The sequence below is a fragment of the Sinohyriopsis cumingii genome, chromosome 9, assembly GCF_028554795.1.
Source record: "Sinohyriopsis cumingii isolate HCF-2022 chromosome 9, ASM2855479v2, whole genome shotgun sequence".
NCBI classification, from domain to species: Eukaryota; Metazoa; Mollusca; class Bivalvia; order Unionida; family Unionidae; genus Sinohyriopsis; species Sinohyriopsis cumingii.
In genome coordinates, this window is record NC_142969.1 from 28,847,885 (window position 1) to 29,091,548 (window position 243,664).

Genomic DNA, 243,664 nt, shown 5'->3' on the forward strand with positions numbered 1-243,664 from the left:
ACTATCGTCTTTAATTAACAGCTATGTAGACAGCGTAGTAGATTTAGCATCTTGTCCATATTTCAGCATTGTTTGTATCACAGCTGTATAAGGATTACTGTTATATGTTATAGCAGTTTTATTTTATATGATAACTTCGGTGGAAGAGAACAGTGCTTGTACAATAAATTCACTGGCTCGCATGAATATATCCAGACAGTTGAGACAGTGCAATAATATCCTGATAATAAATACCTGATATTGATACCTGTGTTGGAGGAAGGATAGGTCACTGGGAACACCCTCTTGGAAGTTTTTTTAAACTTGAATATGGACATGATTTATAACTTAAAGTGTCTTTTTTCACTGATGTTTTCCTTGTCTTCTTTTTGATAGTCATTTTCACTTTTTTGATTCGTTTTCCTGATTTTCACGATTTTTCCCGTCTTCGAGTTTGCCTTCTGTGTTGGTTTCATTCCTCTTGTGTATATTTTTCCTTTATGCTTCATCGTAGATGTGCGTAGTGTTTTAATAGAAGTATTACGTGTATCACGTTTTGATTCAGATTTAGCTTGTTCAACAACTTTGTGTCATAGAGCTACAAGTCTTACTGATGATTGATGAGATGGTAAAACTGATTTCTCAGACTGGTTAAGGTATTTGTCTATTGTTATTATACAAGAGTGAATATACTTGGATCTACCGATCTGATTGCTTGGTCGTAATCGCTCCTTACCATCTACAACATTTTAAAAAATGTCATCCATTTTTTGCGGATTGGGAATGTACAATTTAGAGTGATCCATATTCTACATAAAAACGGATACTGTTTAAGATGAAGTAATATGGACACTGGGGAGATAAGGAATGAGGCAAAATTAACATCTTCTGACTTAATATAAAATACAAATTCAATAACTTATTTTCTCTTTAATGGTAAATATACTGACGAACCAAAACTATTACTCCATCCATTTAGAGAGTTTTTTTGTAATCATCGCAAAAGAGGTTGCTATGATCTTTTCACAATGCTTTCCTTACAAATGTTGCAATTTGAAGTGTACTTTAAAGGAGACCAGAAACCAATGGAAATACAGAATAATAATAAAAGCACTATAGCAGAAAAACTTATTCTGAAGTATCATCTGCGACCGTAATGCCAATATTTAAATATTGGCATATCTTCTTGGAGCTGAAAATTCCGTGACCTCGTATGCAAAATTTCCGCGCCCATTCGGTTCCTTTCGGGGTGTGACGTCATAGTAGCGACTCCAGCATCCCAACTGGGAGTTTCCAGAGTAAAAGACAATGTCGTTTTGCGTTGCTTACGGTTGTAATAGCACATTAATAAAAGCCTGTGGACAACATTTTTTTTCTTTTCCAAAGATAAAGGCATAAAGAATATATGGATACATTGTTACAAGCGAGTCAATTTCAAAGCAACACCATACCCCACTCTGTGATCATTACATTTCTAAAGGGATGTTTACGAGAACGATCCTGAGAAAAATGATAGCTCTAGGATACGCAAATGCTAGGCCTAGACTAAAAGTTTTCGTTGTTCCAGACATATTTTTAATCCTGGGAAACGTGCTAAACGTGTGAGTTACAAAAATAGGCAGAAAGCCGAGTAAGTGACCACAAAATGCACCAATCAACTCACAGATCTTTTATCTACACCAGCAGTGCTAAAAATGTAATAGCCCGACACCCGGGGCCCCTCTAATTTTAGTTCGGGCCCATCCTGTATTCAAAGTTAGGTGCCCGTCGGGTTTGTCGGAAAAAAAAAATTGTTTTCTTGAGGAAACTTTGATCGCGCTGATGAAATGAGTAAATGTATTTTCAAGATGTTGACATACATGCCTTAACACGGCACAATCAAAATCAAATCACATCTGTCCTATGTGAAATTGAGATCTGATTTTAATCAAATGGAAGCTTTGCTAAAATAAGATTCCAAACCCCTGCCACGGTCATGTTTCGATAAAACACAATTTTCAGTAATCTTGAAAAAAAATTAAAAAAAAAAAAAAAAGAACGTTCAGTCTATGTCTGTTACACGTAGTATGTATAAACGGTAATCTGTAATGATTGGAACTGATATAAAACTATCGCTTGGGATGTTTAAATAGCAGCGACTAAAAGAAAAAAGGTCAGTTATAAAAATCAAAGTTTCAATTTAACTGGCTGCTAATATAAATTGGGTTGAGGCTACTATTGACCCCACCCCTTGCCCCAATGTGCGAGCGCCCATGGGACGCGCCATTTCTCCCTATGATACGCCTTATTATCCACCAGGACAAGACCCTTGTATCTTATTCTGGTCAGCTGTGGCTAAACTGCATAATAGCTAAAGAATAGGCTTGAGTACACAAGCTTAAAGCCAGTGTGGCTAATTAACAGTTAATCCTTATCAATTCATTTATCTTGTGAAAAGGACTGCCCTTCGGACATACTTCAAAGAAACCATGTTCTGCAATATGCATATGTAAACATCAGCATTGATTGGCAAATAAACGATGCCCTATTTTATTGTAACTGATGATGCCTAGGACTTCATTTTAACAGTTAAAATCTGTTTTTCCCACATTTAAATCCCACTTTATTTCCTTAGGTTTAAGTCTTAAAGCGTGTAAAACTGTTTACTGAATAAAATATTTATTTTGAATTAGTTCTTTGGGGGCACATATACTGCGTGGCATATTTTCTTTTATTCCTACTTTTAATTTAATCATGGTAATTAAACGTTACATATACGGTAGAGGAATGTCAGGCGTTAACTGACCGAGTTTTTTTGGTGTAAATGAAGATTGATTTTGTTTGCAGAGAAAAGTATCCAACAGTCACAGTGTTCATTCATTGGATTTAAGCTGATTGGCGACAATTTTATTTTTTTTAATGTTTTTATTACTGCAATTATGTTGTAGTGTTTTAACAAATCTGAAATTTACGTGAATAATGTTTAATCTTAACATTCTATTTACTGGAAAAAAAACTCGTGTGATATTTGTTATTTCGTTACTACAATATTCACAAGTGATAAAGTAGAATATGGCACCTGTGGATTGTATACGTTTAATCTATTTATGTATGTTTTGTTTTCTTCGTCCGAGAAATGAAAATTGGCAGACATAATGTAATAATAGGGAGTTCTCTGCGAAAACTCGGGAGATAGTACGAGATCGGGAGGTAGGTGTGGAAATACCTCCAAAATCGGGAGGTTTTTCTCCCGGCTTGAGAGTTGATAGGTATGAACTGTCTGGGCTTGTGGAATTTCAGTCAGGGCTAGTGAGCTTATTTAAGTCACGAGCCCCGGGCATGGGCCTAAAAAAATTCTTTCAGCACTGACCAGTACAGTACATAAACTATTTATACCAGACATGTATATACTATCAGATTTGTTAATACGCTATATGTAGTCTGCATGTAAAATACACTGTGACTGAATCATAAGAAGGAAGCTTCTTAATGTTTAAATTAATTACTTATGATTTCTGCTTTGCAGATTTATTTGTGATTTTTTTTTTGTGTTTGAAAACTAATGCTTAAGTTTCGACCGATGAAAACCGTTCTCAATGCCTTTTACACCTCCAAAGTAATGGATATTGTTTCACACACACGTCTGTCCCCGTTCTAGTCTCTTCGCCCAGAATTCAGTATTATTTCTCAGCGTTTCAGTGTTGGATGTATATTTTCAAGATATCATACTTTCGTTGTTGTTGTTGTTGGTGGTGGTGTGTGTGTATGTGTGTTGGGGGTAGGTAATGAATATGTCATTTACGAATAATACGATTGGACCTCATCCTTCTTAAATGAATTTATTGCATTGTGGTAAATTTTTAATTTTTACATTGGGTACCATCACTTAATCCTTATCACATCTGTGCACAGCACACGATGTATAAGTATTTATTTAAAAATTACATTGCATTTTTTAAATTCCAAGATATGAAATATGAGCACCTTCTTACTGTTGTACTTTTCTGCTGTCAGGTCTTAAACACATTGTTAACACACAATTCAACGATATAGTTATGAGCATAACTCGGAAGCATATTCAGTTTTTGAATGAGCAACCCAAATCTGGTCTCCTCCTGTCTGTCTCTCTCGCCATGCATATGTTTGTATTTGAGGACTGGCTAGTATTGCGTCACGGGACCACGTGATCTATCGTCTCATCAAAGCTCGGAAAAACTCGGCAATTTACGGAATCGTGGTATCTTCCGCGCAATATAATCACTACCTGTCTACGATATTTAATATATAAACATCACAATCCAATTAAAATTTGTAGAGAATTACATACATAAAAGGAAATTTTTTGTTTCTAGTCTCCTTTAAAGTTATGCCCGTGATTGTCTAGACGATAATGAGTGTTATCTATTTTTATGTAAATTTAACGATTCGTTTTTATGTAGGGCTGATGAAGGTATCTTGATCAGCATCTATCCAGCTATTGAATGACTTGGAATGCCTTCTCATTGAAGAAAAAATTGAACTTTTTTGCGTCGTTTTCTTCTTTAATATTTTTTGTCTATAAACCTGATTTTACTTTCATCTTTGTCACCTTTTCGTGGTTCTGAATGATAAATTAATCCTTTGATGGCTTCATCTTTGAAATCTTTACTTTTATACATGGGAATCCCTTGTTTTAAGAGTCGATTAGCTTTTCAAACATTTCTGACGAATAGTGCTGCTGATGGGAACAACCAACTAGATGTTCGATGTATGTTATTCTCACCAGATCGCCTACCTTTAATTTGTATGGTTGGCTCTGCTTCCGAACAACTTGAGGTTTTTTAAGATACATGTATGCCTATACATCAGCATGGTTTCTCTTAGGGGCAATATAATGTAGACCGCGATGAGGTGATGCGTTATAATTTTAACTAATTTGTCTAAATCATCGATATACCGATAACCGCTTCATCTTTCTATACATAGCTATGGTTCTCTGCACTCTTGTCAACATCTTTAGGGGCAATATAATGTAGACCGCGATGAGGTGATGCGTTATAATTTTAACTAATTTGTCTAAATCATCGATATACCGATAACTGCTTCATCTTTCTATACACAGCTATGGTTCTCTGCACTCTTTCGACATAATTAGCTCTTGCTGGATGTTGTTTCACAAACAGCACCTACCACTGTCTTATATAAATTAATTGGACCATTGGTTAGATCACCTACCACTGTCTTATATAAATTAATTGGACCATTGGCTAGAAAACTAGGAACGTTTATCTGAGCGCAGTTTAATGTGTTTATGATTCTGGAAAAACGTTTTCATGGCATTGAGATAAGAGTTTGCAGATTTGTTTCAATGATTTTACACACAGATATCTGGAAAATATCAATGACAAATATTACATATTGAATTCCATTATTTTCTTTCGACGGATTTGCTTCTGGACATGAGATTTCAATCAAACTGTTCACCAATTCGACAAGCGTGTACATTATAAGTTTTGAATTTGTGTCGTACATATGTTTGCAGAGAACATGAGGCTTGATTATTTCACCATTTCTAATTAAAGTATAAATTGAATTGGTCAGAATACTTCTTACCCAAGATTTTGAAGAGTTTCTGAGGACCTGCAAATGGAGCTGGATTAGAGTGTGTGTGTGTGTGTGTGTGATATGGATTTTTAACGTAGCTTTAACAATTTTTCCAGTCATATCGCTACGATATCTGCAGTGTGTCAGTTTTTAGTGATATCTAGCCAGGGGCATCATGTCGCAGACATCCAGCATGACGTCCCACCCAGTCACATTATCCTGACACCAGGCCGACGATTCCTAACACTAACCTCGTAATGCTGAGTGCCAAGCGAGAAAGCTGTTAGCACCATTTTTGTAAGTCATTGGTATGACTCGGCTGGGGAACGAACCCACGATCTCTCGCATCTGGATTAGAGATGATAATGTAAGACTTCTCAAGGTTTTCATCCTAATGCTTTATATTTTCTTCGTGAGATGCTACTAGACTTATTTTAAAAATACATCAACTCACTTTCTTCTTCATTTTCTTAATCATATTTCTTTTGCAATTCCAGAAATAATAGAAAAAATAACATGCATATAAACTTGACAAATCTCCCTCTCTCTCACGTGAATGTCAATATGTATGTAGCTATGTATGTTTGTAGTTATATATGTTTGTAGTTATGTATGTATATATGTATGTATGTATGTATGTATGTATGTATGTGTGTGTGTGTGTGTATGTATGTATGTATGTATGTATGTATGTATTTGTTTGTCTGTGTGAATGTTTGTGTCTTTCTGTCTCTGTATGTATTTATGTATGTATGTATGTATGTATGTATGTATGTATGTGTTTGTCTGTCTGTGTGAATGTGTATGTCTTTCTGTCTCTGTATGTATGTATGTATGTAGATTGGAATAATTAAACGCATTTCATGAGGAAACAGCGATTGAAAGCAAAAAAAATAGATGGACATACAATTGTACTGATTTTGAGACTATGGGACAGAGAATATGAGAGGTATTTCTTTTAAATATAACAAAATAATAACATTCATAAGTAGATGACAAAAGCATATGCACAAATGTAATCATTGATTAGCGGATGCAATCTGCATACAATTTATAAATTAGCTTAGGAGTGTAGCTTTGTGGATGACGATATATGATGAATTGATGCGGTTTTAGAAGTCTTAAATAATCAATTTTAATTGGTCTTTTGTTTTTTTTTTCTTTCTTTTATTTTAAACGTCAATTTGCCACAACTATTTGGTTTGGACAGTATCACTTCTTGGAAATTTCTTCCAGGTACATCATCTTTAAACCATGTCAAATATTTTCTCTTCTGATGCCTCAGTTTCAAATTCATTTCGTCTCCATTGATCAGATATTTGATCTGGGAGTATGTCCAACTTAGCAATAGCCTCTTCTCATCATTCAAGGACCTTTTTTTGTCATCATATCTTCCATTAAAGTGAAGAAATATCACATTTTCAGAGTACAATATAAATTCGTGGTTAACATGAGATGGATGATTCACTTTACACCATAACAATTTTATTTCCCTACTTCTTCAACAATAGTCAACACGACATAGTATAACGAAGATTAAATTCTTCTACTAGTTCTGTAATTCAAATGAGTTGTAAATTGTAGCAAAGTATTTTAAATGGTTTCCCACTGGACAATCAGATAAAGCACTTTTTTTTTTACTGAGAACTAAGTTTCTCTATTAATGAAATGAAGACTAACACAGCCAAACTATACAAGTCCAAATGATATAGACCATGCGTTTTGTTCCGCCCATAATGGTCTCTGTCTGCTTCAATAATCTGATAAAATATCTTCACCATGTGAACATTCAAATTGAAATCATATTAAGAACTAGTTTCAGAATATCTTCCTCCCATTCTTGACTTTGCAACATTTTATTACTCAATTCAACCGAAAATAATTTCTCTTTGTAACTTTATAATTGGCTGTTAGGAATGTCAAGATTGAAAACATACTGCTCCCATTCTAGAATTACGTGATTTTTTTTTACATCCACTGCTTCCAAAATCTGATCAAACTATTTTGTAGCTCTACTGCTAGGGGTCAGTGTCATGCATTCATGTTGCAATGCATAACACTTGTTTGATTTTCATCCAGTACAATTCGCCATTGTAACACTTTGAAGATGATCTAACATATGTACTAAACCAATGATGTTAATTTCTATTTTCATGATATTAACAAGAGTTGCATAGAAGTTTTCCATTGTTAAATGTTATTAGAGATATTTTCCGCAATGAAATTTAAAGCTCTATTTAGAATTTGTCTTTAGCCGCTCTGGCTTGTATTGTGAGTTATCTTTTACAGTCCCGTCTGGTGTGTCAGAGCTCTTCAATTCTATATAACCAATCATCTTAAAGTAAATACTGCTAGTGTGACCACTGTCTATGTTTGCAATGGTTTGTCAGAGGTATCCCAATTACAAAGCTTTATACCACAGGCAAAACATGTAGTGCAATGACCTTGTCCTGCATAGTAAAATACAGCCCTTGTCAAAGAATATTTTTCAGGCGTTATTTGTTTTGGGCAGTTCATAAAGCTAACAAGTCCATCTTCACAAATATCTTATCATCTTGCGAGAATTGGAAGCATGTCGTGTGGTGCATATTATAATCAACAGAATCGACTTCTGAATCCTTTTTTCAAGAGTCTAAATTTCCATCTAAAATGATTCAAGAGATGTTTACTCATGTTCAAGTTACATACTGTCTCATGTATGACACGCGATAATTTTATAGACTTCCTGCCTTCGGAAATCACAATAATAATTTCACGTTTCCATCTTTTTATAACTAATGAATACATCTGATTCAGTAAGCAATACCTTTTCTCCGTTCTTGTATCCAGTATAATTCAGTAATACCATCAACACTATCGTTAATATTACAACAAAGCATGTCGATTGTGCACTTGGGCCATGTTTTTTTTTTTATAGCAATGCTACTTCATACGGAGTATTGATATTTTTTTAATCATAACCTACGTAACATCTCTTTACCATCATTCACTGCAGTATATAGTTTAGTTTGTTTGATTTTAATCTATGAATACTTTTCATTCAGTAAAGAATAAAACTTTTCTCCGTTCTAATTGCCGATGTAAATCATTAATATCATCAGCACTATGTTTCATATTGGAACTAAAGCATGTTTATTTGCTCAATCGACAATAACGTCCGATACTAAAGCTATTTCAAGTGGATTATTGATACATTTATCATAACATGTATTCTTTATAGCAACACTCTTTCACCTGCGAATAAACATGATTGACATGTCAATATAAAATATGTTGGATTCATTCAAATAAACAACGGGAGTATACTGTACAGTATTTGTGCTATATTCGTGAATTCCATTCATCCGTCATTCCATCAAACTGGCCGCTTACTTCATCGGCAGTGTACTTGGTGTGACCTATTTTAACCTCACTCCTTAAGAAAGATCAGAATCCATGACCGGAATGCGTGAACTTTATTTAACCGCATTCCACAACATGATATAAACTTAGTGTTCCCATATACATATATATATATATATATATATATATATATATATATATATATATGCATATGCATTTTGGGCTGGGGTTCTGATAACAAGAATAAATATGTTGCAGCGCAGTGTAGCGATGCGTGTTGAATACTAGGAAGAGCTAACAGTCTTGAGCTTTCTAACAAATTTTAAACAATTAATACAATACAAAATAAATCGCGCAGCAGTAAAACGAAAAAGAAACCAGTCTCAAACAGCATGCATTATACGAAGGTTTCCATATATAATATATGTATGTTTCTCTGTGTGTGTCGGATGCAGGAAAGATGCATGTGCATACAGGGACAGATAGAGGCTTTCTAAGGAGTATTGAGAACGTAAAATAGGGAACCCTTTATATTCATATATGCACCTGGAAATAAGTCCATAAATTGTCATTTATATGTGCATAATTATTATAGATATATTAGGCTACGTATTAGATGGTTTTGACACGTAATTGTAATCACGGCAGCCAGGGGCGCCCTCATGACTGGATAGATTGGGATGGGGCTCCTGCCCACATTTCTGGTCGAGCTATCGGAAATTCTATGCTAGATGCTAAGTGTGTTATTTAATGTTTCTGGTTATGCATTTGGAACTGCTACATTGCATGCTAAATGTGTTAATATCTTTTTCCGATCTATCAGTGGTACTTTCTAGACTGCATGCTAATTCTGTTAATATCTGTTTCACACCAATGAGAAGTACTACACTATATGCTCAGTGTGTGAATATATGTTTAGATCTTAATCCGTGGGAACTGCTGCACTAAATGATGAGTGTATTATTAGCTCTTTCTGGTTAATCTATGGGAACTGAAACACTAAATGCTGTGTTCATTTGTTTACAGTCTGATCAATGGGAACTGCTACAACACAAACCAAGTTATGCGAAGCGTGTTAATATCTGTTTATAACCGGAACTGTGAGAGAACTGTTTCACAACATTCCAAGTGTGTTAATTTGTGTTTGCAAACTTATATGTGGGAACTGCTACACTTCGAGCTGTGTTAATATATGTTTATAGTCTGATCAGTGGAACTGGTACAGTACATGCTGATATAGTTGTATGTTTTTGTAGTCTTATCTGTGGGAACTGCTGTACTACGTGTTAAAACTGTAAATGTCTCTAGTCGGATCAGTGAGAACTGCAACATGCTTTTCATGGGTTAACATCGGTTCCTAGTCCGATCGTAGTCTGATTCATGGGGAAATACTATGCTACCTACTGAATGTGTTAAAATGTCATTCGGGTCTGATCAGTTGTGAATTGCTACACTACATACTGAGTGTGTTAAAATTGTATTCGGATCTGATCGTTGGGGAATTGCTACACTACCTCCTAAATGTTTTAATATAAGTTCATAGCATGATCAGTGAGGAACTATTGTATTAACTTGCTTGCTGTTTGATACTCATTTGACGTTAACAGAGACCATAATCTAAGGTTCTGATGCAAGTAGGGTAGGATAGAAATGACAAACCAAATAATTTGTGTATAGTGTTTATTGAATAGGCTTTCTACTAGTTTTCAACCAGGAAACATCCATCACAAGTTCAATATTAGACTCTACATTTGTTTGCTTCAGCAAGTCTCAGCTCGCAGCCTCCGATATCATCAATACACAGTGAAAAATCCATTCCAGGTATTACTGACAAAAGAAACATTATGATACATTTCAATCAAGAAAAGTTAGGGAACAAATACGGGTGAGCGTGTAAACAATACAAATAATTCATAAAGAGTGTACTCTTTAAAAATACCATTGAGACCACCTATCAGTAGATAATAACATGTCAAATCGTGATCTAACTGGTGAACGTGTTTGTTAGCTAGCTGGTGATTTAGTTGGTGAGCTAGGTGGTGAGCTATTTGATGAGCTGGGTAGTGATCTCGTAGGTCCAGAATTAACCTAATACTTTGTAGCTTTCATAGAATCGGTTAAATTAGCCTTCTATGTAATAACACCATCCCAGATCCTACCTTACAGCTTCAAATTATTGTGTATATTTAATTACCTTTTGCAACGTCTATAATAATAATAATAATAATAATAATAATAATAATAATAAGATGATGATGTAGAAGAAGAAGAAGAAGAATGGTAATGTTTCTGCAAGCAATATACAGGGTGAATTCTATGACTGAAAGTATTGCGGGAAATCACCTTCCAGTTTAGACCACTGGAGGAAATTTGAGAAACAAGTAGGTAGATTTAATGAAGTAACATAGGTGGAGTTTGTAAATATAGTAGCATATGCTTACATTTGGTAGATTTATGATTAAAATATTGGGAAATACCACAAGAGCCTATCGAAATTTTACACACTGAATATACTCAATGATTGTCATGTTATTGGTCAGAGTTATACTGATCACGACCTTTTAATCCTAAATCATCAATCGTCTTTGTTGTAAGCACGAGGTAAAAATCTTTAATGTTCACTTAAGTTATATTTAGTAGAAATCAATTATGGAAAACGTGTTTCCCTTATAAAGTGAAGTAAACTATAAACTTTGATTTCATGATGCTACAATCGATATGCCACTGTGTGTGATCAAGAACAAGATATCTAAAGAAGAGATTTAGTTACCGCATGGAAACCATTTTATTTTCTTCTTCTTATAAAAAGTTGTCTTCCACTGGGACCTTGATATTCCCAAAGTAACTGACTTTTTTGCATTATATAAGGTGTTACTCATCGATAATGTTTGACGACGGACTCAAGTTACTTCATGTAAACTATTTTGATTTGGTTGGTCAAATTCACTAGGACCATTTACTGTTTAAACAGCATATAATTTGTTCTTTGCACAATACAGCGCAAAACCCATCTGAAAAGGTATATCAAGTTATGTAAAGCAGAACACCAGTTATTGCATATAAACCATATTGCAATGATAAATTAACCATGACATTTTGTTTCTAAATTTCCAAATCAATATAGTTCTTAGATCCCATAGCTATGGACCTGCAGAGTTTGGGTACTGTATGTGAGACAGAACTGAAGTTATCCAGAAGCCAAATTGTTACTATATAAACGGATGACTGTACATGACCATTCCAACATGTCCAACCATACAGCAAGTTTATAATAAAATTAAATGCTGTTATCTCTTTTACCTCAACCTAAACAGGAATTTAAGCCAGGACGCAATTTATTATGTACATAAAAACAGATGCATTTATTGCTGCGATAGTATTAATCAGTTAGGCCTGATGAGAACGAGACGATGCGATTCTGCATGTCACATGTACATCTGTATTCTCCTCCGTGTCACAGATTGTACAACACCATGCTAGAGCTGAATGCTCATTTGACCTAACAAGTACATGATCATCACTGTTAGAACAAGAGAAGAGTACTGTAAGAGACTATACAAAATAAAAAGAGTCACAAAAAAGTGTATATAATAGAAAAGAGAGTCCTTTTAAGATATATTAATGGAGGTAATATTCTGAGAACAGCGGTGTGCTTTACAATGGGGTAATCGATTGAATGAATCATACAGATAAGTGTATGCTGTGGAATGCAACCAGCCATTGAAGTACATCTGTAATTGAACAACATGTTGTACAGGTTTATTATATATTAGACCATGGGACAAAAGGCTACTAAAATCAGATAGTAACAAAGATAGTTATGGTCAGGAACAAAGGAGTTTTCGATCTTACTTGTTACATAAGATAAAAGTGGAATTGATCCTTGTGCTTCTAATCCATTCAGATCGACATTATCCAACTCTGTCATATTTCTTATATAAACATGGTTTAAATAAACTAGTTTGGCTTAAATCTATTTTTCAGAATTACTGAAACTTGAATTAACAGTATCTATTATTAAGTGTGAAATAGATGTGGATCAGAGTACTCACCTGACAATTGAAACTGGTCAGCTCATATCTTGGAGTTCTCCAAGGTTGGTCCCACACGATCACATCACATCGTTGCTGTTACAGGAAGAAAGAAATATCTCCTAGATTAGATGCCTTGGTGAACAGTTTGTATTCTTTACGGTAGGAAGTACTTTCCAGATATTAGAAATCAATTATTTGCTTGTTGTAGTTGGATAATAATTGTGATGGGTTTCATGGTTTTTGGATCTCAGTTTTAATGAATTTCATGATTTGTTGATGTCCGTGTGTGTGATTTGGATTTTAACGTAGCTTTTACAATTTGCCAGAGATATCGCTACGCTGTCAGTTGATGTCCATTGTGATGGATTTTGTGGTTGTTGCGTATCAATTTGTATGGATTTCATGCTTTTTAGATATTAAGTTTCACGGATTACATGGTTGCTCGGTATCAGTTTTGACAGACGTCAACGCTTTTGGGAATCAGTTTTGATTGATTTTATGGGTTCATGATATCAATTTTGATGCCATTCATGATTGGTGGATATGACCTTTGATGGATTTCATAGTATTTTGATATGAATTCTGATGGCTGTAATGATAGATTATCTCAACTATGATGGATTGCATGGCTGTTGGAGATTAATTTAGATGGGTTGCATGTTTGCTATATCTCAATTTTGACGAATTTAATTGGTTTTGGATTAAATTGTGATGGATTTTATGGTTGTTGAATACAAAATTTGATAGAAATCATGATTGTTGGATATTAAGTTTAATGGATTTCCTTGTTGTTTGATATCAAGTTTGATGTAGTTCACAGTTGTTAGAAATCAATTTTGATGAATTTTATGGTTGTGAGACATCAGTGTTGACCGATTTCATGGTTGTTGGACATACATTTTGATGAATTTTATGGTTAATTAAATTTGATGGATTACATGGCTGAGGAGTATCGATTTTGAAGGTAGTCGTGGCTGCACTGAGCCATTCTTCCAAAGACTTAACAAGCATTATAATCATTCTGTGAAAAAATTACGACCCCCTTCCCTAATGGACATACGTGAAAGTATATATTTTAATATTTTTTCTCACAAAGCAAATACCAGTAACATAAAAAACAAACTACAGGTTTATAACATGCCGTTGATCATATGAATCCTTTAACAAGGTCATTTATATCAATTAGGCAGTAGTTATGGATGCATTATATTTATATTGAATCCGTTTAAAACAGTCACGAATATCAACTGGGCAGTAACATTGAGGGAATCCTATCTTGTATATTCTTTTGTACAACCTACTTTATGCAACTCTACAGGTTAGGAAAGATGTGGTGTTATGCCGCACAACTGCCATAGCACGCAGTGTCACACTAAAAACACGAGTTTGGATTCCCAACCCCACGACATGATCCTATCTAGAAACACACGATTTTCAAGATACTTAGCCTCAAAGCTTTTTCTACAACAAAATCCCTATATTTCTTGACAAATGTGATATATATCTGAAATTTCTAGTACGTATGAACATTAACGGTTCCACTCGAAGCTCAGCTAAACTTATCCTCTGGGAATACAGCTGATATCAGACACTTAAAAGGTAAGGCGGTCGCAATAACCATCAGTCAAGGACTGCTTAATTGTCTGACAACAGCTAGGACGATGTGTCATGTCAAATTCTGTTGTGAGATAGTTAATTTATCTCATTGCCTTACGTAAAGTACTCACATTAGAACTAAACAATTCGTCTAAACATAAGTATATGAAATAAATGTGCTGACAAACAGATGTTATTACACACCACTGAATAGAACGAGAATGTTGAAGCAAACATTTATAAGGAATGTGATCATTGACAACATTTCTTTGAAGACTTTATTTTACTCCACATATACAACTCAAAACATAATTATTTCCATTCTTGACATTGTTCAAGTGTGAATGATACTTAATGGGTGCGTTTCAGGACACGATACGCTATGTGTTATTGGCAACCTTTGCAAATAATTTGGAGACAAAGACATATACACCTTCTAGATTGACTAAAGTGTCATCTGATAAAAATACAAATAGACATAGTGTAAAATATTTATAATTCTAAGCAACAAACACATCTATGAGCACACTCACAACGCCTGATTCTTGTGTACCTAATTATCCCCAAAATGGTTTAGATTTTGGCCGTCATTTTACATTACACCCGACAACAAGTCTTGACAGAAAGTTTGTCTCTTCTCGGGATAAAATCACCTAAGAAGATTCTTAAATTTAAAAAGGCCGAACAGAATGTAATGAAAACGAAGATATTCCAGCATCTGTCAAAAGCAAACCGTCAAGATGCAAATAACTAGGACGAAAGAAAAAACTAAAATGACGGTTACTAAACAAGGAAAAGCAAAACGTCTGACGATTTACAACACGTTGATAACGACGGTGGGTCATGCAGTGTAACCTAGTGCGTTAAAGGACAAAACTAACTAGCACGTAGCGCACGCCAAGCACGAAGTGAAAATATTATATCATCGAGTGAGAGAGAACCGACATCGCTCTTCCCAGTTGGTTAGAGAAAAACAACACCGATGAACCTATCCCAGTGAAAACTATCCTCAAAAAATTGTGAAACACGGCTATTAGAAATACTCATAAATGAAATTTCCACATTATGCAGCCTATGGCGATCAGAAGCTTCTACGTACTGTGATGAGATGCCAAGAGGTAACCACATACAAGGAGAAGCTTTATGGAAATATCAACAAAACAAAAACACAACCGCTTACATGCGCGCAGCAGGACGATTTCTACTATGTCCACGCTGAGAAAGATAAAAAAACCTAGATACGTATAGCAGCAGAGGGGGCGAATCCGACATTTTGTCCAATCGTTATTTTGCTTAATTATTACTTTCTGCAACTCAACGATCTAGTGTCGTCAGCGCCTGGTAAAAAAAAAACGACGACGTCGTTGGGGGATCGTCGCGTCGTCATTTGGTTTAATTAACACCTTCTGCGCGTCGATCCCCAGCGTCGTCAGCGTCCGGTAAGCACATCGACGACCGCGTCGATGTCATCGCCCCCTCTGCTGCTAAGTGGTTATTTACAATGAAAATTATTTACAACTAACCGAATATTTGGTCAAGTCCGATACGATATCGTGTCCGAGGATCATGTAAATTTATCGTTATGAATCCATGTGGGGTCGACTGAGCATGACTAAAAAAGTTTCGAAAAACATTAAAGTCCATGTCACCGCCGCACCATGTCTGCCAAATATTTCGTAGCGTGTGTGTATCAACGCCGTTGAATACAGCAAGAATATTGCAGTTATCTCTGATTACTTTTGGAATCTGAGTGTATCGTTGAGTGACATATATCACGTCAGTGTTTTTATGCCTGCCTCTGGAAAATATCCTAGCTGGGTTCTTTTGATTGTCTAACATAACATCATCGTACACGACTAGATTGTTAACGTCGCCATCAATATCATCAATACCCGGTGCATCATTGATATCCGTAATAAACTCAATAACATTCTTTTTAGCGATCGCTGATGCATTCTCATTGAAATCTTTCAACACCTCGTAGCATCGTTGATCATCTACGCTAGGAGCAACCAAATACAACTTATCCCACTTCATCCATCTCATTATTAAATTGAGTAACAATTGCGTCTTGCCGGATCCAGATGGTCCGATGATAATCATCCGGATCGAGTTTGGTAACGCTGCAACATGCTTAACTGGTTCTCTTGTTTTAGTCGCCGAAAAATCAATTATATTCATATCTCTATACATAAATTATGGATCTATATTGTGTGAAGTGTAGAGTGCGTACTGGCACAAATGATATGACAACCGTTACGACAAGAAATAACAGATCGGCGCTTACTGGTAAGTGTGTACAATGCGGTACAAAGAAATTTAGATTTATTTCTATTAGACCCGGAGATGTTTTAAAAAAAAGCGAGGAGGTGACATCGCAGCCAAATTGGCAAAACTCCCCGGAACACCGTGGGCAAAGTATCCAGGAGAAAAACACCTCCCAGGATATAACTACTGTGGCCCCGGAACACGATTAGATATTAGACTCGATGATCAAAATCAGCCCAAACCCGGTGAGTATCCAATAAACGCTATCGATAAGGCGTGTCATGCTCATGATGTTGCTTACAAAAGTAGCGATCTGCAACAGCGTCATATCGCGGATGTAAAATTAATTCACGCGCTCAATGCTATTCCTGATAAATCCGTCAAAGAAAAATTAGCCTCATGGTTGGTAAAATCGGCTATGAAAGGTAAATTAATGATTGGCGCTGGTAATTAATAACAATCATCCAAGAAAAACGATGGATTCCATCTATTATTCTCCGAGAGGATACTGGAAGGGGAAGGCCGCAATTGGTAAGCTTGCAAGCGCTGCAAAGGTAACAAAGACCACTGCGGCTAATTGGTTATCCAAACAGGCTATATGGCAAATCTATCTACCACCGCCTAAACAAATCAACTTCTCGCGCTTTGATGTCAGCGTACCTAATGAAGTTCATCAGGCTGATATACTATTTCTGCCGCATGACAACGGTTACAAATACGCGCTAACCGTAGTTGATGTTGCGAGTCGATACAAACAAGCGGAACCGTTGAAAACAAAGTCAGCAACTGAAGTAGCCGATGCGTTTGAGCGGATTTATCGAAGAGGTCCTCTGCGCTGGCCAAATCTATTACAAGTTGATCCTGGTAGTGAATTTCGCGGCGCTGTTTTATCAACGCTGAAACATCATAGCGTCGCGATACGACGAGGTCATACTGCGCTACATCGTGATCAGGCAATTGTTGAACGATTCAATCGGACTCTCGCTGAACGGTTATTTGGATATCAATACGCGAAGGAATTCATCCAAGAAAAACGATCTCGTGAATGGGTTAAAAGGTTGCCAGGTGTAATTGCAGCGTTAAATAACGAGATTACCCGAGCAATCAACATGGAGCCCAGCGACGCGATTAAATACGAGTATATACCCGGAAGATCAAAATTAAATAGCGTTTCTAAGCCGATTCTTGGCGATGTCACTGTTAGATATCTATATGAACCAGGAGAGCTTGAAGGCGGTAAAAAAAGGGCTACCGATCCTATTTGGAGTGTTACCACACATAACATATCAACGATAACACGATCAACTGGTAGACCACCGATCTATAGACTGGATTCAACTGCTCCTCAGCGCGGATTTACACGCGAGCAACTACAAGTGATACCTAACGATACTCAATTACCCCCGCGTGGTCTTAACTAGCGCCGTTGCGTCTATTACACTCAAGACAGGTCAACCTCACATTGTTTTTGACATGACCGAGACTGTTATCGATCCTATCCACGGTAAATTGGCGAGTGTCTTTATCCGAATAACGCCAACTCATTATACAATTGCAACTCGCGCAGTGATTATTCTGTTGTTGTCGTAGCGAGATTATTAATTCGGCATCAATATCAAAACGCCGCTGTTTTTTTTTATCCTGTTGGCGGTAACCCGAGAGTTTTCTATCAATGACGCTTGCATCGATGGTGACTTTGTCGCCGGCTTCGTCAGTGACTCCGTCACCGGCTCCGTCAATAACAATTCTTCGAAGCTGATTTATCCTTCGTACTCTGGACACTGCAAGATAGACTAGATTCGACCATTCGATGCGATTATCAACTATCCAAACAATTGTGTCCGTGATGGTTAGTCCCTGCGAGGAATGTATTGTTGTTGCGTATCCTAGCGTCCACGGGGATTTATCAGCACGTAGCGCGTCCTCGACGACGCTGATATCAACGAGCACGATATCATTCAGCACGAGAATTTGTTTTTTTGTTCCCGACGCTGTCGGGCTCGGGATTTCAACTTCAATGTTCTGCCGCCGTGTGTCCGCGGGTCTATAACACAGCGGCACTGGGCGCGTTGGAAACTTTTCCTTATGCAACGTAAACAACTTCCGCTGAAGTGTGTCTCTGACTATCTTTCTACTCGCTACAATCAAATCGTTTGGTTTCCATGTTTCCCAAAATTCATTTAACGGCGTTTCCGGAATCACCTCGCGGATTATTTCACACTGAATTCTATCCGGTTGTAATCTGATCAATTTTTTAACCTCGCGCAGTTGTTCATCAAGTGCTCGGTAATCAGTATCGGTTTCTTCATAATAGTCCACAAAACCCTTTAACCAATCATGTGGACCCTCGCCGACAAATGGTGGTGGTTGGCCATGGTCGCCACACATGATCACCGCTGTATTCGCGCGCAGCAACCACTCAAGAAACATTTGTAAAACGTCTAACGAAACAGTACATATTTCATCCCAGATGATAACCTCAGGAATAAATTTTTCACCCATTCGATCAGGAGTCCACTCACCACCGCTGTATCGAAAAAAGCTGTGATAAGTAACGGCGTCAACATTTCGTTGTTTTATCTCTCGCGCTAGTCTATGGGTCGGTGTAAGCACGATTATACTTGCCCGCGTTCGAAATAATTCAATTGCCCGAGTCGTCTTTCCTGACCCGCCACAGCCGCTTAAATAAACCGTCTTGTGTCTACAAATTGGATCTGAACACGATGGTGCATTAGACCATTCTGACAATTTATCACCGCGTAAGTAGTTGTTCTCAACGGTGACATCTGCTGACGGGGAATAATCGCGTCGTATTTCATTTTTAATTCTCCATGTACCCCAACTCTCGTCCGGACTAGTAAACTCGGCTACGTTTCCCTTATACGCTACGTCAACATAAAACGAATCAACGGCTACTCTAACCGCGGTATCGGGGAATCTATTTATCATCGAGAATAAATTGATAGCGGCATATCCCAGCATAGACGCCCTCAAATGCGGATATGCCGGGCTGTCTCCATCGCTGTAGGAAACAACTGTACCCAACCTCGTTCCATTGGACAAGAAAGCTGTTTTGCAGTTCACGTATCTATTTTTTGCCACTGCGTCCTTGATTACGAAATCATATTCTGCGTCATCTATAATCAGCCGTGAGCAATATCGTTTGTAGTCGCAGTTTTTTCCACCTTGTGTGAACTTACCAATTATTCTTCTACCGAGATCTTTTGCCTCGCGGTTTCGTTGGTTAAATATCCTCCTGGACCATTCGATGATATATTCCTCGTCGGCATCAATGTTTTTTCTGGACTCGTCAATTATGCTATCTAGACGCTCCGGTTCTGGTAACCAGACTTCAGTCTGTGCCCGGTATGATATAATCGCGTCACTGACAATCAACGAAACTAGCATTTTACAATCAATCATATACCGTAGCAGCGCTATTGGCAGCCACTTCTTTTCAGTCATGTGTCTACCGATCCAAATATAACAACAGCGATGAAGTCCTGCTGCGAATTCAAATGATACTATGCGAGCGAATCCGGTTAAATCAAAATCAGGCAGTGGTCCATTAATAGCAACACGAGTCATTTCATGTCTGGGGTGTCCAAATCGTTTGAAATACTCAGCGGCGGATCCATACCCGAGAAAACTCGCTGGATAACAGGCAACCATATCAACCGAGATCATAGCGTCGCGGTTGTATTCAGTGTTCCATAGTCCACCGTGATAGTATTCCAAACAACTGGATTGTACATCTGGTAAAAATTCCTTGCGCGTTGGTCTCCACGCATTTTTCCTTGCTGCAACATGAGCTACAACCGATGGAATCGTAAAACAATTTGTTAGCAGTTGTTCATCATGCTCTTCAAATTCCATGGCGGTTTTTTTCATCCTGTTGTGAAATGCTTCAGTACGATATAATTCGCCGTTTGGTCTTACAAACTGATCAAAGGTATCCGCATCGTTTTCAGCGCTGCGAAGTAACCACACTGATACAGGGTCGTTTTTACACAAGTAGGCAATAGCATCAAATAGTTTCCTCTCCGCGAGAAAACCGTCCTTGGAGAATTGTTCTCCCAGGAATTCTTCGGGTATATACTTTACTGTTCTATCCCGTGGAAATATTGTGATCGCGGGCGTCCATGCGTGTTCGTTATGATCAATAATTTTGATTGGGGTTCCATTTGATTTATACTTCGATTCGTATAATACTTCACCGGTTATCGTTGTAACGGTTATTGGAAACCTCAACGACGTTTCTAATCTCGCTATGTCGCTGATGGTTGCTCCACGCTCGCGCACTGTCTCCTCCCACCGGTTGATTTTGCTACGTCGTAAATCAGTCAATTTGTTTCCTCGACACGCATTTGTAAAATGCTCTATTACTCGTTCTGCTACACAATTTATCCCCGTTGACTGTTTCATCGGTTTTAGTTTTCCGATATCAGGTTTCTTATTTAACGGGTATATTCCATAAACAACTGCTGTTTCAGGATACGCTCGTTCATAGTATGGTCTGTCAACTCCGGTTAACAACCCCGGCTTGGAGTCGCGGCTGACAATGACTGTTTTCTTGTCGCTGAGAACCGGTTCAAATTTATCACGTATGATCCAATCGCCTGATTTCACCCGGACAATGAATTTTACTCTGAAGAAATATCTTTTACCGTCAAGTTGTGATATTATCGTTGCTGCGCGGTTGTCGTTCATGGTAGCATCAACAATGCCATCAATTCGAAATGTTGACCAACTATGAGATGCACCATCACGTTTGAATTCATTGATACAATCGCGTATTTTACTCAACAGGGTTTTATCGTTTATTAACGCTTTTGGTGTGTCCTTGAGGACTCTATCGAGATTAAACCTAATATTTTTCCGGGGTTTAATTACTGCTAATCTCTCGAACTCATCCATATAATTAAAACAAGTATTTAAATGAAAGAATATAGTATAATGAATCACTGCAAATGGTTGATGATTGGGTCGACAACCCCGTGCAATAAATCATGTAGAGGTGAATTCTGCGGGTATCATTTACAAAGCGTTCGTAATGGTTCTCTTGGCCCCCTCCCGTGCTTGGTTTGCCACGTCGGTGTAAGAGGAAAATCACAGTTATGTATTAATTGTGGCGGAAAGCGATACAGGGAACTAAAACGCTATTATGACAAGCGAATTAAAAACGCCGTCATTGACCCCACCGCAGACTTCGTCATCAAAACCCCCCAAGACTACGTTGAAAGATTCATAATTAAACCAAATAATAAATTAGACAAATAGTATTATTATACAAATGGACCAAGAATTTCAGCCGCATCCCCTGCTCGTCAATTACGAGGTATCTCGCGACGGCATTGTTCGAAATCGTAGACTGAAGAAGCCGGTTGGATGGAAAAACAATCACGGATATTTGATGTTTACTGCTGGAGGGAAAAAATATCTCTGTCACAGAATCATCTATGAATGTTTCCACGGACTGATCAAAGATCGTCTCGTTATTGATCATATTGATGGATGCCCTCAAAATAACAGACTGTGTAATTTGCAAGCCATCTCTCAGAGTGAAAACAGTAAAAAAGGCCAAACTGGTAAGTACTCAAAAGCAACAAGGGGTGTCAAATCATTTGATACAACAACTCACGAGGAAAAAATATTTCAGTCGATGAATGAGGCAGGAAAATATTTTGACATTTGTATCACCTCAGTACGGTTTGCTGCAGAACGAGTATATCAAACAGCGATCTCAAAAAAGACGGGTCATAGAATTCGATTTTCATATATAACATCAAAGGGAGATAACTCGTTTTGTGATAGCGTCGCATGACAAGAGTTACGTCCCTTGAAGTCTAATTAATGTTGCGTCCCTTGAAGTCTAATTAATGTTGCGATTAATTAATCATTTTACGATGAAAACTAATGAAATACACGCTATTATCTAACGGCTGTATTCTTTTTTTTAATGTTTTATTTGAGTATTTGGTTTCATTTAAATGCCGTGAAACACCATTAATAAGTATTTAAGGATTCAAACGATTCAAGGGAATTCAAATTAACACACACCTTGTGACTGACGCCGCTGTATTAGTCACTTTATATATAAGATGACTCGTTATAAGCCTGGGGCTTTCGAAAGCCAATTCAACTAATCAAAACTAACCCACGCTCTTGACCCGGGCGTGTGGTTGTCTTTTGTTCACAATCATGCAACCGGGTTAATTTAATTGGGTTGCTTTTGATTGGTTGAATTGGCCGTAGAGTTCCGCCCCGCCGTTTTATGTTTGTGCTGTCTTGTGCCGTCCCATCATCCATCAATCATTTCATTGTAAATATATTCATCCTTAATTAAGTACATGTAGTGATGTCCCCCAAGCATATCTTCTGGGCGGTCTACGATGACGTTTGTCACCCTAGGCCTCCCTCCCGGAGATGTATGCTTTGGGGTTCCAAGATGTGAATGTCCTTAATTAAGTATATGTATATGCCTGTAATCTGCCACAACACTCGAGTGGAGATCTACGGCATTGTACTGTCCATGTATGCCTGTAATCTGCCACAACACTCGAGTGGAGATCTACGGCATTGTACTGTCCATACAAAAAACGAGGTCAAAAATGGCCCCAATAATTTTATTAAAATTTTTGATATTAGAAATAAGATGTTTTATAAGAATAATGAATATCGAAGACATCAATAATATATTAACTGAGATTTCAAAATTAAAAAATCAAGGAATTGAATTATCTGATGGTCTCGACAGTGAAAAAATATTATCCGATTATGAGATTATTAACGAACAGTCGAAACGGGGGCGTTTTACCCTGGCCCGCGAGTATTTTTTTATAAAACGATTACAACATACGATCAATGAAAACTTGTACCACAATGACGCAAATGCATTCATTGGACTATTCACTGCCGTTGAAATAATACGAAAAAAACTCGGACGTGTTTATGAACGACGCCGGGAGATTTCTAGTAAGATCAAAAACATTAGAAGGATTATAGACGAAAACTCCGTGGAGCCCCCGATGGTACACTCGGCGGAAAATTAGAAAATTGCGGATCAATTTACAATAATGGTAGGTGAATCACTTACTACTCGGCTAGCCAGAGAGCGGCTAGCAGCGCTTAAAAAGTTTATACCGTTACGAGACAGGGTGAGAGAGAAACTTCAAACGCGACAACAAATGCAAACCGATTTTACTGTTGGAAGCGAACAACTCTTTGCCCCGGTAACTAAAGCGACTAAGGATGTTACAGCGGCAACTGTACCCGTTCTTGGTGCGCTTGAAAAGATAGCGGCTCAGACCGAACAAACAAAAAGGTCTTTAGAAACACTTCCTGCAAAAATAGCGGCTGCTACAACACGGAGACCGCCACCACTCGCTATAACCGAACCACAAGAACCCTATGTTACAATGGCCGACGAAGAAGAACTAGGCGCTACTGCGAAAGAACCAGAAGAAGAAATACCCGAAGAAACACCAGAAGAAGAAATACCGGAAGAAAAAGAGGGGAATATACCCCGTATTGTACTCAAGAAGAGCACAATAGATGAAATTAGAGGCTTCAGCAACAGGGAAGAATTAATTAATTTTACTGCCAACAATTTTGCTAAGAACATACGAGATAAGAAGCATATCAATAGCGGTTACGAGAAAAATATAAAGTCGTTAAAGGACTGGGCAAGAATAGTGTATTTAGCGAGTAAACATAAAGATGCATTACCACATCGTAGTAAATCCGATTACGACGCATTCCACAAGGAAGTTAAGAGTATAACACCAAAAAAAGGAAAAGGATACTCTGTTGGTAAAGAATCCTACGGCGTTACCTGTCCTAATAGTGTTCTCAGTGATATATCACGGCTGGAAGTACTAATCGGAGGAAAACGAGCCGGAAATAACTCTACGGAAATAATCAATGAGGCCGCTGATATTTGCAAGCGGTTATTTGCAGGCGGTATTATGGACATTAATGTATATCGAACGCTCATAGACGAACTCGTGGATGATTAATTGGAAAACTGGTGTTTTTAATAAGGATGATCATACACTACAACCATGATAAACCAGTACTCGTCTACGTGGTAAACTCGCGATTGCCTGTTTACCGCGCGTACTATGGAGATGGTCTCGGTAGCACCATTGCGGGGTTATTCACAAGAATGGCTCCAAAAGTAGCGCCGTTAGCCAAACAATTAGGAATGAAGGCTATTGATGTTATTCGTGATAAGGGTATTAGTGCTATTGGAGATGTTGCCGGAAGGGCGTTTTCAGCCGCGCGGGACAAACTAATGTCATTGGTGAAATTCAGGAGAAAAAAACAGAAACCACCGGTAATGCCATCAACGACAGTGATGCCTGCAAATGTCAGTAAAGTAATAAATAACGCCGTGGAAGAAAAATTAGAGTCGTTGGCGACGACTTCGCCATCCGCCGATGCGGCAACCAACGCGCTCATGAACGCGATAGCGGGGAGTGGTTTAAATTCAAAGAATTTACGACGAAAAAATCGCAATTGAAAACATCAACATGATAAATAATAGAATGTTTGCGCGTACCGCTGATCCCGCGTTTGATATGGATGCCCCAGTGCGCAGGGATGATTCTGTCCGTGATTATCAATATTATTCTTATTATGCAGCGCAACCCGACCTACGATCGCGAATTGAACTTCAGGTCCAAGATACCAGTAAATACTTTCTGCCGTGTGAAGCGTTTATCGAAATTGAGGGAGAACTCGTGACAAATGCCGCCGATAATACACCATACGCAGATGACCATCGTGTTCGAGTTGGCTTCGTCAACAACGGTATCATGGCGTTATTTGAGAGCGCCAGATATCTTATTGACGGGCGAGAAATTGAATCAATAGAACGCGAGGTTGATGTTGCAACAACGATAATTGGGTTGGCGAGATACTCGGATGATTATACAAGATCGGCGGGCCCATCTATGATGTTTTCGAAGGACACCACCAATAACGCTGACCATCTTCAGTACATCAACGTGCTGGCGGAAAGAGATACCGCAGCTCCTGATCAAACTGAAGCAGCCAACCCAGACCGCAGAACAAGACCGGGTGCTGAGTTCAATATCATAAAAAGTACTAACGATAATTTTAATCTAGGGTTTGCAACACGAATAGGAATGTTGCAAGGACCACGCCGAAAGTTTTCATGCGCGATTCCACTCCATCATATATTTGGATTCTGCAGAAATGTTAGAAAAGTTGTCTATGGGGCTAAGCATACAATCGCGCTGACGCGAAGGGGCGATGATAACAATGCAATATGGCATGCTGCTGGCGTCGCTGCCGGTAAAGTCATTTTAACTAAAATGGCATTGTGGATGCCGGTGCTGACTCCATCAGTTACCACGGAAGCACGATTGTTAGCATTTATGGAACAGGGAGGGAAATCGCTGTTGAGTTGGCTAGCGGTAACAACTGATGCTAAAGAGGATAACGTCGCCGATACGTTTACATGGCACCTGGCGTCAAAACAGGGTGTTTCAGCCCCGCGTCATATATTCATAGCGCTGCAGAATAGGAATCGATTGGGTAGTCAAGAACACAGCCATATGATATTTGATCAATTAGGAGTCAGGGATGTTTCGCTGAGAATAAACGGACAACAGGAACCATCCGAGGATATACAGCTTAATTACGGCGACAACCATATCGCACGTGTGTATCATCGATTGCTGTCATATATGGGTCGTGATCAAAACGTCGACACTGGTTTGCAAATATCACAACTTGATTTTAAAAACCTGTATCCGATTTATTATTTTTCGCTGGAACATCTTGATTTAACGAGACAATCCGTCGTTGATATACACTTCCGAGCTCGTATAGCCCCGGGTGGTGTTAATTATAGAGCGGTTGCTGTCATTCTCAGCGATAAATCAATGCTGTTGGAAGGCGTTGGTGGACGAATGAGAATCGTTGATGCGCCAGTGGAAAACATGTAATTGAAAGCACAAAACGCGTTTACAATAAATGTCGTATAGTGTCGTCAGTGTAGAGTTGACTGATGGTCAAGTCAAGAAATTACGATCAAAGTCGGCTAAACAATGCGGAACCACAATAACGCTGAAGCCGTCGCAGATGGCGGGTGGTAATCATAAGATATCGTTGACGGCGCGTCAAATAAAACATTTCAATGATGCGATGAAGAATAAAAAGGGTGTTCAAATAGATTTTTCGGCCGCAGCAATTAAAAACATGGAAAAGACCGGTGGGATATTTCCGCTGTTAGCTGCGATTCCAGCGTTGATTGCCGCGGCCGCACCAGCAGTGGCTAAGGCGGCGGCGTTGGGGGCCGTTGGTACCGCGGCGGGAATGGCATTAAAGAAGGCAACCGGGAAAGGCTACAAAAAAAAACGACCCGTGGCCGGAAAGGGTCTAAGACTACCGGGAACCCCGTATTCATGGTATTCGGGAAAGGGTCTAAGACTACCGGGAACCGTTTATTAACTCGGGAGTCAATGACTCCTGAGTCTATGACTCCAATGTCTAATTTTGATTTAATAGACGCCGCAAACGCGTTAGCGATAAAAAACTTCAGAGGTGTTTTTATGAGGGATCAATTACCGGCGGCCCCAAGGAATACTGAAACAGGCATAATTAACCTCGATGGGTCCTCCGGAGCGGGAACTCATTGGGTTGCGTACGCGATTGATCCGCGTGCAATCGTCTATTTTGATTCATACGGGTTAGCCCCGCCGAAAGAGTTCATGCGGTATGTCCGGGCGTGTTCAGCCCCGGCGTGTTCAACCCGGGTTTTTTATTCCACGCTGCCAACACAGCAATTGAGTGACCCGCCGATATGTGGCCGTGAGGTATTGAACGTACTCGCGGCGATTTCATCATCGCGGAAACCACCTCATGTGGTTGTAAACGAATACACTAGTGGGGTCGTAGAAGCTCAACGGATTTTAGAGAATAACATTTACAATAATAATGATTGATATCTGGGGACGACCGGTTTCGGCGCTGAAAAAGCCCACGGAAACGGCCGCCACCGATGACATAAAAAAACTAATTGAGGATGAAATCACTGATATGTTGAATCTAACAAGTGTTGACCCGGGCGAAATAGTTGTATTTCAAGACCGCCAGGGTAAATTGAAATCCGGTAATGTGTCACTGAATGACGTTTTAATACGACAGCGTGATACCGACGAGGGCGCTATCGCGTTGTATACCGCCGACGGACGACTCAGACCGGGTGGACATATATCAGCGGTGACGGATAGGGTAACATTAGTCCAGGACGGTTTTACAAGGTTAGATAGATCGGTGACCGAACTTGACGCGCAGGTGAAAAAATCTGCCACCGAGGTGAAAAAATCTGTCACCGATATACAACTCACTACCGCTAGTTTTTTTGGAACCCCGACGGTAACCGAACCGAATCTTGCAACAATAAAAAATACTATTTTGGAGTTTACGACGCTGTCGGGCCAATTTACCTCGTTACGAAAAAATGTTAACAGGATCGATGACAACTTTGATAAATTCCTTGGTAAAAAAAATGCCAAACCGGATGAAATCACAATAACTATAAATGATATCACTGCGTATGGACAGGAAATAAAAACAATCAAAACTGATGTTGCAACAAACAAAAGGAGTGTAGACGCGCATGAACGGGAAATAGAAATAATCGGCGCTAATGTTGCAACGATCATAAATAATGTAGACTCGCATGGACGGAAAATAGAAACAATCAAAACTGATGTTACAACGATCATAAATAATATGGACACGCATACACAGGAAATAGGAACAATCAAAACTGATATTGAAGCGAACAAAAAGGGTGTGGACGCGCATACACAGGAAATAGGAACAATCAAAACTGATGTCGAAGCGAACAAAAAAAATGTAGACGCGTATTGGCGGGGAATAGGATTAATCAAAACTGATGTTGCAGCGAACAAAAAAGGTATAGACGTACATACATATGAAATAGGAACAATCAAACTTGATGTTGCAGCGAACAAAAAAAGTATGACCGAGAATACACGGGAAATAGAAACAATCAAAACTAATGTTGCAACGAACAAGAATAATATAGACGCGAATTTGCGTAGAATAGAAATAATCAAAACTGATGTTGAAGCGATTAAAGACGGACTACCGAGAATAACAGAGCAACTCGAAACTAATATTGAAGCGAACAAAAAAAATGTAGACGCGTATGGAGGGGAAATAAAAACAATCAAAACTGATGTTGAAGCGATTAAGGACAAACTACCTAGAATGACAGAGCAATTCGAAAAAATAAAAATCCCTCATGAGAACATCATCAACACAGTATACACAATTCGGCATGGATCATTCGATTGGACTCCTACACAGAATACAGTAAATATTACCGCAACTGTTAAGGGTATTTATCGATTGACACTGGTTTCAATGATGCAGTTTAATATATTATCGTCGAGTTCATCCGGGTTTAACAATACAATATCAACAATTATAGACAGGAACGCAACTGAACAGTTTACAATTTATGCCGTTGATAGAAATCTAGCCCGGGCAAACATTACATGGTATGTGGAATTTGCAGCGAATCTAAGTAATTAAAAACACTAACCCTTTTAAAATAAAAATGACCACCAAGGAAGTTGAATCAGAGGTATCACCGACGTCACATCAATATCGATTCGATACCGCAAAAGAATTTTCCGCGAACTTGAAAACGCTTTCCGAACAATACCGTGTAAAAATAAAAAAATACCGTCGTAAAATAACCGCCATCGACGCGGTCGTGTACTCGGTGTCGGGTATAATAGCCGGTACCGGTGTTATTTTATCCACGGTGACCACGATAGCCCCGATCGCTGTTCCAATCGCTGTCTCCGCAATGACAACAGTTGCTGGAGTCGCCAACGCAATCACTAAAAAGATATCATCGTGTTTTCAGAAAAAACTCAACGAGTATACAGTAAAACATCAAATAGTATCCGACGCATACTCGAAATTATCCGGGTTGATCTCGTTATCGATTGATAATTTGTTCGTATCCGATGTTGAATTCTCCACGATGGTCCAGTTGTATAGCTCCGCGATGTCAAAAATCGAGGATTTTCAACTGGAAGCCGGAACCACCTGGTTGTTAAAATTAGACACTAAAAACAACGAATAATAATAATGTCGCTGAACCCCGAAGGGTCTCAATTACTTCAGCGGATCGCGGAGAACACCACTCCGGTACAAACAAGTATGATATCGATAACATCAACGAAACCCGAATTCAGTGTGAACTTCCCATCACCGGTTCCAGTAAAGGAAATAGCGCTGGCAAAATTGCGAGTATATCACAGTTGGCCTAATATCCGAGCGGACGCATTTAACGGACAACAACCTAATAACTCGCTGGTTTTTGCACGGACAAATAAACCCGATGGGACCCCAGACTGGGAGGAGGTTACAATACCAACTGGGTCATACCAAATAGAACAAATCAATAAAGAATTTCAACGCAGGATAAAATCGATCACAGGAAAGGAATCAAAAATCGCTATTACGGTTCATGAACCGACGTTATCGTCGACGATTGAAATAAGCACACCGGGGTATATGGTTGATATTTATAACAGTTCAATAAGAACCATACTAGGATGGCCTGAGAATCCACCCGCGGACACCCCCCCATCAACTATCCTCAGACACGATAACGGAGATGGTGGTAGGCATATTGCTCCATACAACGTAAATATCGCATCAGTGATAGCAATCAATCTGGTGTGTGATGTTATCGAAGGGAGTTACCAGGTGGATACCAAGCAATCAAATCAGGCTCAACAGGGGTATATCCTTTATTCGTTTTCACCAACAGCCCCCCCGGGATTTTTAATCGTTGAGAGTCCAATTAATCCGGTCTATATGCGATGCCATGATCGGTTTTTAACGAGAATTAATTTTAGAATTACCGATCAGTCAAATAACCTAATTGATCTGCAAGAGGAGGAGTTAGTGATCACTCTGTTTGTAAGATCATAGCAGCAGGGGGGGCGATGACATCGACGCGGTCGTCGATGTGCTTACCGGACGCTGACGACACTGGGGATCGGCGCGCAGAAGGTGTTAATTAAACCAAATGACGTCACCATCGTGTAGGATGGACCGTCGTCGTTTTTTTTTTACCAGGCGCTGACGACACTAGATCGTTGAGTGCAGAAAGTATTAATTAAGCAAAATAACGATTGGACAAAATGTCGGATTCGCCCCCTCTGCTGCTCGTATCACAGACACACAACAACTATGTAACAATATATATACAAGTTGCTCAGTCTGTCTTGTATATAATATTGTTCGTTTTTTTTATAGAAATATACATCAAATAATTTGTCTCTTCTAAATATAAAATAAAAATTATTACAAGATGTAAAGAAAGAAAATCATAAACCGAGAACCGATATTATTAACGTTATACGCATATGGAACTGTTTTTCTTTCGTTTTAAAACTCAGCAATATCAATGTAAATAAAAACTCCAAAACGGACATTTGACCACGAAGAGAGATTCCATACACAAATACACTGTATAGCAGAAACAACACACTGTAACAAAATACACATATACCATACACCAGAATATATGACGAAGTCTGGAAAAGATAACGTTAAAGAAATCCATCGAAGAGAATAATTGCCTGAAGAGGTGATTACAGCTCATCTATACTTTACAATTTAGACCAAGGTGAGTAAAGTCTTGACAACTGAGGACAGGACATACAAAATATACTATCATATATACAAAAACTTAGGAACATACAGAATCCCCAGTCAAGATTCATGTCTAAATAAAATTTTGAGAAAACGTCGTTTAGTTTCTGTGCAACCCACACATACAGACCTTTGAGGGACATAAAACAACTATAGCTGCAAATACCCTGAGGTAGGACAATGCCACAATACTTACCTCAGTGTATTAACCATGAGCTGGCCAAGTGCTGCATCATCTGTAACAAGTTACTAACCATGAGTTGGCCAAGTACTGCATCATCTGTAACAAGTTACTAACCATGAGTAGGCACAGTGTTGCACTTTACAACACAAGGTAATAACCTTGAGTTGACCCAGCGCTACACCCTTGTAACTAAAGTTTATTAATCATATGTTGGTTGAAAGCTGGAGTATTGACATATAGTACTGTAATCATGAGTTAGCCAAGAGCTGCATAATTTATTCACATGTTAATAACAAAATGTTGGCCTTATGAAATTATCTTTTACCTTGCGTTGATCTACAGGGCAGTTTAGAAGAGTCAGTCCTGTAGTGCCATCGTTTCTACAGGAGGATGACACTCCAACACTCAATACAAGTTTATAGTTCATTCCAGCCACCACCTATTGAATATACAAAGCAAATGAATTACACTGTATATGAGACTTTTTACCCATTTGAATACATACAGGTACTATAAATGTTCACACTAATGCAATATATACCGAAGTATGCATTTACTCAACCTTGACCACGTACATGGATAATATGGGGCTCCTCTATTTCTAGAAGAAACATTCGTCTGGGCATTTGTTGAAAACATAAAGCGTATCACAGAAGTTATAATTACGGCAGAAAGATACTATAAGGTTATCGTCAGATTTATGTTGATCTTAATGAATATGGCCTTATCTGATGGCAGGTTTCTTTGCATAGTAGTTAAGAAACACATTCGTCTGGGAAAAAGGCACAGAATTTAATTTGAATATAAATAAATTTAAATATGTTATCAACATCAGCAGCATTATAATAACATTGTTCTCGCTTGGTTGCAAAGAGTCTACTTCAACCAATGATGGCGACATACTAATTTTGCTTGCAAGTTATTTCTATCATGTAGCTATATAATCGAAATAGTTCATAGAAAACCTATGAAAGGTCAGCCATGGCAGAACGTTGGTTGTCATAAAAGGCACAAAACAGCCATGGAAAACAAGCAACCAAAAAGCACAACGTTGGGACAGTCTACTCAGAGTATTAGCTCTTCTAATGATATAACAAAAGTTTAGCCTCAGCAGATTTAAAGGTGGCATCAAGATTATATCGAAATGAAAGTCGCAGGTGCTTGAAAACTACCCCAACGTTCCCGGGAAACATTCCTACAAAATATGTTTAACATTGGGTTAATAGTATTGGAAATATGGAATACGCATATCCTACATGGATACTTCGATCCCAACATTCCAAATCTGGATGACTGCAAAGGAATTCGCAAATAAAACAACTAGAAGAATATGTTGCAAGAAAAATTCCTACATAGTACAATTAAAATTGACTCGGTAGGCAAATAAGCTGACAGTTTACGAATGGATACGTGTCAACATAGCAAAGCCGACTCTACCATACAGTTATCGTGTAAAGAATGCATTATTCTTCTTCTTTTTCTTGTTGTTGTTGTTGTTGTTCTTCTTCTTCTTCTTATTATTATTATTATTATTATTAAGTTCGTCTTCAGTTTGGATAGTACAGATCAACTTTTACAAGCATGAATTTTAATCGGGATAAATGTTTCAAATTATAAGAAACGAAATATGGAAGAGTAGGATGAGAAGTAAAGAAAAACCAAACTAAATCTAATTTTTGCTCATTTCCAAGCATAGATTCAACTTACCGATACATACTTTTAATGCTTCTAACACGAGGCCAATTTCCTAGATGGTGTGTAACAAATTAGCATTCATGCACTACCAAAATTTCTTTATTAAAAAGTCATCGAGAAAGTCTCAACATTGTTTCCGCAAAGTATTGCTAGTAAACAGATTCATTCATGACACCATTTATAACAACGCCATGTATTGATGCCTCTCTCTCTCTCTCTCTCTCTCTCTCTCTCTCTCTCTCTATATATATATATATCGACAAATTCCTGAAAACAAATTTTTTCATGATGAACTGTTAACAAATATATAAGGACTTGTTTTTATATTTGTTTGTTTTGTTTATTTGCCTCACGCCAGACGCTTTCTTTATGAACATGATTATTTACGATTCCAATCAATATGTAAAGTTGATCTGATAGGGAGCAGCGACAGAGATGGTTGGACTTTAGAAGAGAAACAAGAAGACCGTTTAAAATAAAACAAAACATAAAGTGTAATCAGGAACTAACTTAATGTTATTAATAAATCCCGCAAAAACAATAAAGAAGGATGCACTACTGTTATACATCCAATGTGGCTGTAGTAATCATGACGGACGCAAAATCTGCATATGAGGAATCCATGAAGTTTACCTGCTGTTGGGCGCTGACCACTTCCATCAGCATGTTTCTGTACAAGGAGTTTGACTTTTTATTCATCGCATCAACAGCAAATGCTGCTGCTGCCTTTACTGCAGGGGAGGTACTATCAACGTTCTGGTATCCTCCAATACGTTGCTGGTTTACGGTACGACAATCTGGCTTGCCATTAAGGCTAATGTGCTTCTGCCAAGTCTTTTCCAATACGGCTACATCACAGAGTGTCTGAAAACGAAATAAATATATTCTGTAGTTAACAAAAGTCTAATCTGCAAAACCTAGTCTCCTTTATATATTGTCATCCGTACGATATACATTAATACGTATCAATGAAAATTTTATGGAATGGTTCTAAATTTCATATTGCTCTAACTCCGAGATGGAATTAGATCCATTAGTAAGATTTACTGCCACTAAGACCTGTATTACAATGTAACAATGCAACAAATAGAGTTTCCAATGATACACTTTTTAGACATTAAACTGATTTTGTTTTTATTTATCTGTACAAGAGCCATATAAGCTGATGATTTAGACCCTTCAAAATCTAGATTGGGCACTTTACATAATCTAAGTTGCCTATTTGGCTTACCGTATACGGTACATCGTACACAGACACGTACACACACACACACACACACACACACACGATTGTTATGTAATATTCCTGTCAAAGGTTTCCGTGTGCCAGTGATGTGCTGCATTTTCATTCTGATATTTCTAAAAGACATTTGTAAATTAGTGACATTGATCCCCATGTTAGGACTCCGTTTTAAGGTCCTTTAACTCATGAATTTTAAACTGATACGTTGTATCGAAACCATAAGCATTGTCTTGGAAGCGAATCATGTGCCCCATGAATGGGGAACAACACTACATCTTTTCTTTTTATTATGTTGTTGGCCTATGATAAGCACTCACTTGTACTTTATGAATAATAATGACCTATCCATTACCGCAACATATAATAATTCATCACTGTTTAAATATATAGGACAGTATTTATGCATTGGACAATTAAGCTAAACCGGGACATTGGCCGCTTAGAAAACAACTACGACAGATGTTTCACCTTAAATGAACAAATATAACTATAGTGTATTTTAATCCATTAAATTCAAAACAACTGGTAGCTGCAGGTTCAGTTGACATATTGCGTTTTCTTTTGCTAGACTAATCCAGCGTGTATGACAAGAACTAGTTATGAAACCTGACGGTATTGTTTCTACTGACAATAACTTTATTTTCATTTTCGAATTAATCTTATTTTCGCGGCATTCAGAAAACGAAACTTGTCCACATCCCTTGAATAATCTCCCTACAGAGAGTATCTCAACCTGAAAGTAAAGCAGATGACAGACTGTAAGAGATACCAAAACACCCATATGCTATAAGTATTAGGTACTTCACACTTGAACGTAAAACAACTTTGAAATAATTAAAAATTGTATTAGTTGTGAATCTTCCTAAAGCAAAATGTAAACTTGGATTCAGTCCCATGTACAATATGAAACGTAGAAAGAAAAGGTGATGAAAGTTGGAAAAAAGTTCAAAGCTTATAAAATCAAAAAGCCATTAAGACGATCAATCCTAGAGCAATTGGGCACGGGATGACTTCATGACCTGGAGGAAAAAAACTTTAAACAAGTAAAATGGAATCCAAACTACAGTGAAGCAAGTCAGACAAAACTTTGAAAATACTCTCAAGCAAAACGTATTTTGGTACCAAGAAATGGTTTAACTTAATCTGGAAAATAATCATTCCAATAAGTGATATGGCATCCAATTTAGAGCAAACGAAATCAGGTATAATGTTTTGTTTGAAAACACTGTAAGGCATAAACTATTTTGGTAGAGTGTACTGGCTTACATTGCTTGTAATGAAATCAAATAATAATTTTGTAAATATTTTCACACCGATTTATTTTCAGAAGGACTAAGCTTTGAGGTAAATAAACACTGAAAATTAGCTGATTGTAAAAATCCGTGTCTCGTTAGAGGGTATACATTTCAACAATATGTCAAAATAGGTTGCGACCTTCTTGGGATATGTATAACTATAAGCCAGGGCATGCGTTGTTTTAAAGTTACTGACCAAGGCCTCTATATCTGAAAAACATTTTATTTGAACACTGTTCTTTGTCCACAATTTTAATCTCTCAAAGTCACACATCCTATTAGCTATCTGTACTGTCAGTAGTATTACATAAACGATGTTAAAGCTTGCAGATGTGTCCAATTCTATGTAGATGGTTTCAAGTATAATCATCTACCAAATCATTGATTCTTTTCTAACAGATATTTCATATCTCTCATTCACCATTTCACAAGCAAATTGTTTATCATATTTTCCAGGGCAACTGTTTATCTACTACTCCAAGTTATAAATAGACACAGTGATGGTCCAATTTTATGATATTTGTTAATGTGTGTATTTGCAAGACTGGTTAGTTGCTGATTCAGTTTCTTTCATGTTTCTATTGGAACTGACAAGCTTTTAAGTGTCCAGATACATTTAACAAATTCTCATATCTTGATTATTATGAGAAAAACAGAGGTACATAAACATTACAAAATGTCGCCAGGACAGTTCAACCGGGTTCCTGCAATGTTGTGAAGGCATTTTCATACCAAAGGTTTTGAGCTTAATGCTGACATTTATTTAACATAGCTTACTCATAATGAGTGAGTGACAACTGAATATCACAGTCGAAATTTATTTAAGCCACAGTGTGAGTTCATGTGTTGTTAAATTTGCGTCTCAGATTATCAACGACATTTAACCATTGCACACAACAACAATCAATCAATATAAGTTGATAAACTAGTAATGAATGTTGTTTTGCTACAATTAAGAAAAGCAAGGAAAACATAAATATATAATAGCTCAATCAAAACGGGGGTTGGGGGTTGGTTGTTAGTGAACCATTAGGCCTCAACCCGTAAGGTGCATCGAAAAGCGTCTTTAAAAAAATGAAAATAACTATATTTCTTTGTGCACTTATCTGTCTTTTAAATGTTTATTTAAAAAATAATATGGGTCTGATTTTGTATTCGACATTTCAATATAACCAGGGCTTTGGTCTCTCTCAGCCACCGAAGGAGCCTGATTATAAACTAAATTAATAACAATATGGTCCAAAACGTGTTCGCCAAACGGTACCGATACTAGTTGACCTATTATGGCAAATATCGCCTGTTCTCGCAATATGAATTGTCATGTATACACTTGTCAACACACATCCCTGTACAGTTCTTGAGGCTAATAAGCTACGGTTGACTCAGCCAAAAACTATTGTCTGAAGTGTACTGGCTAGTAAGTTTATAAAATCCTTGGATAGCCAACAGATCCAATACAGAAGGCGGAATTCATACAAGACAAAACATGACGTTAATTTATTTATGCATTCATTTTACTAGGAGATGTAGCAAACTATTACCATAGGATAAAACAACCAATTAAATATGGTATTTGTTTACCATTATAATAATATACGACTGACGGATAGTGAGAATGACATTGAGCTGCCCCTCGCTGTCATTGCAGTGGCTTTATAATAATATACTTACAACAGTATTATCAGCGCTTGTGAACTTCAAGGTCAGCTTGTACAGCACTCCTTCCACGACCTGTAATATCATTGCCAGATTTACAGTATCAAGATTAGTTATGGATATCTGCGTCATTCCAATGCTTTCTATAGAATGTATTTGCTATGCATTGGTCTCGAAATATATTTCCGTTTCCATTAAAGTGATCATAAGACGGATATAGACTGCATAAATCAAAGAATGAGGACAATCATCATGGGTCTTTGAAAAAAACTGTGATAACTTTTTGTGCACCATAGATAAGCAATTTAAACGTATATAGAACACACTTATATACCATAAACTAAAATATAATTACTACATGTTACAGCTATTAACATAAAGGTAAATGTAATCGATCTAGGCATAATAAAATTCACATTTTGATCCAAATATAACATACAACATTGTTAATCATGCCCTAAATAATTTACACGACATGAAAAAAATGCTGTGTGGTGGTGCTCAAAATTTCAAACTTGGCTTGTGTTTAATATTTTCTTAATATAGCTAATCTAAGTTTGACTTTTTGGCAACATATATTTAAATATCCGTTGATCGAGTCAAAGGGGTGATATACTGTTTCTTTAGAAATCACCAGTCTACTGCTTTTCTAGCTAACTGTTATGAGAACAAACCAAATCTGCTCAAAAGCATGATTAAAGGGAAAAACCTACTTAAGTTAATAAGTAGACTTTGTAAGACAGTTAACAACCATTGGTACATAAAATTTGATCCACAAATTTCATTTCATGTAGTTTCTAATTAATATCACCATTTAACAAGAGTCTCTAGAATGGGCTGACATTATAGTGTCCGAAATGAATTTCTGGGAATTAAAGACAAAACCATTGCTTCCTTTTAACTACGAAGTGTTGAAAACAAATCCGAATCCATTTAACTACTAAGTGTTGAAAACAAATCCGATATTCTTGAGAGATGCGATTTTCTAATTAGACACTCTAGCAGCCATATTGGATTAATATTGGTACCATTTACGTTTAGGACAAACTTGACACAGTTAAACAACTTTTGGTTAAACACCGTGCTGATACGACCAACCATTTAATAAAATTTGTGACAAAATTTTCATTATATTTATTGAGGCAGCCATATTTGAGGTCAAATTTGCATTCGTTTCATTCAGGACAAAACAACACGACACAATTAGTTCTCTGTTGTCCCCATGTCGATATAATTTACAATTTATGAGGACAAAAGAAACTGAAGATTTTCAAGATGGCTGCTAATGTCAATATACAGGACATCAGACGAACGTAATTTTCGTATCGACCACTAGACATCTAAAGACTTCTAGTAAAAACCCAATATTGATATTACTTTCCATCTGGGGGAAAAGCTATAAGATTCTCATGATAGCCACTGTGGTATAATTAATTACCATGAATAGTTTATGTTGTTCAGCAGCAGAGGGGGCGAATCGGACATTTTGTCCAATCGTTATTTTGCTTAATTAATACTTTCTGCACTCAACGATCTAGTGTCGTCAGCGCCTGGTAAAAAAAAAACGACGACGGTCCATCCTACACGATGGTGACGTCATTTGGTTTAATTAACACCTTCTGCGCGCCGATCCCCAGTGTCGTCAGCGTCCGGTAAGCACATCGACGACCGCGTCGATGTCATTGCCCCCTCTGCTGCTAAGTGGTTATTTACAATGAAAATTATTTACAACTAACCGAATATTTGGTCAAGTCCGATACGATATCGTGTCCGAGGATCATGTAAATTTATCGTTACAAATCCATGTGGGGTCGACTGAGCATGACTAAAAAAGTTTCGAAAACCATTAAAGTCCATGTCACCGCCACACCAAGTTTGCCAGATATTTCGTAGCGTGTGTGTATCAACGCCGTTGAATACAGCAAGAATATTGCAGTTATCTCTGATTACTTTTGGAATCTGAGTGTATCGTTGAGTGACATATATCACGTCAGTGTTTTTATGCCTGCCTCTGGAAAATATCCTAGCTGGGTTCTTTTGATTGTCTAACATAACATCATCGTACACGACTAGATTGTTAACGTCGCCATCAATATCATCAATACCCGGTGCATCATTGATATCCGTAATAAACTCAATAACATTCTTTTTAGCGATCGCTGATGCATTCTCGTTGAAATCTTTCAACACCTCGTAGCATCGTTGATCATCTACGCTAGGAGCAACCAAATACAACTTATCCCACTTCATCCATCTCATTATTAAATTGAGTAACAATTGCGTCTTGCCGGATCCAGATGGTCCGATGATAATCATCCGGATCGAGTTTGGTAACGCTGCAACATGCTTAACTGGTTCTCTTGTTTTAGTCGCCGAAAAATCAATTATATTCATATCTCTATACATAAATTATGGATCTATATTGTGTGAAGTGTAGAGTGCGTACTGGCACAAATGATATGACAACCGTTACGACAAGAAATAACAGATCGGCGCTTACTGGTAAGTGTGTACAATGCGGTACAAAGAAATTTAGATTTATTTCTATTAGACCCGGAGATGTTTTAAAAAAAAGCGAGGAGGTGACATCGCAGCCAAATTGGCAAAACTCCCCGGAACACCGTGGGCAAAGTATCCAGGAGAAAAACACCTCCCAGGATATAACTACTGTGGCCCCGGAACACGATTAGATATTAGACTCGATGATCAAAATCAGCCCAAACCCGGTGAGTATCCAATAAACGCTATCGATAAGGCGTGTCATGCTCATGATGTTGCTTACAAAAGTAGCGATCTGCAACAGCGTCATATCGCGGATGTAAAATTAATTCACGCGCTAAATGCTATTCCTGATAAATCCGTCAAAGAAAAATTGGCCTCATGGTTGGTAAAATCGGCTATGAAAGGTAAATTAATGATTGGCGCTGGTAATTAATAACAATCATCCAAGAAAAACGATGGATTCCATCTATTATTCTCCGAGAGGATACTGGAAGGGGAAGGCCGCAATTGGTAAGCTTGCAAGCGCTGCAAAGGTAACAAAGACCACTGCGGCTAATTGGTTATCCAAACAGGCTATATGGCAAATCTATCTACCACCGCCTAAACAAATCAACTTCTCGCGCTTTGATGTCAGCGTACCTAATGAAGTTCATCAGGCTGATATACTATTTCTGCCGCATGACAACGGTTACAAATACGCGCTAACCGTAGTTGATGTTGCGAGTCGATACAAACAAGCGGAACCATTGAAAACAAAGTCAGCAACTGAAGTAGCCGATGCGTTTGAGCGGATTTATCGAAGAGGTCCTCTGCGCTGGCCAAATCTATTACAAGTTGATCCTGGTAGTGAATTTCGCGGCGCTGTTTTATCAACGCTGAAACATCATAGCGTCGCGATACGACGAGGTCATACTGCGCTACATCGTGATCAGGCAATTGTTGAACGATTCAATCGGACTCTCGCTGAACGGTTATTTGGATATCAATACGCGAAGGAATTCATCCAAGAAAAACGATCTCGTGAATGGGTTAAAAGGTTGCCAGGTGTAATTGCAGCGTTAAATAACGAGATTACCCGAGTAATCAACATGAAGCCCAGCGACGCGATTAAATACGAGTATATACCCGGAAAATTAAAAATAAATAGCGTTTCTAAGCCGATTCTTGGCGATGTCACTGTTAGATATCTATATGAACCAGGAGAGCTTGAAGGCGGTAAAAAAAGGGCTACCGATCCTATTTGGAGTGTTACCACACATAACATATCAACGATAACACGATCAACTGGTAGACCACCGATCTATAGACTGGATTCAATTGCTCCTCAGCGCGGATTTACACGCGAGCAACTACAAGTGATACCTAACGATACTCAATTACCCCCGCGTGGTCTTAACTAGCGCCGTTGCGTCTATTACACTCAAGACAGGTCAACCTCACATTGTTTTTGACATGACCGAGACTGTTATCGATCCTATCCACGGTAAATTGGCGAGTGTCTTTATCCGAATAACGCCAACTCATTATACAATTGCAACTCGCGCAGTGATTATTCTGTTGTTGTCGTAGCGAGATTATTAATTCGGCATCAATATCAAAACGCCGCTGTTTTTTTTTATCCTGTTGGCGGTAACCCGAGAGTTTTCTATCAATGACGCTTGCATCGATGGTGACTTTGTCGCCGGCTTCGTCGGTGGCTTCGTCAATAACAATTCTTCGAAGCTGATTTATCCTTCGTACTCTGGACACTGCAAGATAGACTAGATTCGACCATTCGATGCGATTATCAACTATCCAAACAATTGTGTCCGTGATGGTTAGTCCCTGCGAGGAATGTATTGTTGTTGCGTATCCTAGCGTCCACGGGGATTTATCAGCACGTAGCGCGTCCTCGACGACGCTGATATCAACGAGCACGATATCATTCAGCACGAGAATTTGTTTTTCTGTCCGGCCTGGAATTTCAACTTCAATGTTCTGCCGCCGTGTGTCCGCGGGTCTATAACATAACGGTACTGGACGCGTTGGAAACTTTTCCTTATGCAACGTAAACAACTTCCGCTGAAGTGTGTCTCTGACTATCTTTCTACTCGCTACAATCAAATCGTTTGGTCTCCATGTTTCCCAGAATTCATTTAACGGCGTTTCCGGAATCACCTCGCGAATTATTTCACATTGAATTCTATCCGGCTGTAATCTGATTAATTTCTTAACCTCGCGCAGTTGTTCATCAAGTGCTCGGTAATCAGTATCGGTTTCTTCATAATAGTCCACAAAACCCCTTAACCAATCATGTGGACCCTCGCCGACAAATGGTGGTGGTTGGCCATGGTCCCCACACATGATCACCGCTGTATTCGCGCGCAGCAACCACTCAAGAAACATTTGTAAAGTATCTAACGAAACAGTACATATCTCATCCCAGATGATAATGTCGGGAATAAATTTTTCACCCATTCGATCAGGAGTCCACTCACCGCCGCTGTATCGAAAAAAGCTGTGATAAGTAACGGCGTCAACATTTCGTTGTTTTATCTCTCGCGCTAGTCTATGGGTCGGTGTAAGCACGATTATACTTGCCCGCGTTCGAAATAATTCAATTGCCCGAGTCGTCTTTCCTGACCCGCCACAGCCGCTTAAATAAACCGTCTTGTGTCTACAAATTGGATCAGAACACGATGGTGCATTAGACCATTCTGACAATTTATCACCGCGTAAGTAGTTGTTCTCAACGGTGACATCTGCTGACGGGGAATAATCGCGTCGTATTTCATTTTTAATTCTCCATGTACCCCAACTCTCGTCCGGACTAGTAAACTCGGCTACGTTTCCCTTATACGCTACGTCAACATAAAACGAATCAACGGCTACTCTAACCGCGGTATCGGGGAATCTATTTATCATCGAGAATAAATTGATAGCGGCATATCCCAGCATAGACGCCCTCAAATGTGGATACGCCGGGCTGTCTCCATCGCTGTAGGTAACAACTGTACCCAACCTCGTTCCATTGGACAAGAAAGCTGTTTTGCAGTTCACGTATCTATTTTTTGCCACTGTGTCCTTGATTACGAAATCATATTCTGCGTCATCTATAATCAGCCGTGAGCAATATCGTTTGTAGTCGTGGTTTTTTCCACCTTGTGTGAACTTACCAATTATTCTTCTACCGAGATCTTTTGCCTCGCGGTTTCGTTGGTTAAATATCCTCCTGGACCATTCGATGATATATTCCTCGTCGGCATCAATGTTTTTTCTGGACTCGTCAATTATGCTATCTAGACGCTCCGGTTCTGGTAACCAGACTTCAGTCTGTGCCCGGTATGATATAATCGCGTCACTGACAATCAACGAAACTAGCATGCTACAATCAATCATATACCGTAGCAGCGCTATTGGCAGCCATCTCTTTTCAGCCATGTGTTTACCGATCCAAATATAGCAACAGCGATGGAGTCCTGCCGCGAATTCAAATGATACTATGCGAGCGAATCCGGTTAAATCAAAATCAGGCAGTGGTCCATTAATAGCAACACGAGTCATTTCATGACTGGGGTGTCCAAATCGTTTGAAATACTCAGCGGCGGATCCATACCCGAGAAAACTCGCTGGATAACAGGCAACCATATCAACCGAGATCATAGCGTCGCGGTTGTATTCAGTGTTCCATAGTCCACCGTGATAGTATTCCAAACAACTGGATTGTACATCCGGTAGAAATTCCTTGCGCGTTGGTCTCCACGCATTTTTCCTTGCTGCAACATGAGCTACAACCGATGGAATCGTAAAACAATTTGTTAGCAGTTGTTCATCATGCTCCTCAAATTCTATGGCGGTTTTTTTCATCCTGTTGTGAAATGCTTCAGTGCGATATAATTCACCGTTTGGTCTTACAAACTGATCAAAGGTATCCGCATCGTTTTCAGCGCTGCGAAGTAACCACATTGATACAGGGTCGTTTTTACACAAGTAGGCAATAGCATCAAATAGTTTCCTCTCCGCGAGAAAACCGTCCTTGGAGAATTGTTCTCCCAGGAATTCTTCGGGTATATACTTTACTGTTCTATCCCGTGGAAATATTGTGATCACGGGCGTCCATGCGTGTTCGTTATGATCAATAATTTTGATTGGGGCTCCCTTCGATTTATACTTCGATTCGTATAATACTTCACCGGTTATCGTTGTAACGGTTATTGGAAATCTCAGCGATGTTTCTAATCTCGCTATGTCGCTGATGGTTGCTCCACGCTCTTTTACGGTTAGTTCCCACTGGTTGATTTTGCTACGTCGTAAATCAGTCAATTTGTTTCCTCGACATGCATTTGTAAAATGCTCTATTATTCGTTCTGCTACACAATTTATCCCAGTTGACTGTTTCATCGGTTTCAGTTTTCCGATATCAGGTTTCTTATTTAACGGGTATATTCCATAAACAACTGCTGTTTCAGGATACGCTCGTTCATAGTATGGTTTGTCAATTCCGGTTAACAACCCCGGCTTGGAGTCGCGGCTGACAGTGACTGTTTTCTTGTCGCTGAGAACTGGTTCAAATTTATCACGCATGATCCAATCGCCTGATTCCACCCGGACAATGAATTTTACTCTGAAGAAATACCTTTTACCGTCAAGTTGTGATATTATCATTGCTGCGCGGTTGTCGTTCATGGTAGCATCAACAATGCCATCAATTCGAAATGTTGACCAACTGTGAGATGCGCCATCACGCTTGAATTCATTGATACAATCGCGTATTTTACTCAACAGGGTTTTATCGTTTATTAACGCTTTTGGTGTGTCCTTGAGGACTCTATCGAGATTAAACCTAATATTTTTCCGGGGTTTAATTGCTGCCAATCTCTCGAACTCATCCATATAATTAAAACAAGTATTTAAATGAAAGAATATAGTATAATGAATCACTGCAAATGGTTGATGATTGGGTCGACAACCCCGTGCAATAAATCATGTAGAGGTGAATTCTGCGGGTATCATTTACAAAGCGTTCGTAATGGTTCTCTTGGCCCCCTCCCGTGCTTGGTTTGCCACGTCGGTGTAAGAGGAAAATCACAGTTGTGTATCAATTGTGGCGGAAAGCGATACAGGGAACTAAAACGCTATTATGACAAGCGAATTAAAAACGCCGTCATCAACCCCACCGCCGACTTCGTCATCAAAACCCCCCAAGACTACGTTGAAAGATTCATAATTAAACCAAATAATAAATTAGACAAGTAGTATTATTATACAAATGGACCAAGAATTTCAGCCGCATCCCCTGCTCGTCAATTACGAGGCATCTCGCGACGGTATTGTTAGAAATCGTAGACTGAAGAAGCCGGTTGGATGGAAAAACAATCACGGGTATTTAATGTTTACTGCTGGAGGGAAAAAATATCTCTGTCACAGAATCATCTATGAATGTTTCCACGGATTGATCAAAGATAGTCTCGTTATTGATCACATTGATTCTAATTATCAAAATAATAGACTGTGTAATCTGCAAGCCATCTCTCAGAGTGAAAATAGTAAAAAAGGCCAAACTGGTAAATACTCAAAGAAAGCAAAACCCGTAAAGTCATTTGATACAACAACTCACGAGGAAAAAATATTTCAGTCGATGAATGAGGCAGGAAAATATTTTGACATTTGTATCGCCTCAATACAATTTGTTGCAGAACGAATATATCAAACAGCGATCTCAAAAAAGACGGGTCATAGAATTCGATTTTCATATATAACATCAAAGGGAGATAACTCGTTTTGTGATAGCGTCGCATGACAAGAGTTACGTCCCTTGAAGTCTAATTAATGTTGCGTCCCTTGAAGTCCAATTAATGTTGCGATTAATTAATCATTTTACGATGAAAACTAATGAAATACACGCTGTTATCTAACAGCTGTATTCTTTTTTTTAATGTTTTATTTGAGTATTTGGTTTCATTTAAATGCCGTGAAACACCATTAATAAGTATTTAAGGATTCAAACGATTCAAGGGAATTCAAATTAACACACACCTTGTGACTGACGCCGCTGTATTAGTCACTTTATATATAAGATGACTCGTTATAAGCCTGGGGCTTTCGAAAGCCAATTCAACTAATCAAAACTAACCCACGCTCTTGACCCGGGCGTGTGGTTGTCTTTTGTTTACAATCATGCAACCGGGTTAATTTAATTGGGTTGCTTTTGATTGGTTGAATTGGCCGTAGAGTTCCGCCCCGCCGTTTTATGTTTGTGCTGTCTTGTGCCGTCCCATCATCCATCAATCATTTCATTATAAATATATTCATCCTTAATTAAGTACATGTAGTGATGTCCCCCAAGCATATCTTCTGGGCGGTCTACGATGACGTTTGTCACCCTAGGCCTCCCTCCCGGAGATGTATGCTTTGGGGTTCCAAGATGTGAATGTCCTTAATTAAGTATATGTATATGCCTGCAATCTGCCACAACACTCGAGTGGAGATCTACGGCATTGTACTGTCCATGTATGCCTGCAATCTGCCACAACACTCGAGTGGAGATCTACGGCATTGTACTGTCCATGTATGCCTGCAATCTGCCACAACACTCGAGTGGAGATCTACGGCATTGTACTGTCCATACAAAAAACGGGGTCAAAAATGGCCCCCAATAATTTTATTAAAATTTTTGATATTAGAAATAAGATGTTTTATAAGAATAATGAATATCGAAGACATCAATAATATATTAACTGAGATTTCAAAATTAAAAAATCAAGGAATTGAATTATCTGATGGTCTCGACAGTGAAAAAATATTATCCGATTATGAGATTATTAACGAACAGTCGAAACGGGGGCGTTTTACCCTGGCCCGCGAGTATTTTTTTATAAAACGATTACAACATACGATTAATGAGAACCTGTACCACAATGACGCAAATGCATTCATTGGACTATTTACTGCCGTTGAAATAATACGAAAAAAACTCGGACGTGTTTATGAACGACGCCGGGAGATTTCTAGTAAGATCAAAAACATTAGAAGGATTATAGACGAAAACTCCGTGGAGCTCCCGATGGTACACTCGGCGGAAAATTAGAAAATTGCGGATCAATTTACAATAATGGTAGGTGAATCACTTACTACTCGGCTAGCCAGAGAGCGGCTAGCAGCGCTTAAAAAGTTTATACCGTTACGAGACAGGGTGAGAGAGAAACTTCAAACGCGACAACAAATGCAAACCGATTTTACTGTTGGAAGCGAACAACTCTTTGCCCCGGTAACTAAAGCGACTAAGGATGTTACAGCGGCAACTGTACCCGTTCTTGGTGCGCTTGAAAAGATAGCGGCAGAGACAAAACAAACAAAAAGGTCTTTAGAAACACTCCCTGCAAAAATAGCGGCTGCTACAACACGGAGGCCACCACCACTCGCTATAACCGAACCACAAGAACCTTATGTTACAATGGCCGACGAGGAAGAATTAGGTGCTACTGCGAAAGAACCAGAAGAAGAAATACCCGAAGAAACACCCGAAGAAACATCGAAAGAAAAAAAGAAAGAGGGAAATATACCCCGTAATGTTCTTAAAAAGTCCGCAATAGATCAAATTAGAGACATCGACGACGATGAAGAATTAGTTAATTTTGTTGCTACAACATCAACTAAGAGCATTCGAGATGAGTATATCAATGAAGGTTACAAGAAAAAAATAACCTCGACGGAGAACTGGGCAAGAATAGTGTATTTAGCGAGTAAACATAAAGACGCATTACCACATCGTGGTGATCCCGATTACGATAAATTCCTCGAGAAAGTTAAGAGTAGAACACCAAAAAAAGGAAAAGGATACCCTGTTGGTAAAGAATCCTACGGCGTTACCTGCCCTAATAGTGTTCTCAGTGATATATCACGGCTGGAAGTACTAATTGGAGGAAAACGAGCCGGAAATAACTCTACGGAAATAATCAATGAGGCCGCTGATATTTGCAAGCGGTTATTTGCAGGCGGTATTATGGACATTAATGCATATCGAACGCTCATAGACGAACTCGTGGATGATTAATTGGAAAACTGGTGTTTTTAATAAGGATGATCATACACTACAACCATGATAAACCAGTACTCGTCTACTTGGTAAACTCGCGATTGCCTGTTTACCGCGCGTACTATGGAGATGGTCTCGGTAGCACCATTGCGGGGTTATTTACAAGAATGGCTCCAAAAGTAGCGCCGTTAGCCAAACAATTAGGAATGAAGGCTATTGATGTTATTCGTGATAAGGGTATTAGTGCCATTGGAGATGTTGCCGGAAGGGCGTTTTCAGCCGCGCGGGACAAACTAATGTCATTGGTGAAATTCAGGAGAAAAAAACAGAAACCACCGGTAATGCCATCAACGACAGTGATGCCTGCAAATGTCAGTAAAGTAATAAATAACGCCGTGGAAGAAAAATTAGAGTCGTTGGCGACGACTTCGCCATCCGCCGATGCGGCAACCAACGCGCTCATGAACGCGATAGCGGGGAGTGGTTTAAATTCAAAGAATTTACGACGAAAAAATCGCAATTGAAAACATCAACATGATAAATAATAGAATGTTTGCGCGTACCGCTGATCCCGCGTTTGATATGGACGCCCCAGTACGCAGGGATGATTCTGTCCGTGATTATCAATATTATTCTTATTATGCAGCGCAACCTGACCTACGATCGCGAATTGAACTTCAAGTCCAAGATACCAGTAAATATTTTTTGCCGTGTGAAGCGTTTATCGAAATCGAGGGAGAACTCGTGACAAATGCCGCCGATAATGCACCATACGCAGATGACCATCGTGTTCGAGTTGGCTTCGTCAACAACGGTATCATGGCGTTATTTGAGAGCGCCAGATATCTTATTGACGGGCGAGAAATTGAATCAATAGAACGCGAGGTTGATGTTGCAACAACGATAATTGGGTTGGCGAGATACTCGGATGATTATACAAGATCGGCGGGCCCATCTATGATGTTTTCGAAGGACACCACCAATAACGCTGACCATCTTCAGTACGTTAACGTGCTGACACCACGAAATACCGCAGCTGACCAGGATGAAGCAGCTAACCCAGACCGCAGAGCAAAACCAGGTGACAATTTCACTGTTATAAAAAGCACCAACAATGATTTCAATCTAGGATTCGCAACACGAGTAGGAATGTTGCAAGGACCACGCCGAAAGTTTTCATGCGCGATTCCACTCCATCACATATTTGGATTCTGCAGAAATGTCAGAAAAGTTATCTATGGGGCTAAGCATACAATCGCGCTGACGCGAAGGGGCGATGATAACAATGCAATATGGCGTGCTGCTGGTGTCGCCGCCGGTAAAGTCATTTTAACTAAAATGGCATTGTGGATGCCGGTGCTGACTCCATCAGTTACCACGGAAGCACGATTGTTAGCATTTATGGAACAGGGAGGGAAATCGCTGTTGAGTTGGCTAGCGGTAACAACTGATGCTAAAGAGGATAACGTCGCCGATACGTTTACATGGCACCTGGCGTCAAAACAGGGTGTTTCAGCCCCGCGTCATATATTCATAGCGCTGCAGAATAGGAATCGATTGGGTAGTCAAGAACACAGCCATATGATATTTGATCAATTAGGAGTCAGGGATGTTTCGCTGAGAATAAACGGACAACAGGAACCATCCGAGGATATACAGCTTAATTACGGCGACAACCATATCGCACGTGTGTATCATCGATTGCTGTCATATATGGGTCGTGATCAAAACGTCGACACTGGTTTGCAAATATCACAACTTGATTTTAAAAACCTGTATCCGATTTATTACTTTTCGTTGGAACATCTTGATTTAACGAGACAATCCGTCGTTGATATACACTTCCGAGCTCGTATAGCCCCGGGTGGTGTTAATTATAGAGCGGTTGCTGTCATTCTCAGCGATAAATCAATGCTGTTGGAAGGCGTTGGTGGACGAATGAGAATCGTTGATGCACCAGTGGAAAACATGTAATTGAAAACACAAACGCGTTTACAATAAAATGTCGTATAGTGTCGTCAGTGTAGAGTTGACTGATGGTCAAGTCAAGAAATTACGATCAAAGTCGGCTAAACAATGCGGAACCACAATAACGCTGAAGCCGTCACAGATGGTGGGTGGTAATCATAAGATATCGTTGACGGCGCGTCAAATAAAACATTTCAATGATGCGATGAAGAATAAAAAGGGTGTTCAAATAGATTTTTCCGCCGCAGCAATTAAAAACATGGAAAAGACCGGTGGGATATTTCCGCTGTTAGCTGCGATTCCAGCGTTGATTGCCGCGGCCGCACCAGCAGTGGCTAAGGCGGCGGCGTTGGGGGCCGTTGGTACCGCGGCGGGAATGGCATTAAAGAAGGCAACCGGGAAAGGCTACAAAAAAAAACGACCCGTGGCCGGAAAGGGTCTAAGACTACCGGGAACCCCGTATTCATGGTATTCGGGAAAGGGTCTAAGACTACCGGGAACCGTTTATTAACTCGGGAGTCAATGACTCCTGAGTCTATGACTCCAATGTCTAATTTTGATTTAATAGACGCCGCAAACGCGTTAGCGATAAAAAACTTCAGAGGTGTTTTTATGAGGGATCAATTACCGGCGGCCCCAAGGAATACTGAAACAGGCATAATTAACCTCGATGGGTCCTCCGGAGCGGGAACTCATTGGGTTGCGTACGCGATTGATCCGCGTGCAATCGTCTATTTTGATTCATACGGGTTAGCCCCGCCGAAAGAGTTCATGCGGTATGTCCGGGCGTGTTCAGCCCCGGCGTGTTCAACCCGGGTTTTTTATTCCACGCTGCCAACACAGCAATTGAGTGACCCACCGATATGTGGCCGTGAGGTATTGAACGTACTCGCGGCGATTTCATCATCGCGAAAACCACCTCATGTGGTTGTAAACGAATACACTAGTGGGGTCGTAGAAGCTCAACGGATTTTAGAGAATAACATTTACAATAATAATGATTGATATCTGGGGACGACCGGTTTCGGCGCTGAAAGAATACACGGAAACGGCCGCCGCCGACATAAAAAAACTAATTGAGGATGAAATCGCTGATATGTTGAATCTAACAAGTGTTGACCCGGGCGAAATAGTTGTATTTCAAGACCGCCAGGGTAAATTGAAATCCGGTAATGTGTCACTGAATGACGTTTTAATACGACAGCGTGATGCCGCCGAGGACACTATCGCGCTGTATACCAGCGACGGACGACTCAAACCGGGTGGACATATATCAGCGGTGACGGATAGGGTAACATTAGTCCAGGACGGTTTTACAAGGTTAGATAGATCGGTGACCGAACTTGACGCGCAGGTGAAAAAATCTGTCGCCGAGGTGAAAAAATCTGTCACCGATATACAACTCACTACCGCTAGTTTTTTTGGAACCCCGACGGTAACCGAACCGAATCTTGCAACAATAAAAAATACTATTTTGGAGTTTACGACGCTGTCGGGCCAATTTACCTCGTTACGAAAAAATGTTAACAGGATCGATGACAACTTTGATAAATTCCTTGGTAAAAAAAATGCCAAACCGGATGAAATCACAATAACTATAAATGATATCACTGCGTATGGACAGGAAATAAAAACAATCAAAACTGATGTTGCAACAAACAAAAGGAGTGTAGACGCGCATGAACGGGAAATAGAAATAATCGGCGCTAATGTTGCAACGATCATAAATAATGTAGACTCGCATGGACGGAAAATAGAAACAATCAAAACTGATGTTACAACGATCATAAATAATATGGACACGCATACACAGGAAATAGGAACAATCAAAACTGATATTGAAGCGAACAAAAAGGGTGTGGACGCGCATACACAGGAAATAGGAACAATCAAAACTGATGTCGAAGCGAACAAAAAAAATGTAGACGCGTATTGGCGGGGAATAGGATTAATCAAAACTGATGTTGCAGCGAACAAAAAAGGTATAGACGTACATACATATGAAATAGGAACAATCAAACTTGATGTTGCAGCGAACAAAAAAAGTATGACCGAGAATACACGGGAAATAGAAACAATCAAAACTAATGTTGCAACGAACAAGAATAATATAGACGCGAATTTGCGTAGAATAGAAATAATCAAAACTGATGTTGAAGCGATTAAAGACGGACTACCGAGAATAACAGAGCAACTCGAAACTAATATTGAAGCGAACAAAAAAAATGTAGACGCGTATGGAGGGGAAATAAAAACAATCAAAACTGATGTTGAAGCGATTAAGGACAAACTACCTAGAATGACAGAGCAACTCGAAAAAATGAAAACACCTCATGGGATCATCGGCAGTGGCGTATACACGGTTCAATACGGATCATTCGATTGGACTCCTACGCGTAATGCAATAGATGTCACCGCAATTGTTAAGGGCATTTATCGATTGACATTGATTTCGGCGATGCAGTTCAGTATATCATCGCCGAGTTCATCCGGGTTTAACAATACAATATCAACAATCATCGACAAGGATACAATCGAACGGTTTATAATTAAAGCCGTTGATAGCAGTCTATTTAGGGCAAACATCACATGGTATGCGGAATTTGTAGTGGATCTAAGTAATTAAAAACACTAGCTCTTTTAAAATAAAAATGACCACCAAGGAAATTGAATCAGAGGTATCACCGACGTCACATCAATATCGATTCGATACCGCAAAAGAATTTTCCGCGAACTTGAAAACGCTTTCCGAACAATACCGTGTAAAAATAAAAAAATACCGTCGTAAAATAACCGCCATCGACGCGGTCGTGTACTCGGTGTCGGGTATAATAGCCGGTACCGGTGTTATTTTATCCACGGTAACCACGATAGCCCCGATCGCTGTTCCAATCGCTGTCTCCGCAATGACAACAGTTGCTGGAGTCGCCAACGCAATCACTAAAAAGATATCATCGTGTTTTCAGAAAAAACTCAACGAGTATACAGTAAAACATCAAATAGTATCCGACGCATACTCGAAATTATCCGGGTTGATCTCGTTATCGATTGATAATTTGTTCGTATCCGATGTTGAATTCTCCACGATGGTCCAGTTGTATAGCTCCGCGATGTCAAAAATCGAGGATTTTCAACTGGAAGCCGGAACCACCTGGTTGTTAAAATTAGACACTAAAAACAACGAATAATAATAATGTCGCTGAACCCCGAAGGGTTTCAATTACTTCAGCGGATCGCGGAGAACACCACTCCGGTACAAACAAATATGATATCGATAACATCAACGAAACCCGAATTCAGTGTAAACTTTCCATCACCGGTTCCAGTGAAGGAAATAGCGCTGGCAAAATTGCGAGTATATCACAGTTGGCCTAATATTCGAGCGGACGCATTTAACGGACAACAACCTAATAACTCGCTGGTTTTTGCACGGAAAAATAAACCCGATGGAACCCCAAACTGGGAGGAGGTTACAATACCAACTGGGTCATACCAAATAGAACAAATCAATAAAGAATTTCAACGCAGGATAAAATCGATCACAGGAAAGGAATCAAAAATCGCTATTACGGTTCATGAACCGACGTTATCGTCGACGATTGAAATAAGCACACCGGGGTATATGGTTGATATTTATAACAGTTCAATAAGAACCATACTAGGATGGCCTAAGAATCCACCTTATGAAAACCCCGAGGGCAAACAATCGTATCATGAGATTAATCCCAATTATCGAGATGTTTTGTTTGTTATGAAAAACTCGTCACCCCCCGACTGGTTTACATTTCAAGACAGGAATACCATGTATTGGTATTTTAGGTACGAGAAAACTCCTGGATCGGTCGTCGAGGTCGAAGTTAATTTAAATGATATCGATAGGTTTTTTATCGAGATTAATCGTATTTACCAATCACAACTAGAACAGCTACGGGAAACAAAAGCACAAAAACACGTTGAGGTGTTAAATCAACTTATATTAGACATGGAATATATCAATGAAAGAATCATCGGGGTAATATCCACTAGCAGAATTGATAATAAACAAAAATTCCTAACCGAGTATAATATCGCAGAAGCCGATTTACCCGATTTTAAGTTTCCAAGATACAACACGCCAGAACTAAGAAAGTCTCTTAATGATTTTATCGGTCCATCAACTTATATCCTCAGACACGATAACGGGGATGATGGTAGGCATATTGCTCCATACAACGTAAATATCGCATCGGTGATAGCAATCAATCTAGTGTGTGATGTTATCGAAGGGAGTTACCAGGTAGATACCAATCAATCAAATCAAGCTCAACAGGGATATATCCTTTATTCATTTTCACCAACAGCCCCTCCGGGATTTTTAATCGTTGAGAATCCGATTAATCCGGTCTATATGCGATGCCATGATCGGTTTTTAACGAGAATTAATTTTAAACTCACCGATCAGTCAAATAACCTAATTGATCTACAGGAGGAGGAGTTAGTGATCACTCTGTTTGTAAGATCATTGTAAATAACCACTTAGCAGCAGAGGGGGCGATGACATCGACGCGGTCGTCGATGTGCTTACCGGACGCTGACGACACTGGGGATCGGCGCGCAGAAGGTGTTAATTAAACCAAATGACGTCACCATCGTGTAGGATGGACCGTCGTCGTTTTTTTTTTACCAGGCGCTGACGACACTAGATCGTTGAGTGCAGAAAGTATTAATTAAGCAAAATAACGATTGGACAAAATGTCCGATTCGCCCCCTCTGCTGCTTGTTCTTAATTGATGTCTCGTGGGAAAAATAAATGGTTGGTCCCTAAGTAACACTGCCATATTTGTATGTCCAATTATTTCATGTTGATGATGCATGCACATATCATCCGTAATATCTATGTTAATGGTTAATCAGTCAATAAAGCATATGTCAATGAATGTGTAAGAGTTTGTTTTGTTGGCGTGATTGATAGTGCTTCAAAGGGCTGCAGAACATTTAGCCCGGGGATACAGCATATCAGCTCCAAAGCTATTAGCCACTGTCTCTCACTTCACATGTCAACTATGTTTATATGCGTCAGACCTTTATAGTAGTGTCTCGTGTATACAATTTAGATGATGTATAGAAATGTAAATATAAAAAAGATATCTGATAATATTGTTTCAAATGGAAATTTGTGGCAGTAACATTTTAGATCCATAAGAAAAATAACTTTGTGTCCAGTTTCCTGGATGCCCTATGATTGCAAGACTACCATAGAAATCACTAAGACCATAGAATCCCACGTTGTGAGTCCCAATTCCTACTTTGTTTCGTACACAGAGTATTATAGATTTTTTTTCATGCAATAGGACCACCTCGTGGCTTCTTTTTTTATACTAAACTTACTTTGAAGAGATGATAAAGCTTAAAATGGGCAAATTGCCACAAACTGGAAAAGCTAAATCACAAGCTAAACAACACTAAGCGAACTATGTCAAGGGTATTCTGATATCCTTATGAAATAATCTGCAAAAACTCAGTACAGAAATCCACTAGTCAGTTCATGTTTCAGAAAAGAAATATTTCAGCTAAAAAAACGTGATTATAATGAAAGATATGATGGCATTTTTGTCTCATTTTCTATACGTAGCTTTTGTAATCATTTAAGGGATAGTCTAAGCATGTTCCTACTGAACGTTCAATAAAATGCGAACAACTTCTCCCAAAGATAATTAAGCTCCTACTGGATATATATTATAAGCTGCATTCTATAATCGCTTCCTTTGTTCGCTGTTCGATAACTGTGGTCAGTTTTAAATTAACAGACACATTTATCAGACGAACACTCTAATCTTCTAGTAATTATATAGAAAGAAACTATTATACGAAATGAATCAAAGGTTCAGTTTCAGTAATGCCATCAATGTTCATTTTCAATTAATGGAGAGGGAAATCTAGTAAATCTTATCTCCCTTCTATATCTACACACACACACAGAGATATATACTGACAAATATTGTTAGATGTGGAAAATAAGGTCTTCCGTCAATTTATGTCAGATTCGGAACATGCGAAATATTATATAATAATGAAAGACAATGGAACAGACTTGTTTTCATTTACTAGTTATTCCTGTTATGCAAACATAGAGCGTGTTATACTTATGATGCAGCTAGAAAACTTACCTAAATTAGTTCTCACAGTTGGATCTACTGGTCTTTATACCGTATAATGGTCAACGTATGTATTATGCAGTTAACTTTGAGAATGGTATTTTTTGTTTACCAATTTGATGAAAATGGATGTTAATATTTATCTATTTGCTGCTTTCACTATAAAATTGGCAAAAATAAAAGATAACTAGTCTTACAATATTTTGATTGAAGATTTAAACTACTCAACATATATGGAAAATAACGAGAAATATATTCAAAACAACTAAAAATGGCACATTTACATTTAGGACGAAACTTAGTAATATTTCACAAGGATGGAATCTTCCCGTAATATTGCCTGCATACTCTCTGTCTGAATCAGCCAAGATAATTTTCCTCATGCACACCTTCTATCTAGTAACCGTATGTTTTAAGTAACACTTGATGCTATTCTCACCTGTGTTGATGCTGCAACGACTTCGTAGTTTTGGCCATACCGAGCGGAGAGAGAAACTGAGTTGTCGTTGTCTGTGTAATTCGCCGCTACCATGGCTGGCTTCTGAAACATTGGATCTTTGGGGTCCTTCTTCGACACACCGCCAGGCCTAATCTGGCACGACACAAGTCCAACAATAACGGCAAAAAGAATCAATTTCATCGTCGAGAATGTTGTCTCCACTCGGAATAAATATTGTTCAGATATTGTGACTCAGTTGTTTATATCCATGAGGGTCATTTGGAATACCTTGGTTCATTTTAGTTTATGATATAAACGGGCAACCTAAACCTGCCGATTAGAGCGAGTTCATCGTGGGAAACGTCCAGTGTCACCAAGTGGAGAGAGGCCACCTACATCGCGCAAAACAGTACCTTCTGCACAAGTCTTCTCCTGGACGTGGGCGGAGAGTAATGTATGGAAATTAAAATAGCTGTGATTGGTGCAATATATTACAGGTATAGTACCTGTCATAATTAAAATAAAATTGAGTCTTTTGGCACATGCAGGAATAGGATAATTCATATGTACAGCATGTACAGGATTGTTTATGAGTTTTTACCAATGCGATGTACATCATTGAAAATGTACCTGTTGCGACTGGATTACTCCTATACCTGACAAGTCCAAGCAGAGTTATCTTTCCTAATTGCAATGGAGTACATGGTTATGTCCCTGGTTATGTCCTTGTTAAATTGACAATCTAACTCTTTGACAACATTATACTCGTTCCCAGGGATAACGAAATATGTAAACATCAACAAAACGTGCGTATTAAAACCTTACATTGACAAAATATGTATTCGTGAAACTATACATCTAGAGGAGACGAGCATTATCTTACAAATTTCTTTAGTTATCATTATCACCCACATGCTTCCATCTTGTATGGCTAAGTTATTGTAGTTTCCATTCCACTGTTTTGTCATTCTCTGCATAAGTTCGAGTCATTACCATGGAACTGGCCAAGAACATTTGATCTTGGGCGTTGCTAATCTGGAAAATAATATGTTTTAAATGGGATGTCCTACCACTTGTAAACCTTTGTGCTGTCGCTACCTCATCGTCTTTAGCCTAGCTGTCATTTCAATGTCTCTAATACCGATTCCCATAAATCTTGAAAGAAATTCACTGGTTCCCATGAAACCTTACAGCTCATTGTGTACTTGTAGGCATTCATTCGAAGATTCCTGAAAGTAAATTTTGAGGCCTCTCGAATGTCCATATAATCGCCAGGAGCTATCTAACGTCTTTTATTCTCGACTGATCTTGAATATCGTAGACGTTTGGTAGAGGTAGATGGTACTGTCTTGGGTACAATCATGTCCTCGTCAAAATCGATGACTCGGTTCAAATGACCCGAAGGGTATTATTAGGACAGATTTTTTAAACTAAAAGTAATAAGATTTAAATTTTCTCTCATTTGTGTTAAAAGTAATTTTCATTAAATTATTTTGAAAGTAATTTTCTACTAAAAGATTTTGAAATTAATTTCATTTATTTCTGTATTGCAATTAAATATACTGTTTTAATTAAGATTGCGTCCTTAAGAACAGGCGCAAAACTCTCTTGTGCTGTACATTTCTATTGTATCCAAAAAGCAGCATAACCTATCCCCGCTAAGTTGTGTAAGTCGCTGAATTAGCCGTTTCCTAAAATTCTCTGAGTGACTAACCTATAAGCTCCACGCGTTGATGTGGCATAATTGGCTGTCGGATGACGTAGTAAACATTCAGTTTATGTGAGAAGAGACGGGAGTCTCCTTCTGATTTGAGATGAACGAACGCAAGAAAACTAGACGTGTGGCCATATTTGGCCATGGGCATAGGTTCAAAATTGTGTATAGAGTGTGGCTTGCGCAAAATCAGAATCGTTCGTCGGGGAATCTTACGGCAATTCCAGTACCTCTCGCATCACCATTTCCCCAAGATGTAGCTATTTCTTCACCGTCATAAGTGATACATCTTTTAAGAGAGCTTGAACTTCTTCTTCTTCTCATTCTTCTCTCTCTCTCTCTCTTTCTCTCTATCCATCTAATCATGTAAAACAGCATTACTAAGAGTTTATGAGAAACAACACTGCTCATAAGACTTAAATCGCACATTATACAGACGATGAGATGAACAACGAGTAGTGCTGAATGCCAGAGGTAGTTAGTTGTTAGTTGATAACGGGATGTAATGATTTGTCGCTTGTTCAAGGACTATATAATCCGATAACGTCTACCTTTGACTTTTAATTCGAGTATTTATTCATACTGCTAATATAACTGCTAACAGTTGCGGCTACTGGCTACAATTACGAATTCTGCTAACGCTACACTACTTAAATTATGACAATTGTATGATCAACTCCAAGCGCTTCTACAAGGAATACGAGTGCCACTGGTACCAGCAATACAATGACAAATACTATGACCACTCATACAATTACCGATGATGTTACTCCCACTACAATATATATTATATATATCACCCCACGAAGTTTCTATTGTATTACAAAAGCTTCATATGCACTGAGCCAGCTGCACTTAGGTCTGCTGATGTTGCATTAGTTGATATCGTCGTAGTTTTCAGTTTTACCCTTTTTAATCGTAGAAGTATTGTCATAGGGGACAGTGGTGGGATTAATAAAATTGTTTTTAATGTAACATAAGATGCATTATTAATAATAAATATGTGTCGAAGCAGCAAAATGTGGAATAGCAGGAGAACCCTACTGTATGAGCAACATCAACAATTACAACAAAAATAATATATTTGTAAATTTAATTGTACAACTCTTGATATTAACAGTGCAATCCAGTACGGGTACCAGTGACGTTATGGTTACGAGAATCTACAAATAAGCCAAGTTGCTGATATAGTGCAGTCTCTGCCAAATGGATGGCATTTCAAATGCGCTACGATGTTTCGTTGGGAACCAAGTAGCGTGGATTAATTGATTGAATGCCGTTAGGTTGTTGACGTCTGCCGTTTGCCTTTGTGACCATGCAAAGTCTGGAATGAATGATACAATATTCTCGGTGTTATATCCGCTTTAATTTGCGAGAACCATGGTGTTAGCTAGCTGGAGCTTTGATAGGATAATTTTCAGAGGTTTGTGTCCCATGAGTGGCCTTTGATATTTTTGTTGTTGATTTCTCTTACTATCTCTGTATCAATGATGTGGTTGTGGTAGGTAGGGAAATATGACTCCTTGATGGTTTGTTTGAGGACTTCTTCAATGGGACGTTAAACAGGTCCGAGGTTAATGGCCATGCTCTTAGCCTGGCCGTATGTTACTCCTTCAGGAAAGTGCAGCAGATAGCACCGAGTTGCGGCTGCGGTTGAGGAACTGGTCTAAGTATGTTGAACGGCTCGCACTGTAGACCGACTCCCATCCATGCCCTTAGGTATTCGCATTTGGGAAGATCAGCTATGTTGGAAGATAGAAATACAGACGAAAGTGAAACATAGAAGTCATAGCAACGATATTGCGTACTAACTGTCGAGTGTCGTCTAAGTCCATCCTGTCCATACGTACGATCAACTATGTTGGAAGATAGAAATACAGACGAAAGTGCAAAACAGAAGTCATGGCAACGATATTGCGCACTAACTGCCGAGTGTCATCCAAGTCCATGCGTACAGAGTGTATCTTTGTCATCCCCAAAGCGGAGAAACTGCTGTCAATGCCGGGTTTCCAAATGAAGGACTGGTGTGGGGTAAAGGTAGGACCGCAGACGATCTGATGATGAAGGCGGGTCACAAAGTTTATAATTCTCACAAGCTGCGAAAGTATTTGAAATGGGACTCCGTTCCGTCTCTAGATCAACAGATGCGGTAGTTCTAGTTCAGTTTGTTGATGAGTGGGAGGAGGAGGACAAAACGCGGGGACTAAAGCTGGAAAACCCTTCTAGAGGCCTGGAAAGCTGAATCTTCCCGTGCCATCGAAACGTGTAGAATTCAAGACATTACTGGAGAATAAGCAACATCATCGGGGTTATATGAGGTGCGGCTAAGGACACTTGTAATGCTGGAGACGTAAATGGCGAAGACTGACGAGCTCTGTCGCTCACTAAACTCAAAGAACGCCCTAAATTATAAACCGTGAGTTCGAGTAAAGAATCTCTTCTCGTGGAAGGATGTGCACAAATCGAAAAGCGACATATGTTGAGGCGTAAGGAAATATTTGGAGCAACGTACCGAAAGAGTATCTCAAGGTGGTATGAGGGTTGGACTAGTCCTGCACATGTCTGCATAGCTGGGTTCGGCATACTGGAAGCCGGGCTGTTATTGATTGAGCCCGTAATATTGATGTTTTGGCGCTTCGTGATCCCTAGTATATGACATAGGCCGGTCTCAACGGAAATAGGCCATCTGAGTGAAGAGGATGTCGTTTGGATAATCAGTTGGGATGGGTAGGAGCAGAAGATGTGAACAGAGTCCATTGGTGGAGCGTCATTTTTAAAAAATAAAGCTTCCGACAAAAATGAAATTAAAACGTCAATAGCACCAAATCAAAGACTTTAACTTACCATAGTTTCTCTAAGTCGTTTTGTTTTATTTAAGATGCATTCGCGTTTTGTCGTGGGACATTTCAGTGAGCTCGTTCACCTCTTCTGCTGCTATAAATGTGTGGATAATTAAATTAATCTCACAACAAAATATTTTATGAAGACCTAAAAGTTATCGCGATTGGGGGTTATGTAAATTTATTGTTATAAATTCGTGCAGGCAATTAAATCATCACTTATAAAATAATGGCACCCGCTAAAGAATCTTATACCGCTAGGTTTTTCGAGAACGACTAGAAGCAATAAATAAATTTCTTCCTGTTCGGGATTCTATCAAACAAAAATGAATATCATGGGCCTACACAATACGCAAAATACATAACGCATCAGGAATATTTGCAAAGTTATCCATGGGTACTTCATGCGGATTTACTGTATAGTCTTGTAACTCCTACCGAAATCATCAAAGCGGGACGAAATATCCCGTGACGCCATTTGCATTATATACCGTTGACAGAGAAACTCGCAATAATGTCGTTTATGAAGTTAAAATAAATCGAACTTACTAAGAAAATCAGAGTCGAATACATAAAAGCATTCGAGACGTTAATGCAGCTATTTAAAAAGTATGTTTTGGAGATTCCCAATGACGATTTAAAACATATAAGAATCGTGACGATACAACATTTAAATCATGTTGAATCAGAAATTTTATTGATTAATAAATGCATCATCGAGATAATAAATGAGAGCACTTACGATATAGTAGGACACAGAATAAAAAAGTATTAGGCAACTATACATTAATCACTATAAAATAACTGAGGAGCATTTACCAAAATTATTTTGCCAGCATTTGATACTGATATGTTTTAGAAATCAGTTAATGATCTTATTGATGAATATTTCTCAAAATCGCTGAGGCATGGACAAAAATAACCCTACCACCAGTTATTCTTAAACACAACAATGATGGTTATGGTGGCGGCAGACATACTTCGCCGGGAATGGTAAACAAAACATCAAAGATTGAAGTCAACCTTGTATGGAATGCGATTGAATTCAGCTATAAATAAATAAAATCTTTAAATTCCTCTTGGATATTTAATCGTACAAGCACCGATCAATCCGGTTTATCTAAGATGTCATAATAATGTATTGTCAAGTATGATTTTAAACGTACTTACCAGAGTGGGTACTTAATTGATTTAAGAAATGAAGATTTGAATCTAAATATCTACATGAAATTAAACTATTAGATTTTTGATTATTTTCCAATATAATGTGAAATCTGATTTATTTTATTATTTTAAAAAATCTATTTTGATAAACTTGTCGAAGAAAATCTGTCAGATTTCGTAATTCTTGAGGGTGAAAACGCCAGCGATTCTGTAATTGGTTTTGACCATTTTTTCGATAAATTCTATTTTTACTAGAAAATCAGTCAAACAAAGTCACAAGAAACCACACGAAAAACATCATTTTTAGGTGTGTTATGCAAGAATTTATCCAAAAATAGTCAAAATCAATTAGAGAATCGCTGCGGTTTTCTCCCTCGAAAAAAAATTTGACAGATTTTTCTTGACAAAGACGACTAAAATTAATGACAAAAAAAAAGAAATTTCAACTAAAATAAGTTTTTTAACTTATTAAAATTTTTTTTATTTTTTAATACGAATTTTTTATAATAATCAGAAAAATAAAATATTACCAAAAAAAATTTCAGCATAATAAAAATGTTATCCGTAGATGATCAAGAAACAACAATAAATTTACGTGGTCAATATCTGAGTATAAAAAATTATATACAAGATCTTAACGATATTTTTATCACCAAGATATTTTTACAGAGTGTTTTACAATTAATTATTTAATCAAGAAATATTATATAATGCACCAGCATGTGAGAGTTTTTATAAACGACAAAGACCTGCTTGAAAACGCCATCAGAACAATAATGACACCGCCCCAAGTCGCGGTAGAACGATTTAGTGTCAATACAATTATTGATGAATACGGCAGTGAAAACTTGTTACTGACCAATCAATAATTAAATGAACTGCAGCGTGAACACATTATGGAGAAAAAAATAGAGTCACATCGAACAAACAAAGAGATAACTAGAAGGATAGAAAAAAAAAATGATGGATCTGTTTTGGAATGTACGTACAAAAAAAAAGGATCCCAAGAGATAGACATGTTAGTATTATCGAGAGATAGAGTGAATGGAGTAACCTCAGTTATGATAGTGATTAAAGTTGAACACATAGACAGCTTTAAAAAATCTGCTCGATTAACCCGAAGGGATATCAAGGATTTATAGTACGCCGAAAAGGGACAAAACCAGTACTACCTTATGGAGAATTCAGATCGCTGGAGAAGAAGCTTTGATTAATGAACCGACACCAATTCTGCGTAAAACAAAAAAGCAAACCGGAGAGCCGTACCTGTCGGATATTCCATTAGAAATACCTTTGGAGGCTACAGTCCAAAAATTTGAGGAACAATTGACGATAAAAGTTGTCTCATCAAGACTGGATACAATCCTTTCGACATCCATATACAACGGAACAAGAACTCTGGAAATAGAAAAAAGCAAATTGCAGAAGTAAAAGAGCTTTTTTCTACATGTTTTTTTTTAACCAAATCGTGGTAAAAGGTAGTATATATCACAGAAATTTCAGCAGATGCCAATAAACTGGACATACAACACACAAGTCCCCCAAAACCAAGAGACTACGACAAGGATAAATGAACAGGAAATACGATGACGACGAAAACAAAAAAAAAACAAATATCCATAGACGAACAAATAGAGGAAATGCACAGCCCAAAACAACAACAACAAAGCCAAAAGCCACCAACGAAAAACAAATCCACACTAAACAGACAATACAAATCCAACAACATCAAGAAAAAATAACTTCAAATCAAAGGCAGAAGGTACAACAGCAACAACAAAGACGGCAAGAAGAGCGAATAAAAGAACCAAACCCCCATCAATGGAAACCACCACAACAACAAGTAGAGCGGCAACAAGAACAATCCAAAGAAAAAAAAGAGAGACAAAAACAATAAGCAATAGCAAAACTGCAAAATTTCCAATATCCAAACAATAATGTCAGCAGCACCAGCAAAAAAGAAAACAAAACTTTATCAGCACAATCATCAATACTAATCTCTGATCAAATACAACCAACACGAGAGGAAAATCGAGGATTACTACAATCAATAAATCCATTACACAAACAGCAACCTGGATTACAATCAGAGCAAAAAACACCAACCAGGCAGAGATATCAAATGCATCAAATACATCATTCACAACAACAACAACAACAACAACAACAATGGAACCAACAGCAAACGAGACAAAATAACCAACAATGGGAACAACAGAAACAATAAAAGGCACAAGTCACAAAAACAACAACAACAATAAAGACTGAAACAGCAGAGAAATCTAACTTTGAACTAACAGAATCAACAAAATCAGCAGGACAAATGACAGAGAATATACACATAGTAAAACAAAAGCAACATACTAGTGCACAGGACCAATATGCGGAAAGACAATTATCAAACACTATGGCACAAGGCGACAAAAATAGAAAAGAGCAGATACCCGAATTATCAACAACGGCAACTAGAGATACTTCAGACCAAAAAAGAGAAAAGGACAGAATTAGGAGGAAAGATAAAAGAAGACGACGCAAGGATGACAGATTTTTTTCTCCTTCTAGAAAAAGATGAATGTTTAGATTGAAATATAATTATATAACAAAAATAATTTAAAGAAAAAATAATCTTTAAAAAATATCCCCCCCCCCAAAGAAAATAATAGCAGAAATATACCACACAACCAAATATATAATATAGCAAACATTTACAAGTAGGGCAGGAGGGCCTCTCTAACTGGTCTGAGAAGATCAAACAGATGAGAACACCATCCAAAAAAAAAACCCCAAACCCCACCCACAAAAAAACAACAAAGAACATATTATGATCACGTTTGATAGAGATCAGATTATGAATTATGCTGTCTTGTATTGAATTTGATCAACTTAAAAAAATACAGTTTAATTCTTTAGACTGATGACAATTTCATAGAATAAAAAAATACAGACCAAATCCAGAATCGTTTTGTTACTGATTCTCTTATGCACTATCACTACTTTCACTACTGCACTCACCGACGGCACTTTTGTTTTCACGATCTGACATATTCTTTATTTTCTAACACGTGTATTTATAGTTATTTTCCTATCGCATTCGTGAGACAATTCAGACCTAAATTTTTTTGATCGCGCGTAAAAGCGAGATGAATTTATTAACTTCAGTTTCATCCAACGCAGCTGAAGATTAGAACATAGGTTGCTGAGTTAGCTTCACTAATCTGTATTCTGCGGATAGCGTATAATTATTTTAAGTTTTTGTTGTAATGATTCAAAATCACAAATAATTTTTTCAGTATTTAGAAAGAATAGCATTAATATTTTCGTAGTTCATATATATATATATATATATATATATATATATATATATATATATATATATATATATATATATATATATATATATATATATATATATATATATATAGTAATCCTCAATCAACATGATCTAATACAATTATGCAATGTAAACAAACACAGCCTTTAGATTACTAAATAAATATTTCACTTACTTTGCTCACTGCAGAATTTACTGCCAAACTGATTGGTAGCGATTCTATGCTTGTTAGTGTCCACGCACTGTAATTCTGGACATCCCTGTCATTTGCGTGGGAGAATGTTTCAGTGTGTTATTCTGGAAATCTCTGCCATTTGCATGGGCGTTGTCTGGACTTTAGAAGGCATATAATCACTACCTCTCATTTAGTCTGGTAGTGAATCATGGAGTGAGTAAAGGTAAGTGAAATATTTCCTTAAACCACGTTTTGTTAATTATCATGCAGATAGTTAATTTATTGAACATTTGTATAATTAGTGTACGAGAACATAAACCATAAATAAATTGATAAATTGTCAGATTACGCAGTAACAAGAAGTAACTGCTGAATTACTTTGCGGGAGACAGCTTAGCTTAACAGAGTCATCTCCCTTCAACACTACTGAACGTTATAGTGATATACGTTATCATACCAACGAAAAAACTTTCAGAATAACATATGTTGTGACTGGGACAACTCGCATGATTATATATATATATATATATATATATACGCATACATACATAAAGCGAATATGCGAGTTTTCCCACCAACGATATCGGCCTCAGAATGATAAATAATAGTTGTATTTAGCGATGTAGAAAGTGACACAGAAATATAAAATGAATAAACAGATAGCAATAGTAGCAACTACCGGATATATATTAGCTTGACAGAGTCATCTTCCTTTGATAATGAAAAATTATCTTTTGTTTATTTTTTTCGAAAAAGTAGATTTGGTTATATTATTTGCGACAGAATAAATTGCACGCCTGCAAATTTCGAAATATTTGGCAGCTTCATATGTCGATTGAAATTCTATTTTTTCGCCTGTCTCTACATTTGTAGATACAACTGATCTTGCACTCTTTTTAGAACCAGATTTCTAAATCTACAATTCTGACTTGTGTAACAGCTCGCAAATTTACATAAATTATTATTTTTTTTTTGAGTCAATATGACCGATTACACGACCCTCTTCGATTTATCCGTTGAAACATTCAAAACTAAATTTATGACAAAGATAATTGTATTTCTCTCGGTACTGAACATAACATTCCCAATATTAATGACATGATCGAATGATTTCTTTAGTCGACAGTGCCTGATGATGTCATCACGGGATGCTTCATAATTCGTTATGATAGGATGTCTCACAAATTATTTTCTCTCCATTTGTATAATATCATTTGTTTAAATAATGATTTGTCTAAATTATTTTTTTTTTAAACCGAGCTAGATAATCTTTCACATGTCGTATCACTTTTTCATTAGTATGGGCGTTATCTTTTTCTCGTAATATCTTTTGATAATAGTAAGAACAATAACCGGAAAGATTTTGTACGAATCAAAGTATAACTGGAAGGAGTTTCGATTGAAATTATTGATCATAATGCGTATGCGTGGACTAATGCAGTAACAATATTTTTACGAAAACGAATAATAAATTTTTACAATGAGATAATTTGATTAACGAAATAAGTAAGAACGATCATGTATCCGTGTGGCTGTTTCAAAGTTCTGATAATGGAAACTCTGATCAGTTTGTACGGCCTAATGAAAATATTTATCGTACAGAATCTCTCCATGAAGAAATTGTAAATGTTGCGTTGAAATATACACATAATCCTGACGATGTCAGGGCTGAACAACTGCTGAGTAAATGTTTTATCGTTCCGTCAGTTGCTGATTATATTGCTAGAGAGAGAAATTCGTGGAAACCAACACGGTTTGATTTTCTAGAAGAAATACAACGCCATTGTGTCGAATACGGACACGGTGGATTATGGAATACTTAATGCAATTATAGGAATGTTATTCCAGTTGATATGGCTGCATCTTATCCGGGAAGTTTTCTTGGTATGGGAGAGTGTTCTAAGTATTTTGAGCGATCTTGACATCGAAGACACGAGATGACTAGATTATCGATAAATGGACCATTACCGGACTTTGACCTGACTGGATTCGCTTGTATGGAGTTATTTAAGTTTGCTGAAAATGTTCATCAGATTTGTTATGTCTGGTTTGGCACATATTTTTTTCAGCCAAAATGTGGGCACCAATAGTTTTATTGCGGTATATTCTCGATGTAGAAGTACTTGTCAATAGTAAGTGAAGCAATTATATCGTATCGTCCGGATAAAAAAGTTCCGATGCTGAAAATTCTGACATGACTAATTTTGAAAATAAATCTCAAAAAGCCTAGGCAGAAAATTAATCGGTAAATTCACCCAAGGATGATCACATGATTATAAACGACATTGTACAAGACTGATTAAATAGGATGTTGAACTCGATTTTATAATTGCTGATACAGCGAGTAGAAACACAGGTTTTCAGTCGAAGTGATGTTAATTTATCAGACGGAACTAAATTAAGCACAACTGTTAGTTATATGGATGGTGAGTCACCGCAGTTTACTCATTTAAGATTTTCAATGCGCGCGTACATTTTGATAAATTTATTATCGATGATAACTATAATTTTTTACTTTGCTGTTAGAGTCGCTACGGTTTCATTTTTATCAACAAGAATACGGGCTTACTAGAACAGCTACATATTGACACTTTTTCATCATGGGGTGAATGGAGAATAAAAGAAGAATATATACTTAATTATTCTAAATCAACCAACGCTGAAATTAAGGATATGTATTAATTTAAAAAAATCAAATATTAAAATTATCATCTGCACCATCTGTTTTTGATCATGTAGCTAGAAATAAAACAGTTTATCTCAATGGGTCTGGATGTTCAGGTAAAACAACTTGTATGATTGAATTATTATTGAACCGCTGTTCATAAATAGTTGTATTAACACCTACACAAAGACTCGCAAGAGAAATGAGAGAAAGAAATATTAAATCATGCACTTATCATAAATTCTTTCGATGGAAGGGAGAGAAATGGATTCCTGAACGAATAGGGAAGAAATATATTCCATGGATTATTGTTTGGGATGACATATGCACTGTTTCATTAGAAACGTTAAAAATATTTCTTGATTGGTTATTGACAAAATATACTGCTATAATAATGTGTAGCGATCATGGTGTCGCCACCTGTTTGGATCGTCTCCGCATAAATGGCTGAGGAAGTTTGTAGATTATTATGAAGAAATAACTGATGATCATAGAACGCTTGATCCATAGTTAAGAGAGTTTAAGAAATTAATCAGACTAAAACCGAATAAAATTTAGGGTGAAATAATGCGTGAAATAACTTCAAAAAATCTAATTATTAATTTTTTGGAATTTATGGAGGTCAAATGATTTGATAGTAGTTGTAAGTAGAAAGAAAGTTCGTGATACACTTCAAAAACAATTATTTATGTTACATAAGGAAGAGTTTTCAAATCTACCCGTACCATTGTGTTATCAGCCGATTAATACACAACGGCAGAATATCAACGTTGATGTACCAGGATCATCAGAGAAACAAAATCTTGTGTTAAAAGATATTGTTTTATTTCTGTCAGTGTTGTTGACAGCGCGTTAACTTCTGATGGAGTCAGAGATGGAGTCAGAGACAAAACTCCGTGGACGCTAGGATACGCAATGACGATTCATTCATCACAAGGATTGACCATCTCTGATACAAAAGTTTAGATCGCAGATGATCCTATCGAAAGGTCAAACTCATTTTATCTCGTAGTGTCTTGAGTCAGAAGAATATCTCAGCTGCGGAAAATTGTCATAAACTTTACAGAAACTGCTGGTAATAGCGATGTTATTGACAATGATATAGTAATTCTTTTTAGTTATAAACAGTGTGACAAAAAATAATATAATAAACGCGACTTTGATGTCAATGCTGAATTCATCATGATATTAAAACAACAGCAAAATAATCATTATGCAAGCTGTAACACAGTAATGTTGTGGCAGTATTCAAATCATAGCCCAAGACAATTTACACCAGACAGAATTAATAGTAGTTTGGACATACACGGGAAAATATAATGCTGACTTGTCTTGAATGTAATCGACGTCGAGGTGCTAGTTTACAAAAGTGAACGCGGTGGTAATTGTGTGTCTTGATGAATTACTTGTAATTGTTCGCGTACAAATCCACGTTGAGGAGCAGTTGAATCTAGTATGTAGGTCTACCCGTAGATCTTACCACGCTTAGAAATTTTATGTGTTGCAATACTCCGAATAGGATTAGTCGCTCTATTTTACCGCCTTTAAGTTCACCGGGTTCATGTAAATATCTTACAGTAACATTACTTAATGCTGGTTGTTTTGAAAAGTCATGTTGTTGTATTGGTATAGGTCATTTTCAGATGCTATTTTTAGCTGGCCAAACATATCCCAGAGCCGCATCCGTTACGGTCATGCGCATTTGAAGTAGGGCTTGTTGTTGTGGGGTTTAGCACCATTTTTCAGCACACAATAGGCTATACATGGCGGCCGTTATTAATGATGGAGGAAGAACCCGGGAAAACCCCAGAAAGAACCACCAACCCACGAGAAGCTACTGGCAAGCTTTTTCACATACCCAAATTGGCTGAATTCGAGACTCGAACCGACTTGACGTAAGGCAAATCGAGTGACCTACACTTCTTACATGAATAGGACTTTCAACTTAGAAGACGACGAATGCCTCGTATAGTTCCATCAAATATTCAATTTAAAAAATTAAAAAAATTAAAAAGAAAAAATTATTAGAAGATACAATAATTGAAACAGGCAAAGAAAGAAAAAGAAACAACAAAAATATAAATAAAAAATAAAAATTAAATTTTATATATATATATATATATATATATATATATATATAAAATTATTCATGTACAGAAGATGGTAAAATATAAAAGAATCACAAAATGTACAGCACAACCACAAGTAGGGCAGGAGGGACTCCCCAATTGGTCTGAAAAGATCAACCGGAGAGAGCACCCCCCCCCCAAAAAAAAAGAATAGAACATTTGTCATTATAGATTGCCGCAGATAGTAGTAAACAATAATATGCCAGCCCACAAGCATAAGAGTTGAAATGTACATTTTCATCAAGTATTTTTAACAATAAATGAGTATTTATTTCTTTAGGTTACTGCATTGTGACTCTCATCTTAACTCCGCCCGCCCCCCCCCCCCGCCCCCCCTCCACTCCCCATGGCTGCATGGTAATGAATAATCCGAAGATAAACAAGTTAACTTGTCTAATTAGCAGCAAACAATGAACACCAAAGGCGGCACATCGCACATTAAGCAGATTCCTCAAATATTTGCAATTTAGATGATAAATGAAATGGGAATGAATCTGAATCCCAAAACTGCTTATGATACACTGGATTGGCTAAGAAATTACGAGTTAGCTCATCCTGCGATACATTTGCAATGGCCAGTTGCTACAGTACTATGAGCTATGTGTAACTCGTGTGGCTTATCGGATTGGGCTTGGGATCTGATTACGTTTGCACTGATAATGCGTTCACCTGTATGCATCCGTCCACTATGAAATTAATTATATGCAACAAAGAGATTTGTAAGTCCTCATGTTTTCGCGAGTATATAGTCTTGAAGAGTCATCTAAATACACGTAGATTTGTACAAATTGAAATTCTGGTCACTAACGAAAATCGTCCACCCACCCCTTTCCTTTCAGAAATGGATCATACAACTTTGTAAGTCCTATCCAAGACCTCAGACAGAGTAGGACAAATTCCTCGGGACCACAACAGTCAGGGGGTCCACCGTTGTTTCAATCTGTGATTCGTTGGGGCCTATTGGATAATTTTACATAGAGCCCACCAATCCTGTCTGCTGCCCTGGTCCTCTGATGCTTTTTGTGCTCATATCTACTTTTCTGTTTTAGATAGGTTACTGAACTATGTACGCCTGATTTTTAAACACACTATTTCTGTGAAATGTATACAGATATCAAACCTTTAAAAATGTATTTGAAACTTTGTTAACGAACATACACTATGTACATGAGATTTGCTTACGAGTTGCCCTACGTTGATTGCGCATGCGTTACATTTTGGAGTGTAAAAAGTCCAAGATTCGACTTCCTGAAAAAGGTCTCTGTTTTTTTCCATAATCGCATTAACGGGTTTCATAGCAGTTGTTCAAGTAATTTCATTATTTAATGCAGCTATTACATGTGATAATCTTGCAACCCATTCGCGAGTTCTCATATCTTTCTGAATTATTTCTTTTGCATATTGATATCCAAATACACGCTCAGCAAGTGTTCGATTAAATCGTTCAACAATTGCCTGATCACGATGAATTGCGGTATGTGCTCGTCTGAATCCAACGTTGTGTTGCTTCATCAACGATGATACCGCACCAAGATATTCCTAGCCAGGATCAACCTGTAATAGTTGTGGCCATCGTAAGGTTGCTGTTTTAGTTGATAACGGCCCAGATTCCTTATATCTACTTGCAACATCAACGACAGTTAAAGCGTATTTGTATGTTAATTGACGTTTTCCAATTTTAATAATATCATGTGGTAAAAATAAAATATCTGCTTGATGAACTTCATTAGGATGCTGACATCAAAATGTGCATGCTGAATATTTTTAGGTGGTGGTAGGTAAATTTGCCATATTGCCTGTCGTGCTAACCCTTTTGCAGCAAAAAACAGAACGTGTAACATTTGCTGCATCGGCAAGGCTGCTAACAGCTGCTCTATCTTTCCAATATCCCATTGGGCGATAATAAATCGATTCCATTATAATAATAATCGGTTGATTAATTACCGGCTCCAAATATAATTTACCTTTCATCGCAGATTGTACCAACCAATTAGCTAACGATTCTCTTAACGAGTTTTATTATATAGAATTTAATGCATGCATTAGGTTTACGTCTGCAATATGTCGTTGTTGCAGCTCTTTACTTTTATAATCTACATCGTATGCAGGACATGTCTGATCAATAGCGTTTAGAGGATACTCTGCAGGTCTTGGTTGATCTCGCTCGTCAAATCGGGTTCCAGGACCACAATAATTATATCCCGGAAGATGTTTTTCTCCTGGGTAGTTAGCCCATGGAGCTCCTGGTAATTTTCCTAATGAAGTAGCGATATCACCATCAATTTTCCTTGATTTGTCAAGGGAGATAAATTTATATTTATTTGTGCCACATTTTACACATTTATCTGTAAGTGCACGCTTTTTATGTTTTATTATTATTGTTGTTAATCATCTTGTCTATGTGGATGCTCTGCGTATAACGCAATATAAATTCATATTATTTATTATACTTGTGTAACATGGATGTCATTGATTTCTCAGCGACACGAAAACAAGATCCAGTCAAACATATTTCAGCATTACCAAGTTCCATCAGAATGATAATAATAGGTCCGTCCGGATCGGGTAAATCACAATTGTTACGCAGCCTAATAATGATATGGCTCAAGTGGGATAAGTTGTATTTAGTAGCACCATCCATTGATGATCAGCGGTTTTATAATATACTTAAAACTTTTAATGAAAACTCAAAATTGTTAAATGAAGACGGTGATGTTATTAATTTTATAACTGATATTGATGAAGCACCATCCGTAGACGACCAGGATGGATTTATTAATGATTTAGTAGAATATGACGACGTAATGCTGGACAAACAATCGAATCCAGCAATAATATTTTCTCGAGGCAGACATAAAAATACTGATGTGATTTATGTTACTCAACGATATACAAAAATACTTAAAGTGATCAGAAATAACTGCAATATTTTAATTGTGTTTAATGGAGTCCATATACATACTCTGCGAAATATTCATCAAACTTGGAGTAGTGGTGATATGGATATCATCAAATTAGAAAACTTCTTTGGACAAGCGCAATCTGCTCCGCATGGATTTATAACAATACATTTACATGACCTACGATCACAATAACATATAGGTCTTGATAAAATATTTGGGTGAGAGACTGATTTAATTACTCATTAATTTATAGCTGCTGAAGAGGTGAACGATCTCAATGAAACGTACCGCGGTTAACAAAACGCGCATACATCTTAAAAAACACGAATGACAGCGATAAAGTAACAAAATAAACTAACCCAATTAGGCACACTCTCGGTAAGTTAGAGGCTGCGGTTTGGCGTTACTGACTTTTTATTTTCATTTTCGAAGGAAGCTTTATGTTTAAAAAATGACGTTCTAGCAAACGACTATGTTCACCTCTTCTGCTGCTCGGGTTATGGGATGTTTGTTCCATGTATATTGTCCGTGCGTCTGTCAAGAGGGAACTTGGCTGTTGTTTAGATCTGTCCCGCAATCGGAATCAAGTCGAACCCCGAGCATACAGGGTAGAGGGGGTTGCCAAAAATGTGGTGGAGGGGGCTGCCGAAGCTGTTTCAGAGCGTGTCAATGTCCGGCGCGGCGTGGTTGAATGGTAAGTTGATTTATCTCCCTTTTTCCGCCAGAAATATTCAGACTAATGAAATGTCTATGCAGACTGAGGACATTTTCGTCCTGAGGTGTGCGTTTCAGCGCTTTTTCCATAGTTCCAATCTTACGACAAATAGATCAAAACGTATAAAATTGAAGTTCTGTTTCTCTATTTTAGAACACAATGTCTAAAATCTTAAAAGTTGACCCAGAAATTGACCTCAGACAGTAATAAAATCAATGAAACATACAAGTAAAATATAATGACAATACCACGTGTATGGAAGTATAAGCCCACTGGCCTGCACATGCTGTTTGAAAATGGTGATGAAGCAGAGCTATAACAAATTATGGTTACCTGGAAAAAAAAGTGATAGCAACAAAAAAATTGGAAATATAAATGGAGTGTACTTTCCTCAGAAGTGAAAAACACTCCTTCACCTTGTAAGTGTTTCTTACATGTATATTCAGGCTTTGGCGAGGTCTCTCGTGTTGTGGGCATGCTTCTAGGCAAGAGCGGAAGTAGTAACTGATATATTCTAATGCTTTGGCACGGTCTTATACTAAGTGGAGATTACTCTGCCCGACCGACTCGTAGGTTTGCACACAACTTTTAGCTCCCTTTAGCTAAAGGTAGTATCAGTGAGGGCTCGATTTGCGAGGTAGTAGGAGTTCTCCTAAGGTATTATGATTGGGTAATGTATTTAAATAAGACATGCATGTATATGGATATGAATGGTGCATAAAAGTATATGTGTATATATTGTCTTAGTAGAAGGTATATATGTGTGTGTCTGCATGTGTATGATTCAGGAAGGTATATATGTTAAGCGTGTTGTAAAGATGCATATATATGTGTACATGCATATGTATAATACAGGAAGGTAAATATGTGCTGTCTTAATATCAGGTATGTGTGCATGTGCCTACATGTATTTGATGCAGGATGGTATAAATTTTTCACTCTTTAATGTATGAATGTTTGTGTCATATATATATATATATATATATATATATATATATATATATATATATATATATATATATATGTAAAAATATATAAATATGTGTGTGTGTGTGTGTGTCTATATGAGACAGAATGGTACATGTGTACGTTGGTTGTCTATGTAAGGTATGTATGTGCATGTCTTCATGTGTGTGATGCAGAATAGTATATGTGAACATGCATTGTTCATATTCAAGATGTGTGTGTGTGTGTATATAACACAGGAAAAGATATGTGTATATGTTTATCTGCATGTGTATCATGCATGAGTGTATATGTGCAACTGTGTGTATGATACAGATGTGTATGTGTGTGTGTGATAGGGATGGTATGAAAATAAAGACTGATAACACATTATTCCTAAGTTCTGATAATTCTTTATCTGTTATAATAGAGTGTTTTGCTAATAGAGTGTTTTGCTAATAGGGTGTTTTACAAGGATGAATGTGACCATCAGCAACAGGAAGACTAGTTCTGATGATAAAGAGCAAACATGAGTATTAATATTTGTTACTGCTATACTACATGCTAAATGTGTTAATATCTATCTCTGGTCTATGAGTGAGACCTGCTACACTGCATGCTAAATCTGTTAATATCTGTTTCTGGTCTATGAGTGAGACCTGCTACACTGCATGCTAAATCTGTTAATATCTGTTTCTGGTCTATGAGTGAGACCTGCTACACTGCATGCTAAATATGTTAATATCTGTTTCTGGTCTATGAGTTGGACCTGCTACACTGCATGCTAAATCTGTTAATATCTGTTTCTGGTCTATGAGTGAGACCTGCTACACTGCATGCTAAATATGTTAATATCTGTTTCTGGTCTATGAGTGGGACCTGCTACACTGCATGCTAAATCTGTTAATATCTGTTTCTGGTCTATGAGTGAGACCTGCTACACTGCATGCTAAATCTGTTAATATCTGTTTCTGGTCTATGAGTGAGACCTGCTACACTGCATGCTAAATATGTTAATATCTGTTTCTGGTCTATGAGTGGGACCTGCTACACTGCATGCTAAATCTGTTAATATCTGTTTCTGGTCTATGAGTGGGACCTTCTACACTACATGCTAAATGTGTTAATATCCGTTTCTGGTCTATGAGTGGGACCTTCTACACTACATGCTAAATCTGTTAATATCTGTTTCTGGTCTATGAGTGGGACCTGCTACACTACATGCTAAATATGTTAATATCTGTTTCTGGTCTATAAGTGGGACCTTCTACACTACATGCTAAATATGTTAATATCTGTTTCTGGTCTATGAGTGGGACCTGCTACACTACATGCTAAATATGTTAATATCTGTTTCTGGTCTATGAGTGGGACCTTCTACACTACATGCTAAATCTGTTAATATCTGTTTCTGGTCTATGAGAGGGACCTTCTACACTACATGCTAGTTGTGTTAATATCCGTTTCTGGTCTATGAGTGTGACCTTCTACACTGGATGCTAAATCTGTTAATATCTGTTTCTGATCAGTGAAAACTGCTACACTACATGCTAAATGTGTTAATATATGTTTATAGCCTGATCTGTGGGAACTACTACACTACATACTAAATGTATTATTATTTGCTTCTGGTCAATCATTGGGAACTGCTACGCAACATGCTATATGTGTTAATATCTGTTCATAATCTGAACAATGGGGAATGACTACACTACATGTTGAGTGTGTTAAAATGGATTTAAGGTCTGATCAATGAGAAACTTTAACATTACTTTCTAAGTGTGTTATGTTCATAGCCTGATCCGAGGGGAGCTGTTACACTGATGTGCTTGTTGAATGGTTCTCATTTGGAATCGGGGGAAACAATAATTTAAGGCTCTGATGAAGACGTGCAGGATAGGAATAGCAAACCACATGCACCTGTGAAATAGTTTATTCAATAGTTTTTCAATCCAACAAAGGTTCATGGTCCGACTGTACATTTTGTTGCTTCAGTCAGTCTCAGCTTGCAGCCCCTGTTAGTATCAACACATAGTACTGAATCCATTCCATGCATTACTGGCAAAAGAAACATTATCATGCATATAGATTATAAATAGTATACCCTTCAACAAGATCATGGATACAGGCTGTCAATAAATGCATTTCATAAGTAAATAATAACAAATCAGTTCTTGATCTACTTGGTGAATTATTAGGTCCAGAATGAAACTACTACATTGCAGCTTTCATAGAACTGGTTCAGTTTGCCTTCTATATAACAACACCATCCCAGATCCCATTTTACTGCCGAGTTCTGCTTAATAACATTTTGCACCTTTTAAAGATTCAATAATAATAATAATAATAATTATAATAATAATAATAATAATAATAATAATAATAATAATATGCAGGGTCTATTATAAGACTGAAAATTGGGAGAGGGGGAAGACCCCTCCACTTTGAAACAATGGGGTAAATTTAATAAAATTGGGGTGATTTAATGAAGTATGTGTCTGTGATTTGGATTTCTAACTTAGCTTGCAAATATAACATGGCATTTGCATATATTTTGTCAATTTTTTGGTGCAATTTTGAGAAATGAATGTGAATATCACAATGTACCCATCAAACATTGACCTTGAATATTCCCACCGTCTGTCATGTTGTGGGTCAGAGTTACCCTGACCTTAACCTTTGAACCTAAAATCATCTCACTTCTTGTACTAATCAAAAGCTAATAATCTGTAACAGTCACTAAAGGTATGTTTCAAAGAAGTCAAGTTATTATGAGAAATTTATTTCTCCTTTAAGACTGAAGTAACTATGACCTTTGACCTTCAGATGCCACAACAATATGCTTCCTTGCAGCAATATTTGTATAAGATGTGTGAAGGTATATAAATCATGTAGAACTCAAATTACTGCATGGAAACCATTTTTAGTTTATCCCATTAAAAGTAACCTTCACTTTGACCTTTGGACCTCCAAATTTATTAACTTCTTTGCATTCTATAAAGCATAACACATCAGCAAACTTTAGTGATGGTATGTGAAACAAACTCAAGTTACTTCTTGGAAACCATTTTGATTTGGCTGGTCACACTGACCTGGACCATTTATTTAGAACCATAAATCATCTCTATTAAAACAATACAGAGTAAAACCCATCTGAAAAGTTTAGTCATTGCTATGTAAAGCAGAATACAATTTATTGCAGGCAAACCCTTTTGCGATGGTAAATGAACATTGACCATTGTTCCTAGACTCCAAAATCGATATGTTTCTTGGTATCTCATAGCAATGGAGCTGTAGAGTTGGAAAAGGCTTTTGAGACGGAGCTAAACTTATCCAGAAACCAAATCTTTAAGGTACTAATGAATGGATGTACATCACCAGTACATTATGCCCAACCATACAGCAGGAGTATAATAATAATAATAATAATAATAATAATAATAAAAAAATGAAATAATGTTATTTCTTTTTAAACTCAACATATATATATATATATATATATATATATATATATATATATATATATATATATATATATATATATATATAAATATAATAATAATAATAATAATAATAATAAAAAAATGAAATAATGTTATTTCTTTTTAAACTCAACATATATATATATATATATAATAATAATAATAATGAGGACTTTTTATGGCGCCTAACCTTTAGAAGCTCTAAGTGCTTTACAACATTAGACAACACCTATAACATAAAAAAAATATTAAAAATATATATATATATATATAAACTTAAATCGAGGGAGCAATTTATTATCTGCATAAAAACAGATGTATTTGTTATTTGATGGCAAAAATCATTTAGCATGTAACGATTAAGGAGATGATGTGGACCTGCTGACCACTGCCACATCTATATTCTCCTCAGTGTCACAGATTGTGCAACACCATGTTAGATCTGAACTCACATTTGCCCTAAGATTTACAAACATCATAGAGTGGCATTAGACACTAATATAATCAGCGCTGGTATAAGAGGTAAGGAGTGATGTAGGGGACTGTAGATCAGCGCTGGTGTAAAAGGGAAGGAGTGATGTAGGGGACTGTAGATCAGTGCTGGTATAAAAGGTAAGGAGTGATGTAGGGGACTGTAGATCAGTGCTGGTATAAAAGGTGATGAGTGATGTAGGGGACAGCAGATTAGTGCTGGTATAAAAGGTAAGGACTGATGTAGGGGACTGTAGATCAGTGCTGGTATAAAAGTTAATGAGTGATGTAGGGGACAGCAGATCAGTCCTGGTATAAAAGGTAAGGACTGATGTAGGGGACTGTAGATCAGTGCTGGTATAAAAGGTAATGAGTGATGTAGGGGACTGTAGATCAGTGCTGGTATAAAAGGTAAGGAGTGATGTAGGGGACTGTAGATCAGTGCTGGTATAAAAGGTAAGGAGTGATGTAGGGGACTGTAGATCAGTGCTGGTATGAAAGGTAAGGAGTGATGTAGGGGACTGTAGATCAGTGCTGGTATAAAAGGTAAGGACTGATGTAGGGGACTGTAGATCAGTGCTGGTATGAAAGGTAAGGAGTGATGTAGGGGACTGTAGATCAGTGCTGGTATAAAAGGTAATGAGTGATGTAGGGGACAGCAGATCAGTCCTGGTATAAAAGGTAATGAGTGATGTAGGGGACTGTAGATCAGTGCTGGTATAAAAGGTAAGGAGTGATGTAGGGGACTGTAGATCAGTGCTGGTATAAAAGGTAATGAGTGATGTAGGGGACTAGATCAGCGCTGGTATAAAAGGTAATGAGTGATGTAGGGGACAGCAGATCAGTCCTGGTATGAAAGGTAAGGAGTGATGTAGGGGACTGTAGATCAGTGCTGGTATAAAAGGTAATGAGTGATGTAGGGGACTAGATCAGCGCTGGTATAAAAGGTAATGAGTAATGTAGGGGACAGCAGATCAGTCCTGGTATAAAAGGTAAGGACTGATGTAGGGGACTGTAGATCAGTGCTGGTGTAAAAGGGAAGGAGTGATGTAGGGGACTGTAGATCAGTGCTGGTATAAAAGGTAATGAGTGATGTAGGGGACAGCAGATCAGTCCTGGTATAAAAGGTAAGGAGTGATGTAGGGGACTAGATCAGCGCTGGTATAAAAGGTAAGGAGTGATGTAGGGGACTAGATCAGCGCTGGTATAAAAGGTAAGGAGTGATGTAGGGGACTGCAGATTAGTGCTGGTATAAAAGGTAAGGACTGATGTAGGGGACTGTAGATCAGTGCTGGTATAAAAGGTAATGAGTGATGTAGGGGACAGCAGATCAGTCCTGGTATAAAAGGTAAGGACTGATGTAGGGGACTGTAGATCAGTGCTGGTATAAAAGGTAATGAGTGATGTAGGGGACAGCAGATCAGTCCTGGTATAAAAGGTAAGGAGTGATGTAGGGGACTAGATCAGCGCTGGTATAAAAGGTAAGGAGTGATGTAGGGGACTGCAGATTAGTGCTGGTATAAAAGGTAAGGAGTGATGTAGGGGACTCAGTAGGTCAGCGCTGGCATAAAATGTAAGGAGTGATGTAGGGGACTGTAGATCAGCGCTGGTATAAAAGGTAAGGAGTGATGTAGGGGACTGCACACAAGGCCAATAGTCACAAAAGAGTGATTGTAATGGAAGAGATAGTATTTTTTAAACATTATATCAAACAAAACAGTATTCTGAAATCACTGGTATGCTTGACAATGGGGTTATCAATACACAGCATCCAACAAATAGGGATACACAGTGGTAATGCAACCAGTCTGTGAAGATTAATCTCTAACATGCAAACAGTCCATGAAGATTAATCTCTAATATGCAACCAGTCCATGAAAAAAATCTCTTACCTATTGGTGCTCTCTCTCTATATGTACACTGGTTTTACTGTACATTTTGAAATGGGACAAACAGCTATAATAATCATATTGTATAAAAGATAGGTGTGGTCAGGAACACAGGGAGTTTTGATCAAACTTACAACTGTATAAAATGATTGCTGTGACATTTGAGTCTTACACTCCTAATCCATCCTGATAGGTTGTTGTTGTTGTTGTTGTAGGGTTTAAAGCCATTTTTCAGCATGCGATAGGCTATACATGGCGGCCAGTACTAATGGTGGAGGAAGAAACCGGGAAATCCTCGGAAAGAACCACCGACCCTCGAGAAGCTACTGGCTAGCTTTCTCACATATCCACATTGGCCGAATCCGAGACTCAAACCCACACAGACAGAGGTGAGATAGCAGTGATCCGTAACGGAGAGCACTTTAGACTGCTCGGCCACTCGGGGCCCCTCCTGATAGGTAGTACTCCACTTCACATTACTTATCTAACAAGCATATGGAAAAATTGGTTGGGTTTATATCTACTTTTAGAATTAATGAATCTTGAATTAACACTATTTATTATTAAGTGTAAAATAGACGTGGATCTAATTACTCACCTGACACTGGAAACTGGTCAGCTCATACCTTGGAGTTCTCCAAGGCTGGTCCCACACGATCACTTCACATATTTGCTGTAACAAGAAAAACACAAAATTATATCTCCATGATAAAATGTTTTTATGTTTTCAATGTTCAGATTCTGACCTTCATGCTTTTGGATGTCATCAATTTTGATGGCATTCATGGTTATTGTAAATAATGCATCCCAAGACAAAGCAAGCATTATAAGCATTCTGTAGAAACAATTAGAACCCCAAAAATTCATGAAATCAAAAAGGAGGATATCTGGTACAATTTTTTTTGCAGAACACAAACGACGAACAAACATGAAAATATACAATTTAACATTTTAACACACAAGTCAAGTATCAGTAACACAGACTACAGGCTGATAACCTGCCTCTGATCACATGACTCATTTAACAAAGTCATGCATATCAAATGGGCAGAAATTGTGAATGATGAATCCTACTTACAAGTGAGTCCTGTAATACAGCCACATGTATGAAGTGGGCAGTAATTGTGAGTGAATCCTATCTTATAGTATTGATCTTATGTACCTTTAACCTTATGCATTTCTACAGGTTGGGATACTTCATAAATGCCATAACATGCCTTGTCACAACACTACTTTGGACTCCCAAACACACAACAGGGTCATGTTAGGATAAAAATGATTTTCTGGAAATCTTAGCCCCAAGTTTTAACAGCAAACAACCCTATATTTCTTGACCACCTCCACATATGCCTGGAATCTGTAGTGTTTATGAGCAGTAAACAGTCGTGTGCAGAACTCAGCTAAACCTAGCCTCGTTGCATACAGTTGATGTACAGGCAATTGAAAGGTAATGTGGTCAGAAATAACCACCTTGCATAAAATAGGCAACAGCTAGGTGACGTGACGTGTCAAATTCTTCTGTGGGAGATTAAAAGCATAGGTAAAGTATACAAATTAGAACAACCCGATTCATCTAAAGTAAACTACTTCAAAGACGTGCTGAAGAACAGATATTAGACATCCCTGCATAGAATAAGAATATTGCAGACAACTTTGATAAATACTGAGATAAGTGGCAACATTTCATTTAAGTCAGCCGATTATTCCATATAACTAGGCAACGCAAAGCATGACTATATTCAATTGTCGGAATTGTGTTCAAGTGTGATTCATATTTGAAGAGAGTTATTCAGTAAGCAATACGCTAACAGCAAAACACAGCAAAAATCAAGTTCGAAACTCCAGGTTGATGGAGTTTTACTTTGTCAAGCACAGCAGTAAGGGGCATGAGGACATTTAATTCTTTGCATATACCGTAAGCATCATAATGACAAGAGTCACTCTGAAGTCTAAAATGTCCATGAAATAGGAGTATAGCCTACATATAACATATGCGATGCACCAAGCTGAACAATCACATTATTTGTCTTATTATTATTTGTTATTAATCTTGTTAAAATACTAAATATTAATTGATCCATGCATATCAGGATTGTTTAAGCTGTGAAATAGATTGATTGAAAGACAATAAAAAGCACACACTAATGTTTTCACAATTTCAGATTTGTATTGATAAAGCGTAAACACCCAAGTGACAAGCATATATCAAGCGACAAGCATGCATCATGGCCAAACTGCATCAGATAACATTCTGACAATGACATCATTCTAGTCGTCATGACCAACATGGTTTCAACCAGTAATCATTCAAGAGAATCCAGCAGGGAGGCGTGGACACCAGTACCATCTAGTGTCTAGTGAGTGCAAGGATGAACTCTGATAACTTGAATTACTTACAAACTCCCTAATGAAAGCAGTCAAATTATGGATAATGTTTTGCCATCCAATGGATGATATAGACAGAAATTTGATGTATATTTTCACTTAAAGTCAGCATGGTTGTGATTATGTGAGTGACTGCACATGTCTAGGTGTATGACATTGAAATTTGACAATGCTAAGTCTACCAACTGTTTCTTTCTTTGTAAGTGTATTACATGCTTTCAAAAAAAAGTGGCGAAATATTTTTTTATGTTCAGATTTGCATTTATAATCATTTTCTGTAGGCTTCTGTGAAATGATAGGTCATTCTCAACTGGATGACATTGTTTATTTTTGGTTATGCGCCTTGAGAACCTTGCGACCTCAAAGCAGACATTTTGTGTCTAACCCCACCCCCAAACACACTGTCTGGGAGTAAGCTCTGTATGTATGCACCATTTAGCAAACTAATTTGATCCAGCATGTATAATACAGTTTGCAAAGATATGTATCCTTGATGTGGATCCAATGTGTTATTCTACTTAATATTAATTTAGCGGGAATAATCATGAGTTGGTTCAATGCTGAAATGTTTACAGATAAGGCACATGGTAGCTTTGTTTAATCTCGCTCAGCACTTCTGCATTTACCTACACGTAGGAAATCATGCACTGAGCACTATGCATACGGGAAGCTATCACAGCATTGCCAAATGTTGCCCCATGGCATAATTGCTGATTTAGTCTAATCCTACATTATTTACTGACCGGGAAGTAACCATGCTTTGACCCAATGCTACAGCATTTACCCACAGGGCAGTTATGAAGTGTTGACCAAATATTGTATCATGTAATTGTAGGTCAGTAAACATATATGGCCTATTACTGCCCATCAAAGTGTAAGGCAGAAATCATATACTGGCCTGTCAAAGATGTACCATCTACTACAATGCATTAACCATTAGTTGGCCCAGTAATGTATCATTTACCACAAGGTAAAACCACTAGTTGGCCCAGTACTGCACTATTTACAACAATGTATTATCCATGAGTTGGCCGAGTGGTGTACCATACAGCAAAAGGCAGTAAAGCTGAGTTGAACTAAAGCTGCATCAATGAGAATAAGCTATTGAGTTTGAGTTGGTCTAATAAGCTACACCAGTTATGAGAAGGTATTGACCCTCAGTTACTGAGTTGGTCTAATAAGCTACACCAATGAGGATAAGCTATTGAGTTTGAGTTGGTCTAATAAGCTACACCAGTTATGAGAAGGTACTGACCCTCAGTTACTGAGTTGGTCTAATAAGCTACACCAATGAGGATAAGCTATTGAGTTTGAGTTGGTCTAATAAGCTACATCAGTTATGAGAAGGTATTGACCCTCAGTTACTGAGTTGGTCTTAAGCTACACCGTTTTACTTGAATGTATTGGCCATGAGTTGGCCCGATGTTATATACATACTGTAATCATGCGTTTGCCATGAGCTGCAATATTGAGTCACATGTTAGTAACAAAATGTTGACCGTATGCATTATCTTTTACCTTGCGTTGATCTACAGGGCAGTTCAGAAGAGTGAGTCCTGTTGTGCCATCGTTTCTGCAGGAGGATGACACTCCAACACTCAATACAAGCTTATAGTTTATTCCAGCCACAACCTGTTGAGTATAAATAACATATTAATTACACAGCTTATGACTCATTCAAATAAAAACAACTTCTATAAATATTTGCACAAATGCAATCTATAGTAAAACACATTTGCTTAACCTTGACCACAAGCATCAAGAACCCTAAGTCTGCGGTTTCCTCTCTTGCCACAAGAAAAGCCTTATGTGCACTTAGTGAAAATATAAAACATATCACAGAAGTTGTAATTGCTATCCTAAGATAATGTAAGATTATTCTCAGGTTTGTTTTAATTTTAATGACTATAGGTTACTCTTGGCCCCAAAGGTAATATATTTGCCTTGGCAAATGGTGCAGAATTTAGTTTGAATATAAATTAATTTAAAGATGTTGTCATCAGCAGTATCAATATGATTATCTTTGTCTCGCTTGTTTGTAAAACAGTGTTCTTGAACCAATGATGGTGAGGTAATTTTGATTGCATGCCATGTTTTATCTGGTTGCTGTAGAATCTAAATTGCTCATGGGAACCCTGTGAAAGGTAAGCCACGGCAGGACTATGGCTGCCACAGAAGGCACACAATTGCCATGGTAAGCAAACCATCAAAAACACAGTTTGGTAAAGGTTGTCCTGAGTAACAATCCTACTAAATTTCAAAAAATGGCTCAGTAGTTTTAAAGAAAGCATCAAGAAAATATTGACATGATTATCACAAGGCTGCTTGAAAGACCACCCAAACTTTCCTGAGAAACATTTGTACAACAATATGTTTGAAAGTGGCTTAGTATTATTGTTGAATACACATTTTCTACTTGTAAACACTGATCCCAATAACACTTCAAAATATTTATGGACGCAAAGGAATCCACAAAAATCAACTGGAAGAAAATGTTCTGCAAATGTTTTGAACAAGTTTAATCAGAATTGACTTGGTAGACAGCTAAACTGACAGTTCACACAAAGATCGATATATCTGCTCATAGCTTAGCTGACACAACCACAAAGTGTGCATATACTCAGTATAAAATTATTATTTATAAGACACATCGTATTACCGGTAATTTACTGTTTGTATTGAAGAAAATATATCTTACATGCATGAACTTAACGTAGTAAGAGCATTTAATATCTAAAGTGCAAAAACTGGAAAAAGTTACTTCTTCCATCAAATAAAATGAAAACAATCATGGAAGAAACATCAAGGAAGAAATCGGGGAGAAGTCAAATTAAATCCAATTTATTTTCATTTGCAAATATCCATGTGTTGATTCAGTACACAATACATAGTTTTACATTTTAAAATGAAGGCAATGTTCTACATGGTGATTAACTCTTTATCATGCATGATTGACCCAAATTTTCAATTAAAATGTTATTGACAAATAAAACAACTGTTGAGCAAAATATTGTTCGATAAAAGATCTGTTCATGACACCAATTATAAAATCTCGGGTGTTAACACCAACTTATACATCAATCTTATTAAGAAATCTACAACAGGCTGAAAATATTTGTTATCAAGAACTGTTAAAACATGTTTAAAGAAATATTTTATTCACTCCTTTATTTCCTTAATTGTTTGTTTGCCTGATACCCGGCACTTTCATACGAGTATGAATTTTCCAGAACCTATTATGATTCCGAATAACATTTCAAGTTGTTTTAAAAGGGAGTAACGCTATAGCTGGTTGAGCATTGTGTGAGCAGCATGTAACATGTTTAAAAGATTATCTAAAATACACCATAATCGGAGAGTCACTAAGTGGTATTAACAAGCCAGAAAAATTTAGAAGAATTTGTTTCTGTTATTCATCCAATATGACTGCAATAAACATGACGGACTCAAGATTTGTAAATGAGGAATCCAAGAAGCTGTACCTGCTGTTGGGCGCTGACCACTTTAATCAGCATGTTTCTGAACAAGGAGTTGGACTGCTTATTCATCGCATCAACAGCAAAGGCTGCTGCTGCCTGTACTTCAGGTAAGTTACAATCAACATGGACGTATCCTCCAACAATTTGTTGCTGTACGGCACGACAATTTGGGGTGCCGCTAAGACCAATATATTGCAGCCAAGACTGTTCCAGTACTTCCACATCACATAGTGTCTGCAAAGGAAATAAATCTATGCTGTAGGCAACACAAATATAAACTGCAAAACCCCGTCACCATTGTAGATTGTCACCCATATAACATGCATTAATACTTCTCAATGCAAATTCTATGGTGACGATTTTGAATTTCATATCGCTCTAACTCATACATGGAATTAGGATTTTTTAAGGATTTGCTGCCATGCAGATGCGAATTTAAATGCACAAATAGAGTTAGTTTCTGACGATGCTATTGTTACACTTTAAATTGACTTTCGTTTTTTATCTGTACAAAAGTCAAATAGCCGGTGCACTTTGAGCTTACCACATGCAAACAGACCCTCATATATGAAAAATTGCAATTTGTCATTTTCCTGACAAAATCATAAGTAAGCCATGATGTGTCGTTTTTTCATTCTGAAATTGTTGAAAGACATTGGTAAATTAATGCTCAACCCCCTCCCCCGTTAGGAATCCATTTGTAGGTCCCTCATCTTAATAAATTTTCCACTGCTACGTTGTATGGAAAGCTATAAACTTCGCTTAGAAAGCGAGGCATGTAATCCATCAATGACAAACAACACTATAATTAGCCATTACCGATGCATAAATTATTGGACAACTATTTAAATATACAGAGTTTTACCTATGAAATTGCTTTTAAGCTATTAAGCTAAGCTGGGAATGTAGTCATTGAAAAAAGCATCCAAGAAATATGTTTATGAAATCAACTGTTCAAGGCAGAAAGGAAGACATTCGCAGAGAAATTAGACACCATTTGACATCGAGAGGAAAACATTAATATATGTAAAATGGAATCTAAACAAGACTGAACCAAATCAGAGACAAATGTTGTTCCAACCAAGCATACTTTTATTTTGGTACTTAGAAATGGTTTAACTTAGAATCAGGAAAATAATCATTGAAACAAGTGACATGGAATCGAAACTGGAGTGAACAAAATCATATTTTTTAAACAGTGTAAGGCATAATCTAATTTTGTACAAAGTACTGACTTACATTGCTTGTAATGAAATAAAGTAGTTTTAGCAAATGAGGTCACAGTCACTTGTTTTCAGAAGCACATAATGTTGAAATGTAAATCAACACTGAAAATTAGTGCATTTAAAGTATTTTGTATGCCTCTTTGTTTATTTAGAGTATATAAATTTTGACCTGTGTCAAATTAATTTATGACTATTTTGTGATTAAGTAGAATTATGAGAGCAGGGCAAGTATATTTTTTAAAATCAAATGCCTAGGCCTATATCAGAAAAAGATTTTCTGTGAACATTGTTCTTTGTCCATGGTTCGAATTGCTAAAAACACACACATCCTTTTCAACCTTAGTTTGACATGCATGTTAAAAAGTCGGTTGAAAAATTACTTTCAAGTTGCAGAATTTATATTTTTAAGCACGACGGTGTCATACAATTGATATAATTATTGCTAAAAGCATTTAAAATACATCAAATGAATAATTTAATGTAATTAAACACCTACAATAACAAACTACAAAACTTCTAACAGACGTGTAGGTGGTGGGTGGGGGAGGTAAATTATGAGGTCCAATCATAAAGAGTATCACTGTTTGACCATGCACAGATTTACCTTTTCAAACCAAGCAGAGGAGAGAAGGTATCGATAGCTAATGCTCACTCACTGTCCAAAATATGTCACAATATAAGACTTATTAGACCTATATTTGCTGTTTCACCATGACATACCACGTAACAGAATTATTTAATTTTTCTCAAATACCCTCATCACATCCCAGATGAAACAGGATAAATTAATAACGGTCGTAAATCCAAAGTTACTACTAAACGTTTCGTCCACAACCAGACGCGTTAGCACATTAATTGAACGAATACGATACATTCACAAACAGCCTTATTTTTTTCTTTTCAAAAATTAACATAATTTAGGGGCGTAAAAGTACACTTACCCGGCGCTCTGGATAAGTGATAACTTTGTTAGAAGAAGTTCAGGTTTGCCAAGTACATGCCCGCGAGCGAGTGAAAAATTTGAGAGGGGCTGAGTGAACGAGAAAAAGAGGTCGTGCTCATTTTGTAATGCTTTATATTCAATGTTTTATACTCTGCGGCCTGACCCCTCTACATATATCAGCATCTTTATTTATCGCTTTTCTGTAATGCATTCTTTTGTTACTTAACTATCCGGGTTTCTTTAACTTTCGATCCTATATTTCATAATACACTATTATATTCTGTATATTTGAAGTCAATGTCAATCTCGCAATATCTTGCGCAGAAAAATAATGCTATTTGTTGCAAACATATCTTGTTCAACACTATGGGATTAGGCACGAGCTGACTGACTCTGCGTCCTTTCCCAAAAAGATGCAACTATGATTAACAGATGACATTCATTTTAGAACAATAGTTGCACAACCATATAACATGGTAAAACGTTTCGTATATTAATAGACGGGAAAGATGTATAAATATACGAGAATAAGCGTAAATGTATGTAGTTATAAATAATGAGAGAGAGAGAGAGAGAAAGAGAGAGAGAGAGAGAGAGAGAGAGAGAGAAAGGATAATGCACTTGTTACAGTCACATTTGTCGATTTCGTTTATTTACAAACTTGGTACTTAAACATAGAATATAATTCAAAATATTGAAAACTTTCAATTTCGTGGATATATATCTAAACATTTAGGAGCATAGGACTATTTGTTTATTTTAATACTTAAACTTTCAATACTAAATTCAGAGTAACACAATGTGTGTGTTTAAAAGATAGAGCGAAAAGTCTTTTGGGTATTAAATAAGGGGCAATAGGGAAAAACAAAAAAACGTTGCTCAGCAACTGCATTGTCACATCAGTAAGCACACGTGGGAGAGTTAACTAAATCCACCCTGTAAAGATCGGATTTGATGGGACTACATGAGTGTCTAAGTCTAGTATATGGGATATTAAGATGACCTTTGACAACAGCATAATACCATGCTGGCCTGTTACTGAATTTAGATCAAACCTTTTCAAAGACAGAAGATTAGGAGCCTTTGTATATCTCAGGGATATATTTCCAAAGGCCAGTCGAACATGGGAGAAGGAAGTCTGAAAAGAAATAAGAAATCAAAAGAAGCCAAACTGAACCTTGGTAAAGATGGGTGAAAAGAACCACCGACCCACGAGAAGCTACAGGCAAGCTTTCTCACGTACCAACGTTGGCCGAACCCGAGACTCGAACCCACGAGAAGCTACAGGCAAGCTTTCTCACGTACCAACGTTGGCAGAACCCGAGACTCGAACCCACGAGAAGCTACAGGCAAGCTTTCTCACGTACCAACGTTGGCCGAACCCGAGACTCGAACCCACGCAGACCGAAGTGAGATGGCAGTGATCCGTAACGGCCACTCGGGACCCCAAATAGAGTGATAGCAGACGGTCTAATAAAGCAGAGGAGCGTGTAAGCATAATTACAATTCAACCGGATGGAAGGTTCAAGGACAGCGTGTTCATGTAAAATCACTGAAGCAAGGCGCCCGGGCCCTATAAATACCTTGGAATAGAAATTTCAACTTTATATAACCAGTAATAAAAAAATAATACATATACAAAGCGTTTCCTATAGGTAGAGGGGCTTGCACTTGTATAAAAAATAATTGTAGCCCGAATTTATCGTGAACTCGCATAAGCTACTAGTGCAAGTAACTAAGTGCTGTTAAATGTGAGGAGATGAACAAATATCAGAACATTTTTGTAAAACCAGAACTTCGTCGGCATTATGGAGAGAAAAGTTAAAAATATAGATAAATCTCCTTCAACTTGTAATGTTACATCTTCCAAAGCTGAATCTGGCATTTGCAAGGTCTCTCCTGGTGAGAGGGTGCTTCTGAGCACCAGCAGAAGTAGTAAAAGAGATTCAAGGGATTTTCCGCCAAGTCCCTATGCCAAGGGGATATTATTCTGCCCGGCCACTAATTAGGTGGGCAGATAGCTTAATTTACACTGAAGTGTTATCTGTGGACGGAGATGCATCCCCTAATCTCGGAGAGACCATCTCTGGTATGCATGGAATGAAAGACAGCTTCTAGCTTACCAGTCTGGAGAACAGACTCCGTATATGAGAAGCGGCTTCAGAAGAGAAACAATTTCGCTCATGCAAATCCAATGTAAGTAATGAAACTGCGAAAGTGTGTCCCAATGAAGCAGTCGAACAACCCGAGAAGGTAACCTGTTGCACCACGGATATAGGTCACACCAGATCGAGTTGCGCATTTTAGGATGAAAGATCTTTGAAATAAAGGCTGGAGAAGTGGACACTAATATCCATCCCACACCAATGATAATAACAGGACAGTTTCGCTCAAATGCTTTCCTTGTAGCGACTGTCATAACTTATTGAGCTGATATGCGAGGCAAATTCGTTTGGCCTGGGGTTATTTTAATTCACGTGGAACGAATAACCTACTTTATACAGGATGAGAGGGTCTGTAATGACATGTCTTCCTTTCACCCTTTGAATGATAAGAGGGAGCATGATTCCTTTCGACGCAACGGCTTGGTCCTTCTTAAGTGCCACTTCAAAGCTATCACTAGGTCATGTAGACGACATTGCGATGAAGTCTCCAGAGTAGACACTAATTAATTACAAAAGTGTCCCTCATGAACGGGAGTCTGTTATTGGCGACAAATGATCGGGCACTCGTGAACGATGCTGACCTAATTTGCCAGAACTGCATGTAGTTTGGGTCATATATAGAGCATGCATTTCGCTAATCCTGCCTGACGCTCTTCAATGAAGAGAGGTAGGGAGGTTTTATATGAGAGGTAGGAGGTTTTATATGAGAGGAGGGATGTTTTATATGAGAGGAGGGATGTTTTATATGAGAGGAGGGAGGTTTTATATGAGAGGTGAACCAACGAAGCTCATGAGAGCAATCCCAGTGGCGTCTTGTCCATCCAGGTTAATACCCATGATAGATTCCATTCTGGACAAAGATCCAATGTCATTGTACCTTTGCAATAAGAGATGCACAGAAAATCTATTATCTTTGTTTTGTCCGATAACCTGTATTCTCTGATGACTCAGTGTGTCAGTGATCGTGGAACAGTAGCCTTAAATTGTGATTACTGACAAATGTTTCTCGTCAAATAGCCATAGCATGAAGTTAGCTTCTGAGGCATCGATGCCTTTTAGTGGCATCAGATTTACTTGTCCACACCAATGTCTGAAGATGTTCCATTTGCCTTGTACGCCTTTAAAGTGGAGGGCTCGCATCTTGTGTGTGTTTGTGTGCGTGTGTGTGATCTTGAATTTTAGCTTAGCTTTCACAGTTTTAGTTATATCGCTACAATGTATGCAGTGTGGCAGCTTATTGTGATGTCTAACACTGGGGCATCATGCCGCAGACATGTGGCATCATGTCTCACCCAGTCACATTATCCTGACACCAGGATGACCAGCACCAACTTCTTAATACTGCATGCTAAGCGAGGCAGCTGTAAGTACACTTTTAATAAGATTTTGGTATGATTCAATTGGGGCTCGAACCTGAAACCTCCCAAATCCGAAGCTGACACTCTAACCACTTAGGTCACGCGCATCTTGCAAGTCCACACGGAATACAGAGTTTCCGAATTGGACGGCATTTAGAACCCATCGTGGTGTTCCATACTGAACCATATGGGCACAGATTAGTTCTTTTCAGTGCACTTAGGTCGGTGACCCAACGAAGAGTAACTCGTTTATAGCCGAGATAATCCCGAGCTAAAGATGAAGTGCACTGAAAGTGATACGGTGACCCTTGTAAAACCATTTGTCATTTTTCGTATGTTGTCAGTGTGGCAGTTTATAGTGACGTCTAGCAATGGGGCATAATACTGCAGACATATAGCATCATTTTCACCTAGTCACATTACACTGACACCAGGCCGACCAGTCCTAACATTAACCTCTTAATGTTGAGAAGCTAGCGAGGCAGCTGTTAGTACCATTTTTATAGTCTCTGGTATGACTCGGCCAGGGATAGAACCCGCGACCTCCAGCATCCGAGGCGGATGGTCTCACCACTAGGTCACCTGAGCGGTACCTCTAAAAGGACGGACGTGGCCTGAAGAAATAGCGTATTGGAGCGTCGCTATTATTACTTACGAAATGGACATCGAAATATTACTTGGAATAAATATTATGCAGGAAAGGTCAACTAACTATCTATACTAGTAAAGTACATAGATGAAAATCTCTAAAGATGGTTTCTGATCAAATTTGACCTAAAATCCGGAGAAAACCTCGCCATGCAATTTCTGGAGAAAGACAGCAATAATTTGGAATTCCAAACTGTCTAGCGCAATTTCTCCGGTAAAGGCTTATTGCAAATTATAAGTTAACAGAGCTACGATATTCAAAATTACCACAATAGGTAGGATTGTATTAGTTCACGTGCATTGACAACTTTTCAAACATAAAATTTGATCTGCAAATAGTATGCACATAGTACCGAAAGGACCGTTCAGTAACTTCAAAGCCGCGTTAAATATTTGTGTCTAAAATGCACACTGATGTCTGCGGACAAGTTGTTGTTGTTGTTGTTGTAGGGTGTAACGCCATTTTTCAGCACAGGATAGGCTATATATGGCGGCCAGTATAAATGGTGGAGGAAGAACGCGGGAAACCCCCAGAAAGAACCACCGACCCACGAGAAGCTACTGGCAAGTTTTCTCACATGCCCACATTGGCCGAGTCTGCGGACATGAGCGTTGCATCAAATTTTACATTTTAAAGAATAAGGGAGATCATCCCCCAAGCACACAATAAGTAAGGTTGAGGGCTGATTTACCAGGCTAATGTCATTTCAGCTAAATGCGTCTTTGAAAGCGTTTTGGTTCAGTTAGGAAAGACAACTCCCAACATTAATGTCTAAAGTGCCCCGGGCAGTGATTTGCTACGTTATCTGGATGATCAACAGGTTCAATGCAGAAGGTGAAATTCATGTCAGGAAAAATAAACTATTGATTACAAGAATTAAATTTATTTATGCATTCATTTTACTTGGAGAAGTAATGAAGTATTGCCAAATAAATAAAAACAACCATTTTAATATTACGTTTGTATATTATTACAACATGGTATGACTGATGGATAGTGAGAATGAGAGCCAACTGTCCCCCCCTCCCCCGCCGTTACAGTGAGGATATAGTAACATACTTACAACACGATTATTAGCACTTGTGAACTTCAAGGTCATCCTGTAAAGCACTCCTGCCACAACCTGTAACAACATTACCATATTGACAATATCAAGATTAATAAGGAAATCTGTCTAATTACATAAATAAAAATGTACTTTATCTCTTGGTATGCATTTTCTCCCAATTTATTTATGTTTCCACCAAGGTGATGAAAAAAAAATAAAGGTTTCAGTATACGAGGAATGAAGAAAGTAAAGGGTATTTAAAAAGATTTATTCTTTTTGCACATGGAAGATAAACTATTTACATTTATATGGAACACAGTTATGTACCATAAATTGCCAAAAGATCACTAGAAATTACAGTTATATAAATCAAAGCAAATTTAATCTATCTAGGCATAATACAATTCAATTCATGGTAAATAAGAGCATACTAATAATGTTAATTATGCCCTAAATACAGTAACACATCATGGGAAAATTCTGCATAGTGGGAGTCAAAATGTCTGACTTTGTCTGTGTTTTATATTCCTTATATCTGGTCAGTCAAAGTTTGGATCTAAAAACTGGAAGCAAGCATTATTTTTAAATCATTTATTATAGAAATATAGAGTCACAGAAATCATTGCAATATGTTCCATCACCTCACCGTACCTCATAACCTAACGGATTGATCTACCGGGCATTTCAAGCCAGAGCCGTTTCGCCTAGGCTGTTTCGTATTCAGTAAATTCAGAGCACCTCATACATACTTAGTTTCAGAATACATATAGACGGTCATTCTGGATTCCTAAGTCAGAAATTAAGGTATTTGTAAATAATTATGAAGGATTACCAACGTATACTAAACAAAACGGAAAGAGCTATCCCTTGATTATAAAGATACCACTAACATAATTTTTAATAATTACGAATAAAAAGCATTATTATACATGTTAGAGGATTTTAATTCGTACCCAATGGAGATTCGTACCCGATTCCACGGGTAAATGGCACCCATTGCCTTGCCTGCCCTTGGATACTACAGGAGAATGATTGATAATACTAACATAACATTTATAAATACGAATAGATAGAATCATCGAGATGGTATGGGAGTCGGTGCTTACAGGCAAGGTAATGGGTACCGATTATCCGCGGACCCGGGTTCGAATCCAAGTAGTATACGAATTAAAATTCTCTAACCTATATGATAATGCTATTTATTCTTATTTGTAAAAATTAGTTTGGTATTATCAAATATTTTCCTGTAGAATTGAGAGAAAGCTCTTTACGTTCTGTTTGGAATCGCTCCGGTGGCCTAGTGATTAGACCGTATGCGGGAGGTCGTGGGTTCGATCCCAGGCCGAGTCATATCAAAGACTTACAAAAAAATGGTTCTAACAGCTGCATCGCTTGGTGCCCAGCATTGAGAGGTTAGTGTTAGGACTGGTCGGCCAGGTGTCAGGATAATGTGACTTGGTGGGACATGATGCTACATGTTTGCGGCATGATGCCCCAGTGCTATAAACTACCACACTGCAGACATCGTAGCGATATGACTGAAACATCGTTAAATCTAAGTTAAAAATCCAAATCACACACACACACACACACACACACACACACACATTCTGTTTCGTGTACTTTTGTAATCCTCTATAATTATTGCTATATACCTTATTTTGGTTTTAGGAATCCGGAATTAATGTTTTCCGATGAGAATTAATTACTCGGTCAACATGTGGGTACGCACGTATTCCTATACCACCGACAATGTAGTATCATTTGCTCGTGATGGATGCGTGGTCGTGATGGCATAGGTTTATATGCTTACAGGCAAGGCAATGGTTGCTTATTATGCGCGGATTCGGATTTCCGTAAAGTGCAAATTAAATTTATATAACCTGCATGAAAGTGCTATTAATTCATATTTATAAAAATGTTGTTAGTACTATCAAGCGTTCACGTTTAGAATCCAGGGGATATCATTTCTATCATGTTTCGTGTATATTTGCAACTTTCTAAAATTATTTTCATATACCTTGATCAGTGGTATTAATCCGGAATGAATATTTACCGACGAGAATTAATTCTGCGGTCAACATGTGGGTTCGTCTACTGCTACGCACGGATGCCTATGCCACCGACAACGTAACATAATTTCCTGGTGATGTATAACATGGTAGAAATGATATAGGAGTCGAGGCTTCACAAATTTTATTGTCTTTTTTAAATGCACTTTCAGTTAAACATCCATATTTACACACATACACAAATCTCTTTCCATTTGTCAGCTGTATGTGGAAAATAAGGTCTTCTGTTTTCTATCCTATTTGAACCATGTGAAGTATGATATAATAAAGAAAACCAATGGGACAGACATGCTTATTTTAATTTACTAGTGATTCTTGTTTTGCAAAGAAAGTAAGATCTTTTAAAAGCTATGTTTCAGTTAGCAAATTTACATAAACTTTCACAACCGTGTAACTTTTTTCATCTACACTGAAATCCGACCAAAATATATATTGTGTAGCTAACTTTGAGTATGGCATTTTTGTTCTCGATTTGAATGAAACTGATGTTGATATCTAGTATTTTCTAATTTTCCTACTAAACTGGCAAATAAGATAACCAGACTTACATTATTACGTATGATTTGTCTACAAAACTAGGCCATTATTTCGTGACGATAGAGGCTTATGTCCTTTTTAAATGCAATTTTGAACTGCTCAACATACGTGGGAAATAATGAGAAATATATTGTAAACAACTATAAATATCACATTTACATCTACGTAGAAGCTATATATACTTCACATGGCTGGAATCAGCTCGTGCGTGTGTGTGTGTGTGTGTGTGCGTGTGTGTGTGTGAATGGGATTTTTAACGTAGCTTTAACAATTTTTCAGTCAGATTGCTACGATGTCTGAAGTGTAGCAGTTTATAGTGATGTCTAGCGCTGGGGCATCATACCGCAGACACGTAACATGATGTCCCACCCAGTCACATTACCCTGACACCAGGCCGACCAGTCCAAACACTAACCTCTTAATACTGACCGCCAAGCGAGGCAGCTGTTAGTACCATTTTTGTAAGTCTTTGGTATGACTCTGCCGGGGTTCGAATCCACGACTGGAATCAGCCCGTAATATTGTCTGCATAAACCTTGTCTGAATCAGCCATGATCCTAATCGACCTGAACCCATTCAGCCTTGCAGCCTTTAATTTAACTTTAAGGTAACTTTCGAAGCTACTTTTACCTGGGTTGATGCAGCAACGACTTTGTAGCTTGGTCCATACTGCGCCGACAGTGAAATTGGGTTCTGGTTGTCTGTGTAGGTGGCCGCTACTCGGGCAGGCTTTTGAAACATCGGATCTTTGGGGTCCCCCTGCACCACACCACCAGGTATAGCCTGACACGACACTAATCCAATCGTAACGGCCAAAAGAAACAATTTCATCTTTGAAAGTCTTGTCCCGAACTTGAGGAAGTTTTGTTTAGATCTTGTGACTCAGTTGTTTATATCCTTTAAGCGGCATTTGGAATACTTTGGTTTATTGTTAGTGTGTCACGTAAACGGGCAACCAAAACGTGCCAATGACAGGGAGATGATCGTTGGAAATATCCGGTTTCACCACGTGGAGAGAGGTCATCATTATCATGCTAAACGGTACCTGCTGCACATGCCGTGGCGGGAGAGATCGTGTGGGCGGAGACTAATGTAGAAATGTTATATGCAGAAACACACAACAAAACTAGTTGTGATTGGTGCGTTATATGGTGCGTTTTCTGTCAGTCTAAAAGGAATGTCGAGTCACTTGGCAACATCCGGGATCATGCTACTTCATCTGCATGTCATGTTTTGTGTTTGTTATGAGCATTTACAACTGCGATATGCTCTTGGATACGTTTTACCTTTATATAGTCCCGGCAAATTTATCAATCCTAAATGCAGTGGATAAATTGACAATCTAACTCCATGACAGTCATTGACACGCATGCTGAAATGGACACAAAGGTATATTTATTTCACAAAATGTTAGCACGGAGGTCTATAAAAAAAGTAATTTGTAAAATGATACCACTTGCTCGCACCTCGGCGTTCATAGTCTTTCTGAATATGTTATCCTCCCAAACGGAGGCAACCTAGCTTAAGGAGTATGTTGCATCCCAACGTTTGTCAACAATTTTTGTTTAGTTACATCAGCAATTTACTTGGAAAAATATAAACATGTAATTGATAAACGAAACGAAAACTACGTACATTTTATGAAGTAATGATTCTATAAGTTGACACATTTTATTCAAAAGCTCGTGTTGTTTTATACTTTTATTTTAACATTTATTTTAAAACAAAATATCTTTATTATCCATTATCTCCTTTGATAGTCATGTAACATTTTCGGACACTTATTTGAATTTTATTTTATTTTTTCCTCTGTTGTCCAACAACGATTGTAGATGTACACTCAAATCTAAATACATTCAATGAAACTTGAAACTTGCGACTGATAACATTATCTATCTATCTATCTATCTATCTATCTATCTATATATATATATATATATATATATATATATATATATATATACTCTCTCTCTCTCTCTCTCTCTCTCTCTCTCTCTCTCTCTCTATATATATATATATATATATATATATATATATATATATATATATATATATATATATATATATATAATTGCTGAAGGTGTACACAGTTCTTTATATAAATTATTTTTTTTTTCACATTTAAATGACAACACTGATAGTCCGCCTCGGATGCGGGAGGTCATGGGTTCGATCCCCGGCCGAGTCATACCAGAGACTTAAAAAATGGTACTAACAGTTGCCTCGCTTGGCGTTCAGCATTAAGAGGTTAGTGTTAGGACTGGTCGGCCTGGTGTCAGGATAATGTGACTGGGTGGGACATCATGCTACATGTCTGCGGCATGATGCCCCAGTGCTAGACATCACTATAAACTGCCACATTGCAGACATCGTAGCGATATGACTGAAAAATTGTTAAAGCTACGTTAAAAATCAAAATCACAACACAACCCAAGATCACAACACTGATAAATGTGATATCATGGTGATAAAAAGGTACACCGTCGACACATACACTTACCATAGGAAATCATTAAACCACGGTCTCAAAATGTAGAAACCTTTCTAGGATGTGGAATCAGTTTCAAAGACAACTTTACTAACACTAAGGAAGAGTTATAGAAATAAAGGTTTGGAAGTACTTCGTCTAAACTCGAAATAATTAAGTCTAACCAGCATTTGAATCCTCACTATGGTAGAGATAAGCAAAACAGTTCACAGTTAAGACCGCTGTCGACGTTATATCCACTGACATTAGCAGTCACACGATCTCAATAAAAAAATCTCCAGATTCATAAAGATGTATACGTTATCACATTCACAAGAAAATGGAGAAAATTAATCCGTATAAAGATTTGCTATAAAAGGTAATCATTCTATGATTACTACTGTTTATATTCACACGAATATCCCACCATGTCATATGCGCGAGGTCGCGGTTCGAACCCCGGCCGAGTCATACTGGCATAGACTTATAAAAATGGAACTAGCAGCAGCCTCACTTGGCGCTCAGCATTAAAATGTTAGTGTAAGTCTGGAAGGCATGGTATCAGGATAATGTGACTGGGTGGTACGTGATGCTACATGTCTGCATCATGATATCCCAGTGCTAGACTTTCACTATAAACTGTCAGGCGGCAGGCATCGTAGTGATATGGCTGAAAAATTGTTAAAGGTACGTTAAAAATCCAAATCACACACACACACACACACACACACACACACACACACACTGTTACTCGTGAAAATAATTAAAACACTACTCTTAGTCTCATGAAGAACCTATACTAAACAAGATAGGAGATCTATCACACATGAGGCCGTGACCATTGCGTCACATATGTTAATTTAACAAAGGTAAAGGTTGATTATGAAATGACCGCTCCCCCCCCCCCCCCCCCAAAAAAAAATACGTACTGTCACTTATATGGTCAGCACATTAAAACCGATACAAATGAAAATTATAAGCGCAATAAACAACAAGCAACAAGTTAAGCTCGACCCTTACCATTACAAACGTAATTCTGCACTAGAATCGTCAACTTTTATATGCAGTATGAAATTGTAAATTCTTCAAACCACTAAGAGAGAGAGAGAGAGAGAGAGAGAGAGAGAGAGTGAGAGAGAAACAAGGAGAATAGAAGAATTGATATGTCCCAAATTAAAATTGTACACAGTTGATATGAATCGGATTAGTTCTACCGGACGGAAACTTCAAAAGTTTTAATGTCCTCTCTTTCCCCACTGCTACCTGACGAAAACTTGAAATTTTTTAATGTCGTCTCTTCCCCCCACTGCGTACTACTATGCCGCATTATCAAAACTGTTTTTCCTTATAGCGTGAACAACGGAACTACATACTGATATATGTAAAGAACAATTTAAGGTGAACTTCGTTACATTTCTATCCGCCACTCATTGATAATATCAGCTAAACATCACCCCGAAAATGCGTGACCAAAGAGGCAAATCATGTCAACACAGTTCAACAAGGCTCCTATGCTTTTTGTATGAAAGAAAGACCGTGATTTTGTTCTGCACAATAAATACGGAGGCATACTCTAAAATAATGATGTGATCCCTATTTGATAACCTTTATTGTTATGTTTATTTTTCGGCCCAAAAAATGTCAACTTCCGATAAATACACAATTTATTTTTCAAAGCTGAAGAGTCAAATACCTGAATGCAGCACATTGCCTTATCGCATTTTAACAAAGTAACAATAAACCAGAATACATTGAACATACATCAGTTCCACCACTTACTACAGTTATACTGACTGTATCGGATACCTCCTTCGTGTCATTGGTTATGATAGAAAACAGATGGTAAACAATTATGTAGACTGCTTGTCAATGACATTACCATAATGGTAAGGAATCTTATTAAGTTACATGACTACAACATTATCTGGGCCAACAATGCTTTGTGGTTATCCATTTCTGTTAGATGAAAGCTAGATACAGCAATGAATCACCAACGATGAATTGAGAATATTAAGATCAATTGCGTGTAATACATACAATTAAGGTAGCCAATACAACTGTAACTATGCTCACATTCAATTCTTTCATGATGAGTATAAATGATGTTTTGACACTGTGCACAATGAGCGAAAACGGGGATTCAGAAAAGTTTTAAACTCCTCAGTATAATAAAACGTTCCCTCAAGGACCCATTTTATGCACATATTTGTCTTTAACCTCAAAGATGAATGTCACATCAGCCTGCGTGACATATATAAATTTCAATTTAACTGAGCATAATGGAAAAGGATAATAGTACCGATGTAGCGTGAAAAGCAGGTCACAGTGGCCTCCTTTTGTTCATAATGAGTAAAACTTTTAATGATATATACAACCACTAGCTTTTATGACTGTGATACAACAATGTGAGATTCATTGTCATCGCTGGGGTGGATTGGGGTCTTAAATGGGTTGCCATGATCTTCCTAAGCCAATGGTGTGTAATAGCCTCCAACATGAATACACCAGTTGAGTTTGATGACTCTTATTATGGGTACTGTATATTGTGTATTTAATATTTGCCCACGATTGTTGATTGTAATGGACGTTTTGTAAAGAACATGCTATAAAATTAACATTTCCCCATGATTGTAGACTAAATTTTAAGCTAATATTTGTAAACATGTTTACATGGATTTGAGTTCACGATATTGGTATTAACCCTGAATTAAGGGTCTACATGATCTTCGTAGTTTACAAACAATTCAGCTAAATAGACTTGGCCCTTTTCCAAATTAGATGGAAAGATCGATTGTGTCATAAGTCATGTGACAGTCTATATATAAAGATGTTGACAGAATATTCATTTTTATATACCGTCCCGGTGGACTCAGTGGGTAGAGCGTCCACCTAGGAAGCGGGAGATCGCGGGTTCCAACTGCTTCCTCGCTTGGTGTTCTGCATTAAGAGGTTACTGTTATGATTGGTCAATCTGGTGTCAGGATAATGTCTCTGTGGGACATGATGCTAAATGTCTTCAGCATGATGCCCCAGTACTAGACGTCACTATAAATTGCCACACTGTAGACATAGTAGCGATCTGACTGAATTTTTTTAGAGCTGCGTTAAAAATGCCTTACCGCCACACACGTATTCTTACCCTAAGAGAACAAGGCAGAGGGTTTAATCAGTACATATAAAAATAAAACAGAGTAAAATACACAGTGCGTCACAAACAGTATAGTAAAATAATTTGTTTAGATGTTGATATTGATACTTTCAAACAGCTCATCTCTTAATCTGAAATAAAAATACAAAAGATTTGAAACATTTGTATTAAAGCTTATTTTCTGTGTGGGCATTAAATATGCAAATGCATCTACTAAAAGGTTGATGTAATACATGTTGTCTTAGATTATTAAATTGTTATACATACAAACTGATACTCATTTTCTACAAACTTTTTCATTTTCTTTAAGGCATAATTTGCAAGCTCTAATTATCTCTTTCAATGTTAGTGTGTCTTCTTTTTCGCTCTGTTATTAAATCATATTTAGATGCAAACTCTTTTCTAAACATTAAAATTAGACCTACATTAAAATCTTAAATATTTCTCAGTATCAAATAACGACTTGTATCGACTATAATAAATATGTATCGCTTACTTTACTCTACCAGATATGGGGCGAGGAATCAAATAAACGTAGTCTGATTATAGTTAGAAAACTGTTTATGTTACCCATTGCTCGTGATAGCCATGCATAAGCACAAAACATGAGATAATAAAACATTTTCAACTTACTGGCCGATATGCTTTTCCGGCATCATGTAGATTTTTTTAAACATAATGTAACCTATGAAAGAATATCTGCTAGTCAGCATTTGTATAAGTTTCGTCCAGTACCTTACGCGTCTGAACATATTGTTACGTATATCTGATTTAATTTATAGTTATGTTAATTTCATTGTTTGTTTGTCAGCTTGACATTTTTTTTCTTCTATAACATGCTATTATAATATAATCTTGTTTACATGATTTGTAATTTTTTTTTCCAGAAATTAATTTGACTGTGACAGTTTATTTGGTAAACACTTCAAGCTGACCTATTTCCCGATCTTAATTCATAATTAGTAACATCCACGTGAACAAGTTCTTGCCATTATTTCTTTTATTGTCGGAATAATAAGAGTCAGGTTGTATTGATTACATGGCCCTAGGCTTGTAAATAGCTTTATTGAAGTAAACAAACTTTTTTCTATTCTTGAAGTTAAATGATTGGTTCTTGTCAGGGCCACGTTGAGAGCACGCGATGTAAACATGATCACGTGGTCCTTGTCCGGGCATCTGTTTTACACATTATTAAAGTTTTAAACCATTGCTTAGAGAGAGATCTCACAGTCTGAGCTTAAAAAACGCTTGCTGTCAAGTCGTTTCCATCTGATGTAGCCAGTTTTCGAGTTATATCTTAATTTGTCTTCAGATTATTTGGATTCCAAAAAATTCAATAGTTTCTCTGAAAAGATTTTGTGTTCATACAGAATTCTTGAACAAAGACATTTCAAACACCGGATTACTTCTTGTGTTTCTACAAGGAACTGTAGACAACTTCACTATACAGGATACAACACATGTTATCGCCTTCCATCTTGGATTCTTCTTCTTAAATTTTATTTGTGGAGTATTCTTGGATTATTTTTGGATTTGATTCTTAAGCCCGTAAGTTCTTATTTTTTCATTTTTACAGTATTTTTCCAAGGAAATAAATTACTTGTTAAATTATTCAAAGCTTGCTGTTTTCACTCTTTCTTGTGTTACTGTTTATTCGAGCTTAAACACGTAACATATGATTATAAGTTGTACTCAAAAGGCATCGTCCACAATTACCAAGACTAACATAGTTGTTCACAGCATTTGGTACGGTAAGATATCGTTTACAAAATCTGAGTTGAATTGCTTCAGTTTCTGGTGAATATTCATACCCCCATTTTTCTGAACAACAACATAATATTGGTTTCACCGTTGCGTCAAATATTATAAATATATCCTGTATACGTAATCTTCCAAATATGTGTTGATACCTAAAATTCTAGATACTGCTTTCAACGCTAGTGGCGCCAGCATGGTTTAGTCTTAGTTCAGATCGACCTGGATGTCAAACGTAACGCCATATATTTATAAAATCTTCCTGGTTCAGTAGGTGTGCCCCTATAGTACCAACGCTCATATTTAATTGCAAAGAAAGCCACTATTTCGAAAGACAATTATTTTAATTTTTGATAGATTAATTCCATTTCCGTTTCAACACATACATCAATGTGACATTAATTTGTTGTTGCAAAAACCATACAGATTCAGCACAATTAGCCGCATGATATGCATACAATAAGACAAAGACCGTAAATCATCAATAAAAAGACCCTCCTCAACAAACTGGGCTTAGAACACATCTTTGTCGTGTTCATACATTGCAATTTAAATACATGGTTTGTCCATTTGATGTCCATACTCCCCTTTTCAAACAAGAATACATACTTTTGTAAACTTGTAAAATATTTCCGTTAAGTACATTTCTGTACAAGAGAAAGATATAGATTATTATGTTATTCAAAATCAAAGCTTCTGAGAAATCAATAAATAAGCAGTGAAACCTACCACCACCAGCTTCCTGGTATATATATATATATATATATATATATATATATATATATATATATATATATATATATATATATATATATATAATCTTTGTAGCTTGTCAATAAACAAATCAATTACATTTGTGTTAGGATCGTCAAGAAACTGGCGATCTCTACGGTGAAATATATACAAATATAAAAACATCTCTCTGATGTTATTTGGTAAACTAGAAGAAATATGCATTACACCAAAATATTGAATCTCGTCTCATATTATACACACGATTCTTTCATCCACTACTTTTGCATTAGCAAATACAGCTACATCCCCGAGTTCTTACCGATCTACTTCTTTCACGAACAAAGCTTAAAGCTTTATATCCCACAAGGATGCCAAACTCATCTCCTTACATACCTACTATGTCAAAACGCCTATAATATGGGGGAAAATTCAAAGATATATTTATATCTTTAAGACATTCGATATTCCAGCGCAAGAAAGAAATGCATCTGCCAATCCAATCAATGACCGGGGTCCCGAGTGGCCGAGTGGTTTAAAGCTCTCACTGTTCCGGATCACTGCCATCTCACCTATGTCTGCGTGGGTTCGAGTCCAAGGCTCGGCTATCGTGGGTACGTGGGAAAGCCTGTCAGTAGCTTCTCGTGGGTTGGTGGTTCTTCCCTGGGTTTTCCAGGGTTCTTCCTCCACCAATTATACTGGCCACCATGTATATAGACTATTTTGTGCTGAAAAATGGCGTTAAACCCTACAATGCCATTAATTACATTATAGTGGCCTTGACCTGTTCCCAAATTTCATTAGCTCCAAACATATCGCGTCAGGCGTTTTGATTTACTGTATTGTGTTATGTGGTACGTTTATCCGTTCTGATCTTTGTGCCGTGCCAATCAACCAAAAATCCTCTTTGTCCCAGTCATACATGTAAACCTGTTATCCGAGAATCAATTTATTGTATGATTGTCTCGAATTCATCCCTCTTCTTTTTTCCATCATAAATTCATACAGAAATTTCATTTCATCTATTATACGTTGATTGTAATTTGCTCACAATTTTCTCATGCCGCTTGCAGGATACGGTCTCTGTCCATATATAAGGTAAAGTTTGCTAAGATCGGCCAATGGCCCGAGCTCTGCGTGCCTTGATATTTGAACGTCAGCCAGTGAGCCCTCTCGATTGCGATAGTTTCCTCCTGTTCTTTATGAAGAAAGTTTAAATTTTCTTCTGACATCTATTCCATCCTTCGTTTGTAGATTGATGTGCTGCTATAGATTTCACGACCCTGTTTATTCCATTATCTGATATTGATAACCTTGCCTGTCTTGTCCCCCTTTCCCTACTGGGTCCCTGGGTCATGGCTTTGCTCTCCTGAACCGCTCACTACTAATTACAAGGAAAAGCTTTAAAGTAACACAGATACCTGATCTTCCTATCCTTAATACTTGCATCCTTGTTTCCACCTTTCTTGGTTGCACAAATGTGTAGATTTTAGCTATCCACAGTTAAATATTTATACCATTTATTTTTCGGATGTTTGAGACAACTCACTTTCAAGTGTTTAGTTCGGTTTGTACTGTATAGCGGAATCAGTCTTATAGTTGTGATCCGTTATATTTTGAAAGTATCTTTTATTTAGATTATTCGTTGGAATTACAAAGTGCTCATTTACTTCTGAGCTAAATTATTATTTTGGGATTATTATGAATTCATTCAAGCATATTTTGGATTATATCACTTTGCTACACCAAGAATGTTAACACATTAGCACAACCAAGGCTGGTGACACATCAATACATTCACTACTGGAATTCATTCAAAATACTCTATACTTTTGGACTGGTGATGTAACATTTATGATCATTTGGGAGTTAATTCATAATTATATCAGTTCTTTTCAAATTTGTGCTTTGTATTCTAGGGAAATAAACTATTTTCTGAATTTTAGTAAACTTTCACATTTTAACTGTTGCTAAGTTTAAGTCCATATAATCATAACACTGTATTAACAGTGTCCTTATTCGATTAGATGTAAACAAGAGGAATACATACATTGTCATATACGACCAGGTAATGCAAACGTTTGACAGGCAGGTTAATATATGTACATAATTATGTACTTGCAACCGCAAAAAGCAAACACTGCGTTACTGAATAAAGTATGAACCCAAAATCAAGTTGGACGCGTTGAACTTGGCCGATACGTTTGGAACATTTTGTTCTGTCAGTGCACTAAGCTCTATTCAGGCAGGTGTCTCTAAACTGTTTTGATCAATGGATAGTCACAAAGAAAACCGAGTAACAACCCATAGAAAAATAAAGAAAGCTGGACAAGTAAAAAAAAGAGAACGATAGTAACCCAAGTCTATAAAGAAATTCAAAAGAAAAAGGCAGTGCAAGAAAGAACAATTTAGATTTGTGTGCTTTTTATGAACGTTCATTGTGATTATAATTTAACACGAATATACCATATATAAAACCGTATTTGTTTCCTTGTCCTAATATCTCAGTGCTCGCGGCGTACATCAATGTCATCAGAGAAGGTTCTAGGTGTTGCATCGTAAAGATCTTTTATCTTTTGTATGGCTAATATGTCTAATATGATTTTACACATGTTTTATCACTGCCAAAACGACTTCTAACATACAATTTTATTTTCAGTCGTTTCCTCTTATGCACTGTTCAAAGTTGTCCTCTTATCTACGTCTTCCTTCTTTAGTTTTTCTGCTCCTGTCTCTGTTGTTCCTGTTCCTGAACAAACAAAATTTCTTCTTACGTTGGAAAGACCACTCAAAACTCTTCCCTCTATTTCTTTCTGAAATCAACATACATTGGCAATGATGGGGACGAGGTGAAGGTGGCATTCCCACAGGCAAAGATTTTAGCGTAGATGATAAGAAATCTCGCAAAGCTAAGCTGAAATCATCCTGCTCTGGAAGTGTACTTACAACGGCATTTATATTAGTAATAGTAGTAGTAGTAACCACATTAATGCTCGGGTATACGATGCACTTTTCTGTAGGCACACCCAAATACATCGTCGTCTTGTTATTAGTCATATTACTGTACTCAGACTGTTCCTACAATGGCAAATTGTAGGAAAGCTAGTGAACACCTTCTAACTGAAAGAGTTACAAAACACTCTGCCTGAATTATCTTATATGCATTCTGATTGGTGGAACATTTCAATCAATTTAGGTCCTGTCGTAGGTGAAACATATACAGATGCATTGGCCTATTATGTCACCTATATCTAAGACAAATATAATCTGGTCAAAATGTGGGAGAAACTAAGTCATAGACCATCATTTCCAGCATGCTGTTTAATCCAGCCTTCCTAGAATATGTCAAAACATCGAGGATAACATATATAACTATATGGAAGAGACGAATTTATGTCGAGAGGTAAGGATACCTGAAGCGTGTAGTAACCCACGAACCTGTTTTGAGAAGTTCGCACAGATGAACGTTTAAAAGATGTGATAAATGTAAAACTTCTTGTTTGCTTAAAACCACAAATGCCCAAGTGCCACCCATACCTCTAGAAAAACCGATATACCACTTACATTTATTGTCACGCTATGTGATTGATGCTTGTGTGTCTATGTCTATGGTTACGTCTATGTTCACAACACAAATACAATTAAAATCGCCACCCCTCTCCAACGTTAGCTAGCATAGTGTGTCTATAAACACTAACTGACCTTGTCTGTGTGTATACATGTTTGTGTGTGCTTGTATGTTTGCAAGTATAGAGTGTATATAAACACGCTCATCATTTCGTTGGCTGTTCGGGTGTGTGTTGGACGGAAATATTGAAAAGCATGTGTGTATTTGATATTATGCTTGTAGAGGTCTGCATTTGCTTGAGTATTTGTTGTTTATTTTAAATTCTTTATCATTAATTGAGTTAAAAGATAATTCTTTCATGAAGCTTTTGTTTAGTATAATCATGCTCTTTCACTTAATGTAATCTTAAATTTAGTACAATTACAGAGTGACCAGTCAGTCCTACGTCAAGCTCATGTTGATGTGTATTCCATAACGCGTGTGATAATGTATCTGATACCAAAAGGCAACCGAAGCCAGCCGATGTTCCGGACTGTTGTGTCTCGAATATTAGGATCCAGTCTGTTAATGGCAGTTTCCAAACATCCACTAAGTAACTTGATTTCGTGATTTTTTTTTAAGTGTCAATACAGCCAAAAGTGTAATACACATATAACCCAACATGCTCGTTGATCATTCAACCGTCCAACATATAAATGAATGTACAGTACTTAATAGCATGGGTCTATGTATGGTCATTTTAAAATGGAACTCGAGCATTAGAGAAATGTAAATATAAAATTTCAGTCATGATTGGATTACGGGTTATTTTTTGGAAAATGCTGACCTCTCTATTTTGGACTGTCGATTTTACTTCGTGTTTTGTTTACATCAATATTTACATTGGCCGAATTCATATGTGGCATCAGGTCTACGTATACGGTATGACTAATATGAATAATTTCCCATGAAGAAAAACAACTCTCTCACATCAGGGGTGCTTCAAGGAAAGGAATGTTAATATATGGATGACTTCCCTTTCATTATGAAAATTTGAGTGTTCTATACATCTTAAATGATAAATCATAAAATTCAACATCATGCTTATCACTGTCGTCAACGTTATGGTCATCATCGACATTGTATTGAAGAGTATTCTTTATAATGTGTCATTCATTTACTTATGAAAGTACTCATTAATGCTTAACCCTTTCGACACCGCTCTACTTTTTTCGATATTGTTTTCCATGTCCTTTGTTCGTTTCTGTTTAATTGCAGCGCCGCTAAATTTGCATCTAAGAATATCGCACTTCCACGCCTTGTATATTATAATCTTCATGCAATGGTCGTCAGATAGGTTTTTGTTTTCCTGTGGCTCTGGTTCCTTTCTATCAGTTTCTTTAGGCTTAGTAGTCATATAGTCGTCGTGATTGTTCTTAGCTTGTAGCTCTGTAGATGTGTTTCTGTTGGCAACAGAGTCATTTATATAATCGAAAGATTCCCTAAAGTTGTCAACGTGGAAACAAACCATCAATTGAGGCTAATGGAACTGACCCGGAATTTTGTGGCATATATTTTCTGGAAGTTTTGGGTGTGATTTTTGATTTCGATCGCTCATTACTGCAAAGAATCCATACATTGCATACGAGAGCACTGCTTACATTGAATGTGTCTAATGAAGTTTTATAATGTTACAGACAAAAGAAACACAGAAAAATCGTCAGTCATAGTGTATAAAACATGGCTTAAACAAAAATGTCGAGAATCTCCTTCCCGTGAAAGATAAGAAACGAAAGTGCCTAAAAGAGGCGGTTACCTAGATACAAGTTTTAGACTGTTATTAAGAAGGACGTTGGAGAGCTAAAACTGGTTGTTTGTTTGTGCATTAGAATTTGCACACTATCTCTTGTAAATGATTTTAAAAACACATGAACAGTTAGTACTTAATTTGGCGATCTGTCATTTCTAGAGTATTTTCCAAAAGCTTTTTGACGGATGTCCCTTTGTCGCCATTAGAACTATTTTCTTAGAAAATACAGCAAATGTGTATATTTATGTAGAGAAGACACCATAAATGAGCTAAGACAATGACAAATATAGATAATAAACATTCTGTAATTCATCGATAATTACTTTCACTCTCTTTAAAGCCGGTCTTTAATTTTGCATCTCTTCATTATAAAGCCGGTGACCAATACAATGAACTCCACCAGAAGTATGCCCCATTACACCACCTACTGTTCCAAGTCCTAAGATCGATGAATTTCCATCGCTGAAAAAAAAGAATGAACACATTTTTAGTTGCACTCTCTCATCAACGCTTTCTGTCATTAGATGCCGTGACTATACTATAGGAATTCTAGACTGGGTTTTGTTCAGACACTTTCCACTTATGAACCAAAGGTCGGAAACAGGAAACTCTTTAGTAGAAAGGTCATTCCACATACACCACACAGTGTCTTTTTGAAATCATTTCTTCCTTTAATCTATGCAAATAATATATAATACTATTCACAAATACGAATTGTCTGTTACAAAACAAACAACAAAATCCGATGTTGGCAAATCAAAATCGTTCACAATCCCCGGCCGAGTCAGCGTTCAGCATTAAGAGGTTAGTGTTAGGACTGGTCGGCCTGGTGTCAGGATAATGTGACTGGGTGGGACATCATGCTACATGTCTGCGGCATGATGCCCCAGTGCTAGACATCACTATAAACTGCCACAGTGCAGACATCGTAGCGATATGACTGAAAAATTGTTAAAGCTACGTTAAAAATCAAAATCACAACACAACCCAAGATCACAACACTGATAAATGTGATATCATGGTGATAAAAAGGTACACCGTCGACACATACACTTACCATAGGAAATCATTAAACCACGGTCTCAAAATGTAGAAACCTTTCTAGGATGTGGAATCAGTTTCAAAGACAACTTTACTAACACTAAGGAAGAGTTATAGAAATAAAGGTTTGGAAGTACTTCGTCTAAACTCGAAATAATTAAGTCTAACCAGCATTTGAATCCTCACTATGGTAGAGATAAGCAAAACAGTTCACAGTTAAGACCGCTGTCGACGTTATATCCACTGACATTAGCAGTCACACGATCTCAATAAAAAAATCTCCAGATTCATAAAGATGTATACGTTATCACATTCACAAGAAAATGGAGAAAATTAATCCGTATAAAGATTTGCTATAAAAGGTAATCATTCTATGATTACTACTGTTTATATTCACACGAATATCCCACCATGTCATATGCGCGAGGTCGCGGTTCGAACCCCGGCCGAGTCATACTGGCATAGACTTATAAAAATGGAACTAGCAGCAGCCTCACTTGGCGCTCAGCATTAAAATGTTAGTGTAAGTCTGGAAGGCATGGTATCAGGATAATGTGACTGGGTGGTACGTGATGCTACATGTCTGCATCATGATATCCCAGTGCTAGACTTTCACTATAAACTGTCAGGCGGCAGGCATCGTAGTGATATGGCTGAAAAATTGTTAAAGGTACGTTAAAAATCCAAATCACACACACACACACACACACACACACACACACACACACACACACTGTTACTCGTGAAAATAATTAAAACACTACTCTTAGTCTCATGAAGAACCTATACTAAACAAGATAGGAGATCTATCACACATGAGGCCGTGACCATTGCGTCACATATGTTAATTTAACAAAGGTAAAGGTTGATTATGAAATGACCGCTTCGCCCCCCCCCAAAAAAAAAATACGTACTGCCACTTATATGGTCAGCACATTAAAACCGATACAAATGAAAATTATAAGCGCAATAAACAACAAGCAACAAGTTAAGCTCGACCCTTACCATTACAAACGTAATTCTGCACTAGAATCGTCAACTTTTATATGCAGTATGAAATTGTAAATTCTTCAAACCACTAAGAGAGAGAGAGAGAGAGAGAGAGAGAGAGAGAAACAAGGAGAATAGAAGAACTGATATGTCCCAAATTAAAATTGTACACAGTTGATATGAATCGGATTAGTTCTACCGGACGGAAACTTCAAAAGTTTTAATGTCCTCTCTTTCCCCACTGCTACCTGACGAAAACTTGAAATTTTTTAATGTCGTCTCTTCCCCCCACTGCGTACTACTATGCCGCATTATCAAAACTGTTTTTCCTTGTAGCGTGAACAACGGAGCTACATACTGGTATATGTAAAGAACAATTTAAGGTGAACTTCGTTACATTTCTATCCGCCACTCATTGATAATATCAGCTAAACATCACCCCGAAAATGCGTGACCAAAGAGGCAAATCATGTCAACACAGTTCAACAAGGCTCCTATGCTTTTTGTATGAAAGAAAGACCGTGATTTTGTTCTGCACAATAAATACGGAGGCATACTCTAAAATAATGATGTGATCCCTATTTGATAACCTTTATTGTTATGTTTATTTTTCGGCCCAGAAAATGTCAACTTACGATAAATACACAATTTATTTTTCAAAGCTGAAGAGTCAAATACCTGAATGCAGCACATTGCCTTATCGCATTTTAACAAAGTAACAATAAACCAGAATACATTGAACATACATCAGTTCCACCACTTACTACAGTTATACTGACTGTATCGGATACCTCCTTCGTGTCATTGGTTATGATAGAAAACAGATGGTAAACAATTATGTAGACTGCTTGTCAATGACATTACCATAATGGTAAGGAATCTTATTAAGTTACATGACTACAACATTATCTGGGTCAACAATGCTTTGTGGTTATCCATTTCTGTTAGATGAAAGCTAGATACAGCAATGAATCACCAACGATGAATTGAGAATATTAAGATCAATTGCGTGTAATACATACAATTAAGGTAGCCAATACAACTGTAACTATGCTCACATTCAATTCTTTCATGATAAGTATAAATGATGTTTTGACACTGTGCACAATGAGCGAAAACGGGGATTCAGAAAAGTTTTAAACTCCTCAGTATAATAAAACGTTCCCTCAAGGACCCATTTTATGCACATATTTGTCTTTAACCTCAAAGATGAATGTCACATCAGCCTGCGTGACATATATAAATTTCAATTTAACTGAGCATAATGGAAAAGGATAATAGTACCGATGTAGCGTGAAAAGCAGGTCACAGTGGCCTCCTTTTGTTCATAATGAGTAAAACTTTTAATGATATATACAACCACTAACTTTTATGACTGTGATACAACAATGTGAGATTCATTGTCATCGCTGGGGTGGATTGGGGTCTTAAATGGGTTGCCATGATCTTCCTAAGCCAATGGTGTGTAATAGCCTCCAACATGAATACACCAGTTGAGTTTGATGACTCTTATTATGGGTACTGTATATTGTGTATTTAATATTTGCCCACGATTGTTGATTGTAATGGACGTTTTGTAAAGAACATGCTATAAAATTAACATTTCCCCATGATTGTAGACTAAATTTTAAGCTAATATTTGTAAACATGTTTACATGGATTTGAGCTCAGGACATTGATATTAACCCTGAATTAAGGGTCTACATGATCTTCGTAGTTTACAAACAATTCAGCTAAATAGACTTGGCCCTTTTCCAAATTAGATGGAAAGATCGATTGTGTCATAAGTCATGTGACAGTCTATATATAAAGATGTTGACATAATATTCATTTTTATATACCGTCCCGGTGGACTCAGTGGGTAGAGCGTCCACCTAGGAAGCGGGAGATCGCGGGTTCCAACTGCTTCCTCGCTTGGTGTTCTGCATTAAGAGGTTACTGTTATGATTGGTCAGTCTGGTGTCAGGATAATGTCTCTGTGGGACATGATGATAAATGTCTTCAGCATGATGCCCCAGTACTAGACGTCACTATAAATTGCCACACTGTAGACATAGTAGCGATCTGACTGAATTTTTTTAGAGCTGCGTTAAAAATCCCTTACCGCCACACACGTATTCTTACCCTAAGAGAACAAGGCAGAGGGTTTAATCAGTACATATAAAAATAAAACAGAGTAAAATACACAGTGCGTCACAAACAGTATAGTAAAATAATTTGTTTAGATGTTGATATTGATACTTTCAAACAGCTCATCTCTTAATCTGAAATAAAAATACAAAAGATTTGAAACATTTGTATTAAAGCTTATTTTCTGTGTGGGCATTAAATATGCAAATGCATCTACTAAAAGGTTGATGTAATACATGTTGTCTTAGATTATTAAATTGTTATACATACAAACTGATACTCATTTTCTACAAACTTTTTCATTTTCTTTAAGGTATAATTTGCAAGCTCTAATTATCTCTTTCAATGTTAGTGTGTCTTCTTTTTCGCTCTGTTATTAAATCATATTTAGATGCAAACTCTTTTCTAAAAATTAAAATTAGACCTACATTAAAATCTTAAATATTTCTCAGTATCAAATAACGACTTGTATCGACTATAATAAATACGTATCGCTTATTTTACTCTACCAGATATGGGGCGAGGAATCAAATAAACGTAGTCTGATTATAGTTAGAAAACTGTTTATGTTACCCATTGCTCGTGATAGCCATGCATAAGCACAAAACATGAGATAATAAAACATTTTCAGCTTACTGGCCGATATGCTTTTCCGGCATCATTTAGATTTTTTTAAACATAATGTAACCTATGAAAGAATATCTGCTAGTCAGCATTTGTATAAGTTTCGTCCAGTACCTTACGCGTCTGAACATATTGTTACGTATATCTGATTTAATTTATAGTTATGTTAATTTTATTGTTTGTTTGTCAGCTTGACATTTTTTTCCTTCTATAACATGCTATTATAATATAATCTTGTTTACGTGATTTGTAATTTTTTTTCCAGAAATTAATTTGACTGTGACAGTTTATTTGGTAAACACTTCAAGCTGACCTATTTCCCGATCTTAACTCATAATTAGTAACATCCACGTGAACAAGTTCTTGCCATTATTTCCTTTATTGTCGGAATAATAAGAGTCAGGTTGTATTGATTACATGGCCCTAGGCTTGTAAATAGCTTTATTGAAGTAAACAAACTTTTTTCTATTCTTGAAGTTAAATGATTGGTTCTTGTCAGGGCCACGTTGAGAGCACGCGATGTAAACATGATCACGTGATCCTTGTCCGGGCATCTGTTGTACACATTATTAAAGGTTTGAACCATTGCTTAGAGAGAGATCTCACAGTCTGAGCTTAAAAACGCTTGCTGTCAAGTCGTTTCCATCTGATGTAGCCAGTTTTCGAGTTATATCTTAATTTGTCTTCAGATTATTTGGATTCCAAAAAATTAATTAGTTTCTCTGAAAAGATTTTGTGTTCATACAGAATTCTTGAACAAAGACATTTCAAACACCGGATTACTTCTTGTGTTTCTACAAGGAACTGTAGACAACTTCACTATACAGGATACAACACATGTTATCGCCTTCCATCTTGGATTCTTCTTCTTAAATTTTATTTGTGGAGTATTCTTGGATTATTTTTGGATTTGATTCTTAAGCCCGTAAGTTCTTATTTTTTCATTTTTACAGTATTTTTCCAAGGAAATAAATTACTTGTTAAATTATTCAAAGCTTGCTGTTTTCACTCTTTCTTGTGTTACTGTTTATTCGAGCTTAAACACGTAACATATGATTATAAGTTGTACTCAAAAGGCATCGTCCACAATTACCAAGACTAACATAGTTGTTCACAGCATTTGGTACGGTAAGATATCGTTTACAAAATCTGAGTTGAATTGCTTCAGTTTCTGGTGAATATTCATACCCCCATTTTTCTGAACAACAACATAATATTGGTTTCACCGTTGCGTCAAATATTATAAATATATCCTGTATACGTAATCTTCCAAATATGTGTTGATACCTAAAATTCTAGATACTGCTTTCAACGCTAGTGGCGCCAGCATGGTTTAGTCTTAGTTCAGATCGACCTGGATGTCAAACGTAACGCCATATATTTATAAATTCATCCTGGTTCAGTAGGTGTGCCCTTATAGTACCAACGCTCATATTTAATTGCGGAAAAAGCCACTATTTCGAAAGACAATTATTTTAATTTTTGATAGATTAATTCCATTTCCGTTTCAACACATACATCAATGTGACATTAATTTGTTGTTGCAAAAACCATACAGATTCAGCACAATTAGCCGCATGATATGCATACAATAAGACAAAGACCGTAAATCATCAATAAAAAGACCCTCCTCAACAAACTGGGCTTAGAACACATCTTTGTCGTGTTCATACATTGCAATTTAATTATATGGTTTGTCCATTTGATGTCCATACTCACCTTTTCAAACAAGAATACATACTTTTGTAAACTTGTAAAATATTTCCGTTAAGTACATTTCTGTACAAGAGAAAGATATAGATTATTATGTTATTCAAAATCAAAGCTTCTGAGAAATCAATAAATAAGCAGTGAAACCTACCACCACCAGCTTCCTGATATATATATATATATATATATATATATATATATATATATATATATATATATATATATAATCTTTGTAGCTTCTCAATAAACAAATCAATTACATTTGTGTTAGGATCGTCAAGAAACTGGCGATCTCTCCGGTGAAATATATACAAATATAAAAACTTCTCTCTGATGTTATTTGGTAAACTAGAAGAAATATGCATTACACCAAAATATTGAATCTCGTCTCATATTATACACACGATTCTTTCATCCACTACTCTTCCATTAGCAAATACAGCTACATCCCCGAGTTCTTACCGATCTACTTCTTTCACGAACAAAGCTTAAAGCTTTATATCCCACAAGGATGCCAAACTCATCTCCTTACATACCTACTATGTCAAAACGCCTATAATATGGGGGAAAATTCAAAGATATATTTATATCTTTAAGACATTCGATATTCCAGCGCAAGAAAGAAATGCATCTGCCAATCCAATCAATGACCGGGGTCCCGAGTGGCCGAGTGGTTTAAAGCTCTCACTGTTCCGGATTACTGCCATCTCACCTATGTCTGCGTGGGTTCGAGTCCAAGGCTCGGCTAGCGTGGGTACGTGGGAAAGCCTGTCAGTAGCTTCTCGTGGGTTGGTGGTTCTTCCATGGGTTTTCCAGGGTTCTTCCTCCACCAATTATACTGGCCGCCATGTATATAGGCTATTTTGTCCTGAAAAATGGCGTTAAACCCTAGCAATGCCATTAATTACATTATAGTGGCCTTGACCTGTTCCCAAACCCTGTTCCTCGCTAATTTCATTAGCTCCAAACATATCACGTCAGGCGTTTTGATTTACTGTATTGTGTTATGTGGTACGTTTATCCGTTCTGATCTTTGTGCCTTGCCAATCAACCAAAAATCCTCTTTGTCCCAGTCATACATGTAAACCTGTTATCCGAGAATCAATTTATTGTATGATTGTCTCGAATTCATCCATCTTCTTTTTTCCATCATAAATTCATACAGAAATTTCATTTCATCTATTATACGTTGATTGTAATTTGCTCACAATTTTCTCATGCCGCTTGCAGGATACGGTCTCTGTCCATATATAAGGTAAAGTTTGCTAAGATCGGCCAATGGCCCGAGCTCTGCGTGCCTTGATATTTGAACGTCAGCCAGTGAGCCCTCTCGATTGCGATAGTTTCTTCCTGTTCTTTATGAAGAAAGTTTAAATTTTCTTCTGACATCTATTCCATCCTTCGTTTGTAGATTGATATGCTGCTATAGATTTCACGACCCTGTTTATTCCATTATCTGATATTGATAACCTTGCCTGTCTTGACCCCCTTTTCCTACTGGGTCCCTGGGTCATGGCTTTGCTCTCCTGAACCGCTCACTACTAATTACAAGGAAAAGCTTTAAAGTAACACAGATACCTGATCTTCCTATCCTTAATACTTGCATCCTTGTTTCCACCTTTCTTGGTTGCACAAATGTGTAGATTTTAGCTATCCACAGTTAAATATTTATACCATTTATTTTTCGGATGTTTGAGACAACTCACTTTCAAGTGTTTAGTTCGGTTTGTACTGTCTAGCGGAATCAGTCTTATAGTTGTGATCCGTTATATTTTGAAAGTATCTTTTATTTAGATTATTCGTTGGAATTACAAAGTGCTCATTTACTTCTGAACTAAATTATTATTTTGGGATTATTATGAATTCATTCAAGCATATTTTGGATTATATCACTTTGCTGCACCAAGAATGTTAACACTTTAGCACAACCAAGGCTGGTGACATCAATACATTCACTACTGGAATTCATTCAAAATACTCTATACTTTTGGACTGGTGATGTAACATTTATGATCATTTGGGAGTTAATTCATAATTATATCAGTTCTTTTCAAATTTGTGCTTTGTATTCTAGGGAAATAAACTATTTTCTGAATTTTAGTAAACTTTCACATTTTAACTGTTGCTAAGTTTAAGTCCATATAATCATAACACTGTATTAACAGTGTCCTTATTCGATTAGATGTAAACAAGAGGAATACATACATTGTCATATACGACCAGGTAATGCAAACGTTTGACAGGCAGGTTAATATATGTACATAATTATGTACTTGCAACCGCAAAAAGCAAACACTGCGTTACTGAATAAAGTATGAACCCAAAATCAAGTTGGACGCGTTGAACTTGGCCGATACGTTTGGAACATTTTGTTCTGTCAGTGCACTAAGCTCTATTCAGGCAGGTGTCTCTAAACTGTTTTGATCAATGGATAGTCACAAAGAAAACCGAGTAACAACCCATAGAAAAATAAAGAAAGCTGGACAAGTAAAAGAAAGAGAACGATAGTAACCCAAGTCTATAAAGAAATTCAAAAGAAAAAGGCAGTGCAAGAAAGAACAATTTAGACTTGTGTGCTTTTTATGAACGTTCATTGTGATTATAATTTAACACGAATATACCATATATAAAACCGTATTTATTTCCTTGTCCTAATATCTCAGTGCTGGCGGCGTACATCAATGTCATCAGAGAAGGTTCTAGGTGTTGCATCGTAAAGGTCTTTTATCTTTTGCATGGCTAATAAGTCTAATATGTTTTTACACATGTTTTATCACTGCCAAAACGACTTCTAACATACAATTTTATTTTCAGTCGTTTCCTCTTATGCACTGTTCAAAGTTGTCCTCTTATCTACGTCTTCCTTCTTTAGTTTTTCTGCTCCTGTCTCTGTTGTTCCTGTTCCTGAACAAACAAAATTTCTTCTTACGTTGGAAAGACCACTCAAAACTCTTCCCTCTATTTCTTTCTGAAATCAACATACATTGGCAATGATGGGGACGAGGTGAAGGTGGCATTCCCACAGGCAAAGATTTTAGCGTAGATGATAAGAAATCTCGCAAAGCTAAGCTGAAATCATCCTGCTCTGGAAGTGTACTTACAACGGCATTTATATTAGTAATAGTAGTAGTAGTAACCACATTAATGCTCGGGTATACGATGCACTTTTCTGTAGGCACACCCAAATACATCGTCGTCTTGTTATTAGTCATATTACTGTACTCAGACTGTTCCTACAATGGCAAATTGTAGGAAAGCTAGTGAACACCTTCTAACTGAAAGAGTTACAAAACACTCTGCCTGAATTATCTTATATGCATTCTGATTGGTGGAACATTTCAATCAATTTAGGTCCTGTCGTAGGTGAAACATATACAGATGCATTGACCTATTATGTCACCTATATCTAAGACAAATATAATCTGGTCAAAATGTGGGAGAAACTAAGTCATAGACCATCATTTCCAGCATGCTGTTTAATCCAGCCTTCCTAGAATATGTCAAAACATCGAGGATAACATATATAACTATATGGAAGAGACGAATTTATGTCGAGAGGTAAGGATACCTGAAGCGTGTAGTAACCCACGAACCTGTTTTGAGAAGTTCGCACAGAAGAACGTTTAAAAGGTGTGATAAATGTAAAACTTCTTGTTTGCTTAAAACCACAAATGCCCAAGTGCCACCCATACCTCTAGAAAAACCGATATACCACTTACATTTATTGTCACGCTATGTGATTGATGCTTGTGTGTCTATGTCTATGGTTACGTCTATGTTCACAACATCAATACAATTAAAATCCCTACCCCTCTCCAACGTTAGCTAGCATAGTGTGTCTATAAACACTAACTGACCTTGTCTGTGTGTATACATGTTTGTGTGTGCTTGTATGTTTGCAAGTATAGAGTGTATATAAACACGCTCATCATTTCGTTGGCTGTTCGGGTGTGTGTTGGACGGAAATATTGAAAAGCATGTGTGTATTTGATATTATGCTTGTAGAGGTCTGCATTTGCTTGAGTATTTGTTGTTTATTTTAAATTCTTTATCATTAATTGAGTTAAAAGATAATTCTTTCATGAAGCTTTTGTTTAGTATAATCATGCTCTTTCACTTAATGTAATCTTAAATTTAGTACAATTACAGAGTGACCAGTCAGTCCTACGTCAAGCTCATGTTGATGTGTATTCCATAACGCGTGTGATAATGTATCTGATACCAAAAGGCAACCGAAGCCAGCCGATGTTCCGGACTGTTGTGTCTCGAATATTAGGATCCAGTCTGTTAATGGCAGTTTCCAAACATCCACTAAGTAACTTGATTTCGTGATTTTTTTTAAGTGTCAATACAGCCAAAAGTGTAATACACATATAACCCAACATGCTCGTTGATCATTCAACCGTCCAACATATAAATGAATGTACAGTACTTAATAGCATGGGTCTATGTATGGTCATTTTAAAATGGAACTCGAGCATTAGAGAAATGTAAATATAAAATTTCAGTCATGATTGGATTACGGGTTATTTTTTGGAAAATGCTGACCTCTCTATTTTGGACTGTCGATTTTACTTTGTGTTTTGTTTACATCAATATTTACATTGGCCGAATTCATATGTGGCATCAGGTCTACGTATACGGTATGACTAATATGAATAATTTCCCATGAAGAAAAACAACTCTCTCACATCAGGGGTGCTTCAAGGAAAGGAATGTTAATATATGGATGACTTCCCTTTCATTATGAAAATTTGAGTGTTCTATACATCTTAAATGATAAATCATAAAATTCAACATCATGCTTATCACTGTCGTCAACGTTATGGTCATCATCGACATTGTATTGAAGAGTATTCTTTATAATGTATCATTCATTTACTTATGAAAGTACTCATTAATGCTTAACCCTTTCGACACCGCTCTACTTTTTTCGATATTGTTTTCCATGTCCTTTGTTCGTTTCTGTTTAATTGCAGCGCCGCTAAATTTGCATCTAAGAGTATCGCACTTCCACGCCTTGTATATTATAATCTTCATGCAATGGTCGTCAGATAGGTTTTTGTTTTCCTGTGGCTCTGGTTCCTTTCTATCAGTTTCTTTAGGCTTAGTAGTCATATAGTAGTCGTGATTGTTCTTAGCTTGTAGCTCTGTAGATGTGTTTCTGTTGGCAACAGAGTCATTTATATAATCGAAAGATTCCCTAAAGTTGTCAACGTGGAAACAAACCATCAATTGAGGCTAATGGAACTGACCCGGAATTTTGTGGCATATATTTTCTGGAAGTTTTGGGTGTGATTTTTGATTTCGATCGCTCATTACTGCAAAGAATCCATACATTGCATACGAGAGCACTGCTTACATTGAATGTGTCTAATGAAGTTTTATAATGTTACAGACAAAAGAAACACAGAAAAATCGTCAGTCATAGCGTGTAAAACATGGCTTAAACAAAAATGTCGAGAATCTCCTTCCCGTGAAAGATAAGAAACGAAAGTGCCTAAAAGAGGCGGTTACCTAGATACAAGTTTTAGACTGTTATTAAGAAGGACGTTGGAGAGCTAAAACTGGTTGTTTGTTTGTGCATTAGAATTTGCACACTATCTCTTGTAAATGATTTTAAAAACACATGAACAGTTAGTACTTAATTTGGCGATCTGTCATTTCTAGAGTATTTTCCAAAAGCTTTTTGACGGATGTCCCTTTGTCGCCATTAGAACTATTTTCTTAGAAAATACAGCAAATGTGTATATTTATGTAGAGAAGACACCATAAATGAGCTAAGACAATGACAAATATAGATAATAAACATTCTGTAATTCATCGATAATTACTTTCACTCTCTTTAAAGCCGGTCTTTAATTTTGCATCTCTTCATTATAAAGCCGGTGACCAATACAATGAACTCCACCAGAAGTATGCCCCATTACACCACCTACTGTTCCAAGTCCTAAGATCGATGAATTTCCATCGCTGAAAAAAAAGAATGAACACATTTTTAGTTGCACTCTCTCATCAACGCTTTCTGTCATTAGATGCCGTGACTATACTATAGGAATTCTAGACTGGGTTTTGTTCAGACACTCTCCACTTATGAACCAAAGGTCGGAAACAGGAAACTCTTTAGTAGAAAGGTCATTCCACATACACCACACAGTGTCTTTTTGAAATCATTTCTTCCTTTAATCTATGCAAATAATATATAATACTATTCACAAATACGAATTGTCTGTTACAAAACAAACAACAAAATCCGATGTTGGCAAATCAAAATCGTTCACAATTTGTAATGTAAAACTGCAAATTTAAAATTCCATTTTATCCATAGGGCTGCTTACAAGTGATGAATATTGTCCCTCACCACTCAACCTCCATGCAAATTGTACCTTTAAAACGAGATGTGTTTGGGAACTGCGTTAATCTACATCTTTCGATATTTTATCACCCGGAAATTGTTTTAACATATCGTCAGTGCACCACGAATGATCATGAGTTTAGAGTTAGAATTTATATTTTTGCCAAATCTACAATACAAATGTAGTTAATAGACTACTCTCTTTATTGACATATCGTTAAGCTCTGTTTATGTCAAGAAACAAGTAAAGAATGCACAGATCCTGTAAAACATGGGGAAACTTAAATATTACATAACCTTGTTATCTATGTAAGATGTGTCGGCCGCTAACCTTGTGGCCTAAGGGGTTAAAATTGAATCTGAAGGTTTTGAGTTAGAACCTCTTCAAGACATAAATCTTTAGATATGTGTTTTTAAATTTTTTAAATCTAGCTGCGAGATCTGTATAAACAACAACAATGCTATCAATTATGCGTGGCTGCAGGGACATGGACTTAATTTTAAAATATAATGTTAATCATGGATTTGATTGCATTTCTTTTAAATCTACATAAATTAATAATCAAGGCTGGGAAGAATCCACTTTTCCGTTAATATTCATATATGGAATGTATAAGTTTCAAAACGAAAGTGTAAAATATTTATGCAAATAGCACTTTGACTCTGGAACACCAATCGTAAAAGACATGGCCGTTTTTCGAGTGTAGAAGAACAAAAATAGGTTTAACGGTGACATCAGGGTACACTGACACACTAAGCTAGGGAGTAGTGATATAAAAAGGGTGTACTGAGAACATTGCGGCATAAAGGAAGTGTTTGAGGTTCCATTGCAGCGTAATGTCTTCCGCAAATACTAATCAAACCTACCCGTTAACTAGAGCTTTTGAGAAAGCTGAATCAGTGATGAAACTGCAATGACTGCTCTTATGTTAAGTGTTTAGGCTTGAATAAACAGTAACAAAAGAAAGAGTGAAAAAGAAAAAAGAAAAACAAGCTTTGAAACATTTTACAAATAATTTTTTTCCCTGGGAAAAATATCCCCTACAAAAATGAAGAAATAAAAAAAGAACTTAAGGTTTTAAGAATCAAATAAAAAAATAATCCAAGAATAATCCACGAATATAATTATATGGGTTCTAATAATGAAATGTTCTAACCAATTTATTTTCGAGTCCCTACGAAGAATCGAAGATGGAAGGCGATGACATATGCTTTATCCTATACAGTGCTGTTGTCTACTGTTCTTTGTAGAAACACAAGAAATAATACTCCGATGTTGGAAATTCGAATAAAATTTTTAAGAAATGTCTTTGTTCAAGAATCCTGTAAAAGCACTAAAATATTTCTAGAGAAACGAATTAATTTTTAAAATCCAAATAGTCTGAAGAAAAATTAACATATAACTCTAAAACTGGCTACAACACAAGAACTATTTGACATCAAATGTTTTAAGCCCAGAATGAGATATCTCTCTCTCTCTCTAAGCATCATTATTAAAACTAACTAATGCGCAATTTCAGAAATCCCAGAAATGTTAAATAGCTGCTGTTTGCATATAAACAAATCACGTAGCCCCACTAAGACCTTGATAAAATCCAATCGTTTACTTTAAGAATAAAAATAATAAAAAGTTATTTACTTCAGTAAAACTATTAACAAGTCTAGGGTCACGTATCCATTACAGCCTCGATCTCACCTTTATTATTCCTACAATAAAAATAAATGGAAAAAAAAAGAACTTGTTCACGTGGCTGTTACTAAATTTTGAATTAAGGCCAGGAACTAGGTCAGCCTTAGGTGTTTTCAACTGAAGAGTCAAGGTCGAACTATTTTCTGAAAAAAATTCCAAATCTTGTAAACAAGATTATATTATAATATAATATAATAGAATACAATTTTTCAAAGCTGACGAACAATCAATAAAATTAAAATAAATATAAATTAGATCAGATATACGTAGCACTGCATGCAACTTGGTTCGGACAAGACGATGGTACTAATGGAAAACTTAGACCAGTGCTATTAAACACATATTTTGTTCCCGATTTATATTCCCCTACCTGTAAGAAACGAAAATTACAATTATCAACATGAGTGTGAACAAAAGAGCAGTTTCTTCAAGGAATAGATACAAAATGTACAGAAACCTCTACTACATTAAAAATATTCAAAATTGTGTGTGTGAAGTGAAGTGTAAGCCAACTTTGTCAAACAGATATTATTAAAGGGACTAGTTTCACGCTGAGAACATAAGTCGCGGATTCCATTCTAAAGGTTTGTGAATTAATTATTTTCATAAACATTCTTGAAAAAAATTAGTTACATGAAAAAGAAGGATTCTTTCTCGCTTCGTGTAAAGACAGTGTACCGTCTTTGAGAAATTTATATTATCGATTTCACGCAGCAATAATATAATATCTATTCGATAATGCATATTTGTCCATAGATAAAATCTTCCCAATTTTACATTATTTTTCACCCTCATAAACGTGTTCATATATATATATATATATATATATATATATATTATATATATATATATATATATATATATATATCTGTGTGTGTGTGTGTGTGTGTGTGTGCATATGTTCATGTGTCTAAATTAAATTCGTACTTTGACAAATTCTGTCCAGCGGTTTCTAGCTTGCAAGAGGTCATTTGAATGTATTCCCGTTTTTAGTCACGGCGGTCATTGCTGGTCTCAGTTAGGTTACATCTTTACAGATTAAGATGGTTTTGGTCACATATACAAATTCTTATTTCCAATTCTTTTAATCGAGGGTTTTATAAGGAGAGTCGTTTAATTTACTTTCAATTCTTTTTTCAGCATACATTTATGATGGCGGTTTGACTTCAATTGTATGAAAGCTTTTTGAGGCGAGGACAATATTAGAAGAAATCGATTAATTAAGGTATTTGCTAATTGTTGTTATATTGGACATATTTTGATATCAGACTGCCTTTATGTTACGAGTTTGAAAGCGTGGGAGGCAATATAGTGTCACTAAAATTGGGTCCAATTGAGAGGTCGCCTAATGATTTATGATTTTAATTACGACGACAATGTTTAATGGCATATTGGCTTCGTTTCCATTTCATTTTTAGAACACTGCTGTGATTGGTACCATATAGCTTTTAATGTGCTGTTGTGCGTTTGTTCATTGGAACGCTAATGCACACACAAATTCATATATATTTCATTTTTATCATTTTTTATTGAAGATTGACATTTGTTTCTTCCTAAATGACAGCTGTGTACGGATTATGTTCTGTTGTCTTATGTGTACACTCACACAAAAATAGTTCCACTTCAGTCGAATATATATTAATTGACATTCTCCTAATACAAAATGTTCCCTTTTTAAGGTTTGCATTTTCTATTACTTAGCAATATTCCGCAAGTGGTTTATAGATTTGTGTTGTTTTAGTATCCAATACAATATTGACGGAATGAAGCTGAATTTGGCTGAAAAATTAATATGAAAACTAACAAGAAACTGGAACGTGTACACAACATATAATGAAGACTATAAATGTATTGCAGTGTCAGTTGGTATCACAGAAAAAAAATGCTACCCCAATACCTCGGCGGGAAGTAGTTCCCTTAGCAGGAGTAAAAACATTAAGATGTACTCATTAACGGATAGCATAAATCATATTTTAGAGCATGCGTTTAAGCATTAAATACCGTCTGTTAAGATATTATTGATTTATGTCGTGCCGAGAAATGTGTACCCTGTACGGTAATAATTTTAATCGAAAACATGCGACAATAAACAAGAGTTCAAAGAACTCGGGTGTATCATCAGTTTTTCAGTCCGGTGCATCTCCCTACGTCCCAACGATACATCCTACTAATAATGCCTTTAACAATAAAGCGTAGCGTTGCTGGTGCTACCGTAGAAGTCATAATACATAAATATACGTAGATGAGACAATAAACCGAATTTAGAGTCACCCGCTTGATCGCAGGGCTAGCCTGTCGAAAACCCATGAAGAAAAGTAATTAGCGTCCTTCATGAAATTAGTGGTAAAGCAGCACCAATAATTAATATCATAGTCACAATGCATATTATTGAGATATCTTTAAGAAGTCACCTGACAATCGTTTTATTGGACTGTGGTTGGTGGAAGAGTTTTGGAGAATTTACGCGTTTACGTCTCAAGGTGGTCGGTGAAGATTTTCAAATGTTTATTTCCCTTTCCTTTTAAGCTCAGCCGGAGCTGACAGTCTATTTCATAGCCATCAAAAACAGTTTTATTCTTTTATCTTAAAAGCTTAATTTTGTCAAACCTGAATGGTTGAGCTTTCATGTGAATGGCGCAGCTAACCATGTGTTTATAACGCTCTACTTTCTTCAAAAAACCTCCTTTCGTGTTTAAACCATAAGAGTCTACTACATTGATTTCATCAATGTGAAGAAACATAGAAACTCAAAAAAGAAAACAATTAACTAATTAATATGTAATATTGATTGTGAATAGCCACGAAAGGAATAGAACTACATTTTGTAGCGGACACACTTGGCAGCGATGTGAAGAGTTCATTCGCTGTATTAATGATATACCACTCGTTGTATACATTTTTCAGTAAAAGTATATATATATATATATATATATATATATATATATATATATATATATATATATATATATGTAGAGAGAGAGAGAGAGAGAGAGAGAGAGAGAGAGAAACAGAGAGACGAGAGAGAGAGAGAGAGAGAGAGAGAAAGAGAGACAGTGACAGACAAACAGAAAGAGAGAGAGAGAGAGAGATAATAAGTTATATGCGTGATCTACTCTACTCATTCCAAGCTGTTTCATTTTTTTCTTTTTTTTACAGTAGTGAAAGTCCTTTTGACTGTCATCCAATTACAGGATATCCCTTTAGGGCTGACTTCTATTCTGATACGATTTTACGCACGCACATACACACACGAGCAATCCTACACACATACAGAGAGAGAGAGAGAGAGAGAGAGAGAGAGAGAGAGAGATTTGTCATCATTTCTAGCGTACAATGATGCCTATTGTGTGCTCACCGTGTAGCAGCTATTTATAGACGACCTTGCAATGCACAATTGGGAAGAAAGCGCATTTTTCTTGCAAGGTGAGTATCTTCTAAATCCCTGCATGGAAACTTGTAGAGCATGCTCATTTAATTATTAGACATTTACAAGTTTTACGAGTAATATAATTCCATCGAATTCAGATTAGGGAGATGTGCATAGGAATAGGGTATATATGTACAAACAAAAAGTGAAACGGTATGTTTCGGTGTGAGTAATAAAAAGTCTCTTAATATATTATATCCCAGGAGTTACTCTCTCGTAGTCGCTCAGACACGCACACACGCTTGTTTTTAATGTACACTACCATCTAAATTAATACAACTTGCACGGTTTGAAAGTAGCTTTGATGATTTTCTACTACAGCGAAATGGAAATATAATTTAAAAAAATTAATTCATTAATTCGTATATCACACAAGCTAGTAACAGCTAATCTCATATGTATTGGAAGTAAACACAATACATTTATTCCTTCATATAAAAGTATTGTGAAAGTTGTCCACTGCAATATTGTAGCTACTACCAGCAATGAACCACACATACTATGTGATTATCTGATTTATAGGGTCACTGACACATTCGGACTTGGAATACGTTTCATTATCAGCACCTATACGATCAAAAGTGTTTTGATTCTGTAACCTATTACGAATAAATCGCTGAAAATGTTAATTTTAGTGTGGTTTGAAATATTTCAGACTGGGATTGCTGCCTAATTGCATTTTTGGGCTTGGGGTCCAAGTTTTGACCTTTACATCATCAGCAAGTAAATTCGATGAAGTTTCGATCCCACCTAACATATTGACGTCACAAATGTTCAAAACGATGACATATGGCTGTGAAATATGGAAAATAACTAAGTCGAATTGTCGTATCTTAAAGGCCGTTTGTGCAAAAGTGTTTAGAAAAGTAAAATATAACAATCTTGATCATGATCTTGAATTTGATACATGATCTGCCATCTGCTGGAGAAGCTGATATAAGAATATAATATAAAGCAGAAATGAAAGAAACCTTCATAATACTGACATGTAACCTTGACCTTGAGGATAGGACCCGAGACTCGGAATGTAAGAACAATAATATTGACAATATTTAAGTATAAGGTTCATACATTCATCGTAAATAGCTCTTAAGATCGAGTGCAGAAGGGAAAATGGGACCGAATTCTGATTTATTTACACGCATCATTGACCTTGATGATATATATAGACCTTCAGGGCTAACTTCTATTCTGATACAAGTTCACGCACGCACATACACACACCAGCAATCCGAGAGAGAGAGAGAGATTTGTCATCATTTCTAGCGTACAATGTTGCTACACCTGCGTGTTTAGGCTCTAATAAACAGTAACACAAGAAAGAATGGAAACAATAAGCTTTGAAAAATATATAAACTAATTTATTTCCCTGGAAAAACTTTGTAAAAATGAAAATATATAAACTTTCGAGAATCAAATCCAAAAATAATACAATAATACTCCACGAATACAATTTTTGAAGTCCTAATATTCAAATGTTCTAATGATTCCAAGTTCGAGTCCTGACGAAGAAACTAAGATGGAAGGCCATGACATATGATGTAGCATGTACTGTGTTGACGTCTACAGTTCCTTGTACAAACACAATACTTTATCCTCCGGTTTTGGAAATCCAAATAAAATTTTCAAGAAATGTCCTTGTTCAAGAATTCTGTATGAATACAAACATATTTCCAGAGAAACGAATTAATCTCTTAGAGTCCAAGTAATTGAAGAAAAATTAACATATAACTCAAAAACTCAAAACTTCAATACTGGTCACGAAAGAAGAAAACTTGACATCAAGTGTTTGAAAGCTCGGACTCAGATCTCTCTCTCTCTCATCACTATTAATACTAAGCATTTTGCAACTTCGGAAATGCGTAATTTCAAGATAAAGGATGACGTGATCATGTTTACATGTAAAAGTCATATATGTCCTTGATAAGAACCAATCATTTTACTACGAGAAAAAGTTGTTTATTTGACCTTCAATGAAGGTCAGGAACTAAGTCAAAAATAGAAACAAGTGTTTCTGTTATTAGGTATCTAAGGAAGAACTCAGGTCAGACTGAATTTTCTGGAAAATATCATATTCTTAGCAAACAAAATTACATTATATTGACATGGAAAAAAATAAAAAGATTCCAAACCCCACAAAAAATCAAATCTAATAAAACACAAATTATATCAAAAATAAATTAAATCGAATATATGTAACAATCTCTAGTAGGATACATGACCTGAGACGCCTTCTGGTGACGATATCTAACTCTGCTGTGTTGCATCCCTTCAGTTGGAATGGCTCACATCTTATAGAGTGGAAAGAAACGTGTAATGTATAATTTACCATGTCATTGACATTGAGGATAGGAGGATGTTTTAATGATATATATATATATATATATATATATATATATATATATATATATATATATATATATATATATATATATATATGCCAAGTTGCATCCTTTAGATCAAATATCTATAATGTTATAGTGTTCTAGGGTTGGAATGAAAGTATTATGGAAAACTTTAAATACTGGGCTGTGACCTTGACATTAAAGATAGGACCTCATCTGTGGTTCAACAGATATCTTGTAATGACGAGAGATAAGTATGCCAAGTCTCACCCCTTAATTTTACAGAGCTCTATATTTATTGAATGCAAAGGAAATTAAGACTGAAAACATAAAATACTGAGTTTTGAAAATGACCTTTAATATAGAACCCCAGTGTGGTGATTGACATAACTTATAATGCTGATGTATAGTTGTACCAAGTTACATCCAGTGATTGTGATAAAAAATTAAATTAAAGAACTGTGACCTTTGCTGGCCGAACGTGGCTTCAAATCCGCCTTATGGAGATGAAGTATGATTAACCAAAGTTTAATCCCTTAATCTCAAAATACTTAAGAGTTATAGGAAAAATAAAATATTGGGCCGTGACCTTGACATTGATGATGCTCTTGTAATACCTTCATTCAGTGGTTTCCAACCGCTGGGTCGCGAAGACGTTCTGGAAGGTGAATAAGGATCGCCAGGAATTCATTGAGGGTGTCAAAAGTTATCAAAATGTGGAAAGGAGGTCTTGCGGCTCAAAAGAATATATTTTAGGGTCACGCCCCAAAACAGGGTGGAAACAACTGCCTTAATCGATAATGAATTTCAGGTTACATGGCTTAATGGAAAGTGTGCTTAATACAAAATATTGAGTCGTGAACTTGACTTTAAGGATATGAGCCCTCTCTCTCTCTCTCTCTCACACACACACACACACGCACACGGTACACGTCACACATTCTATTATTAAGGTGAATGTAAACAGGATTTTAAAAAAAAAATCTCAGTCGGCTTTAAAGCTACAGAATGAAAGGGAAAGTGTGATGGGCAAATGTTGAACCGCAACCTTGATCTTAAAGATAAGCCCCCTTCCTCCCTAGACACAAATATGGTACTTGACAATCCTTCTACTGCTGCTGTATAAATGTGCCAGTTTTCGGTCTCTAATCAGAAACCGCTTGACACTTTTAGAGCAGAATCCAAAGTCACGGACTAACGGACGTACACGCGAATATTGTTTCACTTGCTTTTCGTGAAAAGAGTGAGTTCTAAAATAATCCGAGTGGCATGTAACATATTGTTACAGTTCGAAGTAAGGCGAATCGCTCAATTTTCGTTTGTTATTATTTTCTTCATTTTTATTTTATTCTAGATGTCCGTTCCACCGCCGGCTCCACCAAAGTCCGTTCCACCGCCTGCCCCACCAATTTCAGATAAACTGTTATTACCACCATTTCCAGGAGTTGTGTACGATGAGGACGATCCATTTGCAGGTACACGTTATCTATATCATTGTGTCAGTCAGTCTGTCTTGTCGTTTGCTTGATAAGGTCTGTCGTTCTTATTGCCTTTCGCTACATCTATGTCTGTTTTATCTTGACTGGTGAAGGAAAGGGTATGCGATGGCTTATTGTTCGTCATCCTTAGTCTGCCGTACAGCCATTGTCTGTCCGTTAGCATGTGCTTGGCTCACTGCTCCTTCTAAACAACTGGGAGGATTGGCATGAAAGTTTACACAGATCTTTAGCCCAGGGTCTAGCTGTGCCTCAATGAAAACGATGCACTTTTACCGTCCTTTAAGGCCTCCACGGCGGCCATCTAGACAATCTTTTCTTTGCCACCCTTCTTGACGAACCATCGTATCTGAATACGTTTACCGAAAGACTTATTATAATATCTTGCTGATTCTAAATGAAATCGATGCCCATCTAACCTCCAAAATGGTGGATATGGTGGCCTTCTTCAAAATCTTGTTTTCGCTACTCCGCATGAACGAATGTTTGTATCTTTATAAGGTTTTCATTTAAAAGTTTCTTATGATATCTAGATGGTTATAAATGAAAATGATGCAGATCTATCTCAATCATGGCTGCCACTGTAACCATCTTGAAAATCGTTTTATTGCTATATGTCCTAATTGGATGGTCCAATCGATATGATGTTTTTGCCACATGACGTCTTATGATATATGATATGCTTTGATCTTAAGTCAAAATGACATCGATCATACCTCCAAATTAGCAAACGTGGCAGTTATCTTGAAACAGTTGTTATTGTCGCACCTGATATACTGCATATCCAGCCATCCAAATATTCGGACATTTGCAACGTAATTTCTAAAACCAAACCTTCTTATCAAGTTAAGGGCCGCTGCTTTCGTTTTTGTAAATCATTACGTTTATGAACATAATGACATGGACATATACAAAGCTTTTTCAAGAGCTACCTTATTCGGACGAATAGAAGATAGAAAGAAACGAAGAAAGAGACTCGTGAGCAATCGTATAAATTTTTTCCATATTTAATAAGCATTTGGTCTTCCTGTGGCGTCAGTAAAGTAAAAATCACGTAGTAGCTACCACGGGCATGATATTTATTAGTACGTACCTATTGACGTTTAATGGAACTCAGCACGATAATAGTTATACTGTGACAGTTAAAAGTAAATTTCTAAACATATTTGTAGAATTGCACAAAAACCGCTGTGAAGCTAAATCCTTGCTAGAAAGTAAACATGAATTACAAGATAAGCGCTGAAGGTAAATCTATTAAAATTTGGGACACGAGGGCAGTTCAAAATGGTCGCTATTTACATGCGATGTCTTTTTCTTGTATACTACGGTACATGCAGAAGTCATTCCGAATGTGTATCTTGATGAAATCAATCTTTATCTTACAAACTTGAATCGTATATGACGAGGCTTGCTTAGCTGCTATGACACGAGCGATTTTCAAACAAGATTGAATTCTGATGTGTGCCTGAAAACCTTGTATGTACCCTTGGTCACCTAGTACGCTTAGGTTTTCATTGTTTTTCAATGAAAAAGCAAGCCAGACCTTGGGGAAAAATGACGTGAAATGAAAAGAATGGGCTACAACTTTTGAAACGCTGGCAATGCGAGGATTGCTCATGATCAAACAAAAATTAGTAATGAAAAAGAGCATACAAATGCATACTTTTAAAGAAAGAAAAGGAAAAGATTATATTGGCTTTTAGTAAGCCAAACGTCATTTTTCACGTCATGTAACGTCGTAATATCGATAATGTCAAAACATTCTCAGGGGATGTGGTCAGGGCTTATATATTTGATGTAAACCATCCGAAAGGGTTCGTAAATTAAGTCGTAGATTTGTTTTCTACCATAATGCTATTTGCAGATTTTCTACGCCGATGCATCCTGGGCAGGCTGAAACTACATTGGATGCAAATATTGGTCATTTTTAACTCTGCTTGATACCTTGGTTGTTATTTGGTTATAATAATTTTGTTTACATCACAAAACATGATGACGTGTCATAACTAATAACAGCGTAAGCAGCAATTTGAGGCTGCTGAAACCGAATGATTGCATCAGTTGCAGAAGTAACGTTAACAACTAAATGTTCGACGCCAAACACTTGCCAATTTGGGAAGTATCATTTCGAGTATTTCCGAGTCTCATTCAGAAAGTTGAAGTCATTCAACTCGTATTAAAAGAGACAATGGTTATCGGATTGATGCGATTTTGAGACTTCTGTCTATTCTAACATCGGAATAGCAGGTGCTTCTTGAGTGCGTGTTTTGTCATGGTTTAAAAGTAAAGAATCCCCTCCCTTGAATATTGTATTATGCTCATAATGCATGCACTATATAACTGAGCATGCAATAATAACCATCAACCACGGTTGACCTGTTGTACAGACATCCGTGTTGGGTCCCATTAATGTAAATAAAACTTTCATCCTTAGCGTTTAGTAGAAAAAATCTAGAAATTAAATAGTTATATTTCTTTTTATATTTTATAAACTTCGTATTTATATAACAGCTAATTATTCCCCTTCCCCCTCCCCCTTCACCTATAGACTTGAAACATACTTTTTTAAATTTTCAGAGAAAAGGTTCCAGAAAGAGCTTCAGTTTCGAATGGTAGGTGCAATCGAACGGAATGACCTTAAACTTCTGACCTTTTTGACCAATCAGGACGTGGACACTAACGCAACTATTCTCTTCGTCAAAACACCGTTAATCCTCGCTATTGATCAAGAAGAACCGGATATTCATATCATACGCCATCTTTTGACGTCACAAGCCGATCCTAACCAAAGCGACACAACTCCTTGGAAGCAAAAACCAATTCATTTAGCTGCAGCCAAAGGTCTGTATGAAGTCGTAAGGAATTTGCTTTCTTATGGATCAGACGTCAATGGTAAAGATGCAGGTAAAATGACAGCCTTGCATTACGCTGTTCATTTTGGACACGACCGATTGGCTCTGTATTTGATTCAAAATGGAGCAGACGTAAACACGAAGGATAATTGCGGAAGGTCAGCCATTCATAGGGCTGTGGAAGAGAGACATCTGAATATTGTTAAGATTTTGTTGGAGGCTGGCGCATCTATAAATGAGGAAGATAATTTTGGGTGGACACCGATATTTCATGCCGTCATGTGGAATGATATTGAAGTTGTACGGTTTCTTATATCATGTGGCGCTAGTGTTAATCACAAATCGAAGCTCATGAATACACCGCTACACACCGTTGTCTGCCGAATCCGCCGAGAAAATAGTGTCATTGTTTTACAAACATGTTTTGACTTTTATAAACGGTCCAGACGTATTCCTAGCGAGGAATTCAAATTCATTCTGCAAAACAGGCGGGATACATATTTTGAAATTTTAAAAGATATAATTGATGCTGGTGCAGACTTAGACGTTATGAATGCTTCTGGCGAACGTCCCATCCATTTATCTGAGAAAGAGATATTTACCAAGTATCTTGTCCAAGCCGGTGCTTCCATCAACCTAGATATGTTAGTGAAGGAAATTCTTGATCCGGGTCAAGTTACTTTGACAGGAAGGAATGAACAATTTCGAAAATGGCTGATGATCGAATATCAGCAGCAGTTCTCATTATTGAAGCAGACAAGAAAGCGCATTAGAAGTTGTTTAGCAAAGACGCGGTGCGTCGCTCATGCTGTTGAACTGCTTCCGTTGCCACCAGCTTTAAAAGCATTTTTGAAAGTTGATGACCCTTCAGAATGCGTATATTAATATCAGTCATAAGGAATACATATTTATTAACTGTTAGAAAATGTCAGTCTTCACTAATAAATAATATTATCACTATACGCAGGTAGTTTCACAAAGAATTTACTTGTCATGTCTTCCCAAGTAGTTGAGCGACAAAACTGAAATCGTCGGAAATTATGACAGCTTATGCTTTAATTAACGTCGAAATCTAAAGGTTCATCGACGTATATCGGCTGTTCAAGTTTTAATCAAGTTGTTGCATGCTGTAATTACAGTGTGATTAAAGATGTTGGAATTTTGACGTAAAAGAGTTGAACGGTTGGTTGGTTGCTTGCTTGCTTAGTTTGGTATTTTATGGCACTTCAACGCAAACATTTTTTGGTGCTGACCCAACTGGAGTTAAATACTTGCCTAAGGACACAAAGCATGAGTTCGAACTAGTACACTTTCAGTCGCAAATACAGCACGCTGACCACTGGGCCACCGCGGACCTTACCTCCATTAATGGCCTCTTAAGACCTTCGGGAGTACACATTGAGGATATTCTGTGTGGCAGAGTCCACAGAGGGAAAAGATGAACGGAGTATTGCATACATTTTAATGGTGTGATTATCTCACTACCATAGCATCTACAGTAAACAGCCATAAGTAAGTTCCCATTTCTGACAATCCCAACGACTTCTTTGCTAAATGCAAATATTTCAGCACTTATCAACTGATATGCATGGGTTATGTTTCAGTATTGTTATAGTTATTGTTGGGGAATTGAATTTATTGTTCAAAATAAACTTTTTTTCTTTATATTAAATATGTCATTCTAAAGAAACCATGCTACTATTGCATGTTGACTTAGGTTCATAATTTCTGTATAGCTACATATTATTTTCAGAAGCGAACTTACTGTATATACTCGGGTAAAAGTCGGATCAAACTGCAGACTGCATGGGTCCGGATCTGTCGTTACATAACGCATCATCATATATGGGTATATGTATTTTGCTATATGTAATCGGTAGAACAAACAAGGTGTTGTTGTTGTTGTTGTAGGGTTTAACGCCATTTTTCAGTACAAGATAGGCTATACATGGCGGCCAGTATAAATGGTGGAGGAAGAACCCGGGAAACCCCCGGAAAGAACCACCGACCAACGAGAAGCTACTGGCAAGCATTCTCACATAACCACATTAGCCGAATCCGAGACTCGAACTCACGCAGACAGAGGTGAGATAGCAGTGATCCGTAACGGTGAGCACTTTAGAGCACTCGGCCACTCGGGGCCCCAACAAACAAGATAGGCTATGTGTTAGATGATCAGGGTATGTAATTTGCGGTTGGACCCTACTTATAATCGTGCATAAATGATATAATTAATCTTATAATCGTGCATAAATGATATAATTAATCTGCTGAAAATTCCGATTACTGTATTAATTTCTTACATTAAACTTTATTTCTTTTTCAATTTTGTTTCCTGAAACATTTTAAAAACGTTTTAATTAATACAGGTTTTAATGGAATCGTTGAAAGCTGGAACTTATTTATGGACACGTTAGTTCAATGCCCTAGAGCTTGAACTATTGCCCGATCGATGGCTAACACTAACCATAATCACCTGTTCATACTCGGGGTTGGCTGATTTGGGTTTGTGAGAATGCTGCCAGAAGCTTCGTGTTGGTCGGTGGTGTTTACCGGGGCTTCCTCTGGTTCTTTCTCCACCATTTATACTGTCCGCCGTTGCGTTCCCGAAAAGAGCAAGAACAAAAAAATACCCCCTGAATTTAAAGCCAGATGGAGATTTGTAATTATATACTGTTTCCAACTTCGAGGTCAGTCCTACGGATCATGTATCCCGATACCAGCTCCAGGGTTCGCACGCTACCCGGAATTCGGGAAAAAGTCGAGAGAAATGATAATTTTTTCCCGACCGTGAAAAGTCTTCGAATTTTGCAAATATTGACGAAAGTCGGCAATTCTCCTCCGCAACGTGACGCATGAAACAATTACATAATTGAGTCGTAACTGAACTGATCCTGAGTTAAATTTATTGAGTTCTAACCAGAATATTAGGAGGTTGCAGTATGGATCATTCGGGTGCTTGCCATAAATATATTTGCTGAGACAATCCAAACGCTAAGTGGATAAGATTTATCTAGTAGACGTTTTGTTTCACAGACAGCTCGATATCCATATTTTTGTATTATATGGAAGGTATGAAAACCAGTCTAGAATCACAAGAGGCCAACATGGTGGCGTTAACGCATAGCCCCTTAGAAGTACGGCTAGCAAACCTAAACGTTGTTAAATCGAGTTATACCTGCATTAAATCGATATGAAAATTGTTTATGTTCTCAGAAATTGCGAGAGTATTAAAATAGTTATGTCTTTAATCTGCTGAAAGACGATGAAACTAATGCATTGATGAATTTTGAGCTGGTACTTGCGATTTCGATAGCATGTCGCACGAACACACAGAATCTCACAACCGTCATTTTCAAATATTGCAGAAAAAATATTAAATGAAAGCCATACAGTGGTTGTAATACAAATACACCCTCCCCGAAAAAATCCCCGAAATAAACCCGAAACGAAAAACCAAAAACACGAGGGAAAAAAAAACACGAAAGAGCACAACATTCTTTATTTATTCCGAGACCAACTTCGGAGTTTTGTTATATCACGTGACTACCACGTTGACATGTGCTCTGTCACGTAGGGAGCATACGAAGCAGGTAACCAGACTACTCTACTTGATGAATCAGACTTGCAAAGTTTCTTGTAGTTGTTCTCGAAATAAATATGTTGAGAATTATGTTTTTTTTTAGTTTTTACAAAAGGTATCAGACTTTCATTTAATATAATTTAAACAACATTAAAAATTAGTTTTTTGTTGATATCACATAACTATTGGACATCCGTCGTGGTGTTTGAGATTTGTGAAATAATGTGACTAATAACGCAAATGGCGAGTACCGGGTCAGGTTTGATTTATGCTGAGTTTCGTCTAGTCTGTCAGCGGATTAAAGACATAAAGATTATAAATAATACTTGCCATTTTTGAGAAAACAAATAACTTTCCTATCGATTTCATGTAGGTATAAGTCAATATAACCTAGTTTAAATTTTCTAGGCCCGTTGGTAAGCTATCGTATGGTGGCGGCAGATTCCAAATTTGATATGTAATTGCTCTGAACCCACACTACATCCAAAATGTCCAAATGTGAAAAATGGAGTTGGAATATTCGGCGGAAACCCGGACTAGAAAAATGTCAAATCTCTAAGCTGAACTTAGATGCGAAACTATTACACATATCGTAACATTAAAATGGCTAAAACCACAAGACCAAAATACAATAACAAAAAGTAAAGCTACAGGTATTGCTTATGTGGTGGGGTATGAGGGAGGCGGTATATCTGTAACAACCAAGATACAAACGTGGTTTAAATGTTAAATTGCAGAAGTAAATAAATTCGCCTGTGTTCATAACAAAATGTGGACATAAACCGGTCTCCAAAATGACAGATATTTATCCAACCACAGCGTATTTACACGGTAAAAATGTGATGTAATTCCGAGACGAAATGAAATTATAGTTTGCATATTCTTTAGTCTACTGTTCCAAATCAAACACTGTAAATATCCGGTCACAAACACATTACAGAAAATTTGGAAATTTCTGCATCCAGTAAACCTTCTTTCACATGAATATCGTAATATTAATGTAACGTTTACTTGTGAAAACGACACTTTAAAATTTACGTAAACTTGGATCGTCCGCTGTACGGGTAGTGCATCAAACAATGCGATATCACACACATTGGACATTCTGAGTTGAACAATTATTTTGTCTGTATAAAATGTTCTGTTGATTAGGAAGGATGTTTGTTCTTTCATTTATAGCTTTTAAGAAAAGTATAATCTACTTTTAAACGTCAATACTAATGCAGACAGTTGAAAGGTGCATCGTCTGTCAGAATGAACGAAATTATTCATTCTTCTTTCCATTTAAATAATGTCCACTAATTAAAAACTATTTGAATAAAAGAATCTCAAACAGGTAATGATTTAATATTAAATTTATGAGACACGTTGAATAATGTCCAACTTTTGCGAGCCTAGTTCAACTTGTTTCATAAATTCAATATTAAATCATTTCTCATTTAAAATCCTTATTTGTATTCTTCCAATGGGTATTTTTTTAGCACTGTTTGCTGTGCAGTTCTGGAAGTACATATGGTCAGTATTTAGCAAATATTTATAAAATGTTCTTTACAAGAGCTTATATCCAGAGTAATGTTAATCCATAATTGAAGAGAGAAATAGAGCGTAATAAGAGATAGCAACATTTTAGTCATGTTAGTTTCCTTATCTACAGCTGTCTATGTATTATTGTTCATCATTTATTATGATGATGAAATCATCGTTACTTAATTTTTGTTAGTCGAAATTCATCGTTTCTAATAATATACAAATTTTACGTCGGACTTTACTTGTCATCGTTTTCTTAAAAACAGCGACAGAGAACTAGCCTTTATAAATTTATTATAGCAAGATTTACCCCCCTTTGGGTGAGCCTCTTAGTACAGCTAAATAACTGTATTATATAAATACGGATTCATGACAAAATGTTTGTTTTATTACTGTGAATAGATATTTTCTCATACGTTTTAATTTCAAAAATAGTGATTTAATGCATTTCCTCTGAAATTTAATTTTAAGTCGATAACTTGTTATTTTATTGTCTGTTGGTTCATTTTCCAGTCTACTTAAAGCTCGATTGGTTGTTATTTTATTGTCTATTGGTTGATTTCCGAGTCTACTTAAAGCTCGGTTGGTTGTTATTGTATTCTCTGTTGGTTGGTTTCCCAGTCTACTTAAAGCTCGGTTGGTTGTTATTTTATTGTTTGTTGGTTGCTTTCCCAATTGACTTAAAGCTCGGATGGTTGTTCAGACACTGTGCATATATTAATCAGATCTACCATGATAAATAAAGTGGCCAATGGCTTCACCCTCCCATCTCGTACAGACCAATTGGCGATTTTATTGCCACAGTTTTGACGTTTGGCAAATCCGAGGGCACGTTAGATTCGTTGGATATTTAAATATGTTTGCATCAAATTTGCAAGCAAGAAACAAGTACAAACATGGAAATTACGTTATTCTCAAGAAATAAACCCCCAGAGCTTTCAGATTTTATTTCTTGATTCCTCAAAAATACAAATTGGTATTGTTTGAAGAGGTTGTACGGTTTCTCAGTCTTATGGACCCCGCCGTTCACAGAACATTGCAGGAGGTCGGAAAAACATTCAGAAGAAATATGCTTGGACATAACAACCCCTCCCCCCCACTAGATCCTTCCGAATAACCTGCAGAAGTCTGAGCTTCTGGTACAACGTTGTATTGAGGCCATTCCCAACCTTGGAAAAGCATCCTTTCCAACACGTGCTTGCATTAAATAGATTTCCCCGGTAATCCTTAAAACTGTAGCTTGTGGTTGAATAATGCATATGAAATGAGGACTTGTAAAAGGCGTAATTACTAAAATATATCATAAAACGAAAAGGTTGATTTACATTGTACAGTATTGCCATCTATAGTAGGTTCTTAATACATGTACATTTTTTGTTTACATTTCTTTTTAAAAAAAATAATATGAATTGAAACTGCTAAATCTGACCCAGGAATTGTCTCTAAGAAGGTTATGCTATGTTCAATCTCCATAGTTTGAAAAAATCATAGAAATGTGTCAGGTCTAAATTTGACCTACACAACTCAGATTGCTGATATACAGATCAAAGTCTGCATTTGGCAGGGCCAGAATTGTTAATAAAATTTCTGTCTCAGTAAGATCACATTTAAAGAATTTTTGCGATACTTTAAGGAATGACTCTGATTTCAGTAATCAGCGTATCTATCGTTTCCCATATCAAAACTCTATATCAAAGTTTTAGTTCTGAATTGTCGCTCTAAACTGCAGACTATGGAATTTATAAAACGAAATTGAGAACAGGAAGCTGTTAGTTCTGCTCATTTTCAAATCACATCATTATTCAGTGGTTAATAGTACCAAACCACAACTCTGTTGGGAATTTAAAAACCGCTGGCTTCAAAATATTTCCATTCATCACTGTGTTCTAAATTTGATTCTGTTATCAAGTCCTGAAACAGGACACAGTTCTGATCGTATATGCTTCCAGTAGAGGGTTGTCTGTGTCTGAAATTAGCAGCTTTACAAAAGTTAGATTCAACACACTTTGCAACACAGTCAAAGAATGTTCTTGCATGAGTGTCTTCAATAATAACATCCGAGGTCTGTTGCTGTCTATATTTGTTGGCCTTCAGTTCAAATTTCAGAGTTTGGAACGTTTTGTCCTTAACTGAAATTAGTAATAATAATAATGAAAACGTAATAATTCTGTATTGAAATATACATATTACTGCCATCACATTTCTTTCCCAAATTAGTCATTACGTATTTTTTTTAAAATATTTTAGTACATTACGTGAACTTTATATGTGATTTTTCATAATTGATAATAAAATTCTACATATTGATATAAGCCAATAGGTATTTGAACAAAGATATAGTAAATACCTTTCAACATTTATGGCATTGAAATTCCAATGCTGACAGACATTCAGCAATATATTCAGTATATCAAGAGTTATTGATAATGCTGACAGTCTGGAGCATGTGCTATTTTTATCTCTTGTTTTAGCCAAATTACCAAGCTCAAAGTTAAATTTATAAGACGTTTCTCCTTACTTGATCGATGCTATTCCGTATTGATCGAAACTTAATTCTTCTAAACGAAACTATATGCACACATGTTCTGTGGAAAAAAGATCTTAACGGACTGTTCAGATTCGTGTTTCAAGTCTGTAGAAAACTGTTGGAGTGTTACGTGAGACACGAAAGAATTATGTATTACTTACACCTTGGAAAAACAAAGTCTCATAAAGACCGAAGTAAGATAATAAATAGTTATGATAGACCAATCCAGCTAGCTGATTAAAATACTATCATCTTTTGACATGCTGTACGCATGCGTTGCATTTTTCATTACTGCTGACTGAATACATTTTAACCAGTACTTAATAATCATAAAATATATTCCAGTAATACAAGCAGTTATACCATCTTCACCTTATAGAAAAACATTTCCTGTACATTGTTTCAATGAAGTAGTTTTATTTGTTTGTTTATTTGTGCTTGTTTGTTTCTTATTGAATTGCTCTTGTCGCTTTCAAGTGTCAGCCTCTGCAAATTCCAATACATCTGCATTATCGGTTTACATCGCAGTGAACAGTTTATCAATTAGATCTACTAATACATGACTAAATTCAAAATCTAATACTTCCATAAATTGACTTGATTTAAAATCTGCCTTCGGATTGGGGGGGGGGGGGGGCGGGGGGCGGAAGACACTAGCCGTGAAAGCAATAGACCTGCAATTAACGAAACGCCCGTTATCGCATTATCTCGTCGACTGTAATCTAAGTGCACTGTTTATCCCTCAAGCGTGTGTATTATAAACAAAAAATAAACGAACTGAAGAATTGTATACAATCTGGATATCTTTTATGGAAGCAGAATGAAAAATAAATAGATAAATAAATACAACATGATATCATGATTTGTGGGGTATGTGATGCTGTGACATAACCCGCTGTCTGTGTAGGACATTTATGTTCACATTCGCATTTATAAAAATAAGGAAAAAATACAAAATTAGGCTTGATAAACTAAACAGGTGATTATTTCAAGTTTTCTGTGTTTAAAAATTTTAGAGCAGCCTATAATATTTCACCATGTTCATTGTCTTGCATTCCAGGAAAGTAGTAGTATTAAGCCTCAATTTCGATACCATCCCAGAGAACCTGACAACTGTTACACGAAATTGTGAAATTAATATATTGTAAAATATGAAAACTCGTCAATAATCTCCAGATATTTACCATAACAAATGTGACTAAAGTTTCATATATTCCGCCACCTTTCCTGAATATATATTATAAAATTGGTTTCTGAAATATTTAATGAAAATTTCACCTTTAACCAATATAATTTTAAGCATTTTATCCTTTTTGCAGGCAACTCGCACGTTTGGAAATAAAATTAGAATCTATTCCTCGTATATTAATAGCACGTTATCACGACCGTACTTATTCATTGTGCATCAGCAAGATTAGGTTCTGCCAAATCATTCACTGGAGATAAAATGGTGAAAGGCATTCACCCTGATGTACTCCAAATAAGTCAAATGATAAATCTATTATGATGCTTTAATATTGATCTAAAAGTAGCACCCACTGTTTGAATAACATTCATTATTTTGCCAATAATAATTAGTTTGATTAATTTAAACCACAGATTTTGTTTCTCTACAAGTAGTCAAAAAACCTTCGTAATCTCAGCTAATCAAAATCTTTTTGTTTTACAACTGTTTATCCCATCATATCAAGCAGTTTATTTTACATCATAATCCTTAATTTCATCAAATCAGCATACCACTGCTCGAATATTTCATCTATAACTCACTAACTATTTAAAGATTTGACCTGATCGCATTACAGTTAACTTAATAAAAACAGTAAGGGGCAGGTAACAGACGAGATAAGTTGGTTAAAAAGAAAGAATTATGAGTCAGACATTTTGTCACTCCATACAAAAACAAGTATAGCTATATTGCTACTACTAAACGAAGGAATGTGAGCAATGCATACATGGAACATTATGGTATAACAGACAATTATCATGAAGTTTCAGCATAAATAGAAATTGAAAGGTATAACCTAATATTGTCAACTTGAGAATAGGCAAGAAATGTGCAGGTATGCGTTCCAGTGCTTCTAGTTTTAAATAAAATCGGAAAGCATTTCTAATTTTTAAGAAAAGTATTTGTAAGCTTCTGCGAAAAATGTAATAAATCTTTGGTGAAACTTCAAATTATTGAAGCATCGGAAAACTTGTCACTGAAAACAAATATATAGAATATCCTTTGCCAATGACTTTTGATGAGTCCTTTTAGTATGTAATTCTAAAAGACTATTACTAGCCATCTATCATTAAGGTTTCTTCAACAAAATTTGTAAAGTCAACATTTTCGTATCTTCATTATTCTGTTTCTTTTCACTGTTTAATTCTTTCTGCAGCTGTTGAAACTGATGGCAATGGATTGCAATTTTATATATAGACTTCTTTGTTTTCCCTCGTCACTCTTTGATCTTATGTTTTATGGTTTATAGATTCTTCAGTTTCTATAACTATTTTCTCTCCGTCTTCTGCAAGATTTACCTTAGCTTCCGCTCTGGCAATTTGTAAATCTTGAAAACCATTTGATAAACAATCTTTCTGCAAATGCCTATTGGGCACCTTATAGTTTCTTATCTATATCGTCTATTTTTGCCTGGAGTTCTTAGAGCAGAAGAGAGTATAGTTTTTTTTCTTCTATCGTACTATGAACCACAGCTGTAACTTTTTATTCGGAACTCGTTCACTGTATGTTGATATCTTTAAAAGTCTTATCCTCCAAAGTCTGTCATACATAGAAGACAACACGTTTTTGTACAAACTTTGTCTTAACTAGACAAGATTTGTCTCGTTATCTGTTCGATTTGTTGTCCAAGATTTAGTCTTTGTTTAGCGCTTGACTTTGTGCAATAGCTGTATTTTCTTTACCTTTTCTTTCCCTATAAATTTAAAATTAAGGCCAATAGGACCTCTTCCAGATAAGTATGTCGTTTATTTGAGAACAAAGGGCTGTTGTAAATATATATGTAAGTGGTGTACGATTATAATCTATTCCTATAATTTTCCTACCAAGCCTTTATTGTTTTTTGTAACTTGGTATTTAAATATACCTGTTGTTTTCTGGACAAATGTAATCATCCAATTGATTTTTTTAAAAATTTCCCGAGTCTATATACAATAGTATATAATAGTTGAAGCACAGTCATACAAATTATCTTTAAGTAATTGTACAAAATATGGGTTTGGCTTTGTTTTGTCATAAACACACACATTTTGTATTTGTTTATTTTTATCGACATACTATTGGCTATTTGATTTTCAGTATACATTTGAAGAAAGAAATGAAATTGATCATTATGGGTCGGTGTTTCGTTACAAATGAATTTAAACACTATATATATATATATAGATTCATTTAAATTTGCAAATTTCAGAAGTTTGGAAATGGTACAAATTTGTTACAGAAGCTGTAAAATCAGTATGGAATATGTATCTATGTATGTATCTATGTGTGTGTGTGTGTGTGTGTATGTATGTATGTATGTATGTCTATATATATATATATATATATATATATATATATATATATATATATATATATATATATATATATATATATATATATATATATATATATATATATATATATATATCTGTGTGTGTGTGTGTGTGTATGTACCTTTGCATGTAGGTATTGAGGACCACGTTTTGTTAGCTTGGCAAGTGACATTTATTTCCGCCTGACGGAAGGGTAACAAGTAACCGGTTTCACATCTTACAGTAGCTGTTCCTTGATACTGATTGGATGTGTATTGAACTTGACCATGTTGAACAGTCATATTTGAACAGGTAACCTCTGTAGATAAGAAAAAATATAGATTATGCTATATATATTATTTTGCAATTTTTATGTCGGAAATCAAAATTATATTTTATTATTAAAAATACACAAATACAAGTCATTCAATTGGCCATGCATATATGCATGTATGCATGCGTGCATACATACATGCATACATACATACATACATACATACATGCTCCTTAATTCTAATCTGTATTTTCATTTCTTAATCACGTATGCAGAGGAAGAACTTTATAAAACTTAAGGCAAATACAGACTTGGAGACAGATGCAGAGACATACTGAACGGTAGATACAAATAATGAACACACACACACACACACACACATATTTGATATATTTAATATTTACTTTGGCAATCTCCAGGTAAAATACTCCAGCCCTGGCTTTGTTGACAAAGTACAGAAGCAACTGTTTTCCCATCAGCAAACTCGTATCCCTCTTTGCATGTGTATTCTACCCTTGTTCCAGTACTATAGGAGTCTTTTACCGGGGATTTGGTCACATTGGTGATATTGCCATCATTAACAGTAGGAGGCAAATGACATCCCTCATCTTATAAATAAATAAATAAACAAATAAATAAATAAATAAATAAATAAATAAATACATAAATAAATAACAAGAATATCTTACGAGTGCATCTTATAAAAATAAATAAATGTTTATAGATACAAAATAAATTTATTTTGTCGTAAAACTCCTTACGATCTTTGTGCGCTTAGTTGTCGTTATCTGTGAGTGTAATCCTTAGTGAATTGACGGATTAAATTAATAGATTGATCAAGGCTATTAATTTATTTATCTTGGTGTGGAATAGTTGGATGATGTTGATATACTGATCATGGCCTGCAATTCATTTTTTTTTTTGCTTTTGTTTGAAATAGTTGACTTTTTGCTATCTGCAGATTTAGCTCTTTTTTGTAGCTTATAACCTATTTAGATATGTTTTATATATGAAATATTTGTTAAATTAAGTCCATACCTCAATTTATGCCATATTTAACTGACTAATGCGTTCATCGTCTTATAAGCGAAATAAGATGATATAGTAAGTGCAAGATCAGCTTATATCATTATATCATCTTTTTTAGGTGGGGAAAGGGACGGGTTTTCCATTTTTTTAATAAAAAGAATGATTCCAGTTTTGCAAATTGCACTCGCAGATTGTACAAACATTCAATTTTAGTAATTTTAAATTTAAATTTTTGTGTAAAAGATTACATTCATAAATAGAGTAAGTCAATTCTGCAAAATGGTCAGGGTGTACATACATATTAAATGACTTTGACACCAAAATGGCAGATATTTCATAATGTAAATTGTGATTTCAGATGCTATCCCAGTAGGTGGCAAGGCCAGGAAAATGGCATGGTACCTGCTTAAAATTGAAACCACTTGCAGTCTAACATGAATGTTATCCATATTCATTGTCTTCCTTGTCTACTCCCAGAAACGCGTTGTAGTCAACGCAAACCTAACTTTTCAAATTTATAAATTTGACGATAAATTGTATAGCATATGTTTGTTACAGGGTGTTGGCTTTTGCTTTTATTGTTATGAGATGATTAACCAACATTACAGTTTTGCTGATGCAATTTAGGCCTTTCTTTTGGACAAGCTTAGGAATCATTCCTGTTCAGTATACTGAGATGTATCATAACGCATTTCTAATTGTTTTAACCATAATTCCATACTGTGTACTCAGACATATATGAATGCATCAAATCCAAAATATGTATTCAAATCACCTAAAGCATTTTCATTCAACAGTATTAAGTTGTAAACATGTCAGATATATCCTCTCTGATGATCTTCATTTCGTACAGAATCTTAACCTCCTGCAGAAAATGTTGCTGTTTACATAATATTTGCAGTTTTATTTCAGTAGCCATGTCTATATTGTTATGTGTTCTTACTTTATCTCGTGTACCTGACATTTATTATGACCTTCATTAAGAGTGAAAACGCCTAACTGACTTTTGTCATGATTTAAGTAGAAACCAAGATGTTTACTAGAATTTATCTTGACCTACGACGCAAAAGAGTTTGTGGAAATTTTCCTACAGAATATTTGGTTTTCTAGAATTATCTTTTGCGTCGTAGGTCAAATGGGTGTTCTTTTTTATTTTTGATTTGTTATGAATTATTCGTTCCTTTTTTACATGGGTTTTTGGAAATATCTGATCAAAGTTTGCAGAGATGAATGAATTATTTTAAATTGTTCATTGGAATTACTAAGTGCTCTTTTTCTTTTTGGAATAAATCACTAATTTGGTATTGAGAACTCAGTCAAAGTCATTCTGGATTTTATTAATGTGGTATATAAGGACATCCAAGACAATCGGAATGCATTCAAAACATTCTATACTTTTAGATCTGTGATAGGACATTCAAAAATTTGTTTAACTTAATTCACAATATTGCAAATACCTTTTCCATTATCACTTTGTAAGTTAGAGAAATAAATTATTTGTTGATTATATTCCACTTTCTGGTTTCGCTTCTTTCCATTGCACAGTTTAACACCATATAATCCTAGCAATCGAGAGTTTGGGGCCCTCCGGCCCCCGTTATATTGAAATCTTGAAATTAATCGAATGAAAAACAATTACATACAATTTACTAAATAAAGATTTTAATTACTGTTGCGTACATAACGAGTTGTTAAGAAAGCTGAACATAACTAATCAAAAAGAAGGTCCTTTAGGGATTGACGCCAGAGCCATAAATTGCCCACCTCTGATTTTGCATCTCTCTCTCACTCCGTCTCTATCTCTGTCTGTCTGTCTGTCTCTGTCTCTCTGTCTCTCTCTCTGTCTCTCTCTCTCTCTCTCTCTCTCTCTCTCTCTGTGAGAAAGCTTGCCAGTAGCTTCTCGAGGGTCGGTGGTTCTTTCCAGTGTTTTCCTGGGTTCTTCCTCCACCATTAATACTGGCCGCCATGTATAGCCTATCGTGTGCTGAAAAATGGCGTTAAACCCTACAACAACAACAATCTCTCTCTCTCTCTCTCTCTCTCTCTCTCTCTCTCTCTCTATATATATATATATATATATATATATATATATATATATATATATATATATATATATATATATATAATTGGCATATGCATTTCTCCTGCAATCTCTGTGAATAAAAAAGAGAAGTTTTTATAGAAGAGGGAAATATAGATTTCCAAGATTCCTTTCAGACCCTTGGTTTCTTGTCGTAAAGGAGAACAGTATTGTACTTTTTATGCTTGTGACCAGAAACATTGTTTTGCTCATATCCATTCTTAGATGTTTTGGTGACCTTGGTTAATTCTGAACATGAATCTGCTTCCTTTCACCATACTGCTCCGGTGGCCTAGTGTGTTATAGTGTCCACCTCGGATGCGGGAGGTCATGGATTCGAATCCCGGCCCAGTCACATCAAAGACTTCTAAAAATGGTACTAACAGCTGTCTCGCTAGGCGCTCAGCATTAAGAGGTTAGTGTTAGGACTGGTCGGCCTGGTCTGAGGATAATGTGACTGGGTGGGACTTCATGCTATATGTCTGCGGCATGATGCGCCAGTGCTAGACATCAACTTAAACTGCCACACTGCAGATATCGTAGCGATATGACTGGAAAGGTTTTGAAGCTACGTTAAAAATCTAAATCACACACACACACACACACACACACACACACACACACACACACACAAAAACCACTACCACCACGACCATAGGACCATTTAAAGCCAATAAATGACCTAGTGGCTGTGCCAAAACACTTTACACGTTAAGAAGGTCCCTCAGCACTTACCAAAGGATCTGTATACAGCGAGATTAGTTAAATTAGACCCACAGAATGCTGAAATGTTTTCTGTAAAAGGGCACTCGCTTTCCTCTAGGTGGCCATAAATCCCAAACGTTGTACTACATCTGCAGTCGCACTTTTCATCTGTAACGTAAATACTTCCTGTTTAGCGATTAACGTATGAATAAAATTAATGTGTTATTTATGTTAATGAACCTAGATACCACGTTTTCATATTACTGCATGAAATCATTCTAAACATCATGGTCTGTTTTCATTGCGAATGGAATAACTGCAAGTCTTAAAAAGACACTCGGTGGTATTCCTGGTGATACGTCTAAATTTCCTTAGCTTTTAACCTAGGAGCATATTGTTAGATGTGCAAAGAACAGACTCTTAAAAACTAAACAGACATTTCAGCAGTAAATAAATTACCTACCCTTGTAATTTAGTGCTATTCATGAACCTCAGCATTGTCATAATCGATAAATATCATTCTGTTTCAGTTGCCTGAAACTTTTACTTTCGTTGCTGTTAGTGATGGCACGTAATCTAGTCATTTTAACGTTAATTAGTTATTTTGAAGTAATAACAACTACAGGCTCAGGGGCAATTTAAAAATAGCCATTATTTACATCTGATGTTTTCTTATATAGAACTCTGTGTGTGTGTCTGTATTTGTGTGTGCATGTGTTTGCAACTGGACTGAACTCAGTAACAGCTTACGGATTTTCCTTGCCTGCGAGGATCCGATTATAAAGAAGGATACATAAGTAGTAAATGGGGCCACATTAGGGACATATGAGAAATATGGCTGGCCCTGAAAAGGGCCTTTGGGTTTATGTTAATATTAATATTAACATAGATGGCATCTGTCACATCTTCTTCTTTTTCTTCTTAAACTCCTTCTAACTGCAGGTCCATACACAAGTACCCTCTTGAGACATCCTTGTCTTTCTATGTAAACTCTCCTTATCCATCGACTAGTATCTGTCCTATCAACAACAGTCCACTTGGACCTGACATACATGAGCATGTCCGTCCTAAACATCATGGAAGACACAAGGGTGGATGACTCAACTGTGGTCCACATCTTGAAGCGACGAGAATAGGTGAATCAATGCAGTGAACTGCGCTTATTTATAGGTACAGGAAGGATTGAAACGGATTGAATTCATTCACCAATCCGAACACGCGTTACAAAATTCAGTCAGCTCGCATCCAATCCGAAGAGAGCAGTCTGTGACGTCACGTGGTCTATATAGATTCGTTAGCGCTTGTGTGCAGTCAATCTATGCGACAGTGATTCAACATGACGGAAACTCAGAAAACGATCCATTGGGGTGCACCAGCAGTGGAGACTGCCCAAGGGAACCCGGACTTACTTTCAGAAGAGGTACATTGGGATTTTGTGGATTTTCTTACCTCGCAAGAATTTGTTCCGGAACCTTCGTTACCTTCTTCATTACCGCAAGTGGAGAATTTTAGACAGAGACAGAAAGAAGAATTGGAGAAATTTATGCAACGACAAAAGGAAGCGGAACAAGCTTTTCTCCTACAGCAACAGCAACAGCAACAAGAAGAGGTAAGAAAAAAACAACAGCAACAACAGCAAGAAGAAGTAGCAGCAAAGAAACAAGAGGGTGAAAATCAAACGGCTACGGTACTGTTGGACATTTTATCGAAGTTAAGAAGTCTGAAACAAATGTATCAGACTTCTTTATCACGACCGAAGAGAATACGACCTTCCCGAGCTAAACACGCCAACCCTGTGACTAAGGCTATCGTACCACCCTTAGTGATTTCAACCCAATCATCAGAAGTAGGCCTCGGCCGTGGCAAAGGCTTAAGGCAGTTAAAGTTGATTGGTTAAACTCACCCCTACACCAAAATAAAAAGGCCCTTTTCAGGGCCACCCACTTCTCTCGAAAAGAGATAGCCTTTCAATTTGCCAATAACTCAAAAATCAACAAAAAAACAAACCATTTTACCCTTATAGTACATGTCTGTGTATGAGTGCGTGAGTGTAGCTTCTTATTTTAAAATCAAAACTCAAAGACACTTACCTTATATCATTCATGTATTCTTTTCTCCATAGTTACAATCCAATTCACAATTCACCACAGAACACTTTAATTAAAAGTTCAATGACTTCTTCTTTCTCCTTGTTTAGTCTCTCTGTTTTTTGAATTTCTTCACCGTTTTTTCCTCATTTTCTTCCCTTCTTCTTTTCTTCTCCTGTTTCTTTGCTTCTTTTAAATAGAATTGTCTTCTTTCTTCCTCTTCTTCCTCTGATGAATCCCTCTCTTCTTCCGAAGAATCCCTCTCTTCTTCTGAAGAATCCTTCTTTTCTTCTGACTCCTCTTGTTTCTTTTTTGGGCAATCTGGAGACCAATGTCCTTTTTCTTGACAATAATAACAGGTATCTTGACTTTTGTCTTTTTTAGCCCCTGTTTTTTTTCTTTTTTGACGGTCTGGACACTCTGAAGACCAATGCCCTTTCTTCTGACAGATATAGCAAGTATCTTGACTTTTATCTCGAAAGGAAGGAGAGTAGTCCGTAGGCTGGTCTGAAGAGAATTTTCTAATGACCCCTCGCAAAGCTCTGACGAAACGTTCCATCTGGGTAGTCTCTTCCATTGTTGTGCTCGGTTTGAGAGTGAAATGAATAGTGAAAGGACAAGACACACACCCTTTTATATACGCTGGTTTGTCATGACTATAAATTAGTCTATGGTGTTTAAACTTGAGTCATTTGACGTTTTGCACTCAAGATGAAACGATCCTATTCATTCGAGAAGAAAGAAGAAGAAGAAGAAAGTAAGAGGCAGAAACGTGATCTATTGCCTCGTACCAGGGCTGAAATCTTGGCACAAATTCATGCCAGTGATTTTGAAGGGGACATGAGTGAACCAGAATCCGAACCCTCTAAACCAAGTTCACCACCCTTAGTCAACCCTGAAAAGTACTATTCCATTCGAGAGACGGAAAAGCGCTCCTCTAGAAAATTTAAAACCACGGCTTACACCTACACGGTGAAGTTTAAAGATTTCAAGGCCGACGTACCCTTGGAGAAAGCAGAAGGGTTTAGCACCGAGATGTGGGATTCTTTGCTCACCTCACTCAAGCGACAATGTCAACCCAAAAAAGACGATCGCTTGACACTATCGATAGATCACGACGGTTTGAAATCCCTTGTTTGGATCGAGTTTAGCAGACCCGCAGAACTAACCCCTTCCAAAGTCATGGACAAGATTCAACACGTACAACAATCTAATGACCAGTTTGACATCACCGATGGTAAAGCCACACTGAAAATGGCTCACGTCTCTCTTCCTCAAGGGACAGGACGCAAAAAGATGTTATTGGTGGACGACCTTCGCAACACCAAAAAGAGTCTCGTCCGAATTAACAACCCTCAAGACCAGATGTGCTTAGCCCATGCCATCGTGGTGGGACGAACCTATGCCAACAAGAACGACACGGTAGAATGGAAAAGAACCTGGGAGAACATTCGAAAATCGAACCGAACCAAACAACGAAACGAAGCAGAACTCCTGTTGCAACAAGCTGGCCTGCCCAAAGACACACCCTGTGGCATTCCTGAGATGCAAAAATTGCAAGATGCCCTACCTCCACGCTACACCTTGAAAGTGCACCCTCAAGAAATGCGCGGACCTCTGTTGTTTCGAGGCCAAGACTTTAAGGACGGAAAATACATTCATGTTTATTATCACAATGACCATTTCGATACCATTACCACTATCACCGGATTCCTGGGATACAGATATTACTGTGAGAAATGTGATTATGGTTATAACAATCGAGAGCAACACAAGCATTGTGGATGGAAATGCCCAGGATGTTTGGCCTCTCCACCCTGTCTGAGCGAAGAACCAGTGCCTTGTTCGACTTGTCTGCGCACGTTTGTCAGCCCTACCTGTTACCAACAACATTTGAAAACACAAGGTTCACAGAAGAAATGTGTTTGTCAACTCCTGAGATTGTGCCCTACGTGTAGACAAGGCATACGTACCAACAGTACCAAGGCACACGTATGTCGAGGAAAGAAAAAATGTCACATTTGTCACCACATCGTCGACTTGGAACACCAATGCTACGTGCAAAAATACCAACCCCCACCAGAGAAAGAGGACGGTCACAAGAAGAAAAGCAATTTCATCTTTTTCGATTTCGAATGCATGCAAGAGACCGGCATTCACATTCCTAATTTCTGCGTGGCTCATCGAGCGTGCGAGAAGTGCATTCAAGAACCTATCTTCAGTCATTGCCCTCACTGCAGCAAGATTCCTGGAGGACGTGAAAAAATCTTTCGGGGACCGAACACGTTAGCCGATTTCGCTCGATGGGTCTTAGACCCCATCGACAAGACGTGGAGCCAAGAGGACATCGAACGTTACGGAGATTGCCATCGTCATGCCACGGTGATGGCTCACAATTTCTCCGGATACGATGGACAGTTTCTTTTGAGGTACTATACGGAACATGGCACCGAACGTCCTAAAGTCACTTTGAACGGAGCCAAAATCATTTTCATGCAAGTGGGACAAGTGCAGTTTAAAGATTCGATGAGTTACTTGGCCATGCCTTTGAGTCGAATGCCTAAAACGTTTGGAATGACAGAAATGGCTAAAGGGTACTTTCCACACTTTTTCAATACGGAAGCCAATCAACATGCCGTTCTACCCCATTTACCTGAGGCTCACTATTACGACCCCGACAACATGCGTACCGAACAACGAGAAGATTTCTACGCTTGGTACCAAGCTCACGCCTCGGACCCTTTCGACTTTCAGGAAGAAATGTTAAAGTATTGTCGTTCCGACGTGGACATTTTACGACGTTGCTGTGGAAAATTTCGAGAACTGTTCATGGAACACGGAGGGGTCGATCCTTTGAAAGAAGCTTGCACCATTGCCAAAGCGTGTTCCTTAGTGTATCGACAACGATTCATGCCTGAAAACACCGTAGCTGTCATTAGCCCTCAAACGACCCACTTTGTCAAACGTCAATACTCGGTCAAAGCCCTACGTTGGTTACATTACTTGTGCGACAAGGAAGACAAGTGGATTCAGCATGCCCGCAACGGAGGGGGTGAAAAGACCATCGGAACGTATTCGGTCGATGGCTGGGACTTAGAAAACCCCAAGATCGTGTACGAGTTTAACGGTTGCTTATTTCACGGATGTCCCGTCTGCTACCCTGACCGAGACAATAAAAATCAGTTTTTACAACGGACCATGGAAGACCTGTACCAGGACACTTGTCAGCGGCGCCTAAAGTTAGAACAGCAAGGATACCAAGTGGTGGAAATGTGGGAACACGAATACGATCACCGTTTGAAAACCGATCCCGAGTTTAAACGCCTCGTGGAAAGTTACCAGTTCATGGACCCGCTGAATCCGAGGGATAGTTTGTACGGAGGAAGGACCAATGCCACCTGTTTGCTGTACCAAGCCGACGAAGAGAAAGGAGAAGAAATCAAATACTTGGACGTGTGTTCGCTGTATCCCTACGTGTGCAAATATTGTCGCTTTCCTGTAGGGCACCCGCAATTGTTAACGGAACACATCGACCTGAAAAACATTCGACAATACGAAGGCTTGATCAAGTGCAAAGTTTTGCCTCCCACGAATCTATACCATCCCGTCTTACCTCACCATTGTCAAGGCAAACTGATGTTTCCCTTGTGCCGTAATTGTGCCGAAACGTGCAACCAAGATCAGCCTTGTCATCACACCCAGGAAGAACGGGCCTTGACGGGAACCTGGGTCAGCGTAGAATTGTTCAAAGCTCTGGACATGGGATACCAACTGTTAGAAGTGTACGAAATTTGCCACTTTCCCAAGACACAACAGTACCACAAGGGTGACCCTACTCAGAAAGGCATTTTCGCCAACTACGTGGATGCCTTTTTGAAACTGAAGCAAGAAGCCAGCGGCTATCCTTCCTGGTGTCACACTCCCGAAGACCAAATAAAATTCAAAGAGAAATACTATGAACAAGAAGGCATCACTTTAGACCACATCGAGAAAAACGAAGGCAGACGATCGTTTGCTAAAGTGATGTTAAATTGCTTGTGGGGTAAAATGGCACAACGACCGTGTTTACCCAAGACGGAATATTTGACAGAACCTTCCCGCTACTTCCAGATGATTCACGACAAAACCAAATACATGAAACACGTCGACGTCGTTCGAGAGGATTTGATCTTGGTCAGTTACGAAGAAGATCTGGACTTTGTACAAGACGACCCTTTTGGAAATGTCATCATTGCGGCTTACGTGACAGCCCATGCTCGCTTAAAATTGTACGAAGCTTTAGAACTGTTAGGGGAACGCGTCCTGTACTTTGACACGGACAGTTGCATTTACATCCATCACCCGATTCAACATCACCCTGACATCGAAGGAGACCGTTTAGGAGCCTGGACAGACGAGCATCCCGACGACAAGATTCTAAGTTTCGTCAGTGGCGGCCCCAAAAATTACGGCTACGAATACCGGGACAAACAAGGAGAAGTGCACACGACGTGCAAAGTGAAAGGACTGACTCTGAATCATCGTACCAGTCGAGTGGTCAACTTTGGGGTATTGAAAGAAGCCTTGCAATCGGGAGAGAATGGAAACTTTAAAGTGACCACCTATCAACCGAACAAGATTGTACGTTTACCCACTCACCACATCGTCAGTCGACCCTTTGAAAAAGTCTATCAAATTGTATACCAGAAGCGAGTGCGACTTCCCAATCACTTTACGTTGCCGTACGGTCACGTCGGTATTGGTCTGTATATAAAAAGGAACCCTAGGCAAGATCGATAGTTCATTGTTCATTGAAGTAACTTACCATGTCGTTGACGAAGAAGAAACCAGATTGGTTTGGCTTGGACCCAAGAGGTGGCCCAGTATGCACGAGAGTTATTCAAGGAAAAAAGTTACTTTTCAACCCGTGTTAGTGACGGTGCCAGAAGAACCCGTCACCCAGGACGGGACTGTCGTGGACAGGCCTGAAAGACCCTTTCGGGAGGACACTTGTTTGACCTTACCCCCTACTATAGAACTGGTTAGAACTTTACCCAAAACATGTTGTACAGACACTTGTGTTTATTCCACGTTCATGGTTATCATGTGCCTTTTATTCTTGTACTTAAGCCTTTGGCTTTTATGTATTTTTGTCTTTCATATTCATGTTTGAAAAAAAACATTCAATAAACGTGTTCTGAAAAAAAGTATATAAACTCTTGTCTTGTTTGTTTTCGTGTCACAAGTGACATTTCTCACACTATGGCTACCTCTGCTGTCTCTGCTCCGTCTTCCTCTACTGTCAAAGTCATCGACGAACACTTAGATCGTGCCAGTTGGGAGGCTTTGTATCTTCGCCATCCCTTTAACATGCTCATTGCTGGACCTAGCGGTTCAGGCAAAACCGAATTCGTCAAACGTTTGATCGAACATGAACATCATTTGATCGATCGACCCCCTCAACGAATCGTGTGGTGTTACAAAGAGTGGCAATCGGCGTACAGCCTCTTGCGAGAAAGTCAAGGCGATTCCATCGTGTTTGTGGAAGGCATTCCTAAAGAAGACGACGGCATCGTCTCTGACTCCCGTCAAACCCATCTGGTCATTTTTGACGACATGTTAGGAGAAGACGAAGAAGAAATTAAACTGTGGTTCACGCGCAAAGGGCATCACCGTAATGCCAGTGTCGTTTACATCACCCAAAATTTGTTTCAACAAAGTAAAGCCCATCGCACCATCAGTCTCAATGCGCATTACGTGGTCTTGTTTAAAAGCCCTCGAGATAAATCGCAAGTGCAAGTCTTAGCCAAACAGTTAGGAACGCCTTGGCTGACTCAGGCGTACGACGATGCCACTCAAACTCCACACGCCTATTTACTCGTCGATTTGAAACCTACGACTCCCGAGGATTTGCGATTTCGTACCCACTTGTTTCACCACTGGTGCCAAGACGGAGGGCCTGTCCTGTACACGTCTCCGTCCTCGACTTCATTTCACTCCACATAAAAAAATCTATAAAAACCTCAGACCCTTTTTCGTCTGTCTCACTCTCAGTGCGAACATGACGTCCCTTCAGTCGCATCTTCCCGTCAAATTGATTCGTGCCTTGTATGGCATCAGTCGAGAAAAAGATCCACAAACACAAGCTCCTGTCTTAGAAGCTAGTCTCAAAGAAGTCTTACGATGGTTCACGGTGACGGCACGTCAGTTACTCCAAGGAATCATTCAGATTCCTCATCAAAGCAAACGCTTTTTTGATCGAAACAAAGTCGCTTTGGTCCAACTGGCCGATCCCCGCATCGACACTCAAACCAAAAAACAAATCATTTTGAAACCTGGAGGGAGCGGTACTCTAGGAGGGGTCATCATTCGCCCACTCTTAAGATGGGATCCTAATGCCCCCAAAGTTATACCCAAGACAAAAGTCCAACGAAGCCCCAAAAAGAGAAAGACCAGGTCCCCAAGGAGAACTTCTCCAGTGGCAGGACCCTCCTCTGACCAGACACCACCACCCCGGAAAAAGAAAAGAAGCCCCCAGAAAAATAAACAGAGAAAAAGTCCCCAGAAAAAAGAAAAGTCCACAGAAAACTAGTCGCAAGAGAGGCACTTCGGCCAGGACGCAACCTTACACTCGCAAACCACGACCTGCCACGGCGGTGACTACGTCTCCGGCAGCCTCACGTTTGTCCACTTCTCCGTTAATGACACCCAGAACTGAAGAGTACTTGGAGACGTTGATCACACCAAGAACTTCTCCGTTGATGACCCCCAAAAGAACTTCCCCAGTGGCAGGACCTTCCAATTTAGTGGCAGTGGCTGCTGCTCACAAAGTACCTTCTCCCAAAATCAAAGTTCAAGAAAGATCGGGCATGTTACAAAGTTTACTGGATTTGTCCAAGCAAGAACTGGCTCGATTTAGTCCGTTACGTACCCCTGCACGACGTGTCATGCCTGTCCTCAAACTAATACGACGTTAAGACAATCAGTGGCGACGCGTTCCAGTATAAAAAAGGCCTGTGACCAAGTCGGGGTATCAGTGTTTTTTGGTGCTCCTGAAGACTCAAAGATGTCACCCTCCAGAAAACCCCAAGGAAAGAAAAGGAAAGGACTGCCACCACGTTTAGCCAAACATGGGGACATGTTATCTGTCCTGTCCAAAGCTTCTCCACCCCTACGAAAAAAACTCATTCAAACGGCCTCCAAAGAGGTCATCGATACCGTGTGCGAATGTTGTTTGAACGTTTTGAAAGGCACGATCCCTTTGTCCAAACACCAGAAACAATGCTTAGGCAAACATCGTCACGTTCTTCGCCAAATGGTTCAAAAGAAAATTCCCATTCGTCAAAAAAAGAAGATGTTAGTGCAACGTGGAGGTATTTTACCTCTCTTGCTAGGCCCCATACTGAAAGGAGTCTTGGGAACCATGTTGGGAGGACTGGTGGGAGCAAGATAAAAAGGCCTCGGAAGTTCCAAGATCTCAGAATCGACCCCTGACAACCCCATGGAAGGACGAAAACTAGCTTTAGTGCCTTACAAACGATGGATGGAATACCATCGGTGGCAAGAACAACACACCCCGCATTTACCTCCCAATCCCAATTTGAGCGAGATGTCCCAGTTACAACACGAATTGCAGTCCTTGATGGATCGCCAAGATTTGTCCGAAACAGAAAAATCGCAAAAGTACGGTCAACTCTTGCAACGACTGCAACTCTTTCACCAGAAAGCTTTAGACGAAACAGCTCTACCCACTCTGAAAGATTTTAAGACCTTGATGAAAAGTCAGCACCATCACCAGTACCAGTACCAGTGACCAAGACAGAAAAAGGAAAAGAAGAAGAAGAAGGGTTTCAAACTCCACCAGAAAAAGTACGCAAGTTAACAACACCACCTACCTCCAGAATTGGATGGATTAAAAAGATGATGTCCACCCCTTCTTCATCACAAGAGAAAAAGAAAGTGAAGACAGAAGTGAAGACAGAAGTGAATCAAGAACCGATATCCCCCGCTCAGACATCCTCCTCCTCTTCAACACCTATTGCCGGTCGCACACGCAAAGCATTGCAATCCAAGAAAATACCCCAAGAGAAAAAGAGTAGCATCCTCCAAGAGTGGGTGCCTTATTAACACACCAACCAACACAAATAAATGGAAAAAGTCTTAGCCAGCATTTACTACGATCCCTCCCATCCTGCAGGTTACGCAGGAGTTCAAAAATTGTATCGTGCTGCCAAAACGCGACTGAAAAGTCTCCGTTTACCTCAAGTGCAACGATGGTTACAAGAACAAGCTACCTACACTTTACACAAACCCATTGGACGCAAGTTTGCCAGAAGTCGCACCCGAGTGGAAGGCATCGATCATCATTGGCAAGCCGATTTAGCCGATGTCTCTCATTTGGCCAGCTACAATCGTGGCTACAAATATTTGTTTTGTGTCATCGACGTCTTTTCCAAATTTGCCTGGGTCGTGCCCTTGACTTCCAAATCGAGCAGCGAGTTAGTGCGAGCCCTGCAACGAGTGTTGAAACAAAGCGGTCGTCACCCTCTTCGATGGCAAACGGACAAAGGCACCGAATTTCTGAACCAAGCTTTCCAAAAAGAATTAAAGAAACGTGACATTCATTTTTTTACCACCGAGAATCCCGAAACCAAAGCCAGCATCGTGGAACGTTTTCAACGCACTTTGAAAGAACGCATGTGGAAATATTTTACGCATCACCACACTCTGAAGTACATCGACATCTTACCGCACCTGGTGCAAGCGTACAACCAATCTTACCATCGAAGCATCGGATGTTCCCTGCAAGACGTGACTCCCGACAACGAAGTGTTGGTGTTTGAGCGCCTGTTTGCTACGTCCCCGACGAGGGCTGTCCCCAAGAAAAGTGGAATGTTGGCCGTAGGAGATTGGGTGCGCATTGGCAAAACCAAACGCACTTTCGACAAAGGTTACTTACCTAACTGGACGACCGAATTGTTTCGCGTCACTGGACGAGTGCATGGCCGTCATCCTGCCGTCTATAAATTGGAAGACATGAACGGAGAAGTGCTCAAAGGAACGTTTTATTTGCCCGAGTTACAACGTGTCACCAAAAAAGAAGACGACGTGTACGACATCGAAAGCATTCTCGAACGCAGAACCCGTAAAGTGGGCAAACGACGTGTCAAAGAAGTCAAAGTACGTTGGAAAGGATATCCACCCAGTTTTGATTCTTGGATCGACGCTTCGCAAGTCATCGACTATAAAAAGAAGTGACCATCATGCCTTTTCACACAGACGCAGCTACGTCGACCACTCCTCCTTCCCCTAGTTCTTCTGTGCAAGATTTACAAAAACAACCCTTGTGGGTGTGGTGTGGAGAACGTGTGCCTAAAACGCAAATCGTCTTTTTCTGCCAAATCTTCGTGGTGTATTGTGTCATCGGGGCAGCCATCGCCAATTTGAGTTTGCAACAAGGAGACAAACAATTGTGGACCATTTTATTGAGCAGTTGCATCGGTTACCTGCTTCCTAATCCCTCCCTGAAATTCACCTCGAACGGGAACCCCGGGAACCTTGTGTCCAGTGCCAGTGCCAGTCACCACTTCAACCACAACCAGAACCCCATTTTAGACGGAGATACGCCTCTGACGTCCACTAACCCCTCGGACAGCCACAGAACTCTGGAATTATGAGTCACCAAAGCCAATTTTACTTAACTTTACCCAGTGACAGTTCCATGGAGGTGTTTCCCAAGAACACGTTGTGCTGTTACACGGCCAAATTACCTCAGGCAATCCAGTTAGATCACGAAGCCCATTGGGAAGTGGCTTTAGTAGAAATCATTCACCCGACTCAAGTCCTCAATGTCCTTCCCAATCAAAATTTTTTTGATGTGGAAGTTCATGACGAGCAAATGCAACAGTGGATGGATAGCAATGTCAAATATGACAAGAAAACCCGTACACAAAAGTACACCACCTATCACTTGTTCATTCCCCCAGGCTATTATTTTAGTGGTCAACATTTGGTTAGCACCGTAGCCTCCAGGTTTAATGTCGTGTTTCTGAAAGCTTTGGAGCATGTCAACAAAAGTGTCACCATGGAGTACCACAAAACAGTTCGTCGCTTCTTGATGAAATTTGAACGAAGTAAAATCCTGTCCATTTTATTTTGTCCTGAATTGTTTGACATGTTGGGCGGAGACATGGACATGAGAAAGGCCATGCTCAAGAAAAACGAATTACCCATCGTTTACGACAACGAGTCTTTTAGCAAGTTATTTCGTGCCCCGGTAGAACTGAACCAAGGACTGAATTTGATGTTCGTGTATTCCGATGTGGTGGAGTACAACGTGGTGGGACACACCTCCGTACCGTTACTGCGTGTCATTCCTTTCAAAGTGGATTCTGCCACGAACACTGACTAGGAAGGTGGAAACACTTACCACGTCCACCGCGAATTTGTCCATCCTCACTATTTGCCTATCAGTAAGTCGTATTTGGACACGGTCAACATTGCTATAAAAGGAGATCTGGGACAAAATATTCCATTCACCAAAGGAAAAGTCACGGTGAAACTCCATTTTCGAAAACGGTTCTCTCACGACTCGTAAGTAAGTCATGTATCCAGTGTACCGAGGGGTTGCTCGACAGCGAGGACACGGCTTAGGAGACATGTTAAAATCGGCCTTTCGTTCGGTGGCCCCGGTGTCGAAACCGATGGTGACACGCGGATTGCACGCCTTGAAAGATGCGGCACTGACGCAAGGCAAAGAATTTCTCCAAAATGTCATCATCGACAAACAAAACCCTAAAGAAGCCTTCATGAGGGCAGGCAAAAATGTCTTGCTGCAAACGGGCAAAGACATTTTAGGCCAACTAGAGACACCTATAAATGCCCTGCACGCTACCGAGTCAGGCATTCAGCAAGGACAAGGCAGAAAGAGACGACGAAGAAAACACCCTTTCCCCAGACTTCAAGCGAGAAAGGCCAAGAAAAGAAGAACCGTTCGAGACTTAGACGTTTTCGATTATTGAGAAAAGAGACAAAAAAAATGATGCACCGAGAATCTTGCGCTTGTTCCAAGACGGAACTGGACCTGTTTGCCATGCCCCCCACGATGATGACGATGCAAGAATCCCAGTGGGTGGAATTTCACCCCGTCTCCTCACTGACCGATTCCGCTCCCATCGAGTTTGAAATCAAAGGACAGCCCGAAGATTACATCGATCTGAATAGCAGTTACTTGTACCTGAAAGTCAAAATTCTAGATAAGACTGGAGGTCCTATAGACGATGAAGCAGTAGCTCCCGTCAACAATTTCATGCATTCCTTGTTCAGTGGAGTGGACTTGTACTTGAATAACAAACTGGTCAGTAGCAGCATGGATACTTACCCTTATCGTGCCTACCTGGAAAATCTCTTGACGTACGGAATAGATGCCAAGAACACTCATCTCAATGCCTGTATGGTATGGGAAGCTGACGAACCTACCAAGTTTGAAATATTGGAAACTGATGAAAAGAAAGACAACAATGATGGATTTCTAGAACGAAGAAAGAGAATCACGGGAGCCGACACAAGTTTAGAACTGATGGATCGTTTGCATTTGGACATGTGGTTGCAAGAAAAGTATTTGCTGAACGGGGTGGATGTCTGCCTGAGACTGAATCGCAGCAGTACCGCTTTCCATTTATTGGCTGATAGTGACGGTTACAAAACCAAAATCCAAGAAGCCAGACTCTACGTACGCCGTGTGGAAGTGTTACCTAAAGTGGGAAACGACATCAGTCAGACGTTGAGCAGAACGACCGCCAAGTATCCCATACGACGCGTGGAAGTGAAAACCTTCACCATTCCCAAGGGACAGCGATCCATGATCGAAGATCATCTGTTCCAAGGACAGTTACCCAAACGTTTGATCGTTGGTATCGTCGAGAATACAGCCTTCAACGGAGCTGCCGAAAAAAATCCTTTCTACTTTCAACACTTTGGCGTGTCCAAAATCAAAGTCAGTTGCGATGGCAAGACCTTGTGTACCCGACCTTTCGAACCTGACTTTACCAAGAAGAATTACTTGAGATCGTACTTGTCCCTGTACGAAGCCACCGGACAGTTAGGAACCAATACCAGTCACGGTATTACGTACGAGGATTATGCAGGAGGCTACGCTTTGTGGGCTTTCGATTTCACTCCAGACCAAGGCAGCGACGAGGGACATTTCCACCCTATAAAATCCGGCCAGATTCGTGTGGAAATTCAGTTTAAAGACCGAGACCCTGATGAAACGGTGAACGTCATCCTGTATGCAGAATTCGATAATACCATAGAAATCAACAGTTTGAGAGAAGTCATCCTAGATTACTAGAAACCATGGAAGACTGTTATCCCTCTTTACCTAGTGGAGAAACTTTTAGTGTTGGATTATTGTTAAAAAATGTTAGAGTTGTTGTTGTTTAGTGTTAAGTGATTTTTGAATAAAAAATGTTGTGTTTTGAAAAAATTGTTTGATGTTATAGTGTTGGATTATTGTTAAAAATGTTAGAGTTGTTGTTTAGTGTTAAGTGATATTTGAATGAAAAATGTTGTGTTTTGAAAAAAATGCCTTTGTCTTTTGTTTAGCTATAAGAATGTTGGATTGATGCTCTTTCATTTCTTACTATCCCTCTCATGACACTCACTAAACGTTGTGACTCAAAAACCGTGTGGGGGATGTTTTCCTTCACGTCCGCGCTTTGACTTTAAGAACCGGGGTTGTTTCCAGTCTAACCATCCATTGTCGACTCATCCTCCTACGAAGATGTGCTCCAAACTAGCTAAGCTCAACGAAGCCTACGTGAATTTGCATAGGGTCAGACACAGTCTGATACCGAAGCCAGAAGAAATAGAGAATGTGAGAATGTTAAAAATCACTGAAGACCTGATAGAAGAGCTCTTCAGAGAAGAAATGAACAGGGAAAAAGAAGAATGGACAGAGAAGTACAGACTTCAGAGACAGCAGCAACAGCAGCAACAACAACAACAGCAGCAGCAACCTGAAGCTGACAGAGGTTTTGTCGACTGTCGTATCGACACCAAAGAGTTCTTCTTCTCTTTTCGAAGAAGCAGACCTATCGCCAGAAAGTCTATCCTCAGAGGACATCGCATTCTTAGAAACTAACAAAGAATGCCATAGCAAACAAAAAAAAAAACAAAAAACCCCCAGCTCTTTTCAGGGCTACCCCAATACTCTAGAAAAGAAATAACGATCGATTTGCCAATGTGTGTAGGTAGAGTAGTGTGAAAATAAACACTAACTCTTTTTTTTAAAAATGTGAGGGTATGTGTTTGTGTGTTTGTGTTTGTAAGTGCTTAAGTAAGTTGGTATGAATAGTAGATTAAAATGATGTCTTTGTTTTGGTGTTTGAGGTGTATATTTGGAGTTAGATTGGATTGCTTTGCGTATGTGGATAGTCTATTGAAGTGATTTATAAAAAATTTTAAAATAGTGATGGGTAGCATAAAAAGGTGAGTGAGTGTTTCTTTTAGGTCCGCGCGTTGTTTCTTTTGGTCATGATCTAGGTAAGATCAATTTTATGTTTTTTAGGGGGATGTTTTCCTTCACGTCCGCGCTTTCACTATAAATTGAAACTCGCTGGGCAGTCTAGTTACCCTTGTTGATTGATCAACACCAAAAATGAACACGAGACTGTCTAAACTGTTGGAACTTCATGTGCATCTGGAATATGCCAGGCGCCTGTTGAATGAACTGGCCGCCGAAGCCATTGTGGAAGACGGAAGGATGAGAGAGGAGGAGGAAAGAAGAAATAAAGAAGAGGAGGAGAGAAGATATAAAGAAGAAGAGGAAAGAAGATACAAAGAGGAGGAGAGAAGATACAAAGAAGAAGAGGAGGAAAAGGAGAGAAGAAGAAAAAATTTCAGAATTCCAGAAACCGAAAATTGGGATTCTGAAGCCACATATCCTGCCTCTGCTCTCTCCCCCAAAAAGGTAAAAAGTAACTGGGGGACAAGATGTGTATGTGGCGCCAGGCCTGGAAGGTGTCACCATTAACCAGGTGTCCATGAAGTTCCAAAAAAACAGCCCTTTTCAGGGCTACCCAATACTCTAGAAAAGAAATAACGATCGATTTGCCAATGTGTGTAGGTAGAGGAGTGTGAATATAAACACTAACTCTTTTTGAAAAAAATGTGAGGGTATGTGTTTGTGTGATGGTGTTTGTAAGAGCTAAGGTATGGTTGTGTGAATAGTAGATTATGGGTTTCTTTATTGTTTATTTTGTGTGTTTGTGTTTGTGTTTGTAACTGCTCACGTAAGTTTGTGTAAATAGTAGATTATGGGTTTGTTTCTTGTTTCTTAGCGTATGTGGAGAGTATAGTTTTGGTTTTATTATATGAAATGAGAAAGTAGGGGGATGTTTTCCTTCACGTCCGCGCGTTGTTTGGTCATGATCTAGGTAAGATCAATTTTATGTTTTTTAGGGGATGTTTTCCATCACGTCCACGCTTTCACTATAAGAACCCACAAAGTTTGATGTTGGAACCATTCTAAGGAATAACTGAGACAAAAATGACTCAAGTATCAGTTCTATTTAATTTATTGAGAGACATCTATTTCTGGATAATGGATGTAGAATATGTTTTAGGAAGAATAGAAGAGGAATGGAGGCATGGAGATATGAAAGACTTTGTAACGAGTCAAGTTCAAGGCCTAAAGACAGCAAGAGATATCATAGCAGGGATGATTGAAGAAGAAGTCAGTAAGTCAAGAGGCTTCATTAACCCACCTTACTTCAGAGTGGGAAGTTTGAAGGAAGAACTGGATCATGTCATCCAAGTCCGGTGCTTCCTAGAAAAAATATTGTACTGGACAGAGTGGAGAAATGTAAAATGGGGATTGGAGAAGGTGAAGAAAGGGGAAGATCTGATGAGAAAAGTAATGGAGGAAGAAGTAGAGAAGATTAAAGTGAAATGGAGGGAAGAAAGAAAAGATGTGAAAAGCAAAAAGAAACAGACAGAGTTTGAGAGGATGAATGAGAATTGGATCAAAGTCCAGGAAAAGTTTAGAGCCTTGGGCCATCCAGACTGGATGCCAGAGGAGAAAAAGAAGAAGAAAGGAATAATGGAAAAAGTGAGGACTTGGTGGAAGAAGTTAAGGAGTTAGAAGAAGAAGAAGAAGATGTGACAGATGCCATCTATGTTAATATTAATATTAACATAAACCCAAAGGCCCTTTTCAGGGCCAGCCATATTTCTCGAAAAGAGATAGCCTTTCCATTGCCTACCCCTTTTTTAAATTTAAATTTAAATTTAAATTTTAAAAAAAACTTTAAAAAAAAAAATCCCATATTCAATTCCCATTGTCCCTAGACAAACCCAAACTCTATTCCCATGTTAATTTCCATTGTCCCTAGACAGACCCAAACTCTATGTTAAATTCCCATTGTCCCTAAAGTGGCCCAGCGTTTTTCTCCATGTTAAATTTCCATTGTCCCTAAAGTGGTCCAGGGGTGTTTTTAATGCTAAGTCCCATTGTCCCTAATGTGGCCCCATTTACTACTTACATAGTTTCATTCAACAAAAATAGTACTATTATTTATGTCTTTCTTCTTCGGAAAAGCATGCTATTTTATCTTTCACGTTTGATATTTACTAAACACATCCTTTAACTTCCATCTAAAAACTTTTTGATCCATTATTGGAATTCATTGAAAAAGAAACAGCTTATCTATAATTACCAAGAGCAGAGAGCGGATAACCCGTGCGGTTGCACCGTACCCTACACTCATCGACTGAAGCAACGGCGCCCATCAGTGTAAAAACGGATCCATAGTCCGGATAGCACCCCATGTATATGCTGCTCTCTAAATACACAAAAATAATGAATGAAGGAAGGAATAAATGAATCAATCAATCAGCGATGAGTGCATACAGATTAATATATCTAAATCTCTTTATATAACTATGCTTTCCTATAGCTGCATATAATACTTCCAAGTGTATGTCAAAGTGCATGTATGTATTTTTGTCTGTGTCCGTGAATGCGTATGTCGCTTACATGTCTTAACATATGGTTGATGCAAGTGTATATTTTAGCATAATATATTTTTAAAATATGTAACACGGCAGAGACAGACCGGCATCAATTCAATCAACTGCAAAAACGTAAGCGAGACAGTACTCACGGTTGTAAGAAGAATACGGCTGGCCACGCACATCAAGGCTTAGAGAAATAGTGTTATTCCACGCATGCGCTTGCACATACATTTTCTTGGTTATGAATGGATTTGCCAGCAAAATATCCTGAGTATCCTTTCCATTTACGTTCCCTGCAATCTGAAAAAAGATCAAGGATTTAATGTGATTTATTGTAGCTCTCCTTCCATGCATGCTTTTTTTTTTACCTTACTTTGCCTAGGGTCAAATGTCTGTGAAAGTTTCGGAATAAAATATTGTGCCAAAGGAAACAAATAAAATATTTTGACATTCGTTATCGATAAACAAGTACTTAGAACACAAAAAGCCCATAATACTATCGCATGTACTAATAGTTATACAGGTATAGCAGCACACACACACACTAATACTAATATTAACAACAAAACAATAGCGAGAAAATCTGCAATAATAATAATAATAATAATAATACTTATTATTATTATTTTTATTATAGGTTCAAATCACAATTATCATATTTTGAAGAAATATTTGAAGAAACGTATTCTGTATTTTATTTATACAAGTTTATTGCTTGAGAATGTAATATTTACTTTGTTGTACTAGGGTCATCTGTATAGACACCCACCCTCTTCCCAATGTACAAGCTTCTTATGCTACGCTATGAATTAAATGGCTACGGCAGCACACAAACATATTGCATACGAGAAATTCTAAGTATCAAAAGGCAGCTCTACGTAAACTTCTTGGCATGTGTACAAAATTTGGTTGAAAACACTGAACTGTTCATCAGGAATACAGGTAAGGAAATTGTTTACCGACAGACACACATACAACAAATGGGAATATATGTAAATATATCCCCAACCCGTAATCACGTACATGTATTCCATATTGGGGTGTTGGTGGGAGGCGGAGAACAAGGATAGGGGTGGGAGGTGGATAAAAATGTTTCCAGAGTATATTATCATGTGTAACTTATCACCTACAACAATAGGATTATTTCCACTAGTATATAAAGTGTATCCATACGCGTGGAGCGTACACCCAGATATGCCATACGTATCATATAACAGGCCTGGTGGTCAGTATATATGCTGTTTAAAATACTTAAATACTTAAATGGACATCAGCTTATGCAACTATTATCTTTAATAACATAATGAAATGTCAAATCCATGTCGGCCCTGTTTGATTAAAATCATTAAAAGAAGAACACGGAAGATTCCCAAATTTTGTAGGAATAATATACGAGAACAAATCCAGATCTATCCTCTTTACAGCTGAGTGCACCTTATATACAGTTCCGACTGTCTGTCGGAGATAACGGGAATTCAACAAAGCATGCTTTTGTAAACTGTAAATAGGATAAATAGTATAATTTTACCACTTCGGAGCCATTATTCAGGTACAGGTGTGTGCTTCCGGTGAATGGATCTATGTAGGTCACTTTGATTTGCGAAACCCAACTTTCCGAAGTGGAAGTACAGTGCCCTGCAAAATTTTAAATATTGATGTGAAATTTCACCTGGATAGTGCAGTGGAAACGCATTCACTTTGCACCAGTCAGGTCTAGGGTGTAATCATGGGTTCTGACAGGTGCATATGTTATATACCCCCTACCCAAGTTTGGTAAATACTTTATAGCAGTGGTTCCCAAACTTTTTAGAGCCAACGCCCCTTTGGCTCAAGAAACGGACCCCCAACGCCCCCATCTACATCTATTCCTATATTATATAAAGTAACGTTTCATTTTAATTTAATCACATAGGCCTATTAGTATAGTCACATAGTGGTTATGAGGACAGGTGTGAAATAACTAATATACCGGGAAAATGAATGATTAACTGTTTTTAAACTCTGAGGAGTAAAATACAAAAACACAATTATTCCAAGTCAAATTTTAAAAACATATTTTGTTAGGATGTACTTTCTTCAAATGATCAATCAGTCTGGAAGGCTTCATCGCTTCATTAGAAAATACCTTTTCACAAACCAGACACATTGGCAGCTGCAAGTTCTTTGGTGATGGTATAAATCCATATTTCAGATAAGCAACATTATATTGTCTACATTTCTTCTTTGCTTTTTCATTTGTCGCCATTGCCAATCAAAAATTGATGATATAATATAACGACTGTAAAAATATTACAACATGCTAGTCTGGTATTGAGCCAGTCTACACTCTGCAGCCCTCCATCACAGGAAGTACTACACCAGGACAATGATCTAGCGCGGAAGATTCCATTACAGGGGTAGGACAGGACAATAAGGGTGCGCACAAAAGAGCACGGCTGATACAAGCGCGGGCTTATACTGGCTTTGATTAAAAAACAGCGCGGTTAATTAATGTTAGCGCTGGTTTATAACGGCGAGCATAAAAAGCGTGTCAAACAGAAAAAATAAATGATCAAATGGGCGAGCAAAGACGCTGTATGACTGTGAGAGCAAAGACGAAATGAGGTATTTTCTCTTTTTGCGTCTACCACCCCTTTGCCTCGTAACGCCCCCTGTCGCCCTCTTGCCTCGTACCCCTTTATATAATCCCACCACCCCCAGGGGGGCGCTAACGCCCACTTTGGGAATCACTGCTTTATAGTTTTCAAGCTTCTTCCTTCTCTAGAATCACGTTAAGTACGCCATCATTTTTCAGCCATATAGTGTGGCACTGTGGTTAATGTACGCACGCAGTTTGACTCAGCCGTATTGTCATGTGATGTGATGTGATGTGATTTTGATTTTTAACGTAGCTTTAACAATTTTTCAGTCATATCGCTACGATGTCTGCAATGTGGCAGTTTATAGTGATGTCTAGCACTGGGGCATCATGCCGCAGACATGTAGCATGATGTCCCACCCAGTCACATTATCCTGACACTAGGCCGACCAGTCCTAACACTAACCTCTTAATGCTGAACGCCAAGCGAGGCAGCTGTTAGTACCATTTTTTAAGTCTCTGGAATGACTCGGCCGGGGATCGAGCCCACGACCTCCCGCACAGAGGCGTAGCTATGATATTTTGCGCCCGGGGACGAACTATAAAATTGGCGCCCCAGCCCCCTCCCCGTTTAATCACATTTTTGAATATTACCCTTGTTTACTTATTATAATGTAACGTTGTAAGCCTCATTTTGGCGCCCCTGTACCTTGGCGCCCGGGGACATATGTACCCCCCTGCCCCCCCCCCCCACCCCCCCAGCTACGCCTCTGCTCCCGCATCCGAGGCGGACGCTCTAACCACTAGGCCACCGGAGCGGTCAGCCATATTGTCACAATATGAACAAACAGTATGCACTGATACATTCAGCCGTATTGTGTCGTGCTGTGGCTAATGGATGTACACATGTCGAAACAGACGAATTGTGTGGTCCATTCCTAATGCATGCCCACATTTATAATCAGCTATATTGTATCGCACTGTGGCTAATTTATGCACACAATTTCATTAACACCCCCCCACCCCAATTTTTTTGTCATAAAAGGTGAGTTATATATTTGCTCTCCTAAATTTAGAATTGTGATATTTGTGATTAATTGTACTTAACTGGCATATGTATTATAGTAAATGATTAAACGTTTAAACTTTTCCAATCACGTACTAATTTTCAAGATTTTAAATTAGGTTATCGTCAGATAATTGTACAAAATAGTTTCACATTAATACTGTTTTTGAGGTTTTTTTGCTGGTTTTTGAAACATAATGTATTCTTTTAACAGACAGAGAGAGAGAGAGAGAGAGAGAGAGATTGACGTATGAATGTCTGGAAAGTTGTTGTTGTTGTTGTTGTTATAGGGTTTAACGCCATTTTTCAGCACAATATAGGCTATCTATGGCGGCCAGTATTAATGGTGGATGAAGAACCCAGGAAAACCAAGGAAAGAACCACCGACCCACCAGAAGCTACGAAGCAAGCTTTCTCAGATATCCACATTGGCCGAGCCCGAGACTCAAACCCACGCAGAACGAGGTGAGATGACAGTGATCCGTGACCGAGAGCGCTTTTGACCACTAGGCCACTCGGGGCCCCCGAATGACTGGAAAGAGTTGGGTTGACAGATAGTTATTTAGCTCGATATATAACTTGAGATATAGATAAAAAGAGAGAAAGAGATAGAGATAGCTGTTACAGAGTAAGTACTAGATGAATAGTTGGGTAAAGAGAAAGTACTAGATAGATATATAGATGGATAGGTAGGTAGGTAGGTAGGTGGGTAGGTGGCTAGATAGATAGACATACATACAGACAGACAGATAGATAGATAGATCGATAGATCGATAGATATGTAGGTAGGTAGGGAGCAAGTACAATATAGATGGATTGATAAAGAGAAAGTAATGTGTATAAATATATAGATTATGTCGAAAAGATTACATTATTAGACATTTATTAGAATTGTTGTCTTTTTTACCTTTCAGACGCACGCCAGTAACTAGATAGTCTGTTGGAAATGTAATCGTTATAAATTCTTCATTCCTGTTGGAGCTAGGCTTCCACGCTTTGTTATAAGGATATGTTAACCTAGGTAGGAAAACGAATATGCAAATTAATGTTTTCATAAAACTAGCCTGAATGATTAATCTACAAAGCTTTACATATTTCCCATCTTCCATTTTGTTTTAAAGGCCTGCGATTTATGAAGTTTGGGATAATAAAAAAAATGCAGTTCTCGATACTGCTGAAAAAAATCCAAAATTTGCCATTGCTGTCAAGGTTCTAATTGCTGGTTTAAAGTATTCAAACTTTAGATATTTATTTAATGATTTAATATGGAGATGATGCCATATGTGTTTTCCCAAACTTCAAAATGGACCTGAAATGAGCAGTTATAACTGTAGTTATCACTTTGGATGAGGAATGCGTTTCTAAGAATTGATAAACACACACACACACACACACACACACACATAGTCAGACAGTCAGTCATACATACATACATACATACATACATACATACATACACACATACATACATACATACACACATACATTATTGAACTTGCCTTGCATCATTCGCACTTATTCCAGCTGTACTGGAAGATGCACTGTATACAACAGAAGTATTCGAAACAACACGGAAAGGATCCTCTGCAGGAAAGAAATGAGTACTGGTAAAAATTCAGAACCCGAGTGACTAATATATGATACATCGACTGCCGTTACAGCCATATCGCATACAACATTATATCGGTTATCATGTCGGAAATTGCGCATGATCTCCCTTATACCACATAGGAAGGGTATTAAAATAGCTCTGAATAATTTTGTGCTATACAATAGATTTAGTTATTATGGGACGGTATGTTAATGCATCCTCTCCAAGTACTCCCCATTAACCTTTATACGTTTCTTAGTCTAAATATTCAATTAATGAATGCCATTTTGTCTTCACTTCTTTATATGTTATTCATACACTGGAGAACTGCACATCCAACCTCATTGGGAATTTAAATTTGCTTGCCCCTCAGGTCAGTTAGAGATTTACAGTGAATGTGACAAAGTCCGGATGCTGTACTCCTTCAGGAAGTCTGTCACAATGGTTTATTTATGCGCCCATATGTCCATATGTTTTCTTGGAGTAGAAGGGCCTTTTGAGTTGAAAATAATAGCATGTAGATGGATGGATGGAAGGAAGGATAGATAGACAGACAGACAGACAGACAGGCAGGCAGGTAGGTAGGTAGGTAGGTAGGTAGATAGATAGATAGATAAATAGTCCTACTTGGTCTAGAGATTTTTTGGCCTGTGCTTTTCTTCATCGACCCAAACTTTTTTTCTCTCCAGTATTTTGTAACAGCGGTACATCCATATTTTAGCGCCATTGACTGTCTCAGTCAAACATCTTTGGTCAGTCTTTTTATATCTTTCGTATAGCTATTTGTTGGTTTCAACTCGTCTGTTTTTGCTCATCCGTCATTAAATGCTGGGCGCCTCTTACACCATCATAGTTTTGCTTGACAAGTTTGCATTTTCATTGGATTTTCCAAAACATACAGTATTGCTTATTCATAATTGTGAAACTTCGTGTATGTGCCACATAAGGATACATAAAGACTGACATACGGAGAACGGGGAACCTCCTTTCCGATCCTACCAAATCTCATCCGTTCCTAATTATTATATAAATGAGTTTACAGCATACTTTAAAGAACGTTGGCTAGATTTATTTTGGGGGTGATGGAAACTTCTTCGTGCTTTGGTGTAATATATTTGGACATTCAAGCAAATCATTTTTAAAAAATAGTTGGCGAAAGATTAATTTTTTAGTTGTTGAAATATTGTGGAGCATAGGTTTTTGTAATTACTTTTTGCAAGCATACTGTTACAGAGAACTTCTACTTGTTATCTAGGCAAGCTCAGCTAGGTTCCTAGAATGAGTGTAGGTTTATTTCAACTAGGTTTCTAGCCCAAGGGCAAATTTATTTAAGTCAGACTTCTTAACTAAAGGTAAATTTAATTTTACCGTGCATTTTATATTAATGCTCAATCGACCACCGGAAACTAAAATTTGCATAACAGCAAGTTGTATCTGTCATATCTATTGAGTTTCCAATCCCTGTGTTATATACTGTATGTTTACATTGTCACCGCCAAAGGATAACAATCATATTCGTGCTTTGTGTCCAAAATATTCAATGCAAATATTTTAAGACCTAAAGCTTTAAACTAAAGTCGCCAAACATGATGCAAATGTCCCTACTGAATGCTTTCAAGCGTGCTAGTTTGTGTAGATAATCTTGAGACGTATGTCCTAGTCGCACGGCAACGACATAATGTGTCAAAGGTAACACGTGAACCTCATATGGACACTGGCTCCAATATTGTTAAGTGGTACGCATATCACAGAGAGAGAGAGAGAGAGAGAGAGAACATTAAATAAAACTAGTGTAACATGTGGTATTATTTTAAAAAAAATGGAAGAGACTACATGTATGTAAATTGGCTATAGGTACAAAATAATATTTACTGTGAGCAAAATGTCTGTTATTCGGTGCAAGTTTTGACAGTAAAAACTGTAAAGTGTCTGTCAGTGCAAAGACTCTCAATACAGTCCATATATTGTATTTAACCAGATATGTAAATGGTATGAGGTCATCGCAGGAAGATACCTTTCTGTCGGTGTGGCAGAGATGAATTATACGTTCGATCCTAATTGTCATTATTCCCATTGAAACTGATTACTTACTATGATCGAAGCAACGAGTCCTCACTGTGGGATGCTTATCAGAGTCATTAAGATAATACCAGCCAGGTACATACACGCCAACATGAAATAACTCCTGGCATGATGTGTAATAATTCTCGAAATTCCCTGCAATATAAAAGAGACGTTAATTAAATGTTTGCACATAAAGCTATCAATCTGTTTCGTACCAAATGAATGTTATTTATATGCTAACGGTTTGATGTTAGTGATGTAAAGAATCGCAGATCATCACCCCTCCCTCCCGGGAGTAGCAAATTATGTCTATCCAAGTGATGGACACATACTGATTATGTGCTATCCATCCAACCGTTATGCTTATATTGTTAGTAACATATATAGACAACTATCGAACAAAATCAGACCAAATGGAATAGTTTGATATCTCGAGTGAGTTCTGCTTACTGCGATCTTATATTCCAGGTCAAACAAGATTGCTTTGTATCAAGCAGATGACGTCAACCTGTTAAGTAAGATATCTTCAATATTGTCTGTCTGAGCGACCTTGAATTTTTGTGGGTGCGTGTGACGATTAAATTTTCAAGGTCTCATATTCTGGTTTGTTAAGGAACATTGTTACCCTGTAAGAAAGATATCTAAACAAAAACTTTGGAAACAAATAGTCTTTATCTCAAATTTTATGTGTAGAGCTGCTGAGAAGGTCAATATATCTGATAGGTTGTGGTGACCGGGGCTTAATCTTCAAAGCCACAAGAGGATAATGTCTTTTTTTTGAAGGAATTAGCTATCAAAAATCGATGACATCAGTGTGTTGACAATCTGGGTATGTGAGAAAGCTTGCCAGTAGCTTTTCGTGGGTCGGTGGTTCCTTCCGTGGTTTTCCTGGGTTCTTCCTCCACTGGCCACCATGTATAGCATATCCTGAGCTGTAAAATAGAGCTAAATCCTACAAAAACATCAGCATGTTGAAACGGTATCTATCTCCAATACGATATGACCAATCTGGCCAATTTTTTATGCAGATGTCTTGGGTGTTTCGAGGACCCAGTACAAAATTTCAAAGGTACAGACTATCATTATGTGTGCATTATGGTTGATGCAGTGTGGGTGGGTGAGTGAGGCCTTCGTTAGTCTGTAAACAATATATCTCGAGAACAGAGGAAGCAAATCTGATCCAAGTCGCTTTATTCGGATAGCTTCTGTTCTGTTCAGACTTGGTATGATATGGTAGAGAATTTATATCATACTATATTTAAATCTAACACACAATTTAACGTTCGTCAATAATACGGAAAAATAATGAACATCATAGAATTTGTAAATATAAGTAATATATTTAAAATTATAAACCACTGTAACAAATGAACAGCTACCCATTTTGTACAAATACGAAATTAACCCAAATTAGGTTCATTTTGATTCCGTCATACCAGAAATATCTTTTACACACAATGACCTCTCCGTCTAGGTATGTCATATTAAATTTTTACCTTTCAGATCAGGGATTTTCCTTATCGCACTCAGGGCTACATTTTTTTTTCATCCATCTTCTTTGATTTGTCATTGTTTCTGTTAAGTACTAGTATCACAGGATTATGTTAAATGTCATTGCAGTGTGAGGAGGTATATGTCTATGCTTTCAAAAACAGATCTCTCCTAACATACTTAATCGAATAAACGGATAATGTATGTTTCTTACCAAGGAAACCAAGAGGGAATGAATAAGGAGAACAAACTTAGGAAGAAGGAAATAATAATAAACAATGTAGAACACACATTCACGAATAATCAAGTCTTCATAATTAGTCAAATAATTAAAAGAGTTCAATCTTCGATACGTCATGGTTAGAATAGTTCCTCAAACTCACCTATCTCGAATGAAGTTAGTACTTTAACCCCATTTAGATTACCCCCACAGGGCTGGGTAGAATATCCAGGGCAGGGGATGGTACATAATCCTGTTCTATCTATTGTTAATTGAAGCTGGTTTCTGTAACAGTAGCAGCTGGTGCTGTGAGTGGCTCCAAAAGTGGCATCCTGACCTCGGCAATATTCCACACAAAGTGTGATGCTCATAAGAGCGACGTCTCCGATATATACATCCGGGTTATCAGTAATATTTAAGCACGTGATCCTAGCTGAAAATTCGAACGAAATTGACATCAGTATTATGTGCATAATCATTACACAACGATAAATTCATGTTTACTTCTATATTTGCCAAACAGTATGGGTTACTTTTGTTTGTTATGTTTTACCAACACACTATAAATCTAGTCTATTATTGATGACACGTGATGATAAGTTAAGATACAATACCATGACTTGACGAAATTCTATGGATAGTTTTAATTTTGGAGCATTAATTCATATATAGCATAAATATGTATTTTCAAATACCCCAACCCCGGGATTACGTGTAGCAAAATTCGCTGTGGAAAATAGCAGCCTTACTTCTCACACGATCAACAGACTCATCTGACGATAACGAGTCACGTAAGGCAGTCATTTCAGAGAAGGGGCACAGGGCAAAATTATGTTAGTACATGGCATATATATACTTGTTGTGCTGTTCTAAATACATGCTAAACAAGGACGTTAATGCAATAATGTGATCGCATCGGTCACAAAACTTCAATATTCTGATTTAGAATTTACTATAAATTCCATGACAAATATCTCCAAAACTATTAGAGATAAATATGTTTAATTTTCACATATTGACACTTTAAAATATTCGTCAAAGTCTGTAAATCTGCCTTCCACTGGAACTATGTATTAAATAAAAGTCAAAAGTCTTTTACTTGGAAAGTTGTATGAATCCAGACCGGGTTGATAGACGACACATCCCTAATTACGTCATCAGCTGCAATATCTGCAGTATGCTGGCAGATTTACTATTGAGTTTATGTGGTATTTGGAAGTTGAAATAAATTAATTGAATCTCAAAATACTGTTACAAAACACACACACACACACACACACACACACACACATATATATATATATATATATATATATATATATATATATATATATATATATATATATATATATATATATAAACAGAATGTAAATCAGGCGTTCTGTTAGTATATATATTTTTAATTCATAAGTAGATTTTGCTTCAATGTGCCTTGTTCAAAATGGTCAGTTTTGGTGGTCGTATATAAGCAAAGCTGCCAGGTTGCCCATTGCCCAGGTAAAACTATGCAAAGAATATAACAGCTGTGGCTGATGGGCTTTATATACGTCAGTATAAATTCAATTGCTTGTGTGTTCGACTTGTCAGTGGAATTCACTGGGTTATTAAAAACCTTCTCTCTGCCGTTATGCTGCCGACATCCGTGTTGCTTTGACAACTACTTATAAAACCTCAAAATATCACGATTTTGATTACCAGCCGCAATATTTGGTGTGACCAGAATAATTCTGTGTCACATATTTGACAAATTTTGTTGTTGTTGTTGTGGGGTTTAACGCCATTTTTCAGCACACGATAGGCTATATATGGCGGCCAGTATTAATGGTGGAGGAAGAACCCGGGAAAACCCCAGAAAGAACCACCGACCCACGAGAAGCTACTGGCATGCTTTCTCACATACCTACATTGGCTGAATCTGAGACTCCAACCGGCGCAGACAGAGGTGAGATGGCAGTGATCCGTAACGGAGAACGCTTTAGACCACTCGGCCACTCGGGGCCCCCATATTTGACAAAAGAAGATCCAAAGTTCGGAAAAAACATATTACCTCATCTACGTTCGATACGGGAACATACGGCTACCGTCTTTAATGCAAAACTGATTGGGGCTTGCTTTAAACTATGTAATAAATGCATTTGTGTCATAAATAAAATTAAGAACATTTGGAAAAAATAACGCACATTTATGATTTTTTTCATGTTAATGTTAAGATAGGAGTTTCTGTATTATAGAGATGTTAAAAGTGCGAATCTGAACCTCAAGCTTAAAATTCCAAATTTAGATATGGTACTTGCACTTCTTTTATTGCATTACAATTTGACGTGTAATTAGACTATGTAAAGTTAAAAGAAGCATGAAAGTTGTGTGAGTCTAGCGTTATTCTGATGTTAAAGTATAAAACAACATCTAAACCTTGAGCGCGAGCGTGTTGTTTCTATGGTCTTAACACAATTTTCAGTGCATGACATACTTTGCGGCTTGTATATATGGCGGAGGAAGAACCCAGAATACCCCCGGTAAGAACCACCGACCCACGGGAAGTTGCTGGCAAGCTTTCTCTTTTACCCACATTGACCGTGCCGGAGACTCAAACCCATGCAGACAAAGGTGAGATGGCAGAGATCCGTAAAGGAGAGCGCTTTAGATCAATCGGTCTCCCAGGTACCCAGAGCATGAGCTTGAGTTGCTTGCTTAGCAAATTTGGAGAACACGTGTTATAAACAGAGTATTTAATAACCAAGGCTTCTTTATAAAGAGACTATATAATAAATGGATCATTTTGTATGAGTACCATATGATATCTTGGGTAAACTCTATGATATGTTGGGTTGACGAGCTGGCCAAATGCCAGGGTCAGTCGTCCATCCGAAATACGAGACAGCATACATACAATAATTTATAATAAAACTAATCACTGATAGGGAAACTATAGTCATTAAGGAATTCTTTGCATTATTTTGCGAACCAGGCATCATTCGAAATACACGTATATCTTTGTTTTAAATCAGAAATTTTGCAAAGGCGGATGACAAGTTGAAGAGTTTGTGCTTTAAGTGTAGAAAATGTCTTCACTTGCGAAATACATCAAAAGTATATACCACCTACCCCATGCAATTCCTATTTTGGCATACTTACGGCTGACATTATTAAGAACAGTAAGATGATAAATGCAACTCACATGGGTTAATCTCGCAGACAAAATCATTATTCTTTTTGCATCCTTTTATCAAAGATGGCGAAAACGTCCTGTAATGAAACACGTTAACTGAATAATCACTGACTGATACTGCTGCTACCATTTGTGAAGTAATCAGCTGATTGTCCGATGAAATATATTCACCACCATGAAGCGTCTCTTGAATTCCTGTCCAAAACTTAGTGGCGCCTTTAAAGAGAGGGATTCCAAGAAAGGCTAGAATATCTTTCGTGGATTGATTGGTAGGATTAAACAGATAACCTCCCTCTGTAAAGCAATATTTTGCAGCTTCAGCATGTTTCTGGACAGATTTGAAAACTCTGTAGCATTTCCCCTTGTACCCATAAGAAAGGGGAGGGCACTTCATACCAGTGTCGTCTGAAACAAAGGAGACACCACTACGTATTATCAATTAAAAAATATAATGCCAAAATATTTTATCGAAAATGAATAAATAACAATTGAAAATTACTAAATTAAAACTAGTTTATAAAAATGTAGAAAAGCTACGGAAAACAGCAACGCATACGGAGTACCATCAATGTCAAAGCGATGTAATTATTAGAAATATCCAGTCCTTTTATATATTAAGTACATGAAAAGGATCATAAATGGGGATTATTCTTTATCGTCAGATTATTGCATTACCATCTCGTTCATTACCAAATAACTGTGCCACTTCGCAGCAACATGAACTTTGGATAAACAGAATAGTGGCAAGTGTACGCAGGGTATGATTCAGGTGGCGTTGATTTCATTGTCAACCTGTTACATGGCATGCTTTTGTTTTGCTGTATGATTTGGTCTGTCTGAACATTGAAATCCCACGTGATTTCCGCCTCGCTGTTCTCAGCTACTTTACCTATCTTGCTATCGTGGTACTTGTTTATGCTCTCAAGGTCATAAGGCTCAGATAACTTCCAGTGAGAGGCTCGGACTAGTTTTCCAAGCCGATTTGGTACTCGCAGTGGGCTAGCAGTGGGTGACTATGACTTCTTTGCCAAACCGATTTTGTATTCACAGTGGTATAACAGTGGGATACTATGACTACTTTGTCATGCCGATATTGTACTCATATTGAGCTAGAAGTGGGCGGGCAGGACTAGCTTGCCAGGCATATTTGGTACTCACATTTGGCTAGCTTGCTGCACTCACCGATCAGATAATTTACTATCTCATCCTGTAAATTTTTGTTTTTACAATTACATGGCGCCTCGATTTTGTGCACTTACAATGATTTTGCTGATCACGAGTGCCTCGACCTGGACTGCCATTACCAATAATTCTGTTACTTTCTTAAGCTCTTCCAGCTATAATTATCTCTATATGCTCTCGCATGTCTGTCCTATTTCCGTACCAAATATTAATTTATTGCAAATTCCTTGTTCTGCATTTGCTAGTACTCTTCTAGTAATCATTTGTTCTCTTTCACAAGATCTTCATCCTGAAATAAGGTTAGAAATTCTTCATGACTCTCTCCGATACGTTTTTCAAGACTTTTCTTAACATCTTGTTTCCTATTATCAGGATCTCCCGCAATTTTCCCAGGAAAATTCACACTGTTCACATCCGTTCTTGAATGTTCAGCATTATGAATGGTCAGTAACTTTCTAATCCTTTATATTATTATTATTATTATTATTATTATTATTATTATTATTATTATTATTATTATCATTATTATTATTATCATCATTATTATTATTATTATTATCATTATTATTATTATTATTATTATTATTATCATTATTATTATTATTATCATTATTATTATTATTATTATTATTATTATTATTATCATTATTATTATTATCATTATTATTATTATTATTATCATTATTATTATTATTATCATTATTATTATCATTATTATTATTATTATTATTATTATTATCATTATTATCATTATTATTATTATCATTATTATTATCATTATTATTATTATTATTATTATTATTATTATTATTTCTGAAAGGTTTGAATATAAGATGAATCATCCTAGCAAGACATGTTAGCATCGGATTTATATCTGGCATTTGCTGATTAATGTTAAACTGTTCTGAACATTTAGTGGGTAGTAATATCACTTTTTTGTGTAAGACAGTTTAAATTTAATTTTATTTCCAATCGGAGGGTGATAGCCCACTATATGTTCAACGACATTCGATGTAGAGGGTAGATATATTGTAAGAAAACAAAACAGAGGTATGTAATCACTGTGGGTACACCGTTCTAATAAACGTCGTAAAAAGCGTTAAATTTGCTGCATATCAATGTGAGAGATATGAACATATGTTAGCTGCATCGTTTAAAAACTGGTGTACATTAGGTCAGTTATATAAACATTATAAATGAATATGTATTTTATATTTGTACATCTGTTTCGCACAGAAGCTTTGTTTGCAATTTTCAGAGGTTACTTTTCATTGTGGCATCACAGAACAAATCAGAAAAAGTAGGGTACGTTATTTTCTAACTAATTCACAATATATTGAAACGTTACAGTACACTAAATTGGATTTGAAATATCACGTGGTCTTAATTAGGGAGAAACAAGCAGATGCTCGAACACAAGACAAATATTTTGGGTGTACTATTTCGCAGAGGTACAAGATTCCAGCGAGTCCTTACTACATCCTTCACAAGAATGCTAAGTAGATCGTACAGTTGATACAGAGACGGGGCCCCGAGTGGCCGAGTGGTCTAAAGCGTTCTTCGTTACGGATCACTGCCATCTCACCTCTGTCTGCGGCGGTTCGAGTCTAAGATTCAGCCAATGTGGGCATGTGAGAAAGCTTGCCAGTAGCTTCTCGTGGGTCGGTGGTTCTTTCCGGGATTTTCCGGGTTCTTCCTCCACCGTTAATACTGGCCGCCATGTATAGCCTATCGTGCTGAAAAATGACGTTAAACCCCACAACAACAACAACAACAAGATACAGAGACATGTACGGTAAAAGGTAGTTAAAATGTAAAATCTTAGGTGAACTGGGGAGCTGACGATAGGTTAATTAGCCAGATCAATGTAAAATGCAAGACTGGCATACGCCTTGAAAACGAAACAAAAGGTGGGATAGAAATATAAATGATTGTTCGACAGAAACATATATAAAGAGACTGATATTTATTTATCAATTCATTAATGCGTTATTTCTGAATGAGAAATCAGTTGTAGCATTAATAAGAGATGAATGTAAGGGAATGAACTCTTACCAAAATATCCACATGTATCAAAACTGTATGTTATATTGCTCCCATCGATCACCTTTAATTTGTATTCATCCCGATGAAAAACGCCGTGGTTATACAAAGAGTCGCATGACACTGGTAAGTTATCCGATACTGAAATTATTGTTTTAGAAATGATATTCAATAAGTAATGAAAAATAACTCACTGAAATATAAAAAAATTAATTTAAACAGTTTTCACCGTAATTATCGTCTTTCAGCTAAATTATTAATACTTTTATAACTGCATGTTAATGAGTCAAACTTCATCAGAATACAAGATCCTTTCATTAAGTTACACATTTTAAACAGCAGTCGTACACATTTTGTCATTTTTATTTCAAAAGCCTTTAATAAAGGATAGCCTCACTAATAGTATTTGTTCTGAAGGCTGTTGTTGAAGTTTGAAAAAATAAGTACTAGTTATTGCCAAACGTGCATTATAGACATCTATTAGAAATTGAAATAGTCCTTAAGAAATGTGGACGTTCCCAATGTTCTGTTTCCTCTAGTTTAAACTCAGGTGATATATAACATTCTTACTCAGGTTGTACGCCCGCACTGCACTTTCGTTCCCACAATGTTGGTAGGTTCTTCCTGGGCACAGTGATTGGCAACTTCCGTTTATTGGGGCTAAACCGGACGTTGAATTTCGGCAGAAGCAGTAGAGTTGACTTGTCAAAGCTATAGAGGCATTCCTGCTGAGACATATTTGTCTGCAAAGCGTGAGTTCCATGGATACATTCTGTAGTGCAGCATCAGAGTCTGGAGGTCTTGTGAAGCAACCAATATAATCTGCAAGAAAACCCAAAGGGAGACGAACATTTACTACACAACATTCTCGAATTTTAGTTGGCTAACTAAGTGGATCTATCAAAAACAACACGAATTTCCAGTGACTCTTAAGTCCAGGATGTTACATCTGGCTGCAGCCTTTTTTATGTGTTCTCACATTAATAATGCCACGCGCACATAACATATATGATATATCCCACAACGTCATGCGAAATAATTGATCTTTTATTGCGTTCTCCTTTGGAAACTGTTCTTCTGCATTGTTGTCTGGTGGAATATATATATTTCAATGGGAAACTAATTCTCTCGGCAAAAGTCAAGAATGGAATATTAGCTATCGGTTATTGCATGAGTATTATTTTCCTGAAGTTATGCACTACTGTTTTATTGTTCGCTAAGGATGACCGCATTATTGGATGCAGCAAGTTGACGTAACAGATGACCGCTTTATTCAGTATGGTAAATGAAGTGGTCTCTATTTGCTTTGCCTACCTCGAACTTAATGTCGGTGTGTGAGAAAGCTTGCCGGTAACTTCTTGTGGGCTGATGGTATCTTCTAGTTTCTTTCTCTACCAAATATACTTTCAGCCCTCTATGTCTTATCATATACTGAATAATGTCATTCAATTTCACAAGTGCAAAGTAAATGCTACCCCCCCCCCCGTTTAGATTTCAAGAGAGATTGAAAAGTGGGATTTTTCCTTCCTCAACATTGAAAATTGATATAAATAAATGAGATGGAAGTCGTGTCATTTTGATTGACTTGAACAAATAATGTATTTATTTATTTATCTGGGGAGTAGTGTAGAAATCGAATACTTTTCTTCTCTTAAAATTTTAATTGTACGTAAAAGGAACCAAGTTCGTAACTTCGTAACTTCACAGAGCAAACAAATAATACAAATCACATTTTATTTTCAGCTAGGCCCAAAATTGCAAGAAGTGTCATTTTTATACAAAAAATTCACCTTTTTTAGACTCACGACATAATTGATTTAGTTACACGCAAGGTAAATAAATTCCAAATTAAAAATTCCATTACTTACCTGTTTCTTTTCGGCATATTCCGCCAGCAACGTAACCCAGGTCACTGGTCTGGGAATTCGTTAGCTGAATATTTGATTTGATATCTATACACATGTGCTTCTTTGAGTGGAAATTATTTAGTGATACTCCATTATAGTTGAGATGTCCATTTATGGTGTTTAAGGTCCCCAGTTGGGTGTCATCATAAATACCCACAGCAATTTCATAAAGATCCCGCCGAATGAATCCTAAACCTGAGGATACAAAGTTGACAACATGTTGTATTCTCTCTCTCAAACTCTTGCAGTTATTCAAACTGTGACTCTCAAACTCTTGCAGTTATTCAAACTGTCACTCTCTAATACTGTGTCTCTCATATTTCAAAATGAGACGATAAGAATTATACGCATTGAAAAAGTGGGGGAAAAAAATCGCAACTCATTAACGGTTCATTGTTGGTATAATGTCATGCATTACTGTAAAGAAAGAAAAGACAATTAAGTTTTCAATATATTTGCATAACAACTTTCATATAGTAGTAAGTTTCTCTGGGTCTTATATGTAATTACTTATTTTCACGTATCAATAATGTTACTTTAATTAAAATATCAAACCTTAGATTAATGTTATTTTAATTAAAAAGTAATATAACTACCGAATAATGCTATTTTAAAGTAAAATATAAAAACGATAGTATAACCTTATTTTAAATACAAATTGTTTAGATAACTGTCAGGCTTAGATCCAAGATTCTGAAAATAGGTTTGTGAAGACATTTTCAGGGTGTGAAACTAACATGTATCCACTAGTCAAAGACTTTAAGTAGGTTTCACAATATACTAAAATTGATATTAGTTTAACGGGAGTAATGACAATTTTATTTTTAAAGTTCCACTGAAAGTGTGGAGATGGGCTGCTGACTTCTGAATCTGCAAGGACAGAGATTGCATTTCCACTGATGTAGTTACAGTTTATCTAAGCTACACACGCCTAAACATGCTTTAATAGCTAAACCGTATATACACCTCTAAACATCATTTGAAACCTAAAAAGACCTTGCTTAAATTGGTTTAGTGCAAAATAAGATAAAATACAGTATGAAACAAATGTTTAGCATTATACCCATTTCTAAGAGAAATTTTCATTTGCTTGGCTTTGTGTTATTTTTTTTGTAAAGTATATTGAGGATTATTCGTATCATTATTCTGAATACTCATATTTGTTTTAATGAGGCTGTCAGGACATTCACATGATGTCCTGATATTATTGCAGAATTTCCATCGTCGGTGTTCACTTCAAAGTCATTACAAATAACATTCTCCTAACAGTGATAGTCTATTTTTTTGAGTTTTGGCGATTTACATCAGGACAGTAACTCGACCCAAGCACGTATTATAAAAGTGGTCCATTGTAATATTTAATTATTTTCCTTTTTTGCTTAAATAATATATATATATATATATATATATATATATATATATATATATATATATATATATATATATATATATATATATATATATATATATATATAGTTCATTTGCTTGAAATCAGTCTTGTCGAATTTAAAATTTTCTTGTCGAAACACACACACACACACACACACACACACACACACACACACACATATATATATATATATATATATATATATATATATATATATATATATATATATATATATATATATATATATACTAAAAAAGTAGCTTTTATGTTTTGTTGCAGTGTTCCTATGGGGAGATTTGTATTCACGCCAGCCCAGGCCCCCTCCGTTTGCCATTCCTAGCAAAGCTGCTGATCAAATCTTTTAACATTCTTATCTTAACAGGCTGCATCCAGGTGATTTGACGAATGCGACTTTCTGCCATTCTATTTTCAGATCGTTTCAAAAACTGATTTCAGTGTATGGCTGAATATTGCTTACGTTATAGATGTGCTTGTTCCAGCCATATCCAACGGTCAATTCTTCATCAGCATAATTACCGTGAGAGTCATGACTGTTGACTTGTAAAATTGTTTTCAGTCGCCCTTAGATGACAACGAGTGTACAGCTCGCATCTGATTGTTTGACACGTGCAGCATTTTGATTTTCGTTGGGTTCATTTGGTTTCAAAAATCGGATTAATGACTGAACTTTTGGTTTTGTTATACATGTGCTACCTCAGGGCCATGTCAAGTGGGCAGTTTATGCCACCATAGTTACCATTCAATGGCCCAAAAGGAAGGACTTGTTGCACTGGCCATAATCCCTTTCGAATGGTAAAATTATTAGAAAATTAATTTGGTTGCATACAAATTACAAACTAGTTCACTAAGTTCGAAAATATCGCAAAACAGATGGGAATGGCAGCTGACTGAGGTTCCCACTAGAGGGCGTGTCGTAAAAAAACGTTTGAATCTATCTGCATATATTATTTACAAGGTTAATTGCACGTTCTATGATGGGAGTTAAAAAACAAAATTAAAACCAAATGGGATCAACGAGTTTAAAAGAACGTTTAAAAATAAAATACAAGAAAAGTATAGAAGAAACTGGGATATCGCGACGAGTTTCGAACTCGCAACCTCTTGTTTTGCAAGTTGGGCCGACAGAAAGAAAGAACAAATGAACATCAAAATACAAGAAAGTAGAATTTTTTTTAACAAATTGGATTAGCGAGTTTAAGAAAAAGGTTGAACATAAAAATAGAAAAATATATAAAAATTAAGATGCCAACTATTCTTTGGCATGCTGGGCACAAAGAAAAAAAAGGGCAAATGTGTTTTTTTTTAATATAAAATTAATGTATAGACGAATTCGTGCAATTATAGTATTAAAAAAAACAATTTTCACTTACAGTTAGGTAACAACATTTCCTAAACTGTTAATCGGAAAACAAAATGTATGATGAAGTATTGACTGTCACTTCTGCAGTCAAATTCCGAAGTTATGTTATGACACTCGAGAAATTTTAAGGACATTTGTAGCTAATGCTCTTTACACTCTTATCCAAATTGTTGACATCCAAATTGTTAAATCTTGTTACCCCTAATGTAATGGGTCAGCGTATTATTCAATACTGTAGATTTTATTGATGCTGGTATAGCGCCATTTGCTCCACATTGTGTGACCGTATCTGATATTGTAGATGAATTCACGAACTTGTAGCAGTCGCCTTCTATCCCAACCCATTCGGCTGGACATTCTGTATTATCTGAAACATAAAAAAAAATTAAAATTAAAAAAAGTAATGGCTAAATGTTGCCATTTGATAATAATAACTACTCGATAATGAAACTGGGACGACCTCCTTGGTGTGTTAAAATTACGAAGGAGACGGACTTTTTTTTACTAAAACCTCGTTCTGACTGCAGGTTTATACATTACTGGTACCACGTGCCAAATCAATGCATGAGATGTATAATGTAGTATATCCTGTTTTAGTTCCTTAGCAATCAATAACACGTAATAATGGAGAAATGTGTACCTCCGTAATTTACCCTCAAAATTAACATTTTTTAATTACAAGATTTTTAAGAACAAAACTTTTCAAGGTTCTCACATGCCTCATAAGGCAGTTCTTGTTGAAAAGTTGTACTCTCATCTCTTGCATAGAAGCCAAACCCAACAATTTGAAAAATGATTACGCATTCCATCTATTATCTGGGCTCAAATTAAAGTATCGATTTTCTCATTTTTAATATGCTTCGAAAATTTTGAAACAATTTATGCAAGATATTTCTAAATGAAATCGTTAATACCAATACTAGCCTGTTTAGGAACAATTGCTTATTGTTTCTTTACAGATGATGGCCGCTCATGACTATTCAAGAGTTTTACATTCTGCACATTTGTGTTTTTAATTAAATAACGATTCCAACATTTCATGTCTTATTTCATCTGACATTCAAATAATAATCATGGAATGCTTTTTCGAATTGAATTGGTTACATTTCAACATTATATTTTGTAGCTGATGATAAAGGTACGTATTTAGAAAGCCGGTCACTATGTTGCAATGTATAAGTACGACTGGGAAAATTCTTCATCACTAAATTTCAGTTATTTAAAGTTACGAATAAGAAACAATAAGCTCAGATACCATGTCCGTTGTTCCACAAAAGAAGTGTAATTATTATAGTTCATTCCAGAGGTGGTATTCAAACGAATTGAGTGGGTCTGATTTTATTTAAGCTATTTCTGCCGAAATTAACCATCACATATACGTTGGTTTAAGAAATGTTTTGGCGGAAACGTCCAGATTAAAAGTACTGAATTACAGCTAGAGTTTATAGCATTGAGTCAGAACCAAACCTCTAGCTAGATTAACAAACTTTAGTTTGGATCACGAGAGTCAAAACCGCTCATTATTTAGTAGTATGCAATCTTATAATGCAACCTAACGCTAATGATCTGCATGTGTGGAAGTTCATAATTTTTGTGAAAACTGAGAGAAATCAAAGTCAGTTGTTGCTGTCACTTAAAGAGCAACCCCACACAAAAACAAATCGTTTCAATTATCACAGAGAAAAATCTTCTTCTTCTAGTGAACTAGAAATTTAAGTTTGATTTTTATCCTGATTGGTAACTGCAAAAATAACATACCGTTGATTATTATTTGTATTGTACATAGCATTCTATTGTACTCTCAATATGTAGTGACACATTGTTCATTTTAGACTGCAATATTTTTGTTATTTGTTTTTATCTTCTTCAGATTTCTAATTATAATTTGTACATTCCCAGTTACGCAGTAGAATCATCAACATATAATGAAAGCCAATATCATGTGTAAATCCACTTTTAATTACATGCAGTAAGTTGTGACCTGTCCGTATTTAGCTCGAGCACGGAAACCCAAGCAGACTACAGGCCCGTCAGGAAATGCTGTAATACAAAAACATGTTTTCTCCATATTTGAATTCGTAGATTAAAAGCTGTGCAACGAAATATGAGACTGCACAATAATACAACAATTTATCGTTAAAAATGTGTTCGGAAGGCGTTTAAGATTACGTTCAATATTGCATGTTTTCATGTGTATTTATTTATACATCGATATATCTTGACTTACCGGAGAAATTACAGTGTAGCAGATGACCTTTGACATAATACTCTCCAGAGTAGTATATCCCAGCCTCAAATAGGTCGTCACACGTGTTTGCAAATGATACGTATTTGTCTGGAATCAAGAGGCAAATTGGAAACATTTACTAAACATATTACTAAGGTAGCGGAACTTGTTAAAGCAACATTAGCCTCAATTCTGATAGTCATAGTCTATATATATATATATATATATATATATATATATATATATATATATATATATATATAGTCTAGATATTAGTTTTGGAACCTCATGTGTTTCGTATCGGCCAATTTATTTAGTTTGTATCACGTGATAACATGTAGCTGATGGCACAATTTTCGGATGTTTTCTTGGCAATAATTTTGCGCTTTGCTTCAAAACAAATAAAAAGGCTTCGAGATTGTCTAAATCACATAAGTATACACATTATTCATAACAATGACCAAAATACATGAAATTATCTAATGCACTTTCATAATATTTAAAAATACCTATATTGTTCCTTAATAAATAAAATTCATTGGTGCAACTTGTTTGTTTTTGACTGTCAAACGCATATATCAGGCGAACTCTTATCTCCACCAACATCGCATTTCCCCCCTTACTGAAGCTCATTCATTAACTAATTTTAAATTTTGAATTTAATTACATTTTCTTCTTTTCTTTCTTTCCTTATTTATATTTGTGAATAAAAAAAATTTATATACCATATTGAAGTCAATAGATTTTTTAAAAGATAAATATTTATATTTTGGTACATTAACATTTACACAATTTTAGAAAGAAACCAGATTAATTGATTTTTTCTAACTCTGTAACATATGCAGCGTGCATGATTTACAGAATGGTAGAAAACTGCATCATTGTCATCACCAAGGAACTGTAACAAAAACATACATAGATGTTAAAGAGAAGAAAATATTGATTCTTAATATATGCTCATTTTTTCCCCGTTGACTTTACATTGTCAGAATCGTTCAATATTCCCCGATACTAAACGCGCGCGACAATACACATATAGTATTCACGTAAATAAAGGAACTACGTTTTATTGTAAACAAACAATCACGCTGACGCCAACACTTTTGATTTGTAAAGAAATCATGTCTACTCGCGTAAGAGGCTATTTACGTTGTGGTTGTTTAAATTTCTTTCTGAATGGTATAAAATATGTTTCGTTGATTGCAAAAAACCCCAGCTGTTTTGGCACATTCCGCGTTGATACAATGTTACGGATTTAGACTAGCTACATTATATAAAAGACGGAAGATTAGGTCCTTACAAATAACATACAAGTGACAAGGCATATACTGTCTTCTTTACCTGGTGATAAGAATAGCAAAATAAGATATACTTACAGTTTTACACCCTGAATTTCCTGAAAATGTTTTTTCTTAATTCCTCAAATCTGAATTACATAAGCCACGTCATATGTTTTCAATCTGGATTACACATTTCGAAATTGTGCTGTAATTGCGATGATAAGTGCAATTGCATCCTCCTTACTGCACTCAAAATGAAATAAGCATTAAATTCCATAGCGTATTTTTGATAATTGCAATTGAAAGACTTCATATTTTTCCCAGGTTATGATTTAAAATATTCAATGACGGAAACAGAAACACATTTGCAGACGTAAACACGCTTCTCCCGCGCCACTTCAATCCGATATATTTCATGTATAATTTGCACAGATGAATCCAGTCCAAAATCACAAACTTTCGTCGAATCGAAACAAAATACCAAAATATATTCATTCCAGATCGAATGGTCGTTACAATGCGCATTCATTCATTGTGTAATGACAAATCTGCGCTTGTGTATTTAGTTTGAAATACGGCATTCATTCATTCACGTAATTTCTTGTAGTGTATTTTGTGTATATAATTAAACCTTAAGTAGAATAAAACATGAGCATATAATAAAAAAGTTTACTGCATTTGCATGGGAAAATATCAACTCGTTTTGTCGGAAGGATATGCAGTATTCCATCCCAAAACTCGTTTATATTTTCCCATACAAATGCAGTAACCTATAAATATTAAGATTATTTATTATGTCTGCCATTGTTGACATTTACCGTAACTGTGCATTTATTTTCTGATTTCTACAATGATCGCAAATGGCACTATGATAAATCGCCGTGAAGCAGCTGTCGTTCATAGCAATGGAGAGCAAAACGTGGTACTCATAAATAAACAGTCATGGAACAAATATCTGCAGTCAAGTACATTTTTAAGTTTTGAATTTCAGTACAGGTATAATGATGATTCAAAGTGGAAATTAAGATTTGATAAAACTTGCATTGTGTACAAATTATTCTGCGACTTCCTCTTAAGGGCGAGGATATATATGGCTGAGTGTGTGAGCTTTCTTGTGCATGATCGTTAGGACAGGTGTCTCTGATTACGACATGTGTTTCATTTCTGCTTCGGACAAATTATAACTCTCCAACCGTTTTATATTAGCCTTAGTCCAAATAATTTTGCTTGATATAATCATGTATGCATGCGGACAGAGTGGGATCCTGATCTAAGGAATTTCTTCACTGTTTGGCATAGGTGCTTCCTTGCTGCGCATATCATTGTTGCCAAGCACGCTGACGCATGAAAACTAAGCGATCGCCAAAGTTATTCGTGGTTCTAGCTTTGGACATGCTGCAGCTCTATATGATAGATGATATTAAAAGGTACGGTTGTACAGAGAAGTATGAAATATTTGTGGAAAAGTTACTTACCGACTTGATATATTGAGGAAGTGTTGCCATTGCTACCGCAAACCTGGTTACGCTGCCCACTGCAACTTGATGTGCAACGACCGGGCGTAGGGGTTGTAAAGTTGTCTGAGCATGCGCATGCATCGGGTTTTAGGAAGGCGTACAATGTACCTTTACCTCTGCACCATTCCACACACTGTTGAATAGTCATGAATTCATAGTTTGTTATACCTTCGCAAGCACTAACGGCATCAGTGTAGCAACCAACATACTCTGAAAAAGTCAAATTCATGGCTCATACAAGCTGAATATATATATATATATATATATATATATATATATATATATATATATATATATATATATATATATATATATGGTAATCTGAAGGTGCCTGTTCATTCTGTTTTCTGTGTGTGTGTGTGTGTGTGTGTGTGTGTGTGTACGTGTGTTGAGTTTTGTTTTGTTTTAGTCATATTGCTACGATGTCTGCAGTGGGGAAGTTCAAAGTGATGTTTAGCACTGGGGCATCATGCCACATACATTTAGCATCATGTCCTACCAGGTCAGATTATCCTGACACCTCTTAATGCTGGACACCAAGAGAGGCAGATGCAAGTACCATTTTATTCAGTTTTAGACATAACTTGGGCATGGCTAGAACTCACGATGTCCCGCATTCAAGGCGGACGCTCTATCCACTTAGCCTACCGGAGCGGTCGAGTATATATATATATATATATATATATATATATATATATATATATATATATATATATATATATATATATATATATATATATATATATATATATATTGTAATAAATAAGTGATTATAATTTTTAAATACAACATTCATGGCAAAGTGAAGGAAATTATTTACAGAGGTAGGTATGCACCCAGTCAGAGTCAGAAGGAAATAACGAAAGGAAAAATGCACAGAAGGACGAAACAACGGATACCAATATTAACAACGAAAGCTGAACATACCTTCTCCCTTTTCACAGAGGTAGGATAGGGTTGTGCTTTCATATGTTGAGTTCCATATTGATGAATTGCTGGTATGAACGAATACAGTGACATATTCGTTGCTAGGATATTCTTTTGACCACAAGGAGATGTTGAATATCTTTCCATTGGCCCATCTGTAATGGCCGCTATAGTTGAAGAGTGCCTTCAGACCTATGCGCCATTTGTCAACGGAAGCGTAGATACCTAAAGTACATAATATGTTTTGAAAGATCTAAATAATTATACAGAAACACTACCACTTGCTTTTATAATCTTTTCAATTCAGCTCTATTACATTCAATTTATTTTGCATAACTTCCATGTACGGATTACGTATAAGTTCATAAGAGCAAAGACATATAGAAAGAGCTGTACAGGAAATGGGAGTAATATATCCCATGATTGGACTCAACATAATATTTATAGTACGCTTCCAAAATATGGTTTAATTCCCAGCCTCGCTGCTTTATAAAGAGAAATCCTTTATAATGTATAAAATATAAACCATTCCAAACTTGTCTTAAAATATAAGTAAGAAAGCTTTAAAATTTTCCATAATCTGAGCTATTACTTATACCATTTCCAAGTTACTACATATTTCATATTGTCTAGACCTGTTTGTGGGAAGAACACGCATGCGCTGTCCAGCTCATCCCAGTCGAAGCTAAAAGTCCTTCGAATAACTCCGAGTAACGAAATAAGAAGATGATAAACGAGTTGATTAAATTTCCTGAATAGTCTATTATCTTAAACTTAATTGAACTAAGAATCTCTCGAACTGTCGTGCTAGATCCGTTGGGGTGTTCGACCTGTCGGGATTCGACTGTATATTGAGAAAGATGGAGTAGTGCGTACTGTATTTGGGTGCATAGATACGAGTCAACACACATATGATCAAAAATTTGGTACCGATTTTGTCATTCCCAGACACGGGTCTGTCAATGAGATTTTGTTTGCTTCTGATTCTGAATTACAATCAACTCTCTTTACAACGACTAACTTGGCTGCAAGTAGTTTCGTCGTTAGATCGTATTTTTGCATTTGTGTTGATTTAGCCAATTTTTAAAATGTTTGACAGGAGTTATCGATCATACAGGTTTGTTCCATATGTCTGTAAACACAGATGTTAAGCTTAATAAATAATCTATCACAACTTGTCTAAATCCTGGAACGATTACTCAAATCATCATACTAAAACGTGGCAGATGCTTATTCTACCGTTCCCAAATTTATTTCAAACAAATGAAATTTAAAAAAATCTCTCTAGCTGGTTACATGCAGTTATGCCAAATCTCTCCTCCTCAACCCCTCTCTCCCACAGAATTTTGGTTATGAGTAATCAAGTAGTTGTGTTTACTCGATCGCAACAGAGAAATACATGTATATAAGCAATCCTGAATGATTATTTGTCTCATTTCAATAAATACTTTGGGTAGTGTCGTTGTAACATCTGATCCAAGGAATTCAGTCCCGTGGGTAGTGTCGCTGTGACACTTGGTTAGCAGATTTCAGGCCTTGGGACATGTCATTATAAACACGTAGTCAGCTGATTTCAGGCCTTGGGACATGTTATTATAACAACGTGGTCAGCATATTTCAGGCCTTGGGACATGTCTTTTTAACACGTGGTCAGCAGGTGTCAGGCTTTGGGACATGTCATTATAACACGTGGTCAGCAGTTTTCAGTCCTTCTTTTAGTGTCATTGTAAGACCCGATCAACAGATTTTATGCCCGAGGCCATGTATCACCTAGGTCAGCGGATTTCAGACATTGGGGCTGCGTAATTAGAGCACATGTCAGAGGATTTTGTTAGGATAGTAGTCCTTGTAACACTTGGTCAGTTGATTTCAGGTCTTGGGACTGTATCCTGGTAACACCTAGTCTGCAGACACAGGTCTCGGGAATGTGTCTTTGTAATAACAGTTCAGTGGATTTCAGGCCTTGAGGCATCGTCATCATAACGGTCAGTTTAATTAGGTTCTTTGCACATTTGTTACAAGAAAAAAAGATGAATGTCGTAGTAGGAACTTGAATTTTCCTTACACTGGTTGCATTTAATATTGCGTACGTTTGTTGCGATTGAGTTTTCACTGTTATGGCTAATAATCCGGTATAGAAAATAACGTTTTAACAAAAGATGACTAAATTTAGTTCTTTAAGTCCTCTTCAACAGGTTTCAGCTAGTAGTGACCGATGTAAAATTTAATATAAGCATATTTATTTTATCTTCTATTTTGTTAGTTCGAAAACGAAAGAATCTTTGATTCCTTGTGATAATGTTCCATCGTAATATGTAGTATTTTGTCGACTTTTATTCAGCATGATGTAAAAATTCTGTAATAAAGTAGACCCTCATGCTTTATTAGTCATGGAACTGTTTCGGTGAATAATATGAGATAATTGTCTCAAAATCCTAAAACATTAAGATAAGACTATCTTAATGACGATTTCGATGATGATGATGATGATGATGATGATGATGATGATGAATTATGTAAAACACATGTACAATAATAACGACAGTGATAAAAATGACGGTGATGATAATAATGATGACAACAACGATGATGAAAATATCGGTTCGGGTATTTAGCCAGTACGATATTTATGACTTTCCGTTCCCTCTCTACTTTAAAGTATTTTGATTCGTGGCACTAGTGTATACTTGATTATCACAACTTGAATGAATACTCACTTATCTTTTTGGCTACCGACAAGAGAGATTGAATTTCGGCCCCCGTTTCTATGACAACGGGATACGCGTCATGAGACCAACAGTAGGCCAAAGAATCCACATCTGCCTTTGGCAATCTGTAGAACTCATAACAGCTTGATCCTATTCGTAGCCATCCATATTTACAACCTGAAAAACCATAGTAATGTGAAATTATATTTATTAGAAACGAGCTAATTTTGCGTGAAATGATATCATGCTGATAAAAATTTCGTGAGGTTATAAACCTGATCTTGACTGCCTGTAGTAGCCAATTAGAGAGAATTCTGATTCATAAAGAATTATAAAATATTACTAAAATATATTGACATAAATAGATGCATAAAACATGAACAATTCCAAACTCCCACCCAAATTTAGAAAAGGTTTAAAAAATTAAACTAATAAGTTTATTTTTGCTATAGTCAGGTCAAAAGGAAGTTTTTATATTAGAATGATCGATACTGTGCTGGAACGTGTAAGTTTGAGCGCACTAAAGTAAAATACCTGATTCATTGCTGTTCACTAGGAAGTTAACTACTGGCGAATCTGAAAGTTCTTTCAAATTTAAACGTTGATTTCAAGAACTTTAGTATTAAATATGCCGGACCACATTCTCGCATCATTCACAACGTGCTTTCACATTTTTGCTGCGCACATTTAGTGCTGTTTGAAAGATATATTATGTCACTCTTCGCGTTTTACCTCATTTTATTATGTTAAGACGTCGGTTCGGTTTTAAAACTGCAATACGCATTTCATTATCGTTCAAGAGTGATATTTTGCTACGTCAAATCATTAACTCCATTTGTACTTTTACAGAACCACATTGTCAATTTTTTAAATGACGATCTACTTTAGATATGAATTATTGTCATTAAAACGTTTAAATAACTTTTTCTTCTTTCCATAACAAAATTTATACTTACTGACATTTTATTTATAGTGAGTCTTCGAATATTTTCTAGATAACTGTGTTTAAATAATCTCTATTCATCCCTTTTATATTGTTATGTAGCAAAAAGTATACGTTTCTGAGTTTAATGTAATTTTGTATCTGTCCATGTTTGCCATCCTTTTTGTGTACATATATGTCATCTTTTTATTACCAGAAAGTTGTTTTCACTCCACTCGAATATTGCACAACAGTGGTTCAAAAATTAATGACTCTGAAATATGCAAACTGGCCAGACCATACTATACTACACTGTACCGTACAACATCACACCATAACACACCATGTATTTCCAATATAATTTGTTAATGACCTTGAAACACATCCAAATCGTTTGTATTGCATGATGCCATGGCGTCAACGTTGACTATACGATAGCATACGTTCGATTTCAAAGTATGAAACCTGCCTATAGAGAATCTGACTCACAAAATGATGTCTGTCAGGTGCCATTTATCACTATGACTGCCCGTGTTTCTCAGCCTAGTTTCTTTCCGGATCCCTCTTTTATTGTCCTAATATCTTGTTCAACAACTTCCTATCCGTTTTGTCCGTCTGCCTGTCATTTCATCTGTCCGTGCGTAGATATGTCGGTTTCTCTCAAAGTCGTTTGGTTTCTGCCTTTCTCCATATTTATATCATCAGTAATTTTCATCGTGTAAGTACCTAAGTATATAACAACGCACTAAGAAATTAACTTTTCTATTGAAAAAAATAAACTGACTTGACAAAGAGTAAAAAAAAAATGGAAAGGTCATTTTAATGCACATTTGTTATGATGGAGACTGGGTTTGTACCCATAATTAAAACGTAAAGTCTTTTGGAATATTTTATATTAAGAAAAACAAAATGAAACAAAATGAAACAAAAGCATTGAAAGCCTTATAATGTCATTGTATTATCCAAAAAATGATCTCAATTGTTTAATGCAACTGAGTACATTCTATTTTTTCTCCAAGGAATATTTCAGTAAAGTCATTTTTATTTAAATGCTAAACTTATGAGCTACTCGGTTGTGATGTAAGCAAGAGGGCTGTTTTAACCAGAATTTAGAAAGCGTTTTCAAACTTATAAAGGTTGAAAGGTCAGAAACTGGATAGACCAAGTGATTTGCCGTGGTATAGTTTGCTTAGCGGTATGAACGACTAGGAAGTATAAACGAAGGTTTGAAGATGGACCCCTGTGGGAAATATTGGGCTATCTCTCATTAGCTTTAAAATCGCTTCAAGACAATGTTATGTCCTTCTAATTAGACTTATATTACAGACACGTAAATCACTAATTGAGTTACTGTTCTTTGCATTTTTTTATGTTTAAAAATTTACGATGGACAGATTGAGTAGAACTGCTGCTTTATTGTATGGTAATGCAATATGTTTAACAGTGGGTGATCCTCGGCTAAAGTAAAAAAGCCATAAATAAACCGAAAGCGTTAGTAAAAGGACAATCATGCCAACAACGTTATCTAGGATTATTCTCGCTAAAACTTTTTCTGACTCTTTATTTAATACCTTGTGAAACATTTATTTCAGTCATGAATTAGTTAAATATATATTTTATAGAGACATTAAATAATAGTAGTGGTGTCGCAGCAGATATCGTTTCATGGTGAACGCGTTTTGTTTTCTCTCCCATCCAGATGAAAACTCCAAACTTGAGCCAATGAATCACATCATGGAAGTAACATTATTGATCTAATTAGAAAAGTGTTAAACACATGTAAATGACCTATACAAATGTAGGAATCCCATGAACCGTCTTTGTAAGACAAAATATTGTTTTCATTGTGGCTTTGAGTTTTCACGTGCTGGCCTGATTCATATAAAATACTACCAGTTGGAATCATGCACGTACCAGTCTGAGTCGGCTGCAGTAGTGTGTTTCTGGAGATGAGACATTGGTTTCACTGTCTTTGGGGGGAAATAATTTTTCATACACCTAACTGCGTATGTTGCCGATTTTGCTGAATTTACTTGTTGTGGGACAATGCATTTAATGGATTTTGCTGAACGTACTTGTTGTGGGACAATGTATTTAATGGATTTTGTTCAAGTTACTTGCGGCGGGATGATGCGTATGTTGGATTATGCTCAACTTACTTGTAGCTTGACAATACGTGTAATTGATTTTCCCACTTGTGTTCAGCCTAAATGTACTGTCTCCTATCCCCTGGATCTCTAGCTCCTCGCATGAACCTGCCGCCCTATATTCAGTCACTAAATAAATAAATAAATAAATAATAATAATAATAATAATAATAATAATAACAATAATAATAATAATAATAATAATAATAATAATAATAATGATAATAATAATAATAATAATTATTATTATTATTATTATTATTATTTTTATTATTATAGTGAGGAATATGGTGATTTGCGTTATAATAATAATAATAATAATAATAATAAATACATGTAGGATTTTTCTTGACATTTTTTAATTTCACTTTCTCTTCCTTTTTTTAACAAGAAGGCCAATATGTTCTTGAAAATAATAATTGGCTAAAACTTTGAATTATTATCATATTTAACATTGCAAATAGTTATTAAAATTTAAAGTAGATACGGAGCTCCCTTTCAGATAGATCGATATATAATTGAAATATATTCATCAGTGTGCGATGGTTCAAATGGAGAAAGCATTGCGAAACAAATATAGTATAAGCCCATGTGTTTCATGCTAGAGAATACAAGATAATGTACTTTTCCTTTTAAAACTATCGTGGATGTGATACAATAAAAACAATCGATTCTCCTTAACACACAATTATTTTGACATTGACGGTTTGCTATTTTGTGCACAGATCGAGAGCTATCACATAAAAGCCATTGGAAAACGTTTCCAACATCTGCCCTCCTCTCCTTTCAGTCCAATGTTCATAATTTATTGAAATTGGTTTTGATGTAAATCACAAAAATCCCAAAACTTGTGAGGAGGGAATGATTGGTAGGAAAATAAGACTTAGAATTTACAAAGTAGTCTCAGGCCAGACGATAGAAACGTCGATAAAATGTTCTCCCTCCCCCTAAAATAAATATATCAACATCCTGCCCCAAAAAACCCATCATGGTTTAGTTCCCCAACTTTTGATATGCATGAGTCTAGATGTTCGCCTAAGCAAAATTAGCATCCTGCATCCAGGGTTTTTAGTTTCTTTCAACTCAGTGATTACGGTGCGACCAGGTATGAAAGCCCTGAGTAGATCAGAAATAGGTGAAAATGCTGTAGATATTTATGTTATATCGTGATATTTTTATAGCTCTCTGTAAGAGCATTTGCTGCAAAACGCACGTGCATAGTAAGTGATCATGTTAATATTACTCATACCATTGAAAACACTGTAAATAGATGGATCAGAAATGTTTCCACAGACTTGATGCACATTTCCAGAGCAAGGTGTGACACAGTTCGTGGACTCGTTGCTTGGAGGAAGAACATTCTCACAACAACATGTGTTACCCTTCAGCAAACCGATTGTAAGATTCTGGCCTAGGCAGAACTGGATGCAGAACGACTTCGTCATTTCCGATCTATTTGTACAACTCACCAATTTTGTCGGATCATCTAATGCTATACAAGAACTGGACACTGAAGATATATATATATATATATATATATATATATATATATATATATATATATATATATATATATATATATATATATATATATATATATATATATATATAGTAAAAATTACAAATCAGATAAATAACAGTCTTCCTAAACTATCGTGTTAGTCAGGAAAATAATAAATGTGAAAGATAAAAATAGACAAATAACAGTGGTATTTTGGTGCCAAACCAGCTTAAACGCATATCGAATCGGCCGATTCCTTTTTCAAGACTACAAAGCAACACAAGATGATTACACGAATGAAGGAAGAACCAAATAAAATATTGAATTACTTTACAGAATGTGCACGATGTTTGCTGAATATGTTTACATAAGCGATGCAATGTAATAATTAATTAATCGAGAAAGTTTGAATGTGGTTGAACGTTGCTGCTTTTGTTGGCGCATGATGATTAAATGCTGGTAAGGCAGGAATGGCTATGTAAGCCTTTATAACACGGTTATACATATGAAAAATGAAAAGATGACAAAGCACATTACCTCATTATCTATCTGTCTATATATATATATATATATATATATATATATATATATATATATATATATATATATATATATATATATATATATATATATATATACTGTACGGTTAAACTTCAATTGTATGGCTTTCAATACATAAAAATAGTTTGCTACACGCAGCGAGGCATCGTGGAGACCTGTCCAACTTCCTGTCCTGGAGAGCACACAACCTCTGAACGTGCGATTGTTAGTCCGCCAATCAAAATGAGCCTTTAGAACAGTTTAAAATATACTTCAGGACCTAGGATAATTTATTTACTTTTAGACATTTTTATCATTTTCCGAAGGTGTCATTTATTATTATGCAGGACAACTTAATATCTCATGATAACATCGTACTCTTTTGAAATCTTGTTGCCAAACTTTGATCGTATAAAATACTCTTCAACGGACAAATGACGTGAGTTTATCAGAAACTATAAACAGCCTACATATATATGAAAGTGCATAATAGTTACGATACTAAAATGTCCCTTTTGCTCATTTTTACCGATGCGAATGTTTATTTTATTTAAAAGCCTTTCATGAGTATTAAATACATATGCTCCGTTGGAAAGACCTATTTTTGTTACCGTGTTGCCATGACATCATGGACATGGAATTACACACTTAAAAATATCCCTCATTGACGTAGTGCGTAACACATCTGTAGTTTGCAAATTAATATGCATGGTGCATGCTGTTGATATGTAAGATTTAAAGACGTACCTTGGTTCCTCTTGCAAATAAAAGGATATGTTTTCTTGCATTCCGTGGTGGTCCAGTAGTTCCCTTTCGTGTCAACAGCGCAATCTATGTCTTCGTTGATCGGATGTGACGGGTTAAATAAGGCGTACGTAAGCAAACTTCCATCTACCCAGCCCCATACTGGTGAATTTCGAAAGTTATGAAGTCCCAAATGCCACATGCTGGGACTTTTATAGTCATCAAAGACTAGAAGAAGAAAAAGAAAAAACATGCATCGATCTATGTAAAAAAATCTGCCTTGGTGATAACACAAAATGTCAAATATTCTTTTATATTTAATGATGATGTCATATCTTCCCCTAATATATTTGATTTGTAAAATGAAACGAGTGCTTCCCAATTAAACTAGACACAACAAATAGGATAAGTTCTGAAAATAGATACCACAAACTCTTTTTCAGGTTGATGAAACACGTAAAACATATTCAATCTTTTATTTGTGTTTGGAAAATATGTTGTCCTTGACTAACTGAATCAACGTCGAACTGAGAGGCAGTATTATAATGAACATCTCCATTCTTAAAATTTGGTCTTTATTAGCTGCAACAATGGAAAACCACAAGAGTATATGTGATGACCATCCTTCCATCGTCTGGCGTCCAGTGTCCATTAGCAATAACGTATTATCTCTATACGTCCTTACTTACTTGAAAGAAAGTCAACACTTCTGAGACAGTTGCATCCTTAAGTATAACAGGTAATATATGCATATGGGACATCTAAAAAGGCCGCCAAGACAGCCATTTTAAAATGTTATGTTATCTCTACATCGACTAAACGGATATGTGTACGGATTTGGGTGTTTAACTAAAATGATTATTAAAATATATGGACGGTTCTAATAAAATATTTGCCGAACGGTCCTCAAAAATGGCAGCAACGGCAGACATATTGTATATTTTGCTATTTCTACTCATTCTTAAATGATGTCTTTTTGTTGTCAACGTGTTTTCTCTAAGTTCTCTATAAAAATGGTACCGCTATGACTTTCAACAAATCCACCACAGAATCAGTCTTAAAATCTGTTATTAATATTCCTCATTTAACCTGTGATTTAACCTACATAATAATACATACTTTGTAGTTGGATTCTAATGAAAATCATAAACAGTCTGACCTACAATATGGCCGTCATGGTGATCATCTTGAAACAATTTATTTTGATTAATATGTGATGGCAAGTGAACAGTGTAATTTTAAAAATTCGTAATTCTTGATCAAAAATAGTATCTCTGTAAATCTCGGTAATGATGGGAAATCCGTTTGATTAAAAAAAACCCAATTGACTTTGGGGTCAAGATTATTTAGTTAACTGAGATAGTGACTGGTATACATGGAACTGATTTTTACTACAGTTTGAACCTATCAGAATTTTAAGAAACAATATGCTACCCAGCGCTCTTACATTGATTTCAAAATCGAACGTCGTGACTCGGATATTTTTTTCTGCAATGACGTATGAGCACTGGCAAGAGTGAATGAATATTTATCAAGCTCAGTGTGTTTATATGGAAGAAGGCTCTGCACTAGTGCCAACTGAAGAGTTATAACTTTGAAAAAGTATAATGGCTTGGAAACAGAAACAATTCAAGTAAATAGTAATTATGTATTTTAATGAAACCTAGTATATTAGCACGTTTGAACACGAAGTTGAAAGTAATTACATCTTTAATCATTAGAAACATTTGTTTAGCATTGGTTATCTAAAAGAAATGATCGCAATAACTGATATGAAAAGCAGGGCTCATGAAATTTCGTACACTGAACAAGGAGATCGTCAAATATGAGAGCATGCATTTCGTTACATGATTTGATTACTAACTGCATAATGATTAAAAGAGTCGAAGAAAGACCATATTTTAATCAACCAAACGTATTTCATCCATTTAGACATAAAGTAATTGAATCGATCAACAAACATGACAATAATGTCTTGTTCATAAATATATTATTAAGATAACGATAATTTTACTTGGGTTTAGCAATCGCTTTTCCCAATGTTCCATATTGCATTTCACGGCCTTCTCGATCACAAAATTTCGATCACATGAATATTTATTGCAAATTTGTACCAACTCTGTGCCGATTTATCGCATGTAATTTGGCACATTTGCAGTAGAATCTTTTTATTTTTCAGTTTAATAACAGCTTTGGAATTTGCTGAGTTGATATAATATATAATGAAAAGAGCAAGAGGATGCACCACTGTGATGCAAAAACACGAATCTGTACCCTTTTATTCATGTTTAAATATGCCTGAAAACCTGCATGAATATTGTACTCTTTTGGGGAAGAAGAAATAAACATAGACAAAACACAAGTAAACATGATTCGTGCTTGTCTTCGTCTTGTCGACTCTTTCCAGGTTCCCGATTGTACCTGGGTACCCGTATCTGCAAAGAAACGCATTCATTGAATGACATCAGTTACCAAGATACCATCCAGCTACGCTCACACTCACATATGAGGGTCACTTACTGTCCTTCGTTTCCTTCAGAAACATGTGCTCTTCATGTGACACAATGGATAGAAGTTCTGCGTTAAGATTTCGACACGATTTTAATGCGCCGGTAAAGTCAGCCGCTTCTAAGTGGAAATAGTAGCATGCCTGATTCCAGCCAATCCACCCATGTTCGCACTGTACTGACTGATCTGCAATTTGATATGCCCGAAGATTAATGGTGCGAAGATTAGTGTTTTGAGAGTGTAAGCGATATAACAAGTATGGAAAGCAACAGACAGGAAATTTGGAGAAAATGGAAGAAGATCCCAATTAAATCAGACGTATTTTTGATGAAGATTGACTTTCAATGATATAACTGAGCATTTTCAAAGGTAGTATTGATCATAATCGATAGCAGCCTTTAAATGTTTTGATCTTAATTTAATTGCATGACTTTTTGACGCTGTTATTTATTTAATAATGTACATAATTAACGATACATATTTCTCTCCCTTTTCTGACTCTCTGATGTTACTTCCTTATATATAAAACCAGATTCACTCTCTATTATAATACATTAGAACTAAATGGATCGTTTTGTTTCGTGCATTGTCATGTGTCTCCTTCCTTCATCATATTTCATAAAATTATAGCCAATACATGCATCATTTATTTTAACTCCCCCAACAGAAATGGATTAAAATGGTAATATTTTTGCAAATTTATTTTAGATCAAATTAGATGCGTATAGTTTGATTTATAAAAGTTGAAAGGCGATTTCGTAAATATTAAAAAAGGAAAGAAAACCACAAAATTACAAATAAGAATATAAAGAAAAGTGAGACAGGAGAACATATTATAAATTATACATATTTTCTTCTTGAACGTCTTTATATCATTTACTTTAATTTTGTTATACGGCTTTCTAATTATTAGAAAAGAGGATTGGTATAAATAAGGAACAATACCACTAAAATAGCACTGAGTTGGCTGGCTCTGTCCCTTGAGCATGTACAGTCCGTGGTCTCGAATTCCTAGCTTGAAAAGCTCTTGGCAGTGTCTAGCAGGTACTGGAGTTGCATCTAAATGGAAATAGTTGGTTAATAGTGGAAATCAATAAAAATAGTGTTTATCAATTCTGTGCGTTATTTTATTACAACTTTGACATGGTGCTACGATACATATATATCAATGTAAATGAGTCGGAAAATAATGTAATACGATAACATTTCTCTTGGACATTTTACAGAAGTAAATTTGCTTGGATATCTTGGCAAAATAACTTTACCGAACCATAATTGACGTATGTGCATTCTTAGAAACTTTCATGATGTTAGCTTATTGACCATTTATAGCTTTAACATGATTGAATAATTTGTTGCATAGAAACGGATAATATACTTTGCGCCAATATTACATATCAGGTAACATTTGAACAATTCGATACGCATATTATACTTTTGTCCTAAAGCTTGATTTTGTACGTGAGTAATTGTATATAAATATATTTTTGTCTTGTAATATTTGAACACACTAATTAACATATCTCCATTGGTCTTCTGCTTACATAGATCGCTTATATTAGTGTATGCGTCACCAGGCAACGTATTTGCACATTTGTCATCTGTCGTGATCGTTCCATTCTGTTGTGTCATATTTGTGCATAAACATTTGTTGTCAATCTGAGCTGCGTAGGCATAGTCGCTTCCTCTGCATTTCTCTTGACATGTGACTGTTTTATTTCCAGTTACATTGAATACACCAGTAGAGTTAAAGTCGATTGAACTGTCCTCATAGCAACCATCTGTAAGTGAATTAATTTGAGGAATATAAACTCCATGCTGGTTTCCACTCCACAGTGACTTTCGAAATACAATGTGAACCACAATATTTGAACAATAGGATAGTGTATTTTGTTTAAATAGAATTAAAGGATGCATAGTTGGCTCGAATCAGTTTTGTGTAAGCATTTAAAATGTACCATATGCTACACAAATCTAGATCAGTGTAATTACTATAGGATTCTAGTACAGAACTATACAGTCAGAGTGAATGTGTGGTCTTAGAAAGTAAAATAGTTTATCAAAATAATTTAAAGGAAATTTGAAAATTTAGTTACCAAAATGTTCTTCACCATGTACCTAAAATATGGTAATTTTGCTTAGGATCGTAAGAAATGAAACATCTCTGATTATTTCGCAGTGTTAAATATTGAACCTCAATCTGGATATGAAATTTTGGGGAAAGTGTCGAGATTAACCGTGATGCAAATGTTCTGAGTATTCATTGGTACTTAGAGGGCATCTGAAGGCTATATTCCACATTCTATTGCAATGAACCATTAATTTATTTAAAAGATACAAGTATACAATCAACTAACAAAACAGAAATATAACAATGATACATTCAAGAATGCACGATGTTCATGATGTGTATTCTCTAGGTTATACGTCTACAAGGATATACCTCTTTCAATTGCATAATGAAAGTCAAGAAAAATGGTACATTTAAGATATTATAACATATTACACAACGTGCTGTTAATAACAGTTCTGATTTATTAGAGTCAGAATTAACACATTACGAATATTTCTCAAGGATACAATTCTGTCAATATTTCAAAGCGTTAACCTTTATAATAATGAATGAATACGACCGTAAGCGACATTTTGTTATTTTTAACTTTTCAAGAATCTGATGGACGCCGAATTTCAGCGTAGATGAAGAATTTTTTACAATTAGGCTGTTATATTGTTTAGATTTATTGAGGCGCTGCATTTTGTTGATGTTTATTCATTTACAGACGAGCCTTGCGATTGAAATGTTGAAAATACAGATTTCTTCATTGTGTCTATCGTTGTTTGAAGGAAATAGGTACACTATTTCTTGCATAAATCTGTGAATTGGTTTTTGCTATCATTTTTAAGGGAGCCGATTGGTCATATTGAAAGGATATTCTAATAACGCATACTATGTTTAGATTTGGTTTCTAACACTGACTTCCAAACGAACCAAGGCGGAGATTCAACACAGTTAAATAACTAATAGAATGTTACCTATGGGACTAAGGTTGTGATTCGTTACATTTGATAAACTGAAAAAAAAATGTTAACTGTCGGACTAAGAGTGAGATTCATCACAGCCAAATGACTTATCAAATGTTAACGATGGGACTAAGGTTGAGACAGCACAGCTGAATAACTGATCAAATATCAACTATGGGACTAAGGTTGAGACAGCACAGCTGAATAACTGATCAAATGTCAACTATGGGACTAAGGTTCAGATTGAGATTCATCACAGCCAAATGACATATCAAATGTCAACTATGGGACTAAAGTTGAGACAACACAGCTGAATAATTGATCAAATGTCAACTATGGGATTAAGGTTCAGATTGAGATTCATCACAGCCAAATGACATATCAAATGTCAACTATGGGACTAAGGTTGAGACAACACAGCTGAATAACTGATCAAATATCAACTATGGGACTAAGGTTGAGACAGCACAGCTGAATAACTGATCAAATGTCAACTATGGGACTAAGGTTCAGATTGAGATTCATCACAGCCAAATGACATATCAAATGTCAACTATGGGACTAAGGTTGAGACAACACAGCTGAATAATTGATCAAATGTCAACTAAGGGATGCAGCAGCTATTCTATACCATGGGTAACTGCTCTTCAATGAAGAGTACACGACGTATAAATGAAGAATGATACAAATAAAACAAAGCAATAATCGCTGATAAGAGAATACATTAAGAGGGAAAACAATGGAACAAACAAAATAAAACGGAGTGTGTATACTACGCTAACAAGTATGACGAACATATTTAATAGTGATGATCTCATGGCTATCTTAAAGCATATCGCACACACACAGACACCAACAAACATACACACACACAGACACCAACAAACACACACACACACTTTATATCTATATCTATATATATATATATATATATATATATATATATATACCACATGGGAACATGCTTTAATCCCCTTATTGGGTAAGGGGATTAATGGATACCTTTCCCCTGTTCCACATTTGCTCGCACAATATTTCCACATATCAAGCTTGCATGACCTACATCTATCTACCTACGATCTTATCCACCTATATAAGTATCTACCTACCAACCAATCTCTCTAGCCTTGCACGTGCCTCCTATGCATTTACCTTCCTACCCGCAAGTATGCATGGTGTCTACCTTTCTTTCTATCCACCAAGCTACATTCATACATACAACATAGAAAATATATAGATCGATTTTTCAGTAAAGATATTTTATCGTTCAAAGTTTATTAGTAACCGTTACTACCAATGTTACTACTATACTATAAAGTAGGTAAAGTAGGTAAAGTGGTAAAGCTTAGAGAGTGAAGAAAACTTGTAGATTAGTTTACTTATTTAGAGTGACACCATGGGCACAGCAAGTGAAATGGAACAAGCGAGTTCATAGTCTATGCAAATAATACAATGGCGAAGTGTTTGTTTCGCTGATATTGTCATCGAATAATAAAGCACTAATGATGTGAATTTATCTAACGATGAATACATTCAATAACAACAGATAATTTACTCTTGTTGCTTCGTTCCGTAATAGAGCATGCAAAAGAAAGGCGGGTACCATACATGCTTCCGGTGCCGTTTTTAAAAAAAACTGCTACAATGCAGCTTTCATATTAATCGCACTGCCTAAAGAGTTTTGGATCGGCAAGAACCTTACTTGCTATTAACTGATTTAAAATAGATACATACGTATAGTCACAAAAACGCTCTCTTTTCCATTTCCACCGCAGTACGCTTGCTTCCGAGATTGTGTTTCGTCATAATCAGCACACGTTATATTGCAAGCGACATCATCAAACTTTTCTGCTGACATGTTCAGGCTGTTTGCACATTTGCATTTTCTTCCCTCGATGGAGGTGAACCTATACTGATGCTGGGTACATATAAGAATGCAATCCTGTACTCCGCTGGCCTCAAATTCAATGGCAGCATATGTAGAGTTTGATGGTAAGCATCCTATATAGCCTGGTAATTCTGAAATGACGAAGTTATGAAATTATTATAATACATACTTCGTGTTTGGTTTGGATCTGCATCTGCAGTCTATGAGCACGAAATCGTTATTCTTGAAACATTTTAAGCACGAAACTCATGTCCAAGCTTAAAGTTAAAAAAGTTAGTCTAGGAGAAGTATACCATTCTTCAAACGTTGGTTCCCCTTAGTGCGAAATTTGTTTTGCAGATTGTCTGCAAATATTATATCTAATGTTGAAAGTTTGATCCGGAGCTTCTGTGCTGAAGAACATGTGAGGCATACGAGGCTAAAACTTATGCTGAAAGATAAAATGTGTTTTTATCCGATACATGTGCCTAAACAATACGAAGTACACAATTTTGGGGATTTTCTTTGTCTTTGCTTGCTCTCGGAATGTTTTATCTGTGACAAACGAATACCCTAAGTACTACATCATAGGAAAATATTTTCGAGTTTGAATTTCAGCTTTGATCAAGTTTTAAGAATCCAGTCTACAGTCAAGAAAGGTTAAGCAGGAAGATGCTGCTTAAATAAAAGTTCGAAAACTTTCATATTGGAAAACCTTTAAGGCAAGTGCTTCTCGAATACTAATCAGGAGAATTTCAAAAATATCACGTCCTTGCTAAATGAATACATGAACTTACATGTTTGATTATTTCAAAGAAAATTATATATCTATATGTATATATATATGTATATATATATATATATATATATATATATATATATATATATATATATATATATATATATATATATATATAGCATACAAGACGAGGAGGTGAAGAGTTGCAGTCAAGTAGACAAATTTGCTTTATGCTTGCATCCGTAACCTCCTTACGCAATTTTTAGACTTCTTCTTACCCTATGATGCCATTTTTGGTTTCTTTATATTTTCTATTTTTTTCTGTTGTTGATTCTATTTTGCAGTGATTGACTGGATTGTTGTGTTCGGGTTTTCTTAGATTTGAATATAAATTTATCCTGTATAGTCGTTCATATTTTTATATATCACCTGTTTCATATTTTTATATTTCAGCTGGTTTTTTTTTGTAGATGATCTTTTTGAAATATTAAAACCTATGGTGGATTATTGAAAACACAATGGAATGTGTATCTTGAAAGATAAAAAAGACATACGGCAATAAATGATACATATTTTGTTGGAATAGTCCATCTACCATAAAAAATGTTCTAAAGGAACGCAAACAAGAGCAAATAAAAAATGACGTACTTATTAGTTAACTGACGCACATCCATGATTTAAACAGGTCTTAACTAGTGAATCATGGTGACTCTAAGCAATATTTCTATCACTTAAATTTAATTCAACCGCATGTAGTTACATTATTCTCCTCCCCCAAGAGATAATTTCGATAGCCTTTTGAAGCCTCACCAGAACTCTACTGAAACACCCTGTGCTTCATATTGTTCATGGGCTTCTGTCTTAGTGTTGTGCGGCTTCATAGTGGACGTGGGACCAAATACACGGTGTTTGCAGCTCAACAACACCTGCATTAATGACAGTAACAGACCGTCAATCTGTAATATCCATCGACCTGACAAAATCTTATGACACGGTCAGTCGTGGGCGCCCTTGGAGGACCTTGGCAGAATGTGTTTGCTTATAGAAATTCATCTTATTGTTTCAGCAGTTCTATGATAGCACACGCGTTTGTGTCATGGACGACGGTAAGTCATCTGAACTATTCCCTGTCACCAATGTGGTCAAGTAAGATCGTTTTGTGGCTAGATGAATCTTCAATATAATGTTCTATTGCCGTGCGTAATGATGCACATGACACTGGAATTGGCGCCAGATACCAGACGTATGGCAAGGTCTGCACTTTGAGGAAGCTCCAGTTAAAACAAAGTTATAGGAATTGACTATCCATGTTCTCTTACTTGCTGTCGAATGGTCCCTAAATGTAAAATATGAATTTGACATGCAATATAGAATGAATTATTTATGTTCAGACTTACATTTCGGTCTCATTCAGTGTAAAAAAGACGTATATAATGCACCAACATGAGCCAGGAAAGACTTATACAGTAAATGGAAAAACCCTTGTGGCAGTGGAACAATTAACACTCTCTCGACAGGACATTGTCACAGGTAGTCCAGATCAATGACAAAACCAATGCCATAGTTGCTTCTAATGCATGTGGGACATATTACAGACTTAGCACAAATGTGTGGAAGCTCAGAGGCATCAGTCTGAAAACAAACATTAATGTTTACAAAGCCAGTGTGTTGCCGACCTTGCTGTATGCATAGGAAACCTGGACTATGTACAGATGCGGTGCCAATAAGCAGAACCATCCTCACATGGGCTGCCTGAAGAAATGGCTGGGAATAACATGACAGGACAGTGTCCCATACACCGGGGCTTACACACGGCTGGCATTCCAGTCATTCATATTCTGCTAACGGAATCACAGTTGACATGATCAGGCCACTTTACCATGATGTCGTAGGAACAATTACCGAAGAAAATCTTCAACAAGCTGACGAAAGAATGCGACCTCGTGGTGGTCTGCGTGGTCAGGAAACACGCTTCAAAGCTATCATTGAAACATTTGAACATTGGCCCTGAGTCTTGGGAAGTTCTTGTACAGGATGTATCCACTTGGACTACTCTGATATATAATGGAGAGAGAAAATTTGAACTGAGGAGAACTGCAGAAACAGCACAGAAGCGCGAGAAGCGTATACCTCATAACTGCAGCACGTTCTCTGTTGATCAAGCAACCTCAAGCCGCATCTTCTCTCAAGTGTGCCAAAGACAGCCCAGAGCAAACGTTGGATTGATCAGCAACTCACGTACTCACATAAACCAAACCAGTTAATCATATTATGATTATGTTCATACTCAAAGGACGTACAAAAACACCATTCCGCATATATGTATTAAATATGAACAAAAACATCTGTCGGATTTTCTACTGAAATTCACAGGATGACCATGATAGAAGATATACATGTATGGAGCCCTTATAACTCAGACAACATAAAATATGGACTTACGTTCACATTTATACGACGAATCCAAATTCCATCCAACGTCATTGTCCCATGTTGCATTCAAAGAACACGTGGCATGAAACACAAAATACTGATTACCAAACCTGTGGCCAGAGATACATTTCACAGTGAAGCTCGTGCCATATGAAGTATTCCCATTTGAATCTAGCACCGTTTTGGGTTGCAGCAATGGTGTCTTACAGTTGATAACTATAATAATAATAATAATAATAACATGATAATAATAACAGTTGGGGTTGTATAGATATAAATAATGATATATTAGTTGTGCTTGCGGAGACAGAAAAAAGGATAAAAATGGAAGTACGTAATTTAGGGATAATGCATTAAAATGAGTATACTATAAAATTATCAAGCTAGTTTTGCAAGTGGCACTCGTAAAAGTGTACTCTAGACTATTAATAATCATCATCATCATCATGTATGGTGATAACTCATGAATCTGTTTTTGCATTTAATTTTGTTACAAACATTTTTTTGTCAAATGGTTAAAAGACACAATAACACACACTGATCAAACTTTTTTACAACTTTGAAGTAATCACTGAATAATTTCTTAATTTATATTGGCTTTCTTTATGAAGTTTCTCTATTCGATCCTTTATTAATTTTGATAACATAGATTTATACATTTAATGCAACGGAATATTGTAAGGTTATTGCCAGTGAAAGTTTATGATATTATAATACTTTTTAAAATAACATTTACTTTGCAGACTGGTATCCCTCTTATATATATATATATATATATATATATATATATATATATATATATATATATATATATATATATATATATATATATATACGAGTAATACATTCAATTACCATCACATGTCCCTGGATCGTTCCACACACCATGGATTGAAGAGCTGTTATCATTGCACCGGATAACTTTTGAGGACTGCACACGAACGTCCGGATCTTTTGTAAGATCAACATGAAACGCATAACCGGTATCACAAGTTACTGTCATATTGCTACCCACAATTCCTGTAACAGCTGAGAATAACATGTGACTCTTCATAGTAGGCTGTAAACACTTTTTCACTGAAATAAAATATGAAAAAGCACCCATAGCTTATTGGCATCTTTTCATTTCGCGGATATTTTGAGTACGTTAAGATATGTCTGCATGACTGTGTGCTGCAGTAAATGGGGTAGCTATCGCTTTGATAAAGGGTCCACACTATTCAATATTCAGTCAATAACTGATCAGAAATATGGTTGCTAGGATATGCACGATTATGTTAATGAATGTAGTATTGCTAAACAGAAATCTGTGCTACAAAAGTTTTGCTTGCACTTTCACTTCATAGTCTGTCTTGATCAACCATCCGAAATCAAAAGGATATTAGATGTTGCAACAAAATCTATGCTCACTAATACGCAATACATTTAAGCAATCATATTGCAATCATAGAGACAGAGGGAAGACATATTGATACGACGTGAATGTTGTATGCAATACTTACAAGTACAATTTCCGATTGTACTATCCCATATCCCTGTGGAGCCATTGTTCGCCATAATGCAACTGATTGTTTTGTGAAGAGCTGTTCCATCTATGACGTAACTTGGGTCACAAGACAAAGAAATAGTCGAGCCACCCACAACTGCACTGGTGCCATTGGCATGCATATAAGGACCAGGTACTACATCCGGGCAAAACAAAGCTGTAACGCACGAGACATAAATTCAGTACCACAAGTTTTATCTCGATTTGTCAAAAATGGTATTTATTTCCTGTACCCCATGATAGCAACTCTATGGAAGAACTCTATAACTACTATTAAAATCTGACAAGTGGACGTTGATAAAATATGCAAAGTAAACTTATAAGAGTGAAGTGCTGTACTCTTTAATTAATCCTATTAATTACTGCTTATTAACAATTATTGAGCAGTTTGTTTATAATCTTTCTTCTGCTAGGATACATGTACTCCAGTTTCGAGGTTATCACATCAGTGCTAAACAGTCGTAGAATAAAGGAAATAAATTTCAAGATCATACATTATACGAGAATTATAATTATGAATTTGATTTTAACAAATATTATTGTGAAATATATATTTTATTGTCCGATATATTGACATGTTAAAGTCATTATAATTGACAAGACTGCATTTCAAATGATAGCTGGCTCGACTTGTATGAAGATACAATCTTCCGCAAAAGCGGAGAAGCGATATTGACATCTGATAACTATATTGGTATGTGAGCAGAATACCTTATTAAGATCGGTTGTTAATATTTGTATGTGAACATAATAACTTTTTGTTTATATTGGCATATAAGCAGAATAACTTGTTGTCTATATTGGCATATAAGGAGAATAACTTGTCTATATTGGCACATAAACAGCCTAACTTGTCTATAATGGCATACAAGCAGAATAACGTTTTGTCTATATTGGCATATAAGCAGAAACCTTATTGCCTGGCATATAAGCGGAATAATTAATTGTCAACATTGGTATGTAAGATGAATAACTTGTTTTCTATACTGGCATATAAGCAGAACAACATTTTATAGAATTTAAAGAAAGTTGGCAAATTATTGAGAAAGATACAACACATATATTTTTTCCATTTTCGCCACGAATTGAAGGGTAATTGTTAACTATAATAATAATAATAATAATAATCATCATCATCATCATCATCATCATCATCATCATCAGAAAGGATATACATTTGCACTCCTCAGAAAGATCATAGATTCTCTAACTTAGTGAATATTGTATTACATGTAGCAATCTCTGCTTGTTTTTATATAATAAGGATTTTTGTTAAATTCTGTGGTTGATTATATAAAGTTCACATTGAATCAAACCAGTTTAGTTAAACAATAAGAGAGGTACTGTTTAGTTTTGTGCTTTATGACACATCAACACAAGTAGGCTATTAAGTGCCGAGACAATTATAGTAAATTACTCAGACAAGTGAGCACATGGTTAGCCAACGTATACCTTTTCGGTCGCAACTCGGCATGCCAACATGTTACCCAATGGAGAGAGAGAGAGAGAGAGAGAGAGAGAGAGAGAGATATTTTAATTTCACTAAAGAGTGTTGATATTGTGGTGACCTAGTTCTATTATAGAAGTTGTCGAAAAGAAAATAATTTCTTCGAAGTTGTTATGCTCTGTGTGTGTGTGTGTGTGTGTGTGTGTGTGTGTGTGTGTGTGTGTGTGTGTGTGTCTTACCTGCAAATGCAGTTGATCTGATTGTGTAGATGTAGTGAAGAAAAAGTCCTGTAAAGAAACGGTAAACAAAAATGTAGATGATATTGTTTGAATGGCAGAAAATTAATCATTAGTTTAATAATTTAAAGAATAATCACGTGATGTATCATATATCCGAAAATGCTAGCCAATCATTTCGCCTAAGCATCTTCTACATACTAATTTTATACAGCATAAACAATGCACTGCAAGGATCACATTTTATCTCTTACATAAAATAATATGTTTAGGTTTAACATCGCTACCTATTTTCAAGTTGTATTCTGTTTGAATTATTTAGAAAAGCTCACAACTTTCAACCTTTGGTTCACACTTAAAACGACCAGATTTCTCGATTCTTGGTATGCAAAGATAAATACGTATGTCTGAGCAAGCGCATATAGTGTATTATTTTATGGAAAACAAAGGGATTCTGTGAGAAGGCAATCTTTCATAAGAAAATCTAATCAAAGTGGCACACTAAGGAACATATTGCATTTTTTTAGCCGTGGGATTAACGCCATTTTTCAGTACATGATACATCGTCGAAAGTAAATCTGGTGGAGAAAATAAACCCGGGAAATTCTCGGAAGAATCATCAACCTACTCGAAGCTACTGGCAAGCTTTCTCACATACCACGTTAGCCTAGGCGACACCCAAACCCATGCGGATAAAGATGAGCTGTCGATGATCTTTAAAGGCGAACGCCCTATACTTCTCAACCACCCGGAACCCACTAGAGCATACAGAGCGATACGTTTTTCTTTTTGTTTCGGAAGAGCGTCAAAGCATGCGAAAAAACAGGTGAAATTGCTAGTAAAAGTAAGGAGTTTCATAGAGACAGTGTCTCAGTAATGGCTTGAGCTGCTAAACAGAGTCAATTTCAAGAATATAAACATGGGTCCAAGTATTCCTTAATCATGATTGAATAACGGATAACGAGTTACTTGCTTCCAATTTTACCAATGCAAATCAGTGTTGTCCAAAAGGTGATAAATTAGGATGTATTTGGTCTTGTGAATGCGTTGTTCTAAATGTCATTCTATAATATATTATTTTCAATATTAGCACATTGTATAGGATCCTACAGTGTAAATACATGGAAAAGAAGGACCTACGGTCAAACTCAGGATCTTATTTACACAATGATTTTGTTCCGTTCGGATTTGATGTGAACTTATGCAGTACATGAATGACTTCTTACACTATTTATTCACTTGTTCGACGAATGTTCTCCTAACACAAATCAACGTGGTCGACATAGTACACTTCGGTATGTCGGGAAACAAAGCCCCCCAAAACAGGACGAGAATATCTTTTGCTTTTAGATTTATCACGATTTAAATTGCACATGCAATATAGCCATAAGTGTTTAGTTGACTCACTCAGTTTGAATAATTAATGTTCGACGATTAAACTATGTAAGAAAGTAATTATTTACAAGTGCTCGGGCGATTAAATTGATCATCGGACAAGTTACATGTTCGTATCACATGTTTTGATGAATGTTTGGAGAGTAAGCAAAGATGAAACATGATTATGCTTTAGTTCCATGTAAGACGTTCAGTACAGTTTGGTGAAAATGATAATGGGACACAAAATTTATCTAACGCATGGATGGTAAAATCTTATGGAATTATCGGTAATATATACATAATAGCATCAAATCATGTGTAATTCAAGATAGGGAATTTACGAATGTTTGTGTCATATGCAATAACAAGAGTTCGTGAAGGAAAAAGATTTCATCACTACAGAAACAGATTTTACAGACAAAGTCCATATAGATGTTCTGAGCCAACATTTTAAGTGGATGATGTTTTATGGACAACTAGATATATTAGCTAACACAGGAAATATTTCATAAAATCGTAAAGATTAATTCAGAGGTAAAATTATCATTTTGCATGTCTTCAACATTTTAAGTTCACTGTTACCTGTAATTACGGTAAGGATAGAATCATATACAATTGTTTAGTTAGAAAATGTTTTGCACTAGTTTTGGATTGAACTCTGATTGACAGAACGTTTTATTTCCTATAAAGTTTAATGCTACAAATTAAGTCAAAATTATTTTGATATCAGTTTTTACAATCTTGGGATTTGTATATTTTGGAGTATCAATCGAATATATGCTCATTAAACACGATCATTGCTTAGAGCCGTTTTTTGGCACATATATAATCATAAAACTCGATCATTGTTTGGTGCTATAGTTAGCACATATATAATTATTCGTATACGTAATCTGTGCACTGTTCTGCATGTTTAATCAGCCCAGCATTATTGACATTTCATGTACGGGTAATAAAGTGATGATTGTTTTATGTTCAGTAATATTCAGCATAGTTTAGATAATGAGGTTCGACAAGATAATACATATATTGTTGTCATGTGCGTGTTCCAGCATTATCATCAACGGAAACGTTTCATAATATATATATATATATATATATATATATATATATATATATATATATATATATATATATATATATATATATATATATATAGGAGGCCCCAAGGGGCCGAGTGGTCTAAAGCGCTCTCCGTTACGGATCATTGCCATCTCACCTCTGTCTGCGTGGGTTCGAGTCTTGGATTCAGCCAATGTGGGTATGTGAGAAAGCTTGCCAGTAGCTTCTTGTCGGTCGGTGGTTCTTTCCGGGGTTTTCCCGGGTTCTTCCTCCACCATTAAAACTGGCCGCTATGTATAGCCTAGCGTGTGCTGAAAAATGGCGTTAAACCCTACAACAACAACAACAACAACAATATATATATATATATATATATATATATATATATATATATATATATATATATATATATATATATATATATATATATACCAGATTAATGACGTATTGTCACTATCAAACTACGCCCGTAACAGTATCAAAGTTATAGCGCTACTGTGTAGCATATATGTTGTGTTGCATTCCCATAGGTTACTACTGGTGGAAGAAATGCAGATAACGCCAAATTTAAACGGAGCCAATAAAGATTTAAGCAAAGACTTGCACAGATTTAAAACACTAAAACTTCAAGCGCAAATTACTATTATTTAAATATTTCCAGCTATAATAAGTGGACAGATATATCTGATGAATACGGTTTGCATTTTAGAATCCGTATCAAAATCGACTTAATATGCAAATTGTAGTGGGTGATCCTAATTATTGACAATACCAGTATCATTTGTTGTGATGCATATCGTAATAACAGAACAGCACGTTTAATCGTTTTCCAATAATTTTCCAATTATTATTATCAGATTCAAATACTGGATTTAAAAGTATAATTATTATTTAACATAGCAATTACTTTTTATTTAGTTTTAAGATGTTCTGGATGCAAGAACCGTTTTTGCAATTTCAAAACAAAAATATATATTATGTTAATTCGATATTCATATATATTTTGTTCATTCTGTCATACCGAGAACATTTTTATATAGGCAAAACGTCATTGTAGGAACGAGTCGAAAGTTTTTAAAGTGCCACTATGTGCAGTTGTGGAATTGGTAGAAACAAATTAAAGAGAGTTTTGGCATTATTATTATTTGGTGTAAAACTATCCAAAGACTCATGTGCCGGTAGCTTTCGTGATCTAAACTTTGATTTGGCAACCATATGCATTTTCTTTTGCAATATAATATAGAAAATTACAAAGAAACGAAAAGGAGCGTGGAATAGTTTGAAACTTCAGGAAGTAAATATTACTAAAGAAAGCTGATTTCTCTCTTTCTTTTTATATATATATATATATATATATATATATATATATATATATATATATATATATATATATATATATATATATATATATATATATATATATATAGTGTGTGTGTGTGTGTGTGTGTGTGTGTGTGACTGTTGACATGTCCATTTTTGGAAATTTCATTCCTAATAATAATTTTCCCAATGTGATTGCTTGCCTTTTGATTTATATTGTGTCTAATGTTATGTACGTGTTAAGATCTCTGAATCAGCACTGGCTCAGTGCATGCATGACTCGCAAACGAAAGGACTAGGGCTCGAATATTACCATCAGATCAAAGACATTAGGCGACCTTCACGATTGCTATGTGGTGATAGATAATTTATGTTATGTGACAATGTTGAAGAGATTTTTAATGCCTTTGCAAAACAAACCAGACCCTTTCCATAATTAGAGTTCTTCTGCATTAGTAAATGACACAGTCTTAAAGTTAATAGGCATTTACTTAAGTCTGATGCAAAGTATGATCTATTCGTGAAGACTGTGAATGAACTAAGTGGTGGAAGCAGCATATATCTATGTCATAGAAACACCTGAGTAATACTTTGACAAAGATAGTCAGAGAAAGCGTGATGAATAAGTCGGAAGAGAATGTCAAGGTCAACGTCATTCATTAATTATGTAAGCTCTATAACCTAAAAGAATGGACTATGAGACAATATATTCTGGTACATGGGTGTAGACGAGCACGAGAAGAACAGGTTAGATGGGTAGAAGAAAATCAGACGACCATGGTAATGGCTGAATTTTACAAGTAGAGCTGAAGACTCCGTAATATTTGCATGACCATGTAAAGAACAATACATTACTTCCGAATAAATGAATTCCAAAGGAATATGATTCCTCTCTCTCCCAAAATAAGCTGATAATAGATTATAAGATTTCACAAACAAAAGTACTTTCTATAAGTACACGGTTATGAAATTTGCAGCCGAAGTTTTATTTAAAAATTAGAATTAGCTGATTATAGTGTTTTGATTTTTTAACAGAATCAAGTCGATTTCGAAGTTCTATCTATCTATCTATCTATCTATCTATCTATCTATCTCTCTCTCTCTCTCTCTCACTCTCTCTCTGTCTCTCTGTCTGTCTGTCTGACTCTCTCTCTCTCTCTCTCTCTCTCTCTCTCTCTCTCTCTATATATATATATATATATATTAAAGTTGGAAAGAAAAATGTTTACTCAAAAAATGTTATGTGATTGTCGTCACGATTAAATCTAATCCTTCCTTTTTATGCAAAATCAAGATTCTTCCCGTTTTGAATCAGAATTTTGTAATGTATGGCTTTAGACAAACCTTAGTTTGCATAATTTTACGACAACATTGTTTTTCACACACATTCGTTCCTTTCAGTTGAAGAGAAGACAATAATTACATTTCACAGTCTATGCTTATCTTCCCTTAAGTTTATAAGAAACAATATAGATATTTATGTACCGTGATAAATATAGAGGATTGCAATTTCCCTTTTACTATACCACTACTATTAAATCTTTGTTGACGCGAGAAATGATAACCGTTATTTCGATATGGAAGACATAGATACGTTGAAAATTAGTAGTCATCACCTACCACTTTGCTTTAATACGAATGATTCTGTCATATGATTGTTAGCTATTAATAAAAAGTAAAACTTCATGGAGCATTGTTGGCACGTTTTTCTTGAAAATAAACGCTAATATATTGTGATAGATGTATATAAAAGTAGAGAGAATGATAGCTGGACAAATTATTGCGACCAACTGTCTATAGACAACACTTTTGCATCTCGTATTTTCAACTGTAAATCTTTCACACGTTAGCACGATCTATCTATGCATTTATTTATGCGTATGTATGTATGTATGTATGTATATATATATATATATATATATATATATATATATATATATATATATATATATATATATATATATATATATATATATATATATATATATATATATATATACACATATATATATATACATATATATATATACATATATATATATATATAACAGACTTTTATAAATAGTGTCGTCTTGCTAACTTTTACTTGTTTCTGGCTGTCAGAAGAATACGAATCAAAAGGAGGACGAAATACCTATCGGCACTTAAATCAACAGCCTCTAATATATTGACAGATATTGCGCATTGGATTGACATCAAAGAAAATAACTTATTAATGGAACTTTATTTCTATTGGAAATATATTCGTTGTAATGGATATTTGGTGTAAGACTACAGAAAGTGCCCATATATTCTGTTATATTTCCCTAGCGACTTATCTAAATGACCGTTTGGTCTAATTATTTCTTTATTTAAAACTCGTAAAATGTTGTTAGAAGCAATAATAATTTGCTTAGAAACTAATAAAAAGTCATTTGGTGTAATTATTATTTTGTTTAAAACCATCGAAAGAATCATTTGCCAGGTGCTTTTGAAAATGCAGCTTTGATTTTACAACCACATGCATTTTGTATTATTATTGAAAAAATGCAAAGAAGTGAAAAGCAAGGGCGGTCAAAATTGAAATGACAAAAGCTTCACGTTGTAGATTGAGCTTGAACAAATCCATATGTTTGAAATTACCGCAGATATCTTAATTATTAGCCAGCCAGGACATTATCTTACTTATCTTGTTTTTCAAGTGTTCAATATTTGTCATTTAGCTGTAATGCTTTTGGATGAACTTTCGTTATACACTCTGATTTTGTAATTACCTCCTAATTAGATACTATGTTTAAAATTCTCTGTGCTCTAATTCGCTATTTGTCACATCCATTACAGTCTTGAAACGTGCTATCTTTCAGTATCAACATTTTCGTGCACCTTAAAACTGCCATTATGAACTCTTATGTAGATACATCGGATACATTATACGTCATAGACAGTCATACCACTTATTTAATGAAATTTCTTTCAGCTAGTTCGAAAAATGTCAAATGTCAAATGACTATTCCTAAATATATACATACCTTTCATTCTGTATTATATCGTTCAAAAGCTTTCAAACTTAATATATGTTATAATGGCATACAGAAGAATACTTGTCCGTAAAATGCACCTACAAATCTCACCCATTGCAACAACTAGTACACGTGAAAGTACTTGCCTGAAATTAAACTTTTTCTCCGTAAAGATTGAAATTGAAAGACGGTGTCTTATGAATCATGTTTGTATTCTAAAATTCTGTTTCACTGACTTTAACTATAGGTGTTCCAAATGTACATGTTGACAGGTACATCAATTATTTGATAATACTCTTGCTCTGTTTTCTTCCCTGCTTGATTCGAATTTGTTTTGTCTGTTGATATGAGATGAATGCTATCAAAACCATCTTTTAAGTCTGGTAAAAGAAACTTTTATTTTCAATTTTGATTTTGAATGAAATTCTGCAACATTGTTGGTTTTAGGGTTCTGTGAAACTTTTCCATTACAGCTTGAATTATTATTTCAGTAAGTTTAAAAGTATTCCGTGTGTCCTTTTTCAACATATCGATAACATTTTTTATGTACATTCCATTTCCTTCAATCAACTAATTATTTTTTAATGTTTAGTCCGTTTGAAGATTTCGATCGACGAATTAAGCATGACATCTCCATTTTTATTGTAATGTGTACAGTACAAAAAGTGTTTCAACAGAATATAATACTGTAAAATATATTTACAAAAAGAGTCCTTTTCATCTGCTTGTCACATGTCAGCAACATGACTTAAATAAACCATTTCGTATTGTCACATGATTACGTGATGCGTTTGCATATTGTTGTATTAATCATTCTTTCTATTCGTTATAATTTTCATTTTTCAATTCATTGTAGTTTTCCTTTAATACGGAAAGCTTTTTAATTTTAAAGCTAAACTTGCGTGCCATACCACATCAAGCGTCTTGCTAATATAGAAGAAAACGGTCATGGCCTCCTATCGCAAGCTTACAATGAACTGCTTCATGCATTCGATCCAGACAACAATATTACTAACACTAATTTCAAGAAAAAAGAATCGGAATCACCACATAACAATTCAATAGCTGTATGAACTATAGAAGAAATAACACAATCTGACAATTTGGCTCGTATCCTGTACAATTATAACTGTACTTGAAAGGAAAAAGGCTCACCTTAAAATATTAACATCGAGGCCAAAGAATAATAGAAGTCCATTCTCACCTTTATAAAGAACTAGATCAGAAGGCCTGATTGATGTCGTACAAAAAATCTGGTTCAAGTTTGTTTAATACGCGGTGGCTATACCCTATTTGACCACTACGATGGCATAGTGGTTAAAGCGTGCGCCTCGGAAGCGGTAGGTCATGGATTCGAACCCGACCGAATCGTACCAAAGACTTACAAAAATGGTACTAACAGCTACCTCGCTTGGCGCTCAGCATTAAGAGGTTAGTGTTAGGAATGGTCGGCCTGGTGTCAGGATAATGTGACTCGGTGGGACATCATTCTATGTGTCTGCGGCATGATGCCCCAGTGCTAGACATCACTATAAAGTGCCACACTGCAGATATCGTTGCGATATGACTGAAAAATTGTGAAAGCTACGTTAAAAATCCTAAACACACACACACGTACACACACATATACTCTACTTAACTTCCCGATATCATTCGACAGGATCTACTTCGACTCAATCTGATTAAATTCGATCTACTTCTACTCTTTCGTATATAGCCTGAAACCTATTCATACTTGGCCAATAAACGATTCTCAAACCCCGCTGAATGTATACATCCCTGCTGCGCAATTTATGTTCGCTTTGTACAATTAAGAAATGGACCATACTGCTTATCAATGTTAGAAACATTCCATCATTTAAAAATTGTACAGCGAACTTTAATAAGATTACGCAAAAAATTAGCAATTATTTCTACGTCGCATGTTTCACTTTAAAAAGTATGTCGAAGTATCTATACAGCCGTGATATGATTCATCTATAACGTAGAATTTTGTCACAGCTCCACAAATTTGCTCCTCATTTTAACGCGGACTAATTAGTACATATTTACATAAACTCTAAATGGGAACGTTTTATTATCGATAGCTTTTCTACAATCATTTAAAAGCCATATAATATTTTATTGTATTATTTATTCGGGCCTTTAAATTACACAATGTTTGCTAACTGAATGTTTACATTGGCAAGCAAATCTATTTTTCCAACGTACATTAATTACCTCTCAGAGAAAATGGAATTCGATACGTATTATATGACCACTTCCTCTCTGTAAAACTTTACATATCAGTCTGCATAGAAGGCGTTACTTTACTTAGTTTTAGTATTTGAGATGAATCAATTTTAAGATTGTGAAAGAAGATATTTCCAATGTTTTTACAATGCTTATCCGTTGATGCGGGAAAGGTTAATACCTGATAATGTGTCCCTCATATATAGAACATCATTCATCTTATACAAGCACCTAACTGCCTACACTCTTATTCTTATTGCAAAATGGTCGAAATAATGCTCTAATTTACAATGAATTAATGTTATCTATCTCCATAGCAATATTGCATATAACGTAAACGAAAATAGGTTGGTGGACACTTAATTTATATGTTTAGACTGAACCGGAGGAAATATTCAAAGTCATATACAAAGAGAACCAGGAGTAAGTGCATACAAAGATACTGATCAATTTACATACAAACATACATATACTGTATTCTGGTTTTACCGGTATATACATACATACATATATATATATATATATATATATATATATATATATATATATATATATATATATATATATAGAGAGAGAGAGAGAGAGAGAGAGAGAGAGAGGCAGACGGACACATCGGTATGCTTACTCTTACCTGCAAAACCGATCCCCTTCGTACTTAACATCGTGCCGTGCGAGAGGTTCCTGTTATAGCAATTCCACTATCCCGATTACCGTTTATATAAACCATCGCTTTCAGATCAATAATACGTCATGTTTTAATATTGGAGCATAATTCAACAATGCACCAGAGATTATGGCACTTGTAAGAAGACTACTGCAGCTACAGACGGAAACACGGTTATCTGTTTCATGTTTGATATCAACCGACGAAAGGCATTGTCGCAGTTCTCTCTAAGAACAGATTGTGGTTAAATGATATTGACAATTACCAAGTGACGTAAATAAACATTTGTCGATGTTTTGATGCTTGTAACCGATCGAATTTAGGATAACTTTCAAAGGAATTTCTTAGGAAACGTTTCTCGGAAAGCTTCTTGTTTACTGGATAATTTAATCATATCTTAATAACTGAACCTATCTTTTATGAACTCGGGTATGGACTATTGAATAATTCCATCGTAGTTATAGAAGGATTTAATAATAATTTCTTGATATCAGTTTTGAAAGCGTGCAGACGTTCCAAGGATGTCTTACCAAAATACTGTTAAACATCTCTTACCAGTATATCTTATGTATTGTACCTTTCTGTGTGTAAGAGAGAGAGAGAGAGAGAGAGAGAGAGAGAGAGTTGACTAATCAGCCCCTTTGTACTCTGAACCTATTTCGCAGATTGGTTATGTCGCTAGGTCTCGAAAAGCTATATAAATACCAAAAGAATTGGCATAAATCGGCGACCACTATAAAACGGCAAGACTGGTTACAATCGTGTGTGCAATTAATCTGGTGAATATGTAAACTTGATGAATATCAATACCTAAAACCGACCGAGACCCACACACCATAAAACATGAGGTTAATGATATCTGGAACACTGTTAAATCCAAGATGTGCCCATTGACCAGATTATGAAGTAAACCCATTTTACTCTAGAGACCGCTGATTCGTTTTAACTGCTTTCTACATATTTATTAGTTATTTCAATGGAACTCATATGCCACCAAGAAAGTTATCTTTCTATCTATATGTGCACATAGATTACGATATATAGACATAATAGTGATAAATTTACTTAGATTAGCATCTGTTTATCTATGTAGTTAGGTATGCATATAGGTAGGTAGTATTATCTCTTATAGTGTACCTACATACGGATAACACTGACTAATCACTAACAAAACATAACTTTTTTTTTTAAAATAACCTTCGCTCAAGCATTTTTCTTCAATAAATGCAACTTTGATAGTGCAATCAAACATTTGTCCTGGAGTATGTCTTAGGAGTGCATTTTATATAAAGTCAAAAGGAAATTAATTATGTTTAATTTTAAAGAAAAGGTTTGGTAATGTAATAATGTCTGAATTATTTTGGCAACATCCAAAGTAATGCCGTTATCAATTAAGTGTATACGCAACATTATTCCAATATTTACTATTCACTTGGTTTAATGTTTACTATTATAGTAAGGAAAACTCTAGGTAGATAAAAAGAACTTTGCTTGGTTTGGTCTCGATTGCTTTGGTATTTTCCGGTACAGAAAAACCAGAGGTTATTTGGTGATAAGGCAATTGAAGTAGAGTTAGCCGATCTGGTATGATTGAAATCCGTGCCCGCGTGGTTGAAGGTGTTTGTTTGGGAAATGCGTGGGTACAACGTTTGCTGCGATAACACGCTATACGAATGATGTAACATGTTGGCACCTTCTTAAACACTGATTCAGCTTGGGTTTGGTCAGGAAGCCAGTCTCCAGAAAATTAACTCAGCACTTCGTAAAATGCTTAACATTATTGGATGTTGCCTTTACCAATGATTGCCACATTCGCTGTGGTAAATGACTCAGTGCACCAGAGCTGTCATCATCTCACTGGTTGTAAATGCATGGAGACCAGAACAATCATTTTATTGGTCAATGTATTGATTTGTTTGATAACTCCATGAGCAGTTAGTTGTGTGCAACGGAATCGCATCAGATAATTGTTGGATACAATACCAAACATTTGTAATTGCATAACTTAATCGTTTCTGCCTGACCAACTTTCAGAGGGTAAAACATATCATAGTCCCAATTTCACCAAGAAAAGTCTTCAATATTGGTCCCACCGTAACGGATATGATTGGTCAGGTTTATGTTTAACTTGAAAGTTAGATATCATCCAGCTTAAATCTGGATACCATTCTTAAATTAAAATCCGGGCGTAAGTTGCTCTATGTTGATAAAATCAAAGCCGGGCCTCAATTTTACCAATAAAGCAAAACGTTTGGATTTAAATCGGATGCAATATAAGTCTGAAATAAAATGACCAATCAAATTTTGCAAGCCTAGACTTGACTAATGGCAAATATTGATTGGATTCATAATAGGATTATGTCCATACTGAAGGCGTACATAACGAAAGTTAACAAACATTTCGAGAAAATTACGTCAATTTGCATCTCTTACATCAATTGGAATAAATAATTAAAATCAGTAGTTGAGTGGATTGGGGGACAAAAGGCAGTTAACTTTAGCCCCTAGATTTACAATAATAGACTATTGAGGATAAGGGGAAATCCTATGTTAAAATTGACCTCAGGGTTTACATGGGGATGGTATTATGAGGACATAAATTATTCCAAAGGACAGAAGTGTTATGAAGACATAAGTCTACATGGAAAAATGGTCGAAATGTTCTTGGATGAAACGGTATTAGTAATGTTAAATCGGATAAGTGAGAAAATTTTAAAAGTTATCGGAAAAGCAGGAACGGTAATGAAAAAAATTGTCCAACATACAGCTGCACAGTTTAGCAACTGCTTATTTTACTACAACCCTGACACACACCCCTCTATCCAGCACCCACTTTATGATGACAAAATAAATCCTTTTAACCTTTCTGGTTATAGAGCACTCACCCTGAGTCGAAGTAGAATGATTTTCTAAATGTTCCAAGAAGAGTTGCTACTGTTGTTGTCACTTTGTTGTTGTAAGGTTTAACGCCATGTTTCAGCACATGATAGGCTATACATGGCGGCCAGAATTAATGGTGGAGGAAGAACCCGGGAAAACCCCGGAAAGAACCACCGACCCAGGAGAAGCTACTGGCAAGCTTTCCCACATACCCAGATTGGCTGAATCCGAGACTCGAAACCACGCAGACAGAGGTGAGATGGCAGTGATACGTAACGGAGAGCGCTTTAGACCACTCGGCCACTCGGGGCCCCGTTGTTGTCACTGGAAGAGTTATTACCAAGACTGGCATTGACAGCAAGCCAGCCATTTTTGTTGTTGTTACTGTCAGTAATATATTTTAAGGAAGGTCTGGGAAGATGATAACCAATATAAGTGAATAAAAAATTCTTTCTAACAATTCTCCGTTCATGTCTTTCAATTTATAAACAGGAGGGTTTAATCCACGCATTTGTTCAGTGACATGAAACAACTTGGTTATACAGTTAATTGAAAAACCTGTCAAGAGTGCGTTTCGATTCTAAATTGCAAAGCCGTTCTCCAATATTTAACAGATCTTTTGTTTTAGAGGTGGATGACGCTCCAAACAATTGATCAAACACGATCATTTCGTTTTCAAGGGTGACATCATAGGGTACAAATCCAATCCTACGCTTTGATATGAGTGTTTTAATGTGAACAATATTTCCATATGGATTCTTGCAAAGTTCTTTGAAAACATTTGTTTGAGGATTTTCAGTAGTGAAACAAATGAATGTGTCTTTTATCAGGATTTTTGTGTAAAACGCTCGGTTAAAAAACTCGGTATATTTGTCTAGTTGCCATCGTAATCGATGACGTCAACGTTGTTTTAGATGTCAAAGAAACAACCCAAGTTGATTTGGATCGGTGACACAGATAATATATTTGCAACTATGTCAAATGAAAGACATCATCTACATCTGTTTGCCATTGATGATCAATACCTAGATTTTTCGTTTCACTCCTGGAAAAGATTTATGGAATGAGTTTTGCGTAACCTGTGAATCGATTGTTATAGTATCCATTGTCTCATAACTGGTAAACGTACACCTTAAGTTTGGCTATTAACATAATTTCGGAACTCCCCGGTAACCAGCAGCATGATCTTTACTATAGTACATCGTAGCTAAAGGTGTCTCTAGTATGGTATTGACTGCTTTTATGTTGTTGCTGTGGCGCTCCTCAGTAGGTTCTATTAAGAGGGTGTTTGTGTGACATTGGTTTGAACGTGGCATGGTATGTCCGGTGAGCGGCTGGAATAGGAGTTGCCATCGTTTGTTTGATAACTTTTATCTTCATTTCTGTTCTATTTCCGTCTCCCATTCATTGTTTGTTTCTGCTGATGAAGTTCTCGAGACCATCGTTTTTACTTTATTTCTTCTCGTTTTGTGAGTAGGGGACGACGCTGAATGAGGCTTCAGTCATACTAGATACTGAATCAGACGCAGTTTAGAACACTTATCTTGACCTTCTTCCACCCTTGTGGTGGTGTCCGTCTTAGTTGGTTTAGTTCCCTATTATGCCAATCTTGAAATCTCCCAGAGTAGGGTAATCTGGCTGGTCTAAATCTTTCTGATGAAGCTATCGATGACGTTGAAATAATTGTCCGTACAGTTGCGATTTCTTCTGTTTCTAACAAATTAGTTGGATCCTTTAACAAGTTTGATTATTGCTGTAACTGGCATCTCGATAAACCAGGATGAAGAGGCAAATTTAGTATTCGTTGTTCCTACCAACCACGGAGTTCCATCCATTGTTTGTAAAGAACCAAAATGAGTTTTCGTCCTTCCAAAAGTTTTAATCCACAGGTGTGATGTCTTTCCGGTAAAGGGTGTTCGCTGTATCTTTATCCATCTCACCTCAAGACTCCTTTTAGACGTAGTCCAGCCATGAAACCTAACAATGAAACAGCCACCTTTAACAATGGTTATTTTCACATTCGTAGAAATCGACCTCGCTGAACAATCATCCTTTTCTTCTGACTGACAGGTATTTTCTTTTTCAACATTTCGCGTAGAATGTTTCAAAGGTTTCGTAATTTCTCTTTCTATGTATTGGACAAAGTTACCGTTTCTTTTCAAATGCTCAAGCAACATTCACACACAGTATCAATGATTTTCGCCTCCTTTTTGAATGACATATTTTTGTATCGGACCAATAGATTTGGTCAGTACTGACAAAACAATAATGTTTAGCTAAGCATGGGCGTAGTGTCAGCGTTTCCTTTTTGCAAGAGAGTTATGTCTTGCAAAATTGAGGAGGGTGGTGCTCACTTCTCGTTGACAACTTTTGTTTCAGAAGAAACAAATCACTGAAATGAAAATAGCCCAATGCTTCCGTTTATGCATGAATTCTTCTCCACTGATTCTCGGCACGTCTTATCAACTTCTGTAAGCGCAACAGTCGACGATGAGGTGTTCGCCGTGGACTCAATTGTCACATCTCTTGTTTGGATAAATCCAGTAAACAATTTAACACACTTAATATGTATTGACTTTAGAAGAGGACATATTAGTTGTTGTATCAGCGGCTGCTATTGTAGAACAAGGTTTCGTTGCTGTCGCCGGAGAAGTGGGAGTTTCCTAAGAAAATGGTTTCCATTTTTTTAATAAATTAGAAAACATTCATCGTGAACAGGCATTGCAGGCATCATCATGAACGGCAAATAAGATTGAGCAGTGGTAGGCGACACAAAGATGGAGTAGTTTTTGAGGAGTATGTTAGCTGCATTACCTACATTTCTGATAGGATATGTCTTTTTCTTGAGACTTTATTATGAGAACGTGAAATGGAAGAATCAAACTTTGTTATGCCTTGTCGTCTTTTTTGTAGATCTGTAATTAACCTTTGTAGTTTCGGCATTTAGATCCAATTCAAAAAGGAAAGAAAAATGACATATCCCAAAAAGCCGCTTCGACCAGGATTAAAAATTATTTGTTGTTTAGTTTGTTTATGGATTCATGGATCAGCCAATTGTTAACAACGATACTCAGCTTTCTGTTATCCAACACATTTTATTTTATAGTGTTTATCGTATGTGTTTGTGTCTATTTGTATATTTTTATATCTGTCCCTAAAAACACGGAAACTTTAGTCAAGTGACCCTTTCTCTTGTGAAGTTTGCATTGGGGAGGATAATAGCGTGTCTATGAACACTTACGATTATTGTACAATAATTAGTTGGATAGTAGGCGTGTGTGTTTAATATAGTGATCAAAATGAAACCGCTGTATTGTAGTGATGTATACTGGATGTTAATAAGAAGTGGGTGCTGGGTATTATGATATTTGTTTGGATTGCAATAAAAACCAGTCGCTGAAATTTAGATGTGTGAGTTGGATTGTAGTAAAAGAGGTGTAAAATTGCCCTTTTTGTGTATCACCGTAAGCTTTCGACCCTTTAACAAAGAAAAATCGCAACATTACCATTTGAATTTGTTACTATACACCTTTCACCCGTTTTTTACTTTGCATTTATGTCCTCATTACCACTGTTATCGTTATGATTAATATTGTTCCAATAATACCATCTCTTGGACAAGATTAACATAATATTTCCATCCTGTCACCAACAGATTCCCAATGTAAATCTATCAGCTAATGTTCACTTATATAACTACCCAAATCCAATTATCATATCGTATTGATGGGCTATAATGATTTCTTTGTGAACTCCGCTAAAGCATGCCAACAAATTAATTATAAAGAGATGATGTTTTGATGAAAGCTTTCTGTAATGGACAAAGAATCCGTGGACATTAAAGCACTTTGAAGTTTGCCATTGAACCGCAACTATTGCTTTAGCAGCTGTAATAGGAATCTTACGTACACAGATTAATACTTTTTGTTTTCTTCACAGCTGCAGTGTCAATAAAATTGGATATCAGTGTCCATTAAACAGTGCATTGATAAACAAACCTTTGACAAATCCTAAGTCAAACAGTTCCAGTTGGTTATTTCTCACAATATTTATCAATATTTTACATATAATAGAACCTCTGTGCGTTTTGGAAATAAACTTCTATATGTCCGTTTGGGAATTACGTATTACCATAGAGCAATGGTAATATGCCCCAGAACATCCACACTGTGTTACATCCTATTTAATTTCATCTTTCGGAGGTTCAAGTGTTATTAAAAATATATGTACAATTTGTTTATACATTTATATATATATATATATATATATATATATATATATATATATATATATATATATATATATATATATATATATATATATATATATATATAAGTGTATCTGTAATGTGTGATAATAGTCAAGAGGCAACATAAGGCTCCCTCTAATTCTTTGATGATAATATAGAAAATCTTGAGAGGAATAGAGAAATTATGTCTCATAATGTCGTGGAATAGATCTATTAAAACTATTCAATCAATCGAGTTGCAAAACCAAAAAGCCGATACAACGGTCCTGGTTACCAGCATGTCCTTCTGGTTTTTTTATACTTGTCTCAGTAGCACTACCTTCAACAACATCTATTATATGCCACTGTCTTTAAATGCTTGCTTGCAACTGTCTTTTTTGTAATGCTTTTCTTGCCTGTCAAATGAAAAAGTGCAATTCACATCTGTCCGCACTATCTAAACTTTGCTTGTGGCATAACTTTCGTCGAATGACCTACTGCTAAGATATGTCGAGAACTTGCTGACACTTCCTGGATATTGTGTTTGTCATTGTATCTCGTGTTTAGAAAAAAACAACAGAATACAAATCTTTATTTACGTAACTTTAATAAGGCCGGAGAACGTTTTCAAGCTATGTGTGTTCAATTATACACAGATGAAGCAAATAAAAAGAACTATTTAAGACAATAATTTATTTGTTGTAACAAACTGAATTACAAGTATAACATTTTAAAAATAAATATACATTATACGAAGACTGTTGAGATGTATATATTGTTGTCATTTTAATGCGAGGCATTCAAACAAAGTTTCAAAACAAGCTCTAATGAGACAAATGAAGATTTGTTGAGCTTTTAGGATCTGTTTAAATTTGTTAAAAATTGACACACCAGCTTTTCAATAGGTTTAGTTTCTGACTTCGTTGTTGTAAATAATAGTACATAGCGTGGACGATCGAATGTGAACAAGAAGGTAGCAGAAGAAATATTGATTAATTGCATGCATTTGGAATTTCTATACCTTTTTACCTGTTCGATGATTTATAAATATTTAGATATTCGTAACACTTTATTGATCTTCTCATGCATGCATAGAGGCAATTTTTGATGCTATCATATCCATGCGGTAAAGTATACGGTGCGTATTTTTCTTCCAGTGGGATTAGAATAAATAACAGGTTCATCGTAACAATGTCAAACGCCTATATAGAGCCTAAAGCTTGAGTTACTCAGCTGCAGGAAGTTAATGTTTACAGGGCAGACAAGTAACATGTATGACTTTGGTAGTTTGAAGAAGAAAACAATCAATTCGAGGCATATTTAGGCATCAGCGTTTCTGCAGGCGTTACATCGTTCAGCGTGATAATGCCTTCAGTCTTAGTTAAAAGTAATGAAAACCATATACTATTATCGCCAGTGTAATTATTTGCTATAATTAATATGTCTAATTTCCCCATTAGTGCTAGTTAGTTACCTATTGGGTTATTAACAAACACGTGCTCGGCGCGATGTCACACTTAATATCCTATAAATTATCACAAGGCATGATTATAATTAACAGCATGAAATAAACACCGCAACGAAGAAACATAGACCATGTTGATTCACAGTGTATATTCGTTATGTAAATAACAAGATTTTAACATCTGACGTTTCTTCATGAAAGACCTTAAAATGAAGTTTAAACGAAAACGCAGAGAACTGTCTCTTTATAGCACTATCTTCTGGCATATCATGAACATTACAAAATCCAACAGCAAATATTCATTTACCTCAAAAACAAAAGCGAAAGCAAAATAAAAGTATGAAAAAATATATAAAAGTAAATAATTAAAACACGAAACAAACAAATGAAACATAAGCTTTTCGTTAAAAACCACATCTATGGTATAGACGATATCCTTAACTTTCGCGGCTCCAAACACACATAACTACTACTACTAATACTACTGTTACTGTTGCCAAGACGTATTAGTTTGTTCATTATCGGTATACTTTAAAAAGATAGCTGATATTATGAGGAAGTTGAGGTCAAAATCTTTGACACGTTTGGATCAACTAGGAATAAAATAAACAATGTTATTAGATACAGGGGGTCTCTACCTAGCGAATAAAACGCTCGCGTAAGTGTGGGCTGGAAGTCCCCTGTTATAGCCTATTTCCAAGTACTTCTAGACGACAGTCGTTGTCAACTGTACGTTCTCTTGACGCCCTAGACTACTAATAAGGTTTCTCAATCAAACAAAGACAATAACAATCACAGTTTCATCATTGAATAACCTCTCCTTTTAAAAGTTTCCGTAGCGTAGCGTCATTACTTTACACCATGGAATAAAATCTAAACTCAAACACCCAGTAGAGGAGAATACTTTACGATACCATTGCCGGGCCATCAACAATAGAAGGCATCACCAAATAAAGGAATAGCCCCTTCTTAGTAATTCCATGACACAAAATATTAGTCCCTCTCATGATTATTTTACACTGAAAGCACAATCAGTCAACACCTTTAGATTAAGATAGGGTCTACCTGGATCTATGCACATTTCTACAGCTGTGACCCGATTTCAAACTACGAAACTAATCCACGCTATCATAAAATCCTACTGATACTGTACACTATAACGTCTGTTACAAGAAGTTGTCTACCGTGTTGAGAAATAATTCATAATCAAACATTTAATCACTACGATCTAACAAAGTTACAAACGGAGACGTAAATACAAATGGCATAAACCCTGGATTTATTCAAATAATAACGTTAACCGTTTACTCTATATTGATGCCCATTTTATATTTTACGAAATAATCAGCAAATGCAATTTTTAATTTATAATTTTCTTCATTTGTGTCTTCTTTAGCGAAGAATAACGTTCATATCGATATATTTATTCATATCTATATATTTATTCATATCTATATATTTATTCATATCTATATATTTATTCATATCTATATATTTATTCTTCCCAGTTATTCCGTTGATGATATAGTTAGTTACGTGTCAGGTCAAGTTCAATATAAAATTATTTTGGTGGTACTTATCAAGGGATTTTGTCTCCATTATTTAAATTGTTGATATGCTTCTCTCGAATTTCTAACGAATATGACACTAAATAACTTTTAGCTCAAGCTGTGTGACCACTTCCATGCCGTAAAAAGCAACTACTGTGGAGATGCATATACCGAGAAATGCACTGCATCGATTTTGCTTCGTTGTCCTTCTATAAATCTGAGTGGCAACACTACTAATGTGCGCTGTGAGATGTTAATTACATTATACGGCGTAGCACATAATTTTGACCTGTATCCGTTAATAGTGACACTAAATATTAAATTTATTCTCATCACAATGACTTTAAATAAATTACATATCTTGCTCAGCATTAATATATTATTCACAGTGAAATGTCTATCGAAGTGAAGATCAATACAATGTTTCATGGGTCAAAACACGTATAAATCATCTTTCATGCACGAAAGGATAGATATAAAAAATGCATGGCATCATCATGTTTACTCACATGCCTTCGGCCATTATATTAATTATTATGTGCAGCAACAACGAGGTCAGAAACGAAACCTTATCCATTTGTATTGTTAGGATATTAAATAAATCTGCCTGAAATCTAACTAAATCACAATTTTTCATTTGCACTTGCTTTCAACATTTAATTAATATTCAATTAGTAACCGATATTACCAAATGAAGAGCTGGAAAATATCAGCATCATTTAAATTAGAAATGCACTGAAGGTAAAGAAACGTTTATTTTGATATTAGTTTTCTGTCAAAATATGAATATGAAATTGCATTATATCCTGGCAATGCATCAATATTATGTAAACTAATACACGATCTTGAAAAAAATAGCACACTCTTCGCGTTATCCTTCAGCCCAATATTCCACCAATAGATGAAATATTAAGTATAAAAATCCAATTGAGACCAGTTGGGTAAATAAATAAGTTGATTAGGAAAGAAGGATTAATGGAACGAAGCAAATAAATTAACCTGGAAATACACCACCCCAATAATTGCCGTTCATCGAAAAGTCATTGTGTCAGGTTATGAGATGATGTTTATGTACGAACCTTCAAATGTACGGAAACTATTTGTCACTATGGATAAGAAGAGGTTTTCCGAATTTTTCATCGGCTTAGCCGAACAATTTGTTTCAGTTTACATTCCCGTTTCATCAGTAGATGATATTCTCAAGAAAATTCCAGACAACTAGTGGAATCATATCAGGAGACATTTTTTATGCAAAGGAAAGTTTGAATTGATGTTGATATTTTGTCAAAACTTCAAAAGGAAACAAAGACTTATTCCGGTAATGTATCAATTTGCAGATAATCATGTATATGATAACATACTCATTGGGGAGTCTTTTAGTTGTATAGACCTCTCTACTTATGACACACTTACACACGAAACACTCGTGTTAACTACGCTGGTAAGTACGTCAGTTTATAGGAAATGAGGGAAGGACGGAAGCAAACAAATACATTAGCCGAGAAATAAAACTATCCCAATAAATGTGGACTTCAAGCAAGCGGACGTGTCATGTAATGAGGTTATACTTGCGAACGCTCATTGAGATGGACAGGGTTTTCTGGTCAGTGAGGATAAGAATATCATGTCAATGATGTTTTCTGTAGCCGCATGCAACCAGTTTTTGTTTAAATCCAGCTCATTAGACAGAAGTATAAGTTCAATCATACAACCTTATTTTATCATTATGCAATTGCCAAGATTTAAATTCTGTGATCATGCACCTACAACAGATATTGCGTGCTTACACAGTTCAAAACGTATTCGATATGAGCTTATATTTCTCAAATAGAAAAAAAAGAAACAAATATCATAAACAACAGAAGAGCCAATAGTTGACCTTTATAACAGAGCAGGAAGTTTATTAACAAGATATTACATTAATTGGATACTAGTTGCACTAACAAACATTGATTTCCGTGTTATAGTGTATATGTGTGGACGGTTTGTACAAAAGATACATCGAGTCTCGGGCTCGGCCAATGTGGATATGTGAGAAAGCTTGCCGGTAGCTTCTGGTGGGTCGGTGGTTCTTTCCGGGGTTTTCCCGGGTTTTTCCTCCACCATTAATATTGGCCACCATATATAGCCTATCTTGTGCTAACAAATCGCGTTAAAACCCTAAAACAACAACAACAACAAAATATACATCAATTCACAAACACAAGGCATTTGCCAAATTAATGCCAAAAGTTGGTGTGTGAAAACAATTATATTATGTTCAGCATTAAAGTATATTTTTTATCTTTTCTTATGCATCTACTACCTTTGGTATTTTCAAGGATTTTAAATTGTCAAAAACGGTTTGGCTATTTTAGCGTACTTGATGCTTTTAAAATATTTGATTCTGTAATAAAATCTATTGTCAGAAATTTGGAATTATGCATTTAGTAGGGATATGGAAATTGTGCAATGCAGCATTTGCAAACATTTTTATTTAGATGTTTCTAAGACTAAAAACAAATGTAATTGTGCTTGGGGATTGCGGAGGACACCAACTTTTTAAATCGTATTGTTTACGATGTATTAAGTACTGGTTCAAGGTTGTAAGACTGCCTTCAACTTGCTACCCACACCAATGTTATTTAATGCTGAAAAGATTAGACGAAACTTAATATGTCACATGGGTTACCAAAGTTAAAGACATGTTATTTCGCTTCGGTCTTGGGTATGTCTGGCTAAATCGAGATGTTGGGGAAAAACAAATTCTCACTAACTTTGCAAAGGTAGAAGGATTCAAACTGCCAAAACTGGCAAAGTGATATTAACAGTTCACATAAATGTGTTCATTGTAGCATGTATAAAACCGAACTGGAACCGGAAACATACCTTTCATGTTGATTATCATATTTTCTTTTGAAGTCACTTACTAAATATTGGTGCTCAGCGAATATGCTGACAATACAAACAGGGGGAACAGCCGTATTGAGATAAATATAGGTAGTGTGATTTATGCCGGAAAATTTGATAGAGGATAAATACCATTTTGTTTGTGTCGGTCGTGCTTATGACCATTTAAGAAAAATATTTTGATGAAGTTTGTAATCTCTATCCGTCTGAAGAAAACTTTGTAAACGTCATTTGTAATATTAATATATTAAATATATAACTCTTTCTTACTATATCAATTCGTCCTTACGTCTTAGACAATCTGATCAATCAAACGAAGGGTGAATATTATATTTGAGGTAGTAACACCTTTATAATATTATGCATTGATTATAGGAAATTATGTATAGATACTCATGATAAAAACCATATCTAACATCTTATCACCATGGGGCACATTATTTTACTTCTATTGTATTTTGTAATATGGAATGGTGGCCTAAATTAATGAATACATTATTATTGTGCTTTGAAATAATTGCTTATGTTTAGTGTATGTGGTACATTAATTTGTATTTTGCATTCCGTCTATAAATCAATGTTAAAAAGAAAACAAGTATCTGATCTGATGGAAATTAAGGGCGTTTGTGGAAGATATACGAATCAATTTATTGAATGTAAATGGTACATTTATAGCCAACTTGAAGAAAATAATATAACTAAAAACCTGGTTGAGAGCTGTCAGTCCATAGTAGGGTTGGTTAGGGTTGGTTAGAGGAATAAGAGAATATATATAGAAAAACGTAGGTATGCAAACAATGTATCCAATAGAGTTTAGAAAACGCCTTTATAGCTTCAGTGCGAAACAACATTCCGATCCTGATGGCCTTTAGAATCACTTGTATCAATAGCATTTAACAATGGCCTCCATATCATTAATCAATTTCGATAGGGTAGACAAAGTGAATTAAAATGAATCATGTCATTTATGTTATTGGTCTCGCTCAAACTAGCACAACGGACAATTCGCTGATGCGACAACTATTCGAATGACGAGGCCACCACTGTGAAATCTCTCCCAAAAACAAACTAGATCCAGTCCTGAACGAATCAAAACTGTAACATGCAAGGCAACACTTTATATATATATATATATATATATATATATATATATATATATATATATATATATATATATATATATATATATATATATATATATATATATATATATATATATATATATATATATATATATATATATATATATATATATATATATATATATATATATATATATATATATATATATATATATATATATATATATACTATGGTGTAGACCAGAGTTCATGCAAAAAAGCTTTGCACAAGTCACTCTTGTACTACAAACAATTTTGAAGACAGTATATTTACAACACGTTCCCCTGAATTTATTGAACTTTAGCAACATTTTAGACACAATGGTCAAAGCGTGATCACATAAAAGATGTAGAAATACCAAGTTGTGACATGACTTGCAGAAACATAAATGATTGTATATGTACGTGTATGCGTATAAGTGAAAATAACAAACAAGACATTACAGACAGACAAGAGTCGACATAATTATACTGCAGACAATAGTACAGAATCACCATCACCGATGTTCTCATAAAATAAAATAGGCGATAAATAGAATAAAGAGTGAGAAAAACCGTAAAAAGTGAAACATTAGAAAATTGGTTGGGAAGTGATCCATGAAAAGCAGCGGCGGATGGAAGCTAGAAACTTGATGCAACTATGGTTCACAAAATTGTTCAAAAAATGTGAAACTCACTGAGGGAAAAATACTATAAAAATGAAAATCTATTAGAAAAAGAACTAAAGTATTATGCAATATAATATGAAAGGAACTTTTGAAAATCTGAAGTAAGATATTAAGGAAGAATTTATCACAAATGCTTTGGAGCCTCAGAAAGATCAAAGATTTGCTGAAGACCTCGAATACGAATATCAGACTGAAAGAAGACAAAGAACGACTAACTATAACATTTTTGAAAATAGGGACTTGAATTTACAGTAAAATCTCAAATATGGCCATAATTCTTGGACTGTTTAATAGTGGTCAAGCTGAAGACTGTTGGCACATCAACACTTTCAGCATTGTACTTAATTTTGAGTTCCATTAAAGTTATTCAAAATTTTAATTATGAAGACCTATGTTTGTAATTCTAGGATTTCTGTGGATTTAATTCGCAATACCGTAAATTCTTTTTTTCACTTCGCATTCAAGTGAAAAAATAGTTCTTCTTGTACTTCATGCTAACTTTTCATACCGATTCTCAGAACCTACAACAGAACATACTCAACTTTTGGCACCATATTGAATCATCTGATCGCCTTTAGGGGCTATTTCAAAAATTAATATGGTTACATATCGTAGTCCTGAAAGTCTCAAGGACCATCTGGTACGTCAGAATATCTTCAAAAGAAGACCACAGATTCAGGAACATACCATTGCGAAGACAAATATTTCCTACTTTGCACACATGTATGCGAAAACAAATACAACAGGAATCAACTTCACGATCAATCAGACGATGGGATGTCGAGCCGATAATATAATCTCTCTTTTGACTGTAAGAACTGTCATTCAACCACTGATTTCACTGAGAATGAATAATCACAAAAGCAACGTTCGTAACAAAATCAACGCAAATCGCCACCACTAATACTTGAATGGACATTCAGTGGAGTCGCTCGAGATCTTACGGACTGAATCTGACCTAGTTTGGACAGACACATATAACGAACGGTACCGGATGCAACAATTAAACACTCTAGGGGAATTTGGCCTAAATGAAAAAATCTAACATTGTCTTTTCAGCCTTGTCAAAATTACAGTCAGTCATTACTTTTGTGCCATACGCAATGCTTAAGCTATTATCTACCCAAGTAATTACATATGTTGCATGATTGTATTCTCATTATTATTATTATTATTATTATTGACTAAAACGAATTACTGGGCAAAGAGAAAGCTGAATTTACAGCAAGTTTTTCTACATCAGATAATATATTTATGTAATATACAATAATGTGTAAATATTTACGAAAACATAAGGGTAGATTCTATGCAGTATTTATTGGCCATGAAAATGCGTTTGATAGAATAGAGTGACGTTTACTGTACCAAACGCCATTTAGTTAAACTATTAGTGTAAAATGTTAAGAAGCAATATGACAATTTATAATGATGTAAAAATATGTCCTAAGTTAAAAATTCTTATTGCCAATGTGTTAAGTCGTTCTTTTGGGCGTATGCCAAGATTGTGTTTTATTGCCTTTATATGTTTTTTTTTTACTTTGGAACAATTTAAAAACCGTTTGTAACTGAATAAAATATGGGGATTGGGGTTGGTATTTTTACTTTTGTATGCAGACGCAATAATTGTCTTTGTGGACACTGCTCACCAATTGCAAAATATGCTCAAGGCTGCATTCATATTGCCTAAGGTGGACATTAAAAGTGGATATGGAAAAAAGAAGGATTAGGATGCATATTTTCTTAAAAATATCTCTTGGTATATGTGCCAGAAAAGTTAGGCGTACATTGAAGCAGTTGTTCCGAAATGTAGCAGATTACCCGTAACTGGATTGCTATGTCTTTTTGACTAGATGATATTTCCCATTTATAACTTTGGGGCTGAGGCTCGGAAGTTTTACATTCGATCGATATTGTAAAAGCTCATTTGTCATTTTGCAAATATATTCTTGGTACACCTAAGTCTACTCTAAATGCAATCGTGTATAATGAAACAGGACTAATTCGCATGCACAGTATAAGATATAAACGTATTTTGAAATATTGGATAATTATTCTAAAAATGACAAAATACAGCTGTCCTCAACAAATGACAAAATTTACAGGTATAATGGGGTGGGAAGGGTGGAACTGTGATTGCTGGGCTAACGATGTTTAAAAGCTTATATTTACATTTGGATTTATCAATATTCTTGGTGTACGCAGGGAGTCAATAATGAAAAAATATATTTCTTAGATTGTTTGGCCAGAGGTGTGAATATATTTGCAGGCAAATCTGAAGATTGAGATTAGGTCGATGGAATGACTCCGAGTATGTAGGTCACTGGGAGTAGTATCCACTTGTCACTTTAGTAAGTAGTATCACTTGTCAGGAGATATCGATTTTTGTTATAGATTGGGGAACTTGACAATAAGAGGTAACACTGGAAGATATGA

General features: G+C 36.6%; 4 protein-coding genes across 7 annotated transcripts; 1 reads left to right on the forward strand and 3 right to left on the reverse strand.

The window, feature by feature from the left end:
* Window positions 1–10,549: 10,549 nt before the first annotated feature.
* LOC149791461 (cystatin-M-like) lies at window positions 10,550–57,058 on the reverse strand. The gene is made up of 6 exons (XM_089970005.1): window positions 56,657–57,058; window positions 37,615–37,674; window positions 34,039–34,269; window positions 32,036–32,149; window positions 12,936–13,010; window positions 10,550–10,710 (listed from the first exon to the last, which is right to left on the reverse strand). The coding sequence occupies exons 1-6, from the start codon at window positions 56,855–56,857 to the stop codon at window positions 10,708–10,710; spliced, it is 684 nt and encodes a 227-aa protein (XP_089826131.1). The 5' UTR covers window positions 56,858–57,058; the 3' UTR covers window positions 10,550–10,707.
* A 20,096-nt stretch (window positions 57,059–77,154) lies between these two features.
* Window positions 77,155–97,915, reverse strand: LOC149791462 (uncharacterized). The gene is made up of 6 exons (XM_089970004.1): window positions 97,572–97,915; window positions 94,348–94,407; window positions 86,947–87,177; window positions 84,983–85,096; window positions 81,678–81,752; window positions 77,155–77,295 (listed from the first exon to the last, which is right to left on the reverse strand). Exons 1-6 carry the CDS (start codon window positions 97,770–97,772, stop codon window positions 77,293–77,295), a joined length of 684 nt encoding a protein of 227 aa, XP_089826130.1. The 5' UTR covers window positions 97,773–97,915; the 3' UTR covers window positions 77,155–77,292.
* Window positions 97,916–98,097: 182 nt separating this feature from the next.
* LOC149791463 (uncharacterized) lies at window positions 98,098–136,254 on the forward strand. Of its 4 annotated transcripts, none has more exons than XM_089970002.1 (4): window positions 98,098–98,330; window positions 126,081–126,165; window positions 132,067–132,187; window positions 134,786–136,254. In XM_089970002.1, exons 3-4 carry the CDS (start codon window positions 132,067–132,069, stop codon window positions 135,943–135,945), a joined length of 1,281 nt encoding a protein of 426 aa, XP_089826128.1. In that variant the 5' UTR covers window positions 98,098–98,330; window positions 126,081–126,165; the 3' UTR covers window positions 135,946–136,254. The 4 variants fall into 4 exon arrangements, with proteins under 4 accessions (XP_089826128.1, XP_089826125.1, XP_089826129.1 ...); XM_089970003.1 differs by lacking the exon at window positions 98,098–98,330 and adding an exon at window positions 125,504–125,524; XM_089969999.1 differs by lacking the exon at window positions 126,081–126,165.
* Window positions 136,255–141,102: 4,848 nt separating this feature from the next.
* On the reverse strand, window positions 141,103–226,496 carry LOC149791464 (uncharacterized). Its single transcript, XM_089969427.1, has 32 exons — window positions 226,398–226,496; window positions 216,780–216,827; window positions 215,050–215,250; window positions 214,403–214,624; window positions 213,557–213,763; window positions 210,243–210,527; window positions 207,032–207,268; window positions 206,433–206,546; window positions 205,500–205,673; window positions 202,983–203,207; window positions 201,444–201,704; window positions 200,207–200,323; window positions 197,135–197,302; window positions 194,418–194,642; window positions 193,449–193,700; window positions 190,694–190,801; window positions 188,666–188,833; window positions 185,657–185,890; window positions 184,359–184,610; window positions 183,801–183,929; window positions 180,573–180,968; window positions 177,558–177,827; window positions 175,711–175,836; window positions 173,528–173,612; window positions 172,936–173,045; window positions 169,913–170,019; window positions 168,534–168,684; window positions 168,087–168,212; window positions 150,332–150,469; window positions 146,892–147,095; window positions 146,356–146,532; window positions 141,103–142,299 (listed from the first exon to the last, which is right to left on the reverse strand). Exons 1-32 carry the CDS (start codon window positions 226,426–226,428, stop codon window positions 142,013–142,015), a joined length of 5,835 nt encoding a protein of 1,944 aa, XP_089825553.1. The 5' UTR covers window positions 226,429–226,496; the 3' UTR covers window positions 141,103–142,012.
* Between the last annotated feature and the right edge of the window lie 17,168 nt (window positions 226,497–243,664).

Bases quoted from the DNA above. Each gene is read 5' to 3' on its own strand.
- LOC149791461 (XM_089970005.1), bottom strand. From the start codon at position 56,857: ATGAAATTGATTCTTTTTGCCGTTATTGTTGGACTTGTGTCGTGCCAG. The intron at 32,150-34,038 runs GTAAACTTCATG...TATATTCAATAG, and splicing joins TGGTCAGCGCCCAACAGCAG to GTGGTGGCTGGAATGAACTA. The intron at 13,011-32,035 runs GTAAAAGATAAT...TTCCTGTAACAG, and splicing joins GCCCTGTAGATCAACGCAAG to CAACGATGTGATGTGATCGT.
- LOC149791462 (XM_089970004.1), bottom strand. From the start codon at position 97,772: ATGAAATTGTTTCTTTTGGCCGTTACGATTGGATTAGTGTCGTGTCAG. The intron at 85,097-86,946 runs GTACAGCTTCTT...TATACTCAACAG, and splicing joins TGGTCAGCGCCCAACAGCAG to GTTGTGGCTGGAATAAACTA. The intron at 81,753-84,982 runs GTAAAAGATAAT...TTCTTGTTACAG, and splicing joins GCCCTGTAGATCAACGCAAG to CAAATATGTGAAGTGATCGT.
- LOC149791463 (XM_089969999.1), top strand. From the start codon at position 98,292: ATGACAGTCATTGACACGCATGCTGAAATGGACACAAAG. The intron at 98,331-132,066 runs GTATATTTATTT...ATTTTATTCTAG, and splicing joins ATGCTGAAATGGACACAAAG to ATGTCCGTTCCACCGCCGGC. The intron at 132,188-134,785 runs GTACACGTTATC...TTAAATTTTCAG, and splicing joins TGAGGACGATCCATTTGCAG to AGAAAAGGTTCCAGAAAGAG.
- LOC149791464 (XM_089969427.1), bottom strand. From the start codon at position 226,428: ATGTTAAGTACGAAGGGGATCGGTTTTGCAG. The intron at 210,528-213,556 runs GTAAGTCCATAT...TCGTCATTTCAG, and splicing joins TTCGTCGTATAAATGTGAAC to AATTACCAGGCTATATAGGA. The intron at 197,303-200,206 runs GTAAGTTGAGCA...ATGGTTTTTCAG, and splicing joins CACGTATTGTCAAGCTACAA to GTTGTAAATATGGATGGCTA.